Here is a 288,358-nt window from a genome sequence, read left to right as displayed (position 1 = left end):
TAGTCAATCCCCTAAACTAAACCTGCCTCTATGAGAAAATGGATTTTGTCCAATTAAAAATGGCTAGAATATCAAGGAATGAAAGAGAAAACAAAAAAATAGACACTGTATTGTGATCAAAGTTTTGAAACATGAAAGGGAAAGCAACCTTGTTCAATTTGTGGAAGTTCAAGTCTCTGTCTCCAATTTCTTTTTCATTTCTTGTTCCTGTTCCAATGTCCATAAGTTATTATCAGCACAGGCACAGCCAAAACCTCTCAGTCATGGCTGGCTCTTCCTCACTGGCGGTAATAAGACAAACTAAATTCCTTCTTCAGTGATGGTGTCTTGAGGAAAGATCAGCTAATACATTTTGGACAGGAGAATGTACAGTACCTAAAGAGAGCTTGGGGAAAAGAAATTGAGTATTTGGAACTTACTGGGCTATAACTTTGACCTGAAATGTCAATAGCATTTTTTCAAATTACTTCATCATCCCCTGTTCTATTTTCAATTTTCTCCTGTTTAATTATGATTTCCTAAATTCCATTATAATACCTAACCTATATGAAGTATTCATTAAGTATTTTCTACCTAAACTAATTTAGCCTTATTTTTGCCCTTTCCTTAATTATTACATAAGCAATACAAAAAATTCAGATGAAATTAAGCCAAAAGATTTGGGTATGGTTGACAACCCCTAGGGAATTGTTTACTCATGAAGAGAACTTATTGTTCATCTGCTATCTTTAGAGAGCTGGGGACTCAAATCTGGGAGAGAATAAAATGACTAACTATTAAAGGCTCTCTCTTAAAAAGATATTTAATATCATAGCAGTGAAAAGACATGGAAATATTTAGCTATAATCAGCCTGTGCCTGAGAACTATGTAAACTTTAGAAATTTCTAAAGGATGTAGAAAAAAGAAGAAAGAAATCATTATAAGCTAAGGTGACATGAAAAGAATCATTCCTGAGTGACAAAGACTTTAAAACATCTTTATTTGCTGATTTGGATTTCTAAAAGAAGAGATAATAGCTTCACATATTCTTGTGCTTCACATATTCTTTCTTGAATTTAGTTGTATGAATTCTTTTCCAACAACCTTGCTATCATTAAATAATGTAAACAATGTTGTGTGATGGGGGAAAATCTATGTAGTGTGGCAGAAACAGAAATATTAGCAAAAACTGTTCAGGTCTCCCATTATTTCAATCCATCTTCCTTTTCTAATGATAATGAGAATCCATTATTCCCTGAGGTAGAGACAACAGTAATGTTTAACACTCCATTTGCTTTTACTCTTGGACATGCAGGGAGCCTATGCTTGGATAATTCCTGTCATCTATAAGGAACCACATGTTGAGTTCTGGTCAATGGAATGTGCTCAGAAATGATGGAAAGTTCATCCATACCTACCCTTTAAAGTCTTCCTATGGTATGCTTTTTATTTCTATCTCTGTTTGCAAATGGCTGAACTTCTGGAAGAGACCTGGGAAGAGGATGTCATAATGGAAGAATTTCTGAGATGCCTAACAGAACAATTCTGGGTTGGGGTTGCCTAACAGCACAAGTCTTGAAACTGTAAACTAAAAATAAACTTTCATTTTGTAAGCCATCTACATTTTGGATTTGCTGTAGAAACTCATGTCATTTGCCCTACTAAAACTATACATAAGACTGGACTCTGTGTTGCTAGTATGGCAGGCCTTATGTACTCCCATTTCAACTTACTTCTATGACATTGATCTAGCTTATATTCCCCAACATGTCTACCTTCCTACCTCCTGCCTACCTTTCAAGACCCAATCAAATATGACCTTCCCATAGCTTTTTTTTCCTCTTATTTCATGACTTTTTTAGAATCCTTTTTGCACTTATAGCCAAATTTTCTCTCTTGCATGCTTCTTACATACATACTTCACTAGATTATAGATATATTTGAAGATGTACATTCAGTGTTATATTTCCATTCTGTATTTTTGTACTTTTGAAAATAATTCTTTCTAAAGCTTCTCTCATTAACAAAAAGAGTGACATGAGATTAGACCTGAGGGGGGTATTTAAATATAAAAGGAAGGATATGGAAATTGATGGATCATCAAAAGACTGCTACCATAAATTTTACTGGCAAATCTGGAAATAACCACAGAGACACAAAAAATGGCATAGAACTGCATGGTCTGAATGTTTATGTCCTTCCAACACTTATGTTGGGACCCCAAATTGGTGGTATAAGAAGGTGGGTTCTTTGGGAGGTGACTGTGTCATGAAGTTGGAGACTCATAATGTGATTAGTGCTCTTATAAAGGGGACTAAAGGGGCTGGGGATGTGGCTCAAGCGGTAGCGTGCTTGCCTGGCATGTGTGCGGCCTGGGTTTGACCCTCAGCACCACAAACAAAGATGTTGTGTCCGCCGAAAACTAAAAAATAAATATTAAAAAATTCTCTCTCTCTCTCTTTAGCCTTCAGAACTTTGACTCTAGTAGTGAGAAACTGGAATTCTGAAATAACTTTTAAAAGAGAGGAAATATTCTATTTTGGGATTTTAACATTTGTGTGTTTTGTTTTTTGCAAACTCACTTTTTCAGCTAAATCCTAGGTGCTGCCTTTGGATTTCTGCACTTTAGAGCTTTACCTGCCACTCTGGTCTTTCTTGATGGGTAGCAAAGCTTTAACCTAGACCTGTGTACATATCCACACCATACCTCTATAAGCATTTCCTTATTTAGCATCTTTTATTCAATAAATTGTCCTGGTAACTTTATTTTTTTTCTCAAAGTACTTTAGGCTTATGTACATTTTTTGGATACATATGCCTTTCCGCAGCACTAAGTCCTGATGAATCCAAATTTAAAAAGTTTAGAGTAAAAAGCGTTATTTTATCTTTGGGGGATATATACCCCCTTCCAATTCCCTCTTTTTGCTTTAATAAGTACGTTTTAATAGTTTGATGAGCTCTTTCAACTATGCCTTGTCCCTGTGGATTGTATGGGATTCCTGTTATATGAGTAATACCAAATGATGAGCAAAATTGTTTAAAAGAGGTAGAGGTATAGCCAGGACCATTATCGGTTTTTAACTGTTTAGGAACGCCCACAGTGGCAAAATTTTGTAAGCAGTGAGCTATAACATCTTTAGTTTTTTCTCCGGCATGAAGGGAGCCCATCAAAAATCCAGAAGAAGTATCAACTGTAACGTGTAAATATTTTAATTTTCCAAATTCTGGCAAGTGTGTGACATCCGTCTGCCAAATATGGTTAGGTATCAGTCCTCTAGGATTGACTCCAAGATTAACTTGTGGTAAAAATGTCACACAATTTTGACATTGTTTTATTATATGTCTGGCTTGTTCCTTAGTTATTTTAAAACACTTTTGTAAAGTATTATCATTAACATGAAACCTTTTATGAAAATTTGTAGCTTCTTCAAATGTAGAGAAAATATGTATGTCATGTGTAGTTTTATCTGCTAAATCATTGCCTAAACTAAGGGCTCCAGGCAATCCTGTATGTGCCCTAATATGTCCTATAAAGAATGGATCTTTTCTGTCCCAGATTAGACTTTGTATAGTGGAAAACAAAGAGAAAACAGTAGAAGAAGGGGAAATCCTACCAGCATCTTCAAGAGATACTATAGCATTAACTACATACTGACTATCAGAAAATAAATTAAATACAGAATCTTTAAACATCAAAAAAGCTTGTAAAACTGCATTAAGCTCTACCTTTTGAGCTGATTGTTTGGGTACTAAAAATGTAAAAGTTCGATCTGGGGTAACTACTGCTGCTGTACCATTATTTGACCCATTAGTGAATATATTTGGAGCATTCATGATAGGTGTTTTTCTTGTTATTTTAGGAAAAACTACAGGATGCTTAGACCAAAAAGACAACAAAGGATTAGATGGTAAATGATTATCAAATGTAACATTAGATTTACACATGATTATTGCCCAAGTATTTAACTCATTAGCTAACTCATCAATTTGATCCATAGTATATGGAGTAATAATTTTATTGGGAGAAATTCCAAACACTCCCTTTGTTGCTCTTATTCCTTTGAGTATTAATTGTCCTACAGCCTCAGGATACCTAGTAAGAATAGTGTTAGGAGAATAAGATAAATATATCCACAATAATGGACCTTCTTGCCAAAATACTCCTGTAGGAATATTTTTTTGTTGGTAGTACAATAAATAATAAAGGCAAACTTATATCAATTCTATCCAAATGTATATTTTCCATATATGTTTCAATAATTTTTAATGCCTTTCTTGCTTTAGGAGTTAACATACGGGGTGAATTTGGATCTGATGGACCTTTTAGAATATCAAATAAAGGTCCCAACTCTCCTGTTGGTATACCTAGATAAGGCCTTATCCAATTTATGTCTCCCAATAACTTTTGAAAGTCGTTAAGTGATTTGAGTTGATCTACTCGTATTTGAATTTTTGGTGGACAGACCATGGTTGAGGATAATAGAACTCCTAAATAATTAATTGGAAAATTTAATTGTACTTTATCTATGCTATCTCTAGATTATAATTTTTTAATAAGTTTGTAAGTGTGGCATAACATTCCAGCAATATGTTTTTATCTTTATGTGCCAATAATACATCATCCATATAGTGAAATATTTGTAGTTCAGGATTTTGATTTCTAAGTGGCTGGATTGCTTTGTTAACATATATTTGACACATAGTTGGACTGTTAGCCATCCCTTGAGGGAGTACTTTCCATTCATATCTCTGATCAGGACCTTCATGATTTAATGCAGGGATAGTAAATGCAAAACGTGGACTATCTTTGGGATGAATTGGAATTGAAAAAAAAAACAATCTTTTAGCTAAAACATGCCAGGTTTTTGGCAAAGCAGACAATTGAGGAATCCCTGATTGAGCAGGTCCCATAATAACCATCTCATTATTAATGGCTCTTAAATATTGCAATAATCTCCATTTACCAGATTTCTTTTTGATGACAAAAATGGGAGTATTATGGGGAGATATGGAAGGTTGTATATGTCCTTCTGCTAACTGTTGTTTGATCAGATCATGGGCTACTTGTATCTTTTCTTTAGTCAGGGGCCACTGAGGAACCCACACTGGTCTTTCTGATTTCCAAGTAATTTTGATTGTCTCAGTGGCCCTTTCTGAAAATCCAACCATGTCTGTCTGTTCCTTGATCTATTTGTATTGGTGCTGCTATACCTTGCCCTTGTTTTCCTAATCTTTTTTCTTTCCTAAAGCCTTGTCTAGCCCTAGTAGTGGGCACATTAGGATTGATGTTATTTGTTAACGTCAAACCTAATTGATCTAGGACATCTCGTCCCCATAAATTTATAGGAAGATGATCCAATACATATGGCTGTATAGTTCCTTCACATCCTTCAGGATCCTTCCAATCTAATATAGAACTTTTATGGGGATTAGTTGCCACTCCTAGGCCTCGAAGTGTTTGAGTGGCTTGTTGTAATGGCCAATGTTTTGGCCATTCTTGACGAGATATGATGCTAAGGTCAGCACCTGTGTCCAGTAGTCCATTAAACTCATGTCCTTGAATATTTAGTTTTAGCTTGGGGCGAGAATCTAAATTTAAAGACAACATAGCCCAATCTACACCTGTGGAGCCTAATCCCCTGGAACCTCTTTCTACACTACGACTAGGAAATTTATTATGTAGGCTGGGTATTATTAACAACTGTGCTATTCTATCTCCAGGTGAAATTACTGATATACCTCTTGGAGAACTAGCTATAATTTTTATTTCACCTACATAATCGGGATCAATTACCCCAGGACTTATCATAAGTCCTTTTAATGTAGATGAACTACGTCCCAATAATAAGCCTACTGTTCCTTGGGGAAGAGGTCCTTTTACTCCTGTGGGAATGATTTGAACTCCCATCTCTGGAGTTAATACTGCTCTGGCAGAGACGCAGATGTCCAAAGCTGCGCTCCCTCGGGTTTGTCTGATGAGGGATTTAATGGACAATGTGTCCTGGGCACTACCCTGATGGTGTTGCTGGGTTCTTCCACTGCCCCATAGATTTGTGGTTGTGGGCCCCGGAGCATTGGGCCCCCCTGTCCGTTTTTTGGCAATGGAGCCTGATGCCTTTCTCCACGATATCGTGGATAAATACCTGGTCCTTGTCCGTTTTTTGATAAGGGAGTACCCTCTATGGTGGTTTGAGAACGGCATTCATTAGCCCAATGTCTCCCTCTATGGCATCGTGGGCAAATACCTGGTATTCTATTTCTTTGATACCTAGTTTTGTTAAACCCTCCTCCTATGGGGCAACTCCTTTTAAAATGTCCTGTTTGTTCACAATCATAGCATGTTTTTGGCCTGGAATCTAAAGCCTGTTGTACTGCAGCTGCCAAGACTTGCCCTTGTTCATTAATATCTCTACATAATTTAATATAAGTGTTTAAATCTTCATGTCTCCATGGTCTAATAACCTCTCTGCAGCAACGATTTGCTTGGTCATAAGCCAGTTGTTTTATTAATGGCATTGCTTGTTCTGTATCCCCCAAAATTTTGGCAGCCGTTTGAATTAGCCTATCTACAAAGTCAGCGTAAGGTTCATTAGCTCTCTGTATTACCTTAGATAGCTGACCTTGTAAATCTCCATGTCCTTGTAAAGTCTTCCATGCCCTAACTGCGTCTGCAGCAATTTGTGCATATATAGCAGGATCATATTCAATTTGTTGCCGTTGACCCTTATAAGGTCCTTTTCCTAACAACATATCTAGATTTCTTTGAGGGTAACCAGCTGCTGCATTTCGCCTAGCTGTCTCCGCGCAAAATTCCTCATTGGCAACCTTCCATAACAAATATTGTCCTCCATTTAGTACAGATTTACACATGCTAGCCCAATCTGCTGGCGTCATGTCCAAGTTAGTAATGGACTCGACCATGCTTACCTTGAAGGGAGCTTGGGGACCATAGGTTGTTACAGCCTCCTTTAACTGCTTTACTGTTTTAAAATCTAAAGCACGGTGAATTTGCTGCCCTCCTACCTGTTCAAGTACAGGGCATGCTAATCTTTGAGGTCCTGTCTCAGGATCCCATTTATCAACTACGGGGTTTGAGGGCCACTCAGCTGTCTCCATCAGTGGGGCTGTTGGTTGAATTACGCCCTCTTGTGATAAAACGGAGTTAGTAACAGCCTCCTGTTGTGGCCTTTTTCCTAACAACCCCTTTTCCTTTAAATTTTCTTCCTCTGTCTGACTAGCTCGAGAGACCTTCTCTTTTGCTTGATCTAAAATGTCTTTATCCATGGTCTGAACCTCTAACAATTTACTTAACATCTTTTCGGTTTGTTTTTTACTAATTTCTAATCTACTATAAATATAACGCAACCCAATAAGATAACACAAAACAAAACCGAAACTGAATGAAACAAAAACGGAATAAAAAATCATTGTATCAATTTTCTCTTCCTCAAGGCCCCCAAACTTCAAACCTTTAGTCAACCATTTTTTCCAGTTTGCCTGAGAAATTTCTAGGGATAGGCAGCTTGAAACAAAAACAAAATAAATCAAAACAGGAACACATTGTTTTTTGAATTGATCACCCATTCTCTCGCCTTCCCTCAGGGGAGAGCAATTTCACTTACCTCCAAGTTTCAGACGTTCCCCTTACGGACCACCAAATGCCGCAGTCTGGCTGGGCACAAAATCACGAGCCACCACACAGCTTGTAGATTCAAACAGCAACTCTTTATTCCCGAACTCACACCAGCACTCTACAATCACGTTCTGGGGAAATCCACGTTCTCTGCCCAAATCCACCCCCACTGGGCTTCTGTCTCCCAAAAAATACTGTCTGAATCCCGTGAGAACCCAAGGGGAACTCAGGCAGCAGGATACGCCCTATTCCCAGCAGGAATAACCTTAAACCTGGAATGTCCTAAACCGGGAACGCCCTAAACCCAGATTATCCTAAACCGGGAACACCCTAAACCCGGATCCGCCCTGGTCCTTGAGCAAGGTCACCTACATGCAATGTCACTGCAAAATGTCCTATTTCCACGAGTCCTTCCACTAAGCAACATGGGGTATGCTGGCAAGGAAATTGTCATACCTACTTGGCTAATGGCTCCCAGCACTCATTGATTTATTTAATTCTATTTCTCTTCTAAATTCATCTGAAAGAAAACATCACTTCTCAATTCAAAAACAAAACAAAATAAAACAAAACTTAAATGTAGTGTCCTTTTACAACAGGAATTATTTAGTCCCTTATAACTAAAGCAACGGGTTGAGGACACTTCATTCTCCTTTCCTACCCCATAGTCCCAAATGCAGAGGGAAGACAAATGCCTCAGATAAAAAGGCATCAAGGTGCCCAGGCAGGCTCCTGAATATTTGGGATGCTGCCCTGCTTCACTCTTCATGTCAACTATTCATGTGAGACTACAAACACCAGTGGGATGCATTACAAATACATACAGTGGGTGACATGTTCCTTTAAATGTATATTTTTCGTAAGTGGTAATATGGAAGAATTCATGCTTGTCAAAAGAATTTCAAATATCAATAAAGAAAAATGTAAAGTGGGTCAAGAGGAACCCCTCTTGAAATGATTTCCACTAGAAATCGAGATGCTCCCAATTTCTTGGACTATCCATGCATACAGAATCTTGGACAGCATTAAGAGTGAGGCTATGCCTGAGAAATGCTTCTTTAGGTGGTTGCATGGTGCCAACCTCATAGAATACACTTTCACAACTGAAGACAGCTACAGTGTAACCAGGTGATATAATCTGAAGGGACACCCTCATACAAGAGGTCTATGTTAATAGAAAAGTTATATACAACACTTAACTACACTTGTTTCCAAAGCATTATTTTATGTGTTTGTATAGTATAAACAGGAAGGAATATTTCATTTGAATCAAAAAGAGGGCCATATATGTGATCTTTGCAAAGGCTCATCTGTAAAATAGTGCTTACTGGAGGCTGGGGGTGGAGATCAAGCTGAGATGATAAATAAAGGGTATGGATCTAGTAAGAGGGGAGGAATAAGGTTGAATTCTTTTTCTTTTAAGTTTAATTGCACAGCATGGTGAATATAGCTAATAATAGAGTCTGTATATTTCAATATTAAGAGAGCCAAATTCAAATGTTATCATGACAAAAAAAGTATTAAATGTTTGAAGTGGTATTAATTAATGTGATTCAATCATTTCACAGTATATTAAAAATCACATCACTTTGTATCTCAAAAAATACACGAGTAAAATTTGTCAATATGTTATAAAATGATAATATAAAATTTTGAAACAGCATGTTTGCATTGGCTTCGGTATTATGTTTAAACTGTTGACTACAGAAGTCTTTGCTTAGAATACTTAATATATTTTTAATATTTTAATATATCATATTATATGTCCATATCCTTGCATTCACAAAATAACTTCAGCTTGAGAGTATAAGAGATATACAATGCATTTTGTAATATGCTACTTCTGAATATTGGCAATGAAATGTTATTGTCAATGAGAAGTTATATTTTAAAATTATAAAATATAATTTTTTTCATGAAAACAGTGAGAAAAGTCCACGCACAGTGGGGCATGCCTATAATCCCAGCAACTCAGGAGGCTGAGGCAGGAGGATCTAGAGTTCAAAGCCAGCCTCAGCAACGGTGAGGCACTAAGCAACTTGGTGAGAGCCTGTCTTTAAATAGAATACAAAACAGAGCTGAGGATGTGACTCAGTGGTCGAGTGCCCCTGAGTTTAATCCCCAATACCTGCCCTCCCCCCCAAAAATGAGAAAAGACTGCCATGGATAATCAAAGCAATGCTATTTCAAATGCCTCACAACTGCACTAAGTCCTATAGTTCCTCATGTCATAAAGAATGCCAAATATGTTAGATTAAAAACATCATTTTAATTTGGGGTGAGATGAGACTTAGAAAAATCACATTAATCTCTGAAATTTTAGAGAAAATATGGGAATCACCACAAGGTTCTTTCTTCAGCAAAGTTCTCACCATATGTTCTACTTCTTAAGGTCATGACACCAAAACCTCAGTCAAGGACGAATTCCTATTGTATTCATTTTACTGCCTTCTATTTCAAAGTGTTGGACTCTTAAAATCTTGCTTTGGTTATGAAAGAATATGTAGGACTTAAATATAATTGTATATCATGAATAAAATACCAGAAAATGTAGCTTATTGTTAAGGACACAGCTCTGGAGTAGAAAAGGTGTAGATTCAGGTTTGTCCATTTTCTGTGTAACCCCCCTGACCAAGTCACTGTGTGTCTCTTGGTGAGTGATTCCATTTCTCAAGAGCAGTTTTTCAGCCCTAAAGGTGATGAACAATAGTATCATTCTTTCAAATTTATCATCAAAATTAAAACGAGATTACAGAATGTCTACTTCTGGTCAGGATACAGAATTCTGAAGGAGAAGAACAATTGCATTAAAACAACTTGATAAACCAGATAAAATGCAACAATTATCAGTGTAGAGTCATTAGGTAGCTGTGGAAGTAATTAAGGAGAAGAGCTACTGTCTTAATCAGTCTGCTATAAAAAAATTACCATGCACTGGGAGGCTTATAAAAAAACAGAAATGCATTTCTCACATGGTCCAGAGGCTGAAAATCCAAGATGGAGCCAGCTAGTGCCTCGTAACACTGTTTTCTGGCCTGAAGGTAGGACTTTCTACCTGTGTCCTTATATGCTGAAAGCAACAAGGCCGCTCCCTGAGGTCTCTTAAAAGACCCCAGACCCATTCATGAGGGTGCCGCCCCATTGATCCAGTATGTCTAATATCTGATATCCTAATATCATCACACCATGGGTAAAGATTTTAACATATGAATTTGCAGAAGGGGGACATGAACACACAGACCATAGCAGGAAGCAAAGCTATGAGTGGGTAGAACTTCTGAAAGGCAAGCAGAAGGTAGAGAGCTGATTTTCTTCCAAATGCATTTCCTAATTTTTGATGTGTGGTTTCTGAGAATCTAGACTTGATTCAGGAAACAAGGCCATTCGTAAGTTAGAAAAAATCAGTGGAACCCTGAACTGACAGTTGAAGAATTTTACTACATATTTTCTTTTTAAATATATTTTGTGATGTCTGAATTTCTCTTGGTGGGCAATTAGCAGCTGTGGAGGGCTATTCCTTATGAGTAAACTTGTATTAGAGGAAACTGAGTTTTTACCAGTCATGATACAGCTAGTTCTTGACTAAATTAATGTCCTCACCCCTCCACTCAATCTGTTGGTAAGGATGACTCCTTTCTGGTAAAATATAACATAGCAATGAGCTCCTAAATTTATTAATATGCAATGTCAAATATTTATTAACTGAGGAATTTCCAATGTTCAATTATAGGCTGGTGTTTGGCACACCACCCTAGACCTTAGTGGTTTAAATTCATTTTTGAAAAATCATGTATTGTGTCCAGTGAAGTGCAATTTGGGCAGTATATAATAGAAATGGTATATCTCTATTATATAGATGGTATATCTCTATTATATAGAGAAATGGCATATCTCTATATCATATTATATTTATATCTCTATTTATATTGTAGTATATCTCTATACTACACAGTTTCAGCTTGGACAGCCCAACTTGGATGGGAGGATAAACTTCAAAGATGGCTCTCTCAGATGCATAGTAATTAGTGCTAGCTGTGAGCTGGGAGCTCAGAACTAGCAGTTTTCCAGGATCCTTGGTTCTTCTACCCCTCAGCTTCTCCATAGAGTTGCTTGGGATTTCTCATAGAACCTTTGCTAGCTTCCATGTATTAGAAGAGATCTAGGAAGCCAAAATATTCCTTATGTCCAAATCTTGAAAGTCCAGAATTCTACTTTCATATCTTATATTGGTCATAGACTAGTAGAAGAAAAAGTTGGACTTGTTCAAGAGAATTTTAATATATTTTTTTGAAAGTCAAGGGAAATCCTAGAACTTAAAAGTATAATACCAGATTTTTTTTAAGTAATAGATAAATTTAGTAGCATATCATACTTATCAGAACATGAAACTGGTGAGTAATAAATCAGGTATAAAAGATATTCAAACTAAATGCACAGTAACTGAAAAGAATGGAAAGTGACACAAGGTACATTCTAGTAAAACTGATATGAAGCAAGGACCACTATAAAACCTTAAATGTAGCCAAAGGGAGAAACTAAGTCACCTTAAAGTAATAATTCTAGTGGGATGTGGTGGTGTATACCTGTAATCCCCATGATTTGGGAGACTGAGACAGGAGGATTGCAAGTTCAAGGCCAGTCTCAGCAACTTAGCAGGGGCCTAAGCTAGTGAGACCCTGATTCAAAAAAAAAAAAAAGGTAGGGGTTGTGGCTCAGTGCTTAAGCATCCCTGGGTTCAATCCCAAGTGCCAATAAAATAGATAGATAGATAGATAGATAGATAGATAGATAGACCGACCGACCCTGTCTTCTCAAAAGGAATTAAGGGGATTCAGAAGACAATGAACAGACATCTTTTAATCAGTAAAAGAAAATAACTGAAAACATGGATGTTTATACCACAGAAAAATACTCTTCAAAAATGAAAGTAAAATAAAAACATTTTCAGGCAAATAAAAATATAGACTTCATCACCAGAATGCTCAAAGTAGAAAAATTGTTAGCAGTTATTTGGGCTGAAATATAGAAATGAAGAACAAATGGAAGAGTAATCAAAAAGTTGAAAATACAGGCAAATATAAGAGAGTCTTGGCTATGCAAAATGAATGCTGTTACATCATGATATTCAACACTATGAAGAATTTGCAAGACAGCAGCAATACAAGAAATAGGAAAGAGTGAAAGAGGTTATAGTATTCTGTTTCCATCATTATATCATTAATATGAAAATGAAAAATATTCCTTTTTAGAACATAATAGAGCAAGAACACATCATAATCTCTAAATAAGCACTAAGAGAATGACCCCAAGATATATAATAAATTGAGGACAATGGAAGACTTTGAAAGTTTCATTAGCCTGATAAAAGAGATAAAAATAAATATAAAGCTAGTGGGTCAAATTTTTTTAAAAAAATAGTGAGATAAATTTAAACTCAAATATTTCACCGATTACAATAAACTAAAGGGACTAAATACTTCAAAAAAGATCAGCATTTACAGACTATATTGCAAAGCAAAATGAAATTAGATGTTCATAATAAGCCAAATTTACATATAAAATATAGAAATATTGAAAACGAAAGGACAGAAATAGATCTACCCTGCAAAACTAACCAAAACAAAGCTGACATATGCTTATGGTGATAGAAAAAAAAAAAAAAAAAAAAAAAAAAAACAGATGCTCAAGCCAAAAATAAAATACTATATACAAAGAAGGATCTTTTACAATAATAATGAGGTCAACCTATAAGGAATATTCAAAAATTTTCATTCACAAATAATATTGTCTTAAAATATTTTAAGCAAAAGTTTAAAACAATGAAGAAATAGACAAAACAGCCAACTCCCCAAATACTGGAGAATATGCCTTCTTTAAGGGCTAATGGGATACAGAGAGAAAGATCAGAAAGAGAATATAGAAAAAATACAATTCAGGGAGGAAAATTATATGATATTTATGGAACATTGCACCTGATAATTTGACAATTTAATTATTTTTAACATTTATTAAAATGAATGTTATGCCAGGTCATTAAGACAACCTCAGCAGACCCAACTTTCCTATGTACATATGTGAATATACTGCATTGAATCTCACCATTATTTCTTACTAATTAAAAAAAAAAACTGTAAGTAAATAGAAGAATGATCAGTAGAATAAAGGGAACATGGGGAGGGAGGCAATGAAGGTAAGGGGAAGTAATGAGGAAGGAATTAGAACAAATTATATCCCATGCTTTTATAATTATGTAAAAATGAATTATTTTTTTCATATTTGTTTTAATTAGTTGCACATGACAGTACAATGACCTTGACATATCATATATTTGAATCAGATTGGATATAATATCTCATTTTTCTGAGTATATAGGTTGCAGAATCACATTGGTCATGCATTCACATATATACACATAGTAATAATAATGTCTGTTTCATTCTACTATCCTTCCTATCTCCCCAACCTTCCCCTTCCCTCCCATCACTTCTCTCTACCTAATCTAGGGTAACACTATTCTTTTTTTTCTCACATCTTCATACATGTATTTTGTATAACAATGAGGGTCTCCTTCCACCATCCATGAAATTCCCCTTCTCCCTCCAACCCCTCTTCCCTATGTAGAGGTAATCTTCTTCCCATGCTCTTCCTCTCTTCTCCATTTTGAGTCACCCCTCTTATATCAGAGAAGACATTTGGCATTTGTTTTTTTTGGGATTGGCTAACTTCACTTAGCATAATCTGTTCTAATGCCATCCATTTCCCTGCAAATGTCATGATTTTATTATTTTTTAGTGCTGAGTAATAGTATATTGTGTATATATGCCACATTTTTTTTTATCCATTCATCCATTGAAGGGCATCTAGGTTGGCTCCACAGTCTAGCTATTGTGAATTGTGCTGCTGTAAACATTGATGTGGCTGTGTCCCTGTAGTTTACTGTTTTTAGGTCTTTTGGGTATAGTCTGAGAAGAGGAATAGCTGGGTCAAATGGTAGTTCCGTTCCCAGCTTTCCAAGGAATCTCCATACTGCTTTCCAAATTGGCTGCACCAATTTGCAGTCCCACCAGCAATGTATGAGTGTACCTTTTTCCCTACATCCTCACCAGCACTTGTTGTTGTTTGTCTTCATCATGGCTGCCATTCTTACTGGAGTGAGATGGTATCTTAGAATAGTTTTAATTTGCATTTCTCTGGTTGCTAGAGATGACAAGCATTTTGTCAAAATGAATTCTGATGCTATACATAACTAATATGAACCAATAAAAATGAAAAAAAAATTAAAATTAAAAAAAATCCAATGGTAAATTTGTCATAATTAATGAAGCAATATCAATACAAAATTATTAACTGAAGTCTCTACCTTGTTCAGATGTCCTTAATTTTAACATAATGTCCTTTATTCCAAGATCTCACTCAGAATGCCACATTTAAACAAATGTTAAAAGCCACAAAAAATCAAGAATAAATTCTCTAACTATAGTGGAGTTGAATGAGAAACTACTAACAGATGAACAAACGAATGAAAGAAAAAAAAAGAATATTAGATAATTTTCAATCTTTTGGAAATTAACCAATATACTTCTAAATAATTCTCTAGTTAAGGAAGATTACAAGAAAATTTGAGAAGTATTTTATACTAATAATGAAAAATACATTGCTGCTTAGTACGGTATTTATAGTCTATCTTACATATATTAGATTTAATGAAAGTTGAAAATGAAATGAATAACCCCAAAAAAGTAGAAAATTGGAAAACGTTAATAAAATTGAAAACAGATATATAATAGAGAAAAGTAACAAAGCTGAAAGTTTGTCAGGAAATATAAAAAAAAAAAATTAATCATGTTATAGCAACACGGACCAAGGAAGAGGGCAAAGCATGGTTTACTGATGTCAGGGATAAATTTTAGGGCAGATATAATAAAAAATGAAAAAAAAAACAGGTCATCACTTCATAAGACATTAAATCAATAACAAAATATTGTAAACTACTTTTATCAAATTAATTTGAAGTTTTACATAAAATTTGAAAATTTCTCAACAAATAAAACTTACCAGACGTGAAATGAGAAGTTGAAATTCTGAGTACTACAAAACCTATTCAGAGGAATGGAATCTGATATCTGAAACCTTTTCCTTCATGAGAATCTCAAGCCTAGCTGACTTCACTTGTCAAGTATTCCAGACATTTAAAGAAGAAGTAAGCCAAAGTTACTTTATTCTTTCAGAGAAGAGATGTGTCAGTTTGGGTCCCATAGAAAGCAAGATGCTAAGACAGTATTAAATACATAAAATTTTATTTAGAAAATCTCTGTGAATGCTGAAGGGGGAGTGAACAGGGATACTGAGAGAGTAGACAAACTATGATATGGATATTTTTCCTATGGAAAGAAAGGAGGAGGAAAAGAAGATTAGGTAAAAAGAACATTGGGACTGCAGAGAAATTCTGAGAAAATCTTGCCCAAGTAGCTGGGTCTCTTTGAGCAAATTCCTTATTCAGTCACTTGCTGGCAGCAGAGGAGGAATACAATGGCCTTGTCAGAAAGGGACAATGGATATGAACATGTGGAAAACACAGGCTGTTATTCAATTATGGTCTGTACAGGAGGCAAATTCTCTAAAAGGAAAATCCTAGTGACAGTCCTTCAGGGTAGCTTACAGTAGAATTTAAGGGAAATTTTTAAACTCATTTTTCAAAGATAATATAAAATACTTATAGTCAAAATGAGACAAATGCATTATGAAAAAAGAAAATTGCAGACTAACTGCTCATGATAATATTGACCATACATTATGATTATTTGTTTATTTATACTTTTAAAACAATAGTTGGAATTATTTTGGAAAAAAAATCCATCCACTAGTGATTTGTGATCATCTCAACAGATGTAGAAAAAATAATGTGATAATATTCATCATTTATTTACAATAAAGAGTCTTAGTCTAGTAGCAGAAGTTAGTAATGTCCATAAACTCACCAGTCAAGCCCAGAGATAAAGATAGACTTTAGAAAGCTTTATCCCAGCAATCAGAAATGAGACAAAGATTGCTTGCTGTCATGATTTCCTTTCAATATTATATTGGAAGTTTAGCCAGTGAAATAAGGCAGGGAAAAAACAATAGAAGCCATAAAAAGTGGGAAAATAATAAATAGAACTATTTGTTGGAAGTGTAGCTGCTTTAGAAAACACTAAATGACCTAGAGAAAAACCAGTAGAGTTAATAGAACTTAGACTCATCCATTATGAACCAGCTTCTGATACTAGAACATGTTGCTTTGCCAGTTGACTTGATATTAAGCTTTGTCAGTAGAGGACTCTGAATGGATTCTAAGCACCCCTCCCCATTTCTTCCTGGATCTGGTGTGGTTATTTAGCCAGTAGCAATGTTGACCTCTCACCCTACACAACTCTTCCCATCACTAGTTAATGCAGCAACTAAGTGAGCACCCACCTACAGAGGGTATCGTATCATTTATGATAAATGGCTTCATCCAGAATCTCCCCAGGTTGCTTTGCAGTTGGATGGGAGGCCTTGCACCTCCCTGTGTGGGCAGCTTCTCCTGGCACACAGGGAATCCTTTCCAGGTAGCCCCACCACAGTGGCACTGACAAGCACTTCTTACCTTCAACATGGTACCTCCCAGAGGATGGCTTCCCTTGCACTCAGAGAGACACTGCAGTGAGTCCCACCAGAGTGGCACTTCAGTGAACCTCCAAAGTACCATTGAGACACAGACATATGCTCTCAAAGGAGGTCTCCATCTCAGTCAGTTTGTAGAGGTGGCTTTTCCAAATCTGCTTTTTCTTGGGGTGTTCTGCCTCAGTTCTTGGGCTATGGAATTTTCCTCATATCTAATTTTTTCTATATTCTTTAGAATTCTACTTACCCTTTAGTAATCAACTCCCTTCACGTGAAATCTTGCATTATAATGAACAATTATTTATAGTAAACTTTTGCTTTTCAAATTACAGTGTGGTTCTTATCTCATAACTGGATCCTGAGAGGTGCAAAATAATATGTGACCTCATACATACACATATGCACACACACACACACACACATACACACGCACACACACAGAGTGTACATGTCTTGAAAAATTAAATTATGGAAGGAATATACCTTGGATTGGACAAGCACCATTTTATAGATATGAATTTTACTCAAATTTTCTTTGGATTTAATGTACTTGTGATCAATATCACAGCATGGTTATCACGGGATAAAACCTACTGAGCTTAAAGAGTATAAGGAAATGCAAAAAGACCAAGAATAAGTAAAGTAATTTTAAAGACAGCTATTTTTTAGTAAGAATGCTAGCATGACTAAGTATATACTTTGTTCTTCCTAAATCCATTATTTCCTTCTTGAACCCACTAGATTCTAACTGTGTTAACTTGCTAACCTTCCCCTCCACAAAATAACTCTTTGTTAGATCAAATCCATGCCCCAAATAAAAGTCAGATACTTTTCTTCCAAGATCTCAGTCAACCATGAAGCCCTCTATGTCCAGCAGTGTCCTTAAGTTGGACCAATTTGTACCAAAATCCTTCTGATTTCTAGAAAGTACCAAAGGATTACTCCTTCCTTCTGATTATAAGTCAAAACTGTAGGAAAAAAATGTTTCTTATTCCATAGCCCCAGAAAAGTCTCTATCCCTCTTTTTCGCCCTATGCATCTCAGGCAATCTTGCCTGCTCAGTTATTTGTGCTATTAGAGAATATGTCATAGTTCTGTTTGTCATTCTGCATTCATACAGGTACAGATATTTTTGTGTTGTATGGTGACATGAGGGCACCTTTTTACCCGATTCCATTGGCATGCCTCTCATTAAATAAATTAACACCATTGTTTCAACTGACTCATTAGACAAAAATGAAATACAAGGCACCAGTGTACCAGTTGACTCACATAACCCTATTCCCACAACATGGGGAGATATTCAATGCTAATAAGCCTGAAGAAGTAGCAATTGTCTTGTGCCCCAAGTAATTTTCTTAGATATTGTCTCTTTAGTATATTCTCTAACATAAACGTGTCCTAAAAGGGGCAGCAGTAGAAAAAGAGATCTGATATTTAACTGGCCCATGGGATTGCAGGAGAAGCCATATGGAGTCCCATTTCTCTGACCAAGTGAGGTAGTTGAACTTGGGATGTCAATTTCAGCTTATGTATAGGTTTTCGAACATATGTTCAGTTTTCAATTTTTTACAATAAAGATCTGGATATGATGGTAATGGTCACAGATCTATGTTTAACACCTGTGCTTTATTTACTTCAATCTAAAACAAAATCAATTATCATAAATTCCAAAAGAAAACCTTTTTAAAAAAATTTTCTGGGAAAAACTAGATCTATATATTTTTCTCTTATTATCACCTTGATGTTTGTGAATTCAAAATAGAAATAAGGTCAGTTTAAAAAGAATAAAGAGGTAAAGGGATACTTTTTAATTTGTCAGGTTTTGCATAGATTGGGAGATCTTTGAAGACAGAGATTATGTTTAATTCATCTTTGGAACCCCTACTAAGTCCAGCTGGAGCAGATAAAAGGTTGCAGCACATGTTTGTTAACTTAATCACGGCATTTGTACAATTCCTCTGAACTCATTGAGGGCAAACACGATTGCCAATTTATGTTCTTTTTACCCAGAGCTGCTAGATAAATGTCTTACGTAAATTTGAACTCATTATAGTCAGAATTAAACACATCCTCTTCCCTCCATGTCCTTCTCAACATCAGCACTTTCTTCTGCTTCTGAGGTGGGAGGATAGGGTTGGAAGTGTAGGCTCCAGAATCAGACTAGGAGTCAGTCTCAGCTCTGTTATTTACCATCCATGTGACCTTGGGTATATTGCTGACCATTTCTGTTCATTTATTTCCTTATCTGTAAAACTGCAATTATAATGATAGGGTCAACCTTTTGAGGTAGTGGTTAAATAATTTATTTTTTTATATGGAAATCATTTAGCATGTTTCCCGGCACATAAAAATACCCATTAATAATGACCTACTATATATTCCTGTTATGTTAAAATGATCACAAGTGTTTCAACCCAGAAGCAATTTTTAATCCTTCCTTAGCAGTTTGTTAAATAAGTGTTACTTATATACAAGAAATTCTTCTAGACATTAGAGTAAATAAAAAACAATTAAAGAACAAAAGCAGTAAATGACAAGGAATTTTTTGATATGCAAAATAATAGAAAGCTATGAAAACAGAATAGTTACTTAACTTGGCACAAAAGTCAGGGAACTGGGTTCATTGATGATTGTCATCATGAATAAATGCTGAAATTGGTCAAATTACTCTTCTGCATCTATTTACGTGACTGTATTTTTATTATACCTCTGATATAGTGAATCACATTTATTGAATTTTGAGGGTGAGCCATCTTGAATTCCCAGAATAAGCCACACTTGGTTAAAAATGCATTATACTTCATATATGTGGTTCGATTTGTAAAATTTTAAGAAAGTCATGAGGGAAGCTGGTCCATTGTCTTTTCTCAGGTCTTCATAGGATTTGAGCTTTGGAAAGTCTTCTTTCTTCTTCAATTATCTTGAAAAGTTGGTGCAGATTAACTATACTTTTTCCTTTAATAATTGATTGACTTCACTACTAAAGCCATTTGGTCCTAAGTCCTTCTTTGGGAAGGCTTTAAGCCATAAACTCCATTTATTTGTGAGATACATATTTCCTGCTTATTACTCAGTTTTTATATCATTTTTGGTAATTTGAATCTTTAAAAGAATTTGTTTTGTCCAGGTTGTTGAATTCATTGACATAAAGCTATTCATTATATTCCCTTATTAATGTTTGTGGAACAAACAAGGATATATATAACTTCTCATTCCTGGTACTGATAATTTGGGTCATCTTTTTGTTCAGATGAGTCTCCCTAAACATTTATAAATTTTATTCTTCTTTTCAAACCAATAATTTTTGTTTCAATAATATTGACTTTAATAACAATTTTTTATTCATTTATTTTCTTCATTCCTTTTATTCTGTTTATATTGGGTTAAATTTATTCCTTTGTACGGCTTCTTAAAGTGGCAATTTAGGTCATTAGTTTGAGATATTTTTATACTCTGAATACTTAGTCATTTAGGCAGGTTTATCTCTAATTATTGCCTCTGCTTAATTTACAAAATATTTACACAAAATATTTATAGTCCATTTATTTATGTTCAAAACATATTTGACTTACTTTTTTCATTTTTTTCTCTGTAGCCTGTGATATATAATAATATGCTATCTAAATTCCAAATATTTTGGGAGTTTCAAAGTCTTTAATTGGTTTCTAATTTAATTTTGATGTGGTCACAGCACAGCAACATTGTAAAACTGAATTACTTCAAATTTATTGAGACATTCTTTATGGTACAGAGTATATTTGGTTGTATAAAAGTTATGTGTGCCTTTCAAAGAATACATACATGGACTGAGAATATGGTTTAGTGGTAGAGTGCTTGCTTAGTGTGCTTGAGACCCTGAGTTCAATTCCAAAAATTAGGGAAAAAAAAGGTCACCTGTTATTTTGTGGAATGTTCTAAAATTTTTCATTCCATTAACTGATTGATAATGTTATTCAGGTCTTGTATTTGTTTTAATGAAATTTTTAACTTCTTACATTAATTATCAAGAAGGAGGTTTTGTAGTTACTTTTTATAATAATTGACAATGAGTCTATCATGTCAGGTCTATCACTTTTTGTTTCCGTGTTTGAAGCTCTAAGTATACATTTAGCATTATTATGCCTCTTGAAGAATCAATTCCTGTATCATTACCCTGAAATGACCCCCTTTTCCTAGTTATCATATTTTTACTCTGATATCTACTTTTTCTGACATCAATATTGTTATTTCAGCTTTAATTGTTTGTGTTAGCATTGTATGTATTTTTCTGGCCTTTCACTTTTAATTTAATCAAATTTATGTATATTTTAGTGGATCTATTATGAAACACATAATTGGAATTTTGAAAACATCCATTATAATTTGTTTAATCTCATTCCCCAGTAAGGACCCTTTCTCCTCCTTCCTCCCTCATCCTGATTAGCTTGCTGTACTCTACTTACGTTCTTTCTATTATTTTTTTTTAATTTTTTTACTTAGTGTACCAAAAGAGTGTGTACAGAGGGTTCATCATGGTATGTTCATTACATGCGCATAGCATAATTTGTTAGATTTCATTAATCAAATTATGTGCATGTATGAATATGGCATAATAAATCTATTATACCTGGTTATATTGCAACAATAAAAATTAAAAATAAAAAAAATGTTAAAATCCAACATGAGACTCTCTGCTTTCTAATTGGTATATTTTTAGTCATTAGCAAATAATGTTATTTTCAGTGTGGGTTGGTTTAAATCTATAATTTTATCTGCTTGCCATTTCTTCTCATCACATCTTTGAAGCCTTTCTATTTTTTTTGAAGTTAGATTTTATCTCCTTTATTGATTAGCTATATCTATTTGATAATCACTTTAGAGTTATATAGTATGTTTTTAATTTACAGTCTACTTTCAAATGATACCTTTTTAAGTGTGGTACTAGAACTGTAAATAATGTCCATTTCCTATCAACTGATCTTTCTGGCAATTTGGTAACGCCGTTTATTTGCCCTTTATTGGAAACTAAAAAAAAAAAAAATACAAAGAAAAAAACCATTGCTACTACTTTGTAAATCAATTCTTTAAAGCTGATTTTAAGAATAAGAAACTTTCAAAAATCTTAACTGGCATACTTATTATAGCCAGGGTTTTTATTTCATCATAGAAATGGCCATATTTCTATCTGGTTTTATTTTCCTCATGTCTAGTAGGATTTCTTTTTAATTTTTTTTTTGTAGTGAAAATCTGATGACAAAATGTTAGTTCTTCTATATTTGATAAAATCTTTATTTCATATTCATTATTAAAAGATAGTTCCATGCACAGAAAATTGTATGTTGGCAGCTTTTTCTTTCAGTCCTTTAGAGATGCTGTTCTCTAGCTATTCTGAATTGCATTGTTTCATGAAAGAAGTCTACCTTCAAGTCTCCTTTTATTGCTTATTCAAAATGGTCCTTTCTTCCTTGGTTGCTTTCATGATTTTCTTTTTAAAACTTGTTTAAAACAGTTTTATCAACATATACCTTGGCATTATTTTCTTCATATTTCATTGCTTGGAGCTTTTTGAGCATCTGGGACCTGTGCTTGTTAGTTTCATTAAATTTGAAAAGTGTCTGACTATATAGTGAAATATTTTTCTCTTCCTTCTTATTTTTTAGGAGACTAAATTTACATATATTGATCACTTAAAGATGTTCCACAACTAAGAAATATATATCATAAATATATATATATATATATATATATATATATATATATATATATATATATAATATTTTATATAAACATATGTAAAATATATATGTTCTGTTTTCTGTTTTATTGTATGTGGACTTCATGTTTTTAAATTCAATAATATTCTCTTTTCCAGTTTCCAATTTGCTCTTAATCCTATGTACTATAGTTGCTAATCTTTGGCATTGCTTTTTACCTATAGTAGTAATTTTAATTATTTTTTCCAAGGGTGGATATTGAGAATTTAACTCAGAAGAAATTGACCACTAAGCCTCATACCCAGCCCATTTTTACTTTTTATTTTGAGGAAGAGTTTTACCAAGTTGCTTAGGCTGGACTTGAAATTATAATCTTCCTGTCTCACCCTCCTGAGCCACTGGGATAATAGGCATATACCACTATACCCACCCTAATTATTTTAATAAATTCCATATTTCTACTTAACACAGTCTTTCTTCTGTCTTCTTGAACACACAGAATATAATTACAATATCAATTTTAATGTTATTTGCCATTAATTCTATCATCTATACTATTTCTGGGTCAATTAAAAAGTTAATGGCCTTAAAAGATGGAAAGATTTCCCATGTTCTTGGATAGGCAGAATTAATATTGTCAAAATGGCCATACTACCAAAAACACTATACAGATTTAATGAAATTCCTATTAAGTTTCCAGTGACATTCTTCATAGAAATAAAGCAGTCATGAAATTCATTTGGAAAAATAAGAGGCCCAGAATAGCTAAAGCAATCTTCAGCAAGAAAAGTAAAGCAGGACACAGCCCAATAAGGGAACTACAGAGCAATAGTATACTACAGAGTATACTACAAAGCAATATTAACAAAAACAGCATGGTATTTGCACCAAAACAGACATGAATACCAATGGTACAGAATAGAAGACAGAAAAACCCACATAAATGCAGTTATCTCATATTAGATAAAGGCATCATAAACATGCATTGAAGAAAAGGGAGCCTCTTCAATAAATGGTACTTGGAAAACTGAAATCCACATGTATCAAATATAATCGTATAACCCTTATCTCTCACCTTGCAGAAAACTCAACTCAAAGTGGCATTAGATCAGAGACCCTGTACCTACTAGAAGAAAAAGTCAGCCCAAATCTCCATCATGTCAACTTAGGAACCAAATTCCTCAACAGGACTCCTAAAGTGCAAGAAGTAAAATCAAGAATAAATAAATGGATGGATTCAAATAAAAAAGATTTTTCATAGCAAAGGAAATAATCAATGATGTAAACAGAGATCCTGCTAAATGGGAGAAAATCTTTGCCACCTGAACTTCAGACACAGCATTACTCTCCAGGATAGAAAGAACTAAAAAAAAAACACAACAAAAATAACCCAGTCAATAAATGGGCACAGGAATTGAACAAGCACTTCACAGAAGAAGAAATACAAATAATCAACAAATATATGAAAACAGTTCATCATCACTAGCAATTAGAGACAGGCAAATTAAAAGTACACTGAGATTTCATCTCACTCCAGTCAGAATTGTAATTATCAAGAATACAAGTAAAAATAAATGTTGGCCAGGATGAGGAGGGGGGGGGAGGTACACTCATACATTGCTGGAGGGACTGCAAGTTGGAGCAACCATTATGGAAAGAGGTATGGAGATTTCTCAGAAAACTTGGAATGGAACCATTTGACTCAGTTATACCACCCCTCAGCATATACCCAAATGACCTAAAATCATCATACTATAGTGACACAGCCACATCAACATTCATACCAGCTCAATTCATAATAACTAAGCTGTGGAACCAGCCTAAGTGCCCTTCAATAGACTAAGTGCCTACATATACACAATGGAATATTACTCAGACATAAAGGAGAATGAAATTATGGCATTTGCCAGTAAATGGGCAGAACTGAAGAATATCATGATAAGTAAAATAAGCCAATCCTCAAAAACCAAAGGCCAAATGTTCTATCTGATATGAGGATACTGACTCACATTGGGGCAGCGGGTGGAGGGTAGAAGTTCACTGGATTAGATAAGGAGGAATGGGGACAAGGGAGGAGAGATGGGAATAGGAAAGACAGTAGAATGAATCAGACACAACTTTCCTATGTTCGTATATGAATACACAACCAGTGTAACTCTACAACAATACAACCACAAGAATGGGAAGTTATACTCCATGTATGTATAAAATGTCAAAATACATTCTACTGTCATGTATAACTAAAAAGAACAAATAAAAATAGCAGTTAAAAGAATTAATGGATTGTGATTTTCAGTGTATTTTGATTTATAGAAAATTAAGCAAAAACTACAGATAGTTTCTGTGTACTTCATTTCTCCCCTTGAGATTTCCCTATTATTAACATCTTGCAATAATGTGGTACATTTACTGTAGTTGATGAGCAAATATTGATACATTAGTTTACTAAAGTCCATTGTTTGATACTTACTATTTACTGAAGTACATTCTGTGGGCTCTGACAAATGTATTCTCTATTAATGTCATACAAGAATAATTTTACTGCTCCAAAATCCTCATACATGCTCCACATATTGAACTCTCCCTCTCCATAAACTATGATTACCATTGATATTTTTACTCTGTATTTTTTGGCACAATATCATATTGTAGGAATCATACAGCAAGTAGCCTTTTAAGATTGTTTCCCTTAACAATATGCACTAAACTTCATCCATATTTTTTCATAACTTGATAGCTCATTTCCTTTTAACATTGAATAGTATTATATTGCCTGGATATATCACAATTTGTTTATCCACTCATTAACTGAAGCACACATTAGTTCCAGGTTTTGGCAATTATGAATAAAGTTTGCTATTATAAATATAAATACAAATATATATAAATAATATATAATTTGATATTATATATAAAATATATAATATATATTATATATATATAATGTATAACAATAAATATATATAAAATAGTATTAAAAAGATATATGTCTAATAGTGTGCTTTGTTGTGTGTGGATAAAAGTTTTCAGTTCATTGGATAAATACCAAGGAGCATGATATTAGAGTACAGGCAATTATGTTTATTATAAGAATCTTACATTTTCTTCCAAAGTGGCTGAACAATTTTGAATTTATATCAAAAATTAATATGAGTTCCCTTATTCCACATTCTTATTAGTATGTGATATTGTCAGTGTTATACATTTTAGCCTTTCTAATAGATGTGTAGTGGTATTTAATTGTAATTCTAATTGTTTCCCTGATAAAATAGGATATTGAGGGTCTTTTCATATGATTATTTGTATATATTCTTTGGGGTGGTGTCAGTAGATATTTTGCCCATTTTTTCAATGAAATTGCTCTTCTTGTGGAATTCTTTGTGTATTTTGAATATTTGTCCATTAGGACAATATGTGTTTTTCAAAGATTCTCTCCTAGTCTGGATTCTCTCTTCTTTATCTTGATAGTTTTTTCCTATAGGAGAAGGTTTACATTTTAATGAAGTTGAACTTCTCAGTTTTCTCTTTCATGGGTAATGTCTTTGATTTTTTATATAAAGAATCATTGTTGAATCTAAGGTAGCCTAGCTCACCTATGATATCCTCCAGGAATTCTATATTTTTGCATTGCAATTTAGTTCTATGACCTACTTTGACCTATTCTTTCTGAAAGATGTGAGTTCTGTGTCTTACATGTAGTTTTCCAGTTATACCAACATTTGTTGAAAAGACTGCCCTTTCTCCACTAAAGTGCCTTTTCTCTTGTGCAAGATAGCATGCCTATTTTTGTAAATCTGTACTAGCTTCATTAACATTTTTATCTATTGTTTTGTTATGCTATAACTGTTATGACTACTGTATATAGTAATCCTTATAGTTAGATAATGTTGGTTCTCTGACTTGACTCATTATTGGGCTGGTTATTGTAGGACAGTTACTTTTCATAGTTGGGAATGTTGGTACTCCAGCTTTGCTCTTTAGTACTGGACAGGCAATTGTGGACATTTTTTTTTTTTCATTTAAATGTTAGGAAAAAATCTTCAATATTCAGAAAATAAGTTGGTGTTATTTTTATCAGGTTTTCATTGAATCTATAGGAAAGGTTGTGAAGAATTGATCTTAATGCCAAGTATTCTATCCATGAATATAGATCATATGTCTTTATTTAGTTCTTTGGTTTCTTTCATAAGAGTTTTGTAGTTTTCCTTATATAAATTGCATGAATATTCTATTATATTTATATCAAAATATTGCCTTTCAGTGCTGATATAAATAGGGTTATGTTTCTAATTCTAATATCCAATTTTTCTTGCTAACATATAGAAAATCACTTGACTTTTGTATTTTTACCTCTTATTTAAACCTTGTTATAATTGCTTTTTGGTTATAAGATGGAATTTTGGTCATTGTTTTTGTTATATCTGTGTAGGCAGATGTCACCTGTACACTGAGACATTTTTTATTTCTTCCTTCTCAATTTTTGTACCTTTTATGTTCTTTTTACCGTCTTATTGCATCATCTATTACTTCCAATAAGATTTTGAATAATATGGACGAGAAGGGATGTTCCTGTTTATTTTAGGTTTCTGTGTAGGAATTCTTTGTCAAGTTGTAGAAGTTTCTCCCTGTTCCTAATTTTCTGAGAGCTTTCACCATAAATTGATGGTGGACTTTTTCAAATATATCTGTGTCTTTCTATATATATATGATCATATGCTTTGCCTTCCTCAGTCTGTTAATGTGATAGATCATATTAAATAATATTTGAATTTGGACTAGCTTTGCATACCTAAAACAAATTCCAATTGTTCCTTGTGTATAATTCTTTTTAGGATTGTTAAATTTAATTTATTAATATTTTCTTAAGAAATGTTGTAATTATATTCATGGGAGATATTGATCTATAGTTTCCTTTCTTGTAGTATCTTTATCTGGTTTGAATTAGGGTAATTTTCATCTTATACAATGAGTTAGGAAGAATTGCCTCTTATTTTCCAGAATATAGAGTTCAGGAGTTGTAAAATTTCTTCCTTACATGTTTTGTAGAATTTACCAGTAAACTCATCTAGGCCAGGTGCCTAAGTTTTGGAAACTATTAATTATTTATTCATTTTTAAGTCAGTATCTCTTCAGACCATCTATTTCACTGAGTTTTGCAGAACATGTTAATTTATGGCCATATACTTGTGCATAATATTCTTTTATGATTCTTTATATATCAATAGGATCAGTAGTGATATCTACTTTTTTTTCATTTGTGATATATAGTAATTCTATCGTCTTTCCATTTTCTTTAGTTATCCTAACTAGAAATAGTTTTATCAATCTTATTGTTTCTTTTAAAAGAATCAGGTTAGGTTTCATAAAGTTTCTTTAAACTGTTTCTTTTCATTTTATTGGTTTCTCCTCTAATCTTTTATTGTATTTCTTCTGCTTACTTTAGATTAAATTTGTTGTTATTTTTTATAATTTCCTAAGGTGAAAGTTTTTATTATTGATTTGAGATCTTATTTTATAATACAGGCATTCAGTGTACAAATTTGTCTCCAAGTATTGATTTCTATGCATTAAATAAATTTGAGGTTTTATTTTCATTAGTTTGGAAATATTTTAAAATTTCTACTAAGGTTTTGTTTTGTTTTGCTTTTTGGCTCTAGTGCTTCTTGGAATTATGTTATTTAATCTCCAAATATTCCAGAATTTTCCAACTATTTTTCTGTTCTTGATTTTTAACTTAATTCTCTTGTAATTTAAGAAAATATTTTCATGATTTCTATTCTTTTAAACTTGTTCTGGAGTGTTTTATTTCACAGTATGTGGTCTATTTTGGTGAATGTTTCATGAAAGCTTGAGAAGAATGCATATTCTTCTCATGGGTGAAGTGTTCCCTGAATGTCAATTATATTGATTTGATTTATGGTGCTGTTGAGTTCAATGGTATCTTCACTGATTTTCTGTGTGCTGCATTTGTCAAATACTGAAAGTTCTGGAATTCTCCAAATATAAGAGTGGGTTCATTTATGTCTTCTTACAGTTATGTCAGTTTCTGCCTTACATACATTGATACTGCCATCATATGCATACACATTAAAGATGGTTCTGTTTATTGCAGAACTAATCCTTTTTTCATTATGTAATGGCCCTCCTGTCCATACTAATTATGCTAGCTGCCAAGTGGGTTTCTCTGAAGTTAAGATAGCTACTTCATCCTTCCATTATTTGTGTTGATGTGGTGTATCCTTCTCCATTACTTTAAAGTATATTTTTTATAGACAACATAAACTTGAGCATTTCTATCCTTCCTAAAAGTTCCTTTCAAATAGTATATTTAGACAATTTATGTTTAAAGTGATTATCGATATAAATGTACTTACATTTATTTATATTGATATTGATATATTTGGATTTGTATACATTGATTTAAATTAATCTAGTTTATAGAGTTGGATGTATATTTATAATGCTTAATACTATTTTTTCTTTGTTACCCTTATTCTCTGTTCCCACTTTTTGTCTTCTCATTTTCTACCTCTTTCAGGTTTAACTGAATATTTTATATAATTGTATTTTATCTACTTTCATAGCATATCAATTATATTTCCTTTGAAACTTTTTAAAATTTGCAATATACATTTCATGTACCAAACATACATTTCTGTTTAAGTATGTATTTCCAATTTCTCCATCCTGTCTGCTATATCACTATTATTCCTTTTACTAGAGTAATTGAGTATGTTTCTGCCATAACTTTGAACAAATTTTTATCTGTCAGATAAATAAAAATAATAATTCCTTCTCTAATTCTTGTTCATGCAGGTCCACATTATTAACTTATATCATTTTGATCTGAAGAATTTCTTTTAACATTTCCTTTAAAATGGGTCCATTGGTGACAAATTCATCAATTTTTGTTGGTTTAAAACTGTCTTTATCTCTCCCTTAGTTTTGGAAGGACAATTTCACCCAATACAGAATTCTAGGTGATTTATTTTTTTCTTCAAAGCTGAATGTTTTAGTTTGCATAGATTCTGTTTTAGTTTGCATGACTTATGAATAGTTTGCATGACTTTACTGTGCAAAATTTATTATTATTTGTATATAGTCACACTGCTTTCCTCATCTAACTTCTGTCAAAAGTTTTCTCTTTATTTTTCATTTTCTGAAATTTAAAAATAATATGTTAAGGGAAAGATTTTTAAGGCATTTATCCTGGTTGGTTTTCTTTGAACTTTTTTTTAAAATATTTTTTTAGTTGTTGATGGACCTTTTTATTTTATTCATTTTTTTATATGTGGTGTTAAGAATTGAATACAGTGCCTCACATATGCAAGGCAAGCACTCTACCACTGAGCCACAACCCCAACTTCTTGAATCTGCAATTTGATTTGGATCATTCCTTAATATTGGAAAACTCTCAGGCATTATGTCTTCAAGTATTTCTTCCAATATTTTCTTTCTTTTTTTTCCTTGGAATTCACATACAAATCATTGTAAATTGTAATTGTCTCACCGTTATTGAATATTTTGTCAAGTTTACTTATTTATTTTGCTCTTTGCCTTTTAGTTTTAGAAATTTCTATTAAGCTCTCTACAAGCTCACGGATTCTTTCCTGAGCCATTTCCAGTCAATTGATGTGCCCATCAAAGACATTCTTCTTACTGTGGTTTTATTTATATTATTTCCTTTTATTTCTTTATCAGAATTGTCATTTCTGTAATTATATTACCTATATGTTCTTGTGTGTTGTCTATTTTCCATTATATGTCTTAACACAATAATTGTACTTACCTTAAAACTTAGTCTGATATTTCCAAGTATTTTCCATATCCGAGTCTGGTGCTGATGTGTGCTCTGTCTCTTTAAACATTGTTTATGTCATTAGTATTCCATGTAATATTTTTATGGAATGCTAGACATCATGTCCTGGGTAAAAAGAATCCAGTCTTGGCCCTAGTGGTGGTATCTGTTCTTAAATTTCTGCTTCAGCAAGCTGTACTTCTCTGTATTATCCTGTCTCTGCAGTTTTGGGGCCACAGTTTCCAGGTTGACCTCAGTTTTATAATGAATCTGAATTGTTAACTTATTTTTTTTTCTTTTTTGTGAGCATTGTAGTGACATTCAGTCTCATTTCATTACAGGTTGGACCAGTAAAATTCTGGGCCAGTTTCAATTGATTGATTTTTATTTTTATTATGTGTTTTTATATATATATATATATATATATATATATATATATATATATATATATATATATATATATATCTTTGAATGCTTTTCTAATTTTTGAATATATGATAGACATTATGAAGTTTTCATTATTGGGTGTTATATATTGGGTCCTGGATAATTTTATATTTTAAAACATATTCTTGAAAGTCTGGAGGATAACACAGTCAGTGTTAGAGCTCTTGCCTTTCATGTGTGAGGCCTTGGGTTCTCCCATTATTGGTATAAAAAAACTTGACTTTTATCCTGTATCACTGGTAAGTTATTTACTTGGAAGCAACTTGAACCTTTTGATATTTGCTTTTCAGCTTTGTCAGATGAACTAGAGAGCCAATTTTAATCTAGGGCTGATGTTTTACCCCACTACTAAGTTGCTGCCTTACTCTACCTAATGTCCTGGGTGTTATCACTTTTTAGCTCTCTATTATGGTCCATTGTAAACTCTTTGGTGAAAGCCTATCATTTTTATGTGGTCTGTATTTCATCCTAGGATAGTTTCCTTGTACATTGCTACTTCTGCAATTCCATGCTGCTCCTTCTGCAGATCTCTCAAATCTGTGATATGCCTTCTTTATGCAATGTCTACATGTCGTGGTTTACTGAACTCCAGATTTTAAATTTTCAACATTGGTTTTGCAGGCATCCTTGTCTTAACCAGTTTTTTTAAAAAATGGTTTTAATACTTCAGTCTTAAATGTTTGTCATGTATTTTGGGTACCGGTCACTACCAATTCAAGCAATTAATTTCTATTCTGACTTTGCTAAGAAAAATAATACCTATGAGTTGAGTCATATCTATTTCTACAATCTTATTATATAGTTCTACTCCTCAAGTTTCTTAACTTTAAACCCTTACAGTAGTCCTCTGAATAACTCTACCTAGATATGATGGATGGCTACTATTACTTGTACATTGTTGGTTGTAGGCAAAGATTTCATCCTTATCTCTGCATACCCCATTGTATCTAGAATACCTTGCAAAAAATCTCTACCAAAATAATTTATTTAATTAAATCCATTTGAGTTTAAATTATCTGAAATATCTGAATAACATTAATTTCAAAACTAATTTCTAAGTTATTTTAGTTTATATATTCTTTCTTACCTAATTATAGTGTAGAATATATACTATAAGTCAGATAGGAAAAAGGAACATTTTGAATACATGAAGTGAAAGGTGGTAGATTTTTTTTTTTTTGTAGAGTCACTGAAGCATATACAAAATGGTATTTTAGATGCGAAGTTTTTTTTTCCACAAATGTCATTTTAATGGGTCAGAGGTGGGACCAAAGTATAAACTACAGCAACTATGGAGCATTGCATCAAGTTTTAAGCACTTTATTTTCATATGACAGCATTGTAGTTTTCACACGGGTTCACACACACACACACACACACAACACACAGGTTTTCAAGAAGTAATTTCATGTGCCATAACATCTGTTACATAGATCTTTATTGTTGAAAATTTCCTGGCTGATCTCTTTCTGCTTTATTTCAATTAATTGACTTTGTATCCTAGATGAATTTTTTTTTTTATTCTTTAATAGTAACATCTTTTTGAGTCCTTGACTAATGAGTAGAAATGTTGGAGTGGTGTGGAGGTTATATTGGAGGGCCAGAGAGGAAAGATTTGCATGAAATGAAATAGATTGATAAAGAAACTAGGAAGCTAGGCTTTAAATTTTTTATGAAGGCTAATCTCTGAGCTTGAGCTGAGCTCAAGAAGTCATGGAGAAAATCAATTGGACTGACGCATATTTAATGAATTAACACATTTTTAAATATTCAATGAAAACTCTCTTAACAAAGCATGAGTTTAGAAGCTGTAATTACAATGCCCTTAACATATACTAGAACTTCTTAAAGGCTTTCTGCTTGATTGAATCTGTGCTCCCTGCTGCCTGATTCACCACACTGGTCCTCCAAGTACCTTCCTGCTTCCAGGTAGGTAGTTCGACCTATTTTCTAGCAACAAAGAAATGGAAAATGGGTAAGTTGAAGTATTTGCCCACAATCACAAAGACAGATGGGGTGAGCTCTGTTGAAACAAAGATCAGTATGATTTTGATGCATCCTGTAAACAGAAAATTGCTAAAGTAAATTCTTAAATATATTTTTAGCAATACAAAAACATTTAAGAAATATATTTGATACATGTATTCCCCTGAAACTTTGAAGAACTTTCACAAAGGAAATGCATAGAATTTTAGCTATTTCAAAAAAATCAGTCCCAAGATTTTGTTTTCCTAGTGCTATGGTTCTTGTTATTTTAAAGCTCTTTGCACAACGGTATCTTAAATCTGTGGCTCTTACAATAACTTTGCCTCCCTTTGTGCTGATTTTGGATGCTCTGTTGGCATTCCTATTTGTTCTTCAATCTACAAAGGTCAACATACTGAGATGACTCTTAGAGATCCGAAGCTCACTCTTCATTCTACAATGAATCATTTTCCGTCTGTGATTGTTCACATTTTTATTAAAGAAACTTTTTTTTAGCTGCATACAATTTTTCTCCTTTTATTCCTTTGTATTTAAAATGCTTTACTATAAAAACACATTTCTCCCACTCAGTTCATATAATTTTTCTCTTTGAATCATTCCACTTGAACCGTTTGCCTTCTACATAAAATTCAAGCTTCCTAAGCTTATCCTTGGTAGTTAACTTCACTCATTAATTTGTCTCTATGAACTCTATTTTTATTTTTTACTGTAGTCTATTACTTCAGATCTTTCATATATTTTTTCCTGAATTTTCTTTTATGTCTCTTTCTTCATGTCCTTTGTTCATTCATGCAATATCTTCCAAATTCCACCCTCAAAAACATAAGCAAATCCTAATTAGTTTCAAACCTAAAAAAGGGATCATTTTTCCCCCTGTTTTCCTGATTACCATCAGACATTTAAAAAGTAATAATAGTTATCCCAAAACATATGTTCTCTTTTTAAATAGATTCAATTTAATATGTGTATGTATGTGTGTGCATGCACCTAGTAAAGACTTCTCTCATTTCTCTTTAATTGTTAATCATGTTTCTTTAAAAATCTACGGTTAAACTCACCCACCCCTATGAAGAGCATCTAGACCTCAGAGGATCCAGCTAGAAGCACACATCTCTGTGTGGCCTGGTTAACAAGAGCATCTCTCAACTCCTTTTGGGAAATGGAAAGGCTGGGTTGGTTAAGTATATGGGAGGCTTTTGAATCTAAATTCCAGCCATGTCATTTTATAACATTAGGCAAATTATTTAACCTCTCTGTGCCTCAGTTTCATCATCTGTAGAATGAGGTTATTACTGCTCGAAGTTGTTGACAATTTAAAATACATAATTACATGTTGCACTGAAAGAATCTCATGGTTATAACCTAAGACAACTCAAAAGCTAAGTCATATTGTATACACTGAGCTCCACAGTTTCTTATTTGAGAAACAGGAAGAAGCCAGATATTCTGAGTTTCACTGGAATAGAGAAAACAGAGTCGCTAAGATTATTAATCTTGCCCATGAGGTAACAAAGTTTTGGTTTAAAAGAAAGTAAAACTATAAAAATAAATACAATACTGGTCAGGAAATAAAGTCCCTAAAGAAAGAAAGAAATACATATAAGCATTAGATAGGGAATAATCCCAAATGGCAGCTTGTATTTTATGCAGTGGTAATATTTGGGTTGCACTAATGCATTCATAATGACTGCAAGTTTCTACACTAAAGGAAAACACAGAGTATGCAGGCATAATAGAGGTTGTCTGAGAGACATGGAGAGTGTGTCAAGAGCCCAGCGATGGAGCTTGCACATATAATGCAGGGAGGAATGTAAGTTTGAAAAGGTAAGAGAAAACCATAGTTGGAAGAGCCTTACATGGGAAAATAAATGTCTTCTTTTAACTGGCAAATAATAGCTGTAGAGTTTTAAATTATTTGCAAATCTGAAAGAATACTTTTGCTTTGCCTTTTCTCCTCCTGGCATTTAAAGAAAGGAAGGACCATTTCAACAAGAACCAAGAAAGTGAGCATTAGTGCTTTTTAATGAGAGAGGAAATGGAGGCCAACACATTCTATACATTCAGGTTTCTCTGAGAGTTGAGCAGTCAGAGATATTGGCAGATATATAAATGGTATATCTTAAGGCAGCCCTGAGTCAGAGAAAAAGATCTTGTACAGATATGAAATTCTAGGGATGAAACCTGAGTTTTAGCTCTCTTGAGTACTTTCCAAATTAAGAACGGAAAGTATGTTCTTCGCACATTTTTCTTAATGATCAACAGGAATTCTTTGTATATCACCAAATGATTAACAGGAAATCTTTATATATTAATGACAATACAATATCTATTAGATTTATTACTAACTTTTTTTGTTCTTTGTACTTAAAACTTTTTTTTTAATTTTTGAAAACTACCATAGAAATGACTAATAAACATGCAAAATGATGTTTATTCTTATTAGTAATCAAAGATGTGAATTAAAAAGAGGTAATTTCACCTATCAAATTGGCAACAGATTTTTAAATGAATGCTGGTAAGAATGAATAAACAAAACTCTAACTTGCCTCAAGAATGCAAGCTGGAATATTTTAAAATGACAAAACATTGGAAACAATCAAAAGGACCAAGAAGACAGAAGTGTTTAAATATAGTATGTTAGATTCTTGCCTTGGAATATTACATAGACATTCATAATGATTTTGGAATACATTGGTTTACAATGTTCATCATGTAATAAATAGCAACATGTAAAACTGAATATATAAAAATACAGCAATTAAAGTTGTAGAGTTTTCTAGCTTTGGAAAAAAAAAGAATGGAAAGTAGCTAGAAAAGAATCTGAAACTGCATGTGTATTTATTTGTGTAATATTATGCTTTCAAGTGAGATTTACCATTTGGTATTGTTGAAACTGTGTACCATTATGACTTTGTCACCACTTGGTGACAGATTATTAAAATAATAGATTCACTCATTAACCCTTTATTTATGAGATTATTAAAAAAATATCTTGGCATTATGTGACAAAGTAATCTGAACACCAGAGGAACCTGGAAGGAAATGAAACATGATTTTACCTAACATCCTTTCTGCACCCTGGGGTTCTACTTTCTGTTGCTAGATCCCTTTCTAGTACAGGTTCAGTAGCCTAATCTACACATTTGAATTCCAAGCCACCCCCAAATTGGAAACTTTTTGGTTGTCATGTCAGTGCTTAAAAGTTTCAGATTTTGAGCGGCTTGGGAAGCTGAGGCAGGAGGTTCTCAAGTTCAAAGCCAGCTTCAGCAGAAGCAAGGCACTAAGCAACTCAATGAGACTCTCTCTCTAAATTAAATACAAAATAGGGCTGGGATATGGCTCAGTGGTCTAGTGCCCCTGAGTTCAATCCCTGGCACCAGAAAAAGAAGTTTCAGATTTCAGATTAGAGATGCTCAACTGGTAAAATCTAAGCAAATATTTCAAAAGCCGAAAAACCTGAAATGCTCCTGGTCCTAAGCATTTAGGAAAAGGGGCACGTAACCTATTTTACAAATTTGCAAGATGAAAGTTGGGGTTGCAGAGAAGCAGAAGAGATTATTTTTTTCCCAGAAAATATTAATAATTTGGCAAAAAACAGTGTCTACACATAAAAGATGAATAATGAACAGAGTCCTGTCAAAACAATTAATTTTTTAAAAAGTATTTATTTTTTAGTTTTTAGGTAGATGCAACATGTTTATTTTATTTTTTATGTGGTGCTGAGGATCACACCCAGTGCCTCACACGTGCTGGCAAGCACTCTATCACTGAGTTACAACCTCAGCCCCAACAATTAAGTTTTGTTGAAGAGGAGGAGATCATTACTGTTGAGGTTGGAAAGTCAAATTTTGCACAGAGAGTGACATTTAAGCTCGCACTTGGAGGAACAGGACAAGTCTGGGCCATTCGAAGGGAGCCTAAATGATAGATGACTGGATGTAGAGTTGGGCATTTGTAAGAGCACAAATGTGAGATACAGATCAAGTTGGTTAAGCAAGGGTGTTTTCATCATGGAGAGAAGAGCGCACACACATTGTGTTTCAATGGATGCCTACTTGATTAAATCTTATTTAATTATACTCTATGTCTGCCATCTCTCTGCTACAAGTAAATATGTTTTTTCTTCATTATGAGAATATAAATTATTATAGATAAAATGTGAGATTTTATGTTTCCTTTAATGCTAAATACAATGTTTTATATTCATTAGCTATGTGACAATATTTTCTGAGTATAAGAAGGAAGGTAGCAAGGGAGAGAGGAAAGAAAAGTAAATGATATAGGTCACAAAGAGTATTAAATAGTAAAGTGAAAACTATTGACTCCTATGTGGATTCCTTCTCAAAGATGAAAATTTCAGATTTGGAGACAGAAGTGGTGAATAGGCCTCTATTCAAAATTTTAACAGCTACTAATTATCAGTAATTAAATAATACTATTGTGATAGCTGCAAAGTCACTTGAAATTTCCCATTATTTATATGTCCATTAATATATGTGAGTGTGCCAATCATTGCATGCAGAAACACCCTACACATTTCCCACACATTGTTCCAAGCCCACCAGAAGGAAGTTGTCCATACAGAGGAATAAGTTCATGAAGTACAGTGGTTTGGCATGAGTACTTTAGGACCAAGGGTGAATGAAACTAAGCTTCCATTCAAACATCCTGCAAGTCAAAGCAAAATAAGTTCTTCCCTTCTGTTCTTCTTAGAGTTTTATGTGGTCATAAGATTATGTTGGGTAAGACTGGCAATAGCAAATAGAGAGTTCACAGGCATTATTTGCAAGAACACCCAAAGGCCTAGATATTCATTCTAATGTTATAAGAGGTTAAGTAATACATTAGTCGTTTCAATTTTATTGAAGAGCACATGCAAGCATAATTGCTTTGCAAGAATATTTAATTTCTTTTGGTGAAAAGTGAAGGGTTACTACCACCTTTAAGAGCAAGCGACTCTGACAATCAGCCTCTAACTTAGGAGGATTCTACCAGATCTTCTAACCTGAGCTTTCTAGGAAGATCCAATCACACTCAACTCTCCTCTTTTCTTCCTTTTCAGGGGTGGGAGGATGAAGAAGAACAGTTAACTCATGCATTTTTTATACAGATGTGTGTCTGTTGTTCAGTCCCTAAGCTTGTAGAATGCTAGCTTTCCAAGATAAAACAGTTGAATTTTTTTTTTCTGGCATTCTAGTAGAAAAATAATTCACACTACAAATGGAAGAAAATCTATGGTTTCACAGCTAGAGTTTTCCTCTATCAGAATGTTCTGGGATACAGGTTACTTGTACACTGAGGATGTCTCAGCCTTATTTAGTTTAATTAACTGTGCCTCAAACCATTCATTGGAAGCAAAGTAGTTTATAATAAAATTCAAAAAAATTCAGTCCTTATGTTTTTAGAATTATTCTTTCAAAGTGATATGCAAGAGAAACAACCTTATAAAGTTGGGTTCTTAAAGTTATTTTGAGAATTAGACAAAATTGGGAAAAATTATCTTATAAAAACAAGAAGACAAATATAAACCATGTTTTGAACTGTGAATAGGTTCTTGGATTGGCTCTATTTAGCAGAATTTCTAGACAACAGGTTAAAAAGGACATGGGACAAAAATAGGAACCCATTTCAAATTTTGCAAAATTTCTATGAAAATTTCTATGAAACATGTCTTAATATTCATTCAGCCTTATTAACCCTGATTCAGCCTTAGCACCCTCCAAATGACCTGAAAACCTACCTTTATGTGGGGTGGGTAGGATAGTCCAGTCTATCATCCTGCTATGCATTTCCATTTTACACTTGAAGGCAGACTAAATGACTCATCAGTATCAAGGCAGGACTGACAACTGGTCACACTTGGGGGAATGAGGCATGGTTTCATTTTTTCCAGTTGTAATCAGCCAGGCAGAGCAAATTACAGAGCCACACTTGATGTCAATGAGACTGGAAGGTAGACCCTGGCATGGAGGCACTACGAGTTCCATGGTATGTGCAATATTGCTACTATGAAAATTAATTAGGGAAACAATCTAATCATTGACTATTTTTCTCTTTTGATGGTAAAATTAACAAATAATAGACTCTCAAACTAAATAGAAATACCACGTGGGATATTTACTTTGGCATTTGCCACACAGATACTGTATCTCTACCAAATGTGTGAAATCATTAAAATATGTTAACAGACATTGGATGTGTGGCATTAAAAGTCACATAACTTAAGGCTATCATTTTGGGGTATAAGCATTCTTAACATGATTCACAGAGTTTTTGCCAAGACGGAACAGTAAAACCTTTGAAGGGACAGAAAAAAAGCTGAAAGTAGCTGAGAACTTAGCAGACAGCGTTTTTTTGACTTTCATATGTACAGACCATGTCAGAAAAGAATTCAAGAGATTTCCATTCTCAAGTTTTGACTACAGATCTGCCTTTCCCAGCAAGAAAAATTTTAAATAAAAAATGAGCCTTTGATGGTTGATATAAATGGCAATATCCTTCGATATTATTAATAATAGAATTCACATGCTAATTTCAGCTCACATTTAATGGAAAAGAGGAACAACAGTTCATGCAGATAAGATTTCTGTTTCCTGTTGAGAATGACACATTATGTATACAGCACAGAACCCTGCTATCCAAAGGAACGTGGAAGAGAACCCTTGATTTGTTTTAAAATTTGACTATTAATTATTTACTTACATCTGGGTGATGGAAGTCTTTTTAGAGAGCTTTAGGTATAAGTTTTTAAATGGTTATTCCATTATAAAACTTTAGTTTCATATATTAATTTAAAATAATTATAAGAAGCAAAGATAATTGTGGTAGAATCTTGAAAAGCATAAATTGTACAATGTATCAGAAAGAAAATGGACTTTTTATAATGTTAATTTATGAAACATAAAGCCAGCCTCCATAAATAGGTACTAATTAAAACTTGAGGCATTGTTAATGAAAATACACTCCATTTATTAAGACTCTATTTTAATCTAATATATCTTAACTATATTTTTATTTAGCATATAAGAATTAGCTATAGCCATTATGAAAAACATATTTTACTCTACAAATGAATTCATCTACAGTGTCTGCTTTGTTGCAATTATCATGAAAATGGATTAATAAAAATTTCTTCTTCTAAAAGTAAGTGAATGGAACCTGAATGAGCTGGCTTAGCATTAAAGCCACACATATTGAAATGTTTGCTATGGTTGTGGATAAATTCAAGAATACTACTTCCCTGAGTCTTTTCAAGACATTCATCTGTGTCTATCCAATCCTGCCTTTTGTCCCTTCATCTCTCTTGTCTACCTATACACCTATATATACCTATATACCTAAAGATTCAGATTTTTTTAAATTTTGTAATCAATTTGGCTCTTGACAAAGGGAACAAAGATTCTAACCTTAAGATAGAAATTTTCCATTAAACTTTTCAACTGGGTTCTTGCCAAACTGACTCTAAGCTCAAGTTCCTAGGACCATTACCTAAACCTTTATCAAATATTTATTTGATTCCTTTTTAAATAATGATCATGACTGAGGAGTAATATCATTGTTGCCTGCCTATTTCCCCAGTCTTTTCAGAATTTAAATTTTGATCTGGATCTCTACTACATGAGGTTGACTTTCTGATTGGCCTTGACTATGCAATGCAAGGACAGTAATTATTCCTGATGTGCTTAAACTTTGACACAGATATGCCCACTGAGCCTTTACTAGTTATCTTTCACTCTGACTCCTCTCACACCAAATGCTTAACTACCGATACTATTTTTCTATCATTTCATGTCCTGTGAGTCTCAGTGAGCCCTTCTTGTCCATGAAACTGAATCATCATTAATATGGCACATCTAACTCTGATCAACAGATATGGAAATAGCCAATGCAACCATGAAACATGGCAAGAAATGTAAAATACCATTACAACAGGGTCTGAATAAATTTTCTGACCAATTTGGTTTCAATAGCAATTATAAAGCTTATGTCATGTTATTTCAAACATCAGGATCTTAATACTCTATACATATGTTTAGCTTTTCTGTCTGCAATAATACACTTAACATTAATAATTTGGGTGGCATTTCTAAAAAATGTCAAGAGACATATTGAATCATTATACAGAAGTTATGTTACAAGTGTACTTTGTAAAATTTTAGATGCAGAAAGCAAAAGGTTTTAAATCAGAGAACATTAAAATTTCAATCATTCTCAGTGATTTGCTAATGAATAAGCTCAGTCTTCAATATATGGCTATGAAAATCACACTCCTTTTCTTTTGTCTATGGATTCAACCATGGTATCCATGGATGCCACATTTTGAATGAACCAGAAATTAGCAAGGATAACATAATATTTACTACTATAGAATGAGGGGATATACATTAGTTGGGGTCAGAAAGATGTTTTAGGAGATAAGATGAGGAGGAGAATATCAGGTTATGAGGAGCTCAATGTAAAAGAATGACATCAAGAACTTTCTTAATAAAGAATATGTATTTGTTTATGACAGTGTAATATACTAGGTGACTTGATAAAACTTTAGTACCCAGCCAGGAGAGAGTCTAAATAAATTATAATAAGCCTTCATTAACATGCATATGTTTTCTTCATTGAAATTAATTGGAATATTCTGGGGTGAGAAAGATCAAAGCAGGGTAGCAAAATGAGTTGAAAAAGAGGGTTTTGTGGGATTATTCCAGGTGTTATCATGGGGAAAGGGAGAGGAGTAATTGCTCTTAGGAGACAAAGTTGATGTGAGGACTTCCCACAAAAGCTGGGATTTTGATGGCTACATCTTCAATGAATGGATATACTAGAAAAACTGTCTACCAGTAGTGTACAGAAAGACAAGGAAAATTGTCTCTTAGCATTCTCTTTGGGAAGCAATTTTATATTTCATTCTGAGAATTTGTAATCTTAAAAAGGTGTTTAAAAGTTTAGGGTTTCCTTATGTATCACCTGCATCTTATAGGATATCTTTGGCTGAAATTAACAGTAAAAAGTGTTCCCCATCTAATACTACCTCTAAATAAACTGGTAGAAGCAAATGCACATATTTCATAAGGGAGAAACATTCAACACTCAAATGTTTTAAATCACATTTTAAAAAAACATGATTATAACCTCCAAAACTCAAATAATATATCACTAGATAAATATTATAAATAAAGAAGCTAAAGAACATGGACATAAAATATTCAAATATGAGGAAAAACAATCCACTTGTCAAAAAAGAACAGAACTTAGAAAAGTAAAAAATTTAGTCAAAAAATTAAAATCTGAATGGATACTCAATATGACATGTTTAAAATTCTGAAAAATGTTATGAACATCAGATGAAATGATTCTGAATACATTTCATAACAAATTCTACTATAGAGTGGAACAAATGTAGAATCTATCAAGGAACAGGAAATCCTGTATTTATCAAAACTTCTTTCCATTGACAACATAGTACACATCTATGCAACCAAATGGCCTCACTCTAGAATAAATTTTTCAACATAAGGTGCTGAGACACTGATAGTATTATATCAAATACCTCCGAATAGTGCCATTATTTCTTGAAGTGATCTTTAACCTGGGGAGATAGATACTTAAGGAAATTATCAATTATCACTCTAATGGTATTAGCCTAGATTCTAGATGGAGACCAGAGATGAAGAAAGATAATGTATAAGAACGGAAAGATCATTTTGTGGGTCCTGATATCATTATTCAACAAAGAAGGTGACTTGCATAGCCTCTTCCTTGACATCATAAGAGTATTTGTTTATGTGTGCTACAAGTTAGCAAATGGTCATATTAGTCTATCTTAGTATAATGCCTCTTAATTTTTTTTTCACCAATAAGTAGAGCAAATATGTGTGTCACTATTTGTCAAAATGGCAGTAATGCTGAAGTAGCAAATCCCACGCTAGTAGTATACATTCTTTATTTTAAAGGAAGCAAATGAACCCATGAAAACAAAAGCATTATTCTTTATCTCACAGGCATAAATTACAAATTTCCCAGAGGTAAGTCCTCATAGCCTTATGGGATAAAAAAGGATATAAGTCATTTGTTATAAATCTGTGGTCTGTTCTCCTTTGCAGTTATTCATTGAGATACACTGGTGTATATTCCTCTGATTTGATCTATTTATTTATTTTTAAAATGTTTTTTGTAGTTGTATATGAACAGCGTGCCTTTATTTTATTTGTTATTTTATGCAGTGTTAAGGAAGGAACCCAGTGCCTCACATGTGCTAGGCAAGTGCTCTGTCACTGAGCTACAGCCTCAGCCCCTGATTTGATTTACTTCATTGGAATTGAATAGGCATTTCCCCCAAAATACTGACCAAAAGGTCATCCTTTTTCTTAGGACACTCATGACTTTCATGATAAAACGTACTGAATCCCTTTTCTAGAGACAATTCTTGTGTAAAGGTGATACCTACCATCTCACTTCCCACAACCTATGGCCTATTCAGTGCATTACCATGTTCCTCAGTGTTGAGCACAAGCAAATAACTTATTTATTTATTATTTTTAAGGAGATGTGATGTGGTCTTACTATGTTGCTCAGGCTGTTGCAGACATCTTGGGATCAAAGGATTCTTTTTGCTTCAGCGTCCTATGTAGCTGGGACTACAGGGTGCATGCCGCTAGGTAAACCGTTCATTTGTATATTGTGTTCCTTTCACGATGAGATCACTTGGCAAATGGACCATATGGGAATTATTGTCATTTTTCACACCCTATAACCCTGGGAAATTCATTCTCCTTAGAAGATGGAAAACTGTTGGGAGAGTGACAAGAGAAAAAGCAAAGAACTCTCAATATGAATTCTTACAAAAAAACCCCACAAAGATAGTCATGTCCGTGTTATTCTACTATCTTTCCTATTCCCATCAACCCACTTCCCTTCATTCCCTTTTATTTAATCCAAGTACATCTATTCTTCCCTACCCTGCCCAATTTATTGTGAACTAGCATCAGCATATCAGAGAAAACATTCAGCCTTTGTGTTTTGGGGATTAGCTTATTTCATTTAGCAGGATATTTTCCAGCTCTATCCATTTATCTGCAAATGGGCATTGCTATCTGATGTGTATATATGATTACACGACCAATGTGATTCTATATCATGTACAACCAGAAGAATGAGAAGTTATACTCCATATATGCATAATATGGCAAATCATTCTATTATCATGTTTAACTAATAAGAACGAATAAAAAATAAATTAAAAAATGGAAATACGTTCTCAAATTGACATTAACTTCAGTTACTAGGTGAGTTAATTCTGCTTTTAAAATATCCCTTATGTTAGCACCTGGACCACAAAGCACTATTTTAATTGAAGAATTAACTAATAATGTCTGATTATATCTTAGGACTATTCTTACATAAAACTCATGATACTGTGATATAATAAAAAATACTGTACATAAAAAAAGAAGGAAAACAAAGATGGAAAGAATCTTCCTCAGCAGGTACAGTCAGGATTCCAGAAAAGGATGATGGGAAGAGAATGTTGTGTGTAGGACACAGTGCAACATGGCAGAACTGACTGGGAGGTTTACTTGGAGTATTGGTGAGTTAGTGTCCACGGGGTATGGGCAGAAGATAGGACAGGAGAAGCATCGTTAATGGTTACAACGTGCAACCCTGTAAAATCACTGAAGGAGAAGGAATTAATTGAGAATTTCCTTTAATATATATTTTATCTGTGTATTGGCCTATGCTTCTAAAAGTGAGATCTGACTGAATTCCCATTTTGAGATAAGTATGCACCCACAAAGTAAATCACTGTTTTCACCTAAATGTAAATAGATAGTCACCAAAGTCTATGAAGTCAGAGAAAAAAAGAAAAATCTGAAAAAAAGAATTTTATACTAATGTGAATTGTTCAGTTATATTTTTTAAAATAACAAACTTCACAGCAACACTTTTTAATTAATTTCTATCTCACCAGTTTTCCTTCTGTATTGCAGCAGTTTTGAAAAATGGCCATGTTTGTAACACAATCCTGTTGGTTTCAGATTCAACCATGCTGTGACATCTTGGAATAAAAATACTGCTGAAGAGTATAAAGCAGAAAGTGGCAATGAGACGTGACACACGGGTCATGACTGTATAATACTGAGTCAGTATTTCCACAAAATGAGAAGGGAAATGTTAGAGAATATATTTCATTGGAGCAATGAGATGTCTCTATGCTCCATGACAAAACTGGTTGTACTAAAAAATAATACTAAATTAAAATATAATAGGAAAGGATTTCATTAGTTTTGGGAAACTTGTTTTTTTACTTAAAATGATTTTATGAGTTATTAATGGTGATAATACTAATAGTCATGGCATATTTAGGCTAAGAGAAATGTTTTAAAAGAGAAAGAATTATGTTTAATTGATGCTAATACACAACAGCAAAGGTAAAATAATTCACATTTCCCTCTGTTTACCTCTATTATTGAATAAGAGATAAAACAAAGAACTACCAGTATGAATTTTTAGAAAAAAACACAAAGATAGTAATGTCCAAGTTATTCTACTATCTTTCCTATTCCCATCCCCTATACACATATGCTTCATATTCCATACATATATGCTTCTCAGGGTGGTATGAGCCACAATTTTTAATTTTCAATAGCAATTATTCCCAACTACCTTATATGTACCACAATACATGCTATTAGCTATTAGCATATATTGTGGTACAAATAAGGTGAAAGGTTTTGTAACCCATTGGGGTCTGAATCATGGAAGAAAATTCCACTTGCATACAATGAAACTTCATTGAATAGCCACAAAATACACACTTGATTCTGGCCAGTTACTTTGCAAATGTGCAAAGACTGTTTCAGCTAAACTAGTGAACCCACAACAAGCCCTATATTAATTAGTGTCAAAGTCAGTTCGATAGGTCACAGTTAAAATTTTAAAAATATATTTAAAAGTAAACTTGGGAGAGGGTTCAAGAGCACAGGAAGAAAAAAGAAAATGAGCTAAGAAATATATATAGATTGCCAGAGTTCCTTCAGCCCTGGTCAAACACAGAATCAAAAGGTGAATAAACACTTAGATTCATGGGCTCAATCATCAGAAATACAAAATGATAGTAGAGAAAAATAATGTTCGCAGATTTCAAATATCTTACAGTGATATATAGTAAAACAAAGCAAATAAATTACCATCAACAAAAGACATGAAATTTGAGATGGATTTTGGATGGATACAAGTTCAAATTCAGGCTCTAGCACTTAGCTATGTGACATTGGACAAGTTGTGAAAATATTTGAACCTCAATGCCTATCTCTGGTATTAGGGTAATTCTGGCCTCATAGATTGAATTAAAGAATATACTCTCTGCTTCTGTATTCTGGAAGAAATTGTAGAGAACTGGTATAAATTCATAAATGGTTAGCACAATTTTTCAGTGAATCCATGCGAAAGACTGTGCTTTCTCTTTTTAGAAGGTTAATAATTACTGATTTAATTTTTTCAATAGATATTTATCTACCCAGATTCTACTGCTTCTTGGGTGAATTTTGGCAGATTCTTTCAAGGAATTGTTTGATTTCATATAGGTTATCAAATTTGTGGGCATAGCATTGTTCATAATATTTCTTTATTATCCTTTTAATTGAAGTGCATTTCTGATATTAGTGATTCTGTCTTCTTTATTCTTAGTCAGCCTGAAGTCTTATTGATTTTACCACTCCTTTCAAAGAACAAGCTGTTGGTCTTATTGATTTTTCTCTACTGATTTCTTCCCTAAATTTTATTTATTTTTTCTTCTGCCAACTTTCAATTCAATTTGTCTTCTTTTTCTAGTGTTCTAAGGTTGGAATCTTGGGGTCTTGATTACATATCTTTTTTATTTAGTAATATGTGCATCCAATGCTAAAATTTTTCCTCTAATCATGGCTTTTGCTGCATCCCACAGATTTGAATACAGGTTTTACTTTATTTAGCTCTAATTTTTTTCTAATTTCTCCCGACTCATTTTTCTAGATTCTAATTTCTCCTTTGATGCAGATATGATTGCAAAATGTGTTACTTAATTACAAATTATTTTAGGATTTTCCAGCTATTTTACTCTTATTGAATGCTAGTTTGATTTCATTTTCTCTTTTTCTTACCATGTCAGTTATACTTCCTTTTTAATTTTTTTCACAGTTGCCTTAGAATTTGAAATATTCATTTACAACTTATCTAAATCCATTTTCAAATAACACTATACCACTACACAGGTATAGTCATAGTACTTCATGATAACACAAGCTAATTCCTCCCTATATGTTATTAACCATTTATTTCATTTACACATGCGTGTGTATGTATGTGTATGTGTTTGTGTGTGTGTGTGTGTGTGTGTGTGTGTATACATATGTACAATAGTTTTCCTTGACTCTGGTTTTACTTTCCATGGTTTTATTCTACCAGGGTCACTGATCACAGTCCCAACTCTTTTTTTTTTTTATTGGTTGCTCAAAACATTACAATGATCTTGACATATCATATATCATACATTTGATTCAAATGGGGTATGAATTCTTATTTTTCTAAATTCATATGAAGAAATCCTAAACCCCATCGTGAATGTTAAAAAGAGATGGGACCAATGTGATCCTGCAATCAGTCCCATCTCTTTTTAACAATCACAATGGGGTTTAGTACTTCTTCATATGAATTTTGAAGAAACACACGTACTCAGTCCATTGCAGATAATATTGTCCTGAGAGTTTCACATTGTATGTCTATTTTGTTTTAAATTTCTCTTCATGCTGTAAAGATCACAAAAGTCCATGGTATGTTCTTAGAGTAACTCCCTTGATCACAATGCAATTTCTCTTTATTCCTAATAATGGACTTTGACTTAAATTCTATATCTCTGATATTAATATTTTCCTTGGTGTAATTGGTTTTTATTTTTGGCCTCTATTTAAATATTTGAATTTGATTTTGTGTTATGCAAATATTAAAATATTTATATTTTTGCAGCTCATGATTTATCTAGATTCATCTCTAATTTCTTGTTTTATTTTCTTCTTACTACTTTTTACTTTGCTTCTTTATCTTTTTCTTCTCTTATATTCTTTTGAATTAACCTTGATTTTTTTTTATACTCCAAACATTTGTCTCCACTTAGGTTCTTTGATAGTTCTCCATTAATCTTAAAATACACAAATATGTGATTTCTAGATAAATTTAAGACTTAGTTTGTGTTTCTGTTTTCTTCCAAACATTACAAGGAATTTAACTAGATCAATTATCAGTTAAAAACTTTCTGGCCAGCATCAATATTATTATTTAAAGTTTTGTTTTCAATAGTTTAAAAGTAGCTATAAAATTTTTAATCCTTAATTGTTAAAATTGTTGTACCTAAAATTTAACTTATACTATATTTAATCTACCTCTACTTTCTAACTGAATTTTTTGTTTTGTTTTCTTTTGTGCCAGGGATTGAACCTGGGGCACTGAATTATTGAGCCACATTTCCCAACTCTTTCTATTTTTAAATTTTTTATTGGTTGTTCAAAACATTACATAACTCATGACATATCATCTTTCATACATTTGATTCAAGTGGGTTATGAACTCCCATTTTTACCCCAAATACAAGTTGCAGAATCACATCGGTTACACATCCACATTTTTCCATAATGCCATATTAGTGACTGTTGTATTCTGCTACCTTTCCTATCCCCTACTATTCCCCCTCCCCTTCCCTCCCCTCTTCCCTCTCTACCCCATCAGCTGTTGTTCAATTCTCTCCCTTGTTTTTTTCCCCCTTTCCCCTCACCATCTCTTATATGTAATTATGTGTAACAATGAGGGTCTCCTTCCATTTCCATACAGTTTCCCTTCTCTCTCCCTTTCTCTCCCACCACTCGTCTCTGTTTAATGTTAGTCTTTTCCTCATGCTCTTCCTCCCTGCTCTGTTCTTAGTTGTTGCTCTCCTTATATCAAAGAAGACATTTGACATTTGTTTTTTAAGGATTGGCTAGCTTCACTTAGCATAATCTGCTCTAATGCCATCCATTTCCCTGCAAATTCCATGATTTTGTCATTTTTTAGTGCTGCATAATACTCCATTGTGTATAAATGCCACATTTTTTTTTATCCATTCATCTATTGAAGGGCATCTAGGTTGATTCCAGAGTCTAGCTATTGTGAATTGTGCTGCTATGATCATTGATGTGGCAGTATCCCTATAATGTGCTCTTTTAAGGTCCTCAGGGAATAGTCCGAGAAGGGCGATAGCTGGGTCAAATGGTGGTTCCATTCCCAGCTTTCCCATGAATCTCCATACTGCTTTCCATATTGGCCGCACAAATTTGCAGTCCCACCAGCAATATGCAAGTGTACCCTTTTCCCCACATCCTCGCCAGCACTTATTGTTGTTTGACTTCATAATGGCTGCCAATCTTACTGGAGTGAGATGGTATCTTAGGGTGGTTTTGATTTGCATTTCTCTGACTGCTAGAGATGGTGAGCATTTTTTCATGTACTTATTGATTGATTGTATGTCCTCCTCTGAGAAGTGTCTGTTCAGGTCTTTGGCCCATTTGTTGATTGGGTTATTTGTTATCTTATTGTTTAAATTTTTGAGTTCTTTGTATATTCTGGATATTGGGGCTCTATCTGAAGTGTGAGGAGTAAAAATTTGTTCCCAGGATGTAGGTTCCCTATTTACCTCTCTTATTGTTTCTCTTGCTGAAAAACTTTTTAGTTTAAGTAAGTCCCATTTGTTTATTCTTGTGCAAAAAAATGAAGCTGAACCCCTTTCTCTCGCCATGCACAAAAGTTAACTCAAAATGGATCAAAGAGCTTGATATCAAATCAGAGACTCTGCGCCTGATAGAAGAAAAAGTTGGCTCCCATCTACATATTGTGGGGTCGGGCTCCAAATTCCTTAATAGGACGCCCATAGCCCAAGAGTTAAATCTATTTTTAAATTTTGAGACAGGGTCTCACTAAGTTGCTTAGGGCCTCCCTAATTTGCTGATGCTGGCTTTGAATCTGCAATCCTCCTGCCTCAGCCTCCTGAGCTGCTGGGATTTCAGGCAGGCACTGTGCCCAGATTCTTCTCATTGATTTTTAAGCCAAATGCTTTAAAACTTATTAATGTTGCCCCCCACCACGAGGAAACTCCATAATAATTTTTGTATTAACGGGAAAATGGGTGGCATACTTTCTTATGAAGTTTTAAAAGTAGCATTAGTCAATGGATGAATGGATAAAGAAAATGTGGTTTATATACACAATGGAGTTTTATCAGCCATAAAGAAAAATGGATAGAACTTAACACCATTATGGTAAGCAAAATAAGCCAAACTCAGAATAGCAAGAGCCCTGTATCTTCTCTCACATATGGAAGATAGAGAGAAAAATGGAGAAAAAAGGTGTGTAGTGGTGGGTGTCTCAGGAAAATCAAAGGGAGACCAGTGGAGTGGAGAAAAGGGAGTAGGGGAAGGGAAAGGGGAAATACTAGGGAGCCACATGGTACAAATTATATTTATATATCATGTATTCTTTTCTGGGAAACCTCTGTTTTTGCTTTTAAAGATCTTTTACTGACAGGATGAGACCCACCCATGTTTAGAAGGATAATCTGTTTTATTTAGGATAAATGAGATGGTAAATATTGATGACATGTGCAAAACACCTTCCAGGCAACATTTAAATTAGTGTTTGACCAAGAAACGGAACTTTATAGCTTCGCCAAGATGACACATGAAATTAACTATCACCCTCTTTTTCTGCCAATCCAATTAAAAAATCCTGGAACATCTCAATCTATTCTCCATAGAAACTGATTACTCTTTCATGTTTCTAATCTCATTTTATTTCTGCTGGGTTGTAGGTGAATCTTTCAATTTATTAATCCTCTCTTTGGCAGATATTTTTAAACTACCTAATATTTTTCAAGTTTCAAATACGATACTTTCCATTTTTAACATGTGAAATAGGTTTTTAAAATATTTTCCTATTCTTGTATCATTTATGTTTTCTCCATCATCTTAACAATTTTCTAATTTCTTTTAAGAATTTGCTTATAACTTTGAGAACTAAAAATCCTATTGAAAAGTTTTTTTTCAAATCCTGTAAATAAAATATTATATTTGAAAATTAAAGCAATACCTATGATAAAACCTGTAGTGTTCATAGTACTATTTTCATATATTTGAAATTTTGGTTTGAAGACTTACTTTACATATAAAGAAATTTGCCTTTTGAATTTTGTTTTATTTTTATCATTATCCCCCTTTTTTCAAAAATCTAAAACTGAGGATATTTACTGCACCTGTTCACTGGCAGACCATAGTCAGAAAGTAGAATTTGGAATCCTGTTGTAAAATGACACTGGGATATTCACATGTCTATATATGGAATAGATGCTAGTTTGTCCTACTTTCTTGTAATGAGAATTTGTCTTTATCTTCTGTCTTACTCTTGCCCAGAATGCCACATAAAGGCATGGGAAAGTTGTTCCAGCTTTTCTTGTGTACTAAGGACCACCCACCCCCTGGCTCTTAGGATGGGCCTACACTAGGCTATTTTATATGAAACACTTTTAGACTGTCCCTGGCAGGAGCCACATTCTTAGCTGCCACTGCCTGCTTTATTTTTTTATTTTTTATTTTCTTTATCTTTCTGCTTTCTTATATCTTTGCATTTACAGAAACGTTGGTTTGTTTTATAAGATTAGACATACCCTACTTACTATCTCATTTCAATTGCATCTGTTATTGTTCCATGCTTACACACATGGACAAAAAGAAAGGACAGGTAAAGCATAAAATGTATAGTTCCATATTTATAAGAAACATTTCTTGATGACTCACTAATTGCATAAGATTCTCAGCCTCTAAACATTTTATAATCTGATAAACTGATCAATATAATCTCCCTGTCACAAATTCACTGATATTCTTCTATATAGCCACCTCATTAAGATCTATATGTCTTTCAGGGGGAAAAAAATCTATTATCAAATGAACTGTCACACTACTTGGCGACATCCCCCTGATTTCTTCAGGAAATTCCTTTTAGAAAAGAAAAACACACAAGCAGAGGGAAGGAGGGGCAGGAAGTGGGGAGAGAGAGGAAAAAAAAAAAGTAAAAAAGCTCAAATTCCCAAATGCTGCAATTTTGAAGAACCATCCGGCTTGTTAAAATGGGATCATAGCATTGCTCTTCATTTTCCAGACTTGTAACTTTTATTGTCATCACCCTCATTAAATAGCATATAATTGACTGTTCCTTTGGTATTTGGTACTGTTCTAGGTGTTTTAGTATTTAGCTAAGGAATTAATGAACAGTGGATGCAAATCAGTACATGAGGCTTTTATCTCTCTAAGAAATAGCCAAAATACACCCATGGCAGCTTTTTGGAATTTAGATAGCCCAATACAATATAAAATATTGTTAGTCCCCTCACCTCTGTGGTAGTTATTGTAGTACTGAAACAGAGCATTCTGCAAGGTTGGATTGAGCATTTATTGAATAATTAATTCAACAAATGCTTAGTGAGCACCTACTTTGGGACAAACTACCAGATGGAGAGACAAATGGTTCTGCATCCATATCTCCAGTATGGGTTTCTTTGTAATCACTCCTAACATTATGTATGCCTTGCCTATGTTACGTGCTGAGGGGATGCCTATTGATATTACTAAGTGTGTGAATCAATAAATTAATAAAGTTAAATGCATTTAAAGGAGAAAGATAATAGAATTATTATTTGTTGTTTTATTCTTTTAATTTATTATGTTAACCTCTGATGTTTTTAGCACAAAGTCATCATTCCGGGGGTGGAAATGCTATTGATTACCCTGTGGGGTCCAGTGAGATTAATGATCACCAAACTCGCTGTTTTTCTAGGACTTACAACTCAACCATATTTCCAAACCTCTCTTACACTAGGAAATTCTAACTAAAGCCATGTGAACAGAAATGACATAGGATACAGAAGTGATCACCTGTAGAAGACTCAGTGTGTGCTTTGTTATCCAGTCAGCAAGAAGATGAACCATAAAGTGAACCTGGAACCCACGTATTGAGGGAGATGAAAGCGAGATCTCCAAGCACTGCTGTAAGGAAATCATTCTGGGAGGAAAACTTGCCCTGTCCTAAGCATGCAGAAACAGACTCTAATTGTCCTAAGTGACGTCTTCAATTCCAGTGATGCCTTGGTGGTCATTTCTCAAGAGCTATTTCACATGACTGTAAAAATTAAGCAACATGATCCTTCATTATAATTTAAATATTACATCATTGTCCAGCTTAGTAAATCCGAGTTCATATTTTGAATCTAATTTTTTTTTAAATTTTCTTGTAACAAATATCTACCAGGGGTTGAATTCCATCAAGAATTATTCAGAGGAAGATGAGAAAATGGAGAAACTGACAATTTCTTTGAGTAACACATACTAGTCATTTTATATTTGAATATTCTTAAAAATGAAAGAAAGCATTACTAAGAGGCCTTATCATAAGGAAGATTATGGGATTATAAAAATGTTTTGACACCAGTTTTTCTACCCAAATAAATTTGAGGACATTTTAGTTCACTGAATTGCCATTCATCTCCATGAAGTTTGGTCTTTGACAGAAATGAAACTGAAGAGATAGTATGTTGCTCATAGTTCATTAAACTTAGCGTATTTCTTTTCTCTTGGCTTTTACTCATCTGTTCTGCATGGAATGATTTTTTTTCTGCTTCTTGACCTGGCAACTCACTCTTCATTTTGCTTCAAGCATCATCTTCTCAAAGGTTGACCCTACAAGACTGAGTTAAGTGATTTCTATATATTGCAGCTATTTCTTCCTTCCTCGTCCACACAGCTATTAATGGCAAAACTGTGTATCATTCATCTTTCATTTCCTAAAACCTAGCCAAGTATGTATTCCGTATACCATGGTCTTAATAAAACGTGGGCATAACCAAAAGAGCTGAACAATGGGGGAGATTTGCTTTTGATTGGGGAAGGATTTGTGATGACGAAAGCACAGTAGTCCTTCTATATGGATTGCGAGGGTCTGTCTCAGTCCCCACTCCCAGTGGATGCCTAAAGGTGCAGATGGAACTAAATACTATATAAACAATTGTTTCTTATTAATGAATATCTATGATAAAGCTTAACTTATAAATTAGGCACACAGCATCTACCATATTGAGTATTATAAATAAATAGACTTGAATTTGAGATGGGTAATTTCAACCACAGTTTCTAAGAGAATTCTGCAGACACAGAGTAGTGAGAAAAGCTTGCAGAATATGTAGGTATGTACTAAAAGTATTTTTCTATAAATAATCATAGATGTCCCAATCAGCTATGTGAATAAAGAGATAATTAATAATTCAGATCATTATTAAAAAACCTGCATTTTCTGGCTCAAAAGCATTGCTGTCCAAAATAAATATAATGTTCATTCCATAGTTAATTTTACATTTCCAAGTAGCTGTGTTCAAAAAAGTAAAAAGCAGTAGAAAAATAATTTTAATATTACATTATATCAATATATACCAAATGTAGTCATTTCAACATGTACTCAATATAAGAGCAATAAAACATTTTTTCATTTGTTTTTGTCTTAAGTCTTCAGCATTCTGTGTGTATTTCACACTTAGCAGCATATCTTAATTTGGACCATCTGCATCCCAAGGGTTTATTAGTTATATGTAGTGGTTACTGTATCAGACAGCATGACTTTAAATTCTTATTATTTTCTTTAAATTACAAGAAGTGGATAAAATAAAGAAAAAATTGTCTTTGTTGAACCATTTCCATGCCCTCCCAAGGGAATTGGGAAACAGACTGAATTATTTTTTTTTTAAAGAAATCCAATCTTAGCCTTTCTTGAATTTTGCTCTCTCTCCAAAAAAGAGGGTGAGGAGGGTAACAATTTTCATGATGCTTTAAAAGTCTTTCCAGAATGGTCATACTCTATTTGCTTGAAGGAAAAGAAGAATTTACAAAGCTCTGGAGTCTGTGATGATCAGGATGCTTCCAATGAAAGTACTTTTGCTTAACAGGCAATAGTTGACATCAAATAGTGTCCTCTGGGATTATGAGGCAAAAGTAAACATCCTGATGAAAATGGATGCACAAGGAGCCTTGTTGAAACTGGGAAGGACATACTGGCATTCCTAAAAAAGGCATGCGTGGCAGACCTCGAAGTCTTTGTACTGTTGAGTTTGCTATGGCAAGTGTGACATCTTGTGTCACATAGGATCACCTTCCTTCCTATCCCTGGGGGAGGTTGAAGTAGGGATATTTTTTCTTTGCAGGATAAAAAGTGGCTGCATTTTGCAGCAATGTGACTCCACCTGAACCCACAACCCCTGTGATTTCACAAAGCCCCCAGAATGCCTCCGTGCCCACTGACTTGGGTCTAAAGAGAGGTGGCCTTGGGGGTACGTTTAACTGGCCTAGAGCTCAGCGTTAACAGAGATGACAGACATTGTGAGTTTTAGCTGCTGAAGATGGACTTGTCATCTGAGGAAATCTAACTAGACGTCACCAAACATGTGCTTCCTCAATGCCATTTCTACTTTCTTCCTGAGATAAGACATTTCTTTCAAAGGTTGGCCAATATTATCACATTATCTATGAAGCCCTCATTAATTTTCCTAGACGAAAAAGAATTTTAATTTCTCTGTTCTCTTTACTATACTACTATGGCTATAATAAGCATATTGTATTCCATGGGTTTTAACAAAAATTACACATAAAATTCCTAATATAAACTTCAGAAATAGTCTCTTCAAGTATTTTATTTGGCTTGGTAACTAGCCTTACCAATTTTAGGCTCTTAATATCTCCTGAATATTGATATAATTTTATTTCATAGCTTACAATTAGGTCTATTCAAATTTTCACCAATAAAATGGGGCAGAACCATTTTTTCTACTAATCGGAAAGAACTGCAGTACAAATGGAGTGAAATGTCTTCTAGTGATACACATTGTACACAATATTTATTTAAAAGTTGCTTCTGCCCCTAAAAATTATGCATCTCGGTACCATGTCACCATATCAACTATAAATACTGGCCAACCTGTATTTAGTACTTACCATATGCCAAAACACCATTCTAAGCATTTTGTTTTTAACCTAATTAATCGTCACCACATGTTGAGACAGTTTACATTGCTATCATCTCCATTTTTATGACAAAAGGATAACACAAAGAGCTCAAGTCACCTTTCAAAGCTAATGAGCAGTATTGGGCCAGGCACCCAGTATTGGACATTAAGCACTCATCTACCACAATAAACCATACTTCCTTTTGTTTAGTGGGATGGAAGGCAGGTGGTCCTGCTTCCCAGCAACCAATAAAAGAGTGTCTCAAAAATGAGAAAGAACACAAGACTCAGATGTTTCCAGGTTGGGTCTGGCTGTGTCAGTCACTGAGTGAAAACTAGCTGAGGGAAACCCCTATCTCCTTGAAGAATGAACTGTAAGACCACAGGTGACACCAAAAAGCCAGAATGTTGTTTGTGTTCTTGCGACAAGTTAAACAGTTTTCTAAATTGCTATTTGTTTGGGAGAAAAGATGAATAAACAGAGAATACTAATGCTGCAAGTGACCTTCCTCTCCTGCTAGACAGCTCCATTGCAAAACATCCATGCCTGGAGGGATGATGTATCTTTTCATGTCCATTTATGTTTTTATTTTTATAATAACAGTGTGTGGTAGAAATTTACTGCACCTCTAGCCTTCGCCATTTTGAAAATCTTGCAGCCTGCAAATTAACTGCAATAATACTTTTCTTTTGGCCTTAGACCAAATAGCCATTCAATACATGTTTAGTGAATTTGACAATTTTCATTAAGTAATGATAAATATTGGGAGCAGTCATAGGGGGCGCACAGCTCTTGCTTCTTATTGGAATGAATGGGGGGATGGAGTTGGGAGAAATACAAGGGAGATTTGGCCTCAGCGTACCTGATTCTCCTATGCCAGAAAAATTGCTATGGTTTTATCTTTATAATTTCCATCCTAAGATAATATGAATTTGGGGATAAAAATATGCTATGCCATATGTGAGAGACATGTTGTCTTTTAGAAATCTCAAGTGATAGAGGTTTGCCTGTCAAACGAATGATATGAGGACATCTAATTGGCCCAAGGAAAAAAAAAATCTTAAATTTCCTCTTCTGGCTTGAGCACATATTCTCGGAACCCAGCCACATGTGTCTTATGCCTTTCTCTGCCTTACCCTTTTTTTGAGACTGAGTTTTCTGCTTGGATGGTGCACAGTTCTCGGTTCCTTATCAACTTGGCAGCTGAGCCTCAGCTGCCTTCCCTTAAAGCAAAGCCAAAGCTGTTTGCACTGCCCTCATCCCTCTTCTCATGGAAGCCAATCAGCCAAAGCTGATCAGGAGTTTCTTACAGTGACATCAGGGGCTTACGTTGCAATCACTGATAAAGCAAAGCAATAAGAATGGAGATGATTTTCTGCAGAGCTAACAAGAAGAGAAGGAATTTATAAAGTTAATGGAAAGTTCCCCCTGTGCCAAATTAAATAAGGCAGTGACCTGAATGGGATTGTGAAAGTCACTGCCTGCATCTGCAAAACTGGCCACCCTGAACTGGTAAGTCTACAATATTTGCCTGGTATTGAACATTTATTGAATAGACTATTATTCCCTGAGAAGGGTAAATATCAAAATTAAACTTTATCTACAAGTTATGTAGTGGTTACCACCAGCATCGCCATCTGCCCAACAAGGATGTTATTTCTTATACCTTAAAAGGTAGGAATATTATAGTGAGGATCTGAGAGCTGATTTTATGCAATATTCTTTAGCTAGTAATGGCAAAGTGACTTGCTGAGAGCCATAGATTAAGGTAATGGGAGAAATGACAGTGTTCCATGCTTCCTGACTTCAGTCCTGGGTGTTTGAACAATATACTTCTACATTTTAGTTAAATTGACCATCCAAAGCCAGAATATCTATTTACATAAACTCCATTTGATGCCATTTTAGATGGAGAACATGAGAATTCTCTTCTCTAGATACCCCTCTGAACTTTTCCCAGAATCCATGGGATTTAGGATATTTTCATGATGCCTAATCCTTTCATAGACACCAGGAAATGTCTTAAATTCTCTAAGGTTGAATGATAAAACCCCAGTGCCCAGTGCGTGTCAAGTGTACATGCCATAGAGGCATGTGGAGTTCATCATTTCAACAAAAAAATTGCCGCAAATCAGTCTATGGTGCATTAGTGATTTACTCAGTAGGACCTCTATGTCACATAAAAGGTGCAGTCTGATTGGCCAGAAAGTGGTGCCTACAGAACAATCCTCATATGCTGAGAATAAGACTTAAAATTGATGCGGTCTTCTATATTTTCAAAGTCTCTCACAATCATGTATTATTTAGATTCCGGTTGAACTCAGGAGCTGATATTCCATGCTGAACACTCAGTTGGGAAGAATGTGAGCCAATAATAACACATCCCAGAGTTATGGGAGGTCCTGCAACCCAGCTCCATCCAGGTCTCTGATTCTGCCCAGTTCTCTGCCCGCTCCAAACCTGGACCTTCATTAGTTTATTTACTCCACAAATATCAATTGAACTTAGGTACCTGTTACTATTCTTGATACTAGGAATTCAGTGCTACAAAGAAAACAAATCAGAGGTAAGGTCTTTGATCTCATGACATATATGCTAGATGAGAAGAGCAGGTGATAAGCAGCTGAACACCTAAATGAGACAATTTTCTTGAACATAAAAATGCTAAGTGAAGCAAATAAATAAATATTGAGTGATAAAATTAAGTGTGATTAATAGAGATGAGCAAAGGCAGAAACATTCTTTTCGATACCATAGGTGAGGAAGGCCACTTAAAAGTGATGATATTTTAAATGGGACATGTGCAATGAGGAGAAGCCAGCCATATAAAGATCATGGAAAGAGAATTCCCAAATAGGGATCTAAAGAAGAGAAGCTTGGGATGTCCCAGGGAAAGAAAGGGTGGCCAGCATGCCTGATGCAGAGAATGAGGGTATGGTAAACAGTGGTCAGTTTTGGAAACTCTCTTGTTAATGTTCAGAGTGACTCTGATAGAAAGCATATTTTGCTTCTTACTATAGAAATTAATGCCTCAAATTTCTTACTTTTTCATCTTTTCTATGTCAACACCAAATATGCTAATGGACAGAGAAGGTCATGAACATACATTCTGGGCCACACCAATTGGACATAATTTGAACCTGGAGCTAGAAATCTAAAGCAAGACGATATAGTCATGATAGGCATGCCATTCCATGAAAATGTTAGGGCACTAACTACAAAATTGTATGACCCTGAAAATTGGAATGGCATCCCAAGGAGCTTTACCTGAGCTGAGGTCACTGAGGTGTAAGCAAGGGACATCCACAGAGCAAGGTTGTTTTTTTTTTTGTTTTTTTTTTGTGTGTGTGCTTGAGGGTGGCAGCAGATGTGCCCCCAGATGTATGATTTGCATATTGTTTTACTCAGGAGTCATTCTTTTTGCCCAGTTTTCTCCACCTGTTTCTTCACAATTCCCAGTAAGTCTATGAATACCTTAATAGCCATGCTGCTCAAATAACCCATAGCTAGTTTGCTTGCTAGCAACTAAAACATTCCTTAGATTGACATAGAAATTGGTTCCAGAAGGGTGGCACACAACAGAATCATCATGAATTTGGATTTCAGGCTTGGATAGAGCTGAAGGCAAGAGAAATCAAATAGGCTCAGAGAATGCAAACTTCAGACCTTATGCAATGGTGAAGAACCAGATTGAAGAAAACAAACCATCTGTGTTCACCTGAAATGGAGGTCTCATTAGAGGCGAAGTATTGGAGAACTGAGTGGGCTTGGCCATGGACAGATGGCTGAGTTTGAGATCGTGGATATGGGACATATTTCCTAAAAGTAGGAAAATTAAAGGAAAAGGATGGCCAAATCAATGTTCCTAAATTCTCCAAAGAAGTTAAGGAATGGTTTTCTGTTACTGTGCAAAAAGGATTTTTTTTATGACTGTGTTAAAAATATCTCATTTCTTGCAACACAGAGGCTAAGACATCATACTTCTAGCTTTATCAAAAAGGCTGCCCCATGATTAAAAGCTCACTTAAATTTATAAGCTAATAAGGTTTTCCATGAGAATGTTAGGGCACTAACTACAAAAGTGTATGACCCTGAAAATTGGAATGGCATCTCAAGGAGCATTCCTTGAACTTTTCCTGTGCCTACAGCTTCATATCATCCAAATACTTATTAGTTTTATTTGTCAAAAGACACAAAATTATTTCTCTTTCCGAGGAGCTTGGAATGGCCATACCTATAATGACCTGTGGTGAATTGGGAAGCCAGTGCTCCCCAGGTCCTACCATCATTCCTTGTTTCAAGACTTTTGGTCAGAATCAGATCCAGGCTCATGCCACAGAAGTCAGAGCAAGTGTGATTCTCACCCTGAGAGGAAAAAGCTGACAGAGCTTTCCAAAAACTGTATTTATTTTGTTTCCACAGAATATATGTGTAAATAAACAGAAACAAAGGTTATTTTGTGGCAGGCTAAAAACTATCTAACACCTGAAAAAATGACTATTATATATTTTTAAAAGGGACAAAAGATAACAAGATCGGGTGAGGATGTGGAAGAAAATGAATCCTGGCACATGGTTGATGGAAATGTGAATTAGAACAACTGTCATAGAGAATTGTGTGGAGGTTCTTCAAAAAGCATAAAATATAACTACTATATTATCCAGGAATTCCATTTCAAGGTATTTAATCCAAATAAATTGTGATTGACCTGTGGGAGAGATATCTGTCATCTCAAGTTCACAGCAGTGTTATTCACAATAGTGAAGCTACAGAAGCAACTTAAGTGCCTGCCAATTGATCAATGGATAAAACACATATATTACATATACACAGTGGAATTCTGTCTAGCCTTAAAAAGAAGAAATCCTGACATTTGTAACAACATGGATGAATCTGGAGCACACTCTGCAAAGTGAAATAAGCCATGCACAGAAAGGCAAATACTGCATGATCTCACTTATATGTGGAAATTAAAAATAATTGAACTTGTAGAAATTGAGAGTAGACTGGTGGTTACCAAGGACCAACAATGAGAGAGATGAGAGAAGTTCATCAAAGGGTACAAAATTTGTTTAGATTGGAGGAATAAGCATTAGGGATCTAGTGCAGAGCAAAACTATAGTTAATATTAATGTATTGTATAATCAACAATTGCCAAAAGAGTAGATTTTAAATGTTTTCACTATAAAAAAAAATGACAAGAAGGTATTATGATGCACGTTGTCTTGATGTAATTATTCTAATACATACTTATGTCTATATATACATATATAGAAATATACCTGTATACATATATATCTATCACCTTGCACCCCATAAATGTATATACATTTATTACTTGCCAATTAAAATATTGTTAAAAAGCAAATTCATAAATGTTTGAAATTGTTCTTATTTCAGGTGCCATTTATATCCCCAGCTGCTGTGGTAGTAACATATTCCTGCACTAAAAGGTAGATTTAGATAAACAACAAAGATGCTGTGATTATAAATACAAAGAAACTAACTTCAGTTTCTTCAATTCTGTCTATGCAAGTACTATTGTTTTCATTTGTGTTAGACATTTGCAGGAATAAAACAGTCATACTCTCTTTTTTTTTTTTGGTAAGGTTAATTCACATATGAAATAACTTACTGAATTTAAATATCTTTAAATTAAAAATGCATTTTTTCTTGGGATTCATGAAATGCTTTACAATTAGAAAAGAAGCAATTATGATTACTGATTATTACATAGTTATTTCTAAAACTGATTTTTGTCATGCAAAATCGGTATTAATGAAGGTTCCATTCCATTTGTTGAATACACCTGGCTTTATGCATGTATCTTTAGAGAAAATGAAATTGGTGAGCTGAGGCCACTTTCAATACCAGGTGCTGACCCTATAAATAGGGTCATAACCTTGTGGCCATCCTTTGTTTTCAGTGTTAAATCTTCTGGAAATAGCCTGCAAGGCCCTCAATTCCCTTCTTGATAGACCATCCACCTTCCGGTTTTCAGTGGTGGCCTATTCTAACTGCCTTTGCCTAAATATTTTCTTATATCAACAGGCACTCACTTTTGGAGTGCAGATTACTATACCCCTTGACATCAAGTTGCCTCTAGCTCATTTGGAGCCTCTTACCCACATAGTGGCAGCTGCACAACAATAAGGAGCTACCGGGCTTAAGGTGAGTCCATTCATACCCTGATCAAAATGTCCTACCTACTCTCAAACCACAAGTGCTAACCCCTCTAAATCTGGCTCTACCAACACTGTATTTCATCTCTATTTTGGGGACACCAATTCCATTATTTTTTAAGAAAATTCCAATAAAGGCCTTGTGGTCTAAGTCTTTTGGAATAGGGTAGAAGAAATAATCCTGAAACCCCCAGAGAAAGGCCTGCTAAAGTGCAACCATCATTTCATAACCCCTCTCAGACCTGAAACCAATCTATGTTCCCTCAGGGAAGTTGAATGAAGGAGCTATTCCAAAGTCTTGAGAAATATTCAGGGGAGGTAAGAGTAGCAAGCTAGTTCTTTAGAGAGAACTTCATGACTGTATTTGGTAGCTCAGAGCTGCTGTTGAGTGGAAGACATTGCTGGTAAAATGGGTTCCATGATTTTTTTTTGGAGATAACAGAAGGATCCTGGGCTGGTGGAGACCAAAATTTGGCACTTCACTAGCAGAGTCAGGGTGTATGAGGTGATATTGACAGGGCACAGTCCAATACTTCCCCACTTGTGACTATATACTTGTAGATCTTTAGGGCCAAGTAGAAGTATAGTTGCTTTCCCCTTCTACACTATTGTATAATGAGAAAATTCCAGTTTGGCCCAAAAGCAACATGATTGAAGAGATCTTATTGAAGACAAAAGTCATCAATTAATTCTGACCAGAGTCAGTTTATAAACCCAGAATAAAAGAGAACCATAGTGTTTAAATATTAGTGAGAACTCTGTAAAACCTGTGACCAACACCCTAACTATACTGTGATGAGGGAAAGATCTCACATTTGGGAGATTACTGATGTTGGCTTTTCCCCATCATTTGACCAAAGAATTCTGACAGGAAGAAATTGGTAAATACTGAACAACACCTGTTGCTGAGGAAGGGAACTATCCTCTCTGGTTTTGATAGAGATGGATATGGTTAATACAATCACAACCCCAAATGATCCCAGTTTGGTTGATTACAGATGATGAAGAGGTTTGGAAGGACACAGAATTGTAGTTCACTGAATCTAATTGTAATTCCAATCTGAGCTGTTTTTGCAGATACATCCTTTTTCTCTGAAATTCAATATTGAATCTCTCATGTCAGTTCTGGTCAGGTTTTGCTGCCAAATGAGTTACTGAAACTTAATGTTGAGAGATTTTTTTTAAAAAAAATAAGATTACAGATAACAACTTTTCCAATTTATGCAATTATCTGATTATTTCTTTTCATCCTTATTCAAAGATACTATTTCTTCCTTATAGCTTAAGTGCCATCATTTTCTAGGAATGAATTGTAAAAATGTTTCTCTTCTAACTCAATGCATTATTCTTTGTTATTTTGTTTATTCTTTTTTTTCCACTTTTTTCTTTTTTGTTATACATGACAAGAGTCAATGGTATATATCTTAATCTAATTAGGATCCTACTCTTGTGGATGTACCTGATGTATATTCACTGTGGCATATTCATATTTGTACATAGTAAAGTTATGTCAGATCCATTCCACTGTCTTTCCTATTCTTCTGGATTAAATTTCTATCTGATGCTCATGAATTCCAAATCTCCCCACCAGGTATCTCCAATGAGCACAAGATCCCTATGCCCAACAGAATTCCATTTAGCTCTGTTACAGAAAGTTCAACTTCAGTATATTCAAAATTACTCCAAACCTACCTTATCTGAGTAAATAAATGTTCACAGAGAAATGATTCCTTTGGTCAGAATATGGGGCTGCATCACTGCCTGTTCAAACTCAGGAAGCACAGGATTCTGGTGCCCGCTTTGCTTCTAAATTTGGAAGTGAAATCTTTTGCAGGTCACTTACCATTTGGGGGCCTACTTTATAACATTTATAAAATGGGATATTTTCTAAATAAAAGGCTATGTTTAAGACCTGGTTCTACCACTTACAATCTATGTGACATTGATCATTTTTTTCATACATAAAACAATGGATCAAAACCAAAGGAGTAAAAGATTGTAAATACATTTGGTAAAATGTAAGCCCTTATACAAATGCTTGCCCAGTGTTATGATAGGTAAATCTCAAAGTGTTTTTTTTTTAAGTATTTCATTATTTTTTATTTTTATTGATATTATTTTTAGATATTTTTAAGACAGAAAGTGATGTTTTGACTCATGTACACTTGGGGTAGTGATCAACTCAGGGTAATAAGCTTATCCATCACCTTAAACTTTTATCATTTCTTTACAGTAATTTTTTTAAAGCACTGATACCCTGTTTCTATGGGGATAGAGAACAGTGACTTCAGTATCAATCATGAGTGGAACATCCTTTCTGGATATAAGTGATGACTGACCATATTATAAAAATCAGGAAGTGGGGTGGCTTCTGTTCTCAATTAAAAAAAAAACTGTATGGAGAGGTCACAAATCTTGATTTCTGACTGACAGGGCAAAGTTGAGGTTAGAGGGAGAGAATTCTTGGGTCTCAACTTTTTCCAGCTCAAGCAAGTGAAGCTTTGTTAGGATCCGGTATAATTCAGCACCAGCTCCCTGGAAAAATGATCAGAGACATTTTTGAAAGTCAAATGTGCATGAAGAGAGCTTCCTGAGTAGGATGACACCCTTTATCTGCCCTCCTTCCTCCTCCTTAAGGCTTTCAAATAGTGCGGCAATTCCTTTTTTTATTTCCTTAAAGTCTTTCTTTTCATCTCCAACACGTCTAACTCTTGTCTCATTATAATTTCACTTATTTCTATAAAAGAAACTTGACAGCTACAGAACATGTGAGGGAAGAGTGGAAGGAGGGTGGCATGTGGGGGAGTGCAGAAGCAGGCAGAGAAAGGAAAAAAAGAGATCTGCACATGGCTGGGAGTCCTCAGAGAACCCCTTTGGGTGACACTTTCAGGAAGGCCCATGTCTTGGCCATATGGCAGCACAGTCCCTTGGTGCTATTTTCAGAAGGCACCTACAGCATTGATAGAGAATGGGATGAAATCTCTGCAGCTCACATAGCAGAGGTAGCCTCATTTCCTGCTCCATCAACTGGATACACAGCAAGGATGCCAGCACCCATATCTGCATCTATGATCACTGCAACTTATGATTTATGTTCTTGTTAGAGGCAGCAACTTCTTATGAATTAATTAGTAATTAGGTAAACCTTAGGAATTATTTAGCTAAATTCAAAACAGTGAAATAAACTGTGTTTTGGACTGCAGCTAATTCATATCTTGAACTCCTGTTTTGGGGGGTACCAGGGATTGAACTCTGGGGCACTTGACCACTGAGCCACATCCCCAGCCCTATTTTGTATTTTACTTTGAGAGAGGGTCTCATTAAGTTGCAGAGGCTGGCCTTGAACTTGTAATCCTCCTGCCTCAGTCTCGCAAGCCCCTGGGATTATAAGTGTGCACCAGTGTGCCCAGCTCATATTTTGAACTTCTAACTCCCAATGTGACAGTATTTGAAGATAAGACTGCCTTGGGAGGCAATTAGGTCATGAAGCTAGACTCCTCTAGAAAGGAATTAGTGCCCAAATAAGAGACCAGAGAGCTTCTCTGTTACTGGCCATGTGAGGATCCAATGAGAAGTCAGCATTCTGCAACCTAGAAGAAGTCTGTGTCAGAATCCACCCATGCTGGCACCCTGATAGCAGACATGCAAACCCCAGAACTGTAAATACATTTCTTTTGTTTATAAGTCACTCATTCTATAGTACTTTGTTACTGCAGCCTAAAGAAGACAAAATGACACAAATTTCTATTGCTTTTATATAACCCATTCTTCTCAAATGAAGAATTTCTAGAATAGCAGCTTCCTGGAGCCACCTGAGAAAATTAAGTCTCTTCCTATGGAAATAAGAACAAAGGATAAGAGAAAGACTTTCAATTTCAATAATATATTCTATGGTTTCAACAAGTTCATAGTCTTCATAATCTTTGTGATCCTACTTATCATTTAGATTCTAGTAAAATACTGATTGTATAGGAATCTTTTAGCAGGTTATAAATTAAATACAATCCTTCTTTAATCATTATGACTGACATGATCCAAAATATGAGATGTAATTTTAAGGTAAAAAACTGTCTTTTACTGATTTATCAAATATTTGAGGTGTGAATTGATAGTATAATCTAGATGATTTTACTTGAATTACTATTAAATATTGTTGCATAATACAAGCATTCCTCTGTTTAGAAGTAAAATAGAAAGAAATTCATACATGTGTAGATAATGGCATTTGCCTAGAACTCATGATTTCCCTATAACTTTTACTAGCTTTCATTAAGTTACCTAAAGACAAACTCTCTTGATTGAATATTTCCTTTCATAAACTTTCATGCCCTTAAAGTTGTCGCTAATCTTTTTCTTAGATAAATTTTAAAGTGGGAAAAAAGATGAGGTTTTGACAACTATGAACAAAAGATGGCAGAGGTCTGGAGGGTGGGAGTATGTGTAATGGTAAAATGAAGTTCACCTACTTCCTATAGATTTCATAGGGATACCGTAACCCTTTCATACATTTTTAATTGTTATTCTTTCTGAAAGGAGAAGACAATGCTGATTCAGATTTATAACATTTGAAATTATTTCTTTTTATTTTTCCGTTCACTTGTCCTTGTGAGTCTTATCTGTACTTTTGTCTTCTCAGTTCTTTTAAGAATCATAATTGGTGTGATTATCATTGCTTCGAGAATAATTAGCCATAGCTTTTTGACACTCTAAATTGGGAATACAGAATTGAAACAGGTGGGACTGAATAGCTAAACCACTGCACTTTAAAACTGAAAAGCAATCTGAGGATTGGATTCAGGTGCAGCAATCCTGAGTCCTTTCCAGTCTTCACTTAATATGGTAGAGGGAAAGAATAAGGCAATACTCGTTTTCACATGAGAAACTAAAGGGAAATCTCCTTAATAGGTTAATTGTCTGTTATGACCAATAAATAAAAAGAAGTGAGAGATCAGTATATTAAGAACAAGATTTTTCTTCATTGACTTATAACATTTCCTTGGGAAATGACTGCATCATTCTAAAAATTCAGACAGAAAAGTCATAACCATGAGAGCTGCCTTAACATTTGCATTATACATCCTCCGTTTTTCTGCCATTAGTATGTTTTAATATTTGAATGAAATGGAGTTTTTGTTCTGAGAAGAGATAAATGGAGGAAGCTCTTAAATCCCCAGAGAAATAGCATATTCATTTACATAATCAGAGGATTATATTTTTTATTTATTTTGATAATCTACTACAGTCAATTTTATTTTTCTGACATTTATTCAGCCCTTCTATTTGAGTTCAAAGACTCTCTAGGAACACTACAAAGATAAGCAATGAAGAGAATATTACGAGGAAAATAGAGTTTATCTGAAATTATTCTTCCCAGAGATTACTGAAATCTGTGCTGATTAATGTCCTTTCATAAACATACAGTGCAATATAAATGAGGTCATGTTATATATGATTTATACAGTTTTGCATTCAATAATGAATGACAGTTAATATATAGTGACAGACTAACAGTCACTAAATAAAACATCCATGATATTCTATCATAATAATACATTATAATTTAACCAGTCCTCTACTGATCCTATAAATGGTCTGTGAGAGAATATATTTGGAGTATAGGGGAATTTTCTGATGACAGAATTAAGTTTGACCATAGACATTTGAGACTGGATGGGAACTTAGAGAAAATCTATTCCAAAAGGGTATACAAGTTAAAAATATTTCCTTAAGGTTCAAACTTGGCTGGGCACAATGGCACATGGCTGTAACCCAGCAGCTCAGATTGAGAGTTCAAAGCCAGCCTCAGCAAAAGTGAGGCACTAAGCAACTCAGTGAGACCCTGTCTCTTCAAAATAGGGCTGGGGATGTGGCTCAGTGGTGGAGTGCCTCTGAGTTCAATCCCCAGTAATCAAGGGAAAAAAAAAAAAAAAGCTTGCAAACTAACGAGCGATAGAGACAAAAGTTTGATGTGTCTCCTGAATGCATAGGGTGAGTACTGTGGTAAATAAAAATGTAAATTTCAGTGCAAGGTCTTCAAGCTCACCTGTTGGAAACTATTAAAGCCGTAGCAAGTAAACTGTGAGCTATATAAAAGGCATTTAATGATTATGTGGTTATTAAATTGGAAAATCTCACTTTGTACCAGAGATTTTACAAGAGTATCAGAACTGCCCTTTTGCTCAGTCTCTCTCACTGGCTCTAACATGCATCCTGCAATGAATTATCAACCTAAGAATCAAAGCTCTTCATGTTGTGCTTCTGTTTAAAACCCTACTCTTGTAACTACTCCTGAATGTGGAACAATGCCAGAAAAAAAATTAGGACACCTTTCCAATGGAGTAATGGGCAAACAAAGAGCTTAGACACAACTCAATAGAAAATAGAAGCTGTTATTTTGGCTGAATAGGTTATTAATGAATTTGAACTAGTTTGTTTTTTGAGTCATAAATATGATGGTTTATAAGGTAAAAATGGAAGTAGTCTTTGATTTGGCTAAATAAAAATTGAGCCAGCTCACAGGGTGAGGGAAGACCAGCTCCAAGAGACAGGGCGAGGAATGACTGGACAAGTCAAGGCACTGGGTGCACTGGAACTTAGAGAATAAAAAATAAAGTTTTAAACAAAACTCTGGTGAGTATCCCAAACACCTGACAACGGAGGGGCTTTTTTATATAAATTATAAAAACTAAAGGGGAAAGTAATTAAAACAGAGCATTTCATTTTAGATTGAATGGAATGTGTTTTCATCCTTTCTTAGTAAATTGAATCCAACTTTTTTTTTGAGTAAAGGAGGCCCTGACTTTTTGGGCTGAGTAAGGTGAGACGACCAGAGAGTCTTTAGCCAATCATAATTGGCTAAAATCATGGTTTCTTCTGCAATTCCAAGATTTAATCATTAGTGATCACCAAAAATAGCAAGAAATATTTGGCATTCATGTAAGTAAATACATCTTTAAACTATTGGCTATTTCATAAATATTCACAATCAATTCATTCAAAAATTTAATCTTAACATTTTACTGTTGCTTGCCAATCCATAGTTGATAGTAGAGAAGACATATCTAATTAGGTACAACATGCTGCCAAATACAATTTGTTTAGAAGGGTATCCAGCATATAGTAAGTACTCAGTGAAGTGTAGTGTTTATAAATTCATTCAACAAATAGTGATCAACTATCCTGGATCAAATGAGCACATGTAGTGAATGCTCAGTATGTTTTAGAAATTAGGCATTTTATAAATTAAATATTTTCCTTTATGAACAAAATTCCTCTATGTTCTCTGCTCCTTCCATCCTCCTTCTTATCTTATATATGACTTACACTTCACTTCCAAGCCTCAGGGCACTGCAGTTTTCTCTCTGCCTGAGCTCATCCTCCTGAGGTATCTACAGAATTCCTTTCTTATCATGCAGGCTTTTGCTTACATGTCACGGTCATGGAGGGGACACATCGTTCCTACCCTCACCCAGTATTCACAGTATCCTGATTCCTCCATATTGTCCTGTTTTTGAGGTCAAAACAGTTTCATTACCTGCTGTAGTGTGTGTGTGTGTGTGTGTGTGTGTGTGTGTGTTTTCCATGTAATTTATTTTACTTATTTATTTTGTTTATGCCTCCTGGCCTTTCCTCATCTATAGAATGGACTCGGTCTTTTGTAGACAATGTTGCTTGCCCAGCACTCAATACCTCACGGTTAAGTAGACACTCAGCAATTATCTATTGAATGAATGAATAAAAAGAATGAAAAAGAATGGCAACCAGCCCTTTACTGTTGGGCTGTGTTAGGAATTATGCGGAGCACTTTGTAAACTTGTTTCATAAATACTAAGAATTACCCTACAGTCTTCAGAATTTAAAGAAATTAATGTTCTCTCTCTCTCTCTCTCTCTCTCTCTCTCTCTCTCTCTCTCTCTCTCACACACACACACACACACACACACACACACACACGGGAGAGTACCCCTTCCCTTGTCAGGAGGTAGGAGTGAATTCCCACAGCCAGTGAGTTCTTAGTAAAATCCAAACACTAGGAACTCTGAATCATTTGTGTAGGTTTGATTTTGATGCCAAAAGATCCATGCCACCATCCCCTGGGAAGCTTTTGTACTGGAGTCTACACAGACTCCCCTAAAGTGATTTGGCTTAAATCATGCACTTGTTCGTCAATTGGACTTTTACATTACATCTGGTGCTTTTCTATATAAATAACCCTGTCTTTACAGCTGGCACTCTTCCATATAAATAACCTTGTCTTAACACAAGATTATGTAATTGTCCTTTTGAATTAAACATTACAAAATCAATGAGGTATCATTAAGGGTACACTGCCTGAATGGAAAAAAAAAATTTTTTTTTCCTAAGCAAAACTGTTTTGTGGTTCTTTTGGGTGGGGTCTAGCAGTTTCAATTCTCTGTTTGCATAGGCTGTGTTTTTTCTTTCTTTCTTTTTTAAATTTTTTTAATTCTGATTTGTTACATATGACAGCAGAATACATTATAATTCATATTACACATATATAGCACCATTTTTCATATCTCTGGTTGTATACAAAGTAGAGTCATGCCATTCGTGTCTTTATACAGGTACTTAGGGTAATGATGTCCATCTCATTCTACCAATTTTATACCCCCCATATCTGTGCCCTTCCCCTCCAACCCTTTGCCCTACCTAGAGTTCATCTATTCCTCCCATGCTCTCCCTCCCAATCCCACTATGAATCAGCCTCCTTATATCAGAGAAAACATTCTGCATTTGGTTTTTTGGGATTGGCTAACTTCACTTAGCATTATGTTCTTCAATTCCATCCATTTTACCTGCAAATGTCATAATTTTATTCTTTTGTTGCTGAGTAGTATTCCATTGTGTATATATACCACATTTTCTTTATCCATTCATCTACTGAAGGACATCTAGTTCGGTTCCAGCAATTGTGAATTGTGCTGCAATAAACATTGATGTGGCTGTGTCCTTGTAGTATGTAGTATGTAGAAATGCAAATCAAAACTACTGTAAGATTTCAGCTCACTCCAGTCAGAATGGCAGCTATTAAGAATACCAACAACAATAAATGTTAGCGAGGATGTGAGGAAAAAGGCACACTCATACATTGCTGGTAGGACTGCAAAATGGTGCAGCCAATATGGAAAGCAGTATGGAGATTCTTTGGAAAACTGGGAATGGAACCACCTTGTGACCCAGTTATCCCACTCCTCGGTCTATACCCAAAGGATTTAAAAACAGCATACTAGGCTGTGTTTTTCTTTCTTCCTACACAATTTTGACACATTAATACATCACCAGAATGGCAAGTAGTGGGTCTGACATGAACATTTCAGTTTCTTCTTTTGCTGCAAAGCATCCATTAACATAACTCAAAAGTAACCAAAGATAAGGAAGGTTAAGTAAAGGTACGAGGAGGAGGAGAGAGAAAAATGGAAAACCCCAAATCTGCTTTATAGCTGAAATCAAGAGAGAGTACAGACATACTCTTCTCTTTCTATATGTGAGCAACCTAAACTGGACTCTTCTTGTCTCTGGAGTATTTTCTTCTCTACTGTAGACGTGAAAGGGAACAGCTCCTCTTCCTCAAAGTTTGGATATTTCACTTTATATAGATCTTAAAAGGCAGTTTTCTGGTTAAAAAGGGTCTCTATCAATATCCATGCTAGTGAAAATTCCTCCTAGTGTGTACTGTGACAGCCACCACATCTGGCAAGGAAGCCCCTTGGCCATGTTGGTACATTTCAAGAAGGCCTGGATCAGTGACTGGTGGCAGGATGGAGACAATGATCTAATTTCTTCACTACAAGTCCTTGCTCATCAGTGTACCTTTATCCCAAATTCACGTACTTGACATTAGATGCTTTAAAAACAGAACATCAACATAACCTCCCTTCCTATTCTACCCATAGTCATATATATATATATATATATATATATATATATATATATATATATACCTATTTGCACACATACACAAGGGAGGTATGCACACATGTTTCTGTGTACCTGCATGCATACAGACATGGACACATAAACCTATGTATACATGTTTCTATTTCTGACTGTAAGATACCATTATCCACTAAAATCCACAGTCTCTCTTCTAATTCTGAGGCTGTTTATACTTTATATAATAATCCCGAAGAATTTTAGTCCAGTTGAGGAAGGAAAACAAGAGAACATAATGTAAAAGAAGAAAATGAGGAAAAAAGTCAAAAGAGTTGTTTGTAGTAATAAAGTATTGCAAATTGCCAGGGAGCAAATAAATTTGATTTTGTTTTGATATAATTTATAATTATTTTCTGACACCAACAAAGTCTCTAATTGATCAAGACCAAAATGTGCAACAAGTGAGGGTTACAAATGTACAGGCATGCTGGGCATGGTGATGTACACCTATAATCCCAGCAACTGGGAGACTGAGGCAAGAGGATTTCAAGTTCAAGCCAGCCTCAGGAAAAGTGAGTCACTAAGCAACTCAGTGAGACTCCATCTCTAAATGAAATATGAAATAGTGCTGAGAATGTGGCTCAGTGGTCTAGTGTCCCTGAGTTTAATCCCTGGTACCCCCAAAAGACAAAAACTAGGAATGCATGTGAACAGTCTTGCCCCACACCAGCTGGTTGGGATTCCAACACTGAAGGATCAGAATTACTAGGATTTTAGTCAAGCACTAGAAAGTTGTTTTCTGTAATTATTAAAAATCCATGATTCCTTTCACTGTTGCATAAAGAAGTAAAATTGTATGTATTTTGTACATGTAGCTAAAAATATCATGAATCTGATAGCTAAACATTTGAATTTTTCCCCTGATCATTGTGCCAATAACTATGTCAAACCATACAATTTCTTAATTAACTTTTTTCAACTCTAAAATAAAAGCAATCATTAGAGATCCTTCCAGCTTTAGCATTCATTGATCTAATGATTCTATTTCTACCTACTTAATCTAGATAAGAGGGAAACACTGAGGAATATTTTGTGGGAGAGAAAAAAAAAACAATGATGTGAATTAAGGAATCTATGGTGGAAACAAAATACAAATGTCGTGGAGAGAATAATTTGGAGATGGGAGTTGAAATACCAATAATCATATTCAATATATCCTGGATTCAATTATTCTATATCCATCTCTGTCCCATTGTCACTCTGACCTTAAAATAGTCATCAGTAGCAGAGGTGGTGTTGCTCACCAGAACTTTGGGAATTTATAGAATTATTTTAAGTATCCCAATGTCCATGGTGGAGCCTATTTACACTGAATAGGCAAAGACCAGCAAAGTTAGATGTTCTAAAATACACAGCTTCCAACATCTCACAAACATCTCCGAGCTACTTATGGAGATGAAAATCCCATCTAGAATGCACACCCCAACTCCACTTTGCAAGTAAGCATGTATTATTATATATTTTTGTAGGCCTTTGTATTCAGTAAGTTTTACAAGAAGGAAACTGATCCATAAGTTGAGAAGGAAAGACTGGTTTTTCCATTGAAACTTGATCAAGACTTCTGCTTCATTTCTAGGAAATTTCAGTGGCTTTGGTAATTACACTCTGAACTTTGCTTAAATGAGCAATAATATGTACCTATATCTATGTTCATTTAAGGCTGACATTTTTCTGGTTATTCTGCATGAAGATGCAGGTACTGGAATACTGCACAATCTCCTCTACAGCAATCTACCTAAGCATGTACAAGTATAAAACCTATTTGGCATAACTTGTTTTCCATTTCATTGCTATTTCATATGGTATTAATTTTAAAGCATGGGTGTAGATAGATTAGTCAAAGAATTTTGTTTGGGCATGGTAATGAGGCTCTATAAAGCAATTGTTATAAAAATGAGAGCACTGGGCAAGGGAGGATTGAGAATCACCATTGTAGAATGTCCTCTATCAGCTTATCACATTATCTTTCTTCCACATTCTTATCTCTTCCAACTTCTAGAACAAAGGTACGTGATTCCACAAAGAAATCCTGCCATCAATTACAATCTTTACCTCAACACATGTGAAACTAAACACAGGACTTTGTCCTTCAATCAACTGTAGCTCCAACTTGTCTATTTCTGTCATTCTTATCTAGGCTCAGAACTTGTGCTGTGTCTTTGCTATCCTTTACCCTTTTGTTTCCATCTGAGTCCTAACAGGGATTGCAGCTCAAGCCCTCTGTTCCATGCTGGTAGACATGGTGCTGACAAGGGTGGGTTGCAGAGAGAGTGGTTGAGAACCTTTAAAGACAGGAAGAATGGAGAAAGTAGAGTTGCTTGTGTTAAAAGGACTCTGTAGAAACAAATGATACTTTAGTCCTCACTGTGGCAAACAAGAACAAAACTCATAATAATAATCTCAGATTTTGGTCCCTGATATCCTATAGACTCTAGATATAAAGACACTTATCAGGGGTCCAGTTTTCATCTTACCTGCTGTCCCCAGTTTCCCCATTATCATTGGACACTCATTTTAAGACAAATATATCTGTTTTTGGTCTACTTCTTGTCCCACTTCCTATTGCACACTTTATTCTATGTAATAGCATCCCTGGACTCCTGGATGTCTGACTCAACCTGGCTAACAATGCCATACCCTTGACCTCACACCTTAGTCCCTTTTTAAATAAAACTGGAAATGTATCAACTTAACTCAAAGGCTGACCTGGGTTTCTCAAAATATACTATTATCATGTCACCTACTCTGATTAGTCTCAACTTCCATTTCTTATCAAAATAATTTTGGCCTGGTTTCTGAGGCCATGAGTAATCTCATGCTCATAGAGCTGCTAAATCATCTTTACTTCTTATTTCTTCTCAGGCTTACCACTTGTAATTCACTACAATTATTTCTAGCTCTAAGGTTTTGAGTGGTTTTTTTTTTTTTTTCTGTCTGCCTTTCCTGATGGTCCTTCTCCCCACCTTCCCCAAAGACACTTACCAGGGGTCCAATTTTCATCTTACCTGCTGTCCCCAGTTTCTTCTTATTGCTGTACTGAGTAAACTGATCTCCCTAGTTTTTATAAGTTCCATTAGTATTTATTGAAATTATCACTTTGACTTCTGCTTTAACTATTTCAAGATGAGGGCTTTATCAATATGGTAAGTTCTTGAAAAGTTTATTCCTTTTTTCAGGCTGAGTTGGTATTCAGTTAGCCCTTGAATAAGTCATTGATAAAATAAATAACTTTTAAGTATGTGAGAACCCCCAAAATAAAATTAACTCTATGATAAAATTAGGAATATTTTTTAAAGAGGGAAGCAATGATATATGAAATGAAAAGGGATTGACATGCGGAGAATTTACCTATCACAGGAGGGATATTTTATTTTTGAAGTGGGGAGGTATTTAACAGAGATAATTAGGAGTTACAGAATGTTAGAAGGTCAGGAAAATCCATTACTATCTTTAAGGACATTGGAAAATTGCAGCAATGAGAGAAAAATGGAAATCAACTACCTTTAGCACCAAAGTGGATAATGGTAATTGAATTCTAGGAAACTATCAGCTGAACTTCTTGCCTGTCATGTACAAAACCCTTATGCCTGCAAAGATGACTCTTGCTTTTCTTCCACTTCCAAAGCTTGTAAAGGATTCTGGAACGTTTAGCTCTCAGTCATCTTCTAGTCCTTGGTGGCAGAGAAGAGGAGAAACAATAAGGAGAAAGTAGAGACAAATGTGGGTTCTGTGCGTGCGTGCGTGCGTGCGTGCGGGGGGGGGGAGGGGAGGAAGCAGTCAAATCTAAATATTGGAGGCTATGAAATTCTAAAGAAAGGGCTGGGGATGTGGCTCAAGCGCTAGGGTGCTCGCCTGTCATGCGTGCGGCCCGGGTTGGATCCTCAGCACCACATACAAACAAAGATGTTGTGTCTGCCGAAGACTAAAAAATAAATATTAAAAAATTCTCTCTCTCTCTCTCTTAAAAAAAAAAAAGAAATTCTAAAGAAGGTAAAACAGACCTATTTGTCCTACAATCTGCCAGAATATTCAAGCAACTGAAAAACTAAAATGTAATGAAATAATTTGAAGGGGTGGGAAAAGAAGAAAAATGAATGTGTGCTTGAGTAGCAATATGTACCAGAGTTTCTACTTACAACCCAAACAAAATATTATTGCTGTATTACTGCTGGAAATAGGAACCTTTTAGTAATTCAGTCTTAAATATTAAAGGCAGTAAAGGATCATCAGACATTTTTGCAGAATGCCTCAAATTCCAGTACTTGAAAAGAAAAACTTCAGAATGAAGAAGAAATTCCATAAGCAGAGGAGAACTTAAAGGAACAATGCTAAATTGGAAGACAAAGAAACTCGTCCTCTGGAATGCCCTCCCCTCAAAAAAAAAAAAAGAAAGAAAGAAAAGAAAAAAATGAAGAGCAATAGAAAAAGTAGAGGCTCAGTATAGGAGTCTGAATATCAACTTAATAGAAAGTTTAAAAACTCCACAGAAAATAGAACAAATTATTTAAAAAAATTAACACAAAGTATGCATTCTAAGATTTAAAATCATGATAGACCAAGAGACACAATTACATTTCTTATTTAGAAATAAGAAAATTAACATTGTAAGAAGCAATGAAGAATTGAAAATGTTTGCCTATGAAAAATGAGAAGAGAAGTAATATTATAATCCTTTAATGCTATTTGACTTGAAAGTATTAGTTTGTAATGCTTTGATAAGAAAAAATTGAAAAATAATACTTCCAAGACTATGATATAAATAGAAACCTATAAGAGAAAATCTCAAAGTCATCTAGAAAGTGAAAAAAAAGACTTTATGAATAGAATTAGTGATAGAATGTCCTCAAGCTTTCTAACATCAGATGGTAGAAAATTATCAACAATGCTCTAACTCATGGTACTAGTACAATTCTATTTTTTTTACTGAAATAATTTTAAACCTAGACTTCTATACCCAGCAAAACTATCAGTCAGCTGATGATAGACAAAAATAATTTCTTTTTTTAAGAAGCTCATGTCTCACATGTGTTCTTTGCCAGAAAGTCAATTGATAAGAAATAAGAGAGTTAAAGAAAAATAAGAGATTTGAAAATCAGCAAACCAATACATATGCTAGCAAAAGTGGATTTCTGTATGACTGTGAAGGAATTTTCTAGAAATAAATCTCTGCTGTATAATCATAGAGCAGCTATCTTAAAAGGATCAGGATATTGTAATGGCTCTCTGTAGGAATACTCCAGAAAACAACAACAACAACAAAATAAAAATCAAAGTTTATATTTGATATTTTATATTGTGAAAAGATTTATTGAAAGGTATGTTATAAAAACCATTGCAATATATGACACGGTTTAGTACTATATAAAAAGACTAAGCAAATGCAAAAATGAAATTATTTACTGTAATAAAAATTATTTAAGTAGCATAATACAATAAGAAATCAGGATATGCTATTTAAAATAATATGTAAAATGAGGGAGCTGATGATTACTAAATATTGATTGTGACAAATCAATATATCCATTACTTAAAAATTGGGCATTTTTAAAAGAAAATACATAAAGAATCAAAAATGCTTAAAAAGTTAGGATATTTGGAGAATGGAAGGATGGCATGGTAGGGAGAAAAAAAAGAGGTTTTTTAACTATAACATTTTAATGTTAAATGACATTCTAACATTTATTTCATACTTCATTTGCATGTATCACTTTAGGAAAAGTAACTTTAAGTTTATAGAATAAATGAGATTAAAAATCAAAATATAGGTAAAAGTAATCAGAGGACATATCATTTAAGAGAAAAAAAATATTATTTTCGAAGGATGTATTAAATAAATGGAAGATAAGTTGGTAGGAAAGGGAAAGGAAGAGTCTAAATATGTACTTAGTCTTTTAGAATCTACTCAACCCCTCTTAGTCCCACTGATAGATTTATTAAGATAAAGGAAGGTAGAATCAATTAATGTGTAGAGTTTTATATATAATATTATGTTCAACAGATATAATGGAAAATTTTTATGGTATGATTAACCAAGCAAATCCTGAGTATTTTGCTGGTTCTTTTTTTGTGTCCTAAATCTTTATTTACTCATAGAAAAATAGCACTGTACTCTAGGATGGGGTGATAGTCTATATGTTTAACTCTTTAAAGTTCAAACCCAAAGTGAACATTTCTACTTGCAGCCTGTGGGAAGCTTCACCTCTCCAGGAAAGAAATATCTAACTCTGCATTCAATGTCAGTTACATATATCCTTTGATGGTTTCCAATGCTCCTGGTAGAGACTGTACAACACAAAGGTCTCAGGACCTCATGTAATCCAACCTCTTGCTACCTTTCCATTTGCCTCACTATTGTTTCTTTTCTTTAAAAAAAAAAATTAGCATTAATTTCTGAGAAAACTTCCTAAGCCAACTTCTCCTATCCTGCCACCTAACTCACATTCAAATGTAGAATAGCCTATTGTTTTCTTCAAAGCACTTGAGGTAATTTATCATGCATTTCTGTGATTCTCTGGTTAATACTGTCCAGACCAATACACTACAACATGCTGCCAAGACTGTAATTTTTTTCCCACCACTGTATTCTTAGAATCTAGCACCACAAGGGGCATCTGGTATCTTTTCAATAGTACTTGATGAATGAAGGAAAACCTAGTCATACAGTTGGATGTTGTAAAATAAGATAGGCCTAAGAACATTTATTTCATAATGTGAAAAATTCTTATCCCTCAGATACGTATTTAATTCAAAAAAAGAGAAAAGGATCATAGAGTTATATGTTTCAAAATAATAAAGGAAATCACTCATTTTTCTCTTTTCTTATAAGGGATAATATCTAATATTCCATATTCAACCCACAAAATAAGCATTTGAATACATTTGCATTTTTGAAATAGAAAAAGTACTTCTTATTAATGCAGTTAGCTGGCTTTATGGTCTAGCTTGGACCAAAATTCAAGGGGAAGGTAATAATGGAATTCCAATTAAGGAATTCTAAAGAATATAATAGAAAGTAAAAGCAAATTATCTTACTAAAAATCTCAGTGCAGTGTTATAATTGATGGGGGAACATTTAAATGGCATTTTCCCCATTAAAAAAAAAAGAAGAAAACAAAAGCCTGTAAGCAAAGTCTCTTAACTGTTGATTTCGAAAATACACAGCAATTTATCAAATATAGTGGTTTGGAAATTACTCTGAAATAAATTGGGTTTATGACTTTTGCTACATAGGGTGCTGCAAGTACATTATTATGAACTTTTACATCAGTTTTATTTTCCCAGAATGATACAGTGTTCAACACTACAGAGAAAGAAAGTGAAGAGCAGAAAGAAAGGATTGACAAGGAAATGTTTTAATTCAGTTCATTTTTTTTTTTTTTAACAATTTACCAAATTACAGTCCTCATTGATCTGACCACATGGTACTACTTAACTGAGAGAATATTGTGTAATTAAAAAGCAGCAAGAACTTTATTAGCAGAAAGATCCTAGTTCAAATGTCAACTACATATATTTGGTCAATATACTCTATTAACCTAAGCTATAGTATTCTCATTGATAAAATAATGATACATTACCTACTTTATGGATGTTTTGTATGTGAAGATTAAATTTTGCATTAAATCACTGAACACACAGTGAAAGAAAATATTGGAGCAAACTTTGAAATTATAGATGTGTTTCATATGTGAAGACTAGGAATAAGAGTTCCTTAACCTCTTTAATTCCCCAGAGAGGTATAATTTCATGACATGTTTTCTCAGTGCTTAAAGATATCTTCAGAGGGTCAGATTAAAAAATATGGCATTTCCTAATTAGCTGCAATTTAAATTCAATAATAAAGCTGAGATCACATGCATTATTGTTCTATAAATAGTTCCTTATTTTATGAAAGATGTACGTTGTACCCCTTTTCTGGTGTTCTGGAATGCTGTTTCGAAAGCTGCTTTAAAGCTGTGGTCAATAACAGAAGAAATGGTTTGTCGCCAGCTGTGTTCAATAGCTACAGGCCATTAAAAGTCTCCTGATAAAATTCTCCTTTGGTGTATAAGGTAATGCATTTGTCAGATTGATGGATATAGATATAATTTATAGATTTCTAAGGAAGCAAACAAGGAACATGCAAAAATATAGATCTCAACAGAAAGATGCCTTTACAAGATCCAATAAGCAGATACATTTCCAATAGACTCCTGTAATATTCTGATGTCTCCTTTGCCACATTACATTTGACAAAGGATTTGAGCTCTTAGAGTTAATGTTTCTCATTGACTTCTAAAATTAACGTCAGCTTGGAAAAGGAAAGACATGATAAATAGCATCTGTTTCACAAAGCTGCTTGGTGGATGAAAACTTGAAAAAGTAAGAGACTGGAGACTCTCTAAATAGATATATTAACACACACACACACACACACACAATTAAACACTCACACACTCATACCAGTTTTAAGGCTGATGAATCCATAAGTTTGTTTCAGCTCAGTTACTAATTAAGAGAGAAAAGTTTTCTTATTTGTCATTTGTCAGAGTTCATTTCATCATCTGATAACTGACTGGATGTCAATGTGAGATCATGGGTCAAGGCAATGAGAAGACTTCAACCCGACTTGGGTGAAAGTGAAGTTGGGGAACAATCAAGATATTTTAGCCTGCAAATGCTAAGTGAGAAAAACAGGCATATGTGAGAAAAAACAATTTTTGAATCTCTCCTTTTTATATGTGGAAACTGTCAGATGAAAGTGGACATTTTAGGTCTTCAGTTATCTAAATAACTGCTTTATTTTTTTTCCATTGTGCATGTGCTTGTGAGACATACCTGCAGAAATGTGAAACGGTTTCTTGCACTAGTAATTGAAACAAAGGGGAGCAAGCATACACAGTGAATCTCTTTGACTATTTCACACCACTGATACTTGTGTTAATCTGCAAATCACTAGTTACCCCTTTATCATTATTGCTCAGCATTGTGACTTAGCACCATTACCCCAATGCTTCCCAAATAATAAGTGATTTTTGTTGGAAATGGAGCAGTTTTGCAACCAACATACTCTTAAAAGTTGATTTTCATTCTCTATTAATCTAGTATCAACTAAATGGAAAGAATATTTTGGCTCACTTTTTACTATTATTGGGAGATATCTCTAGGCATTGGCTTTCTGATTACTGTACTCTATAAGTTACACAATAATGTGAATAGTAGTAAAGAAGGTCAATAATTTAGGAGAGTAAAATTTTTAAACTGTTTCAAGTAGGCCTAGGAGGGGAAAACTTTAAATATATATTAAGTTTTTTTTATAGCAAGTAAAAATGATATGTAATATGGAATGATAAAAAAAATAGCAATGGAGGCAAGTTTCAGTGTTACATCCTGAAAGGGCCTCAAAAGTTATTACCTTGTCTTATAACAAATTTCATCAAAATTGTCTCATCAAAGAAAGGGTAACCAATACATCCTTCAGTAAAATCTAACATACTTTACTACTGTAGTGGGAAGATTTTTTTTCCCCCAAAATATTATATCTACAAAGAGAAAAACAGAAAGAACTTGACATTTCCTTAACATTTTCTTGTTATGTGCATGTATAAGTGTTTATTTTAAAAAGGAGTAGATGAATGGATTGTGGCTATTACAATCTGAAAATAAAGCAAGTTCAGATTTCATATTTTTAGAATTTTAATATTTTTGTCTATATTGTTATTTGATTTCAGTAATCTCCTCAACAAAACAATTACCATGGAGAGTCAGAATCAACTATCTTTAAAACTAAAAGCTTTCTACTCAGATGAAGCCACAGGCCAGTATCTAACTTCCCACTAGAGACCACTGAAAAGCAAACAGATAAAGATATAACAAAAAAAGATTTTTTTTTAATTTGGATGTCAGGTAATAAAGAATAATGACTCAAAAGAACTAGAAACAGGGTAATCCCTCAGTTTCTTCAGTATTGCCAAGTGAGAATTTTCTGATGATGTCAAAGCCCAGAGGTCTCTGAGATAAGATAAAGCAGGAATTCTGGTCATGAAAGATGTCTGAAATTCATAGGACAGAAAGAGATAGCTACATCCAGAGAGATCTCTGAGGCTGGGCAGATGGTCCACCTCAAGTCTTCTGCTGAATACTGATCACTGTTGTATGCAGAAACATGAACTGAGGCTGGGAAATGCAGTATATTAGGAGGATAAGAAAGACCAATCCCTGAGGCTCAGGCATGTTGGGAAGAATAATTCTACTCAGCCAGAGTGGGACATCTCATAATCCATATGGCATAATGTAATGTACTTGGAAAAGATTGGTGTCAGAAGTAGAGCATTACCCTTAAACACTCCTTTTAGGTCCCATCCACAAATTTGAAAAAGCAAAACCTAGAAAGATCACTTTCCCAGTAACTTAACAGAATCACCATAAAAATGCTTAGATATGCTTAAAGGAATGCAAAAATGAGCACATAATGAGTGAAATCCAATAATAAATTACTAGACATAAAGGAAGAAAGTACTCATAGTTGACAGAAATGTAATCTATCAAAACTAATTCAGAAATGGTAGAGGTGAAAAAATACATACAGATACTATTTTAGTTATTTTAATTACATTTAATATGTTAAAAAAACAGGAAAATGAGTATGTTAAATATAGGCACAAGATATGAGGGAATACTTTATTTCCAAAAGAAGAAAACTACATCTGATACTTTAAAAAATATAGAGAAAAGATTAATAATATATTATAAATGGTAGCAGATAAGATTACCAAACCTGAATATATAGCAAAAAAAAAAAACTATACAAAATGAAATATGTAGAGGAAATAGACTACTTAAATAAAATATCATGAAATGTGAGACAGCTTCAAGAGGCATATGAAATCTATGAAGATAAGGGGTCGCAGAAGTGATGACTAAGGTTTAGTAATAATCTTACAGTTTGAAGATATTAATTAATGAAATCATATGATATAACAATAAGATGATAATAAGAATGATAGACTTCTCAACAGAAGCAATGCATGCCAGAAAGTGTAGCTATGCAAAATACTGAAATGACTCAAGCTTAAAAAGCCGTTAGATTAGATTTCGATAACACTTGAAAATTTTTTTTTTCAGAAATAAAGGCAAAGAGTCTTTTAGACACAAACATACTGAAATAATTCAACATGAACAATGCTACATTTCATGAAAATTCCATGACATAAAATTATAGATCTATATAAAGAATGAAGAGCACTGGAATCGGTCATTGGTAAAAAATAAATGATCACAGTTATGTTTATTTATTTGTGTTTAAAAGTTATGGACCATAAAAATGAAAAGAAAATCCAAAGACTCAAAGAAAATATTTGGGTACAAGAACTGATTAGAAGATCAACAAAGAAGATAATCAGATAGCAAATAGGCATATGAAGAGATGCTCAATACCATGTATCATTAGGGAAGTGAATATTAAAACACCAATGTCATACCACACTACACCATCTAGAGTGAGAAAAATCTTAAACACTGACAACAACAATTACTGCTAAGAAGGTAGAACAACAGGAACTCTTAACTATTCCTGAGAGAACAGAATGACAGAATGGTATGTCCACTCTGGAATAAAGTTTAACAGTCTCTCACAAAACTAAACATACTCCTGGAATTTACCCAAATGAATTAAAATCTTATCTGCAAAATCCTGCACACAGATATTTATAGCAGCTGTATTTATAACTGCCAAAACTTGGAAACAACTAAGATATCTTTCAGGTAAATGGATAAACAGACTGTCCTACATTAAGAAAAAGTAATATCCAGTGTCAAGAAGAAAGAAATTACCAAGCCATGAAAAGACATGGAAGTGCCTTAAAATGCATATTATTAATTTAAAAGGATGTACATTAAATGATTCTAACTATATTATATTCTGGAAAAGTTATAACTATGGACAGAGTAAAATGATCAGTAGTTGCCAAGGTGGAAAGGGGAGGGAAAGATAAATAGCACTTGCCTAGCACATTCGAGGTCCTGGTACCATCCCTAGCAGCACAAAAACTAGCAGTAAAATAATCAAGAGTATGAAAAAAGCCTACAGAATGGGAGCTCTTTGCCACTGGTCCTTCTAAATGGGGATTAATATCAAGAATATAGAAAGAACTCAAAAAATTTAAACACCCCCCCCAAAAAAATGAAAACCAAAAAAAAAAAAAAAAAAAACAATAACTGGGCAAAAGAACTAAACAGACATTTCTCAAAAGAAAAAATACAAATGGACAACAAATACATGAAAAAAAAAATGTTTACCATCCCTAGCAATCAGGGAAATGCAAATCAAAAATACACGGAGATTTTATCTCTCTCCAGTTAGAATGGCAATCATCAAGAATACAAATAATAATAAATCCTGGCAGGAAAGTGGGGAAAAAGTTAAACATTGTTGCTAGAATTGCAAATTTGTACTACCACAGTGGAAAGCAGTATGGAGATTCCTGAAAAGACCCCCATATTTGAACCCCCACATTACCTAGCTATCTCACCTCTTGGCATTTATCCCAAAGAACTAAAATTGCCATACTACAGTGATACAGGTATATTAATACAGGCATATTAAGCATAATTCATAATAACCAAGTTATGGATCTAGTCCACATGAAATTAAAAGATGAATGGGTAAAGAAAATATGAGATATATATGTATATATATATGTGTGTGTGTGTATATGTATATATATGTGTGTGTATACATATATATATATATATATATGTGATATATATATATGTGTGTGTGTGTGTGTGTGTGTGTATACACACACACACACACACACACACACACACACAATGGAGTTTTATTGAGTAAGAAAGAATGAAATTATGGCATTGGCCAATCAATGGATGGAACTAAAAAATGTCATGCTAAGTGAAATAAGTCAGTCTCAGAAAGTCAAGGTTTGACTATTTTCTCTAAGTTGAGGAAGGTAGAGCAAAATAAGAACAACAACAACAACAAAAATAGAAGGGAGATCAATGGTACAGACAAAAGGGATTGATGGGGGAGGAGATGGGAAAAGAGAAGAACTGCTGAATGAAATTGACCAAATTATGTTATGTACATATATGAATATACCACAGTGAATTCCACCTTTATGTATATCTATCAAACACCAATTACCAAAAAACAATCAATAATCAGAAGGAAGACCAGTAGGATAGAGGAAGGGAAGAGGGCAAAGGAGAAATGAAAGGAAAATGGAATTATGGGGTTGAAATGGAGCAAATTGTTTGATGCTTATATAATTATGTCAAAATGAATCCCACTGTTATTTACATCTGTAATGCACTAAGAAAAGCATTAAAAATAGGCAGAGCACATTATTTTTTAGGGAAGTAGGACTATTCTGCCTGATACTACTATGGTAGATACATGCCATCACACATTTGTGAAAACCCATAGAGTGTACCACATCAAGAGTGAACCAGATTTAAAACAATGAATATTGGGTGATTGTGATGTACCAATATAGGTTCATCAATTGTAACTAACATACCACTGTGGTGGAGGGGAAATCATGGACCAAAAACAGTACTGAGTTATAATGATGAATGGCGAAACTATGCTACATGTACTCAGTGAGAGATTTCTAAATAATAAGGGATAAATTACTGATAACTGGAGCACCATGGATGACCCTTAAGAGAATTATTCTACATTGTTATTCCATTTGTGAGGAAATCTAGAAAAAGGAATGTTAATTGATAGTCATAGAAGAACAGTAGTTGATTACAGAATGGAGGTATTGATTTAAAAAAGTGCATAAGTATATTTTTTTAATGTCATGGAAATAATTTATTTCTTGATTGAGTGTGGGTATGTACTTTTAACAGAACTCATGAAACAGACCATGCAAAATGGATGCAACTTAAAATATATAATTATGTCTATATAAGTATATCTATAAATATATCTATATAGATATCTATTTATATCTATCTAAATCTATATCTCTCTATATATATGCTTTTGGTACTGGGGATTGATCCCAGGGGTACTTTACCACTGAGCTATATTCCCAGATATATATATTTTATTTTGAAATAAGTACTCCCTATGTTGCTTAGGATCTCACTAAGTTACTGAGTCTTGGCTTGAACTTTCCATCCTTCTGCTGGAGCCTCCTGAGTCACTGGGATTATAGGTATGTGCCTACACCCAGCAAATGTATGCACCTTATGTAAATTATCTAAATAAAGTTGATTTTTAAATAAAAAATTCTTGTGACTCCTGATGTCTTGTGAACTCAAGAATATGTGGAAATGTAAATAGTTTTTGTTTTCAACCAAAAAATATCTGCTCTTTAATCAAAGTTTATTGCTGACTGCTAAACTAGAAACCACCACTTGGTGAGATCTTTGTGGCAAAGAGAAGGGAGAGAGGAGGCAGGGCTTTCATGGGATTTTCTTGGGGAAGGTCTGGTAAAGTTGGTTTGTAATTGGTTGGGGGAGTGGAAAGAACTGGAGTAAAGATAATGACAGTGCTTTGGAACTGATAAAAAGAACAGGTAGGGATTTAAAGCAGTTTTGAAAAGACTCTGACGAACTCAGTTGAGAAAACTATTGCATGATTAAATGGATTTGGGGAACAATTAATTTATTCTCAACTTCACTTATCTGAGTGAAAGTTTCCTGAAATAAAAAAGACACATTGATAGATGCAGTTGGATATTATACTGTGTTAAGTTACCTTTATAGTGGTAGGTGGCTTTGGCTCTCAGTGATAATAAAGGTTAAGTAAAAGGAAGGAATGCCTAAGACACGTTAGGAATTGGCAGGCAACTATATATAGGTAAAATGAAAAGGTGAGGATGATATGAGGGTTGATGTTTTGAAATCACCCAGTGAATTTGGATGCTGGAATCATAATTTGAAGCTAAGAGTTCACAGTAAGCACTGAGGACAAATGTTGTTGAGTGTCTTAAACCAAATCAAAGGAGGCTATGGTTTTGGACAGAGCTCCTGCCCCAGGGCCCACTGGACCAGAAGACAACAAATTAGCCACACCTGATAAATGCCATACAATTAAACTGAAACCTTAAGAAATAGATCCTAAAACAGACTAGTATTTTTATTTTTGTATATTTCCTGAAAACAGGAGATTCTACTGTACCTAAGTCCACAAAACAAGGAAGTTCTCTCTGCTTTTATCATGACAAATAAAAAAATAGTAACTTGGAAAAACTTGATGTTAACCATTTTTTTCTCCTGTCGTTCTGTTTACTTATTCTAACTTTGCAAAAACCACTATTCTGCTATAGCCCAGTGGGAATTGAGACCAAATTAGACTAGTAGATTCACCACTGAGACCAAATAATTTCATTTAGGATGGTAACAGAGAGTGATATCAATGCCCAAAGTTTTGGTCTCAAGTTGTGAGGCTGACCAAAAGGGAAAATTAAATAAAACTAAATTTGGCCTGAGCCCTCCCAAGGAATCTTAATGTAATAAACTGCAACCTAACTTAATACTTGGACAAACTAAAAACCTAACCTGGAAATATGCCTTTGTAGCAAATAGGTGAATTTCAGCCAGTCACAGAAACCAACCTTCTGTCAATCATAGGCAACCACTTCTTCACCTATAACCAACCCAATTGACTTCATACTTCATTTTTATTTTTTATATTTGGCTTTTTTTTTCTTTTAGCTAGGACTACAACATACTCATGTGGTAAGGCAAAGCATTCTGAACCAGTTTTGGTTCAGATTGCTGTGTGATTCTATAATCATAAATAAAAAGCAACTAAGATCTGCAAAATGGGAGTTGTCATACTGTTGTCTCTTAACAAACTCAAATGTAATTGTTTAATCAACTCATGTAATTATACACACATGAAAGTCATCCCAAATCATTTTGGAAACAAAGATATATATTATGAAATAAAAGTAATTGGGACACATTTAATAGAAGTAAAAAATATATTTATATATATGAACATTTATATTATATTATATTTAATTCAAGTTTTATATATATATAAAACTTGAATACACACACACATATAAAAATATATATATATATTTATTTGTTTGGATGTGAGATGTGCCCCCAAAACTCATGTGTAAAACAATGCAAGAAGGCTGAGAGGAGAAATGATTGGGTTATAAGAGCTTTAACCCAATCAGTGAATTAGTCCCCTGATGAGATTAACTGAGTGATAACTGAAGGTGGGTAGGGGCTAGGGTGTGGCTGGAGGAGGTGGGTCATTGGGGGCATGCCTTTGGGGCATATATTTTGTACCTGGTGAGTTGAATCTCAATCTCTGTCTCTCATCCCCACCCCTTTCACTCCACCATGATGTTCAGCCTCAGCTGGAGCACAGAGGAATGGAGCCAGACATGTATAGATTGAGACCTCTAAAACCAGGAGTCCCCAATTAAACTTTCCTCCTATAATTGTTCTTGTCAGGTCTTTTGGTCACAGTAACAAAAAAAAATCACATAGTGAAATCTCTTTTTTGTATGCCTGGGGTACTTTACCTGTGTTAAAACATTCAACATTATGTCATATTAAAAGAACTATGCACATGACTTTTCCCCCTCTAGATTTTTTGAGGCTATGGAAGAAAGATTGCACCAGATTATCTTAAATAAGCAAGGGAGACTTTATTGAAAACTATTTCAGTAGGAGACAGGACTGAACTCAACTTTGAGGAGCAGTCCTGGAATGAGCAGTTAGGAAAACATGAGAAGATGTCAGCAGTGAGGTCATCAAATATAGCTAGGCCATCTACTTATTGCCACTCATCAAAAGTAGGCCCAGGCCCTCCCACAAAAGCAAAAATTAGAGGCAATACTTTGTTGAATGATCACTTTTCAAAGGGATGGTTCCCAGATCATTGAGAAACATGTTGTAAAACTGAAAGAGGCTGGGAGAAAACTGACATCCAGAGAAAGAATTTACAATTATTAGTTTTTCAAAATAAATGCTCCAAGAAAAGGGAGTTCAGGAAAGTATAGCCATGAAAATACCTGTCTCATGTTTAGTCAGTCTGAAGGAAATGTTGATCAAGGCCTGAGAGAGCTATATCTAACATTCACTTACTCCCCTTCGCAAAGACCAATGTTTTGTGCCTACCCTGTGCTCACTAAATATACAGATATATACATATACTACAAAATAACTACAGGTATACTATAAAAGCTAACTATGACGATTTCTAAGCAATGTCTTTGTGCTAACAAAGATTCATTTTAGAAATTTAAAGGTATTTTTTTAAAAATCAGAGCATAGTCTTTGATCTTACTGGCTCTTTCTTAGATCTTCAAAGACTCAGTAGTTGCTAAAAGTTTAAATCAGCTTGAAAGATTAAGCATTTTCAAAGGTCTGCATCATTCTGTTACTACCTACCCCCAAGTCCAATGCACCACTTCATAACACAAAAGTTCTTTTCTTCTTCCTCAAACCAGACATGATATTTTCAGTTGATTACATCTAAGACAAGTTAATCTTTCCCTTTGCAGGTTGAGGGCATTCCAGCAAATTCTTGAAGGAAAAAAAAAGAAAGAAAGAATATATAATTTTCCTGGTTCCTGTTCCCAAGTGGCATCACTTCCCCTAGTCTGAATTCCAACCATTAAAAAGTCTTGCTGTATGAACCTAACAATCTTACATTAAAAATGGTTCCCAAATCTATACAATCCTCCCTATCTATTCTGCTCCTCAAATATCTGTGTATGAGAAAGATAATACTAATTGGAAGACCAAATTTATTAAATCCTTGAAGAAAAACCCCACCCTTAAGATTTACATAAAAAATGAATCATGCAAACTAACTCAAGTTTGCAATATTTGTAACACAAAGATTTCTGTCAAAAAAAAAAAAAAAACAGTTGGAAATAACATGCTGTTTGCAATGTAATTGTTACTATTCACTAAAGCAGAAAAGGCAAATGCAGAGAACTTAAAGGCTGACAGCCTAGTCATTTAAAACTACAGGTTGTCTGAGGAATGACAATGGTTTTGAAATTCAGCTCAACCCATGCTGAGAAGTTGCAAGCTCTAGATATTGGAGAATATTTAACACTTTCATTGAATAAGTTATTTTCTTTCTTTCTTTTTCCACAGAACATTTCAAGTAGCCAAGGAAACCTCAGTCACTTTTTTATAAAATCTATGAAATATTCAAATGGGCTCTGGTCTTCTTTGCAGAGAGCTTTTGGAATCTGAATTTTTAATGAGGACATTTGTTTAAATGTGTATAATCAACAGAGCTTTAAAGCCCACAATGTGGTGTTCATGCTAGGGGGAAAAAAAAAAAGTAACTAAAATACAGAGCAATGCATTTGCTTTGTGTAATTGTTAATAGACCCACATATTTGCTTAAGGTTTTCCTTTTTCATTCTTAAAATGACTTCAGTATCTATTCTGAAGTTGGATTGGTCTTCACTGGGGTGGCTGACCCAAGTGATAACTTGTGTTTTCTGTGTGTCCCTTTCTGACAAAGACTGTCTGACTTCCAAGCTCTTTTCTTGACTAGGCTTGACTTTGGCTCCATCCTTTCTGGGTCTGCCTAGCCTCCATATGCAAGGATCTTGCTTAGTTTACAGAGAATCCTTTCAACCTTGACATTGGATCACCTTTAATATCTGATCATTCCTTATCAACCAAGCATCCCTCAGGCCTGCCTTCAGCAAGAATCCCATCAGGTCAATTTGACAAGGATCTTCCTACACCCCATGTCCCTTCTTAGCAAATATCCTGGTCCCAACCAACCCAACCTGCTCCTTGACTGTAAATCCCCACTCATTCTTGTACATGGATTTGAGCCCAGTTCTAAACTGAGGTCTCTCTTTTCCTATTACTGTAGTTACTCAGCAAAATTTGTCTTTTAACACCTTAAGGGCATCTCCTTCACATCCACACTGGTAGCATGACCTTGAGTGAATGTGGCTTCTCTGGTGCCCTTACTTGTGTTCTACCTACCACAGGGCTCTTCACAAAGAAGGTCTGAGTGACTGGTCAGGCTTTAGCTCTTCTCTTTTTTGACTCTGTTCAAGATCAAGGTACAACTGTCTTCTCTTTACTTAACCTCTGCTTATATGTCTTCTTTTTTTGGCTAACATTCAAGCTACTGTTTCTCAAAGACAGAGAAAGCTGACTGATTACCACCCCCACTCTGAATTCAGATTAGCCTGAATCTAAAGTTAATTACAAAATCACCTAATCTGTCATCATTTTATAAATGAGGTAACCGGGGCTAAAGACTTGTTGTTTTTTTCTTATTGGCAGATTTAAAATTAGAAACCAATTTTTAAATTTTGATTCACAGTTCTTTCTGCTAGTGCATATTATAAGTTTATATATTTTTTTAAGGACCTGTACTTTTCTGCTTTGTTGATTTTGTATACACTGCCATTGTACTAAACTGACTTCAAAAAAACATGACCTTTATCACACTGGCTGTCCTTGGGGAGATGCTCACATGGGGCCTGTGGTCTCTACACATGAGACTTCAAGACCTCCTCTCTCACTTCTGTGAGACCTCGTCCCTTCAGTGTTAAAAGGGACGAGGTCTCACGGACCTCTTTTACCTTTTTTCCAGGTAAAAGAGAAAAGTGGGTGATTAGTAGGATCATATTTAATTATCATTGCCAGTTATGAGCGTGACATTTTGATGTTCCTGCCTGAATCTTTATAGAAATCTTTGAATTAACTGCCTTATGTTTTAAACTTTAGACCTCATCAAAATACTTACAAAACAAAATTAAAATGAAAATCATTAATACACACTGTGGAGATGAAAGAGACTCTGAATAACAGTGCATGCTAGCTGATTGCTTCTAGGAAAATCCTCCTCAAGTGTGATTGGATTTGCAAATGTCAGAGTTTAGAGGTAAGGAAGTCCAGGGCCAATGCTCTGTAGCACACACTCAGAAGCTCAGGATTCTGCTATTGCATCAAAGATGATGCAAGGGAAATTTCACCAGTGTTTTTCTATGCATTCAATGATTTTATAGACAACTGATTTTGGTCCCCTTCCACAGTAGGATATTTTTACATGTGCACTGAGAAAATGTTATATAATAGAATTCTTCTTATTAATCTTTTCTTTTCCCCCATGAAAAAGAAATCATTAAATAATGTGAAAAATAACTGGCATTTTACAGATTATAAACAACTGCTAACTATGAAACTTCTTTAAAAAGTTAAGTTTCTCTTACTGCAAATGCTACTAGTTATTGCTATTATTTATTCCTTTTTTTTGTTTTGTTTTTTCTATATACATCTTCCAGCCTTTACCTGGTAATCCTCCTTTGAAATACCATGGAAACAAGCAAATGTGCCTCATTAAAATTTCCTACAGGAAAAAAAAAATGAAAGAAATTTTAAATTGTAGAGTAGATAAAAATAAAACACATTTTCCTCCAGGGGTGATTAGATTGTCCTTTTAAATTCTTTAAGGAAAGGTACCACAGTTAGCAAAAGAAAAATAAAGGAACTATGTGTTTCATATTTGTGAAACTTGTGAATTTTTTTTCAAAACTGATAGTTCACTATGTTTTTTGAATAAACATTCAAAATAAACATTCTGAGTTGTATTTCATACTTAGTCCTAAATGATATTTCAGATGTGATAGTGAAATGACTATTTGATAATGCAAAACATTTAATTGAGAGTGGTACTCGAGAATTTCTCTATTGACAAGGTGATTTTTACAAGGCCTTTTGCTCAAGAGAAGTACCTCATGGGGGAAAAGCAAGCCCAGTTTGATTTTTGGTTTAAGTTAGGCCAAGGGGCATGGTTCTTTGACAAATGAGAACAGAACCAGGCAGGATGATAAGTTGTTTCATAATGTGATCCTCATTCCTAAGTGAGGCAAGGCCTATTGAAATCTCTGGTTGCTTAATGGCCAAATAAGAAAGAACACTCTTTCATTTATGGACATTTTAGTTTCTCCTCCATAAAAATTGAAGTTCAAATTGACAAATTCATGTCTTATTAAGATTTGACACTTTTACATACATAGCCTGGCACTTGGAACGGAGAGGAAACTTTAGCTTTCAGTGGTCTTCCTGTATTCCCCCACTGTCAGGCTAAGCTTAATGAATGGATCTCAGAAGGCGCAAACGTTACAGTGAGAGAATCTCCCCACTGGATTCTGCCAACTTGTATTGTGTACATTTAACTAAGGCGGGAGCTGTTAGGAACCTGTCCAGAATTAAATGGCTGATCTTTGAAAAATTGAATGATGTTTTTAAAGGCACACTATGAAATGAAAGAAGGTATTGATTTTGTTGTTAGTATTTTGTACATTGAAATCCACTTTAACAACAGAAATCAATATGTAACTCTTTTGAATCACTGTTTTGGAATCATTGGGCTAGCATTCTCTCTCTCTCTCTCTCTCTCTCTCTCTCTCTCCCCCCCCCCCCATAGATGCAATCCATTTAGTAACATGTTAATTTCCTATCTGTCTGGATGGAAAGGTGTCTTTGCTGGTGATATATTAACTGATGCACCTAAAGGGGAATCTGAAACCTTCTATACATTGAGCCAATACAAGTATTTTGAGGTATTACACGTCAGCTCTAAAACATGACTTCCATGTACCAATTAAACATTCGAATCTAGACAATGTAGTTATGCTTCAGCAATTGGTGGCTATTTTGTTAGAGTTGGAAACCTGAGTTATATTCTACTCCTTGTAAAAAAGGCATAAGGGAATAGAGAATTATTACATTTTTCAGAGTTTGGTATCAGATCCTTCCAAACCTTTGAAACACAGCTGTGGTCCCACTTCACAAACTGCATCTGTCTGTCCATCACCTAAATCTCAACTTGGACTAAGTAAAATAGATCACTGAAAGTAACTGACAATGCATGGAATAAATAAACCATTCATATTCATCCACGTTATTTTTTTTCTTTCTTATATAGTTTTTCTTTGCCTTGTCAGCTCATAGTCCATATTCACTTGAGCTCTGAAACCTTCCTTACAATAAATAATGCTTGCTATAATAACTGTATAAGATATATCACATTTGTTATTAATATGATGAACATTTCTTAACTGATATTCAGTTATATTGTGTTTTTTTATTTTTTAAAAAATCAGCAGTAGATTTCTTTTCAAGTCTTAATAAAAAAGGGAAAAAATGTGCCAACTGTGCATGTCATTTATTTTAAACTTGGAGAACATTTTCATCCTCAGTCTTGTAGTCTAACACCTAAGGGGGACAGCAGCATGCTTCAACTTATTGTGCTTGACATTGCAAATGTCTAAATTTTTACATTATATATTTACTTACTTCTTCCTTTTTTAAAAAAAATCATTTGTAAATGTAACAGATGAAGACAAATTAACAGTCTCTCAGGATTTCCAGAAGAGGAAAAAAAATAAGCTTCACACCTATGTGTGTACATCAAGGATATGTGCCATTATGTAGTCACTTCACCTACAAGTGGGAAGTCAGGTGGTAAATAATGTTCTTATACCAATTGAGATGACATCATTTGTATAATGAACATGTGTCTTACAGAATTGTTCAGGTTTTCTCTGGATTTTTACTTTCCTTATTCATGCTCTGAAACACATACAAACCTTGTAGTGAGTTTAATTGTTTATGATTAATATTTTCCTGACCTTATAAAAATTAATTTTTCAAATCATTTTGATTCTGAATCTCAAATGGTAGACTAGATTCTATGGGGATAAACCATAAGGAATTAAGAAAGCTCATACACACACAAAAAATGTGTGGGGGGGGTCAGGAAAAGCTTTATCAGAAAGGTGATACTCTAGCTAAGGAAAGAAGAAAGAATTAGGAGGGGCAAATGGGAAGGGAGACCCAGAGGAGAAGGATGGAGAGGAGTTAAGAAGAGAAACTGAGAGGGAAAGCAACATAATTCTTTTCCTTTTTTTTTTTCTTCTTATGTATTTATTTATTCTAATTGGGTATATATAATAGAAGAATGCATTTTGATTCATTGTGCACAACTCAGCACAACTTTTCATTTCTCTGGTTGTACTAGATGTAGTGTTGCACCATATATACCTAGGGTTATAATGTCCATCTCATTCCACCATCTTTCCTGCCCCCATACCCCTCTCCTTCCTTCCTCTCCCTTTGCCCAAAGTTCCTCCATTCTTCCCTTGCCCCCTCCCCATTATGGATCAGCATCCACCTATCAGAGAGCACATTTGGCCTTTGGTTTTTTGGGATTGGCTTACTTTGCTTAGCATGATATTCTCCAACTTCATCCATTTACCTGCAAATGCCATAATTTTATTCTCTTTTAATGGTGAGTAATATTCCATGTGTATATATGCCACAGTTTCTTTATCCATTCATCTACTGAAGGGTTTGGTTCCACAATTTAGCTATTGTGAATTTTGCTGCTATAAACATTGATTATGGCTGTGTCCCTGTAGTATGCTGCTTTTAAGTCCTTTGGGTATAGACCGAGGAGTTCTTTTTTTTTCTTTCTCTCTCTCTTCTCTCTTCTCTTCTCTTCTCTTCTCTTCTCTTCTCTTCTCTTCTCTTCTCTTCTCTCTCTCTCTCTCTCTCTCTCTCTCTCTCTCTCTCTCTCTCTCTCCAACTGAACAATAAATATATGAAAAAAATGTTCAACATTGTTTAGTCATCAGGGAAATATAAATCCAAACTACAGTGAGATTCCATCTCACCCCAGTCAGAACAATTAATATAAAGAACACAATGTTGGGCACGAGGGCACAAGCCTATAATTCCAGTGGCTTGGGAGGCTGAGGTAGGAGAATCATGAGTTCAAAGCCAGCCTCAGAAAAACTAAACACTAAGCAACTCAGTGAGAGCCTGTCTCTAAATACAACACAAAATAGGGCTGGAGCTGTGGCTCAGTGGTTGATTGTCCCTGAGTACAATCCCCAGTGCCATCTCCCATCCCCTTCCCAAAAAAGAAAACAAAAATAACAAATGTTGGTAAGGACAGCACTGCTAGAACAGCCACTATGGAAAATACAGTTGGAGGTTCCTCAAAACACTAAAAGTAGAACTCCACACAATCCAGTGCATTACTCCTAGATATACTTGAAGGAATCAAAGTCAGAATATGATGAAGATGCCTCTATACCCATATTTGCTGTGGCATTGTTCATAATAGTCAAGTTATATAATCAGCCTAGATGCCTGTAATAGTCATCTCTGCATCACTGTGACAAAAATATCCAAGAAGGGCAATTTAGAGGAGGAAACGTTTATTCTGATTCACAGCATCAGAGTTTTAGTTCATGGTTTACTGGAAATGAGGCAGAACATCATGAAGGAAAGGAATAGCAGAGGAAAGCAGTTCAGGGCATGGCAACCAGGAAGCAGAGACAGAGAACTGTGCTCATCAGGGATCAATTGTAAACTCCAAAGACATATTCCCAGTGACCCACCTCCTCCAGCCACACCCTACCTGCCTAGAGTTACCACCCAGTTAATCCCCATTAGTGGATTAAGCAACTGGTTAGGTTAGAGCTCTCATATCTAATCCTTTGACCTCTTAACGTTCTAATGTTGTCTGTCTTAGGAGTTTTTTGGTGACACCACATATTCAAATCATAAAAAATGCCTATCAGTGGATGAATGTTTAGAAAAACTGTGGTATATATACATAATGGAATATTTCTTAGACATAAAGAACAAAATTGTGTCATATGCAGAAAAAAATGGCTGGACCTGAAGATCTGATTAAGCTAAATAAGTCATAGAGACAAGTACTGCATGGTTTTACTCATCTATGAAATCTAAAAAAAAATACAGAAGGGAGACTATTAGGAATAGAAAAGAGAATGGGAGAAGAGGGAAATAAGGAAAGTGGATGTGATTAAAGTGCATTATACACATGTGTAAAATTTTCATGATGGATCTCATTACTTTGTGTGATTAATATGCATTAATAATTTTAATTTAAAAAGAGAGAAACAGATTGGCATAAGGCATTAAAGTGTCTAAGAACATGCCCCACTGACGGAGGTGTTTGAGATTTGGTTTTGAGGAACTGGCAGGGCTGAAAGAGAAAGGTAGAGGAGTGAACCTAAAGAGTCTGACCCGGAGAGTCCCTTCCTGAAAGATGCCACACCCCTTTCCTGTCAAAAACTCACTCATGTTTTAGGAACTGGTTATAGGGTCACATCTGCTCTCCTCTGGGGGTAAAATCTGTCCTCTGAGCTCTCACAAGTTTTTTTTTTAATCCATTCTTCCAGTATAACATGTAATGGGGAAAATAAATTCACCCAGAATATACTGAATCTGACTTGTTAGATATTGAATTATTTGCCCTTGAGATTTTTTCATGTCTGAAGGTACAGAGTTACCTGACTCTTAAAAACTGCTACATGGCATTTCATACATAATGTAGATTTGTTTCCACTAAACTTCATTTATCCTGTTTTTATAAATGTTTATTTATTTGTAAATGTACCCTGTTATTGTTCTTGCATGTCCTTCTAATTAATTTAGTTGCGGATGCTCTTTGATATTTTTATCTCTTTTGCTATTTGCATACACACACACACACACACACATATATTTACCCTATTTTCTATTTTGCCGTTTAATGTGTTTTTTTTTAAATTTACACATCTCATATATAATTAACCAATATACATTCATTAATTTCTGTATGCTCAATATTAATTTTATCTGTTTTACATGTTATATTTCATCCCAGTTTACTCCTTGAATTTTAGTTTTTATGGAATAGTTTGTTACACAGACTTTTATGTTTTGATTCCAGTAAATGTATCAAATTGGATTAGGGATGAACAGAAATGAAGAAAAGTAAAAGCTTTTTTTGTTATAGAACTCATGTTGTGGACACAGTGTTTTCTAATACATCATTTTATTATTTTACTTCTTTTACACTTAATTCTAATTGTAATTTAATTTTACATTTGGGGGGAAAATTAGAAAATTATATTTTTCTCATACCAAATGGTCAGTTGCCCTAATATACTTTATTGAATAGGTCATTCTCCCTTAGTAATTTAAAATATGATTATCACCCTGCTTCAGATTTTCAGAGATGCTGCATCTCTTTAATCTATTTAATCTGTGACATTTTGTCCACTTCTGTAAAAATATTAGAATTCTATTATTATTATTATTATTATTATAGCTTCATGATATATTTTCACACTCAATAGAGCAAGTCCTTCTTTTTCTTTTAAAAAAATGTTTTTTTCCTAGTTTTACACATTTAGTATTCCATGTAAATTTTGAACTTTGTTTTTCAAGTTCATGAAAATAATTAGAATTTTAAAATTAAATTCTCAGTATAATGTGAAAAGATTAACGTCTCTTAAACATGAAGTTTTCCAAACCATGAGCATTCTCTCTTCTACACATTCAGGGATTCTTTTATATCCTCTAGTTTTAACAGGTTTAATGGGTGTTTTTTTAATAGGTTATACATAGTTTGTGACATGATTTTCCTCATGTATTTATAACTCATTTTTAACATAGGTAACTTTTATTTTTAATATTTTGATTGGTGGAATATAGAATGCTATTGGGTATTTTATATTAATCTTGTATCTAGTAACCTCACTCAATCCTCATTGCTAACAGTTTATCCAAAAGTGAATTCTATGTATACAATCATATAAGTCCCAGTTTTATCTCCAAAATTCTATTTCAAATCTCATTTATATGCTCTATGACATTTTGTACAATTATGAGTAGAATATATAGTAATTTGGTGAAAACAGACGCCCTTATCTTGTTCCTGAATTTAATATGAATGTTCTAGTTTCAACATCAAGCATACTTTTTTCACTTGTTTCTGGTAGCTCAATTTTGCTATTGGCTTTTTATTCTTGTGGCCTACTTGAGTAGAAATGTTTATATCCTTTTGTCATTTCTCCTTAAACAAAAGGATCCTTGCAATATGCTAGGATAACAAAGGCCTGCCCCAGAGAATGAGGTTGATCTCTTTCAATACTATTGTAGAAAGTGCAGGATATTCTACAGACATATTAAAAAGGGGAATCTTTTATGACTATTTTCAAACCTGACCTGATACTTCCTATGGATTCCTTATTATAATCTCAAACCCATTTAAGATAGACTGGAGTTAATGTTTTCAAAGATAGTGGACTGCCAGCATATATTTAAAGAAACTATAACATAAACTATGCTTAATGAGCTCTATTATGAAGTAAGAAAAGAAATGGAGAGCCTCTATAATTGAAGGGAGAATTTCTGAAGTATTTTTACTTCCAAATTCAGACTGGATACATATTTATACTGTACTCAGTGTAACATGTCCATAAATTTGAATTTATTTATACTATTTAAGATATCATTTGACTTTTAATTATTTTTCCCACAAACATGTTATCTGATATTCCTGAGCTGTATTAATTTTTGACAAATAAGCAAAATACTTGAAAATTAGTTTACATTCAAGGTTAGAATAAAAGACTGCATTGCAGTGTACTATTCCAGTGCATCTGCACATTAATCTCAGCAAGAACCTCTTTCTGTGGTTCTAAAGTAGGAAGGGAACCATAGAAAGGGCTAATGTCATTACAGTGTCCAAACAGACAATAAATAGCAAAGGGAGGACCTTCGTCAAAAAAAAGGAAAAATTGATTTTCGATATTTCATTTAGTGGCCCAAGTCGCTAAAAATAAAATATTCAGTTTTCTTTTTTTTTTTTTTAACACATACCACATACCACAGTCAAAACTAGGCTCAGGACAACTGGAGCATGTGCTTTAGCCTGTGGACACCAGGAATTTGAGTAGGTGAGCACCTTTGGTTAGTAGAACAGCACTCTGTCACAGGAACAAACCCAGTGTCAAACTGCTTAAGAACATATTTCTCAGAATGAACTGAAGTTAATAATATTTTAACGGGAAATTAACTTTAGAATTCTCCCAGGAAAATGAACTGCTTGACTGGAAATAAAAGATAAGTACCTGGTTCCTTAACTCCAAGGATCTGTGTGAATATTGTCTTCTAGGCCAAGGATAGATCTAACTACTTAGCAAATAATTTGAAAAAAAGTTTTTTTTTTTTTTTTTTTTTTTTTCTCTCCTTGATGCCACAGAAAATAAGTATAGTAACAGGACAAACTACCCTAGTGAAAATGACAGAGAATTTCAATCTCATTTTCATATAAGTTGACATGACAATTTGAATATTTTGTAATTCCCTTTATGTCTGTGTCTCTTAGTTTTCTTAACTATAAAATTAATTGACAAAGGAAAAAAAAAAGAACCGTGTAACGTAAATCTGGCATCAAAAAACTACTTAATGTTTGAAAGCTTGGCTGCTTTAGGGAGAGTCATAAGGAAGGACCTACCTGCAATGCTTCTTGGCCTTTTTCCGACTTTGAGTTATTTCCTAATAAACTATAATTCTTGCATCCTGTGATTTTTTGAGTTTTGTCTTGATAGCTATCCCTTATCTTCACTGATATCTTGATTATGTTGTTTCATAAGAGATAGTTTGTTATCTGACTTTCCCTGATGCCATCCTAGGACTTTGGAACCCTAGTATTATCTTTCCAAAATCTGGAATTCAGTCTGCTTCAATGTTCATGATGCTGGGTATTGGTTGGAAACCCTTCACTTAGGACCCTGAAATCTAGCACACTTTTAAATACCTTAGGAGGGAAAAATCTCCATATAGTACAAGTTCTTATTGGACCAAAAATGATTCAGGGTGTTTCTTACTACTCCTAACCCTCTGGAAGCATCCCTTGTCCCAAAAATAAGCAACAGACAATACATATTTAGATGTAAATCTAGTATCTTCAAGTATCTTCATTATCATTTAATCCCAGTATTTACTATTCAGTTTTTTTTGAAAGACTCACAATCTCAAAGATCAAAAAGTAGTTCACATGTGATTATTATTACCACTAATTGCAGAAAACAATAGCATGTAGTAATATAGATAATGCTGTGTAAGTGAATGAGGATGATACACACCCTCTCCCCCATCTCCAAAATCACTGGCTGGACAAGGAATAGGACATAACTAGCCAGAGGTATCTAATACAGAGCACTCTGGGAAACCTGAAAAGATAAACCATGCTATTCATATTTTCTTCTTCAGGAATAGGAACTCAGAGAGAACACACAAGGACCTCTGGGACACTTGTCCCCACTCAGCCATTGTTGGTATAGTGATGGGATTAGTGATTCAATGCTCTGCCATTGAAGAGAGCATTACAGAGGCCATTGGAAGATAGGCAGTGATAACTTATTTGCATTAGAAAAAACAAACTACAGTTTTGTTTCTGTTTGTTTTTTCTTATGAAGACTTTACGGTATGATGTGGAAGAAAGAAAATAACATAAGAAGGAATGTAAAATTACTCTGCATTATCACAAATGTCAAGATCAAGGGACAGATGGTATGGAAGTCCATACGTGAGATTTCTTAATGAAAAGGGAAGCATGAGCTGGGATTGATCAACAGTCTTAGAGAATCTCAGGGTAAGGAGGTGTCTCATAAATCCCACTCTAGGCTTAGTCTAATTTGCTTTTGTTGTGTTTCTACTAATACTGTATATCAATCATTATTGTAGACAGCAGGAGAACTGTGAGCCAGAAGAGAATATGCTTCTAATTCTTTCATTCAAATTAGCAATGAATACAAGTGCAATAAACAATGAGTTTGCATAACATGTGATCTGCTTCGTGGTCCTAGGTACAGGGGACTCTTTAAGGAGAGAACAGCTAGAAGAAAACAGAAATCACTTATTTTAATTCCCTCTTTCTTCAGAGGAAGGGTTGAATCTGGAAAATTAAGTAGATTAGCAGAGATTACATGAGCTATTTGATAGCTGGATGTGTAAGGCCAATTCTGTAGCCCTAGAAGATGCTTCACGGCAAATATTCTTCACATAGAAGAATAGCAAGTTGTTGCTTTTAGACAGAAGTTATTCTTGCAGATTACATCTAAGCGCAAAGCTTGATGATATGTGTACCTCTGCTATTGGTGTGTCTGATAATTATCCAATTAATGGGTCAGGTCTGACAAAGTAGTGTTGATCTTGATGGGGTAATATTAAATAAAAATAGGACCTAACCTAGCATGGTGAAAAATAAGGGCTCTCTGGATGGTGACTGGGACATCAGTGGAGCACAAGAATTGAGATAACCAATTTCTCTACTCAGTAGGCCATGGGCCGCCGCCTCTTCTATCAGTGAATGATAGGTTCTGCTCTCTGATTTCATCTACTTCTCAAAATGGCACTGATATCAAAGTAAGCCCCTACTATTTTTTAAGGGACCTCCACAGAGACTATTCAGTATTACATACACATAATCAAATGTCCTTCTCTTCTGGAAGAGACAAGTCATTTAAAAATCTTAAATAGATTCTGCCATCGAAGCCAGAATTGCTGCTTCAGGATATATCTGAGTCTCTGATATGATTGCTTATGTAGAGAATGCATTTATTTTCCTAAAATATTGGAGAGTAGAGTGGGTTTTTATTCTGTCCTGATATAACGGAACACACGTTATAGCTGATATAATAATCACACATGTATTTATATGTGAGTGTATTATTGTGCACTATCATAAGCTCAATAAAAATTGTACTACCTATTCCTTGAAAACCTGGTCAAAGAAAATGGGAAATAAGGATAAGACAGAAAAAAAAAATAACTACCACCAGGAAATATCCTCCAAGAACATTATTTCTCAATTTTGTTTCAATTTCATCTTATCCTTACTTCTCCATGTGATCATGTGATCTCTTTATCTTTTTTATCCTGATACTGCTGTACTCATGGACAGAGTGCACTCAAACAATCTAGGACTTCAGATAATTAAAGATACGGGTGGCACAAGAGAAGGTTTACACACCGCATGAATAGAAGGTGCTTGAAGTGGTGGAAAGAATGAGGAGAGTGAAGGGAGGTAGAAAAAAAGAGACAAGGAGAGGTAGAGGAGAGAGAGAGAGAGTGATGTGTGTGTGTGTGTGTGTGTGTGTGTGTGTGTGTAAGAGAAATAGAAAAAAAAACATGCAAATGATAATATTTATTTTCTATCACCAATCCCCTGATGTGAGTTTTAAAAGTGGAGAGAATCTTAATTATCAGAAACTGAGATGTATAGAGAGGGTTGAAAATGTTCTTCTCCAGGGACATTGACATTATTTTAAGTTATTTACTTTGGGAACAGTTTTCATTTAAATAATAACTGATTTATAACTGCAACAAAGATTCCAATTCAAGTGAGGGATACTAATGTATAACAATGAGTTTACAGTCATTTTACACTGAAAAAACAAAAACCAGAAGAACAACATTTATCATTTCTGTGGCTCTAGAAAGAACTACAGTTTGTTTGAAATGCCAAAGAATACTCTCAACCTAGATTTGTGTTTCATGTTTATGTAATACCTTTCAGAGATGTAGTAAAATATTTTGCAATACAAAATCTGATCATTTGAAGTATTGAATATCAATCCAGCTTCTCTATTGAAGCAGAAGTGTACGTTCCAGTCTTGTTGGCTCCCAGTTCATCATTTTTAATAGCCATTAATTCATTTATTCAACAACTATGCACTTACCCAATTTGTCTACTATAGACCACACATTTTTCTATGTATTGTACTGGCACAGAGTTAATTTCAAAGCTGACAATTTCTTTCTTTCTTTCTTTTATTTTTTTAAGTTAGATAGGGCCTCTTTTTATTCCCTTTATTTTTATTTATTTATGTTTATGTGGTGCTGAGGATTGAACCCAGGGCCTCACACATATGAGTACTCTACCACTGAGCTACAACCCCAACCCCTGACAATTTCTTTACTTTCAAATAATTTACAGTGTGGGAAGAAGCAGGTCAGGTAAGTGCCTGTTGTGTATATTCTACACAGAAGGATAAACAAAATGGAATAAAAACTATGGAATAGCGATTCTAAATAGGCATTTCTTTGAACCTCCCACTAGAAAAAAAAATAAATCTTAAATTTTCCTTTGCAAATGTTAAGCATGTTTCCCTAATATTCAGTCTCCTCTGATTTCACAGGAATGAAGGTTTATCTGATACATGGACATATACCTCAAGACTGTATTGCTCTGTCAGCAAGGTATAGTCATGATTAAGTTCTAGGCAGATGGATGGAGAATAAATGATATGTGCCAGGTCCATATCACCCTTAAAACACCTGGTTGTGTGCTGTCTGTACTGGCTTTTCCTGAATGTTGCCTAGAGACTTTCAGGACTGATGGAGCCATTTGACTCTGGAACTGTAGTGATTTATTTAAAACCACAGGGCTAAACCTTCAGTTCTGGGGCCTTTTCTTTGATGGTAGAGAAATAAAACCCTATCTTGTTCCACCCACTGTGTTTTAGGATGTCCTTGTTACAGCAATTTAGTTTGTACCCCAACTAATACCGCAATCACCTTAAAATAACCATAAAGTGATTTGTTTCTTCTCATGGAATAGATAGCCTTTTAAATGTTTTACAATAGCTATAAAACCTCTTAATTTAATGCCTATAGCACACATTTATTGGGTGTCCACTATCTCAGGCTCCATGCTAAGAAGTAAGGGTGCAATGAGGAGAAATTTTATCCTTTCACTGTGAATGTATGAAGTGTAAGGTTTGCCTGGAAGGCTTTGGGTTGGGCCATGTGTTTGGTGAAACATGCACAGTTGTATCAACAAAAAAATTCCCATTCAATCTAATAAGTATAAAGTTAGAGGAATTTGAGAGTGATATAGAGCTTGGATGAAGGACCTTTACTCTAAGCAGTGGAGATAGACAGAAGAATTTTCAAAACAGAAAATTTCTAGATTTGTCTACTGTAGCTCCTATGCAGTTATGTCTGATCTCTCCTTATTCACATCTTCCTTTGGATCCCCAGGATCAGACTTGACCAACAGAGTCAGGAACCCTATTCAGAGCAGGGTTTTTATCCAGTCAGGGTTCCCATGACTATTTGAAGCATTTACATGTTCACAAATCAGCAAATACAGGTAAAATATCTCCCCCTTGACAAATATCTGTTTATTAACCCCTTCTGAATAGGAAATACTCTGAGTAGTTACCTGGAGGGATGATAAGATTTTACTGTGAACCTTGAAGGTCTACAGAGAGTGAGACGTTAGTTTCTATGGTGGAAAAATACATGGGCTTTGTAGTTAGAAAAAAATCAGGTTCAAATCTGGACTACAAACTGACCATGTAAAATCATGTCTTTTAATCTTTAAAAATTCTGGTTTCCTCATTTGAAAAAGAGATTGGGGCAATGTTTGGGTCCTTTGGGAAGATGGAATTTGAAATGAAAGAGCTATTAATATAGAACATCTATTAAAGATAAAGGTCAGCAATAGCAGTAGTCCTTGGGGAAGATCTTCAGACTACGATGCAGATGTGACATGTCTGAGGTAAGGGGAGGAGGAAGAATCAGATAAGGGCCTTAGAATTAAATACAAATCAGAGGCAGTCCCAGCCAGGCCAATGAGAAACCAAAGCAGATATGGCCCATTCCAGGAGTCCCTGTTTGTCAGAAATGGCCAGGTTCTAGGACTCATGACAGTTAATGGCTGGAAGCTGCATGGAGAGCCTGACTTCAGCATAAATAATGGAGGCTGTCATGCAACTAGTTCCTTACAGCAGGTTTTCTCCAGAAAGAAAATCTGAACAATACACTCTCAAGATTCTCCAGGTGAGGTTGAATTAATAATGTATATAAAACTCCAGGATATTTTCTGAAACTTAAGTTTCAAAACCTTTATTTTTAAGAATTTTTATTATGCTCAACTAGAAAATGTTTAATAACTACTGGTTGGAAAAATAGGGGACGGGAAGAGGGGAAGGATGGATTAGGAGGCATGATCTTTGGCCTCAAAAAGCTTATATTTTAGACAATGAAAATTGACATGTACACTTAAATGTGGTAAGATTAGCATTTATTGGCAGAAATATCCTATTCTGGAAATGATGACAAGAGAAACATTTACAACTGATAGGGAGCTAGGAAATAATGGAGGCAGTGAATCCCAGCAGGAAAAATATTTACAAGAAAAGCTGGGGAACAATGAATAGACCAGGACTTCTGGTAACTGTGAAGTAGTTTCTCTTCCATCAAGAACAGAAAGATGATGTTGATACACTAGGATCACAATGACTTCTAAATGTGTAGCCATAAAATTTAAAAAGGCAGGAACAAAAACAAAGAAGGAATCATCTGGAATTAATGCCTGAGTGGTCTGCTCTAGCTGGATTTAGATGCAAGTTGAAGGGCCTGGGGGCTGGATGTTACCACAAATCTTTGAGGTCTTGTGAGCAAGAGAGCTGTTACTAAACACTTCATATAACTTTAAGGATCTGACTTGGCTGTGAAAAGCAAGGTAGGAAATACCTCCCACTGGGCTGGGTGCCTGGCTCTTGCCTGTAATCCCAGGGGCTCAGGCAGCTAAGACAGAAGGATCACGAGTTCTAAGCCAGCCTCAGCAAAAGCAAGGCACTAAGCAACTCAGTGAGACCCTGTCTCTAAATAAAATACAAAAAAGGGCTGTGGATGTGGCTCAGTGGTTAAGTGAGCTTTAGTTCAATCCTCTGTACCAAAAACAAAGAAAAAAAGAAAGCTTCCCCTTAGTCCAAAGAAACACAACAATGCTTGTTTCCTACATTGGGATTTGCACAAAAAATCAAAATGAATAAGTAATTTTACAAATTAGCTTCATGTGAATTGAACCCCCGAGCCTGTGCCACAGTTAGTTATGGAGGGTGCAATGATAATACGTGCATGATACTTACATTGGCGTGGAAATCCCAATTCAAACAATTAACAACCCATCAACTCTGAAAAAATGTCATGTGTAAAAGCCCTTTGGGAACAAAACCAAAACCTTTGGAAGACATATTTATTACCCAGTACGGGTAGAACTCCTAATTAAAATTTAATTCCTATTGAAATAAGTTTATAATAAAATTACAAACCAAATCCAAAAAATATCCACCAGGAGGGAGAATGAATACATGTATTAAGAGAAAGATTTTGAACCCAAAGATATAACAATAATAGGATATCTGAAACAGAATAAAAATTTAGATGTACTAGAGAGCTCAGAGGGTGGTAAGGTATCACCACAGGTGGAAACAAGCAACCAGGGCACCATCCCCTTCAGCAAACCTGTGAAAGTCTACATCATGCCCAAACCTGCACGGCACTGAGTCACAAGCAATCTTCTCAGCAATGGTGGAGAAGGTCCTTCTTATATGTCAGGGAGCTGGAGGGCTACAGAACTCCACCTGGAATTGGCTTGTAGGAATGTGACCCTTACAGACTCCCTTGATATCACGCAGAATAAATTATTATTTTTTCACTAAATAAAGATAGAAACCATAATAAAAGAATGAGAAATAAAATAGCCACAGGAAAACAAATCAAAGAAAGCTTCAAGAAATGAAAAGTAGTTATTGAAGCTTAGAATGTTTGAGAAGATACATTCACTCTTACACATACACAATGCATGCTAAAACCACATGTGGTTCTTTGTGAATATATATATGTAAATATATATGAGTATATTTACATATATATGTATATGAATATATATATGTAACTTTTTTGTGTCAGTTAAAACATCACCTTTAAATTAAAAATAATGAAATGAATGGCTTACTTCAAAATCTGTAACTGAAGAAAAATTAGTGAGGTTGGGGAGAGATCTAAGCAAAACACTGAGAACAAGCATAAAAATATTAATGTTTGGAAATACACAAGCATGTTTTAGGAACCAGCAAGGTAGAAGAAAAGCCTAGGGATTTGTTTACAGAAGAGTTCCAATGGAGAAAACAGAAAGAACCTATTTACTATTCAAAAGGATGAATTTTATTCCAGAACTGAATCTAGCAAAAATATGTTCTTTAATTTAACATGAAAATGTAGACTTGTTTCAGATATTGCATTCAAATATTAGAAAACCACATAATGTAATTCATCACATTAAGAGGTCAAATGGGAAATATTTGATCATGTAAGCAGATGCAGAAAGATCATTTGATAAAATTAATAATCAATTCATGAAAATCAGACTCCTAGGCAATGGAAGCTGGCTTACCCTGATGGATGGCATCTATTAAAATCATCCTTAATTGTGAAACATTAGAAGTCATCAGACCAAATGAATACAGAAATAAGGCAAAGATGGTTCTGATCAGGACATTTTTCCAACATTATGCGGAAAGTCTCAGACAGAACAATTAGAGGGAAAAGAAATGTAACTAAAAGGCTGAAGGATTTTAGAGGAAGAATACAAACTGTTATTCAAGAAGGATTTTCTAGACAGAAAATTCAGAATATATTTAAAATACAGATAATGTAATAAGGGTTTGTTAGGTAAAGATCAGCCTATGCAAATCAACACTGTTCTAATACATCAGCACAACTAATTTAAAAGTGAAAGTTAAGGAATCCCTCTTATAATTTCAACAAAACCCATGAAGCATAAATCTGACTTAAATATTTCAGATCTGTATAAAAAAATCCAAAACACTATATTCAAGTATAAAAAGATTATCAGGAAGTTGATAATTCTCCCAAAATTTATAATATGATGTGATACACATTAATATTAAATAGTTTTACTTTTTTGGAACTTGAAAATCTGATTCTAAAATGTATATGAAAGCTTAATACATCAAAATGTAAGACTATTATGACTTACCAGACATTTGACTTGATGTAAATCTATGGAAATTAAAACAGTTAAATGTTGTGCCAGGATAAATACACTAGGGGAATAGAATAATGAGCTCAGAAACGAATCCAATCATACCAGCTACCTTGACATGCTACACTGGACATCAATCTATTTTGCCTTCTCGGCTTCCCTTGAGATTCCTGTCTATCCTTTCTGTTGTGATTAGTTGCTTCACTCCCTCACTATACAGGCTTTGGACTGGAATAACATGCCCTACCATGGAGCATGGACTGAGGCTTCCTGACCAGTTGCAAAGAGGCTGAAGATGTAAGCCCCATGTTCAGGGAGAATGAGCCCCTTGTGGCATGACCTATGACCTGTGGACCAACAAGAGAAAGGAAGTGAGCAGACAGGTGGACTTGTTCTCCCTCTATGCTACAAATACATTAAGTGACCTATGTTTAGTCCTGACAGAGGAGTCTGCGGTACTCTCAGCATTCATCAGGATACAGCATCAGCCAGAATGACCATGTATTACCACCTTCCTTACCACACTGACATTTTTTCCTTAAACAACCCTGGCTTACAGTTTGCAAATAAAATGGTACACTCTTAATTCTGACTCAGACTGTGCTATCTCAAGAATACAGACAAGAATTTACAGATGGTATCATAATATAACACGTTAGGAAAAAAAAACATGTAATAAACATATGTTTAGAAGAAAAAGTAGATCCTCGATTTCTAATATATATATACATATATATATATATATATATATATATATATATATATGTATATATATATATATATATATATATATGTATGTATATATATATATATATATATATATGTATATATATATATATATATATATATATATATATGTATATATATATTCATTCATATTTGTATTTTTCCTAAATTTTTATAATTATGAAAATCATACAGTCAGGTCCAGAAGAATAAAACGTAGTAAAATCTCTTTTGTTTTATCTGACTAAGGAATATTCTCTAAGCTGCAGAAATCAAAACTCAAATGAAAAGACAGATACTTTTAAATTCATTAAAATTATATAGATAAATAAAGATAGGGGAGAGAGAGATTTTTTGACCAAGAAAATATTAGACAAAATATTATTATTCATTAGTTGGGTTACATAGAGAATTTTTTTAAATGAAACAAAGCATGTAAGGTAGAGTGGTATGTATTAGCAGTGGACATATTAAAAAGAGACCATATTCTGCTTGTGTTCTGAAGGTAGAATCAAGCAAGACTGAATATAGGTGTAAAATCAAGAGAAAAGTCAAAGATGATTGCAATTGTTGACTAGAGTAATTGAAAAGCTCAAGTTCCTATAAAGATTTAGAAGCTTCTCAGTGAAGTAAATGCATAGAAGACCAAGATTATAGGTTTGGCCACATCAGATTATAGATGTCATTAAGCATCTAAGAGGAAGTGTCAAATAGACAATTGGAAATATGAATCTGAACTACAGTGGAGAGGGCTAAGCTTTACCTCTCCATCTGGCAGGTGTTAAAGGATTTGAATTTAAAAACACATTTAGCCAGGTGTGGTGGTGCATACCTTTAACACCTCCAACTCAGGATGCTGAGACTGGAGGATTGTAAGTTCAAGATCAGCTTCAGTTACTTAACAATACTCTCAGCAACTTAGTGAGACCTTGTCTCAAAGTAAAAAATAGAAAGGATTAGGGGTGTGGCTCAATGGGAAAGTGCCTTCAGTTCCATCCCCAGCACCAAAAATCAAGTAAAAATATGCAAATAATAAAAATAAAAGCAAATGCAAATATACAAAGTTTTGAGGGTATACAGAGCAAAGACCAGGACTGAGCACTCTGATAGCCCAACATGAAAAGTAGCACAGAGTGAAGAGAACTGAGAGGAAAGGAAGAAGAGTACAGTACCCAGGAAGCTGGATATGCTCAGAAGTCATGATCATTTATGGCTTAAGAAAAACAAGAGTGAAGAATGACTCCTGAGCTTAGTATGTGGAAATCACTGATGATCTTGAGCAGAACATGTCTGATATAGTGACAGCTGTGAAAAACAGACAAGAAGGGTAACAGAGAATCCAGAAACAGAAACTGGAAACACTTAGAAAAAGACTACTCTTTCAGAAACATTGCTTCAAATGAATAGCAAAAACTGCAGAAGTAGATGGAGGTGAGGAGAGAGCCAAGGAAGATCCCCATTTAATTTTGGTATTTTAATATGAGAAAGCATATGCTTATATATTTAGAGAAATGATCTAGAAGACAGTAGAAAAACTAATGACCTAGGGTTGCATTAGTAAGAGACACAGAAGGGGGAAGGAAGTGACAATGATAAGTTGCCTCACTTGATTATTGAGGAAGGAGAGGAAAATAATTAAAAATAAATAGAAAAGAGAAAAAAGAACAAGAGACATATAACTTTAATATAACATTTTTATGCTAAATTCCTTACACCTTCATTCCCAAGCTAGATATTTCTCCCAGGTCTATCACTACAAAATCTATAAATATTTACTCACATTTGTCAAGTATTAGAAATTCACCCACTTAAAAAAAAATTGCCCTGTGTACTGTTAATTAGCCCACCAGTATTTGTAAACATTGCTCTTCTCTATTTAGGCCTTCAACTGATTTGATGAAGCCTACCTACAATGAGGAAAGAAATTTGTCTATGGATTTAAATGTTAATCTTATCCAAAAGTACCTTCATGGAAACACCCACAATAATGCTTGATTAAATATCTGGGTACTCTGTAGTACAGTCAATTGAATCATGAAATTAACAGTGCAGGTGAAAATTCAGAGACTTGTTGAACTATGTCATTGAGAAAGAAGCTTGGGAGGAAAAGGTTAAAAGGCAGTGGGCAGCTTGTGAGGAAGGACTGGCTGGCAGGGATATATACCTTAGGCAATCTGTAGAATCTCTCTTCTGATGGTACCAATTTTTGCATTGGAATAGGAATCAAGATCATTAGGCAAGCATAAGTACGTGGAAAATATGATGGAAACTGGATAAAAGATGGGAGTTGTTTAGGGGAATAGAAGACTGGACTTATGAGAATGTGGTATAGTCATCAGGTCACATTAACAGCCCATTCAAAATGTGAGGTAATGATTTTAAATGGAAAAGAATAGGCCTGGCTGGAAATTCAAAAGGGAGAAGGTGGAGAGATTGAGTTTGGAGATTGAACAACCCAAAAGACCAGGAAATGTAGGGTCTGCAGATGACAGAGGGAACTAAAAATTTGTTCCTCCATCACTTGAGTGGACCCAGGGGAGATCTCTTGAGATGAGCCTTCCAGCATCTACCAGCATCTGGTGGGGACTGGAGGTGCACTGATTTAATTCCTCAGACCAATTGGCATTTAGCAAAGAACCTGGAGCCTACCTAAGCCTAAACCCAGCCTGGGGAGTTCCACCAATGTGATTGCCTTTCACACTCCAATAACTCCACCCTGAGGGTACAGCAACATCACTCTTCAGAACATTCCACCTAACACTGCTGAGAACGGAAGCTGAGAATATTTTGAACTCCAATGGAAACCATTCTTCAATTTTCCATGAAGATCCCTTTTCTTTTTAATTTTATATATATTTTTTTCTTTTTTAATTTCTCTGTTTAATTGTAACCTAAATGGTTCATGGACACTTATTCATACTTATATTTTTTTTTGTTCTCAGTTTTAGCATTTTTAAGCCATTTTTTCATAGATCAGTATTTTTGAGGAGTAGGATGTTTGATTAGCATATTTTGATTTTGTTTTGTATTCTTTTGTTATTATTTTTATTTTTAAATTTTAAAAAAAATATGTGTGTGTGTGTGTATTTGTGTATATGTATTTCTTCTCTCACTTATCAGTTTGCCTTAATTGTCTCTCTTTTCTTCTGCTAACTGACAATCTCTATTGTCTTCTCTTCCACAATTTCTTTAAATATTTTACTTCTATTTTCTCTCCTCTTCCCTCATAATCACCATATCCTACATCATTTCTGTTCTCTCTCTCTCTGCCATTTGAAATTGTAAAATCTTTTGCAAACTTACTGTCATTGCTCTGGGCAATAACTGATCACATCATTTCTGATTATTGTGACAATTAACATTGTAGATATCATAGCAGGAAATGTTTAGTGAAATGATATAGATTGTTTGAATTGGTTGTTATTATTATTTGTCTGCCTCTAAATGGTGAGGTACAAGAAAGTTTTAGGAACACCATAAGTCCAAATGATACAAACTTTACTGCCTTAAATCCATACTATTAGATGGGTAGACATACAAATACCTAGAAAAAGCAAGGGAAAAATTTCCCCAAATAAATCAAGATACTTTAGTAATAGAATCCACTAACACCACAGTGGAAGAAATGTCAAAAAAGGAGTTTAGAATGTTCATAGTTAAACTGATCTACAAGGTAAAAGATGGCATAAGGAGTAAAATCAAAGAAAATACAGGAAGTGAAAGATCACTTCAATAAATAGATTTTGAACAAAAACAAGCATAGATCCTGAAAATGAAGAAATCAATAATGCAAATTAAAAATTCAATGGTAAGCATCACTAGCAGACTAGACCACTCGAAGACAGTTTCAAGCAATGAAGACAAAATATATAATCTTGGAAAATAAAGTTGAACATTGAGAAAAGATATTAAGAGACCATGAATAGAACTTCCAATAAGTATGGAATAACATGAAAAGACCAAATTTAAGTTTTATCAATAGAGATGAAGGCTTAGCAATACACACCAAAAGCATACACCATCTTTTCAATGAAATAATATCAGATTATTCCCCAAACCTTAAGAATGAAATGGAAAATCAAATACAGGAGGCTTAAAAGACCATGAATATACAAAATCACAACAAACCCACACAAGGCACATTAGTATTAAATTCCTAACATTCAGAATAAGGACAGATTTTTAAAGGCTTCCAGAAAAAAGCCACAGGTTACATTTAGAAAGAAGTCAATCTGGATCTCAGTTGACTTCTGAACCCAGACTCTCAAAGTTAGGAAGTCTTGGAATAATATATGTCAAGCTCTGAAAGAAAATGAATGACATTAAAGAATATTCTACTCAGGAATATTAAACTTCAGAATTGATGATGAAATAAAAACCTTCCATGATAAGCAAAAGTTAAAAAAAATTCACACCTAGAAATCCTACACTATAAAGCATGCTCAGTAAATATTTTGTGAGGAAGAAATTAAAAATAAAAGTGATAATCAGAAAAGGACAGGACTACACTAGAATAATAATCAATCAAAGGAGAAACCAGTTCAAATTAAAAACCTAACATAAATCAAAATGACAGGGATTAAAAACTATTTTTCAATAATAACATTGAATGTAAATGACCTAAACTAATTAATCAAATTATATAGACTGGCAGATTGTATTAAAAAACAAGACTCAACTGTCTCCACGAGAATCACCTTTTAGTCAAGACCATAGACTGAAGGTAAAAGATTGGGAAAACATATATCATTCACTGGAGCTTGTAAACAAGCAGGGGTTTTTTATTCTCATATCACATAAAGTGGACTTCAAGATAAACTTTATCATAAGGGACCAAGAAGGTAATTTCATTCCGCTTAAGGGAATTTTATATCAATGAACATAACAATTGTAAATATTAGGTGCCAAACAATGTACCATCTACATACCTCAAACAAACCCTTCTCAATTTCAAAAATAAAATAGACCACAACACAATAATACTGGGTGATTTTAACATAGCTCTTTCATCATTGGATAGATCCTCCAAATAAACACTAAATAAAGCAGCTATAAGACTAAAAAAATACAATTAATAATTTAGACTTAACAGTCATATGTAAAATTTTTTATTCATCAATGGGTAAATACACTTTTTCTCAGAAGTACATGGATCCTTGTTTAAAACAGACCATATCTTAGACCAAAAAGGAACTCTTAGAAAATACAAGAAACCAGAGATAATATCCTACATTTTATTGGCTCATAATAAAATAAAATTAGAAATCAATGATAAAATAAAAAATAGAAGCTACTCTGACACCTGGAGACTAAATACTATGCTATTGAATGTTCAATGGATAGCAGAAGAAATCAGGGATGAAATTATGGAAATACTTAGAGGTAAATGAGAATAGCTACATGACATACCAAAGCCTCTGGGACACTGTGAAAGCAGTTCTAAGAGGAAAATCCATTGCATTCAGCTCATTCAATAAAAGGATAGAAAGTCAACAAATTAATAACCTAACAATATATCTCAAAGACCTAGAAAAAGAAGAGCATATCAACACCAAAAAACAGTAGAAGAAAAGAAATAATTAAAATCAGAAACAAAATCAATGAAATTGAAACAAGCAAACAAAAAAAATTCAAAAAATTGATGAAACTAAAAGTTGGTTTTTTGAAAACATAAATAAAATTGATAAACTGCTAGTGAAGCTAATGAAGACAAAGATAGAAAATTCAAATTACTAATATTTGTCATGAAAAAGGAAATATCATGGTAGACACTAACAAAATACATATGATAATCAGAAACTATTTTAAAAATTTATGCTCCAATAAAATAGAAAAGCTTGAAGACATTAACAAATTTCAGAGACATATGACCTAGCCAAATTGAATCAGGAGGACATACAAAATTTACATAGATCAATGTCAAACAATGAAATTGAAGACATCATCAAAGACTACCAACAAAGAAAAGCTCAGATCTGGATGGATTATTAGTCAAGTTCTACCAGACTTCAAAGAAGAAATAGCATCAATCTTCCTCAAATTATTCCATGAAATAGAAAAGGAGGAAACCCTTCCAAACTCATTCTATTAAGCTAGTATCACCCTGATACCAAAACCAGACAAGAACATATCAAGGAGAGAAAACTTCAGACCAATATTCCTGATGAACATAGATGTAAGAAGTCTTAATAAAATACTGGTAAATCATACAGAAAATCATATGAAAAAGATAGTGCACCACGATTAAGTCAGGTTCTTCCTAGGGATGGAAGATATATTCAATATATGGAAATCGATGAGCATAATTAATTACATCAACAGGCTTAAAGACAAGAATCACATGACTATTTCAATTGGTGCAGAAAAGGTATTTGACAAAATATAGCATCTATTCATGTTCAAAACAATAGAAAAACTAGGTATAGTAGAAACACCTCAATATTTTTAAACCCATATGTGGTAAATCCAAGGCAAACATCAATCTAAATGGAGAAAAAATGAAAGCATTCCTACCAGGAACTGAAACAGACAGCGATGCCCACTTTCACCACTCCTATACAACATGGTCCTGGAAACTGTAGCCAGAGCAATTAGAATAAAGAAATTAAAGAAATACAAGTAGGAAAAGAAGAACTTTCCCTCTTTGCCAATGATGTGATTCTATGTTTAGAAGACTCAAAAAACTCCATGAGAAAACTTCTATAAATGATAAATGAATTCAGCAAAGTAGTAGTATATAAAATGAACACTCATAAATCAATTGTGTCCCTATACACCAATAATTAGAATTATCCTATTCACAATAGCCTAAAAAAATACTTGAGACTCAATCAAACAAAAGAGGTGAAACACCTCTACAGTGAAAACTACAGAACACTAAAGAAAGAAATTGAAGAAGACCTTAGAAGATGAAAATTGTTCTTGGTTAGGCAGAAATAATATTTCCAAAATGGCCATACTATCAAAAATACTATACAGAATTGATGCAATTCCTATTCAAATTCCAGTGATATTCTTCATGCAACTGTAAAAAGCCATCATAAAATTCATTTGGAAAAATAAGGGCCAGAATAGCCAAAGCAAGTTTTAATAAGAAAACTGAAGCAGGGGGCATCACAATACAAGAACTGTATACTACAGAGCTATAGTAACAAAAGCAGCATAGTATTGACACCAAAACAGACATGAAGACCAATGGAAGAGAATAAAAGTCACAGAGACAAACCCACATAAATACAGTTACCTCATATTAGAAAAAGGTGCCATAAATGTATATTGAAGAAAAGATAGCCTCTTCAACAAATGGTGCTGGGAAAAACTGGAAATCCATATGTAGTGGAATGAATTTGAACCCCTAACTCTCACCCTGCACAAAACTCAACTCAAAGTAGATTAAGGATGTAGGCATTATACCAGTGACCCTGTGCCTGCTAAAAGAAAATGTAGGACCAACTTTCCATCATGTTCAGTTTACAAACAAATTTCCTCAAAGACTTCTGAAGTTCAATTAGTAAAATCAAGAATCAATAATGGGATTATATCAAATTAAAAATAAAGGAAACAATCAAAAACATGAATAGGGAGGCTAAATAATTGGAGAAAATCTTTGCCATCTGCCCCTCAGATAGAACATTAATCTCCAAATATATAAAGAATTTAAAAAACTTAACATCAAAAAATCAAATAACCCAATCCATAAATGGGCTAAGGAACTGAACAGACACTTCACAGAAGAAATACAATCTGTCAACACATATATGAAAAAATGTTCAACATCTCTAGCAATTAGAGCAATGAAAATCAAAAATACACTGAGAATCCATGTCACTCCAGTCAAAATGGCAATTATCAAGAATACAAGTAACAATAAATGTTGGCAAGGATGTGGGGAAAATGGTACACTCAACAATGCTACACATTGTTGCAACCATTCTCAAAAGCAGTGTGGACATTCCTCAGAAAACTTGGAATGGAACCACCATTTGACCTAGTTTCTCACTACTTGGCATTACACAAAGGATTAAAAAATCAGCATACTACACTGATGCAGCCACATCAATACTTATAACAGCTCAATTCACAATAGCTAAGCTATAGAACCAAGCTAGGTGCCCTTCAAAAGATGAATAGATGAAGAAAATGTGGTATATATACACAATGGAATACTACTAAGCCATAAAGAAGAATGAAATTATAGCATTTGCCAGTAAATGGATGGAACTGGAGATTACCATGCTTCCTGAAATAAACCTATCCCTCCAAAACCAAAGGCCAAATGTTCTCTCTGATATGCAGATGCTAACTCACAAGAAAGGAGGGCAAAGAAGAATAGAAATTCATTGGATTAGACAAAATTGACTGAAAGAAAAGGAGGAGAGTAGGAATAGGCAAGACAGTAGAATGAATCTAATATAACTTTGCTATGTTATTATATGAATACATAACTAGTGTAAATTCACATCATGTTCAACTACAAGAATGGGATCCTAATAAGTTATACTCCATGTATGTATAATATATCAAAGGACAATCTTCTATCATGTATGTGTAAAAAGAACAAATAAAGGGCTGGGTTGTGGCTCAGTGGTAGAGCGCTTGCCTAGCACGGGTGGAACCCGGGTTCGATCCTCAGCACCACATAGAAATAAAGGCATTATGTTGTGTCCACCAATACCTAAAAAATAAGTGTTAAAAAATAAAAAAAGAACAAATAAAACATAAAGTGAGAAAACAAATGGATATCTTTTCTATTCCAGTTATAGTTAGATATATGGGAGATATATGATCCTTTGCAATGTAAGTTATACACACCTCCTTTCAAAAAGCCTGCAGTGGCTTTTACCATACTCAGTTCTACTTGTATATTGTATATATACATATATATGTATGTATATATACACACATAAACACTCATATATGCATATATACATATATGATGCACACACAGTATGTGGATGTGATGGGATTTGATATTCTATTTTTTATTTTCAATACTTTTTTGCCTATGAAAATCATACTGTTGTGCTATTTAAGATATCTTTGCCGGAACTCGGCCAACATGGCGGCGGGCGCGGAGAGATCAAGTCTCTGACCTCTTCGGTTGCGCGGGCATAGGGAGTTGTAAACTGTCTAAATGCTGTTTACTCAGGATCACTAGGCAATGCTGAGCTGACATGGATCTGGAGCGAACAGTCTGGGCCCCTCAGAACACACACCGAGCCCGGATCGGCTGCATTCAAGCTCCAGTTCACCTGCTTCTCGTGACTCAGCACTAACGATCCCACTGAAATAACTGGTCGGCCCTTCTGAACTTACAGAGGTAAAAGCCAACAGAGCCTTCATAGGCAGTGGCCACAGGATTGAAACGGGGCTTGGGAGAGACAGTCAGGACCTACCCGTTGCACTGGTCACCCGGCAAAGGGAATGAACAGTCACCATTTGCATGGGATACCACCATGGCAGAGAACTGACGTCACGGGCGGAGGATAACTTCATTGAAACCAGCGCGACAGGTGTGTAATCCCCTAGCCATCTCTTTCCAAACAGCGGGGAAAACTTAAGAGCCCCTCCCAGCTCTCCTGTGAGCATGATAGCCAGACCGAGGGAATCAGGAGTGGCGCGGGACTTGTGGCACGGAACTCCCGGCTACTGCTCCCACCAGTACTGACAACTGAGGTCTCTTGCACCAGCTACCTGGGTCGTGGCTACCGGAGGGCAAGCATATTTGCTGGGGGTTCTCAGCCTCAAGCTCTACAAACTTAGGGTCTGAGGGAGGCAAACAGGGAGAGTGTGCCCAGGCGTTCATGAAAACAGGGCTCCCAGGAGCAGCAGACCTGGCGTGTAGCCAGTATTGTGGTGAGCGTCACAGGTGAGCGGGGCCTGGATTGAGGAAACACAAGAGAAGGCCCTAGGCACTCAGGATTGGAGACTCGCCCAGTCTGGGAGGAAGAGCTGCTGCACAGTGATTGGTTCCCACCTATTCAGAGGAGAAGCTTGGCCCAGTGGGCACAGCTCCACCTACTGGAAGAGAAGTTAATCGAACTCTATGATGCATTTATTATTATTATTATTATTATTATTATTATTATTATTATTATTATTATTATTTTGTTTTTCTTTCATTTTCATTTTTTTTGTTGTTGTTCTTTAACTTTTTAAAATGTTTTTAATATTTTATTTATTTTTTATTATTATCATTATTATTATTATTTTAAATTTTCATTTTTTTTTTTTTATTGGTTGTTCAAAACATTACACAGCTCATGACATATCATCTTCCATACATTTGATTCAAGTGGGTTATGAACTCCCATTTTTTACCCCAAATACAAGTTGCAGAATCACATCGGTTACACATCCACATTTTTACATAATACCATATTAGTGACTGTTGTATTCTGCTACCTTTCCTATCCCCTACTATCCCCCCTCCCCTTCCCTCTCATCTTCCCTCTCTACCCCATCTGCTGTTGTTTAATTCTCACCCTTGTTTTTTTTTTTCCCCCTTTCCCCTCACAAACTCTTATATGTAATTTTGTGTAACAATGAGGGTCTCCTTCCATTTCCATAGTTTCCCTTCTCTCTCCCTTTCTCTCCCCCCACTCGTCTCTGTTTAATGTTAATCTTTTCCTCATGCTCTTCTTCCCTGTTCTGATCTTAGTTGCTCTCTTTATATCAAGGAAGACATTTGGCATTTGTTTTTTAAGGATTGGCTAGCTTCACTTAGCATAATCTGCTCTAATGCCATCCATTTCCCTGCAAAATCCATGATTTTGTCATTTTTTAGTGCTGCGTAATACTCCATTGTGTATAAATGCCACAGTTTTTTAATCCATTCATCTATTGAAGGGCATCTGGGTTGATTCCAAAGTCTAGTTATTGTGAATTGTGCTGCCATGATCATTGATGTGGCAGTATCCCTATAGTATGCTCTTTTAAGGTCCTCAGGGAATAGACCGAGAAGGGCGATAGCTGGGTCAAATGGTGGTTCCATTCCCAGCTTTCCTAGGAATCTCCATACTGCTTTCCATATTGGCCGCACCAGTTTGCAGTTCCACCAGCAATGTACAAGCGTACCCTTTTCCCCACATCCTCGCCAGCACTTATTGTTGCTTGACTTCATAATGGCTGCCAATCTTACTGGAGTGAGATGGTATCTTAGGGTGGTTTTGATTTGCATTTCTCTGACTGCTAGAGATGGTGAGCATTTTTTCATGTACTTATTGATAGATTGTATGTCCTCCTCTGAGAAGTGTCTGTTCAGGTCCTTCGCCCATTTGTTGATAGGGTTGTTTGTTATCTTGTTGTTTAATTTTTTGAGTTCTTTGTATATTCTGGATATTAGGGCTCTATCTGAAGTGTGAGGAGTAAAGATTTGTTCCCAGGATGTAGGTTCCCTATTTACCTCTCTTATTGTTCCTCTTGCTGAGAGAAAACTTTTTAGTTTGAGTAAGTCCCATTTGTTGATTCTAGTTATTAACTTTTGTGCTATGGGCGTCCTATTAAGGAATTTGGAGCCCGACCCCACAATGTGTAGATTGAAGCCAACTTTTTCTTCTATCAGGTGCAGAGTCTCTGATTTGATATCTAGGTCCTTGATCCATTTTGAATTTACTTTTGTGCATGGCGAGAGAAAGGGGTTCAGCTTCATTTTGTTGCATATGGATTTCCAGTTTTCCCAGCACCATTTGTTGAAGATGCTATCCTTTCTCCATTGCATGCTTTTAGCGCCTTTATCAAATATAAGAAAGTTGTAATTTTGTGGATTGGTCTCTGTGTCCTCTATTCTGTACCATTGATCCACCTTCCTGTTTTGGTACCAGTACCATGCTGTTTTTGTTACTATTGCTCTGTAGTACAGTTTGAAATCTGGTATCGCTATACCTCCCGATTCACACTTCCTGCTTAGAATTGCTTTTGCTATTCTGGGTCTTTTGTTTTTCCATATGAATTTCATGATACCTTTATCTATTTCTACCAGAAATGCCGTTGGGATTTTGATTGGCATTGCATTGAACCTGTAGAGAACTTTGGGTAATATCGCCATTTTGATGATGTTGGTTCTGCCTATCCATGAACAGGGTACATTTTTCCATCTTCTAAGATCTTCTTCTATCTCTCTCTTTAGGGTTCTGTAGTTTTCATTGTATAAATCTTTCACCTCTTTTGTTAGGTTGATTCCCAAGTATTTTATTTTTTTTGAGGATATTGTGAATGGGGTGGTTTTCCTCATTTCCATTTCAGAAGTTTTGTTACTGATATACAGGAATGCCTTTGATTTATGCGTGTTGATTTTATATCCTGCCACTTTGCTGAATTCATTTATCAGTTCTAGTAGTTTCTTTGTAGACCCTTTTGGGTCTTCTAAGTATAGGATCATATCGTCCGCAAATAGTGATATTTTAAGTTCTTCTTTTCCTATTTTTATGCCTTTAATTTCTCTTGTCTGTCTAATTGCTCTGGCTAGTATTTCAAGGACTAAATTAAATAGAAGAGGTGAGAGAGGGCATCCCTGTCTTGTTCCAGATTTTAGCGGGAATGCCTTCAGTTTTTCTCCATTTAGAATGATGCTAGCCTGAGGCTTAGCATATATAGCTTTTACAATGTTGAGGTAAGTTCCTGTTATCCCCAGTTTTTCTAGTGTTTTGAACATAAAAGGATGCTGTACTTTGTCGAATGCTTTTTCTGCATCTATCAAGACGATCATATGGTTCTTATCTTTAAGTCTATTGATGTGGTGAATAATATTTATTGATTTCCGTATATTGAACCAACCTTGCATCCCAGGGATGAATCCTACTTGATCATGGTGCACAATTTTTTTGATATGCTTTTGTATTCGATTCGCCAGGATTTTATTGAGAATTTTTGCATCTATGTTCATTAGAGATATTGGTCTATAGTTTTCTTTCTTTGAAGTGTCTTTGTCTGGTTTCGGGATCAGGGTGATGTTGGCCTCATAGAATGAATTTGGAAGAGCTCCTTCTTTTTCTATTTCTTGAAATAGCTTGAAAAGTATTGGTATTAATTCTTCTTTGAAGGTTTTGTAAAACTCCGCTGTATACCCATCTGGTCCAGGGCTTTTTTTGGTTGGTAGTCTTTTGATGGCTTCTTCTATTTCTTCCTTTGTTATTGGTCTGTTTAAATTGTGTGTGTCTTCCTGACTCAATCTGGGCAGCTCATATGACTTAAGAAATTTATCGATGTCTTCACTGTCTTCTATTTTATTAGAATATAGGGTTTCAAAATACTTTCTAATTATCTTCTGTATTTCTGTAGTGTCTGTTGTGATATTGCCTTTTTCATCCCGTATGTTAGTGATTTGAGTTTTCTCTCTTCTTCTCTTCGTTAGCATGGCTAAGGGTCTGTCGATCTTATTTATTTTTTCAAAGAACCAACTTTTAGTTTTATCAATTTTTTCAATGGTTTTTTTTGTTTCAATTTCGTTGATTTCCGCTCTGATTTTAATTATTTCTTGTCTTCTGCTATATTTGCTGTTGTTTTGCTCTTCCTTTTCTAGGGTTTTGAGATGTAGTGTGAGTTCGTTTATTTGTTGGTTTTTTCTTTTTTTGAGGAATGAACTCCAGGAAATGAATTTCCCTCTTAAAACTGCTTTCATTGTGTCCCATAGATTCCGGTATGTTGTGTCTGAATTGTCGTTTATCTCTAAGAATTTTTTGATTTCCTCCTTTATGTCTTCTGTAACCCATTGATCATTCAGTAACATATTGTTTATTTTCCATGTGATGCAGGATTTTTCCTTCCTTCTTTTTTCATTGATTTCCAGTTTCATTCCATTATGATCAGATATGGTGCATGGTATTATCTCCACTCCTTTATATTTACTAAGAGTTGCCCTATGGCATAATATATGATCTATCTTTGAGTACGATCCATGTGCTGCTGAGAAGAACGTGTATCCACTTGATGATGGTTGATATATTCTATATATGTCGGTTAAGTCTAGGTTATTGATTGTGTCATTGAGTTCTATAGTTTCTTTATTCAGCTTTTGTCTGGAGGATCTGTCTAATGGCGAGAGCGGTGTGTTGAAGTCACCCATAATTATTGTGTTGTGGTCAATTTGACTCTTGAACTTGAGGAGAGTTTGTTTTATGAATGTTGCTGCACCATTATTTGGTGCATATAAATTGATAATTGTTATGTCTTGTTGGTGAATAGTTCCTTTTAAGAGGATATAGTGTCCTTCTTTATCCCTTTTGATTAACTTAGGTTTGAAGTTGAGTTTATTCGATATGAGTATGGCCACTCCTGCTTGCTTCCGAGGGCCATGTGAGTGGTATGATTTTTCCCAACCTTTCACCTTCAGCCTGTGTATGTCTTTTCCTATCATATGAGTCTCCTGAAGGCAGCATATTGTTGGATTTGTTTTTTTGATCCAGGTTACCAGCCTGTGTCTCTTGATTGGTGAGTTTAGTCCATTAACATTTAAGGTTACAATTGAAATATGATTTGTACTTCCAGTCATGTTTATTTATTTATTTATTTTAGTTTGGCTAGTTTTTACTTTTTGGTTGTTTTCCTCCGCCTTTACTGAGATACCTCCCGCTGTTGGTTTTGGGCACTGTTTTTCCATTCCTCTTCTTGTAGAATTTTGCCCAAAATGCTTTGCAGTGCTGGTTTTCTGGCTGCGAAATCTTTTAGCTTTTGTTTATCGTGAAAGATTTTAATTTCATTGTCAAATCTGAAGCTTAATTTTGCTGGATACAGTATTCTTGGTTGGAATCCATTATTTTTCAGCCTTTGAAATACATTGTTCCAGGATCTTCTCGCTTTCAAAGTCTGTGATGAAAAATCAGCCGTTAACCTAATTGGTTTACCCCTGAATGTAATCTGCCTCCTTTCCCTCGTAGCTTTTAATATTCTCTCCTTGTTCTGTATGTTGGCTATCTTCATAATTATATGTCTTGGAGTTGGCCTATTACAGTTTTGGATGTTTGGGGTCCTGTAGGCTTCCAGGATTTGGCAATCCATTCCATCTTTCATCTCTGGGAAGTTTTCTAGGATTATTTCATTCAATAGGTTGTCCATTCCTTTGGCTTGAATCTCTGTGCCTTCTTCTATCCCAATGACTCTCAAATTTGGTTTTTTGATGAAATCCCATATCTCTTGGATAGATTGCTCATGAGATTTAAGCATCTTTTCAGTATTGACTATATTCTTTTCAAGTTGATAAACTTTGTCTTCATTATCTGATGTTCTGACTTCTACTTGATCTAGTCTATTTGTAATATTCTCGTTAGCATTTTTAATCTGGTTTATGGTTTCTTGCATTTCTAAAATCACTGTTTGGTTTTTTTTTAAGATCTCTATCTCCTGGTAAAGCTCGTTCTTTGCAGTTTGTATTTGTTTGTTTAGTTGGTTTTCAAAATATACTTTCAATTCTTGGATTTGCTGTCTCATGTCTTCTCTAAAATTCCGTTCCATCTGAGTTAGGTATGCCTTGATTTCTTTCCCTGTCCATGTTTCTGATGCTTCTAGGTCCTCCTGTAGATTTAAGTTGTCCTGCATTATCTGTACTCCTTTTTTCCCTGTTTTTTTCATGTTGTTCACGTTACTTTCCAGCTCTATTTGACTGCTTTGTAACTGCCTTCTCCTATACATTTGTTTTGGCTTTGTTTATATCTGTTGTTTCTCCTTTGTGGTGGGAGATTATGCCTATAGATGTTGGGCTTTATTGTACTTTAGAGCTGATTCATTCAATTTATAAAGGGCTTCCGGATTTTGTATGCATATAGTGATTTGTTTTTTGTTCTTAGGACTTTATGTTGGGTGCTATGAAGGTATACGGGTTAGTATGTCTTGGCTACTTTAGAAGATTGCTCTACTGAAGGGGGATGCTAACCGTCAATTGGATCAGGGTGTTGGTAGTAGCTAGGTATTTAGGAGCACTATAGACGGCCTCGAAACATTCACCTGTTTGCATTTAGACAGTTACACAAAATGGAGGACGTAATGCTTGGGATGAAAGTTGGGGGGAAGGGAAAGGAAGGTGCTCTTGAAAAGTAAGAAGGAGGGGGAGTTAGATAGCATAGAGGAGAATGGAAAGAACAATAAAACTTGGAAGGGGAGAGAAAGAGGGAAAAAGGGAGAGAAAAGATAAAATAAAATAAGAAATAAAATTAGGTCTTAGAGATCCATTTTCTTCTCTTCCCGTAGGCAAAGCTGTGCCCTCCGGGCTGAGATTTGCCCTCAATGTGTCAACAGCAATCCCTGTAAGGCGGCTCCTGGGAGTCTCTCAATCCTGTTGGTCCAGAGCTGTTTCACTTCTACGGCCCCTCCTCCCCTTCCTCCTGCCAGCCAGCCAGGTCCTGTGCACCGGAGGAGGTTCTCCAAGGATTTGGTTACACTTTCAGCACCTCTGGGTGCTCTATTTCCCTAATGACTGAGCACTCTCTCTGTCATTCATCTAAGCCCCAGTGCTGTGGAGCTGTGTTCTGGGAGTCAATAGTTTAATTTTTCCTGACCCCTTTGGTGGGCACACCTTCGGAGTCTGGCGGCTAAGACCATTGGTGTCGCCACTGGTGGTAATGGGAGTTGGGGGTCGAGGATCCCATCTGCTTCCCTCAGCCCCTACAATCACGACCACTCCGCTAGCAGTAGGAGGAGTTGGGGGTCTGGAGTGTCCTCTGTTTCCCTCCGCCCCTACTGTCACGCCCTCTCAGTTGGCGGTTGGGGGAGTTGGGGGTGGGGAGTCTTCTCTGCTTCCCTCCGCCCCTACAGTCACGCCCACGTCACTGGCAGTATTGGGAGTTGGGGGTCGGGAGTCCCTTGGCCCTTACAGTCACGCCCACGGAGAGATTTTGAAGTTTCCCGGTTGTTTGTATCTGATGCGGGTGGGAGTCACACACCTGCCAAAGTAGATTCCGCTGGGAAGGAATCTCTTTGGCCGAACTTTGGTGACTTCCCCTCTCTGCAATGGCGGGCCCCTGCCTCCTTGCTGGAGTGTCCGAAGGGAGGGGTGGAACTGGCTTGTCTCTGGTCTGACCCAATCTCTGGTTTTAGTTCCCAGTTCGCTATTTCATAAAGGCTTGGTTAGATTTCCTTCATGCCGTCTCAGGGGGGGAGCCGTTTGCCGGGTGGGTGGGGCCGTTCGCAGTGGGGGCGGGGCCGTTAGCAGAGCTTGGAGGGCACAGGCCGTCTGCCGGGCAGGGACCCTTCTCGAAGCGCAGGGCCGCTGGGGGCCGACTGCAGAGCCTGGGGTGGTGGCCGCGGGCGGGGTGCCAGCAGAGCCCGGAGGGCGGGGGCCCCGTTTGCCGGGTGGGCGGGGCGTTAGCAGCGCCGGGAGGGCACAGGCCGTTTGCCAGGCCAAGCAGGGATCCTTCTCGCTGCGCGGGCCGCCGGGGCCGCCTGCAGAGCCGAGCCTGCGCTGGCCGGGGGCGGGGCCGCCAACGGAGCCGGGAGGGCGGGTGGGGGGGGGCGTTTGCCGGGTGGGCGGGGCCGTTTGCCCGGCCAGGCGGGGACCCTTCTCGGCGCGCCGGCCGACGGGGGCCGCTTGTAGAACCCGGTAGGCAGTGGCCTCGTGGCTAAGAGCCGGGCGGGCGGGGTGGCCGATCACCGAGCGAGCGGGGCCGCCAGGAGAGCCAGGATGGCGGGAGCCGTCTCCTGGGCCAGGCGTGGACCCTTCTCACTGTCCCGGGCCGCCGGTGGCCGCTTGCAGAGCCGGTTGGGCGGTGGCTGCAGGATTGGACCTCTGCGCCCGCGGCCGGCCAAGATTCACTTGTCTGGGGCCAACTGTCACCTCTAATATAACTTACTACTTCCTGGCAGGTCTCCTTTCAGCGGAATTTTGCTAGAAGTTCCTCAGTAGGTAGAATGTAGCTGTTTTAATGGGTGTTTCTGATCCGGTTAATGTGGAGATACTGAAAGTGCTGCTTCCTTGCCGGCCGCCATGTTGGATCCTTCATTTTTTTATTATCATTATTATTTTGTTTTTAATTTTTTTTTCTTTCTTTCTTTATTTTCTATTTTTTTTTCTTTTGTCTTTTCATTTCTTTTCAATTTTCTTATTCCCCCGGCCTTGAATTCTACCTGCCTACTCTCATTCTCTTTAGTGACTTCTTCCCTTCCCTTCTAATATCTTTCCTCCCAAGCATCAAATAAATTTATAAGAGTAAACAGTAACTCAGCAGTCAAACAGAACAAGAAGTAACATGAGCAGCATAAAAAAGCAAGGAAGAAAAGGAGTACAAACAATGAAGGACAGCCTAAATATTCAGGAGGACCTAGAGTCAGCAGAAAAATGGTCATATAAAGAACCCAAGGAATACCTTAGACAGATGGAATGGAACCTTAAAGAGGATACGAGACAGTAAATCCAAACAGTGAAAGAACACATTGAAAATGAATTACATAAACAGATAAAAGAAGAAGTTAAGCATCTTTATCAGGAGACAGAGATTATAAAAAAAATCAAACAATAATTCTAGAAATGAAGGAAATGATAAACCAAATTAAAAACTCAATTGAGAGTATCACTAACAGAGTGGAGCAAGTAGAAGCCAGAACGTCAGATAATGAAGACAAAATATATCATTTTGAAAAGAATCTAGCCAACTCAGAAAGGCTGGTAAAAAATCATGAGAAAAACATCCAAGAGATATGGGATAACATAAAAAAACAAACTTACGAGTCATCGGGATAGAGGAAGGTACAGAGATTCAAACCAAGGGAATGAGTAACCTGCTGAATGAAATAATTACAGAAAACTTTCCAGAAATAAAAAAGGAAATGGATATACAAATTGTAGATGCATACAGGACACCGAGCACACAAAATCACAGTAGACCAACGCCAAGACACATTGTTATGAAGATATCCAATATACAGAACAAAGAGAAAATATTAAAAGCTACAAGAGAAAGGAGGCAGATTACATTTAGGGGTAAACCAATAAGGTTAACAATGGATTTTTCATCACAGACGCTGAAAGCGAGAAGATCCTGGAACAACGTATTTCAAACACTGAAAGACAATGGATGCCAACCAAGAATTCTGTATCCAGCAAAATTAAGCTTCAGGTATGACAATGAAATAAAAATCTTTCATGATAAACAAAAGCTAAAAGAATTTGCAGCCAGAAAACCAGCATTGCAAAGCATCTTGAGCAAAACACTACACGAGGAAGAAATGAAAAACAATAACCAAAACCATCAGTGGGAAGTGCCTCTGTAAAGACAGAGGGCAGGGGGAAAGCTAATCATGGAGAAACAAACTAAATTTAAAAAAAAGAAGAAGATAAATAATCAAACATGGCTGGAAATACAAACCATATATCAATAGTAACTCTAAACGTTAATGGCTTAAACTCTCCAATAAAGCAACATAGACTGGTAACATGGATTAAAAAAACAAATCCAACAATATGCTGCCTCCAGGAGACACATCTGATTGGAGAAGACATACACAGGCTGAAGGTGAAAGGATGGGAAAAAATATACCACGCACATGGTCCTCGTAAGCAAGCAGGGGTGGCCATCCTCATATCGAATAAAATCAACTTCAAGACTAAGTTAATCAAAAGGGATAAGGAAGGACATTATATACTGTTAAAAGGAACCATTCACCAACAAGATATAACAATTATCAATATTTATGCACCAAATAATGGTGCTGCGACGTTCATAAAACAAATTCTCCTCAAGTTCAAGAATCAAATAGACCACAACACAATAATTATGGGTGACTTCAACACACCTCTCTCACCATTGGACAGATCCTCCAAACAAAAGTTGAATAAAGAAACTACAGAACTCAATATCACAATCAATAACCTAGACTTAACTGACATATATAGAATATATCAACCATCATCAAGTGGATATACTTTTTTCTCAGCAGCACATGGATCCTTCTCAAAAATAGACCATATATTATGCCATAGGGCAACCCTCAGTAAATATAAAGGGGTGGAGATAATACCATGCATTTTATCTGATCATAATGGAATGAAACTGGAAATCAATGATAAAAGAAGGAAGGAAAAATCCTACATCACATGGAAAATGAACAATATGTCACTGAATGATCAATGGGTTACAGAAGACATAAAGGAGGAAATCAAAAAATTCTTAGAGATAAATGAAAATACAGACACAACATATTGGAATCTATGGGACACAATGAAAGCAGTTTTAAGAGGGAAATTCATTGCCTGGAGGTCATTCCTCAAAATAAGGAAAAACCAACAAATAAATGAGCTCACACTTCATCTCAAAGCCCTAGAAAAGGAAGAGCAAAACAACAGCAAATGTAGCAGAAGGCAAGAAATAATTAAAATCAGAGAGGAAATCAACGAAATTGAAACAAAAGAAACTATTGAAAAAATTAACAAAACTAAAAGTTGGTTCTTCGAAAAAATAAATAAGATCGACAGACCCTTAGCCATGCTAACGAAGAGAAGAAGAGAGAGAACTCAAATTACTAACATACGGGATGAAAAGGCAATATCACAACAGATGCTACAGAAATACAGAAGACAATTAGAAATTATTTTGAAAACCTATATTCCAATAAAATAGAAGATAGTGAAGACATTGATAAATTTCTTAAGTCATATGATTTGCCCACACTGAGTCAGGAGGATACTCACAACTTAAACAGACCAATATCAATGGATGAAATAGAAGAAGAAATCAAAAGACTACCAACCAAGAAAAGCCCAGGACCGGGGGTATACAGCGGAGTTTTACAAAACCTTTAAAGAAGAATTAATACCAATATTTTCAAGTTATTTCAGGAAACAGAAAAAGAGGGAGCTCTGCCAAATTCGTTCTATGAGGCCAACATCACCCTGATTCCGAAACCAGACAAAGACACCTCAAAGAAAGAAAACTACAGACCAATATCTCTGATGAACCTAGATGCAAAAATGCTCAATAAAATTCTGGCGAATCGGATACAAAGGCACATCAAAAAAATTGTGCACCATGATCAAGTAGGATTCATCCCTGGGATGCAAGGATGGTTCAATATACCGAAATCAAAAAATGTTATTCACCACATCAATAGACTTAAAGATAAGAACCATATGATCATCTCGATAGACGCAGAGAAAGCATTCGACAAAGTACAGCATCCTTTATGTTCAAAACATTAGAAAAACTAGGGATAACAGGAACTTACCTCGACATTGTAAAAGCTATCTATGCTAAGCCTCAGGCTAGCATCATTCTGAATGGAGAAAAATTGAAGGCATTCCCTCTAAAATCTGGAACAAGACAGGGATGCCCTCTATCACCACTTCTATTCAATATAGTTCTCGAAACACTGGCCAGAGCAATTAGACAGACGAAAGAAATTAAAGACATAAAAATAGGAAAAGAAGAACTTAAATTATCACTATTTGCGGACATGATTCTATACCTAGAAGACCCAAAAAGGTCTACAAAAAAACTACTAGAACTAATAAATGAATTCAGCAAAGTGACAGGATATAAAATCAACACGCATAAATCAAAGGCATTTCTGTATATCAGTGACAAAACTTCTGAAACGGAAATGAGGAAAAACACTCCATTCACAATATCCTCAAAAAAATAAAATACTTGGGAATCAACCTAACAAAAGAGGTGAAAGATTTATACAATGAAAACTACAGAACCCTAAAAAGAGAAGTAGAAGAATATCTTAGAAGATGGAAAAATATACCCTGTTCATGGATAGGCAGAACTAACATCATCAAAATGGTGATATTACCAAAAGTTCTCTATAGGTTTAATGCAATGCCAATCAAAATCCCAACGGCATTTCTTGTAGAAATAGAGAAAGCAATCATGAAATTCATATGGAAAAATAAAAGACCCAGAATAGCAAAAGCAATTCTAAGCAGGAAGTGTGAATCAGACGGTATAGTGATACCAGATTTAAAACTATATTACAGAGCAATAGTAACAAAAACAGCATGGTACTGGTACCAAAACAGGCGGGTGGACCAATGGTACAGAATAGAGGACACAGAGACTAATCCACAAAGCTACAACTATCTTATATTTGATAAAGGAGCTAAAAGCATGCAATGGAGGAAGGATAGCATCTTCAACAAATGGTGTTGGGAAAACTGGAAATCCATATGCAACAAAATGAAACTGAATCCCCTCCTCTCGCCATGCACAAAAGTTAACTCAAAGTGGATCAAGGAGCTAGATATCAAATCAGAGACTCTGCATCTGATAGAAGAAAAAGTTGGCTCCGATCTACATATTGTGGGTTCAGGCTCCAAATTCCTTAATAGGACACCCATAGCACAAGAGTTAATAACAAGAATCAACAAATGGGGCTTACTTAAACTGAAAAGTTTTTTTTCCTCAGCAAGAGAAATAATAAGAGAGGTAAATAGGGAGCCTACATCATGGGAACAAATTTTTACTCCTCACACTTCAGATAGAGCCCTAATATCCAGAGGATACAAAGAACTCAAAAAATTAGACAATAAGATAACAAATAACCCAATCAACAAATGGGCCAAGGACCTGAACAGACACTTCTCAGAGGAGGACATACAATCAATCAACAAGTACATGAAAAAATGCTCACCATCTCTAGCAGTCAGAGAAATGCAAATCAAAACCACCCTAAGATACCATCTCACTCCAGTAAGATCGGCAGCCATTATGAAGTCAAACAACAACAAGTGCTGGCGAGGATGTGGGGAAAAGGGTACTCTTGCACATTGCTGGTGGGACTGCAAACTGGTGCTGCCAATTTGGAAAGCAGTATGGAGAATCCTGGAAAAGCTGGGAATAGAACCACCATTTGACCCAGCTATTGCCCTTCTCGGACTATTCCCTGAAGACCTTAAAAGAGCATACTACAGGGATACTGCCACATCGATGTTCATAGCAGCACAATTCACAATTGCTAGACTATGGAACCAACCCAGATGCCCTTCAATAGATGAATGGATAAAAAAAATGTGGCATTTATACACCATGGAGTATTACGCAGCACTAAAAAATGACAAAATCATGGAATTTGCAGGGAAATGGATGGCACTAGAGCAGATTATGCTTAGTGAAGCTAGCCAATCCCTAAAAAACAAATACCAAATGTCTTCTTTGATATAATGAGAGCAACTAAGAACAGAGCAGGGAGGAAGAGCAGGAAGAAAAGATTAACATTAAACAGAGACATGAGGTGGGAGGGAAAGGGAGAGAAAAGGGAAATTGCATGGTAATGGAGGGAGACCCTCATTGTTATACAAAATTACATATAAGAGGTTGTGAGGGGAATGGGAAAATAAACAAGGAGAGAAATGAATTACAGTAGATGGGGTAGAGAGAGAAGATGGGAGGGAAGGGGAGAGGGGGATAATAGAAGATAGGAAAGGTAGCAGAATACAGCAGTTACTAATAGGGCATTATGTAAAAATGTGGATGTGTAACCGATGTTATTCTGCAATCTGTATTTGGGGTAAAATTGGGAGTTCATAACCAACTTGAATCTAATGTATGAAATATGATATGTCAAGAGCTTTGTAATGTTTTGAACAACCAATTAAAAAAATAGTTAAGCATCCCTAGGTTCAATCCCTAATATTGGACAAAATAAATAAACAATGAAAATAAAAAAGAAATGATGTTTAACCTTCAAAAAAAAAAAAGAAAAGAAATCTTTGCCTATTCCAACATCATAAGGATTTCCTCCTGTGGTTAGTTAGATTTTTATATTTTAAATTTTTTATGTGATCAGTTCATGTTTACTGGTTATTGGGTGATTGGTATAGATGAACAACTTTAAAAAATATGTACATTTATTCCACTTTTATTTATTTGAAGCCTATACTTTCTCCACCTAATTGCTGTATATCTTTGCCCAAAATTTTTTTAAAAATTACACTTAGGTCTATTTCTGGACACATTAATTTTATTTAATTGATCTATTTGTCTATCTTTAGATCAAGAGTGAAAGATAACTCTTGATGTTAGATAGCAGCCTCTTTCATCTAAGTTGTTTGGGCTATTTTAGGTGTTTTTATTTCCATAGGAATGGAAAACTTTGCCCATTTGGATTTTTATTGGGATTACAATGATTTCATAATTTGGTGGGAATTGACATCTTAACTTTACTGAGTTTTAAATCTATGAACATGATATATTTCTCAATTTATATTTTCTTTAATTTTGTTCAGCAACAATGTTCTATCATATACCTTCCTTTCCTTCATCTCTTTTCCCTTCACTCCCTTCCTCCCTTCCTTCTCTTTTTCAGAACTGGGGATAAAACCGAGTGCCTTGTGTATGCCCAAGCACATATTCTACCACAAAGATACACCCATCCCTGAATTTCATTTTCAAAATGAATTAACCCCACATAAAAATAACCCATATTTTTTTTTTCTAGAAAAGAAGCAATTTAAAATAGATTTCAAGTGGTGTGTTGTTCTATTTTATTGTGTCAAGGACATTAATAGAAGAGCTATTCCTATAAGTGACAATATTATTAAAGTCAATTTCTAATTGTTTATTAACTTGCATATAAAACACAATTGGTTGTTGTGTAGCGACATAACTTGGAAACTTTTCTAAACCTACTAATTAGTTCCAGAACTATTTTTCTAGATTACATAGTATATTCTACATATATGTTTATCTATGGAAAAAGACAGATTAGCTTGTTTCTTTGCACTCTGAAGGTCTTTTCTTTCTTTTCATGTTTTTTTGCCTTACTGCTCATGTTAGAAACTTACTACAGTGTTGAGTAGCAGTGGTTAGAATAGACAACTTCCCCTAGTTCCTCATTCTGGAGGAAAGCATTCCATCTTTGGCCACTGGGTGTATTGTTAGCTGTTGGTTTCTCATAGATGTCTTTTATCAGATTAAGGATGATCCCTTCTATTCTGGTATGCCAAGAGGTTTAATTAGGAATTGATGTTGAATTATATCAGATGCTTTTAATGCTCCTTTTGTGGTGATCATATGATTTTTCTTTCTAGGTCTCTCAACATGGTTCACTACATTGATTTTTTAAAATGTTGAAATAACTATATACCTGGGATGATCTGCACTTATTAATATTTTTTAATTTTTTTTATATTGCTGGATTCTATTTGCTAAAAATTGATTAAGGATTTTCTATGACCATGAGGGATATTGGCCAAGAATTCTCTTTTGCTTATAATGTCTTTGTCCTGTTTTGTCTCAAAGTAATACGGACCTCATACAAGGAGTGGGTGTTTCCTTCCCTTCAATTTGCTGGATGATTCTATATAAGATTGGCATTATTGCAGCAGGGCACAGTGGCACACACCTATAATCCCAGTGGCTCAGGAGGTGGAAGCAAGAGGATTGTGAATTCAAAGTTGGCCTCAGCAAAAAGTGAGGCGCTAAGCAACTCAGTGAGACCCTGTCTCTAAATAAAATACAAAATAGGGCTGGGGTGTGGCTTAGTGGTCTAGTGGCCCTGAGTTCAATCCCTGATTAAAAAAAAAAAAAAAAAAAAGATTAGCATTAATTCTTTCCTAAAATTTGTTGGAATTTCACATTAATGCCCTCTGGGCTTGAAGTTTTTGCTGAGAAAGAGTTCAAAAATTTCAATATCTCTTAAATGAAATAGGGTTAGTTAGGTGAGCTCCTTCTTCAGTGAATAATTTACATCTTTAAAAAATGTATTCATCTCACTTGTGAAATTTATTGACAAATTGGTTCATAATGCTCTTTATGATCTTTTTAACATATGTATAAGCTTTCTTCATGTCACCTAATGCTTGAAATCTTAAATATCCTGATCATTTTTTACTTTAATAACCTAATCTATTGTTACTTTTAAAAAAAGACTCAGCTTTTTGTTTTCATTCAGTTTTTCTTAGGTTTTTCTGTTACCCATTTTGTCAATTTTTTCCTCTAATTTTTAAATTTTCCATTTTTCTAAGAACTTATGCCTTCATTTCCTCTTAGTATTTTAGTTTATTAAGTTAGAAACTGAGGTAAGTGATTCGAGAACTTGATTTTTTTTTTTTTCTTAACATGGGCCTATTTCCATCTAATCACTTCTATAGTTCCATCCCACAAATTTTGCTTTTTTTATCATTATGCAGTTCACGATACTTTCTAATTTTCCTTTGAATTTCTTCTTTGATCTACGTGTTACATAGATGTGTGTTATTGTGCTTTTTGGAGGATTTTCTAAATATATTTCTGTAATTTATTCTAAGGCAATTCTAGTGTAGTGCGATCAGCATAATATTTTTTTAGGATTTGGATCCTCTTAAGACGAGATTTATTTTTTGATCCAGAAAATGATTACTTATTACAAAATTTCCCAGTACCCTTGGGGGGTACATGCAGTGTGTGGTTGGTGGGCATCTCCTACTGAAGTCAATTGGATCAGTACATCCTGCAGAGTCACTGGCTTCTTGTTTTACTGAAAGAGGACTACATTTTTATAGACTTCTCTCTGGTTTTATTTTATTTGCTTCATGTGATTTGAGGCTTTATTGTCGAGTTCATGCAAGTTTAGGATTGTTATTTCTTCTTGGTGTATTGACAGTTTTATCATTATCAAATTGTCCTTTTCCTTGGTAACATCTTTTTCTCTGAAATCTATATACTCTGATATTAATATGGCTCTTCCACTCTCTTCTGAGCAGTGTTCGTGTAGTATATCTTTGTATTACACTTTTACTATATCTGGGTTGTTATATGTAAAGTGAAGTTAGTTTTAGGCAGATAGACTTGGAGCTTGTAGTTTTTAAATCTAAATTCTCAATGTGTTTAGATATTCTACTTACATTTAATGGGATATTGATCTAGTTGGGTTAAATTTTCCAACTTGCTCTTTGATTTTGCTTTCTTTTGTATAATTTGATTAGTTTTTAATGATTTCTTTTTATCTTCTTTCTTGTGTTATTAGCTATCACTCTGTTATTTTAGTAGTTGCTTTAGTATACAGAGTATCTTTAACTCACAAAATGTCTACCCACAGTAATATAACTTCATCTATAGTAGGAAAACCCTTTGACAATGCACTTTTATTTTTTCTTTGTGTTTTGGCTATCATTGTCCTAGAATTAATTCATATGCATTTTTTAAGTACCTGTAGTAATTGCCATGGAATTTGTTTAAACAATCGTTTTTCTCTTTAAGAATGTATTTAGTAAGGAAAAAAGTTTTCATATTTACTTTTATAGAAACTCACTTCTGGTTCTTGATATTTTTAATAGAGGAAATATATATATTTTTTCTGGTATAATTTTCCTTATGCCTAAAGGAATTTGTTGATTTTTCTTATGTTTGAGGTCTGCTGGTGATTAATTCTTTTAGCTTTTATTTTTTTCTGTCTGAAAAGTTTATATCCTCATTTATAAAAAAAAAAAATTAAAAACCTCTTTTGCTAGATAAAGAACTCTAGGTTCTTTCTTGTATTAGTTTAAGACTGTTTTCTACTTTTTTCTTATTTTCATTGTTTCCAAGGGGAATCTGCTGTCACTGCTCTCTTTGTTCTTTTAACTGGAATGAGTTTGCTCTCTATTGCTGCTTTTAAAGGTTTCCTTTTGGCCACTGGCTTTTGGCCACCATTTAGTAACTTGATCATGCAAATTCCTTGATGACATTTTCTTCAGGAATTTGGAGTTTGAGTTTTATTTAGATTTTACTTCAGGAAGTTTATATATCTATGTATCCATGTACATATCTATGTCTCTACATGTAAACATACACACAAACATTTTCTGTATACATTGTCATATACACTTTCTGCATCCTTTTCAAATACATTGTCAAAATTATATATAATAAAACTTTTAGTATTTTCTCTCAGTATTAGTCCACTAATTATTTGCTATATGATTGGCATCTTTTACACAAAATGACCACTTGTAATAACAATGAATCCTATTTTGCCATTTTTGTTTCTTCTTATGTCAAAACTTAGAATTCTTTTAAGGGATATTTCACAGGATAGTACAACAGCTAGGTTGTACTGATACCATTTCAGGCAAACTTTTGTTAGCTGAGGATTGTTAACTTTTTTTTTTTTTTTTGCCTTCTAGAAATATTTGGAAATGGGATTGGGACACAATGATTTAACCTAACATGAATAAGATAATCCTAAGAATAGGATTATCAGGCAGAAAGCATAGCAAGTGAGGGATATATCCAGAGGCTCAAACACTTCTATAAAACAAGCAAATTTCCTAATCCTTGTATAAGATTGGCACTGTACAACATTATGGAATTATTTTAAAATGCTCATTTATGACAAATTTCTAAAGACAAGAGCACCCACTGAATACTTAGTTTAAGTCTTTGTTTCCATTTTGGAGTGGACACTGGGCTGGGGCAGATACTAAGATTGCTATAATGGTTTGTGATTGTGGAAAGGGGCTCAATGATCCTTTGTTTACCTAGGGTGAAATTCTCTTAGGAAGCTCAATAATAGTGTTTTCAGGTTCCCAATCCCTTGAAAAAGCGCTCATTTCATTCCCCTGTGTTTGTCTTCACCTTCTATTTTATAACCTCATTAGCAATGAGAGTTAATTGAACCCATCTTCTCTTAAAATAATAAGTACTCCCAAGTCTACTACATTATCTTTTGGATTGATGGACCAAAAGGTGGCAGTGGAATGCACTGTTTTCCAGATGAGCAAAAACTAAGGCTCAGTGATATTTTCTCCTACTAAAAATGAACATGCTATCAGTGCTCACACATATTTTAAAAACACCATCCCAAACTCCCAAATGATAACTCTATGATTTTCCCCCTTGAGCTTGTAATAATGAGTCTATAAAATGTAGGCTCTGGCTCACGTATGTACTTAGGGGCTAAATTATTCCATAATCACACCATAATAAAGCCTTGCAAGCGGCCCTCATGGGAAGTTAGACTGAACTCTTAGGTCAGAAGTCTAAGCTTGCTAAATAATCATCCTGTGTGTTTAGATAGTATAATTAATATTCATGTACCCAAATTCATAGGAAAAGAGGATATTAAGGATGCCTATTTTTTTACACCTTCTTCTCAAGGAATTATTTGGCATGATTCTTTGAACTCAGTTATTTTTCCTTCCAAATGAGCAATGATCTTAATTGTCTGATGATTCCAACTATACTTTGAGGTACCAGAGAGTTTAGATAGGATATATATTTCTACTCAATTAATTTACATTTCGATTGTACACTTTGGCTTCATTTAAGTATACATTTAACAATTTAGACATGTATTCTATGTTTTGGCTACTTGATCCATCTTATAATTGCCTAGTTTAGCCTTCACTTAAACATGTACCTCATCTCAAGGGAGTGATTTCCTCCAGAGTCAGCCAAGTGTACTTACAGTACAGTGTAATATTCTGAACTATCCAAGAATAATACTATTTCTAGTTATTGTTATTACCATTTACTCATTAATGACTAATATGATCCGATGATATGAACTTCATAGTATTACCTCATTTGCTTATCAAAAACTATGAGGTAGGTACTATTATTCTGCACAAATACAATTAAATTAAAATGCCTTCAACTTAAATTTTTTCTTAGACTATTATACTTAAATCCAGTGCTCCTGGGTTACATGTCATATTGCTTCCTAACCCTGTTTCTACAAATCTCTGTTATAATGATTCATAACATCATGAAGAAGAACAAACTTCAGAGTTTGTTTGATAGTTTCTACCAATTTAGGGAGTCAGGCATTCAGACAGATGTGTTGTGTTATAACTGGGATAAGGCTTTAGAAAATTTTCACAGTGAGACTGTGTGAAATTTTTTTCTTTTAAAACTCAGAAGCAAAACATTGGGTCCACATAACTACAAAATTCTAAAAAAAGTGACTCATTATTTAGAGGGGGAAAATCTTTAGAGGACATTCAAATTTTGTAATTGGTTACTATATGATTGAATTTTGAACTAACATAAGTAAACTCATCTGGCAGCCTGCAAAGGGATTTGATATCAAAGGATGCACTAAACAGGCATGGGGGACAGAAATAGAAAAAGGGAATTAATCATAAATGCTAAGTATCAGCTAAAGCACCACACTATGACCAAATTTTTTAAGTGTTGGAAGACAAAGAAAAATATTCTGGGGCAGGCTTTGAAGCAATAACTTTATACAGAGTTCATAATATAGAGTTGTTTTCATTAATATCACTCTTTGCTTGTTTCCTACGATTGATTTCACATGCACACAGGCATACACATACACACTCCCTCCAGGAAAGTAAATCTCAACAGTTACACAAAAAATATATAGGAAATTTATTTGTATTTGTGAGTGTGTGTGTGTGTATGTGTGTATGTATGTATGTGTGTGTGTGATTGGTATTGAAATCTTTTGAGAGAAGTCTAGGAAACAAAACAAAAACAGAACAAAAGAAAGTGTTAGCTGATGGGGAGGAGAATTGCAAAGACATTTAAATTTGCATGTAATGACTGTAAAAAAAAGGCTGTCATCCAATATAGTATGCATAAATCTTCCAAGTTGCAGAGAGTAAAGAGTAGTTGCTTCTGGATCAATGCACAGTCATTTAGTGGGTCTATCAAGCTGACAGTGAGAGTACCACACCTGACACACATGAATGCCCAAGAAGAGTGTCGCTGGATGTCAGCCTGTGTATGTCAATGAAACAAGAGTACAGGGGTATCAAAGCTTGCTCGCAAACCATCAGCCAGCTCGTTACTGCTATAATAACAGAACCAAAGGCTTTCTACCATCTACTCAGTGGAATCTGGACTGTAATCCTAGTGACCCTTAAAGCACTGACTCACACCTATTGGGTGTGAGAGGCAAAATAATCAAGATGAGATACCGAAATGAGCTTGCCTTGCATCAGATAGAAAAGGGGCAGTTGTTTGAGTGGTCACAACTATCTAACTTTTGGCTTCTATTTGTGTACTTATCCTCTACCAGCTCTCATGAATTTGCTATGGTATACATTTAGCACCCTAAATGGCCTAAGCTCTAGAACAGTGTGTGGAGCATTTAATCATTTTCATGAAGAAGTTCTCTATAGGGTCAGTCTGCCAGACTGCTCATGTTTATAGGCATAAATGAATTACACTAGCTTTGTTGATTTACAGACTTTAGAATATTTACTTTATGAAGTCCTTTATTAGCATAAATAATCCTTTTGTGTCCGTATTTATATGCATAGGTGTGTGTGTGTATATATATATGTGTGTGTATGTATATATATATGCATATATTTTATATACACTTAAATTTGAATTTCATATAAATTTTAGATATCCTATAATATTTTTATTTTATGTTTTCTTTTTTTATGTTTTTTTTTAACTTATATGTGATCACAGTGAATCATATTGTACATTAAAAAAAATTACCTGACATCAGTCCATGCTGTTAGTAAAACAGTCTGTATAGTTGTCTTCTGGACCTACAAGTGATTGGTTCCAGGATCATCTCCAGGGACACTTGAGTCCCTTACATAAAATGGTAGAGTATTTTTAAATAACCTATATAGATGTTCCTATGTAGTTTAAATCATCTGGCATGATGTGTATAATACCTAATAAAATATAAATGTTATGTAAATAATACCATATTATTTAGGAAGTAATTACAAGAGAAATATAATCTGTTCATGTTTAATATAGATACAGTAAAAAAATCTCAGTTCACAGTTAGTTGAATCTTCAGATGTGAAACCCAAAGATACGGAGATCCACCATTTTTTATAGTTATGCAGTGAAGGGATTTTCAAATGCATATCCTTCTGAGGTATTCCATAACATATTGTACTTTGAAACACATACCAGACATGGAATTCTTTTATCCTATAGCACTTAAATATGTCTGCTTATTCTGAAGATAAAACCACTTCCTCTGAACCTTGACAGGTGCCCACATAAAGAACCTGCTGGTATGTAGTCCACATGTAAGATGGTAAGCATTCTCTCTTTCCCCTAATATTAACATTTTGATAGGTCAGTTATTCTCTAAAATGGCTTATGATTATCAACACCAAAATTCTATTTATTTATCTGGATTTTTGATCAACAAATATTCAAATATTGGCAATCATGTTGACAGTATCCAGAATATACTGCGAGTGACTAAAAAGTCTCAGATAAACCCTTAGACTATGGAGGATCTGGGAAATTTGTATGGTCCTTCCTATGGGAATGCCATATTTGCTTTTCTAAAGAGGGTGAACTGTCTGAGAATCATCATTGAAATACTGAATTACACCTAGAACATTGAATTACATTCTAGAACTCGTTTTTTATCAGATGGAAGTCTTTGCCTTCTACCTACTACATGAGTGACTAGATCATTCTTTGCCTGCCTCTTGTTGATAAATATTAAGATATGACAGGATCCACAAAGGAGGCTAACTTTCATGCTCAATCATATTTCTGGGAATTCTAAGAAAATAAATCAGCTGGAATAAGTTCTCATTTGTACCAAGAAGCTTAGAAAAATGTATAAATGAAGAACACACACACATGAATATATTCTTATTTTAGGTACCAAAATGTACATACTTACACATATGCACCTAATATCAAATAATAGGGGTGCTCATTTAATCAGTTAAGATATATAAACTAGGTAAATTAATAAACATTAAAATTACTCTTATTATGATTATAGATATTCGAATAATATTTTTGCCACTTTAAATGAAAATAGTATGTTGTGAAATAATCTATATATTACCTATGCAAATAAATGTGTCCTTTTTTAAAAAAAATACTATTGAACTGGAGTAATAGTTCAGTTGTAGAGCACTTGCCCAGCCTTTGTGAGGCCCTGGGTTCCATCCCTGAACCATGAAGGAAAAAACAAAATGAAACAAAACAACTATTATATATGGGATTTGAATTCAGGTGACCTAAATGTGAATCCTAGGTTGAAAATTCACTCTCTGTAAGGTCTTGACAAGTTACTTATCTTTCCTGTGTTCCAGTTTCCTCAACCATAAAAGGTAAGTTAGTACTAATCAGTACAATACATTGTCAGGACAGTTAACTAAGAAGACACCTATGAAGCCTTTGTGGAATAACTGTCCTACAATCAGCAGACAATAAACATTAACTGCCTTCTCAAAAAGGAGGGCATAGAAAGTGAAACACTTGCTCTCCCTTACCTCACTGAAGCACCATGAACCTTAACAAAGAGTGAGTTCCGAATTCTGGATAGAGAAGGTGTCAAATGCATGACTTATCACCAGAGTGAGAATGGAGGCTTTTGCTCAGGAACTTACCCTCATTGGTCTGCATTGCTTGAGGGAAACAGGACTGAACAATTGAAAGACAATAAATCTGAGCATAAGAAATCACTAATTCCTGTCATTAAGACAAAAGTAGGGCCTAGCCCCCACATACTCAGTGTATTTGTCTGAAGCTAGCATCTGACAACAGGATGCAGGTAGCAAGCATTATTAGTCCTTTCTTATATATAAAGCCCTGAGGGTAATAAATGCACTTTTGCCTTCTGTCCACTATGAACACACACAAATGACATCTCTTCCTTTGAGAGAAGCACGTGGTTTTAAAGGTTAGTTAAGCATGACAAAAAGGGAATGTCTTCTTCGTTTGGGAAGCTTCCAAGAGATGCCAATAAATCTCCACATCTGCTCTATTATCTCAATTGCACCAAGAAACATTTTCTCGATTAGTTAATTAACTTTAAGAACAAACCAAATTAGTTTAAAATGCAATTTAAACACAAGCCTATAAATTGTAATTAAAACTACCCGCTGTTGGTATAAATTTTTCAAAATATTTAAGGAGGGTGGATTTCAAAGGACACATTTCATGGGAGGCATAAATACAGGCAAATCTATTCACATGGTGGATTTTTAAAATAATGTTTTAATTAGCCCTTTAGTCACAATGATTTAGAAGTCTAGAAAACAAAATATTCTCCACTCATTGTAGATGATTAATATGAGATTTTCCCATATATTCTCAATGGTAAATCAATGAAGTCTGTTTTATATGATAATAAATGGATGCACTGAGTAGTGAGAAATGTAAACAAAGAGTTTAACACTTTTAAAAAGAGCAAACAGCACTGGTTTACAAACTGTTATGAGGCTACTGATAATGGGTTACTATAACATCATTGTCAATAGCAATATTTAGCATTTGTAGGAAGCACTGGAAATAGTAGTTTCTCTGGTCTTTAACTTATGCATATGTATGAACAGAGGCTTATTGAAATGTATTTGTTAGTTAGTTAAAAATTAAATTAATAACTTTGTCCTTAATAGATATCTATCATTATCAAGCAAACATATCATTTATCAAAATGAAGCTTGGAAAAGTTTTTTTTTTTTAGTCCTTAAAGGAAGAAATACACAAATTGATTAATAAGAGTACAATACTTATAGTTTTAGATAAGGGATGAGCTAAACGGGATAGTTTCAATAATACAATATTCCCCACAGACCAAACTTTTTGACTGATCTCATCATCTTGAGAGATAGGAGGGGCATCTAAGGGGAATCTGATATTTAAAAATAATTTATTTTATCAAGAGGCTCTTCCTTATGTCTTTGCTTAATCCCTTACTTTTGCTTCATAAATCTGTATTTTTTTCTAGCCTTGTCACCAACATCATTAAAGAACAGATGGAGATCAGCACACTCAAGTTAGACTTGAAGGCATTTATTAAGTTATCACTCAGATTTCCTTTCTTCAGATAAAATTTCTCACTTCCAATAGATAAGTGATAGGATTTTTAAGAGACAGAATGTAATCAAATTCTGTTTAAATATCTGAAACTTCTGGTTAATTCTCCTCTTTCAAATTTTGTTGAAATGCTTTGCCATTATAATGAATATGTGTCTCTCAGGGCTGGGGTTGTGGTTCAGTGGTAGAGTGCACACCTAGCATATGCAAGGCCCTGGGTTCGATCCTCAGCACCACATTAAAAATAAATAAATAAAATAAAGGCATCATGTCCATCTACAACTAAAATTACAAAAAGAATATGTGTCTCTTTAATCCAGTAGCTTTTATTTTTAGTATTGATTTTTTCAAAGGTAATTAATATTCAGTTTTATATAAGGCAGAAATTACATGTTCCATTTAAGGACACTGAATAAATAATGGGAGGGGGGTATCTTGAAAGTTAAAAGGAGAGAATACAATGGTAACATTTGGACATGATACAACAAGTTATAAAGGTACAGTCTGCCTTAGAACCTGTAAATTTCTTATTTTTTTCCAGTTTAAAGGTGTTAAATACTCCAGGTTGAATAGACAGGCTCTGGGGAAGGGATAAAATGAAGCGAAGAAAGTAATGATTGCATTAAAGAAAAAAGAATTATAGAAAAGAACTGGGGATTGAGGAGAAAAAATAATTGTAGAAAAGAACTTATTGATTTTAAAAGACAGCCCCCGTTAGGAAAAGAGGACATGGTTAATTTCTCTTCTCCAGAGCTGGAGTATCAATCAGCAAAAAAAGGGACATCTTATTATGTTCTCATCATCTTTTTCTGATTCCTGAGAGACTGAACTGATATTAAAAACACTCTCACATAATTAGGCATATGAACACACAAAAAAGCATTCTTCTCTCACCCCAGGCACTGCTTGCCTGTGAGGAGGACATTGTTGGCCATTATTTTTTGCCCTATACTATGACAAACACCTAGAGTGACTACTGACTGGGCTCAGCTTTATGGGATCCCTCTGTTCTGTTAACAACATAACTGACTATAGTTGACAAGAAGGTCACACTCCCATTGGCTTCTCCTAATCAGTGACTGAGGGAGTGAGGGTCATGGGGGTATTGAGATAGACACTGGATTCCTCTGAGAGCCAACTTTGGCTTGATGACTCCGACTCTTTTCCTCTTTTTTCTTCACCATTCCTGAGACTGCCTGTAGTAGTCTAGCATACTTAGAACCACCTTTTCTCCCCTGCTTCATCAATCAGGGGCAGAATCAGAACTGCATCCTGATCTAATGTGTGCCCCAAGTTTCTTTGGCTCCGTCTTGATGCCCCTTGCTCAGGCATTTTTCTTTCACTAAATATTCACCTGTTGGGGCTGGGGATGTGGCTCATGTGGTAGCGCGCTCGCCTGGCATGCGTGCGGCCCGGGTTCAATCCTCAGCACCACATACAAACAAATATTAAAAAATTCATTCTCTCTCTCTCTCTCTATCAAAAATATTCACCTGTTTAATCTCATCTTAGAATCTGCACTTCAGAGGATCCCAACTAAGTGGTACCAAGAGTGGTCTGAGAAAACAGGAGGTAAGATGTTGGAACTCGCTCCAAGGTATGGTGGGGCATGGAAGTAGGCAGCATAAAATAGTAACTTGATTATGAGAGATTTCACCAGTACTGACCTGGGAAATCATCGTGGTGGAGCACAGAATACTGTGGTGGGCTCAGTGAAGTGACATGTAAAACCTATACAATAAGAAAGCCTAGAAATACAACATAATTGTTGATGACCACCAAGTTATGTTGACCCCCTGCAGAAGGATGGGAGTCTAAGGACTCTGAACAGGCAGCTGTTAATGGCTAAGTGTGACAGCCAGAAAGCCCCAATGTTAGGTAAAAGCCCCTTTCCACCTGGCTTCCACCTTGCTTATCTATCCATGGGTTCAGTAGCAAAATGAACCCAAAGCACCCAGTTGACCAATGCCAGCTTCCAGGAATTGACATCATATTTCTTTTGGAATGTCCTTCTGGTAATCAGGACTTCCATACTGTAGAACCCAAGCTGTGAGAATGAGGGTTTTGACTTGTAGATCATTAGTAATAATTGTGAGAGGAATAATAATTCCACCTGGGAGGGCAGACACAAAGGAACAACACCTAGAAGACTTGATTGTGAGAGCAGAGCTCCAGAGATGTTTGCATTCTCAGTCATGGTAGGGGCTGCCATGAGAAGGTTGAGGCCTAACAGGGAAAACCTGGGATACTGGAAACTTGGAAAAGGCGATCTAGATGAATGTTATATATTATATAATATAAGCTTATATATATAAGCTTATATTATATAATATATATATATATATATATATATATATATATATATATATATATATATATTATATATATATATAAGCTTAGATATATATATAAGCTTAGATGCCATTTTCAGCAGGAGCTAGGGGAGTGTTTCTATAGCTGGATTTTAGCGTGCTTCATCCAATGTCTGGAATTTAAGCCTGGGTAAACAAAAAGTAATTGATTTAGGTGTGCTTTCTCAAGACACATGATTTAACACTCTATGAGGCCACTAGAGGGTGGGACAAATTTGCTGCTTGGGTGGGTCTTAGAAGACTAGGAAAAAGGATGATCAATTCTTAACAAAACGTCTGAAATTGCCTGAATTGTTCTAAAAGATGGTGAAGGAAGGACGTAGGTATCTAAAGGGCATGAATATAATGTCTAATTTTATCTATCAATTTAACTGAGCCATAGGGTGCCCAGATATTTGCTTGAATGTTATTTTGAGTTGTGTCTATGAAGACATTTCTGGGAGAAGTTAACATTTGAAATGGTAGACTATGATTGTCCTCCCAATGGACGTGAACTTCATTCAATCTATTAGAGACTGAGAAAGAATTCTGAGCTGGGACATTCATCTTTTTCTTCCATTGGACTTACACTCAAACTAGAACTCACACCATAAGCTCTCCTGCTTCTCAAACTGAAACCATACCATTGGCAATACTCGGGTTTGGGCTTTGCAGCCTCCATGATTACATGAGGTAATTTCTTATAAACCTTTTTATAAGCATAGTCATCCTATTGGCTTTGTGTCTCTGAAGAATCCCAACTGATCAAGAAGGCATGCTGGAATCCATGTTACTTAAGGCTGGAGGACATAAGGGTACAGACAGGAGTGGCAATTTTATTGTGCCTATTTAATAGACCAGATTGAGCCCTCCAGAAATTGGATAAATCCAGGAGAATGACTCCAACTACCTTAACCTTAATCAAACAGTAGACTTCTTTGCAGCTGCTGTGCCAGATGCAGTATGGTTATCGGAATATATTCATAAGGCCTTGGGAAAATGGTATGTAGTCACTGACTTTATAATAGTATTTTCCCATTCCAATTAGAAAAGAAGATCAAGCATAGTTTTAATTCATAAGGGGCAAATGATATTAATTTACAGTCTTACTTCAGGTTAGGTTAATTTTCCTTCCCTCTGTCATAAAATATTTTTAAGAGACATGGACTTCCATGGAACATCACAATTTTCATTTCTTTTATGAAACCATGCCAGTTGGACAGAAGGAGCAACAAGTGGCAAGGATGTTGGATGAGATCTTCCAGATGCTAATTGGAAACCACTGAAAGAAAGAAAAGTCCTCAGTGGAAATCCAAGGAAGGACTTTAAAACACAGCTGTAAAGACCTTTGCTCAATTTAGTTCCCTGTAACTGAAGCCCACCAGGTTTATTCCCATGCTTGCTACTGTCTTAAGGGATTCTATTGTTCTTAACATATATCCTCTGCTCTCAAGCACTGCAAAAATTCATGGTTCTTTTCTGAGTTAGCCTGGATCTTTATTCCTGAGGGGTCTCTATCAGTATGGATGCTGTTTTAACCTTCCAAAAACAATCATCAGAGGTTATGGAGGTACTAATACAGGTCACATAATTTCCTGGAATCTAGACATATTCCTCTGTGATCCCCTGTGCCTTAGTAGTAAAGAGCCACCAGTCAGTCCCTTACTGAACCCCTATCCATGGGTTCAGTAGCAAAATGAACCCAAAGCACCCAGTTGATCAATGCCAGCTTCCAGGAATTGACATCATGTTTCTTTTGGAATGTCCTTCTGGGAATCAAGACTTCCATATTGCAGAACTCAAGCTGTGAGAATGAGGGTTTTGGTTCGTAGATCATTAGTAATAATTCTGAGAGGAACAAGTCCCATTTGTTCGTCTTAATTCCTTGATCTTTGAATCCTGGCAATAGGAGAAACAATGCCACATCTCTCTGCTTTATCTTCAGAGCCCTACCCTTGTTCCACTCAGTATTCTTACCTTCCACTGACACTTCAAGCACCATTTGATACGCTTAGTCTCATGGCTTACATAACAGGGCAACTTTTGTGCCAGCCCCAAACTATTTCAGAGCTGCCTTTTGCTCTGAGCTCTTCAAAATTTGACAGCCTTATTAAAATCATTCCGTATATATGGATTAAAATAGTACACTCAGAAAAGTTTATAATCCATCCCAAATTGACTAGGTATTGTCTTTCTTTCTTAGTGACTGGATATGCCAGATCCACAAACTTGTCCTTTAATTTAGGACATCTTTCTATTTTATTCATTTTATTTGTGGTGCTGGGGGTCAAACCCAGGGTTCCTGCCTACCAGGGAAGCACTCTCTCACTGCGTTACCTCCCCAGCCCTAGAGAATATATCTTGACAAAGTAAGCAACTGAATTTCTAGAAATGTCACCAAGGGATTCTATCACAATTTTTTGTAGACTCCCTTCTTCCTCTGGAGTGCATGTTTATTATCAATGTGTATTGGATATTTCCCAGGTTTTGACCAATTGTTATAATTATTATGACATCATCAGCATAGTACATCAGACTGATACATCAGACTAATTTATTATGGAATGATGGACTATTAAATTTTTCTGCAGATTAAATTATGGTAGTGTGCTAGAGTATTAGTAAAATGAGATTGTAAAGCCATATTGCTGTCCCTTTCAGGTCAAACCTATATCTGAAATATAGATAAGAGAAAAATTGACAAAGGGATACCTGTATCATACACTTGTGCTGTTTTTCCCCATAAAGAGAGCATATCTACAATGGTAGCTACATCGCTGTTATTCCTCAAAAAATGGAGTTTTGCCTTTGATTTACTGTTTCGATAGAAGCAGTTCTAGATATTTTTACTAAGCCTTTCCCATTATAATAGTCCCCATTACACAGGTGATGGAATGAACATAGTTTTTATCATTTTATCAGTATATCTACTATGATATATTTCAGAAAGGGGTAAATAATTATGGGGTTTGTTAAAGGATCTTCCAGGCCTACCATGAAACAGACCAAAGACAAAACTGCATCAATACATTCCAAAATCTCCCACTCTTACTGATTGCTTAGGACAAACTTCTGGTTCTTAAGAATTTAACATTAATTCATAGTTAGTGTCCAGTAATTCCTCCAAAGACTGCATATATTCCTTTCTCTAATAATTACTTATACAAATAAATAGCTGTAAAATCCTCTGGAGAAAGTCTGGAAGGAAGATTTCCAGCATACATTTTAGGCATTGTTGTAGGGTTGTTATTCAAGGGAACCACATTTTTTATTATGGATTTCTGTCATTCAAGTGATTCTGGGAATGTAAACTAACTTAAATTTGGGAATGAGGGAAAACTCTGTGGGTCTAGTGATGAATCATATCAGATCTCAATTCACTGAACTGAGGAATTTTTGTTTACACATGCTCTGTTCAGACTATTGTTGGAAAAGTATTCTATTGCCAAGGATATCCAAGCATTGCATTATTTTGATAATTCATTCAGTGTTCCTCTTTATTAAAGTAACAATGGCAGTTATGTTGATTAAAACTGCCATTTGGTTTCTGTCCCTCTATAATACTACCTTTAACACTGAATTTAGGAAATTCATTTTGATGGCAACATCTTTTTGTCAAATTTTTAGCCTATGGAGACCAACCATTAGGAAAACTTTCAAGAACCTGAAGCCTCCTCACCAATGTTATGTTTTCAATAGATTGATTCAGGAAGGATCCTGTAGCCTTAACTAGGGTGAATAGTTAAGTGAAGGAAGGAGTTGCTGATGATAAATCTGTCTGCTTGTTCCTTAGTCTCTAGATACTTTTGTCTTTAGTTTACACATGAAGTTCCTTTATTATAGTTTGATTTAATGTGGAACACTCAGGCCTTGAGTTGGGAGTTTCTGAATTCATAGTCTTCTTTCTACAAGTTTTGGAATACATTTAGAATAAACAAAGAATCTTCATGAACTATATAATCTCAATACCCATGATAATATTTTATTGCAGTAGCTACCTGATAATCTAAACCTGTGTATAAAAGCTTCAGTCTTTCAGGTGACCACACTCGAAAACTTGAGTGTCTCAATGCTGATGCCATGGCCACTTGTGTTCAATTTACCTCCAGAAACAGTCATTACCATCTTTGAAGGAAATAAAAAAATCAGGATCATTTCCAAAATGTATCCTTATGATTGTGTTGTCCTGAAAGTACTTCAGTTACCCAGTCTGGATTTGATCAGAACAACAGCTATTCTAAGTATGTTAAAGTTCATTGAGTCACAGTCGGAGAAGGGAGTTCTTATGTAAGTACCTAAGGTTGTTCTTAGGGAAAAAAAAAAAAAAAAAAAACACTAAAAGAGGAAAGTAGAATAGGAACTGGAGGTAGGTGACAGCAAAGATGTTATTTTAGTCAAAGTCTACCTTTGGTCTAATACCATGGAGAATTCTTGACTGTGAATGGGCACCATGGAATTTCCCCACCTTGAGGCAACTCAGCCAGGGTTGAGCTTGTTTTTTTTTTTTTTTTTTAAATTATCTATATCATTCAATGGAAAAAGCCCACTGCAGAAGTTTTTGGGTGAAGTAGCTTATATCTACCGATAATGGCAGTGCTTCAGAGAGAGGAGAGCCACGTACCAACGAGTTACCTGCTCATAGAAGCTGAGGACGACGAGTACATTGACCCATAAGGAAAAACTTGCAAGTTACCAGCAGTATCTACTTGAAAGAGTTAATGGAGATAAAGAAATACACAACGAGAAAGGGTTCACATAACTGTAGGAGGAGCCCAGTGAAGATCTGCAATATAAGAATATAAGAAAAGTAATCATGTCAGTCCAATACTCTGAAGCAGAAAAGAATGCTGCTGACTTGGGAAAACCCGTGGTGAGCTGGGTAGTGAAGTGTGAACCCGTGTTGATGTTTGAAAGCTGCACCTGACTGCCTTGACCTTCTTAAAATTACCTTCTGTCCATTTCTCACATCTAAATGTCCCCAACTTAATCTTTTTGGAAAATGATAATCTAGGAACTTTATGATGGAAAATGAGTTTGTCAGTAATGGGGCCCAGGTGACAGCAACCAATTTACCACATTTCAATTAGGACAAATTTGTTTAATATATTTTCAGATCTTATTTATCATATAAAATCATTCATCCTTTTGCTCTCATTGTAAGAGGTGCTTTACTGTTTTCATTGTTGTGGTATGGAGAGTTTCTATTTTGGGTTACAACAACTTCATTTTATATTGAGACAATGTTATTAGGTACATGTTCAGGATGGTATATGTACTTGATCCAGTTTTGTGATCTCTTTATATTTATTTTTATTTTTATGTTTCCTTTTGTTTTTATTGTTCCTGCTTTAAAATCTATTATGCCTGTTATTATTATTGTGATAGTTATCTCTGGTTAGTGTGTGCTTGGTATATCTTTTTCCAGCCTTTGTTTCAATCTTTCTGTGCCATTATATTTGATATATGTCTTTAAAGAGCAGCCTTAAACACATTCATTCTAGTAATCTTTGAAAAGTGGAAAATTTTCCAAATTACATTTATTACTGATATATTTATAGCTATTGCAACCATTCGTTGGCTTTTTATTTATCTCACTTGTTTCATTTTTCTTCATCCTTTTTCTTTTATTAATTATTTTTATTATTTTTCTCCAATAGTATGTTGATTCTAAGTTATCTGATTTTTTAATGCCATGCCCTAGAATTACAATATGCTTTCTTATTTATCAGAGTCTACTACAAATTGTATTATCATCATTCTGCAGATAATGTGAGATAATTAGAACTATAAACACATTTTCCCTCTCTCATATTTTCTGGTATGTATACATATATTTTTCAATCTCTAAAACTTAAGCAGATTGTACATAACATTCTCATGTAGTTATTGTCTGAAGATTAACTTTTAGTGTATACATATTTAGGTTATAACACATGCACAAATTCGTTAAGCAATACCATTCTCAGGACCTAAAAACATTTTACAGTACAAAAAATCTCCCTCTAGTTACTCCTTTATCACTCCTTCTTCTTAACTCTAAACTCTGGAAGTCAATGATACATTGTCCATCACTAGAATCTTAAAACTCACAAAACCCTGTTGTTACAGCTTACACAGCCAATATTTATTTTTGTTTAGCCCTATGTTCACCATTTTCATTCTGCTTCATTATTATTGTTGCTGTATTTGCATTTTACTTCTTTATTGATTTTATTTTTTTAATACAAAACAGTGAAATGAATTACAATTATTATTACTCATCTAGACCACAAATTCTCATCTTTGTATATAAAGTATGTTCAAGCCAATTTATGTCTTTATACATGTATTTTGGGTTTTTTTGCATTACAATTCTTATTACATATATATACCATAATTTTTCATATCTCTGTTTATATATAAAGTAGGTTGACACCCAATTCTTGTCTTCATACATGTACTTTGGATAATGATGTCCATCACATTCCACTATACTTGCACATTTTCTGTCTAGGAGAATTGTTTCTGCTTAAAGACCACTGCTTTTTGGGCTGGGGATGTGGCTCAAGCGGTAATGTGTTTGCCTGGCATGCGCGGGGCACTGGGTTCGATCCTCAGCACCTCATAAAAATAAAATAAAGATGTTGTGTCCACCGAAAACTGAAAAATAAGTATTAAAAAATTCTCTCTCTCTCTCTCTCTCTCTCTTTCTCTCTCTCTCTCTCTCTCTCTCTCTCTCTCTTTTAAAAATAAAAGATTACTGCTTTTAGTATTTTTCCCCAATATATATAAGTGGCTGTTTTTTTTAATTTTAATTTACCTGGAGATGGCTTTTATTTTCATTGGTCAATTGTGTTTGTTATGTTTTGCCAAGATAGTTAAGGGGAATTTGATCAGGGTATAGTGTTTGAAGATGGCAGTCATTTTCTCTTAGCACTTTAAAGATACTGTTCTATGTCTTTTGGTTTTCATTCATTTGATTGAGTAATCAGATGTCAGTCTACATGTTGTTCCTTCAAAAGTAATTTGGCCTTACCGTTTTTGAGATTTCTTTTAATTTTTGGATTTCAGAAGTTTTACTAAAATGTACATCATTTTATATTTTTCTGTATTTTGTTTTTCGATATCTATGCTTCAGCTTACATACTTTTTATTGATCTATGTTTAGGACACTAGTTCTCTCCTGGTTCTTATGTCCTTAAACAATATATTTAGTTTTTATTTTCACTGTTTCTTTTCTTGTTTGGCTCATCTGTGAATTTGTTTCTGATCTACCTGGTCTTTCTTTGGCTCCATTCCTGGTATGTCAGATAATTTTTGAATGTCTTACAGATAATATGTTTTATAAATTATAGAAAGCCTGGATGTTTTTACTTTCCTCAGAAAAGAGTTTATTTTATATTCTGATAAAATGTGGGTTCAGGATTGATCATCTTAATATCACCAAGGACTAAGCTGACTCAGGACCAGATTGCCACTTTGGAAGGTTCTAGTTCATTCCTACTTTGAGAATATAGCATTCCAGAAGTCCCAAGTGAGAGTGTTATTAGGTCCCTGTCCAGGTCCTGATAGCAGCTTCTGAACTAAATTTTTCATCTTTTTTGTACCATGAAACTAGTAAAGTCTCTGATGTTATTTCTACTCTTTTCCCATTTATCTTCTTAGTCTCTTACCCCGTACATCTGTAGGAAAATGATAAATTTCTTGTGCAGAAAATTACAACATGTACAACCAGCTTCTTTCCACTTTATTTCTCAAAGGGATTTTTCTGCTTCTTGTTCTATCTGCCCTGATAACCAGGAACTCCAAGCCTATCTGCCTGTTCTCCTGAGATGGTCTACAGTACTGCTGGCTCTTATTGTTTCACAACTTTCAAAAAATCTTTAACTTTTGGCCTCTAGACACCTGCATCTTCTCTAAGAAAAAGAAATAGCAGAGACAACATGACTTAGAGAACATAGACTTAAGCTCATCAGTTCTCTTTTCTAAAACCCTGATCAAAATTTATATTTCTGGAACTTGACAAGTCTCACTTGGCTAGATTTTTCATGCCTGGCCAAGAACAGGCAAAGCCCTTGATTCAAAATTTCAAGGAGTGCAGTAGGAACTCTGCTTTTGACTACTATAGCCCATCAAGTGCTGGTGCCTCAGGGGATCTCTATGACATATATGTTCACAATGATTTCCTTTTATATACTGTTTGTTTTTCTCTGTTTAGGTTTTTTCATTTTACATCTTGTGATTTGATGAGTGTGTGATTCTTCCATAACATATTATAATATAGTCAAAAGCTGAATATCTTTCTGCACTACTGTTGGGATTATCAATATGGGGCCCTGAAATTTTGGGCCAATGATCGATGTAGAAAGCAAGTGAGATCCATCAAATCTAATAAATATGAATCTTATCAGGATATTGAAATGTTTACAAAAGATAAATCTCTCAGCTTCTTGAAAATAATAATCAGCTCCTGTTACTCAAAACAGTCAACTTCATTCCTGTGAAGTCAAAGGTCTTGTGATGGTAGTTTACTTCATTAATTGATAATAGAACAGTTGCAAGACTGTTATATGTATTTTCTTATTACCCTAAGTCATCATTTACTATAGACATCCAAGGAATCTAAATAATTCACTCAGACATAAGACATATCACACACACACACACACACACACACACACACCCCTCCAACATTTATTAAGACATTTACCAAATATATCCAAAACTTATTAAACCACAAAGGTCCAAAATATTTCCTATCTGTCCATCTACAAGAAGCTGAAGCTCGAATAGTGTTTTTATTAAGTATATGTTGAATTAAATTAAAGTTTGCATTTTATTTTAAAATAAATTAAAATAACCAGTATTAATAAAATATACCACCAAAAGTAAATCAAACTTGAAATTTAGAAATTCTAACCATATGAACCATAGAAACAAATATTATCAAGTCATTCAAAATAAATCAAGGCTAAAACATAGATAATCTAATAAGGGAAACCATGAAAATAAACGAACAAATCATAGAAACCAATTGAATATAAGTCATTTATGAACGTGATTGTGATTCATTCTAAAATATTGCCTGATTATATAACTCTAGTAGGAAGAGCATACTAAAATGTCAATATGTATTCAAAAGTATATTTTTTATGAGAAAGTATGAATAAAACAGTAAAAACTGAATGACCATTTTTACTTTGAGTATTAGTAACTTGGACTTTAAAAATCATTTCTAATTCTGTGTGTATTTCATGCACACAGAACTAGAATAGACTGCTGAAATAAAAGTAGAGATTTCTATAAACATAATAGGTTGTATTAAGCCAGCTATTATGCTGGATACGATTTCCATTTAATGTCAGAAATTGGCTTTTGAAGATGGCACTCTAAAAAAACTAAGCTTTCAATTTTTGCAGCTTCTAAATTGATTAAAGTAGAAAAAGAAGTAAGTGTTAAAGAAACATTTTGAGAATATAGTCATTCAAATCTCTTATTTTTTGAGGGGTGGGGACAGGTAGTGCTTTGTTTTCATTGCATACGGAAAGGAAAAGAAATGATCGAAATCAGCAATAAAAAGATAACTATGTCAGGGAGGGAGAAGTATTCACATCAGAGCTCTCCAGCCCTCCACTATTAGAATATAAATGCTACATCTTGAAATAAACTAGAAAATGAAGGAATATCTCTTTCTCTTTAAAGTGTCAGATCAGAAGAGGTGAGCTTTTCTCTGAGAATCAGGAGAGCAGCCTTCTAAGGTTTCTGTGATCAAAAATGGGAAAGGCAGTGACGTGGAAAGACTGATATTTGAATCTCACAAAACTGTTTTCAGCACCAGTAGTGTAAATGGAAAGGATATTAGAAGCCTAATCCAGTCACACAATGAATTTGTGCATGGGCAGCTGGGGAAACCTAATTGTAAACTAATACAGGAACATTACTCAACAATATTTCAAGAACATGAATATTCTTTATTCACACACACCAATATTTTTTTATGAAAGGAAGAAAGGAGCATTGTTATTTGGAGCAAATTGGGGGTGGGAAGAAGTAACACATTAGCAATTTGTGCCTTGGGACTGCTCTACCTCATTCCTGGGGAGTTTTCCTCTGCTGATACTGTCATCATTTCCTAAAAAGAACATCTCAGTGGCATGAGCTCTACTTTCTCTGGGCCGTGTCACTGATAAAAAAGGAGAGAGGGGGAAGGAAGGAAAGGGCACACAAATATCCAGGTCTTGGCCAGAAAATCAGCAATGTTTTCCCCTCTAAACTCAGGTCCAGATTTGACACATCACTGTGTCAAATGGTTTTTCACTGGACTATGCCAGCCTCAATTATGTAGGGTATTTTATTAAAATGACTTTAGTTTGTGCATCATACTTTTCACTTTAAAAATGTCCTCAGTGACTAGAGTGCTTATGACAAATTTCATGCTCTATAAATATTTACTAAATTAAGTAACCATTCTAGTCCAAAGCTAGCTAAATACCAATAAACTGGCAGGAATTACAACAAAGTCCACAATTATATAGATACATTAGGAACATCATTTACCAGGTATGTGACTTTTACATTGAGCCATTTAGTTAACTTTTCTCAATTTCAGTTTTATCATCGATAAAATCTAACATGATTTTCTTGCAAATTATAACCTATATAAAAGGTCTTCACAGAGCCTCACACATCATAAATGCTATTGTCATTATTAACATTTGCAAAGAAAAAGTGAGCATTCATGTTTTAGAATTGCAAAACTGCTTTTCTTCTACATGACATATATATAATATATACATATATATACTGGTACCAAGGATTGAACCCAAGAGTGCTTAACCACTAAGCCACATCCCTAGCCCTTTTTATTTTTTATTTTGAGACAGGGTCTTACTTAGTTGCTCAGAGCCTCACTAAGTTTCAAGGCTGGCTTTGAATCTGCAATTCTCCTGCCTCTGCCTCTTACCTTCTGGGGTTATAGGTGTGTGCCAGCAGATTGAGCTGTTTAACTATCATAATAAATTATCATTTATGGGAAACCAAATCATCATGGGTCAGTTATTACTAGCACTTTGTTTCTTTGCTCATTTTCCCACTCCAGAACATACCTACAGCTTTATCACTTTGTTATTCAAGTGCCACAGGGTTTTCCATAACTTCTGTTGGTAGTGTTACTCTTCCTCCTATCTATCCATCTAATAAGGTTCTGAAATTAGGGACTCGAAGTTTGGGCTGTTTTCTTATTGCGTATAGCCTCCATCCATTCCCCTTAAATATGGTTCTCAAGGGTTCAAAAATTGGAACTGGATGGTGACCTTATTGTGGCAGTTTTAAAATTTCCAGGGATTGACAAGACAGTATATTTTCAAGAGGGGCTATTCAATAGCATGTTTATTTTTATTATTTTGCTGTAGAACTAAAAAAAAAAGAAAGAAAGAAAAGAAAAAGAAACCAAAACAAAAACAATTGAGACACATTAAACACTGCTAAAGGGAAGATATTCATTTTTGAAGATGAATATTAGGAAAGGGCTATACTCAGTTTGGATGATAATGTGTTTGGTTCTAATAGAAAATACTAGTGCTGGGGGATGACCGGATTTCTACAAGAAAAGCACGTACACATTCAGCCCCTCAGTAGAACCATGGTCATTTTAATCTATGAGTCAGAATGAATGGATAATTGCTCTCTATCTTTTACAACTGAATTTAAGAGTCTTACTGGCCACAAGGTAAAAGAAAGAAATATGCATGACTAGAAAGAAGTGCAGATGGGATGAAATGATGGTATTGTCTGAAACTGATGGCTGCCACTGGCTTTCCTAAACCTTTGCCATATGATCACTTATCTGAATTGCTATTTATATATAGAAGATTCATGTTAAAGTGGGAATACCATTAAATCTTTCCTCTCCCTCACTTCCTATTTTGAACTACCTGCCATGTCCTATTTTCTCTACCCACTGAAGTTCTCAGACATCGTCCACATGTGCTGTGCATCAAATCTAACCTCCTGTCTGGTCCTTGTTTCTGGTTTTGCTCCATTCCAACTGATCGTTATCACGGAAGTTTTTTTCCAGAACTAAAAATTATTTTCTTTCACCCATAAAGGCTAAAATCCTTTAGCCTTTCTATATTTGTTTTCAGAAAGATTTGTTTCCTTACCATGTCCATTCACAGTTTTCCAGTGTGTCCATATAATAATTGTCTCCTCTTTCAGAGAACAAATGGAAGCAAATGACTGTCATTCTTACTTTGAAGGTAGGATAAGTCAAAGAGTTTGCCTATCTGTACTAAAGAGAAAGAATTCTTGTGATCTGAGAAGTTATTTTATTATTATTATTATCATCATCATTATTATTTTTAGTTATAGATGAACACAATTCCTTTATTTTATTTATTTATTAATTTTTATGTGGTGCTGAGGATCGAACCCAGAATCTCATATCTGCTAGGCAAGTGCTCTACCACTGAGCTAGAACCCCAACCCCTGAGAATTTCTTTGTTAATTTCTCTTTTATCTTGAAAATTATACTTGCTGGATTTTTAAAATATAAGATGTAAACATTGTGTGTGTGTGTGTGTGTGTGTGTGTGCGCATACATGTGCGCAGCTCATTCAGATTTCATACTTGCAGTTAGGGTATGATGTTCTCTTGAACAATCTCACGGAATAGCAACATATGCCAAGGCCACAGTGTGCCCATGATAAAATGATGGAAAACCAAGTCCACCTCCTCCGAAAGTCTAAAATTGGTGCCATGACACTAGATGTCAGTCTCATGACCTCCAGAAAATATTAAACTTCATTACAATCTACTTTTGACACCTTCCAACTGTGTCAGCACAGGATAAACTGAACCACAGAAGGAGCTTAAAGTGGTGGCACCTGAATTCCAAGGAATCTCTGCCCATTCCAGAAGGGACACACACATTCCTTGATTAGAATGTTCCTCCCTTCATTTCCTTTTGCTCTGTGTGTAAGATACCTCCACACCTGGTAAGTTGAGATCTGTGAGCTCCTCTCCCACATCCCTATTCCTTGGCCACTAAATAAAGCCTATGTTGTTGACACTCAGCTGTGATTTTGATATTGGCTTCCTGACATGGAATGGAAAAGGTGTTTGCCTTGAGGTTATCGTCCTCACCAGAAGGACACCAATGTAAGTTTCATATAAAGTAAATGAATTTCATCTTTAGAATTGGGCCCCAGGCCCCAGACACCTCATTACATACATGCAAACATTCCAAAATTTAATTTTAAAAAATCTGATATTTGAAACACTTTGGATCCTAAGCATTTTGGATAGGGATAGTCTACCTGAATTTAGAATTCTTCTGCAAGGTATATTTGACTCTTCTCATTTGTTATTTATTCAATCGTTTATTTATTAGTATGGACTTTAAAAAATTTATATTCTACTTTATGTTATAATCCAGTGCTACCTATTTTGTTGCTCAAATTGTTTCAGGTTTATCCACAGGGGGCTGTTTAAGTTTGTTCCTACATGTTTTTGACCTGTTCCATCAATGTGAGTTTTGTGTATGTGCATGTGTATGTGTGTGAGATATTTTAATGCCTCTTATTTGTGGGGAATTATAAGACACTCCAGGTTTGTTTTATATATTTCTTTTTCTTTCTTTCTTTTTTCTCTTTTTTTTCTGTAACAGTGATGCTTAATCACTGAGCCATATCTCCAACCCTTTTTATTTTTTATTTTGAGACAAGGTCTAGCTAAGTTGCCTAGGGCCTCACTAAATTGCTGAAGCTGACATTGAACTCATGATCTTCCTACCTCAGCCTCCCAAGCTGCTTACAGGCTTAAATATATTTTTAAAAATATATTTGTTTAATATATTTCTTGATCCAAATCTAGAATCAATCATCTTTCCAAGGATCTGGTTCTATTTAAGAATGGTACTTGAAACCAAGATCTAAGAATTAGGTATGCTCATTACTTCTTGGGTATCATTGCTCCCACACACTCTCATGTGATGGAGTATGGAACTATATGGGCATAAACTAAAATCTCTATGTACACATATTTATCAATATTTCTATATGTAATTATCTATATATCAAGGTAAACACGAGTTAATTCTTATGTCTATAATTTATAACCATGAGTCATTTTTCTTATCTACAGATTTCAACAACAGTTGGAAATCTGGTAAAAGTATATGTATTTGAATACTAGTCCTTTTTCAACTGTGTGTTTTGAAAATGTTCTTTACTTTCATTCATTTAATTGCTGTTTTAAAATTTCTTTTTAGAGCAGATGTTTTTAATTGTAACAAACTACATTATTTTTTGTTTCAGGGATCATACTTTTGGTGTTTTACCTAAAAAGACTCTTTGACAACCAAGGATCATCACCTAGATTTTCTCCTGTTTTCTTCTAGAAGTTTTATAGTTTTGTGGTTTACATTTATATCTGCAGTTGAATTTTATTTTATTTTTTTGATGTCGCCTGTTGACAGCTTTTAAGTCTTACCCATTCATCATTTGCCTGGGGAAGTTGATAAGACAGACCAGGGCTACCTATTTTGACACTGGCAAGAAGGTGAAATACACAGGCCCATGTCTGAGTGCAGGAATCGTCCACCAGCACCAGACCCTTCCACTATAAAAACTTCAATCATATCTCTTTCTCTTGCTGCTCAAGCCATTTCAATCCAGCGTGGGTAGCTTGCCATGCTCTGCTATGATCGCCTTCATTATATAAGTAATAAAACTTTTCATATCTTCATGATATGTGTGTGGAGTCATCGATCTTGACATCTAAGTTGAATTTTGGGTGGAGTCCATCCTCTTTTCACAATAATTGGCACTGTGAGTGCAACGTCTGGACGTGACCACTACCCCGGGTGTCCTTCTTCTCCGGCTTTGGCTAGCTAACTAGTTCTGCTGCCTGCTGGCTAGCATGCACTTTGAGCTCCTGCCTGCTTCATTGATCTATGCTTCTGTGTGATGCCTTTTCTGAGTTCTGCCAAGCCTCTGTTGTGGATTTAACTGACAAGTCAGAAGCATGGTTAATTGGCATTTCAGGACAGAAATATGGGGATTAGGGTCCTTCTTAAAGAACTTTAAAATGACCCAGGGTCCTGTTTTTGAGCCCAGACTATTTATGTGTCTTAGACTGAATTCTGTGCCCCAGTCTGATCCCAGCATCAGCTGTGACTGATGCCATACTCAGGCGTATGTCCTCACCTTGTGGCTGGCTATTCGTTGTGTGTCTCTACCAAACAGTGGCCCTTTTTCAACTGAGTTGTCGATGGAATGACACTGTGCATTATATGGGCCCATTGGGTGGTTACTTGTTTGGAAGAGAAGCAGTTACTATTTGAAGACCAGTCATTATTGGAAGACTGCGGTTACTGAGACTCACATTCCGAAAGGCAGATTGCTCACTGGAGCCCTATAAATTAGTTTGCTGCTGCCGCTGTTATCTATGCCTCCGTTGCCACAAAGAACTTTATCCTCAGTTATGAGGAAGAATACACATGGCACCCTTGTGGCACAGCTAAGGGGTTAATTCAAACAGGACTTAAAACCAGGATCCTTAAATCCTATGAAGCAGCTAGTATCAGAGAGGAAAGTCCCTAACCCTGATGATGCTGACTTAAAGCTCTCTGAAGGAGAACATTTATAAATACTGGCAGTGTAGAGTGAACTTTCCCCAAATTATATTCAAAACCCAACATATAAAGAAGGGAGGTATGGGGGATGGGAAAGAAAAAGAAAAGTGGAGAGAAGTGAGAGGGACTGAATAAAAGAAATCCTGAGGGCTGGGATGTATCTCAGTCGGTAGAGTGCCTGCCTCGCATGCACAAGGCCCTGGGTTCAATCTCTAGGACCACAAACAAACAAACAAACAAAACCCATGAGTACCTAGGAAGTAAACAACAACAACCACCAAGTGAAGCAGAGAGGTCCACAATTTGATTGGATTAGTAACCTGGACTTTACTAAAAGAATTGTAGGAGGGCACTGATTAGTTTTTATACCTTTCCATTACAGGTTAAAGTTAACTTCAACTTCTGCTAAAATACATCAATGGTAAGCCTTTGTGGTCCCAATACTGTGGCTCAAATTACTTCAAAATACCTGGGCATTCCACCAAATTTGACACCCTGTATTTACAGAGAAGTTACTAGATGTAAAATAGAATGCAAGGAAGGGTGTCTCATCTTGAGTGTTAAAACTGCCATCTTGTCCAAACTTCCTAGGTCTTGACAACCACGGTCCCCTAAATATCTCATAGTGGGCATGGACACTCTAAGTCAGTGAGTCACATTTTAAAATTAAGTCAATTCTTGGGCATTTACAAACTAACTTGGCAAAATAGGATCCCCTGGACCGTTTCCAGTTAAAACCGTTTCTGGTTTAATGTAAATTAACATGGGGCCTTCAAAGATTGGAGTACATTCTACAAGACCTGTCAGTGAAGGAGTGGTTATTTCCACTGCTTCCCTAGTTAATAGCTTAGTTTTCCAATTCTTAAACTTGAAATGTAGGAATGGTTCCTCACAGTATTACAGGAAGGTCATTGTTGTACTATTGTCCTCTGAGGTTCTGATAGCCAATATTATTGAAATTATTGATTCTACTCAGGCAGCAATTGGTCAATATTTTGCTATTACAGATTTGAATAATATGAACATTCTTCTCAATGCCCATTTCAACAAATTCTCAGCTGCAATCACTTTTACCTCCAAAGAGCCAGGATATACCTTGCCAAGCTACCCATGGGAACTTTAATAGCCTTGCCATCACAAACAAACTTTCCAAGAGAGACTTAACTGTACCTAATTTTGTCTAGCAGCACAGGTCTGATGTTATGTTATGTGGCCTCCTCTGCAGGGATTCATTTGGCACTCCCATTAAGGACATGCAAATACTTGTAAAGGAGCTCATAAAAATGGGACAGGACATTATGCCACACATAGTACAAAACCTGCCTCAGATTCCTGAGAATTGTTTGATAAACCGAGGGCTGACGTATTCTGTCCCTGTGAGATAGTTATTGAACCTATAAGTATCTGCAGTGTTAAAATAAGCACCATCTTTTAGGCCTTTAGGGGATCTGAAGGCAAGATTTATCATTTACAAATTTTACATATATACATTCATGTTGTTATTTGCAAATTGGTCCACTTTGAGCAGCCTTCCACAAAAGGCTTTAGTACCTTTGCAAATTGGAATATAATTGCACCACCAGACATGGCCTCATTATAGAAACATTAGCAACCTCCTTTTATTCTTCTTAAACTGTTGATCATCCATGATATCCATAGGTTGTCCATGGGCTTCTAGTGCAAGAAACTACCTTCACTGACCCTGTGCTATATATATGCCAACAAAGCAGCAATTAACTGGTTGCCTACTGGGCTTTTGGCAAATAGAGCCCCTAACATGGCCTATCTTGTGACCCTCTATACCCTGCTGCTGCCCATTACAACTTGGGTCATGGAAGTTTAACAAGGCTACAGAAGCATAGTTTCTATAAGACTGAGCCATACTGAGTCTCTCTGTCATATTTCTATATGTAGTAGGGGGTGTAATTAAATGCAAGAGTTTGCCTTCACACTAAGGATTGCAGGAGTATTCATCTACATAAGAATTAAGATTACCTTCGTAGAAAATAGACGTGGTTAGCATATATAGCTTTTATAATGCTGAGGTATGTTTCTACTCTCCTTAGTTTTTCTAGTGTTTTGAACATGAAGGTGTACTATATTTTCTCAAATGCTTTTTCTGTATCTATTAAGATGATCATATAATTCTTGTTTTTAAATCTACTAATAGGATAAATTACATTTATTGATTTCCATATTTTGAACCAACCCTGCATACCTAGGATGAACCCCACTTAATCATGGTACACTATCTTTTAAATGTTTTTGTATGCAATTTGCCAGAATTTTATTGAGAATTCTTGCATCTATGTTCATCAGGGATATTGGTCTGAAGTTTTCTTTCCTTGAAGTGTCTTTGTCTGGTTTTGGTATCAGGGTGATATTAGCCTCCTAGAATGAGTTTAGAAAGGTTCCTTCATTTTCAATTTCATGGAATGCTTTGAGGAGTATTGGTGTTAATTCTTTTTAGAAGGTCTTGTAGAACTTGGCTGAGAATCCATCTGGCCCTGGGCTTTTCTTGGTTGGTAGGTTTTCATGGTGTTGATCTGTTTATATCGTCTGTGACCTCCTCATTCAGTTTGGGTAGATCACATGCCTCTAGAAATTTGTCCATATCTTTAATATTTTCTATTTTATTGGAGTATATATTTTCAAAAGAGTTTCTAATTATCTTCTGTATTTCAGACATGTCCATTGTGATATTTTCTTCATGATCTCATATTTTAGTAATTTGAGTTTTCTTTTTCTCTTTATTAGCATGGCTAGGGGTTTATCTATTTTATTAATTTCTTTCAAAGAGCCAACTTTCTGTTTTGTCAATTTTTAAGTGTTTATTTTGTTTTTTGAATTCATTGATTTCAGCTCTGGTTTTAGTTATTTCCTGTCTTCTACTGCTTTTGGTGATGATTTGTTCTTCATTTTCTAGGGCTTTGAGATATCATGTTAGGTCATTTATTTGTTGACTTTTTATTCTTTTAATGAATGTGCTCAATGCAATAAACTTTCCTCTTAGCACTGCCTTAATAGTGACCCAGAGATTTTGATAGGTTGTATCAGTATTCTCATTTACCTCTAAGAATTTCTTATTTCATACTTGATTTCTTCAGTTACCCTTTCAATATTTAGTAGTATATTATTGAAAAAATCAAAATCATTCTTTCTAAAAACTGGAACAAGACAAGTATGTACTCTTTTACCACTTCTATTCAACATCATCTTTGAGACTCTAGCCAGAGCCATTAGACAGAAGAAAGAAATTAAAGGGATACAAATAGGTAAAGAAAAACTCAAATTATCACTATTCGCTGATGACATGATTCTGTATCTAGACGATTTAAAAATTTCCACCAGAAAACTTCTAGAACTAATGAATTAATTCAGCAAAGTAACAGGATATAAAATCAAAACACATAAATCAAATGTGTTCCTATACATCAGTGATGAATTCACTGAAAGAGAAATTAGGAAACCTACCCCATTTACAATAGCCTAAAACAAAACAAAACAAAACAAAAAAACTGGGAATAAATCTAACAAAAGAGGTGAAAAACCTCTTTTAAAAAATATTTATTTATTTATTAGTTGTAGATGGACACAATACCTTTATTTCCTTTATTTATTTTTATGTGGCACTGAGGATTGAACCCAGGACCTCACACGTGCTAAGCGAGCGCTCTACCACTGAGCCACAGCCCCAGCCCCAGAGGTAGAAGACCTCTACAATGAAAACTACCAAACACTAAAGAAATAAATTGAAGAAAACCTCAGAAGATAGAAACATCTCCCATGTTCCTGGATAGGCAGAATTAATATTATCAAAATGTCATACTACCAAAAGCGGTATATGGATTTAATGCAATTCCTATTAAAATCACAATGACATTTTTTATAGAAATAGAAAAAGCAATCATGAAATTCATTTGAAAAAATAAGGGACCCAGAATAGCCAAAGCAATCCTTAGCAAGAAGAGTGAAGCAGGAGGCATCACTATACCAGACCTTAAACTATACTACAGAGCTATAGTAACAAAAACAGAAAGCAAGGTATTGGCACCAAAAGAGACATGTAGACCAATGGCAGAAAATAGAAGACACAGAGACAAACCCACATGAATACAATTATCTCATATTAAACAAAGGTGTCAAAAATTTTCAATGGAGAAAAGGTAGTGTATTCAACAAATTGTGCTAGCAAAACTGGAAATCCATATGTAGCAAAATAAAATTAAACCTTTATCTCTCATTCTGCACAAAAATGAACTCAAAGTAGATCAAAGACTTAGGCATTAGAATAGAGATCCTGCACCTAATAGAAAGTTAGCCCAAATCTTCATCATGTCGGCCTAGGATCTGACTTCCTTAACAAGACCCTGAAAGCAGAAGAAGTAAAATCAAGAATCAATAAATGGGATGAATTCAAATTAAAAATCTTCTTCTCAGCAAAGGAAACAATCAATAATGTGAGGAGAGAGCCTGCAAATTGGGTGAAAATCTTTACCACATGCACCCCAGATAGAGCACTGATCTCTAGGATATATAAAGAATTCAAAAAACTTAACACCAAAAAAAAAAAAAACAAAAACAAATAACAAATAACCCAATCAATAAATGGGGTAAGGACACTTCACAGAAGAAGAAATACAATCAGTCAAAAATTTATGAAAAAGTGTTCAACATCTCTAGCAATTAGAGAAATGCAAATCAAATCTATACTAAGATTTCACTCCAGTCAGAATGGCAATCATCAAGAATACAGGCAATAATAAATGTTGGTGAAAATGTGGGGAAAAAGGTACACTCATTCATTGCTGGTGGGACTGCAAATTAGTACAACCACTATGGAAAGCAGTATGGAGATTACTCAAAATACTTGGAATTGGAACCACCGTTTGACCCAGCTATCCCACTCCTCAGTTTATATCCGAAGGATTTAAAATAAGCATACTACAGGGATATAATCATGTCAATGTCTATAACAGCTCAGTTCACAATAGCTAAACTCTGGAATCAACCTAGGTGTCCTTCAATAGATGAATGGATAAAGAAAATGTGATATATATATATATATATATATATATATATATATATATATATATATATATATATTCTCCCCAATGGAATATTACTCAGCTTTAAAGAAGAATGAAATTATAACATTTTTAGGTAAATGGATGGAGTTGGAGAATACCATGCTAAGTGAATTAAGTCAATCCCCAAAATACAAAGGCATTTACTGCATGATCAATGTGATTCTATAACATGTACACTCAGAAAAATGAAAAATTATATCCCATTTATGTAAGATATGTCAAAGTGCATAAATGCATCCTACTGTCATGTACAACTAATTAAAACAAATTAAAAAATTAAAAAGGAAAATAGACTTGAGGGAAATGCCAGTTTCGTTTTACTGAATGGTGTGATTCTATGAGGATTAATTGCCCAGTTTGTATTGGCTACCATTATTGTTATTAATAGTCTTAACCTGAATTAATTAATGTCCTTTAATTTCTAAATTTCCCAAATTAAGCATTATCTTCTTTCATTATAAGGAAAATATTAATATAAAGTGAATATTTAATAATGTTCCTTTTGTCCAAATTTCTGAATTTCGACTATAAAAAAGAAACAGGTTTGAATTGTTAGTTTCAAAGGCTTGTGGCTACAAATGAAGAGTTATGAACTATATGTATCTCAGATGGAAGACAAATAGCCATAGAGAAAAAAGAAAAGTGATGGTCATTGAGAGGTTTTTTTCATTCCATAATATCTGTCTTATTTAGCATTGTCAGAGAGACTCCTTAGTAGTGAAATAAATCAGTCTTTACTGTAATAAACCCTGGAGCAGGTTTCAGACAGTTACCTTTGTAAGAACTACCTTCATGGTAAAGCTAGACATGTATTATGGCCCCTGCAAATTGGTGCATCTGCTTCTCTGACTTTTGACATGGAATTTTCCTTTGAAATTACTATTTCTATTTCCTGCCCATTGTGTTTTACTGTCTTGGCAATGTGAAGGGCCACTCATTGTACTTCACTTCAGCTGCTCAAGAGGGAACTGCCCATATCTTTGAGATGCTAATGAGAATGCCACAATAAGAATTTTAAGTATTTCATATAGTCTATAATTTTAAGACAGAATATTCCAAACATAACTTCCCAACAGGGTGACAAAATAATCATCATTTTAATCTGATATGGGAACAAACAAATACACAGAAGCCTCTTTTTTTAACTTATGAAAATAGTATTTGTTTGTTGGAAATAAAATGGGACTTTGAATGCTCAGAAAAACTCACTCTAAAGTTCCAAGGATGTGATGAAAGATTTCTTTAACTATCATGATGTAAGAAAATAGATTGCAATTGAAAAATAGCTTTCATCTACTTAGAGCCCTCTGAGACATTCATTATTTGTATTTCTCTTTTGATAATGTGATTAGGAGGTTTGACCTTCCACTTAGAGATGAGAAAATCTAATCATGAGTTCATATTCCTTCATATTTCCACTAGTCCGAGGACTGCCTGAAGAGCGGAACTATGTAAGTGATCTCAAAGTTATGGAATTTGACCTTTTTTATTGCAATTCTTGAACATCAACGCTATGCCTGCCTACTCAAAGTGCTACTTTGAAGACAAATAGACTAGCGTGTTTCATACCCATTGTTATCAGTCAGGATATCAGTATCCTGCCCTAAAAATCTTCCAAAATCTCAGCACTTATGACAGTGGAAGTTAATCACTTATATATGCAAAGTTTGCCATGGGCTGATGCCTCCCACTTAGGCAGTCATCTACATGTGATGGCTGATGGTAACTCCTCATGCTATCATAGGCAGTCACAACAGTGAGGACAAAAGAGCGAGAGAGGGCTGTGTTCCATCAATGAAATGCTTCTGCCCCAAAGTGACACATCATTTCTACTTATATCTTTGAATAGAACAAGTCCCAGAGCCATGACTAATTTCAAGGTCAGAATACAGCAGAACATACAGAAATACATCAGAAAGAAGTAAAGCAGAAGTTCACGGTGTAATATGCCATGTTATGCAATTGGGATTGGCCAAGACTGAGAAGAACTCAACACTAGTAGACAAAAATATGTAGCCTTGAGTTCATGTTTGCATCCCAAGGAGGTGAGGCATCTGGGCTCTGTGATTTCATACACTAACATATCTGAGACAGAGACAAACAATACACAGATTGTATACCTACCTTCCTAATTATAATACCTAAATGTCCCTCTCCCACAAAAACATGTATGTTGGAATTCTCTGACATAGTGAGGTTTCCCTGAAGTTACCTACTTGAGTTTCAATTTTTTAAAAAACTACATGCAATATTAATTCTTACTTTTTAAAAGGAATACTTTTTAAAATTAAAATACTTTTCATATATTGAAACTTCTATACTAAAAAAAAGTCTAAAATTTATTGATGAAGAAAATAAAGCTACAGAAAGGACACAATCCTGTTTGAGAGATGGAATAGAAGCATGAGCGCCTCACAGCCTGACTGTGCCACTTTATCTGAGGCTTCCGTTACTTCTTAAATATTTCAATTCAAATTAAAATCTCATGCAAAACAATATATAAATAAAAGTATACTATAAAACACTGTAAAAGCAGAAAACATGGATAATTCAATTATCATTTTTTCCCCATTTTTTGGTACTAGGGATAAAACCAAGGGCCTCATAGGTGTCTGGCCAAATGCTTTACCACTAAGCTACATCCCCAACCCCAAATCAGCTCTTTTTATTTTTATTTTATTTTATTTAGAAAATAAATTGTTATCTGGAACAAAAGCATGTTTCAAAAATGTACATGAATGCACATAATTCTCAGAAAACAGCAAGTCAATATTATAGACCGGTTATGAGTGGTATCATGGAAGGATTATGGACAGATTTTATCTTAGCATATAAATGACATGCTGAAATTATGAGACACATGAGATGCAATGGAAGAGGAGGTTCCACCATCTAGTGAATCATGAACCTCCACCTTCACCTTATTCACCTATGATTTCGCACAAAACCATTGCCCACTGCCAAAGATGTTTTCTTCCATGAAGTGAGAATACAGGGTCAAAGGCTGACCTCCAACTTAAATAGTCACCAATTAGGGGAAAAAAACTAAATTTCCTTTGTTGATCTTTTCAGTCCTGGGACTCTCTGAGCCTGCTCTGAGCTGTAATAACAAGTTATATGCATTTACCTGTCTTTTTGTTCCCATAATGATGATGAGATTTTTCTATTAATTAAAATTTTAAACTATGGGTTGTGGCTTGCTTTACAGATTCACAGAATCACTCTTCTGTCACATTCCCTGGGACTACAATAATGTTGGTGAGTGAATTACAAACAGGTTTGAAGTTTGGCTCTGTAACATGGTCCATTGGTTTAGAGAATAAAGTCTAAAATGTTCTTCTCATGATAGAGGAAAATTGATCTTAATAATAATAAAAAGTGAGTTTAAAAATTATAGTTTTTAATAAATCTTTTATAAATTCCTTTTTGGACAGAGTCTAAGCTGGCATGAAGAGGGATGAGGAAAAGGAAATCATATTTATTGAACTTTAGGTTTTATTTAGTTTTAGATTATTATTGTTTTTTGGTGTTTTAAAAAAACATTTCTAGACAGTTTTTGCAAATACCCAAACATGTACACAGCTGTATTCATAGGCAGAATTTAAATTCTAAATTGTTTCTTTCCAAAACTCCCATCCTTTACCTTGTACTCAGCAGTGGAAGGGAACAGCATGGAAGGAATCAGTTCATGCCACAGCTGATTCAACCTTGGCACCCAAGATTTCAACTATAGCAACAATGGGAACATCGATGTTAACTCTATGGTGCTCTCACCATGCAATGTTTAACACACTTTATTTCTTTTAATCCTCACACACCTAAAATCTAGGAATAACCACCCATTTTGCCTATTTCCTGAATGAGAAAGTGGTGGTTTAGAGGTTGAGTACCCTGATTTCCACAGCAAGTAACTTAGTAAATGTTTCAGGAATCGAAACCCTATGTCCATTTTTATAATAGAGTTAAAATTCGAAACCACTGCTTTGCCAGTATGGATATTCCTAAGAAAACTTGGAATGGAACTACCATTTGACCCAGTCATCCCACTCATAGGTTTATACCCAGAGGATTTAAAATCAGCATACTTATAGTGACAGTGATGCAACCACAAAAATATTCACAGCAGATCAATTCACAAAGGTAAATTGTGGAACCAACCTAAGTGCCCAAACAAATGGATAAAGAAAATATGGTATATATACACAATAGAATATTTCTCAACCTTAAAGAAGAATGAAATTATGGCATTTCCTGGTAAATGGCTGGGACTGGAGAATATTATGCTGAGTGAAATAAGCCAATCCCAAAGAACCAAAGACGGAATGTTTTCTCTGATATGCAGATGCTGATTCACAATAAGCAGGGTGGGGAGAGATATTTTGGACTAGATAGAGGGGAGTGAAGGGAGGAGGCATGAAGGTAGTAATGATAGAATGAATTTTATATTATTACCCTATGTGCATATATAATTGCATGAGCAGTGTAACTCTACATCATATACATACAACCAGATGAATGAGAAGTCGTACTCCATTTATGTATGATGTGTCAAAATACATTCTCTGTCATGTATAACTAATTAGAACAAGTTAAGATATATTTAAAAAACACTGCTTTGCAAGTCTCAAAATTATAACTGACACACGGATTTCTTTCCCTCATTTTTATAGTCACATGCGACTAAAAAAAAACAAAACAAAACTATTTGTCCAGTTGAGCTGAGTGGCTACTGTGGAGGACTCCCACAGTAGAAGAAAGATGTGACCTTATATTTTAACCATCTGAATGATAAGCAGAAATTCCTGATCATCACAAATGATTATTATTTAAAGGAAAGGGGAACATCAGACTCATTTGCAGGTTATTTCAGGATCTTTTCTGGCTCATTAGCTCTTCTCTTCCCTTTCATTTCAGGTTGACATCTCTGTGAACATTTGTTCACAATTAATCAAGCCATCCTGCGCAAGGTCAGGGAGTGCGCCTGGGTTGACACAAACCCACCAGCACTACTGTTAAAATCAACCCAGTCCTCCTGTCCTGATGACAGGTGGGTTAGGAGAATCTCTTCCATATAAAAAGCACAGCATTTTGCATTTCAGTATTCTGCACAGGGGCTTTCTCTCTGCTGGAGCATGGCACCTCGGCAGAGACACAGAACTTATTACCTGTCCTGGGCCACGGGACAGGTGGCCCAATTCCATCCTCTCAATTCCACAGTCTCTTGCATTTTTCATATCTGGCTGCATCCCAATAACAACCACCACCGATTATTGCCCACTAAAGTCAATGATGCATGTGCCTTACCCAGATCCCTCAGGCCCTTTCTTGCCAGTATACTCTGGCTGATGTTGAATTGCAGTCTCTGCATCTACAGGCCTAAGGAATATTTTCCAGTATCACCGGTCCTTCCATGCACTGTAGGTCAGAGGTGCCCAAGAGCTAACCCTCTTAAGAGCAGCCCTCAGTCAATGCCTGATGGGAATTGCTGCATCAAGTTCCAGTTCACACACCCCCAGGTAGTATAATTCAGAGCAGTGTGTTTTATACTAATTCCTAAATATTCTTTGCAGAATTAATATCGATTGCCACTGCAGTAGCTGGCTTTTATAACATATCTTTCCTTGACTGCCTTTCTGTTTCTGTTTTACTTCTCCACTTCCCTAGGGCTATTCCTCACACCCTTCATAAAAAGTAACTTTTCTTGAGTCTCTGTTTCAGGGTCCACAATTGGGGAATCCCACATTTAAAAAAAAAATGCATGTACAATGTGACAGAATTCTAAGAGGCACAGAGACTTTGAGCATGCAACAATGATTAGACACACTCCCCAACTTAGGCCCAACAGGTTAGGAGAAGAGAGCCAAGTCTAAACACATGGAGGAAGTCACATTGCTGAATAAATGTGTACTTGGTCGAGGAAGGCTTTGCCGGTAGAGGGGACAACAGATCTGTTTCTCAGAGCTTGCAGGGTTCAAAGTCTGTTTCCTTGTCTCTGAGTTCTCAGCCTCAACTCATTCACCACACTGCTGAAGAGCTCCTTGAGGACAGGTCAAAAGAGGAGAGATTGCGACCTAATGAGCTTGGAGGATGACAGTGAAATTTGAAAACATTAAAGAATTTCTTTGACCTTCGTCATCAGAGATTTAACTCAAAATCTTCATTGATATTCAAATTCATACATTCCACTGCAGAATGTACTGTACTCAGCCACTAAATGGAAACTCTAAAGCACATCTTCTAAAGGTGCTATAACAACTAAATGAGAACGTTGAGCTCTGTAGAGATGAAGACACCAGGTGGTTGGTGAGACCTCTTCTCTGGGAGATCCCTTCCTCTACGAAGCCTCTCTGCTTGTGATTGTAATAAATGCCTCATAATGTCACAATTTACTATAGGCCACAGACCTTCGGGTTTCTCCTGGTAATTTTAAACTCAGAATTGTACATCTTCACAATTTAATGTCTTGCTGATATATGGGAGATCTTAGCCATGTTCATTAACCTCTCATTCTCAATTTGTTCAAAGGTGATATTGTAGAATAGCAATCACTGAGGTCTCTGCTGACATGAAAGTTTTTAAAATCTTTGCTAAACTGTGGGAATTTTTCATTGGCCCTTCAGTGCCAAATAAGCTAAGTCCATTGCACGGTGTCTCTGAGCATGCAACAGTGATGGAGACCCGGTTCTCAAGGTAGATACTGTTGTCATTGACTCTAGAGTGGCTATACCTCCTCCCCACCTTGGCCTTCTCAAAGCCTGGCTCCATCATGACTATCTCCATTAACAATTTCTCCAGTTTCTCACATCTAGGTGATTGTTCCCTCCACTCATTTCTCCTATGTCCCTTTTCACTTTTTATTCTGGATATAGATATTTGAGTTCATATTTGGTCTCCCCTACTAGAATGCAAATCCCTGAGCTCAAGTAGTATCTTAAACTTCTCCCTCTTCAGAGCACTGAAGCAGAGCACTACATATACAGTAAGTGCTCTATAAGGACAATGGGAAAAATGCAATGCTGCCTTCTGCTTTCCTGGAATTCTCACCAAATACTGGCAATTAGAGGATCTCTCAGTTCAATCTTCTGGGAGCCTCTCAGAAATTCAATGAAGGCTTCTGAGTCATAAGGTAAGGAAACTAACTATACTTTCCTCATCAGAAATATATCATAGTTCATGGTACAGATAGTGCATATGATTTTTGTTTTATAACCTTAGATGGCACCATCATCTAAGGAACACAGCCCAAATACTGACCCAGGAAAAGTGATCAAGGCGGCACATAGCAGATCTAATTCTCCTTATTTTTTTTTCCAATTTATTATTTAATCATATTTGATGTTAACTTTTAAAAAGCCACCTGTAATTCCTGCATATTAAGCGCATTCTAGCTAAACAAACCCAGAAAGATCAACTCAGATTTATCAGAAAAGTCAGGACAGGGGGTAAATTACTGCTTCGCCTGTCTCCATCAAAGGAACAAACACAAAGATTGAGAGAATCACAACTTACTGTGAGCAATGTCAGGAGCAGAACCGAGCAGAACCTCTGTGGGAACCAGAGCCAGGGCAGGAAAATGAACTGTGATTGACAAATTGCTGGAGGCCCAGCAGAGACAAATGGGAAAGGTAAAAACTCCGGAGGACTCATAAGTCACATAGTCACATTTTTGTGAGCCTTCCCTCTAGGAGCTCCAAAAGTTTCTCCTAGTGAATAACAGAGAAACAACCCCTTGTGACTCTGGCGAGTGATCCACAAGGAGCCATCTTGGAACACCCAGAGCTCTGGGTTCTTCTTAATGAGGTCTGCCCAGGAGGAACTGGTTAACCAGAGCCTGCACAGCTGTAGAAGGTCTACCTGACCTGGGGGAAGGGAAATACCCAACTCCAGGCCACTCTAGCCACCCTCTCCAGCCAAAGGAGAGGACCTACAAGCCACATGTGTTATGCACAGGGTCACCCAAACACTGAGGTCCAGTCAGAGTGCTGGAGAATGGTCCTCCAACACACCTTCCTAAGAGCACATCAGGGGAAGCCTACTCACCAAACTTGCTCCTAAATAGTACATCCTGTTTGGAATTTTTAAATATATCAATAAATTGAGTGTATTTATTGATATATTTCGTCTATGCAACATATTAACATACATATATATCATAATAAGAGGCTAAATTGAGTTAATTAGCACATGTGTTACTTCACAAGCTTATCATTTTCATAGTAAGAACCATTAAAATCTATTCTCAGAATGACTTTTCAGAATATGATACTTCATCATAACTAGGCATATCCTGTTGACAATAGCTCTTAAACTTATCCCTCCTACCTAACTGAAAGTATATGTCCTTTCGTCAAGGTCTGCAGTCCCTCCCCATTCCAGAAGCCCCTTGGAACACCATTCTACTCTGCTTGTATGAGTTATACATTTTTAAATTCCACATGAGTGGCAGTATTCATCTTGTTCTTGGCTTATTTCACTGAACATAATAATGTACTAAAGGTTCATCCACGTTGTTTCAAATGGCATGATTTTATATTTTTTAAGGTTGAATAGTGCTTCATTGTCTGTATATACCACACTCTCTTTATTCATTCTTCTGTTAATGGACACGTAAGTTGATTCCATATCCTGGCTATTGTGAATAATATTGACGGGAACAAGGGAGTATAGATAGCTCTTCCAGATAGATAACAATTCAATATACTATGGAATTATATGTATGGACACACACACACACACACACACACACACACACCCTATAAAAAGTTGATGGATTATATGGTACTTCTATTATTCTATTATTAATTTTTGGGAAGAACCTCCATACTCTCTTCCATAATGGCCACACTAATTCACATTCCCTCCAACAGTTTACAGGTGTTTCCTTTTCTCCATGACTTTGCAAATTCTTCTTTTATCTTTTTTGTAATACCCATTCTAACAGGTATGAAACTCGTTGTAGTTTTATTTTGTATTCCCCTGGTGATTAGTGCTGTTCAGCATTTTTTCATATACCTGTGGCCTATTTATATGTATTCTTTTGATAAATGTTTGCATAGATCCTTTGCCTATTTTTTAATCAAGTCATTTGCTTCCTTACTATTGAGTTATTTCAGTTCTTTATATATTTGGATCTTAAACCCTTTTAAGATAGATAACTTGCCAACATTATCTCCTGAAATAGGTTGTCTCTTGTCCTTATTGATCGTTTCCTTTGGGGTGCAGAAATGCTTTTAGTTTGATGTAATCCCATTTGTCTATTTTTGCTTTGTGTGCCTGTGCTTTTGGAGTCATACATCATTCCTCTGACCAAGGTCATGGAGATTTTCTTATGTAATTGTCTCATAATTTTACAGTCTCAGGTCTTGTGTATAAGTTTAAATCCATTTCTTCAGGGTAGGTTACCAGAGATTTGTTTGAATCATCTTTGTATTGCTGTGGCTAAAAGACCTGACATGAACAGCACAAAGGAGGAAAAGTTTACTTCAGTTCATGGTTTCGGAGATTCAGAGAGTCCCAGGTAGGCTAACTCCACAGCTTTTGGGCCCAAGGTGAGGCTAAACATCATGGCAAAAGGGTATGGCATAGGGAAAGAGCTAAGGACACGTCAACCAGGAAGCAGAGTGAGATTCACTCAGCAGGGTCAAAATATAAACCTCAAAGTCATGCCACCAATGACCCACCACTTTCAGCCATACCCCTCCTGCCCAGTCACCACTGAATTAGTCCATTCAAGTGGATTAATCCATTGATTTTGTTAAGACTCTTACCATTTCATCCCTGAACATTCCTACATTTTATTACACATGAGATTTTGGGGGTACACTTCAACAAGCTTCACTTTATTTTCTTGATATTGAAATGTTTCCCTTGTGGCTGCATAATTGAAGAAGGAAATTAATCCAGGTTTTGTAGACTGGCTAGGGCTAGAAAAGCTCTTTATTAGTTAACCTGTCCAGAGATTCTGGGATGCACTCTGCTATGTTATATAGGTGTACAGGTGGGCTCGCTTTGGGGGGACCTTAAGCCCTCTGGACTGGTATCCTGTTCAGCAGGCAAATGGGCTTGGTGCCCAAGTCTGCAGGTTTGGGGCTGGAGCCTAGATCCTCTGAGGTGGACCAGTTGATTAGATCAATAACAATGGGTCTATAGCCTGCTCCTAAGTGCTCTTGTAGTGGGAGCTGCTCTGGAGTCTGGTTCCACAGGGACTGAACTGGCATTGAGATGGTCCTTGAACTTGAGTCTTCAGGGGCTGGCCAGGCACTATGTAAGTCAGATACTGAATACACTGAGATGGCCTGAAGCCTAAGGTTATGATGGCTGGCCTGGCTCTAGGCTGGTCTGAAGTCTGAATCTATAGGGGTAAACCAAGTCCAGAGACCACAGGGGTGGCCTGGAGTCTGGTCTGCAGAGGTTGTCCTAGGGCTTTGGTCTGTGGTAGCTAGTCTGTCATTGTGTTCTATTAGTGTTCCTGAACGCTGGATCTGCTAGAACAGGCTAGACTCTGGGTCAAATGGTGCCTGGTGCCATAAGAACTGGCATTGAACCAATGGGAAATTTTTTAGAATTAAAAAGTAATGTAGTATCAAGTCATGACAGGATAGAGAAAACATAAATGAATATTACTAAGTGAATTATGATAATTTCAAAAGGCTACTTACTGGGAGATTCAATTGCATGGCATTTTGGTAAAGAAAAAAAAAAGAAGTCTTGCTTCAGACAGTAAAAATGATTAATGGTTGCCAGGGTTTAGAGGTGTGGGAAGGATGAAGATGTAGAACAGTGAGGATTTTTAGGGCAGTGAAATGATTCTACATGTTACTATAATGTCATTTGTCAAAACACACAGAATGCACAAGAGAGATCCCCAAAGTAACCTGTGAACTTGATTTGAAAATGACGAATCAACATAGTTACATTGATTAGAATACATGTTCCCTCCAGTGTGGCATGTCCACACTGAGGGAGATTGTGAAAGTCTGTGGACAAGGGTTATATGAGTACTCTCTCTAATCTATGCTTAATTCTGTTGGAAACTTAAAATTGCTCTAAAGAAACAAAGTGTTTTTTTTTTTTAAATTAAAAAGAAGCCTATTCTAGCATCTAAAATCACTGACACTAGTGGTAGAACTAATTCCTTTGGTTGAAATCTTGGAAAGTTCAAAATCTTTGAAAGTTCAAAATAAATTGTTACTTGTAAGAAAAACCCACTTATAAAAAATCAATCCTCAACATATAAACAGATTGATTTTTATGATGAATACCATATGATTTAATTGTCAGTTGATCCAGAAATGAAGATTTCAAAATAAAAAGTCATGATGAAATGGGCTCCAGGTTTTCCAACTGGCAACAGGAAGAACATTATTTCCATTACTCGACATTTTAAAGATTACTTAGCAAGTGCAAAAAATTCTTCTATATAATTCTATGCATATTTCTCCTATAGAGTAGGTTTCGTCTGATTATATCCTTTTAAGGGATATGCCAGGGTCTTAATGTTATGCTAAATGAGTCTATGTGTGAGTACAGGGATGTGGTTATTTTAGTCAACTTTTTTTGCTGCTGGGACTAAAAGACCTGATCAGAAAAACTGTAGAGGAGGAAAAAGTTTGAGGGCTCATGGTTTCAGAGGTCTTAGTCCACAGAAGCCCGGCTCCTTTCCTTGGGACTCTACGTGAGGCAGATCCTCATGGCAGAAGAGCGGCAGAGGGAAGCAGCTCACATGATGATCAGAAAGCTGAAAGACAGATCTCCACTGCCAGATACAAATATATACCCCAAAGCCACACCCCAATTCCCACCTCCTCCTCCAGCCACACACTACCACTTTAGTTACCACTCAGTTAATCCCTATCAGGGGGTTAACTCACTCGCACAACCCAATCATTTCTCCATGGAACCTTCTTGCATTGTCTCACATGTGAGCTTTTGGGGAACACCTCTCATCCAAACCATGACAGTGGTTTAATGGAGCATGTGCTTACCATGTACCTGGACTCAATCCCCAGCAAGTACCTAGACACACACACACACACACACACACACACACACACACACACACACAGTCATTGAGTACAGGCAAGGAATTCACACATTACAGTCTGCAAATTCTGAATATTACTTACTCTTCTGTTTCTCACAGCAGTTCTATTTAGGTTACTTTTCAATTAAAGGTGAGGAATTAGTTCAAATCATCAGCAAATGATTTTCAAAAACAAGAAGTTCTTTTTTTTAGAGCTTAAAAGGATTGGATAAGGGAGAGCTTCAAAACAAAATTGTAAAACAAATGCTTTTGCCATAAATTTCCCTGTTGGGGTTGACATTAAGGGTGTATTCTGGTGTGTGGTAGATGTGTAAGTTCAAAGTATGTATGGTCAGATGTCACTTCTTACACATTTAATATGCACATCATTTACAATTGTAGGAGCATATAATAAAAAGTGCTTAAAACATGTACAATAAAATAATACAATTTTAAAACCATTCAGTAAAGAGAAGTCTTTCCTGCTTTTACCTAATGTTTGTTTTCTGTATTATTCAAGTACTGTGGAAAATAATTCGTAGTTGCAGAGTTTAAAGATTGAAAAAAAAAAAGACTGAAAATCTTTAAAATAATTTTTAGATTTTAAATGTTATTTAGATTTTAAATATTATTGTTTATAGATAATAATATTTAAAAGGATACCACATAGTGATTGCTTGATATGTACATGGTTTAATACTAAAAATAAATATACCCTTTTATTTCTCATCCAGGCAAAATTTTAGCTATGTTTGTGATCAAAAAGACAGAAGTGTTTCAGGATAACTTCACGAATCAAACTATCTTCTGTACTGATAGCATGCTCATGGCTGAAAAGGTGAAACTGTTTACTTAATTAGTAGGAGAAAGAAGAGTCTTCGATATAAGCCCCAAAGTGTTGAAAGCCTGAGAAAACACATCGTTTTGAGAGATAAATCCAAGTATAAAAAATCTTTGTGTAAAGGAGTTAAAAGAAAGTGGAAAAATACCAGAGCTTGGTAAACATAGGAAAGAAAGTAAAAAATATATTCTAAGATGCTGCAAAGAATCTGACCCCAATTTCCTCTCAAATTATTGAATTGCATCATTTCTGTAGCTCTGGATGACATACTCACTAGAGTGTTAAGGGATTAGCTAATGAAGTTACTGGAACACTGGCAATTATTTTTGAAAAGTCTTCTAGAATTGGAAAGGTGATATGTTGGAAGCCTACACAAAAATGGCAATTTTATTTCTGATATTCAGAAAACACAAGAGCAGTACTCCATGAACTCATTGGCCAGATAGTCCAAGCTTACTCTTTGACAAAAAGAAATAAAGTAAAACTTTCTATCAGCTATATTATTCCATAATTAAAAAGTTTTCTGACAGTCAGCAATTTGGAACAGTAGAGAACTAGAAAATGGGAAATTTATGTTTTCAAATATATAAGTAAGAATTTCACGGTATTGGGCAGGAACATGGGGGTTGACATTGTGGAGACTGTATTTTAGTATTATAACACAAAGATGATCACATTTTTGACATTAGGGAGGTATTTGCAGTTCACTTTTGTTAAGGTGAAAATATTGATTCATGAGTTTAAGCAAATTTTGTTTCAGAATTGGTAAGGCATTTAGGACAAAGAAAAATGGTAAATGGCATGACATCTTTTAAAGTAGGAAAGACAAATCCAGAAAGCCTGCAAAAATTTGTAGTGAGATCTTTTTGAATGGGATATTTTCTCAAAAGATCCAAGAGTAAGTAGAATAAAACTTACAGATGATTTGTGTCTATAGGTGGGGTGGGGTGTAAACACCAGTCAGGACTAAGGCAAAGTAATCATTATTTGAAGGCCCAAAGTGAATTGAAAAATGTGCAAGGCATTACAAATGAGATCCAACTTGGAAAACACCACCCAATGTATCAGGGGAAAAATATTCTGAGGAAGCTAAAGTTGAAGATGTAAGAAGGATTTTTTTTTTTTTTTTGCTAAGGAAAATGTCTTAAAAAAATGGCTTCTAGTTAGAGTAACAGAAAATTCTTTATATACAGCCCAGGCTATTCAAATCCAGAAAGGATTTAAGGGGAAAGCTTATTATTGTAAAATGGAGATAGGAAGCAGAAACAATTTAAAGTGTTGCTTTAGTGTTCAATGCCAGTCTCCACTCTCTGCAAGTTGCCCTGTTATTAAAACCAATAGATAATTAAAGAATGACTGGGGAAATCCATGCAGAGGTGATAAGGCATGGAGATGGGGGAATATTTTAGAGACATTCTCCAGTATATAGTGCACTTTGACAATTAGTGTCTGCCTCTTCGATTTATATGCATGGATATAAAGAATTCCTAGTCTATGGATTCATGAGTGAATTTAGACACTCTTCGATCATGAAATTAACAAAATTTAAAAAGCACAAGAGATGATGGTACTATGCAACAATAAAATAGATTAGGGTAAATATTGCATACTAGTTAATGTTAAAAAACATACTCTATTCTCAACTCCAAAAACCTTTGCTGTTTTTATAAATAGTTTCTAAATATGCTCAAGAGTACCTTGGAACTAATCATGATGTTCAAGTCTCTTAATGCATGATATGTGAACAGGAACAAGATGTGTTGTTTGCTGTAGGAGTCTATATTTGAAGTTTAGATGTCTTCTCTGCACAAAAGTGAAACACTTCTGTTCACATTTTTGGGTGGTCATCATTCTTTCTTGCAAATAAATGTGGCAATTTTCTAGAGAGAAATCACTGTCTCTGTAAATCTGGTGTGATCCAGACTATAGTTGTCAAAAAGGACATCTTCCATTTTGATAGCAAACTTCCCTCTGTCTCAGGTCCCTTGAAATATTCATTGAACTGGTGAATTTCTGCCTTTATTAAATTTACTACTGAGAATTTGAAAGTCAGGGTCAAATGACTCCACAGTGCAATCAAGCATTTCTCTATGTTCAATTGACAACATTCTATTTAGTGTCCCCAATCAAACATGGAATGGATTTTGTACGTGCAAATGTCCCTGTTCCTTGATTTCTGTATTATTGAAGGAAGACTCTTTGGGAAAACAGGGGTGAAGGGAATTAAATCTACGAGATGTGTACAGCCAGTACACTATGTGTGTATGAAGTCAGAATGGTTAAGTGCTGGATTTACACCTTGATACTAGAAATGGTATGTGCATTCCTCCTGGATACTACCATTTGACCATTTTATCATATGTGCCTTTGGGGACCATTTATTTATTGTATGGACATATGTTCGTTGAAAATGTCATTATGAATGTAGCTCTATGTTAGGTACCTAGGGAAGGGAGGGTTAGAAAAATAAACCTGAGATGAATAGAAACAGTCTCTTTCTTAAGGAGCTTAACAAGTAGTGGACAATACAGACAATATAAGTAATAACACTAGTAATAATAATGAAGAATGTTCTCTCTTATGTTACATAATAGATGTAACTAACAGGTACACAGAGGAAACAAATACAATACAATTGTGGAAACTGAAGTGGGAAGATATCAGCTGGGTGATGGGCATCAGCAGGCAGGGTTTAATGATTATTAACAAGACTAATTATTCATCAATAAAAATTTATTATCTTAAATGGAAAATTTTTAATATTAGGGAATACTAACTATAAAGAAATATTATCAGGATACAAAGAAAAATCTAATGAATACAGAAAGAAACAGCAGATACAAGGAATGACCTGTTATCACCAGGGCTTAGGTAGATCACCTAGGGCAGGAAGGGAGAAATCTAAGAATTCTTCACTCATATGCTACTCCTGGGCTAAGATATATAGATTTCCTTCAAGGGAGTAGAGCGGTGTGGCCCAATAGTTGGCAGAGTATTTCCAAGGGGTGCCACGTGAGCACAGATCTTTGCACAGCCACCCTCTGAGTGTCAGGTTGAGCCACACTTGGGGAGTGCATTAGAAGTCACTGCAAAAACACCCAAGGGCTTCTGACAGATCTGAGATGCTGCCATTTCCATTGTATACAATATTATTATAATTTTAAAAGGAGAGAATAAGAAGATTCATGTTCAAATCATTTTTCTGTCTCTTAACAGTTGACAATTATTGTCTTTCTTTAAAACCTGGGTTCCTCCACTCTAAGTCATGCTAGCCCCCCTGCTCTCAACTCGCAGTGCCATTCTAAGGATTCAATGGTGGAACTTCGGCAAGTACCTCTGATAATAATCCCCTTCATGGATGCTAGCAAAAAAACCAGAAAAGAGTAAATCATGAGACTCTACAGATTCTTACCACAGTTCTCACATCTCTTCTTGGCAAATGATGGACATCTTCACAGTCACTCCTGTTTCTGTGGCCTTATATTTATCTAGGGAAGATCTCCCCACTGCCCGCTTCCTGCGTCTCTATCTTTCTGAGCCTCTTTCTCTGCACTATGTGCAGACAGGTATGAAAAGTGAATGGAAGCTTCTCTGACTTCCATGTCCAATATGAGAATAAATTTATGCCCCTCTGCTGAGCCTCTCAAAATAATAACAATAGCTAACACCTGTTCAGTACTTACTCCATTCCATGAACTATTCTCAGCATTTTCTATTTTCTTTAATCATTTAATTATCAAAAGTGTCAAACCCCTGAAAAAAATTATCATCTCCATTTCACATGTAAGAAACTCATTTAGAAATTTTGCATACATTCAAGATTTTATTGCCAATTAATTGCATAACTAGAACCAAACCCATGTTGGGCTTCCAACACTAGAACATTAAGTTGCTTCCAAACCTATCAAATTCTCTTTGAATTTTGCTTATTCTCTATGAGCCTATTTGCTTGTATCCTTGAATCCTGGACACATTTATTCCTTTTTAAAATATATCATCTTAACTGTATATATTTAAGGTCTACAACATGAAGGTTTTCTTCATACACATGGTGAAATGATTACGTCAGCCAGACCAATGAACATATCCAGCCCTAAGTTAAAATCTGATGGTAGTTCACTTCTTCTTCTTTATGATTGGGGACTTGAACTTCTGCAGAGTCCAAGTAAACTTACTTGTACCCTGTAAGGGAAGAATGAAGGGACTCTGGTTTGTGTAAAAGGGAGCAAGGGGAAGGGTTGGGCTGTGGGTATGGGAAGGATGGTAGAATGAGATAGACATTATTACCCTATATACATGTATGGGTGTACTACAGGAGTGACTCTGCACCATGTACAATCAGAGGAATAAGAGGTTGTGCTTCATTTGTGCACGATATGTCCAAATGCATTCTACTGTGAACTAAATAAATGAATAGATAGATAAATAAAGACTTAACGGCTATTCAGAGCCCTGACTCGGTGGGTCTTGGTGTGAACATACCTGTTGGTGCAATCAGGTCCATTGTGCCAGCATCTGTGCTCCTCCAGTGTAGCACCCAGTGACCCAGAGTCACCTGGCCAATCTCAACTTACTGTCCCCACTGAGTCTTGTATGTCTTGCTTCCTAATTCAAACTCCCCTGTTCTATTCCCTTTCCAGAATTTCTCTCCTATTCTGTGGGATTCTCACTAACAGACTCCCTCTGCTCCCTTCTGTCATCATGCCATGTTCCTTTCACCTCCTAATTTTGCCCACTACTTGGCTCACTGTACAGGATATCATTAAGTTTCACTTTGGAGGGTCTGTTTTGAGGACACCTTACCTTTAATCTCCTCTTCTCAACCAATTCTCCTGATCCTATATAAAACCTTCTTCTCCTTTGCAGCACAGACTATCTCCCATTCCTTTTTGGACCCAATTTGAAGAGTTGGTTCAAACAATTGACTAGTTGGTCCCATTATCTCTCACTTGTTAAAAAATGACTTCAGTAAGAGTCTTCTGATTTTCCTTCTGCTCTAAAGTCCGTATTATTCCAACACAGTCCCATATGTAGCCAACACTTAGGTTGTCTCTTACATTTGCTTTTGGCCTCCTTCTGCCATAACCATACCTGAGCTCACCTGAACTCAGTCATTTCTCAGTGGAGCCAAATTTCACAAGACAATTATTATGATTACTGTAACAAAACATCAGGATTGATCTCTCTCTCTCTCTCTCTCTCTCTCTCACACACACACACACACACACACACGGAAGCACGCACACACGCACGCACGCACACACACACACACACAGAGCCTATACCAGCTCTGGCAGAATAGAACAAGAGATATTTTTCTCTTTGGAAAAAAAGAAGGACAATCTAATTGACAAAGAAAAAATTATTAGAATGTGGGGAGACTTACTTTTGACTCACTGGCTTGTTAGGAATAGAATAAAGGAGTAAGTATGCTCCCTATATTATTATTTTTTAAATCAGAGAATTAATAACAATAAAAACAATGTCTTATACTTAGCAGGTATAGTTTGAGAATTTTAGCAACTCTCAAGCCAGAGCTCCAAAAGAAAGGGTGATAAATTAAGATTCAGCGTTTTTGGCTAGTGGACTCAGTGACCATATGGTTTTATTTAATCTAGGACAATCCTGAAATAAGGAGAAGACACTATGAACAATTATGACTGCAGGTATAATCTAGGACTCTTCTGAAAATAAAAATGAAAAACACTTTATAGGTGATTTTATTTTAAGATTATAGTATATATTATGGCTCTGAAGTGTCCAAGTGTATGCCCTGTCCTACTCAGGCATAACATGAGCTGTGAACTTTTACAACTTCATTTTCTCACACTATAGTTCCACCTCAAAAATTCTCACATTATCCTCTTACAATACATCTGATCATGTTGCTGGCTTTGCTCAAAATCATCCAGTTTTCTCATTCCCTGTAGTTGACATGGCTTGTAAAGGTGTCTTCCACCTGCCCTCCTCATGAATTTTCAGTTTTATTATTGCCATCACTACTTATAGCCTAATGTAGTACAATAAAGCTACACTTAACACCTTTATTTCTAAAACCTGTACTCACTCCATTATTTCTTAAGATCTTTTTTTCTTGTATGTGTCATTCAGTCTTCTTGGAACTCTTTCAATTTCATCGTCTTCACCTGGTCATCCATCATCCATCAGATCTCACCTAGAATGTTATCTCTACCAGCAACTCTTTTGATTCCCACTTGAGCTAAGTTAGTTGTCTTGATAATACTCCCTCAGCAATGTATGTCTCCACTCAGCAAATGCTATTAATATTCATTTTAAGGGTTTGCCTTCCTCATTAAAGAGAACATAACATAAGATCAGGAACATTTTTCAACATTGTTTTTTCCAGCATAAGAAGAAATCTTTAGAAAAAAAATGAACCATAGACTTGGCTAAGCACTTGTATCATGTTTACTTCTTCTAACTGAGTCTGTCAAATAGATAGTCTTATCCCAATGTAGAAAAGTGGAAATGAAGGCAAGGTATTTAAAAATCACCCACGTTCACACAAATAGGAAGCAGAACAGCCAAATTCATGTCCTCACAAATTAAAAGCTCCCTATATGAAGGATTCATTACTTTAGTTGTGTTTGGAGGGGTTTAACGAGTTTAACTAAGATAAAAACAGTCCCACAGATGTAGAAACAGCTCAAAAATTCATTAAAACAATCATGTGCCTTACAGATGAGCCTCCCCATTCTTGGAAGAGTTTAAACAATGGGTATTTAGCATTTGGTTAGGGGTATTTAGACAATATTTCAGAATTTGTTCGAAAGAGTGAGTTGACCTGGTGGGATTCTATGTGCCCATGAAGATAATTGTGTGACACTTTAAGGACAGTTGAGTGGCTGCTCAGCTGAGATGCACCAGGTTGAGAGATGACCTGCAAATGTAGCTCTTATCAAAGCAATCTTCCTGCTCTGTAAATCCCACTCCCCGAGCCAGCACTGTGGACCTTCTTTCCACCTCGTTTTGCCGACATCCAAACTTAATTGGACCCTAAATGTTTTCCCTGTAGAGCTCTTATCTCCCAAACCAACTGCTTAATCTATTTTGGCAGATCCGGGATTCATAGCTTTTCAGGGAACTGTAAAATACGTTTTTCAAAAAAAGTCAGTCTCCTCCAGTGGGACAGCCTAGTGACAGCCTTCATTTTCTATTCTGAAAATTTCCTCCTGTGTGGTGATTATATTATTATGCAATACTTTCTAATGTGTCTTAGAGTTTTAATGTCATTTTAGGATGTCTGAACACTGAAGATATTTTTATAGTCATCAAATGAATTCAGTCATAAAGAGGTCATTAATGTATCTCAAAAACTGCAAAACACAATGCAGAACTACAGGAATATGCTTCAAGAGAGATAATATAGGTTGAGATTTCACCCATGTGGACCCATGGTAGAATTCCAGAATGAGGACAAGATTTCCTTTCCATCTTTACTTTTGTCAGAGACCCATTGACTGGACATAAATCCCTGGCAAACCACATACTCTACATTCTCCAGTGCACAGTGGTTTGTTTACTAGAAATGACTTATTGCTAATCTGATAATATTTCTACTTAGACTGATGACCTTTTTTTTTTTTTGCAAAGAATAAAATTTCTTTTTGTTATTCTTTGAGTCATGGCTTGGTTCTGAAACATTTTCAAGCAGCAGGGAGATTGTCATTCAGAGTTGAGTAGATTTCTCTTTCAGAAACCCACAAAAAGGTAACTTATCTGTAGATTACCAGTGGCCTATCTCTCCAGAAAAACAGAGGTAGGTGACAGGCATCTATCAGTTTCTCTTTCAACTAGTGTTATAAAATGTAGATGCTTATTGACTCATGTTGGGATTATAACCTGATAAACCCATATTAAGTTGAAAGTATTAAAAGCCAAAAATGCATTTCAACCTAACCTGCCAAATACCACAGCTAAGCAGCACGATACACTGAGAGCCTGAGTCCATACTGTGGTTCACCACTATGGCCCAGCCTTGTAAGAGGGGGTCACTCTGCACATCACAAGCCCAGGGAAAAGCCAAACTTCAAAATTCAAGTGACACTTTCCACTGAATTCATGTCATTTCACACCATCAAAAAGTAAAAAAATAAAATCACAAGTCAAACCATTGTAGGTATAAACAGCCATATGGAATTAAGGCTAACATGTAATGATTGTATTGTGAGAAAACACATAGAGTAATTGACAAGAAATTGTGTTAATAATATATTGGTGGGTATTAAAAATAAGATATAAAAACCATCTATAATATAATACACATGGGCAAGAATATTACCTATATCAAACATATGAAGCATAAACTAGAAGTATTCTTTTTCTTTTTGCTAGTTTGTACATTTTATTACTCTGACCAAAAAAAAAAAATATGGACTACTTGCACAATTTGTAAAGTAAAAATAAAAACTTGAAAACTAGGGGGAAAAAAAGAAACTCACAAAAAGGAATGAGTAGGGTACATGGAAGAAAATAAATGAATTTAATACAAAGCAAATTAAATGTAATGGATTTTTTAAAAGATTAGAAAGAGTACACATTTTCTTTGCTTTTTTGATAAAAGGACTTCATGATGTGAGTAAATGTTTAGTATGGATAAACAGTATAAAATTTACATGGAACACTAAGCAGAGATGATAAAATTATGGTATCATTTGAATTAGACGATTCTAGTTAATCCTAGGTTGGATCCCACTTCAGTTTGATTTGCTAGTACTTGAGGAATAATTGTTGAGTGAACAAATGAGTGTTTTATCTGTTGAGCATGGATCTCTTCACTTTCATCAGCTTAACAGATTTTGAATAAGGATGGTCATAGCCATACTCAAGCTTAACATAAATGTATCCCATAAAACAAAACATACATATCATTAGTAAGATTGAATGGTCACATAAAGTTTCTGTTTTAATCAACTTTTTCATTGCTGTGACCAAAGGACCTGACAAGACAGTTATAGAGGAGGAAAGGTTTATTTGGGGTTCACCGTTCAGGGGTCTCAGTCCATAGACAGCTGGCTCCATTGCACCAGGCCAAGGTGAGGCAGAACTTTATGGTGTACAAATGTGGTGGAGGAAAAGAGCTGGGGACAGGGTCACCAAGAAGCAGAGAGACTAAGCTCTGCTCATCACAGAAATATACACTCCAAAGGCCTGCCTGAATTCAAGGACCTATCTCCAGCTGCATCCTACCCGCCTGCAGTTACCACCCAGTTAATCCATTCAGGTAGGCTAATGTACTGATTAGGTTATGACTTTCATAACCGGATAATTTCACCTCTAAACTTTCTTGCACTGTCTCACACATGAGATTTTTGGGGACACCTCATATCTAGACCATAGCAGTTTCCAAAATAATTCCTTCGTTCTTCCTTTTAGCCTTGTGCCCAGAAAATATTAAGAAGGTAGTTGAATAATGAAACAGCTAAATATAGGTAAAATAAAAGGTGAATGTTAACCATCTCATTATTTTGTTTTAAAAGAATAAGAGCAAGAATGAATTTGGACTGGAAGAGCTTGCTTGCCTTTCCCTCAGTTGTATTCTTAGGTGTTCATACATTCATCTTCTTAGTCTCCCAGCAGCTTGTATATACTAAAGAATCATTCTGTTGGAGAAAACTATAGATCTGGTATTTTAGGGAAAGGTCCAAGAAGCAGATAAAATGACATTAAAGAGAAAGATATTATTTTCAGAAAGATGAGTGTTGAAAATTTCAGTCAAAATAGAAACTTTCAAAATTGAAAAACCACTGAAAGGTAATAATAAAACAACAACTAGAATTTATAATATTCCATATCTCATATCTACTCCTTTTGTACAGATGTTGGAGACTCTTTTATGGAATTTTATCCAAGCCAAGATAAGACACACAAGCATTAGAGACAATTAATTTATCACAGGGTCATTTTTACCCAATAATAAATTCATTTGTTCAAACCATCAGCTGACATCAGGAAATACTCAAATTCAGTGAGTTTTGAGCATGCAGTTCTTTTCTGGGTCATAAAAATAAAAAATGTATTCTTATAAAACTTAAATGAAATATCTTCTTTAATGAATAAGAAAAAATAAACTAGGCTTTTTGTATATTTAATTTTGGAATTTTTAGAAAGTATTTTTTGAGCACTATATAATGACTGCTTCCATGTTGTGTAAACTTTTCTATGATACAAGAGCAAAGTCACAGATTTTAAAGATATTATAAGAAAAATTTTGATGAGTTGAAAATTCTTGCTTCCAACATTATTTATTACTTCTCTGCATTTGTTGGTCTCCACATGAATGTCTATGATGACAGGAGAAGTACCAACCTCCTTATAGGTACTTTGGGGTGAATTATTACTATTATTTGTAGCTTATAAAATGAATATGCATGATGTTTAAATAAAAACCATGATGATCATAATAAACAGAGCTCTGGTACAAAGTATCTACATCAACACTGTGATATATTTTGACTCAATCCTTTTAAATGGTTGCTCCAAATTATTTATGTATGTGTATATTTACAGGTATGCATACATGAAAAATGCATAGCAAAAGATCCTAAGGGAAATAGAACAGGAGCAAAGGAGAGCTCACATATACATACCTGTCTATTTTAAAATCAATTTATTATAAGATTTTCAAAATGCTTATGAATATAGAACCTTGTCTCCTATGAGGTGGTCCTCAGCTAAGAGGGTTTGAATCCTCCCTGAACTTGTGGAGTAAATTACTGATACTTGATTTGCCCAAGATCCAGGTATATGTCTCAGTTTACTTTCTTTCTATGTCCTCCCTGAAACAGTTCTGAATACACAAAGGACCATACCTTTCCCTGCTGATGGTGGTGTTTGTAAAACACATCAGTCACAGTTCTGCTTTGTACTTTTATGGAATGTCTCTTGTAAGGGCTTAATTTCCTCCTGATTTTTAAAATGCAGCATGCTTGGAGGAATGAGTATGGCAAGAGTGAGGACCTAAGTGTGGCATGTCCCTAGTTTTCTGGAAGAATTCTTAAAGGATCAGGGTTTTTCTTTTCTATTACTTTCAGAGATCAGTGACACCCAGACAGAATTGAACAGCCCCCATTCTGTATTCCATCATAGTTTAATGGCATCTAGAGCTGGTAGTTCCTCTAGATCTCACTCCTGAGGGCCACAGTGAGCTTAGCTGGCTTCTTAGAGGAAACATGCAAGAGTTCCAGGAAATACAACCGTGTGTCTGGCTTGCTTCTCACTGAGTTCAAGGAAACACTGAAGAAGTCTCAAAGGCAGACAGAAGCAGTGGGGATGTGAGGAAGAAAAACACTCTTACCTGGAAAAGCAACTTGGGAGAGGCTGTGGGATATGGGGGATGGATTTCAGGTGAAAAAATAAAATAAGGGCTTTTGTGTATACTTAATTTTGGAACTTAATGTAATTAATACTTCTTGTAAGTACCTCTAATTCTTAAAATAGCTCATTATTAAAAGACTTTTATATAGGTATTTTATATATTGCATGCTTTATTATGTGCATGCAAAATTGCCCAGGTGAGCCCTCAATCTTCTACATATATTATCAATAAATAGCAAAACAGAAACAAACTACTTCACTCACTGCTTCCCATATTGCTCACCTGACCTAAGATCCACTATTGCAGAGTTATCCCCAGGATTTTCAAAAAGATGATTTGATCATTACATAATGCATACAGGAAACGTTACATTTTACCCAGTCAATATATATAATTATTATGTGTCAATCAAAAAAAAAAAGACAGAAGCAGTAATTATAAATAGTAATTGCTTACATTTATACCTGTTTTGTTGAACTTGATTAGTAAGTTATAATTTAATGAGACCAAATGGCAGATTGTCTTCTAATGACCAGGATGACATTTCTAAGGGATAATTGTCAGGAATGGCTACTGAACATGTGGGATGAAAGAGGAGTTGTGGAAGCTGATGCATCATTCCTGGGTTGGACATCTGTGAATGGTGGTTTCATACAGGAAAGTGATACACTAACTTTAAAAATATAGCAAGAGCTTCAGGCCTTCCTGAGGCTAGTCAATTTTCACCTGGATTTCTTGCGACAAAAGTTAGCTACAGTTGAATCATTTTATTACTAACAAGAAACTTTCCAAAATGTTGAAAAGGACTGTTGGAGGGTTCCCATTTCAAGGATTGGAAATCACTTCTTGGAAGTGACCTTTAATCCTATAGTGAATGACATTTCACCTTATGACCAAGCATGGGTCCAAAATGGCAGCCAATCCCATCACCTACTGAGCCACCATGATTGCTTCTCATTGCGCACAAAGTCTACTCAGCAGAAGCTCCATTGGTAACAATAAACCAAACCTCACAACTACCACCATAACCAAGTCCTCAGCTTCTACTAAATCACCAAGGAGGTCTGCTGGTGCCTAAGGCCATGACTATAAGATGCATTACAATAGCTCTTTAGACGGGACTAAAATCTGGTAGGCTTCACCCACATGGATGCATGGATGATGGATGTCACCATATATCCAGCCTTGGCACCCTGTTTGGTGGTGGCTCAGAGCTGTCCAATGTGTTTAGGAATAATATGACCTCCACCCACTGCCTGCCATGCCAAGCATCTATTCCTGCTTCTTTGATTTAGGAATTTAGTCATACATCAATACATCAAAATAAATTAACCCTTTTTTTTTTGGTACTGGGGATTGAATTCAAGGGTATTTGACCATTGAGCCACATCCCAGAGCTATTTTGTATTTTATTTAGTTACTTAGTGCCTCGTAGTTGCGGAAGCTGGCTTTGAACTCATGATCTTCCTGTCTCAGCCTCCCAAGCCACTGGGAGTACAGGCACGGCTGCCCTCATTTATTTTTGATACTAAATTCAGAATTAGACACACACACACACACACACACACACACACACACACATTCACCCAAAGATTTTTTTTTTCATTTTAATTTGAGTCCTCATGTGAAAACTTTACACCCCTATAGCTACCATCCGCTAAAACATGTGGAGACACAAGCTGTATGGGAATCGTGAGGTCAAAAGGCTCCTGACCATTGATGACTTTAAGTGACTTCCTTTCAACAGTGGCATTGTTCTGAGATTTGAGAGTAGAATGTCAGTGCTATACTTTGAATGTCCCAAATTCACATGTTGTAAGCTTGACTCTCAATTCAGCCATGTGGAGAGGTTGGGCTTACTGGGAAGTGGCTTGTCATGGGAAGTGGCCCTTGTGAATGGACTGATGTCACTATTGTGGGAGTAGGTTAGTTACCTCAAATGAGTTATTATGAAATGAGTGTGGCCCTTGTGCATTGTGCCTTTGTCCCATGTTCACTTGTCCTATCACTTGCCACATATTATGAAGTAGCACAAAAGCCCTTGCTAGACAGCACGACCATAACCGTGGACTTCCCTCTCCTCCAGAGCTGTGAGCTAAATAAACTTTCCTTTATAAGTTAATCATTCTGGGGTATTTTGTAAGAGTAACAGAAAACAGACAAGACAATTACTAAAGGGATGTAGAAGGTGTTTTCAGTCAAGATGGGTTGACATGATGATGGTAAAATCTGCTAACATGAGTATTTGTTCATAAAGAATATAACTTAAGGAGAAATTACATCATTATGGGAGGCAGTAATCAAATTTTTTTGCAATAGCATACAAAACATCTGGAAATGTCCTCATGCAGACATTGGTTACTTGTTACCTTTATGAATATTTAGAATACGTAATGGAAACACACACATACATACACATACTGGAATATAACACTGGCCAGACTACCGAGCATAAATTTCCAAAGTTATCTAACATGAAAGATGATATACTTCAGACCAATTGCAAAGGAAATTATTATTTTAGGTGGTTTTTCTAAAACGTCCAAAGAATCTTCCATAAAATTAGTTCATTTAACAGTCACACTTTTGTAGCAGTAATACAGAATGAAATGCCAGTTATTTTATGATAATGAGCTACATTTAATTAAGTTTAAGAATTGTACAAAGAAGCATCTTATCTAAGTGTCTTAAATTTAAATGAAAATATATTGAGAATACCCCTCAGTCATTTCCTTAAGGAAATTGGTCAAAGTTCACCATATATCTTGACACACTTTTTTTTTTTTTTTGCCTGAAGATAGAGTCAGGGCCCTTCCACAAGGCTCCATTTATAAGGCACACAAAGTGATTGGCACTCCCAGAGCAGTTTACAATATACATAACCAAACATGGAAGTTTTGAAAAAAATCCTGCTGCTGAATGAGATCTCAGAACTTCTTAAACATGCTTATTCAGATGTTCCTGAGGAATTCTAAGGCAACCCATGTCATTATAATAAAACTAAAAATAACAAAATTCATTTATTATACAGTCTTGGTCAACTATACTTTAAAAGTCTGGTAAAATCATAAAAATGAGCTATCATGGATTTGGGGGGTCTGGGGATTAGAAAATAAATGGGTCAGTAAGTTATTGTCCAATTGACTAAGGCCCTTACTATTAGCAGAGGGAAATTCCATAAAATGTGAAAACACACCAGCTTCACAGCTATCTAGAATGGCAATACATTTATAAACTAAAGCAAGCAATGATTCTACTATGGCAGTATCAGGGTGCAGTCACCTGATAGAAATATGTAGTGGTTCTCAAACTTTGCATTTCAACCAAATTTCCAGGTACCAGGGGTGGGCCACACCTTGAGCATGATCACACGAGTGTAACATAGAGATTATGTAACCAATGAAAATCCATATCAACTACATTTCCAAAAATACATCATGGCGATGTATATTAAAAATAAAAGCACATAAAAAATAAAAGCACAGAAATCTTATATATGTGATGTTCTAAAACATGTAATAAACTGACTATGGTTGGAAATACAAAGATTGTTTGAAATGCAGACGGTTGTAAACTGTGGTTGTTTTTAGATGTGAGGTTGTGGGAAATCATCTTACATTTCACTCCCCCTCTATTACAGAGCACAAGCCTTTCACAAAACTGAGGCAGTAAGGAGGCCCCCTCTTTACACTGATTCTTGCAATCAGGTCAGAAGACTTCAGACATATTGCTCAGAGTAACAGGCATAGTTTAATAGAATGGTTCGGAAAGGGGAAAGGGGACACTCTCAAGGGAGAGAGGGTATCCCCTCAGAGAGGAGTGGACAGCATGCATTTGTCGTCCTCAAGTTACTGGGGTCCCTGGGAAGCTTCCAGAGAGTCCTGCCCAGGCCCACCTCTTGAATTTGGCTGACAGCAGGATGACATCAGACTTTCAAGTTCCTCATTGTACTTAACAATTTCAGGTCACTTTGGCCCATGCTGACTGGCTATAACTGGAAACTGTGCTCACAGATTCTATGGTTAAGAGAAAATTATCCTTCCCAAAGTTTTGGGTTCTTCTCAGTGTAAGGGTCCCAAAAGTCTCTCTTTTTAGGGTAACTTGGATTCTTGTAGACTATATTTTGGGCCTGCATTTCTACTGCAGATAATAGGTTGTTTGCTGAAGAATCTAATATAATCTGTGGACTTCAGCCAGGCAGGACTGCAGGTAAGTTGCTTTTTAAGAGAGAGCATGTGGGGTTCAGTACAGTGGGTCCCATTTATAGAATTATTTCCTTAACCTCATGTTCCCACCGTCATGTCTGTCTGTTCCCCATCACCTCTTCCACATTTGAAACATACAGGAAAACAAACAACAGCAGCTTCCTTTGCAGAGGTGGGGGGTGCAAGGGAGTAATTCTGCGTTCTGGGGAGGATGTGCAGCATGAGGAAGGCCAGGTTACCTCTGGAAACAGGTATCACTGTACAGCAAAGAGAAATCAGCCAATAGAGAGAAACCCTGATGAAATGTGTTAGCTAAAAGTGGAGGTGAGAGGTTGTGACACTCAGCAACATGTTGCCCTTCACATTCCACAAGTTTTAAACCACATGGTGTTTGAAGGGATCTAACATTCCCAGAAGATGGGAGACACAGCTCTGGCTAACGCACATCCCTACTGAGAGGCCTTCAGCGATTCTTATTGTTCACTGCCCCTTAAAAACAACAACAAAAAAAACCCTAAAATAAATAAATAAATAAATAAACAAGCAAATAAATAAATAGCACCTTGCCAGCCACCTGCAGGCTGATTCTTCTCTACCATTAAGAAATAATTCTACTGATTCTTTCTTTAGTTTTTTCCCATGCATCGGCCAATTTGGTTTCACCCTCATTTCCTAAAGACACTTTGAAGCCTTCTAACTCATTACTTCTGCTATCATTATTTGACCATCATAGAGTCTATGTTCCTCTTACCCAGCTGCAAATATTATTTATCTTCAACTCTTTATAGAAAAAGTCTACATTTGTAACAACTCATCCAGAAGTCATCTCTGCCACAGTATATTATGATCCTAATAGCAATAATTGCACTCTCTATTCTATAACTCTTATAGAAATAGAAAAAGCAATCTTGAAATTCATTTGGAAAAATAAGAGACCCAGAATCGCCAAAGCAATCCTTAGCAAGAAGAATTAAGCAGGAGGCATCACAATACCAGAACTTAAACTATACTACAAAGCTATAGTAACAAAAAACGGCATGGTGTTGGCACCAAAATAGACATGTACGCCAATGGTACAGAATAGAAGACACAGAGGCAAACCCACATAAATATAGTTACCTCATACTAGACAAAGATGCCAAAAACATACATTGGAGAAAAGATAGCCTCTTCAACAAATGGTGCTGGGAAAACTGGAAATCCATATGCAGCAAAATGAAACTAAGCCTCTGTCTCTCACCATGCACAAAACTCAACTCAAAGTAGATCAAGTACCTAGGAATTAGACCAGAGACCCTGTGCCTAATAGAGGAAAAAGTAGGCCCAAATCTTCATCACATGGGATTAGGCCCTAACTTCCTTAACAAGACTCCTAAAGTGCATTGCTTATATTTTAAGTAATTGATTTTGCAGCATTCGGAATCATTTGTCCCTTGGACTCACTTTGATCACAGGGTAATTACTTCAATTTCATATATTTAATTGTTCTATAATATTCCTCCATGAGGTACCCAGGACAGAGGAACTAATATTTCCCTCCACTTTGAGAGACTCTGGGCTGGATGACTTGAGATAGGGGATCCCATTGGTCTTTTTATTATTTTCTAAAATGAAATCTATTCTCCTATTTTTACAGAAGAGTAAACATTATATGTTATGGTTATGTTCGAATAAATTTTTTAAAGTGTATCCATTATCGATCACAGGAATCTGCTAAAACCATAAAACTAATCTATGATGAGTTCTTAAGGTCTGGGGAAAAGAGCACAAACAGAACCATAGGAAATTATCTAAATATCATATTCGTTTCAGAGAAATTGAAATCAACAGGCATGAGAAGGACCTAGTCTATCCATTGGCCTCTTTATGGTCCTTCCCTTCAGTATATAATAATCTCCTGGAGATGTAAGTGCCACCCTTGCTCAAATACCTCCAACTGAGAGAAGTTCAAGATCGGGGGAGAGAAGCCTCTGGGATCAACAGGGGCATTCAAGGAAGAAACTCCCAGTCCTTTACTTGAATGTCCTTCTGGGAGAGGTGGAGTTCCTTCAGCCCCCTTGACGGAAGGCTGAGTTTTCACTTTGCCCATGAGGCCTTCCCATCATGTTAGGGTTCGGAAAGCACATTGTACTCTCCTGCCTGTCGGGCAGCAGTGATCCTGGGTGACAGGGCAGGACCTGCACTGACATTCCTCATTACATAATCAGGGGCTGGGGGAGACCACAGGACCTCATCCTTGCTCTGCCACCTTAGCTGGGTGTCTCCAGAAATCTGTGCCCTGTGTTCCTAAACTTAATGAGTTCCCAAGAGCAGTGGTTTCCACATCTGGCTGAGGAGTAGAGATATTTAAAAAATGTATTGAAAATACAGTTTCCTAGGCTCTATCCCTGGGTATCATTATCCAATAGGTCTGGGAATCTGTGTTAAAAATTTCTCAAGAGGCTTCTGAAAATTAGATTTGAAAACCACACTGATCCATAGAGTTTCTAGAGTCCCTACAGAAAACTAAAAATCTACCTTATTTTTGTTTCTATTCTTCCCTCTCTTGCTAGTTATGAAAAATAGATACAATAGGAATCAATAAATAGTCATTAATTTTTCATAACTTTTAAGGGAAATATAAAATAATACTTATGAAAACTGTTGGTTCGATTTTTCTTTTTTTCTTTTCTTTCTTTGTTTTTTACATCATCAATACCAGTAAGTTCCTTTACTGAAGTTAGAGGTAATAAAAACTGAGTTACGGCAGCTGATCATGTGTGTTCTCTTCAATGTAATGAATTCCTCTCTACAATTTTAAAATGGTCATCATATGCTTTCAAGAAATCTTTCAGTCGCTTGGGTCACATGGGTGTGAGAGGAGGAAGAGAGGCTGTGTTTCTTGGGTCTGCTGTTTGTCACCATAAAATTCAGTTGAAGGATGCTCACTGAGTAGCTCTCAATATAAAGCACACACATTATTCTTACTCAATCTGTAGAGAGAAAACTCATCCTGAAAAAAGGTGATATTTAAATTGTTCTTTTCTTAAAGTGATGCTTTTCCAGTCACCTTGGAAATATGTGCAAATGCAAATCCAAATCCCATATGCAGAAATGATTTGGTTGAAACAAATACTATTCCCTGAAGCTATGTTGGTTTGGGAGGGGGGAAATAACAACGATTCTTCCAATGGGAGGATTGCCATGGTTCTGCTCCTTAGGGGAGAAGAAAAAAGCCATACAGATAAGATGTTCTTATTTATAACATGTAACAAGATATGTTGCTAGACACAAGCATCTTTCTGATGACTTATCCTGCTGATCTGAGTACAAAAGAGCATATTTTCATAATTACAACAGATGGAAAACAATAAAATTATACTTTAGGCTAATGCACTCTCACCCTTATTATCCTTCTTCATTTTTTTTTTTTTTGGTATGTGTGTCTCCCCTGAAGCTATTTTATAACAATATGAAAATTGCAGAAATATGGTACCACAAAAGCCTGACCAGATTTCCTAATTATCTGTCATGACTCAAGAGTGCCAGAAGAAATTAGCTCTCCAGGGAGAGAAAAAAAAATGTGATGGAACTTAAAATAATAGAAAGAGTCTTACCATGTCTCCCCTCAACAAGTTGAGAAAGAAATCTGTTCATTTTTTAGTGGTTTTACCTTAACTAGCTTTCTCTGTTCTCATATATACATATGAGAAAAAAATGTATGTATTCACACACATGCCGACACGCAAGTTAAAGAGACAGATTTTTCTTTTTTTTTAATCTCAGCTACAGAGAGTTGTGTTAATCAGGTTTCTTAATGTATGGCGTGTTGTCTCACAAGGATTCACTCTGCATATATTAACTGTTACTACTTTTTATCCTCAATTCTATTCCATTCCTATCTTCTCACCGTAGGTATTAGTTATTGTATAGAATAGGTAAAATGTATGTGCTTGGTATGCACACATACACATCTATTTTCTTTATCTCCATATTTGTTAGGTGTGAACAGTTTATTCTGACCCATGGAACATGACAGAAGTGATATCTACTTGGTCCAGAATACCTTTACTGTGCTATTTTTCTTTTTTGGACAGTAATGCACAGGGTCGCTGCAAAAGGTACATACCAAAGATACAAAATCTTCAAGGACCTGGGTCCATGAGGATCTATGTAGGTCTGAGAACCCAATCCTCCAACACATAACCAATGACTGTACCCTCACTCAGGAATGAAGACTTAAACTTTATGTGTGTTCCATTTACTTCGCTGCTTATCTCCCTAAAAGAAACAACCCTAGGAGGCTTACATGGTCTTTCTGTTGTCAAATCTGTCAATTGATTTTTATCTTTTGTCATTTAGGGAAATGCCCAGGAAGCCAGTCTACAGCAGAGACAACAGCAAACCAATAGATTTTTTTTTTCTCTTAACCTGGCTTATTATGACAGGATTGGAAGCTGAATGTTTTGAGCCTTTTCAATGTTGCATTTATTGATGAGTCAACCACCAGTTCCACAGTCAGCTTGCTCAGCTTGCTTTAGTCGCCTAAGGTGAACTACCTTAACCAAAATAACTGTGCTAATGTGTTGGTACCTCTCCTGAGTACTTCGACAGTCAGTAGGTGAGAACATTTGACAAGTGTTCACTTCAGCTGATTAAATGACACCTTGTTTGCAACACAACCAAACAAAGACAGACAAAATAGCTCTCTATCAGACTAAATCTCAAAAGTTGCTGCCACAGAATATCTACACTACCTCAAATCTACTTATTATACTCAAGGACCCTCATATATATAGACGATTTGGGAATTCTCAGAAATATTGGACATGAAAATACTAAGCTTCCCCTTGTGCTGGAGATGATAGTGTTTTAATATACTTTAGTTTTTAAAGGAGTTTTGTGTTTATAGAAAACTGGGCATAAAGTACAGAGAGTTTCCATCCGCCCTTTCCTCTATTCCTCCAGGTTTCCCTGTTATTAACTTTAGAAATTAGTGTGGTGCATTTGTTACAACTGTGGAATCAATGTTGATACATTATTATTAACTAAAATCCATAGTCGACATTATTAGAGTTCATTATTAGGGTAGTGCAGTAGCATAGTCCTCTGAGTTTTTTCCAGTGCTTAATCTTACATGTCCACCATCACAGTATCACACACAGGGTTTCATTGCCCTAAAAAGTCTAGTGTTCTATTTATTCATTCCTTCCCTCCATGAGTCCCCTGGCATATACTGAACTTTTTACTTTCTCTGTGTGTTTTAATTTTTTTTTTCCTGGAATGTCACATAGTTGGAAATACAGAGCACATGGCCTTTTCAGATTGGCTTCTTTGACTTAGCAATATGCATTCAAGGTCCCTCTGTATCTTTATGTGGCTAAATGGAACATTTCTTCTTCTCATTGCATAATATTCTATTGTATCAATGTAGCATGGTTTTCCATTTACCTGTCAAAAGACATTCCGATTATGCTTATTTTGGCAACTGTGAATAAAGTTGCTATAAACAATCACGTGCAAGTTTTTCTCTGGACCTGTATTTTCAATTCATTTGTGTAAATGCCTGTAAGCACAATTGCTGGATTCTATAGGAAGACAGTGTTTGGCTTTGTAAGAAACTGCCGGTTAGTGTTCTAAAGTGGAGGCACCACTGGGCTTTCCTACCACCTGTGAATGAGAGTTTCCACAGCTTCACATTTTCACTAGCATTTGGTGATTTGGACATTTGCCTAATAGGTGTATAGTGGTATCTAATTGTCCTTTTATCCTGAAGTCTCTAATGAGCTATGATTTTGACCACAGTTTCATACATTTATTTGACATCCACCTCTCTTCATTAGTGAGTTGTCTATTTGGATCATTTACCCATTTTTAGTTGGATTGCTTTCTTATTGTTCAGTTTTAAGAACTCTTTGTATATTTTAGAAGCAAGTTTTTATACAAGCAGATATGTTATTCAAATGTTTTCTACCAGTGTGTGACTTGCTTTTTATTCTCTCAATGTTGTTTTATTAGAGCAGATGATTCTAATTTTTATGCAGTTCAGCTTCTCATTTTCCTTTTCTTTCATGGTGTGTGCTTTTGGTGTTGGATTTAAAAAGTCATTGCCAGTTGAGGTCACCTTGATTTCCCCTAATTTATGATATTTTTATCCTTTAAAAAGTATAATGTTTATACTATGGGGAAACTAGAGTCTTGAATTCTTGATTTGCAAAAACTGATGTCAGATAATTTTGATTGGCTCGTCACATTTCTGACATACACAGTATTTTCCTGCTCTGAGAAGTAATAATGCGCTTATTGGGGAGGCACGCATGTTGTTCTGATTCTAGACTAAATCTGAAAATGTTTTTCAGGGTCCTTCATGGCACATCTTAGAAGTGGAGCAGTGCATTTTTATTCTTGGGAAGAGAGAGAAGTGTGTCTGCCATGGAGCCATGACATTGGTCATCTTATCGCTACAAGGCTGTGGCCATCATATTGCCTGGTTTATTGAAGGCTTCCCTTTATAAGAGAGGAACACATTCTATATGAATCAGTGATTGACACCTGCAATAAACAAACCCCTAACATCTTCTCAAGGAGTAGCTTAAAGATCACCAGTCAAAGGCAATGATTGGCAGGCCATCCCTCCTCTCCAATGTGCCTCAGAGAGAAAGGAGATTCAGTTAAAGAAAGTAATTTTTTTTTTTTTGTAGTTGCAAAGTGGATCTTTGTAGAGAAAGAAGCAGATACTAGCAATTAGAAAATTTCTATTTCTAGGAAGTTTATATTTCTCTTCGAATTGAGACTAAAGAGGCAGAGTACTAGCTTAGTTTTTCAACATCACATTCTAAAAAGCTACTTACTTATTGCAATGCTGCTGCCATTGCTCAAGACTCTCTGAGACCTGTCACTTGGAGTAATGCTTTTCAAAGTATTTACAAGAGGTACATGAGAAATAATTCAACTTCCTTTTAAATCTTGCCTCAAAATAATGACTATTGGGGAAAAAATTAATAAACCTAGAATTAAAGCCTAAAGTCAATAAGCAATCGACTTTTTTCAGATGGAAAATAGAATAAAAATATAAATACAACTGTATGATGTGATTAAGGATTAGGAAAATGAAGTTGTTGCAAAGATACATATGAAAGTACTATGAATGTCTTCCTTGAAATTTTATTCCCTACTAAATGAAGTGACATATGCCGTTTTCCTTTCTATTCATCATATTTGTATCTTATTCATTTATTTTCTTTGTTTCTGCCAAAAATAATACTCTCCCACCTTCTTGTTTAGGATACAGGTCAAGAACTTTCTCCCTGTCTTAAATATTTGCAAAGACCTCAACATTCTGTAAGTTATTTACTCCTGTTGCAGCATTAAAATATCCTCACAATGAAGCCAGTATTGTTAGAACTCCTTTTCCTGAGATGTAGCTGTCCTTTTACTAGGTGTTCAATGAACATTATTAATTATTATTATTAAAATTCATAATGATGTCAGGCTTGGCCTAATCAATTTTAATTCAGCTTAATCTAGTTCAATTAAGTTTAATTTAGGAGGTGCTGCCCTGATATTTTTCTTTTACCTAGATTTCTAATTTAGTTCTGCAATATGCTTCTCATTTATTTATTTATATTTTGGGGCCTCATAATTTTTTTTTTCTATAGGCCAGATGTTTTCTTTATGCCATTGCCAAGGTGCGTTTTATCTGACAGATGCTTTTTAAAGAAGACTGATTTCCTTGCCTTTTCAGAAGTAGCAATGCACACAGTTTTATATGTTAAAGCTGATTTTTCTCTCAGTGAATTGAAGGAAGCTGACCTAAACAAACTTACCTCTGGGCAGTCCCAGTCGACATTAAGAAATGGGCAGGAGAGGTTCCAATGGGCAGGGTGCCACTAATTGTTTCTATGCTTTTTAGAAAGTGTTCCTCCAGCAGTGTGGAAGAAGGATTGAGTCAAGCAAGACAATAAGATTTGTTTGGAGCACATGGGAATTCTCCACATTGGTGATAACAAGAGATTATACAAAGATTTGACAGTGGATATAGAGGTTTGGGTGGAGATTGAGAAGTTGGAAGAAACAAGCAGTTGTTCATGGCTGAAAGGTGATCTGAAGGTGAGAGAAGGGTCATGCATGACCAAGAGGTGCGCCTCTGTAGCAGGTGATACAGGAGGGGAAACCTGCTTGCTGTAGAGGTGATGGGGTGTGCACTGGGTGTGGTCACTTCACAGACAAAGATTCAGAAGAGTGGAGTCACACTGTTCCTTTGGAAAGAAGGGGGAGCTGCTGGAAGATGAGTGAGCAGAATGCACAGTGAAGAGAACTGAGGGCGGGGCCAGAGAAAAATGCCAATATTTTGGAGACAATTAAAGAAATACAAACAAGTATAAGGAGTACAGTGAACAGAAAAAAATCAGGCAGTGAGGAAAACATCTGGCTATGTCGGCCATCTGTCATGTTAGCATCTGAGGCTCTTGAAAGGGAGATCTGTACACAATTTTAACCCTGCGGGATGTGTTCTCTCTCAAGAGGGAAAATGAATTCAAAAGGCACCGAGAGCAGGGCTGATGCGTGCTGGGGGCTGTATTTAGCAGGTAGGCACTGGTACCCCCTATGGAAGTTTGAGGTTAGTTTCCTTTCTGAGCTATCAGTGTAGGCACTGTTAAATATTTAGAAGAGTAACCCTGATAGTAACTGTAGCCTTCTCTACTCCCTTGCATCTTCCTCGCCCATTTATCTTGTTCTGGAAAGAAGGCAGTTTCTTGCCTTTTGTTCTTAAATAAGACCAGCTCCCTTGGGTCTTGTAAAGGTGGCATGATGCAGCAGAGTGAGGAATCATACACACCTGGTGCCCAGTCCCACCTAGGCCACTTAACAGCACTGTGAACCTGGGCAAGTTACTCAAACTTTCTAAATTTCATTTAAAAAAAAATGACAAAACATGGGGCTGGGGATGTGGCTCAAGCGGTAGTGCGCTCACCTGGCATGCGTGCGGCCCGGGTTCGATCCTCAGCACCACATACAAAGATGTTGTATCCGCCGAAAACTAAAAAATAAATATTAAAAATTCTCTCTCTCTCTCTCTAAAAAAATGACAAAACAAAACAAAAATCTAAAGATAATATAGATAATTAAATGATATGACATATCAATAAGTTATAGATGCACCATAAAGTTCAATTTTCCATTTTCTTTTTCCTGCTAAGTCAGCGTGTGTGCTCTCTCTCTCTCTCTCTCTCTCTCTCTCTCTCTCTCTCTCTCTCTCTCTCTGAAGGAAGTATTTTTATCCTGGTATTTCTGAAATTCTAAAATTCAGGCCCTTTTATTGCTAGTCTCTGATGGGAGACTGAAGATCCATTAAGCCTTGTCTTAAAGAAGTCCTGAAAGAATCCATCTTTAAAGAGGAATACAGAATTATAAAAATTGCACGGCTGATCATTCTTTGACTCATTCTTGCAAACTTTCCTTGCTTATGTTCTCAGAAGCAATGTGGGTGCTGTGTGTCTTGTGTTCTTCAGTCCTTCATCCAATTCAGCTGCTACCCTCTTGCTCTTCAGGCAAATACACAGTGATGGCTCAACTGATCAACTGTTGAAATAAACATCTGCTCACCACATCCTGTTGAAATGCAGACTATAGCCGCAAGTGTTTTTAGCTGACAAGCTCTCTGTACATATGCCACATTTTACACTTAACCAAGAAGAATTCTACGTGCTAAAAGCATGCAGAAACGTGAGCTCTAGCCTCATAATGAATGGAGAATTTCTTTTGGGTTTGTTAACTCCAAGATGGTTATAAAGGCCTTTGTTCTTCTTGCGAGTATTCAACATTAGGGCACTCTGACTTAGTTTGAATCAAACAGATAAGAAAAATCTGTAATTTCAGGCAGTGAGAAATTTCCAGTTGGTGACAAAGTGGATGAGAGAATTCAGAAAGGAAAAATGCTCAAGATAGGAACCACAGGTACGCTTACCATACAACAGAGGAGATGGGAGGCTACACACAGGCTTGGGCACACATGAGGCGGGCCTCTGGGGTCCTGATGATCTACTCATGGCTTAAGTAGTCTGTTTCTGAATTTGACTTCTGTTATGGTTTGGATACAAGGTGTCTCCCAAAAACTCCCTTGTGAGACAATGCAAGAAAGTTCAGAGGAGAAATGATTGGGTTGTAAGAGTCTTAACCCAATCAGTGAATTAATCCCCTGATGGCATTAGCCAAGTGGTAACTGAAGGCAGGTGGGGTGTGGCTTTTGGTATATATTTGTATTTGGCAGGTGGAGATCTGTCTTTCTCTGCTTTCTGATCATCATATGAGTTGCTTCCCTCTGACACAATCTTCTGCCATCATGTTCTTCCCCACCTCAAGCTCTGAGGAATGGAAATAGCCTTCTATGAAGTCCTTTGAAATGATGAGCCTTCAAATAAACTTTTCCTCCTCTACAATTGTTCTGGTCAGATCTTTTAGTCACAGCAGTGAAAAAAACGACTAAAACAACTCCCCTTATCAGTTATATTCAAAATATGAACATTAGACACAAGAACTCTAAAGGAAGCAACCTAGAGGCACTTAGAGTATAAAAGGTGTCCACAAATGTGTTTCCCACCCCCAATTTTTGAACACGCTATAATCGTATACCTGTTATTCACAAATAATTGTCATGTTTTGTAGACCCTTTGGATGCCATTGAATAATAACATCGCAGGAAGTATAACCATTGACTCTTCCATTCTCATCCTTTATTTAATGTCTTTCAGAGTGAACATTTAAATGTAATGTTTCAGCTCATAAAGAAGTAATGACATTACCAAAAGTGGGGCCGTGATAATGGGCAGCTTTTCTTGTTTCCTATAACACTGTCAAAAATAAAATTGCGTATAGTTTTCATGACAATGTGACTGTCAAATTCTTCAGCTCAATTAATTAAATACTTTAAAATATAAATGTGTACAAAAACATGCCCATAGATTCAGGTCATCTTTTTTCATTTTATTTTTATTGGTCCTTTTTAGTTATACATAGCATTAAGATTTGTTTTGACAAAATGATAAAAGCATGTAATATAATTTGTACTAATTCAGTTTACTGTACTTCCTCTTTCTCTCTCTTCCTGTGTCATAGGACATATAAGAGAAGGATTTTTGTGCAAGATGTCACCTGGACACAGCTGGCATAGGGCTTTGTGCATAGTATAAACATGTATTGCATTGAATTGATTGAGGTGAATTGAAATCACAGAACCACGTCTCAGCCCAACAGGCAATAGAAGGGTGAGTTGATTAGCCTATTACACCTTTAAAGTTCAAAGTGTGGGTGACTGAATCAAGGCTGATTGGTGGAGAAACCTTCAAGGTAGTCAATAGAGGATAAAGAAAAAAAGAGAGAAAACAATAACAACTGAAAAGCGAACTCAAAGGTAATGACTTGACCTGAGCTGGGGGATTCAGAAATGATGCTTTTCACTTCATCCCTAACACATGCTGTTCTTCTCCGGTCCCGAAAATAGCATGTGACCTATGAAGTATCCTATTAGCTGTTTTAGGAAAGCACATTTTCTTCTGAAAAAAAAAAATCAGTTTAAGAATCAAGGAAACACACATAAACACAAAGCCAGACACACTGGGGTCTATAGTTGGCACTCATTCAAAATGTCATGTCATTTGAACATGTCTCCCGTTTTTAATGGTGCTTCACTTGGGTCTAATCACATTCAAACCCTGCTGGGTTGCATGCTATTATATGCTTTAAAAATGTATAGCCAAGACACAACGGAAATAAAAAGCTCATACAAGCCAGCGGCTGAAGCACAGAAAGAAGAGGCCTTTGGGATTCTGTTTCGTCTGGTGCAACTGGCTTATAAGGTCATCTATGACTTGTTGCCCACCTGTGTCTGTGTTCCCTCATTGTTAAAATAAGAGTGGTCATTAGAAGTGATTTATGACTTATAGCTGTCACAGTTATTTTCTTTAAATTACATTTAGGAGCCTGTTTTAGGAAACCAGACAAACAGCTCTGATGGACTTCTTTCCTTTCCCATTACAGAATGAAAGACACTGGGAAGACCTTTCCCAATGTCTATTTCTACCAAAATGTGAAGAGTGCTAGTTTTATATTTTCCAGGAATTGCCATTGTTCTGAAAAGTTTCAAATAAAGAGATGATATGAAACTTTCTTCTCCACAGTATTTCAAATGGTGAATTTTCTTGTTCTGATCATTTTAGCTTTGTAGAAGGTTACATTTAAATTGTATGTGCACATCAAACAGTTTTATGTATCTTTAGGCAAGTACATAGGAATAACTAGTCCTTTGATTATTTTTGCCTGAAGTTTGAACATTTGCTCATGAAGTCTTTGCTATGTTTTTATTGTTGACATTCAAATGGAATTGAACCAAGAGCTTTCTGGTCAGAAGAAGAATAAAGATAAAACTGATATAAGCCAAAGAAGCTTGTGATAGTTTCTGACAATTTCTCAATGTGGTTGCTTCCCCATCCAGCTGTCAGAATGATGTAATCAGAAACAAAGTGCATTTTATGATAAATGCCTTGGGGTAAATGTAGCTCACAAAAGATATTACAAGTTTTCTCTTTTGCTTCCTTGAAAAAAAAAATTTTTTTTTGAATTGCTTAGCTGGTTCTCAAAAGAGGAAAGGAAACATATACATATACACATGTGTGCACATCAAGGCTGGTGGATATAGCTAAGAGGTGACCGTATTAACTTTTATTTTTCTAATCCCAGAACAACTAAACATTAACATGTTTTTCCCTGAGTAACCGGATGTGACAGGAAATAGGAAAGAACATATTGTGGGTGCAGAGAGTTCTTCCCAAAGTAAATTAAAATGGCAGAGGTTTAAAAACACTCCTGTAGGAGGCTGTCTTCCATCTGCAGAACTCAATCTGTGCCACTGACAAAATAATCAGACACCAAGAACAGAAGCGTGACCCATTAAGTGAGCTGGCAGTGGGAGTCCAGAGGCGCTGGGCTGAACATGTGGATAGGCTAATGAGACAGGGAGGACCTGTGGGACCCGCCTGGGCACTGCGGGATCCTGGGAGAGCTACTAAAAGACTGCATCAGCTGTCGGGATTTCAGCAGATGAGAGGGCCTCTAAGGCCACAGCAGGACTTGTGGAATTGTGAACATGGTTTGAAATGGCAGTGTTGGGCCACAAACCACATAAGTGAATGTACATTATCCTTGGCCTTGACGGCAAAATGTGAAGCCCACCACGTGTGAACCAAGCCTCCTCAATCACACCAATAAACATTGAGCAATCTCCTTCCATATCACAAGAAGCAAAACTTGAAATTATTGAACAACATGCAGTAGCAGGACCAGCTAGCCATCTTCTCCTAGCCAAGTCCTCCTTTTAACAGGTAATGTCCAGGTTCAGGTGAGAAGCACAGGAGACTGATCTCCCAGAGATAAAACTACATCTAAAACAATATTTAGATATGGACACATTGCAACATGTGCCCGGAGACAAACTAGAAGAATTACTCACATGCACATGGCACTTGGAAAAGATTTGGTACTACTTTCTGAAAAATTAAATCTCAATACCAGGGAACACTCTGAGTCATGAAGCGAGCACAGGCCTGTTGCTAAGTGATCTCCAACCTTTACTCTGCCCAGGTTGCTATATTTTCAGTTGAGATTCTTTCCTGCTCTCATCCATCTGACCTCACGGGTGGCTCCTTTTCATGCTTCCAATGAGATTTATTTCTGCAGGAATAGACTCACTGTATATTGGCTACATAAAACATGATGAGGGGTTCTTGGGAAGGAAAAAAGTGCTCCATGTTCAGCTCCAAGTTAAAGATCGTAATGATCAACTTTAGATGACTTTATAAAGTAAGTTCTTCGTTTTTACATGAATTGCATTATTCTATGTATGTAGTAGAGATTAAAGCATTTGGAGTTTATTTATACAGTCCATTGGAATAAGCTTTGTTTGCCAACCCCTCAATCCCTGGTAATTTATTTGTTCAATTTTGCTTTAAAAGAAAGTGGAAACCTTTCTGAATCAAACTTGGAGGCAACACATTTTTTTCCATGAGTGTTGAATTCCAGATATGTTCTAGAGACATCTCAGTCATTCTGTGTGTGTGTGTGTGTGTTTGCCCATGTTTTGTTGTAAGAGGACCCGAGGGTAAGCAATGCTTTCTCCTGTGTGACTTGATTTTCCTTCAGCATTTGACTCTTCTTGGCAGATACCATTTCAAAATGATTTCAATTCTTGATCTGCACACCGGCTCCACTGGAGAATGGATCACTCTGAGATACAAGGTTGCAGTGTACATTAACAAGTCTCCTGTCCGTGGTTCACCCATAAACTCTTTTGTAGAGATGGACAACTTCCCCCATATCTCATTCTAGACTCCCAAGGAGGATTATCATGTAGCAGTTCTTGGGAAGATTTGAATTCTGAAGGAAAAAAGGTTGATACAAGGAATTTTTTGTTTGGTTTTGTTGTTTTTGTTTTGCTATTTTCTTCATCAAATCTTCTAAATATGGGTAGGTCCCCAGTGTAAAAGACATGGGGTACTGCTGTACAAGTGCTTCAGCCCCTAGGTGAATACAATACAGAGAAGTGAAAACAGGGGTAGCCGATATTCTCCAGAAATGGTTCTTTTCCTGGAACATGGCAGGTGGCTTTTTCTAGTATCTTAAATACTTCCTTAGGAGGTGTCAATTATTTTCAGTCCTTCCAAACTACTGGCAGCTGCAAACAATATTCCTTTGAGGTTATCCAGTCACAGTGATTCAGATACAAATTCCTCTTATAATAAAATTAAAAATAAAAAGTATGAGGACTTCAAATGGTTTTGTTGTTATGGATTTTTAAATTGGGGTTTCTAAGAGAGATACAGGGGCCTGGGAATATATTTCTCATTGAACGTGGGACCTCAGGGACCCTCTGTATGCCACTGAGTGTGAATCACCAAGAACCCAAAGCAGACAATCTGCAGTCAGTCAGATTTCATATCTCTAAAATTGTCTGTGGGAATGCAGCATTGGAATTATGGCAGGAATCTTAAGATACCAAGTGGTTATGGGCACCTTTGCTTATGGAAATAAATATTTAAGCAATCTGGGATGGATGATGCCCATTTTTCTCTTGAAACATCACAAGAACAATTGATTTTTACTTTTTTCTTTTTTAAATAATTAGCTAAATGAATGGATTGGAGGTGCTGCACTCCTGAGCTCCAGTAAGTTTAATAATTTTTAGGAGAAGCAGGAATATCACTATCAATTTAAAGGATGGGTGAGGTTGGATGCGATGGTGCATACCTGGGGTCCTAGCAACTAGGGATTCTGAGGTTAGAGGATCCCTTGAGCCCAGCAGTTCAGAATTAGCCTGGGCAACATAGCGAGAACTCATCTCAAAAATAAATAAATAAACAAATAAAACAAAACATAGCCAATAATTAAATGTTATAATATAGATAGAATGCTGTGAAAGATCAGAAGCAAGAATGATAAAATTTATCCAGGACTGTCGAGGAAAGGCTTAAGATAGAGAACGGCCTTGGAACCTTTGTAGGTAGAAAGTTATGAGAAAGACACCAACTCTTCAGAATCTGCATGGATTTTCCTTGGAAAAATGGTGAACACAGCTGGGGTGAAGAAGTCAAAACTAAATATTACGGGAAGTGTGGTTTGAGCAAGACTTTGAATGTCCAGTTAAAGAGTTTGTAATTAGTTTTCTGTCCAACTTAATCCATTGAAGGTGCTGATCACAGTCAACACTATTGCTTCTGGAGAACTGGGGTGGTGCTAACTACCTCCCTAAACTCAGTGCTACTGCTTGTTCCTTCTTCTTCTAAGCCCAGGGGCTGCCCTGCAGTTTTCTGTCCATATGGAGCCCGTATGGGGCCTTTCAATTGCTGTTCCTCCTTCCTAGAAATCTCTTTTTTTTTCTAGTACTCACATGACTTCCTCCTAACTTCTTCCCTTGCTTCATTTCTTTGTACAATTATCACTTGTCAGTGAAGACTTCCTGGACCCCTCTAAAATTATAACCATGCCCGTCTGAATTCCCATCTTCTTGGCTTCATTTTTCTTACAATCAATGTCACCACCTCATGCTATAGGGTACTGCCTACAATTACTCTCCACAAGAGCAAAAACTGTTGTCCTGTTTAATTCCTGCTTTATTTGTTTATTGCCTTAAACAGGGCCTGTGACCTATTAGAGGGTCAGCAAATAAGTGATTGAAAAATAAAGAAGTGCGTCTCACCTTCTTGGGCTGAGACCAGAACAAAATATCACTAACCAGGGGACTTCAAGGAAATTACTTTCTTCATGGTTTTGGAATCTGTGGCTCCCAGCATGGTTGGGTTCTGGTGAAGGCTCTCTTCCTGATTTACAGATGTCTGCCTTCTTGCTATGATTTCACATGATGGGGGGTGGGGAGGATAGAAACTCCTCAAGTCTCTCTTTATCAAGGCATTCTACCCATCTTGAGAGAATCACCCTAATACCCCCTCTGAAACTAATTATCTTCCAAAGGACCTATCCCCCCAAATCATCACCTTAGGGTTAGGGTTTCAACACATGGATTTGGAGGAGACACAATCATTGAGTCCATAACAGAACAATGGGAGAAGCCAAAAGGGGGGCGAGAAATGGGTTGTTTCTGATTCCAAGGGAGGAGGTATTTTAAGGAAGTGGCCAAGCAACTCTGGTGCAGCCCCCAAACTTCAGGGTAAGTAATGGTCCCAGGGAAAAACTGGAAACTCAGAAGGATCACTACAACCTGTCCAACATTTAAAATGCCTCCTAGATGGAATGAAGATGAGCCTGTGCAAAAGGGGCATGGAGGGTCATCTGGAAATAAGTAGAGGTGACACAGACAAAGTCCCTACCCTGCTCCAACACCACAGGGGGTGGGGGGAGAGGGATGAGGGAAAATGGACTGTAGAGAGGAGAAGAGCTCTGCAGGGCTGCACTGTGGGCGGTCACCAAGCTTCTTACACCCCTCCAGACAAACTCCACATATCCCTTGGGAATGATTTCTGGTGAAGCTGGGAACAATGTGGACATCAGTGGGGACTCCCTGGGGACTTAAAATCCACATACTATAGCAACTCTCAGCAGAAAACTTGGAAATTAGAGTAAGTAGAATGGACCCCTCCCTGTTGCCGGAGTGAACGTACTGAACAGAAAGCTAGTCTAGCTGTGCTTAGCACTCAATGGGAAGACGATCAAAACTATTGGACCTATAAAAAGATAACTAGGTCTAAAATAAGGGTCCACTCCATGTACCAAGACAAAAGTCTCTGAAAGGTACATACAGATGAAACAGGAAATAGATCAATTCTAAGATGCATTCCAAACAAATTAGAGAAAACATAACAATTCATGTCATCTTAAAGAAAATAATTGAGATTTAGAAGAAAAAAAGAACTGTCAAATTAAAAAATTGGTAGGTTTATGGACACAGTCAGTAGACAGATAGCAGAAATGATTATTGAAGTACATGAAGAAGTTTTAAAACTCACCAAAATCTCCAAGGAAAAGGATAAAGAAAAAAATGAGAGAGACATTGGAAAGAAAACAGAGGTCCAATCAAGTATAAAATAATTTCCAGGAGTCAGAAAAAATTTTCTTTTAAAAGAAAAACTGGATTGAGATTTCTTCTCATTCCATTCAGAATGTCATTTATCAAGAATACAAGCAATAATAAATGTCGGTCAGGATGTCGGGGGAAAAAAGTACACTCACACTGCTGGTAGGATGCTAAATTGGTGCAACCACTCTGGAAAGCAGTTATGGAGATTCCTCAGAAAACTTGCAATGGCATCACCATTTGACCCAGCTATTCCACTCTTTAGCATATACCCAAAGGATTCAAAAGCAGCATACTATAGTGACACAGCCACATCAATGTTTATAGCTGCTTAATTCACAATAGCTAACTATGGAACCAACCTAGGTGCCCTTCAACAGATGAATGGATAAAGAAACTGTGGTGTATATACACAATGGAATATTACTCAGCCATAAAGAATGAAATTATGGCATTTTTTTGGTAAATGAAAGGAACTGAAGACCATTATGCTAAGTGAAATAAGCCAATCCCAGAAAACCAAAGGTCAAATACTATCTCTGATATGTTGATGCTGACTCACAGTGGAAGGAGTGGAGGTTCACTGGATTAGATAGGGGGCAGAGTATAGGGAGAAGGGAGGCTGGATGAGAATGGGAAAGACAGTAGAATGAATTAGACATAACCTTTCTATGTTCATATATGATTACATGACCAGTCTAACTCCACATCATGTACAACCACAAGAATGGGAAGTTAGACTCCATGTATATATGATATGTCAAAATATATTCTACTGTCATGTATAACTAGAATGCATTTTTTTTAAAAGTACTATAAAAATTCAGACTCAGAAATTCTTAAAGAAGGAGAGAATTAGATAAAATGAAATGCATGATCTTCAACAGGAGAGACTAATTATATTTGGACCCTGGTAGACTATAACACACCTCCTACCACTCCATGTCCACCCCAGAGACCCCACTACCACCATCTTCCTCTCTGAGCTCCTTTGACTTTCTGAGCTCCCTTGAGACTTTCCCATATCCACTCAGCATAATCCCTGGCTTTCTAACTCTTCTGGAATTGGATTCAATTTCTATGGGATGTTCAAATAAGTATAGCATCACTCATAAAATTAGATAGATGGTATATAAATTTATTATCCTTCATTAACTGCTCCTATATAGGCTAAATGAAGGCATTCTAGATATGTTCACTTAAAAATTACATTTATTTTTTTGACACATGATCTTCACTTAAAATAAAACAAAACTAGAGATGGCTCGTTGTTTAATGACTCTAAGGAAACTCTTTCCTTCAACTTGCAGAACTGCAGGTTGGAAGCCTGACAGCACTTTGTTCAAACTATTCCTGGAGCTGGTTACTCATTTTTATTTTCATCTTTCCTGCATCTCTGTCTTGTTTGGACGGTCAGTCTTAAGCAATTTGTGGAACTGGAAAAATTGCATTGTAGCTTTTAATTAGAAACCACCACAACAACAAGCACAACTGGTCATTCTCAAATTAACAAAGACGATGATATTTTAGGGCCATGGTGGAGTAGGAGCACAGATGTCCACTTGACCTCTCACGGCCAGCGATGGGCCCTTGCCCAGCTCTCTGGGAAGAAGAGCGGCAGAAGCCAGCTGCTGCCCATCCCTATGAAGGATGCCAACATGGTTCTGGGGCAATGGAGTCATCACATCATTTACATTCCTTGTCTCTCAGATGACTTCTACCAAGGACTTGCAGAGAGTTTCTATCTGTGGATAGTGTCACACATGGTACTGATTTTCTGATAAAACAAAACCATTGTGGACAGAGTACAGCCAAATGCCCGCTGGACGTCCATGATGTACGAAACAGAACTCACAGAGCACTCTTTCTGGAAATGCTCAGCTCAGCCCAGCCCAGCCCAGTCCAGCTCAACTGTGCCCAGCACAGCTGTCCTCTGTTTAACTAAAAGACAACATTTTGTTCTACCTTGAGCAGGGGCAATCTTCTGGAACTTCATGGGAATCCAAGGGATTCCCATGAGCGCTCAGTCACATTGTTGTTAAGAGAGGTTCTCACTGAAGTAAAGCAATTTGTTTTAGCTCTACTGTTCAGCTCAACAGATATTCCTGGAATCTCAGTACAATGATCTTTAATATTGTTATTCACATTTTCTCTCTTTCCCTCTCAACTTCAAGAGAGAAGAGGAACAAGACCATACACTTTTCTTAAAACGCTGAAGCTGAATGTTTCAAGCAGAAGCTGAAATGGAAGTCTTCATGCAACATATGGCTAACTTTAAGGGAAAGTTTAGAATGTAATGTCCACATACGGTCATAGAATACAGAAAATGTAAAGGTCAAGAGAAATCTCATTGTTCCGGTTTCTCTGGTAGGTAACTGTGGTTGATGTTTATTTTTGATGTTTATGTTGATGTTTATTTTGTGCTAAGATTTCCTTTTGGCATTTTTGTTTATACTGATAATGCCCCAGGTAACCCCTTCAGGTCTCTGTAATAATTAAGGGTATTGTTTTTAACACTTCTACAATAATACAACCCTATAGTGATTTCTTCTTACATTGATGAAATGTAACTATAAATACCCTTTAGCCAAATAAGATAAAAGTAAGAATCCACCAAAAATTTGAAGACAAAAATTGAGATGAAAAGAAAATAAAAGAATCACAACACAACAAAACAAACTTGTTCCAGCTTTCACCTGAGGTCCTATGTCTTTTGCCTTCTAATTTCTGGAAAATAGAGGTGAAATCAAACAGCAATTGTGAGTGAATCCTTTTTTACATTTTCTAAACTTTGTTCTGTAGAACAAAAATTCACCTTGAAACATTAATCAATGTTTCATACGGAAAAAAAAAAATGTTCCATGGTCCAATCAATTTAGACAGCACTTTATTCTGTATCCTGTCTTGAACAGAGGGTATATAAAAATCTCTAAGAAGTCCTAGACAAATCTGTTTTTATTTGTTTAACCCAGAATTACCTGCTGTTTTTTCCCTAAACCCTCTGATAATGGACGCTTCACTTACATGAATTAAGTGCAGTTCTGATTGAAAGGGATAATAGATTTCTTTAAATGGTTGTTTATTATTTTAATAGTCCTAAAATTGCTACTTGGATAACAATAAAACAACACCACCAGTCCAACTCCCTTGGACTAGGGCACTCCTTATCAGCTTATTTATGTACCATCCTTTGCTAGAGAGACAGTTTCACAACTGTAAACTTTTTCAGGCTTCAGAGCTGACCAAGTTCAGGACAAGCTTTTTTCCTAATAGCATCTCTAGTGGTATTTTTTTATTTTCCCTGTGCTTCCCTGGCTCTCGAATATGACCTTTGTCTATTTCTGTCTTTTGATGATTATGGGTATGAAGAGACTTAGATATGGAGAGAAAAAGATAATTGCCCTGGGCCACAGGAATAAGTAGTGACTGAGTGTGCAGGGAAGATTATACATCTTGAAATCTAGTTTCCCCTGGCACCATCATTATGGCTGCCACTACCACCCCATGAGGTAAGGAAGCTGACTTACATCTGAAACTAGTTAACCACAAAACAAAGCTTGAAGCGGGGAAAATCCTAATCCTTCCACCTTGTTCTATTCCTGGCTAAGATATATTTGGCACTAGCAATCTGCATTCATTATATTTGATTTATATACCTATGCCCCATCATCCAATTGTAGTCTATTTAAAAATTTTGCCGACAGCAAAACAGTTGGAATTCATGCCCATAGCGTAACTATAGCCAGAGGTGACTTGAGTTCTGATAATGTCAACATTCTTGAAATTGCATTGACTGTATTATAGATAAGTCCAAATACCACACAGAGGAGAGACTCGAAGAAAGAAACAACTTGAGAATGGTTGATGTGGTTGATGGTTTGTGCTTATTTCTCCATTCATTTGTGCTTTTTTTTTTTTTTTTTTTTTTGATTCGAGGAGTGTGTTGGTGAAAGAAATCTATGTGTTTCTTTGAAGATCAGCAGTTAAGGAGACCTAATGTTGAGGGATGATTTTTCACTTCCTTGTGCAGGCAAATTGAATATTTCTAATCTCCTTTATTTAATCCGTGTTTGAGGGGGGATTTTTATCTTTGTAGAAGCAAACTGGAAAGCACCCCTATGAAGAGCTGTCCAAGCCAAAGTCAGACACACTTCATTCTAAAACTTCCAGAGGGGAGAGGGGTAGAATCAGGGATAGAATCAGGGAGCCTGGCCTAAATAGATGGGATTTCCTTCATCTCCAAAACAAAGCAGCCTACATTTAATAAAAGGGGCATCTGGTATTGCTTTGCCCCATTGCTTCACAGTCTCTCCTTTTACCTAATCTTCGTTATGTTATTATTCTCAACCTAAGGAAGTGTGTCTTCTCTGGAAACTCAAATGTTCCTGTATACTGCGTTCTTGCTCGGTTCAATACAGGAGCAGCGGTGAATAGGTTTACACATGCTTATTGCTTATAAGGACTCCTGGGACCCAGCCCACACCTCTCAGGCACATTTGCATTTTGTTTTATTATTTTGCTCTTGTGGAGCAGCATCTTCAGGGGTTCTTTCCTGAACCACAAACTGAATGCTTAGATTCAGATCTAGGGACCCTGAAAGACTTTCCAGAGAGGGAAAGAACCACTTCTTTTTAGCCTCAGCAGCAGTAAGTGCGTAAGTCACCTCTGACTTTAAGAGCCTAGACCTGCCTCCAAGTCCATGAACACTGAGATAAAGCGATAAACTCAAGCGCTCCATCTAACAGGCATAGTGTCTGACATTTCAGTCAATAGTTATGAAAGAAAGAGGGGAAAGGCAGACTCACTTTAGAGCAGCTCTGAATCTTTCAGAATCATTTCTTTATGGAACCCTATGTGGCATTCACATAAACATGTGTACACACATTTTCAAATAATTGAGTCAGTTTGATTTTTTAATAAGGCAGTAAAATGCTCTCTAGACTATTTCCAGTAAAGCAACTTTCATTTATTTTGTTGATTTTTTTTATACATCTACTTTCTTAAATAATTTTCAAACTACATTTAGTTAATTAGCTTCCCTTTAGGTAGAAATCTTCCTTGCTTGTGTATAATATCCCAAATAGTGATCCATATCTTAAGTACTTTTCTCTCCATATGAGTTCTAGAATTTCAGGCATGGTCATGCAATTGAATCACATGTATAACATTCTTATATCACTCAAAGAAAAGAGCATGGAAATGCCTACAGAGTGAATTCTAAATCATACAGGTTTTTTTTGTTGTTGTTGCTGTTGTTGTTTTTTTTTTTTTTAGCAAATGTCACACTACTAACCAAAATGATCTCCCTTTCTCAACACTCTTAGTTAATCACAGCTGTGAAGTCTTATTTACCACATAAGGGGGCACGCTCATAGGTGCCAGAGATTAAGACATGACAGCTTTGGGACTATTATAGCTCCTACCACATTGACCACAGAGCATGGTTTTATAACAGAACGATAACAAACACTTGCAAGGAGATTTTTAAGTTAGATGGTGTTTCATTTCTATCTTTAATGCCTATACATTTGGATTAAAAATGGGTTCTTGAAACATGATATGTGATCATATTATGAAATCAAAGCAACAGGAATTAACCCTAAACAGCAATGAGTGTGGTCTATACAGTTTTTTTTTTTTTTAGAGGAGAAAATAGACAAGTAATCCCAAATAAGTGAAATTATAGTGATAATAGGAATGCTTGAATAAAGTCCTGAATTTCTCCTCAAGTCTTTTAGCTGGAATCTTAAAAAGTGGTAAGAGGGAATTGGAAAGCAATTGATTAGAAAGAAGGAACTATATGCTCAGACTCTCACCTGGCTGGATCACTAAGTATGCAGGATTCACAAAACGAAGTAAATTCTCATGACTTTTGTAGATAGTTCATTGTGAAACCCCAATGCCTATTCTTGGAAATGAAGAGGAAAACATACTACATTGTTCACATAACATGCTGTGGCTATCCTTGGAGTTGCCCTGAGTCCTCTTGGACAGTTAAGTTACTCCTTTCAAAAGAGCATTACTATAGAATAGAGTCTATTCAATTCTCCACAGCAGGTTAAAGAACACAATATTAGTGCCATATCATTTTTCTCCATTGTCTATGAAATATTTGAAGTGGAAATGGCTTCTTTCAACACTGAGACCATGTGGGAAATGACCTATGGAGTGGATAAGTTGACAGGCACCGTGGGGAATTTCATTACACCTTAGAATCAGACTGGCACAAATCACTCACTTTGGGATCCCCCTAACCTCTGGCCAGCACTTGGAATTGAATCTGTAAATGTTAATCAATATTTCAGGCCTATTAAATAAAGAAAGGCATTGTAAAAAATCAAAGCACTCATGGCCATTCTGGCTTTATGAAGCTCTATTCAGCTGTCAAAAGCATGATATCTAGCAAGAGAGAATACAGTTTAATAAAATTATCCCAAATTGTTATAAAATACGTCATTGTTCTACCACAGTACATATAGTATCAGTGCCCCAGAATACTCAAATATGTTAAACAAGATGACACTTCTTTCTTTCTGAACACAGTTAGAACTAATGTCCTTTGAACATACTGCAGAAAGGCTGGATTTTCACGTTGAGGTAATCTTTCAATTGTTTAAAATTTTAGCAAAGAAACCACATCATATAACACCTATGCATGTTCCTCAAAGCCACATCAATGAGGTCATCCAGGTATATGTAAGAACCAAATTTAAAATACAAATATGTGGAAGCTTTAAAAGAAAATTTATCTAAAGAGATGGGAATACTTTTGTACATAAAGTACAAAACAAAATTAAATCACAAAGAAAAAAAAAACTCTGAATAAGAAAAGTATTGGAAATTTTTTATGAAGAATAGAACATAGTAAAGTAAAATCATGTATTCTCATGAGATAAAAAAGTTAAAACTGTACATCAAGCAAAATAATTACACCTCAAAAGGTAAATGGTCCTAACAAATTAAAATGGATTGTGCAAAAATTGGGGCTAGAGAATTCTGGGGACATAGGTAGTAATTATAGGTAGTAGCCAGTGGTCTCTCTCATGATGACATTTGAGAGAAACTTTGAGAAGAAGAGGAGAAAGTCCACATAGGTATCTGAGAACTTTAGTGTTCTAAACAAGATCCCAAGATTAAGGATCCTAAGGCAGAAACATGCCTGCCATGTTGGGTGAATGTCAAGATCTCCAATGAAGCTGAGAAAGTAGGTAGGAGATGAAATCTGAGAAATAATGTTAAGCCCATACAAAGCAGCAGCTACTAGTACATGAATTTGATTTTGCTGTGAGTGAAATGGTAAGTCCATGCTCTGACTAGGTTCTTGCAACACTGTTACTCTGTAAGGAAGACCAGCAACTTTTCAACTCTGTCCAAGGAGACCAGCATTTGGGGGACTAAAACCTTTGCATAATTGTGGCAACATTGTGATATGAAAAGAAAAAGCACTGTAAAATTCATCAACATTATTTTAAAGATGTAACTAAATCAAAATACTACAGAATACTGTAGTTGCCATAAACAAGCAGGTTAGACCTATTCTAACTTACAAGACAAGTCCTCAAGACATTGTTGAGTTAAAATGTCTTGTTTATGTAAAAAAAAGTGCAAAAATTACACAAAGGAAATGTTTTACACATTCTAGTAACAAAAAATTTTGCACATGTACAACCCAGAAGGAGGAAGAACCTTCTACATTCCACTCTACACAAATTTGTAATTCTTGAGGAATACACAGTAACCTATTTATCATTACTGTGCAATTTAAAATATTATGCTTTTAAAGAGAGGAATATAGAGAATTCTGAATGCACTATGTCTTTTTAGGTATGACTGTCAAAATTTATTGCTTCAAAAGAGTTAAAATATATTTATTTGTCCCATGATAGAGAAAATTGTCTTTAAAAATTTCTCTTATTAATATTTCATTATCAAAAAATTCTAACAAATAAAATGTAATCTCTAAAAATACTAAGACTCAAAAATATAATGAGTTTTATATACCATGGTAATACATTCTGAATTGCTAATGGATAACTAGAACAGAAAAGAGAATTTAGCGTAGGTCATTTATTAAAACAAATGGGTATCTATAATCCAGGACAATTTCTAGGTGGCTTTATTTAAATGAGGTAATTTTGGTCCTTTGAGATAAGAGAAAGCAATGAGAAGGAACCTGCAGGTTGTGAAATAATGGCCAATTTTTCTTATGTGGGTTTTATGGTTTGGATGTGAGGTGCCCCCCCAAAACTCACATGTGAGACATTGCAAGAGGAGAAATGATTGGGTTATGAGAGTCTTAACCCAATCAGTGAATTAATCCCCTGGTAGGGATTAAATGAGTGGTAACTGAAGTGGTTGGGTATGGCTGGGGGAGGTAGGAATTGGGGCATAGCTTTGAGGTATATATTTGTATCTGGCAAGTGGAGACCTCTCTCTGTTTCCTGATCATCATGTGAGCCACTTCCCTCTGCCACACTTTCTGCCATGATATTCTGCCTTACCTCAAGCCCAGAGGAATGGAGCTGGCCTTCTATGGACAAAGACCTCTGAAACCATGAGCCCTCAAATAAACTTTTCCTCCTCTAAAATTCTACTGTTTGGTTCCTTTCAGTCACAGAGCAAAAAACCTTACTAAAACAGTGGGATTTTTCAAAAGCATAAATACACATGTGCTTGATGGTACATGCCTGTAATCTCAGTGACTTGGAAGGCTGAGGCAGGAGTATCACAGGTTCAAAGCCAGCCTCAGCAACTTAGGGAAGCCCCAAGCAATGTAGTGAGACACTATATCAAGATTAAAAATAAAAAGGGCTGGAGACATAACCCAGTGGTTTAGCACCTCTGAGCTCAATCTCTAGTAAAAGAGAAAAAAAAAATGCAGATGTACATCTACTTGAATGCAGAAAAATCCAAAGTAATAAAGTCAATTCAGGGCTTGATACCACTTTTCAGACATTTCAAACAGAATTTGAAAATACACAATCCTTAAAAATGAGTTAAGAGTTTGGGAGGAAAGTATAAGTAAAATTTCTATCACACATTTTGGAAGAATAAATGCCAGCTGAATTCAAAACTCAAGAGGTACAGGGAAGCATTAAAACTATTAGAATAAGATAAAGGTGAATATATATTTTGGTGTAGGAGACATATTTCTTAGCTTGAGAAGATCAGAAACTAAAAGCTGAAAGTATAGACAGTTCATACTGCAGATCATTTTAGGACTTGTTATACTTCAAAAACAATAAAGGGCAATTAAAAACTTAAACAATAGTAATGTGAATAAATATAAACAAGTGCCTTTAACACATAATGAGTTCTCACAAAACAATAAGAAAAAATTAGTATTCAAGTAGAAAAAATATGCTAATGATATTAGCAGGTAATTCATACATCCAAGTGCAAAGAACTACTTACTAATGGGCAATGAAGATATTTAAAAATTCAGCTTTACTAGTAATGCAATTAAATCTCAAATAACAAAGCAGACTTTTACATTTACAAAATTAATCTGTGGTGTGTGTGTGTGTGGGGGGGGGAATATAAGGGGGTGATAGAGAGCAATACTATGAGATCCATAGCCCTTCACTCTACCCCTGAATAGCATTACATCATCAGTTTTCCAGCTTGTTTCCTTCTTCCATCAAAATAATAAATAAAATATTAAAACTCCACCATAATTCTTCATTCATACTTTCCTCTCTTGCTCGCATCCTATCCTATTTTCTTCATCATTTTATAAACTTCTTAAAAGTCTTCAATTTACTGGACATTTCTCTTTACAGGACACACACAATTGGTTCTTCCCATATACCTGGCAATGTTTCCTTCCTCCTTTTTGAACCCATCACCTTTCCTTGCTATTAAATGTAGAAATCCCTCTAGATTGGGTCCTGAGTTCTCCTCCCTCATTGTGTTTTCTTTCTAGGTCATCTCAGTTTCATGACAACCCATCACAGGTTACTCTTAAATATACATACAGTCTACATCTCCATGCACAGCCCTGGACTTGTAAATCAAAAGTCAATGCTTAATATCTTCACTTGAACATTCCAAAGACATTTCAGTGGTTCTTGATCAAAGGTAATTTAAGTAACCTTTGATTTTTCAATATTATCTATTTGAGTGCAGTACATTTTCAACCATCCAGATAAGAACCAGAAAACTAAAAACTGTCCTTGACCTCTTATTCCTTTACCTTCCATATCTAAACCATCACAAAGTACTGCCCTCAAACTTCTCTGAAATGTACTATCCAATCTTTGTCACATTTACCATGGTCTAGGCTACCATTACCCCTTACCTACATTGCTACAATAACCCACTAACTGGTATAAAATGCTTTCATTTATGCACTGTGCCCCAATCACAGTAATGTTCTCAAACCAGCTTTAAAACACTTGGGTGTGTTTTATTGCATCTAGAGCACATCAATGTTTATAGCAGCACAATTCACAATAGCTAAACTGTGGAGCCAACCTAGATGCCCTTCAGTGGAGAAATGGATTAAAAAACGTGGCATATATACACAATGGAATTTTACTCGGCATTAAAAGAGAATAAAATCATGGCATTTTCAGGTAAATGGATGGCGTTGGAGAAGATAAGTGTAGTTAGCCAAATCCCAAAAAAACAAATGCTGAATGTTTTCTCTGATATAAGGAGGCTGACTCCTAGTGGGGTAGGGAGGGGAACATAGGAGGAAGAGATGAATTCTAGATAGGGCAGAGGGGTGGGAGGGGAAGTGAGGGGGCAGGGGATTAGCAAGGATGGTGGAATGTGATGGACATTATTATCCAAAGTACATGTATGAAGACATGAATTGGGTGTCAACATATTTTATATACAAACAGAGATATGAAAAATTGTGGTATATTTGTGTAATAAGAATTGTAATGCAAAAATAGTACATGTATAAAGATATGAATTGGTGTGAACATAGTTGAAACACAAATATATGAAAAGTTGTGCTCTATATGTGTAATAAGAATTGTAATGCATTCCACTGTTGTGTATTTTAAAAAATAAAATCAATTAAAAAAACCCCGAAATTTCCTATATGTGCAAAGGCTTAAGTGTTTGGACTGCCCTGGAGCCTTCTGCTATACCACACTTCCTCCTTTTTTAAAATTTTAAAATTTATTTATTTACTTATTCTAATTAAGTATAAGTGACAGCAGAATGCATTTTCCTCTTAATCTGTGATTTCCATCTCTAGACCAGACCAGCAGCATCAGTGTTGCCCAAGAACCAGTTAAAAAATGAAAATCTGACACATTCCCCAAAATGTCAATCAGCCTGTAGGTAGTGTGGTTCCCCAGGATGTGCCCTGACCAGTACTCCTGGAAACTCTGACAGCTTTGGCTTTGGATCTCTGTGTTCTGGCACAGTGGCCTTTCTTCGCCTGGATTTGCTCTCTCCTACCTCAAGCCTTGTGGCCATGCTGTCTCCTCTACCTGGCCTTCTTGTTGTGCCCATTGAAACAGTTATCTTCTATTCTTCATTCAAATCAGAGTACACTTGTCTTCCAGTCAATTCTCCCTCTTGTAGTCTGTAGCATTTTTCCTGCTTGTTCATAACACTCATCATGATTTTCATTTTAGGTATTTTGGGGTGATTATGGGATTATTTTCTGCCTCCCCCAATAGAATGTAAGCCAGTGATGGCAGGTATTGCTCATCATTGTACTCAGAGCCATTAATACATGGCTCGGCTTAAAATAAGCCCTCAGTAAATACTTTAAATGAATGAAGACTTGAACATGGAATGGCATGGTGATGGGACTAAATGCTCTTGGTGTTATTCTCCATATGGTTGAATTATTTTCCTCTTCATGGTTTTCTGTACTTAATATTATTTTAATTGAGTATAAATATACTTTATAAAAATATAAATATATTAAGCAGCGAAGAAAGAAAACAATACATTATAACTATATGTGAAATGCTAATAAAACTGGACCCATAATTTATTTCTAGTTCTGAAAAGAATGCCCATTTTTAAAGGAAACTTGACTCACCCCATGTTGTTGTTTTTTATGAAAGGAATATCAACTCCATATTTTTGAGCTGAAGTTACTGCCTTCCCAATGGACATTAAAAGTGAACTGATTCAAGAACAATTTGTATAACATCATTTACATAATTATGTATACATATATAATTAAGAATATATAATTAGGACTCCATATTAATTATTTATGTAGAATTATATATTTATAAATATATAATTAAGAACATAGATTATTATAATGGCACCCAGATAAATTAGCAGATTATTACCAGCACTCCAGCAGACCCCTTCCTGCTACTACTTGCTAGAACCCACTAAGGATAAAATATCATCCTGATTATTAACATATATTGTTTTTCCTATTTTTGTATACTTGACATAGATGAAATTAAATGTTATAAACCCTTTAGTGTAAAGCTTAAACAGTATGTTTGTTAGATTCATTCCATGTTATTGCATGGAGGTTTAGGTTGCTCACTCTCAATGCCTAATAAGATTCCACTGTATGCATAGATGTGGTTTATATTTTCATTCTAACAGTGGGCATTTTGACAGATTCGGGTCAGGACATATCAAAATTAGTGTGTCTGTGGACATTCTGCATTGTTTTGAAGGCCCCTAGAGCTTGTTTCTGTGGTACCTAGAACTTGCACAGTCACAGGATAGCACATGCTTAGATGCAGTAGATACTCTCAAACAGTTTGGCAAAACGATTGTACCAGTTTACATTCTCATCAGGAATTTCAGTCCTGGCTGCTCCACATCTTTGCCAATATTTATATTTCCCAATTTTGTCCACTGTTATGGGGAGTGACAGCCTAGTTTTAATTAGTATTTCTCTGATGAATAACAAAGCCAAATGTTGTTGCAACATTTGGTGGGATTTTAAATACTGAATTCAGCTTTCTGGGACTAATATCACAGTGTAGACAATGAGTTTAACATAAATAATGCTATATCCTTAAATTAATGAAAGAATATCACTACTCTATTAAATGTTTCAATAGAGAAAAATGCATATATAACACAATATATGTCTACTGCCATTGTGAAAATCTTAGTCTATTTTTTTAAACGGAGACCCTTTGAGTTCACCATTTTATTACTTCCAATAGTATGAAGACTGTATAATTATTTCGAACACTGAATCCCTCAACAAACTTGGCAATGACATAATCAGAAAAGACAACATCTATTCATTTTTCAAATTTCCATTGAAAAGGAAAATTCCTGCTGTCTTTTCTCCTGTAAATTTAGGAAGTCTGAGGTAAAGATTCTCTCTCCTTTAGCTCTTATTTAGACACCTTGTGTTTTATGGCCCATAGGCAATCTCTATGATTTCTTTTTCAACAGGCTCCTGAAATTCAATGAATATTGTGGGTTGGAGTCACTTTCAAAATTACAATGGACATTAATTAGCACACCAAGCAATCCCTCATATTAAGAATTATTAGGGCAAAACTATTTATAAATACTTGGAACATCAAATTGGGGCTTAAGTTTCTTCAGACCAGCTTCGTGATTGTCATTAAAATCTGTGCTTGCAGAATTATGATATAAATAATCTATTTTCTAACCATTCTATGAGAAAATCAAAGCTTTTACCACTATACTTGTTAATATCAGAGCCATAAATCTGCCTAGAAAGAATTTTGTCTCCATTACTACCATTCCAATTGAAGCTCTAAGTCTTACTGGGAAAAATCTGCAATAGCTTTCTAATGCATCTTCCCAATTTTAGTCACTCACAAATCACATTCAACCTAACTATCCCCTCCAGATTAATTCTCCAGCTCTGCAACCCCAATTTAACTTCTCCCAGGAACTCACAAAGTAATGCAAAATTAATGTTTCTTCTGTGTCATCTGACTATTCTCTAAATACAGCATAAACCAACTTTTCATTGAACTCTCAATTTTTTCTCTGTTGGAAGATACTCTCAACCCTCTCTCTTGGTCAAGTTGGACTTTTCTTTAAGGCCAATCTCCAATGCCATATTTTCTAATAAACCTTCCTGGATTTTTTCAACTCATTATAATCTCTTACAATTTAAACTTGAATTAAATTAAATTTTATTGTTATATATATATATTTTTTCCACATGAATTTTATTGTATTTTCTTTAGCTTCATAGTTATTTCCTGGATCTTAATGTGGCCTTAAAACTCATACATTTGAAAACTCCTATAAATTGGTTCTATATACTCTATGACTCTATAAAATTCCTATTCTGGTACATTTTAAGTCATAAGCTTTCTATTCATTCTTACTATGAATACTTTAGGTCATATTCTTATTATTTATGAAAATGTTGATAGTAATATAACACCTTGTATATAACAAAAAAATATATGGAGTCATGTTAATATAAATAAGGTAGCACTCATCATCTCACCACACAGCTTAAGAATTGTAATAGTCAGCTTTTCATTACTGTGTCAAAAATACCTGACCAAAATAACTTAGAGGAGGAAAAGTTTATTTTTGGCTCACAATTTCAGAAGTTCAGTCCATGGTCTGCCCACTCCTTCACTCTGTGTCTGAGATGAGGCAAAACCTCATGAAGGAATGATGATGGAAAGGGATGGAAGAGGAAAGCAGCTCAGTTCATGGCAGCTGGGGAGCAGAAAGACAGGAGAGGGGGGGGAGAGAGAGAGAGAGAGAGAGAGAGAGAGAGAGAGAGAGAGAGAGAGAGATGGATGCATGGAGCATGCCAAGGACAAGACATAATCCCAAAGGACAGAACCTTATGACCTACTTCTAGCATCATCCAATCTGCCTATAGTGACCACTCAATAGTCCATTCAAATTATTAATTCACCAAATGGATTAATTCACTGATGAGTTTCGAGCTGTAATCATTGCCAAGAAAGCCCTATCTCTGAGCCTTTCTTCACTGGGGTCCATGCTTTCAAAACATGAGCCTTTCAGGGAACTTTCTAGATATAAACCATGGCAAAAACAAAAATATTGTCAATATCTTGTTTTTTTCTATGTGCTTCTCTTATCTATTTTTCTTCCAGAGGTAATCATCCTGACCTTTGCAAAAATTATTCCTTTGTTCTTATTTTCCATTGATGGACTATGATTATCTCCTTAAAATAACATAACATTTAGTCTTGGAAATTTTTGAGCTTAATGAAAGCAGAATCAAACTTTGCATTATCTTCTGCAATTTCCATCTTATACTCAATTATATGGATTGCATCTGGCTCCAAGTTTCATTATTATACTCTTGTTTGGAGATTGAGGTTATTTCTAGTTTTGGTAAATTATGATCATTTCTAGCATGAGCATTGTTCTGTGTGTCTCCTGATGTGTACACATGAAAGTATCTCTAAGAGAGGTGTGTGTATGTGTGTGTGTGTGTGTGTGTGTGTGCTTATACACACCCATACAGGAGTAGAATTACGAAGTGACATGGTAGTAAGTATTCAAATTTAAATGATAATGTCAAATTGTTTTCATAAGTGGCCATAACAATTTTAAACTTGAGCTGCTATATATATGTTTACTTTGACTCAGTTCTAACATATTGTATTACTCAATTTTGCCTCTTTAGTGGGTATAAAATGGTATTTATCTTTGGTTCATATTCGCTTTTACCAGATTACTTTAAATACTATTGCAATTTTATTCTTTATTTTTCTTTAGGCATATCAATTATATGTTTATTATTGCCCTTGGACCTGGACAAGCAGGATTTATGCTCTAGGTCCTGTACCTCAGGAGGCCCTGAACTTTAAAGTGTCTTCCTTACAATGTTCTCAGTCCTTTTTTCATGCAAACTGAGCCGAGTTCTTGCAGTGGAAACTACATGAGCCTTAGATCTTGTTTTTTTCCTTTAAATTAGCTCTGACCCTTCATACCATGTGTGTTATGAAGAAGCTCCCCCGAGTTACTACAAGACTATTGCTTAAGGGGCTGTTCAGTGTCCCTGTGACTAGTTCCTGGTTCAGGAGAAAGGTCTTGTGAATGCATTTCTTTCGCTGGCAGATATAATATTATTTCAAGGGATCATGCTATATCAGGCTGCCAGAATGGTACTAACATAATCCCAAGTGACTTCCTTTTATTGACATAGTACAAATTAAGTGTTCTGAGCTGTATCTGATACAAAATCTGCATTTGTAGATCTGGTCATCAGCTGTCACTCATTTGTATTCTAATCAAGGTGTTCTCCCTTATTTAAAGCTCCTGAGAGTAGTGAAGGTTAGCAGGAATCCTCTTCTTTGTGTATGCTAAACTATCATATTCATAAAAGTCACCCCTTCTTTCTTGCCAAGGAGTCCTTTAGGATGGTTTTACCTATCTCCTTAAGGGCTTTTAAGACCCTCTTGCCATAGTCCTCTTGCTTGTGATGCTTGTGGTGACATTGTACTTTTCTTGGTGGGTTAAGCCATGCTGGATGAGAGATGGGTATTCCTTTTGTAATGAGGCTATCTGACTGCCTTGCCCATGGGCCCCTTGTCTGTCTTCCTCACTAGGGCAATATGGATAAGGTAAGAGAGATCCCCATGAGAAGAGACCATATTTAAATTTCCTAAGACATAAAGAGTTCAGGGTGGGGGGACATGGTTAGATGTGTTGATCTAAGTTGGCACTACAAAATTCTGTATAGTATACTTAGACAAAATACTGAATGATGAGACAAATCATTGGTAACATTTTATTTTCCTTCATATTCTGGATAAGGCTTGCAATGATTGTTGTCATCAATGAAATTCAGTAACAAATTCTGAGAGTCATAGGAAAAAATTTTCATAGAAGATGCTATTTATGATACAGCATCATAAATTTTGTGGTTTGGATCTTAAATGGGTCCCAAAGGCACACATGTTCAAAACTTGAACACCAGGCTGTACTGCTAATGGTAGGTGGTTGAATCTTAGGAGGTGGGGCCTAGTGGAAGGAAGCGAGGTCACTGGGAGAATGCCTTTGAAGGGGATATTGGAAGTCACCCCTCCCTGCCCTGCTTCACAGCCCACCATGAGGTAAACCATTTCCTCTGCCATGTGCTCTAGCCATGATGTACTGCCTCATCACAGGCTCAAACACAATGAGGCCAAGTGACCATGGGCCGACACCCCTGAAACTGTGAGCCAAGGTAAACCTTTCCTCCTCATAAGCTGATTACGTCAAGTATTTATCACAGTCTCAGAAAGTTGACTAACACAATGAGCAATGATGAAACCAGCACTTTAGTAAATGGAATTAGGGAAATTTAGAGGGAAGAAAGTCTGTGTTGTTTGGACATAAACATTTACTGAAGAGGTAGAAGATGTTGAGCATAACAGTTTTTGTTTTGTTTTGTTTTCATGGTAGGAAATATCAAGATAGCTAGGAATCATACATTTGACAAAAATAAACCAATCAACAAAAAACACAGTAAGGGATGGTTTTCAGACATCACTAGGAAGAGACAGTTTCTGGATGCACAAAGCAGCTTCACGTATCTTGATTGAATGATACACTTGCCCATGAGTGCCTATTCTGTACCCACTATCCTAATATTTATTAGTAATTCACTTTGTCTTTTTTGGGCCATCAATTCTTATTATATATTTAATCAATTTGTTTATATGTACAAGGTCTTTACAAAAATGTTTGCTGGGAGTCCCATATATCAGAGGCACAGCTTTGCTTATATTACATGTATTTGCTATATTTTTGCTGTTTCTTCTGTCTTCTTTTTTTCCCCTCTTTTTTCTCATTTCCTTCACTGTGGTTATTATTTTTTTCTGAGTTGGTTTCCAGGTTGTGAATTCTCTTTCTATGTGCTGAATCTGCTGTCCAAACCTTTATTTTTCCTTTAATGTCCTATGTTTCATTTTAGAGTTCAAGCATATCTATGTTACTTTTAAAAATTTCCTGTGTCCTTTTTTATGCTGAGTTTCTCTGAGATCTTAACTTGCCTTTTCTTTCATCCAGTGTAACAGGCAGATTGTTTTACACATTATTATGTTTGCAATAATGCCAATATCTGGATCAGTTTTTGTTATTTCTAATTCACGGTTCATTTTGCTCACTTTTGCACATGGTTATTGTTCTTATTTCAACAAAACTGGAAACATTCTTCCTAGGTATAATTTGAAGGTAAGATTGTAAGATTTAGGTTTGTTTCTGGCAGATATTTCAGGGCACCAACAATGAGAAATTGCCTTTTCAACTTTTAGGATAGGGCATGCATTCCCTTGCTGGGTCCACCGTGTGACTGGTTTATTCTTTTTTCTATGGTGAAATTTTTAGAGTCCTGACAGAGCACAAGGTGTCTATTAATACCAACACTTGGGACAGTTCTGTACTCAAATTTTTGTCATCCTAACATCTAGCATACGTCAAAACCCCAGATGCCCAGATACTCACTGAATTTTTCAGGTTGGCAAATATCATCAGTCATTTCTCCATGTCTCCCTGGATTCTTCCTACATCTGAGCTTGGAAAATAGTTCCTAGGTTTTCTTGATGAGAGGTTTGGTCCTGATGAACTATTGTAGGAAATGTAAATCCTAAATTTATTTTTGAGAAAAAATCCTGGAAAGTAGGCTTTCTTTTCTCTGTCATAAACAATCAAAAATTGAGATTCAGAACGTTTAAGGTATTTGTGCTAGTAGTTCCTTTAAAAAACAAAATTAACAGGAGACACTAAGCGGGAAGAATTAAAATTTTTAGTTTATGAGCATTTGTCTCTTTTACATAGAGGTGGTGAATTTCTCAATGAAGGAATGTTATATTTTTAGGGAAGTGAGAAAACAAGAACTCATTTGGAAAATGCATGTTGATTTTATACTAAATTGAGGCAAAAATGTGGTTGACCAACCCTGGATGTGTCTGCTTCTGTTTTTAGCTGTATCTTTCACATTCCTTGCAGCAATGATATTCAAATGGGGGTGGTGCATCCTGTGAGGAATGCTAGGTGAGTCATTGGTGCGCAGAAGGCAAACATGAGAATGTCTTTTCATATTTTTATCTTTTATCTCACCCTTTAAATTCCTGTGTTTTCCCTATTTTGAATACCAGAGAGTACTGCATCTTTGTTCAATAGATTAGAAAACCCAAATCTCATGAAAACCATTTCACTTGGGTAACCTTCAGAATGAAAGGGGCACTTGTAGAATATTAATATATTTGGTAAAATTGTTTAAACACTGTAAGAGGTTTTGTGTCTATGTAGGAAGGATTTTTTTTTTTTTTTTTTTGGACTTCAAAAAGCTGTCAGTGGAACTCTGATAATGACACTTACTGTCAAACTTATCATGCCTCAATTATGTTAACACCTTCTTTTGAAGTTTTCTTTTTAACTTGAAAAACACAATTTATTATAAAAGGTCTCCACGTAAGCTGAAAGTACTCAAAGGCCCCCAATAGGATGCTCTTAAGAGAAGTGTAGGCAGGAAAAACTTTATGTTCATACTGTGAGAAACTTAGTTTTCACTTTGTGGTAAGAATAATCATGGAACAAAGTGCAACTTCAAGGATCTGCAGTGACCATGTAAGAATTTTATAGCACCTGAACCAGTCTCCTTCAGGCTCCTGAGAATCCCTACAAGATCTTCAGTCAGAAGATTCTCCCAGTTCCTCAGGCACTATGCTGCCATATTTTCCCAATTCAAATACAGCCAGTTTGCATTTATACATTTTCTTGGCCCTTGTTGTTTAGTTTTCTTTTTTTTATTTTAATTTGTTATATATGACAGCAGAATGCAGTTCAATTCATATTACACATACACAGCACAATTTTTCATATCTCTGGTTGTACACAAAATAGAGTCATGCCATTCATATCTTCATACATGTACTTAGGGTAATGATATCCATCTCATTCCACCATCTTTTCTACCCACATGCCCCCTCCCTTCCCCTACCTCCCCTTTGCCCTATCTAGAATTCATCTAATCTTCCATGCCCCCCACCCCCATCCACATCATGAATCAGTCTCCTTATATCAGAGAAAACATTTGGCATTTGGTTTTTTGGGATTGGTTAACTTCACTTAGCATTACCTGCAAATGCTATGATTTTATTCTCTTTTAAAGTTGAATAATATTCCATTGTGTATATATACCACATTTTCTTTATCCATTCATATACTGAAGGGCATCTAGCTTGGCTCCACAGTTTAGCTATTGTGAATTGTGCTGCAATAAACATTGATGTGGTTGTGTCCCTGTAGTATGCTGCTTTTAAATCCTTTGGGTATAGACTGAGGAGAGGGATAGCTGTGTCAAATGGTGGTTCCAGTCCCAGTTTTCCAAGATTCTCTATACTGCTTTCCATATTGGCTGCACCAATTCTCAATCCCACCAGCAGTGTATGAGTGTGCCTGTTTCTCCACATCCTCTCCAACACATATTGTTGTTTGTATTCTTAATAGCTGCCATTCTGACTGGAGTGAGATGAAATCTTAGAGTGGTTTTGATTTGCATTTCTCTAATTGCTAGAGATGTTGAACATTTTTTCATATTTTTTTATCAATTGTATATCCTGAGAAGTGTCTGTTCAGTTCCTTGGACCAATTATTGATCGAGTTATTTGTTTTTTTGGTGTTAAGATTTTTGAGTTCTTTGTATATCCTAGGGATTAGTGCTATAGCTGCATACCAGGTTTTCTACTTTTATGTTCTAAGACATCTTCCAGATGTTGATGAAATGCAAATGCAAACTGTAAGAGTTCTAGGGATTTTGTTTTTCTTGTTTTATTTTTTTAAGTCTCTCTGAATCTTCATGGTGAAAAGGCAAGACTAATTGGTTATATTTAGATCTGTGTATTTTCTATGATCTAGATCTATGAATTTGCTATCTTTGACATTATATTTTCCAAAAATACATCTTTCTAACATATATATTTACTAAATGTCAGTTTTCTTTGAACTTTACAGGTAATTGTAACTCATATTAAAATATTTACTCATGATATATTTTTCAAAATATATTTTATATTATATGTTGGCAAATAAATATACCCCTCTCTATCTAGTAATACCCACGAGCTATGCTGTGTTCAATCCTTGTTGTCTACCTTGTTTGCTTCAGAGTGAACTCATGTGTGGGCGCACATATGCGTCTTCTTTTCTCTAAGTAGCTGCTTTTCACAGGAAGATTTTATGTATCACCTTCCAGTCCTTTGCCTCCCCTACACCCCCTGATTATACTTACTTCTATTTCCTTATCTTTAGCCCATATTTATCATAACTATTTCTTCTCCTATAAATACCATATTCAATTTCTCAGACAATTTTTTACTCTGCTCTTTGTTATCGGATTTAAGACAAATGTAGATATATTAAATATAAGGGGATAGTCCTTAAGCTATTCTTGTATACTCTGTTTAGACAGCAAATATTGATATAGGGGACTGGGGATGCTGCTCAATGGTTAAGTGCCCCTGAATTAAATCCCTGATACCTGGGACATCTATCATCACATCTATCAGTGTTTGTGATACTGATAATACAAATATATTTTGAGCCTCCTTTTCCAATATGTTTCAAAATTCTAATTTTGAGTTGGACATATGAGAATGTGTGCCACTCTTCATGTTCACCTAAGAAGTATCACACTTCACAATCTCTCCCTTGCCAGATTTTGTGTCACATCTACCATTTAGTAAAAGTAGTTGTGCATTTTTCAAAGGGAGCCAATGTCCTGACACTCCAATAAGCAAGCATTTATAAACCATTTCCCTCATAGAATACCCATTTTTCCTGTTGGTTAGTCCCATTATCTTCCTGCAACTGATTACTTTCTATATGTCTAATTCAGATGTTACTCTGACAGAACAGAAATGGGAAATGCTTAGCACAGTCATCCTTCTTGCATCCATTCTAGATACCATCAATCATGAAAGTCATTCACACTAGCAAAGACAGGCCTACAACATGACCTTGTTGCAGCCACAATCCATTTATCAGAGTGGCATGTAAATTAAAATTTATTTGCCAGCTTTGACACTATATTTTCCAAAAATACATCTTTCTAACATATATGTTTATTAAATGTCAGTTTTCTTTGAACTTTACAAGTAATTGTAACTCAAGACATCTACTCATAATTTTGAAAATATATTTTATATTGTATATTGGCAAATAAATAGAATAGGGAGAAGTATGGCATTGGCTTTCTCTACTTCTCATAAGCTTTCCTATACTTTGTATCATAGAGTAGTCTGGGGGCATATGTGTATTTAATTTTTCAAAAACATTTTCAACGGTAATTAGACCAGGGAATAGGTTACCATACCCTATGTTCATTTAAACCAATAAAAATGCAAACATAAGAGTACACAGAGTATTTGGATCTTTTATCTGAATGATCTCTTTTCCTATTCTCCCTCTTCCTTCTACAATGTATTCATTAAAATTAAACATATAAGCAACTTATCAAAATAATTTGAAAATCAGAAATGAGTTTATGATGATAAATGCAAATACAGAGCTGATTCTTTTCTCTAGAGTAGGTGTATTTGCTTCAGGTTATGCAGCTAAGAAAATTTAAATACAGAATCATCTGATGGAAAAGGGTAACCGCCATGTCATCTCGGACACACTTTTATTTCAGCTTTCAGGATAAATTATAAGTTAAAGGAGACTGGAGAAATCCTTTAACTTCTGGTTTCCCACTTTTAATGAGAGCAATCATGGAGAAAATGATGATTATTATCTGGGACACTTATTTAGATAAGAGGGCAGGCAAAAGCTCCTTGGCAAGTGTTTTGCTTGAAGAAGAAAGATGCAATAGTACCTACTATGTAACACTTTCTTCTCAAAGAAAAACATGGATAATCCAAAAGACTTTCACATAAATTCACCAAAAAAAAAAAAAAAAAAAAGGGTCGGTTTGCCCCAAAGGCCTTGAAAGTGTTTCTGATACTTATAATATGCCTAGAATATTTTTCCCCAGTTCTCCCAAACAGAGAAAGGGGTGAGACTTTGTTATATATAAGTCACTAAGTACAATGTTAATGGGTATGAAAAATCCAAAAGTGTAGTTTGCATCTACCTACCTATCAGGGTTTCTTTTTTACTGTTGTTGTTGTTTATTTTTTATCACATCTATTAATACTTGCTTGAATTTGCAAACTAGAAAGTATGCACACATCCTTCCATCTTTCTTTGAAAGATGAATTTTGGGGCTCAGCATCCTAAAAATATTCCTCTGGTTGGAACTTCTAGTTGGTCTGTATCAGTGATTTGGTGCTACATAACAAATAACCCCTTAATGCTTGAAACAAGTATTTATTTTTCCCTTATGACTCTGGTGATTATTAATTTGAATAGGGCTCTGCTTGGCACTAAAATCTCTAGCTAGTATAAGCCATGATCACTTACCTGGATACATTCAGGTAGAAGCTGGACAGGACTGAAAATTCCCATACACTGATTTGTGCTTTATACATTCTTCTTAGAAACCTCTCTAACTGAATTTGCATGTTCATTAGCTTTTTTTTTTTTTGTATTTTCTATATTCCTTATTACTATAAAGGTATAACCTCTCCCAAGCCCACAAATAGCAATTAGATCCCATTAGATTTCATTATGAGCCAATAGCAATTTTATCACTGCATTTCAAGGCCCCGTTAACAAAACACTTACTTCTCACACTTCCACCCTTTTGCCTATCAGTCATTAGTATGATTTTACAATTTTGTTATGGAAGCAAACTATTTCTTTCAATTATTTAATATTCTTTGAATTATCTGAATCCAGGTGGAAAAGAACTTCTAAATGTTGTGGCTTCATGCAATGCAAAAATGACTTATTATTTCTTAGTAATTCAGGTAGTGCTCAGGTCATCTAAATATTTCCTCAGATTTAGAAATTCTATTTTCTTGTGCAAACCACATGTACACACACACACACACACACACACACCACATATATACAATTCTAAAACTCTTTCAACGACATCTCCTCATTGTCCCTTACCCTCTTGTCCCAGCCCTTAGAAACCATCCTTCTGCTTTCTGTTGCTATGAATTTGATTATTCTAGGTACCTAACATACAACAAGGTATGACTAAGTTAACTCCAGGAATATAAGCTTGATTTAGTATTAGAAAATAAAGTTATACAATTTCATTATCAGATTAGAGGAGAAAAGTTGATCATCTTAATCCATGCAGATACAATTTTGAAAAAAAAATCAAAATCATTTTGATTTAAAACAAAATTCAGAAAACAAAACATTAGAGAACTTTATTTGATTTCTCATAAAGAATTTCTTCCTAGAAATGCACAGAAAGTATCATATTTAATGGTGAATCTCTGAAATCATTCTTTTAAAGAGAGAAACAAGACTGCAGGAGTATCCTCGCTGTCACTGCTATTAGCAATGACATTAGGTCCTCACCAGTGCAATAGGCAAGGGAGACAAAAGGAAAGCATAAAGATTCAAAGGGAAAAAGCAGACTTTTGATTACAGATTGATATATCTGACTCCAAAGTAAACACAGAAAATCTGAATCAAAAGAGTTTAGCAGTTTGGGGATGTCAAATCCAGACAAAAATCTATTATAAAAATGGAAGGAAATCCTGTCTCATAGCACAACATGGGTGAACTTGAGGATCTCATGCTAAGTATCTAATTATACACTCACAGACACAAACATGAGATACTTTCTTTTTCTTCCAGAAGAAATATTAAGCCATAGGTGACTCTTCGTATCCCCTTTTCCCAAGTCCCTCTTCTCAGCGCTCAGCCACTGCTAATCTATTCTCTCTACATTTTTAGACATTAATGAATGGAGTTGAACAACATTCAATCTTTTGTGACCTCTTTCTCTTAGCATGGTATTTCTGAGGTCATCATGGTATTTCAGTGTGTCATCATTGAGTACATCATTCCTTTATTATGAGTAGTATTCCACTATGTATACATGCAGCATTTCTTTCTGTTCATCAGTTGATGGACATTTGGGTTGTTTCTAATTTGGGACTATTATGAATAATGTGCTTCAAATATTCATGTACTTGTATCTGTAGAAGCAAATTGTCTTTTTTCGGGGGGGGGGGTATATATCTACAGTGTAACTGCTGAGTCATACTGTAACTCTACATAGAACTTCATGAATAATTGCTGAATTGTTTTCCAAAGTGGCTGCACCAGCCTACATATTCCCATCAGCAACATATGAGGATCCCAATTTCTCTACATTTCGCCAACACACAGATTGTAATTGCTGTTGTCCATCTTTTTGCTTATATTCATCCTAGTGGGTGTTAGGTGATTCATGTTACATCCAAAATTTTAAAGTGTTGTTTTCTTTCTGTCAAAAAATGAATAGGATGATTACTGGTGTGGATAGATTAACATCGATGATAAATAATTCCCCAAGTAACCGTTGTATAACAGCAACAACAAAAAGTTAACTTCTCCTTAAGAGTAAAATTTGGGGAGAAAGGGGGCAGAGTGGGGAGGAAATGGAGCTGTAGTTACCCAGGAAACCCTTTCCAACTACTGTGCATTCTGGCATCCTTTCTGAAGAGAAGGGCACAGAACTGGAGAGGTGTTTGGGAAGTGTTAGGCAAGTCTGTGGATGACTTTTATGATGTACTCCAATTTCATTTCTTAGAATTCAGTCAATGTCTCACCCCATTATAGAAGCAATTGGAAAATGTAATCTTATCAAGTGCCCCAAAATTAAAGAAAATAAACTTGAAGAATACATTTTATTTTCTCTGCCACCATATGTCATAAATAAATGCTGAACAATTTGACTTAATGTTCTTGAGCTTTGCTTTCTAATGCTTACTTGTAGGAATTTATTCAATGACTAGCTATAAAACATTACTGATGTCAGCCTTATATTTGTTCTTGTTTTTCACATGATATATATTCCTAAAATTTTACTTCCCTTTGGTGTGAAAGAATCATGGCCTCTGGTATTATCAAAGAATCCACTGAACACTTTTTAAAATTATCTTCTATCTACCTACCTACCTACCTATCTTTAAACACACTCCCTAAATCTGATGTTTAACCTAGTATTATAATGGAAAGTAAAATTATATAACCATATCTGAAGTTTATTAGGTTATTTTACACTGAACTGTTGTTGTTTTCAATATAGATTGTAAACTGCTTGCGTCCATAAATATACTTGCCAAATTTTGAAATTCTAGTATTACTGGATTCATAAATACTGAAATGTTCTTGGCATGTAATTTTCTGTGGTGTAAATCTTATTATATGCATATGTATGGTATGTACACACTGATATTACCAAAACCTTAGGCAGTAACTTTTGAACATAAATTTTGTTCTTTATGTAAATATTCATGATTTAATTTTTTTTTAATTTACAAAGCTTTTTATTTGCAGACAGGTAAATGAAACCCTATTTTTATGTTTATATGCCGCACATGATCTTGAAACTAAATTGTTTTTATTGTATAACTTTTTAGTATTAATATGTTTTCTGGGTTGGTCAGCACTTGTCAATCCAACCTTTTGATTAACTTTTGAGGCTTTATTTAAATAGTATATTATTAAATTTTTCTAATTTTCCTTTTTGCCTTGTCTTCTCAATTCCACCCTTTCATGTTAGATTGTAAGCACTCAAGTACTGATCAAGATAGTGAAGTAATGATTCATATAAGTTTTGATCATTATGTTGAAAGTACATTGATATGACTGAGATCAAAGAAGTGAAGATAAATGTTGAATTACTCTATAGACAATTAACTCCTGAATGGTATGTTACTTAGTCTAAAACACATAGAAGATAATACTGAACTGGAAGATGATATGTTTGTGAAGTTCACAAAGTAATGAGCATTATCTTACACAATTTTAAAGATTCTACAATAGATCTCCACATGTAGTGGATGGTAAAGGAAAAGTATATGGAAATTCAGCTGTGACTTAATTTATCATCTATGCCTATTGATAATGTAACATTTTAATTGCTCCAGAGAATCAAGAAAGACAGGATATGATAACTCCAGGCTATTTTAATCTCTAGTTATCTGTCATCAGATAATCTGTTTTATCTTTTTGTAAACAGATGTTCTGATAGTTTTCAATACAGTAATTATGGTTTGATCCTCTACCCCCGCCCCATGCTGACATTTATTAGGTTGAATTCTCAATAGACCTGGAAATCTAGGAGCATTTACTATTAAATTATAGGAATTATTCTGGTGCTGTTCTTCAATTATATATTCCCAAATGTTTTACATGCCGTATAATTCTATGATTCCTATTAAGTGGGGTGGTTATCTTTAAGATTGATTCATAATTGAAAAATTTTTTCTTCTCGTTTTCTACCTTTTTCTTTATTATTTTTCTGGAGTCTTCCTTAATTTTATGTTATAATTCTTAAAAATAAAAGTAGAGTACTCTTTTAATTTTCCCAATAGTTATTTTAAAATATTTGTAAATTCATATAAGTTGCCAAGATGGTACAGTGGGATCTAGTATACCCTTAACTGTTTCACTCAATGGCTACCCTTAACCAAAAAAACACTGTACCAAATCCAGATGATTAGCATCAGTACAATGTATGCATAGGGTTCTATGTGATTTCATTTGTGTGTGTGTGTGTGTGTGTGTGTGTAGATCTGTGTATACGCTGCCATAATCAAGATGTATCATTTTTCCATTTTGGTAATTTCATTTGATTTGAAGTCTTTATTTGGTATCAATAAAGCTACTACTTCTTTTTCTTTTCTTTTTCTTTTTCTAGAGGTTCAAGGCACCTCCCTGGCTCAGTTTTGGTGAGGAGCTCACAGCCAATGGTGGTAGCCACAATAAGGGGCAGTTGTCACATATTGAGCCAGGAGCAGAGAGAGAGAGAGAGAGAGAGAGAGAGACATGGGGGTGGGGGTGGGGGATGGGGAGTGGTATGGGTGGGGCCAGGCTTGCCCTGTTGATAATAACCCTTTCAGGAGAACTACCAAAGAAATACCTCACTGTCCTCAGTGACTAAGAACTTCTAGTAGGACCTTCCAAAAATTTCACTGCTCCCAAATGTGCTATCAGGAGGATCAAGACTTTACCTACAAATGGACCCTTGGTAGTCACAAACCACATTCAGAACATAGCACCCTCGGTAAATTTCAATTAGTTAACTTAGACATAACAGAGATTTAAAAATAGTGCTGAAAAAAATGGTCCTGTTTTGCTTTTATCACATTCTCTCTTGACCACTCTCTTGAATGCTTCCTCATTTCAGTCCTGCAGTGCCCCACAGTGATTAAAATTAAAGGGTCCCTCAGAAAGGGACCTCAGAAAGGACTATAATGACTGACAATTCATGGTGTTTCCCAGGTACACTCATAATCTTTCCCACATCCCTGAAAGGTACCTATTCTTCTTTTCTTTTCTTTTTTAATTAGTTATACATGACAGTAGAATGCATTTTGACACACTGTACACAAATGGAGCACAACTTCTCCTTCTTCTGGCTGTATATGGTGCAAGCACTCCTGGGTCCAATCCCTGGTACTTCTTTCTTTTGATTACTACTTAAATGCTGTATTTTTGCCATCGTTTGGCCTTCAATCTCCCTCTCTCTCCCTCACTCTTCTCCCCCCTCTCTTCTCCCTGCTTCCTCCCTCCCTCACTCCCCACTTCCTCTCTCCCTCTCACCCTTCCTGTTACTTCAGCAGAGAAGAAAGAAGTACCCATACCTCTGCATGGGGAGGAGGTCCAGTCTACTTCGTGTGGTGGCTACTGAAACCATGGGGGTTAGAAGCACACCGTTATACTCTGCAAGGGTGAAAGATTAGGTTCCATTGATCTTTCCAACAGGGATTGTAGTTTTTTGTGATTTTTGTCTGGAGTTGGTAGTTAATGTCCAAAGGTTCTCTCATTTCATAAACTCCCTTTTTCTATCCTTTGGTTGGGAATCATGTTTTGGAGCTTTATATTTTGCTGTGCCTGTTGGATTTTGATAGGCTTCTCCACCATGCAATCTGGGATAGATGAGGCCAATGGAGAACCCAGGAAGTGCACCATTGTGTTGCCCCTTGATTTGCAAAGTCGTGAGGAAGTCTGCCTTCTTGTCCCTGCCTTCCAGAACTGTCTTTCATTTCCTTCATATATAGTGCCCAGGACATTTAGTTGTACTTGGCAGAACAAACAAAGGAAACCACATCTCCTTCATCTTTCCAGACAGAAAACTGAAGCATTCTGTTTATTTACCTAGAGCTCACCCTCATTTCTTTACTCAAAGCATTATGTACTTGTTTTGTATCTTGCCTCTCCATTCACAGTAATTATAGCTGGCTTTTCCCTTAAATCTTCCTCTCTTCATCATCTAGTTTGTTTAGGTCCTTGTCCTCCTTCTTCTATTTTTCTATACTAAGAAATCTGGAATCCTTTTTAAAGAGTAAGATACTAAAAGTCTGATTGGAATTTCTTTGTAAGTGGACAAGGCTTCCTGATTATTGGTTTTAGTGTAATATGAATGTGTGCTAAGCTATCCTCAAAATTTTAAATGGAGTATAAAATATAATTTTTCATATGCAGAAGTCCATTTCCCTGGAGTGGTTTAGTTTCTTTCATACTCAGATGCTCTGTCCTAGTTAAAATGAGCTATAATTCCAAGTACTTCAATTCTAGAAGTGGGTAGAAGAAGCCCAGAGCTCAATTATCTGGTATGTACAATTTCACTTAGTCTTCATTCTCAACATCTATTTGTTCATTTATGTCTCCATGTAAACCCTCTCTGTTATCACAAAAGTCCTAGAGTTGCTTCTGTGAATTCTTTTTTCGCCTCTTTCTGGTAGAAGGAGTCATCATCTTATCTCACCGGTTCCTATCCATGTTTTCAGCCTGTCCCTATGTTTTCAACTTAGTACCTTGACTTACTGCTCCTCAGATAAAGTGAGTCTCTAATTCCTGCACACTAGGGGAGTTCTATAGGAAAACAGACATGACTTTTACAGTACAACTGTCTATAGTCACCCAAGTTATAACTTCTCTAACCAAGCTGGTGATCATTCTTCTGTCTTATCTGTAACTTGCAAATTGTTAAACATCACTTAGACACTCTAATTTCTCCTCTTTTTCCTGCCCTTGTGATTTATATCCTTAATATTATCATATTTTTTTTCACTTTAATGGAATTTAGCAAAGCAGAAGGAAGACTTGCATGGCCACTATATCAACTCACATGGACACCATTTGCTCTACAGAATTGCACTACTTGCTTACCATTCCTACTGGGCAAGTGGATAGTTGATGCTATGAGCCACCTGAGATTGATTAGCTGCAATTTTCTTAGCTAATTTGAACACTTCAGTATATTTTTTAACATTCTATGTTTGAGCCCATTATACTTTAATTATATATTAAGCCATGTATGTCAGGCCTCATGAATAACCTAATCACTGATAAATAATTGCATTTTGCCTTCAAAGGAGCAAATGAACTTCAAACAGACATGGATAGGATAAGGCCATAAGTCCATTTGAGAACAAATTTATTAAGGTGAGAAAAGACATAATGCCGTGACTTACTAATCAACTATGATTTTTCTTTTTTGGTAGGTATAAAGTATAGTGAAGAGTCACTATAAGTTTTATCTAGGACTTTGTTTTATATTAATAGTTCTAACAACTGTGTTCATCTATTTGTCACACATGTGATGCCTAAAAACTCTCATTTTAAAAGACAGTTCATTGATAAGCATCATGTTCATTCTCGCTAGCCTATGGATTCAATGGGACCTATTATAATGTCCATGTCTTGTTCTTTTAGTTTTTCTACTTATCTAAATTCTCCTTAAGGTAACTCCTCACCCCCATTAAATCCTTCTAGGTTAGTTCAGTAGCTGAGTCACCTGTCCTTAGTATCAGTGCAAATTGTTGCTCCTGATCCCTTGTCTCTGTCTCTCCTCTGAACCATCTTAGTTTGGAACCAGAGGTCATTCTAAGATTCCACCGGCTATACTGGTCTCTGTGTGCATTAGACGCATTTCAGGCATCTCCAGTGTCTCTGTCAGTATTTGCTTTGCAGCCCTGACCCACTGCTGATGATTACCATGGCTGTAGCTGGTGACATGGTGAAATAGAAGGTGAAATAGAGAAGGAAATGGATTCCTCCCCTCTGAGATTAGCTCTTCGTGGTTCTGAGGGAAACCTTGCTTTGGGTTCCAAGTTGTCACAGGGTGTAACAAACAGCATTCACACAGAGACTTTCAGCTTATTCCCTTCAGGTAGTAGTGTCAGAGCAGAATCAAGACCTAGAACCATGGTTTTCTTTTGAAGACCTCATTTTCACATGACAGCAGTTCTTAGCAAGAGATAATTTTGCCTCCCTGGGGACATTTGTGAATGTATGCAGACATGAACAGGTGTTACAACGTGGTGATGGTGGGATGTTTCTGGCATCTAGTGGGTAGAGGCCAGAGATCCTGACAAACCTTCTGCAGTGCACAGGACAGCTACTCACCACAGGATTTTTCACCTCGGTCAAAATGTCAGATGTGCCGAAATGGAGAAAGCTTGTCACAGAGGAATGGAATGAGATGGGCAAGCCTACTGCAGTCATGACAAAGAAATCCTACAAATTCCAATCTACCTGTGGCTGATACACATTTTTTTTCTTTCCTGCAGAAAGGAATGCTTTGGAAGTGGTCCAAAATGAACATACTATATACCTAATTCTGCTTTAAGTGCAGGAACATAACCAGTTCACAATGTAATGATTTCACCAGAATTTGTGGAATGACATGAGGGAACACAGTTGTTCAATTTCTAACTTTTCAGTAGGCTTATTTCATGTGAATTTCTGCCATGCTGAAAAACTCTTTCCCTTGACTTTAAAAATAAATTTCAAGAAGGGGAGATAACTGTGGGTTAAGATGATATAATAGTGACTGACATGCCTTATTTTAGCTTTCCATGAAGATGTCAATGTTTCATAAGAATAAAACTATGCAAGGCTAACAAAAGACCTCATGGAAGCATCTGACAGAAATTCTAAGTGAGAGGAATAATGATTGCAAACAACAGAGTTGAGATAGAAGACGCTGGTTGTTGGGGAATGAAGTATGTCTTTGGTTTGCCTTTACTGCCATGGTTTTGGGGTTGCAACAAGTGGAAATCTAAGAATTCCCATGGCACTCCTAACTGATCAGCATGCACTGAGAACTAAACTGTGAAGCAGCCAGAAATTCTTCTGTCTACATTCTCACCTCCACCTACTCCACCCTTTCATTTTCCCTTTCCATTTGCAGCCTTCAGCATGCATTGGGCAGCTAGACTTCAGCAGACTTTAATTCTGCTCTAGAGTGTCACACTCAGTGAGTTGCCACTTGGCAGTACAGATTGCATTTTCCATTGTGAAGGACTCTCGAGGGGTGGCCAGCACCTCACCAGGGAATTCTTGCCTGCTTGGAGGGATAAGCCTCCTAAGAAATTGAAGTCTAGAATAATTAGCTAAGAACAAAAGATAAAGTCAGAAAGATAGTTTCAAAAAATTGGAGCCCCTGATAGATCCAGTCCACATGGAGCTGAACCCCAACAATTAGAAAATGGCTTGCATGGTTTATTTAAGGGGGTACATGAAATGCATAAGGTTACAGGGGTGAAGCCTTGCTTCCTGGTGTTTTGCAGTCAGCAGGTTGATTGGCCTCTTGGCAGGTCACACCCATCTCAGAGGAGCTGTGTGGCTACAGCAGGTCACCCCATCTCTGGTGCTGTGTGGGACCTTTGGCAAAGCTTGAATAGGGCTCACAGTGTGTCTGGGGAGTCAACCAGAGGAACTGTCCACTGGTAGTTCCCATACACCAGATTATCCTATTCACTAGGCTCTGATGAACGTCCACACACAGCCCACGGACAGATCTGAACAAAGGACAATCTTTCCTCTATCTCAGATGTTAGAAGGGGAATCCTGAGGCATCTGGGGAACAGTGAAGAAGGCTTGGGGAGTCATGTCTATTGCCGTGACCTAGGATCCAGGAGATGGCTTATGTTAGCTTCCTGTTGCTACTTATCACAAATTTAGTGGCTTCATGTAACAATCATTTACTATTCTACAATCAGGAGATCAAAAGTTTAGGATGGGCTTCACTTGGCAAAACTCCAGTTTTCACCTTTCAGCTTCTAGAAGCCACCCACCATCCTTGGCTCGCAGCTCCTCCCTCCACCTTCGAAGCCATCTTTCTCACACTACCTCATTTTAGTTCTCTGCTGTTATCTGTATGTCTTTTCCTGCCTTCCTTTTTCTCTTACAAGGAAACGGTAAGCCTCAGGCTTACCTGGAAGTACAGAACAATCTTTCCATCTTCAGGTCCTAAACATAATCACATCTGCAAAGTCCATTTTGCCATGTGAGATTCATAGGTCCTAGGGATTAGAACTGGACTATCTTTTGGGGACAGGGTGTGTCTTTCTGCAGCTACATAGTACTTCACTAAAAAAATTAGTGCATGAACTCAGCAATTTTCTTAGTGCTCATGGTGTTCATTTACAGGATATTTGAGTGCTAGGCCAGGTCATCTGTGGTCACAGAACATTCAGAAATAGTTATGGCTCAGAATATAAATAGAAAGACTAAATAGCTGCACTTTACCTGTTTCCTCACTAAGTTTTCCTTTTATTCTCTTTGACTGTCTATCTGACCAATGCGCTACCTTCTTAGCTTATTGCTTTAGCTCTTCTACCTTGTGCCAATAAGGTGTGTGTGTATGTGTGTGTGCATATATATATATATATATATATATATATATATATATATATATATATAATGTGATTTCAGCTTATCAACAATATTATAAAGTATGTGTATTTATTATACACAAGTAAGGGACATTCACTTGACTTCCTGCTCTGTCACCATTTCTGGTTGGGCCCAGCAGAAACAGTGTTCTGGCCTGTGCCTGAGAGGCAGAGTTACCAGGCAGATTCGCGATGTGTTAAAGAGCTTGAATAAAATGTTAATGCTTTACTTTCTTCTTGATATGATCAAGATGGTGAGGCCAAGTATTTCTATTTCAGTTAAAATTCTTATCAGTCTAAAATCCTATCAGGAGATGTCATTAATCAGAAGTGGAAAGATTGGGACTCCTCTAAGCACCCCTCTGAAGCTTATATCTTTATCTGTCACTTTAATTAGAATTTGTCACTATACACATATACCTGTGAGAGTTTAGAAACCCAAGCAAAGCGTGGGATATAACAGCACAGAAGAATGAAAAAAAAATCATGTTCTAGAGAAAGAAATAATAACACTTGTTCCTATTGCTGTTCTTTTTTTCTATCTTTCATGGACTTCTCTGACTTTGGATTCTGCTTGTCTGTCTATAACTATGGTTTGCATCTGAATAAATGTGAAATAAAATAAATTCTACTTTTGTTTCAGGCAAACATGGCCTTGCCTCTGAGTATATCTGATATTGTGCAAATGCTTTCTCCAGGCGTGTTTTCCCATTTGCAAGAAGAGACTGTCTGTCTTGAGGGGTCAATATTGAGATTTGGCATGTTGCTGATTTGTGGTCAACATATGCCAAATCCTTTTTCTAATGTGATTTTTAATATTGTCATGAAATAATTATATTCAACTCATTGTATTTATGCATTTCATACATAAATATGCAGAAATTTCTTGGTATAATATGTGCCCCTCGAATCATATAAATTCTAGTTATTGAGACTATTGTTTTTGTCTTGATATTTACTTTATTAATATTAGCTTACCTTTGTATCATGTTTTTGCCTGCCTTTCTAAACCAAACTTTTCCCATTTTCTATGCAAGCAAAATACCCGGACTTTGTATTCAATCTCCCTGCTTTGTGATACTTGCTTGCTTCTCCTGATATTATTTAAAACCCTTGACCCTGATGAATTCCATCTAAGCTCATAATATCTAAAAACACCCTTCAACCTGGACAGTTTCCTGGAATTAGCTTGGCCTCTGCTGACTTTCCTTTGTTCCACCATAATGAACACCCCAGTATGGCAATACCCCTAGACCCTATGAATATTATGAAATCATAAAGCCAAGATATTATTTGATAAGTTGTCACTCTGTGAACTAAAATACTTCTGTGCATCCAATTCTCTGTCCTGATGATACAGAACAAGGCAATTTTTTTTTTCTTGTAAGAGGCCAGATAGTAAATTGTTAAGGCTTTGCAGGCCAGACAGTCTCTGTGGCAATCACTCTGCAGATATGACACAGAAACAGCCATAAACAATATGCAAATGAGTGGACAAAGCAATATTAAAATAAATCTATTTGAGAATATAAGTGGCAGGTTGTATTTGCCTCATGGGTCCTATCACCTACCCGTGTCTTACATCATGCATTTTTCGGTAAGTGTAATATCATCCCCAAGAAAGCATAAATTGGATCTTGGAAGGTACGTGTGCAAAAGTCTTAGAATTTTTATATATAAAAGAGTGTGTATGTGTGTGTGTTACAAAAAAAAAACAACATATCATTTTGTGTTCAGTAGTGTCTCTCAAAATTTCATATCCACACAGAATGTTGGAATGCGATGATATTTGGAAATAGGGTCTTAGTAGATATAATTGTTAAGATGAGGTCATGTGGATGAGAGTGGGCCCTAATCCAATGATTGGTGACGTCCCAAGAAAAAAGTGTGGCCCCAGAGACAGTAACAGAGAGAAGACCCTATGATGACCCATTGGAATGATATACTGACAAATCAAAGAATGTGAAAATTCATGGTAATGATTAGGAACTCAGAAGAGGCATAGAAAGACCCTCACCTGTAATCTTCAGAGACAGCAATGGCCCTGCTGGCATCCTGATTTCAGTCTTCTACCCTCCAGAGCTGTTAGAGAATGTTGTGGACCACCCAGTTTCTGGTTATTTGTCATGGCAGCCCTAGGAGATAAGACACAGATATACAGTATATCAGTGGTATTTAAATTATTAGATTATTAGATAATTGGAAGAAAATATTCAGACAGAAACTTGGGCAATGATGGTGGTAATAATAATAATAATAATAATAATAATAATAATAATAATAATAAAAGCTGAGGAATGATGCTCTAGATGCATCATTTTCCTGATCAACTTAATAGGGTTTGGGGCCAGACCCAAAATTATGAAAATATTTTCTGATTTTCTAAACCTGGCCCCTTGTCAACCCTGAAAACACTGTTGACTGGGTTTTACCCTAACTTTCTTCATAGTTGTTCTACTTTTACTTCATCATATGGACTAGACCTTTGCCCTCTTCATCTCTATCTTCATGATAAAGACACACTGCATCCCTAACTGAAGTGCAAGCTCAACATTAGGGGGATTTCCACTGTCTAAGGATGCTTAAGAATGTAGCTGTTAAGGCTCTAACCTCCAATGGTAGATAGAATGAAACAAGAACAGCTATAATTCTGGGATACTGCTGAACTTGTTACATTCATGTGTGGACCAGATTATGAACTAAGTACTGTGAGCTCAATATTCATAAACCTGATTTAAAAAGAATAAAACTGAAGCTTAGAGATGCTAAGAAACTTCCACAAGGTCACATTTGTTGCAGTTGTCAAGTCTGAACTTAATGCAAGTTTTCATACTTTTAATTCTGTTACTTAGTATCTGAGACCCACATGAGGAAAGGATCTAGGGGAGTCTGGAATCCACCAATGCAGAGGCTATGATTCTTTAAATTAGCTGCTCCTGCTAGAATGGAATGATCCTAAAAGACTAGAAACAGAGCTTCCTTACCCAGGAATTCTGTTGTCTGGTCAGCCTGGAAATACTGCAATGGCCTGTCATGGGTACACCAGGGAAACACATGGCTCTTAATATCTCAGGTGAACCTGTTTGTACTTAACTCCTTATAATTCCAATCTATAAAATCAGCCTCCTATGGCCCTAAAGAGGTTGCACAATTTATTTAATAAATGGCAATTAATCTTCAATTTTGGAAGAAGATGGTGGGAAAGTGGGTCAAAAGGGACCAACTTGAAATTATATAGGATGAATAAGTCTGGAGGTCTAATGCTGAACATGAGGATTGTAATTAATAATAGTGCCTTGCATACTGAAAATGTTCTCAAACAGCTTCTAGGTGCTCTTATCTCTCTCACACACAAATAACTACGGTAGTTGATGGATAGGTTAATTTGCTTGTCTATAGTAATCATGTCATTATGTATATGCATATCAGAACATTATTCATGCACTTTAAATACTTAAAATAATTCAAAAAAAAAATCACCGATATGCTAGATATACCTCTCAGCCCTGGAAAAAAACAAAGACTTTTTTTGTTAAAAGATAAAAATTTCTGTTTTCATGGAGCTTCCATTATAGTGGCAGTAGAGAACACAATATATAAAATAAATAATAAAAAATGTCTGCTATGCCAGTGTGATGATACTGGTATAAGTGGCTGAGAGCATTAACGGTGTGACCTTAGCCAACTCACCTTTCTGCATCTGATTTTCTGCATTTGTAAAGTGAGCACAATAACACAGCTTACCACATAGGACTGTCAGAGGAGTGACAGGTGGAAAACACAGCTCTCAGTCTGGTGTGCACACATTCACTCTTATTACAAGGAAAAATAAAGACAGAACTGGAGCTAGGTGTTGTGGGGTGGCAGCAGCAGGGATGATTGAGGAGAAGTTTAGATTTAGAAAATGCTGGTTTTCAATCTTGACCCTGCTACTTGCTTTTTTGTCTTGGAGAAGATAACTGAGCCTCAGTCTTTAGTATTTTGATATTATGCTGTAAAATAGATATAACACTATCAATCTTGTGAGTTGGAGATAGAGTAAGATGGATAGAATTAAACAGCACAGGTGAAGTTCACAGGGGTTCAGAACAAAATAAATATATAGGGTACATGAGTCTGTTTCCTTCATCTCTCTGCCTTGGTTAAGAGGGAAACTTTTCCCAATATCTTGCATAGGGATACTGAACAAGCTTCTGGAATTCCCCTGTGAACATTTCTCTAAAGAAATGTTCAGTGTCATTATAAATGCAGATCTTTTACTTTTGTCATTTACTAGAGCTCTCCTATAAAAAATATGAAATATTAAGAAATATCTCTTTTTGTGAGTAATTGGGACCTTGCAATAACCCATGAACCCTGGCTTCGTATTCACAGGCACACCAACCAAAGCACCTTACGTGAGCTTCGATGCTTATCTGTAGACAGAACTAAACATGAACTCCTGCCATGACCATAGGACTCCAAGTCTGAGATTCCTCTTGGGGAGAGCATCACACATACTTATCTCCCAGGGTAGTGTCTGTGATTTCACTCACTAGAAGATGCTAACATACCACTCTTCTTCTTCTTCTTCTTTTTTTTAAATTAACATCTTTTAAAAGTGCCTATTTACTAACCAGTAATTATACAAATGGAGGTACCATTTGGTATGACTATTTCTTGTTAGCTAAAATCAGAAAAATCATAATCCTTGCTTATATCTAAGTGGCTTGAATATTTATGTATAAATTAATAACACTGGAAAAATTATAAAATTTAAGATTTTCAAAATCAGTTCCGCATGAAAAACAGTTGTTACTTTTCTTTGGTTGTCTCAAAATTCTTTAAAATCTTCTTTAAATTTGCTCTCAAACAAGACTACATGAAGACAAATGGAAAAGAACATTCCAGAAAAAGTATGACTATTTTTAAATTATATAGCACTTAATAAACCTTGAAATGATCCAAACAAATCTTTGAATATTTTCTTAACTTTTTAAAGCAAAACAGTAGAACTTCTCTACTTATCCATACATAAATGAGGAAACATGCTATACTTCTGTTAAAATCAAGTTTACATTCTGAAAAGAAATACACATACACAAGTATCTAAGGTATTGACTGAATGTTTACAGATAGAGTACTAGAAAATCTATTTTAATTGACAGAAACCTGCTTATTAATTTTGTTAAAATTCATAAGCTTATAAAATCTTTGACATTTCTTCCTTTCTTATTGTTTTTTTCTCAAACATTAGCAACCTTTATGACTTTATGTGCCTTTTGTTGTTGTTTGTTAGTTTGGGTTTTCTGTACCAGGGATTGAACCCAGCCCTTTTTATAAAAGCTCATTTAAAAATCTTGATATTTAATGATGGAGAATAATTGAATTTATTTAAGGTATTCCAAAGTCACTAACTTTATTTAGCATAACCAAACATTTCAGTTGTTGAATAAAAAAATAATACTCTCTAGGAACAAAAATGCAGCTGAAGTCTGGGTTTTCTTCTAGATGATCAATTTATTGATTTCTTTATCCAACAAATATTTATTGGATCCTTGTGTGATAGAAAATGTGTCACTTTGCAGGAAGAAAAGTTAAATAATGCAGGGACACTGTTTTTAAGAAGCTAATATTCTTGAACACTCCATGAGGATGGTATGCTGACTTCGTATTCTCAGTGTCTACAACAGTAATCCACAGTCCTATGTACCATTAAAACCAGCTTTAAAGACATAATTTTTATAATTACATATGTTTACAATTATATTTATTTACCATGTATTTCATTAATATATTTTATGTAGAGAATATATGCAAATAAAACTATTTTTAAATTGTATAAAGCTCTTCTATAATCTGGAATATGCTGACTTTTTATTCCTTCAGGTTACATTTGGAATTTTACATTTCTCTTGGGTCTAAGAAATAGTTTTGAACATGGATTTTGAAAGTATATCACACTCAACCACCACTGTGTAGTTCTGTTTTACAAATGTATTTATTCCAGCTTTGTAAAGTTTTGTACAAAGAACTATTTAAGCAACTGAAAATGAAAAAAATATATAGTCTGTAATGTAATTATGTATATTTTTAAAAAGAATTAAAATATAATACTGGCTAAGCTAAGCCCTATCACCAATCATTTAAATGAGGATATGTGGGTTTGGAGCAGGACATTCATTTTTTTTAAAGAAAAAACGTTTCTGCTATGATTTGAGAACCACTGTTATACGGAAAAAGAAAAAAAAAAGAGAGAGAGAGAGACAGAGAAAGAAAGAAAGAAAGAGACAATATAGGACCACTGTTCTAGACGCTGAGAATAAACTTTTACTGGGTGCTTACTACTCTCCCAAACACTGCTTTCAGATTCTCTATACTCTCCCTTACTTATCACGAAGCCCTGTAGCATAGGTACTATTCTTATCTTCACTTCAAAGATGAAAATGCTGAGGCACAAAGTCATTAGGAAGCTAGTACAATGACACCGAGGCAGAATGCTTTGGAGCAAGACAGAGTAGTGCCACCTGGCTATTGCTCAGTATAGAATGCTGCCTAGGCGGGGTCTGGGGCATTGGTCACTGTCATTGTAAGTTGGGTACAAAGGGCTCCATTCATGTGAATTACAAACCTGTCCCTGAAGGTGAAGTAGTCAGAATGCCCTTGTTGCTCCTTTCCTTGATGGTTTGAAATACCAAAACTGTGATAACTAAAGTTTTATAGAGTTCACAGTTTTACATCATGGAAATTCACATTGAAGACCTTATGTTCTAGAGACACTCAGGAGCTTCCTCTACCCACGGTATCCTCAGCATATTTTAATTCAAGACGTACAAAGCTGCAGATATTGTTTCAGGGAGAGAGGTAACGGAGCCATGATGTTTAAAAATTTGATAAAATTAAAGGAAAGGCATTTTGAGCCCTAGCATAAATAGAAGCAAAAATATGTGAACAAGCAATAATTTCAGAAAAATGAAAGAAATTTCCCAATGACTGAAAGATGAATCACTGTTACTCTTCCAGAGTTCAAAGCAATACCTAGGGAGCAGTCTCCTTGGACCGGGTCTCCAGGTGAAGCAGCCTGCCAGCCCTGAAGGTTTCATCTCTGCACTTCTTTCCACAAGGCTAGCTACCAATGAGAAAATTTGTAGCACCGGGCGCTGTATATTTTAGGCAGCACTCAAAGTAAACATTTATACTTGCCAAACAGAGAAACCTGGGACCTAATGTTCATGTCAGAAATGTATTATGCAGTAACAATCAAATCTTGGCTTTCTGTAACACCCTTTGAGCCCATCATCAGTGAATATGGTACAAATTTAAATAGAGATTATGCAAATACCTATAATACAAGGATGCCAACATCAATTCCATGATGTTTCTCAAAGCAAAGTAATACCAGAAAAGACATGGCTTTCAATTTAATTGCATTAAAATTGGCCTCTTTTGGAATATTTTCCTGGGAATAAAAAGGAGATGAAATTATATTTTTCTCATTTTTTGGAAGAATTGCATGTTATCATACAACAATTTACCATTCATAGAGAAGACCCAAACCAATTTAAAAATATTTCATAGGTACTAAGTTTAAGAACTTGAATCTCAGTTGCACTAAATAGTCAATAAAGAGTGTAAAGAAAAACATGCAATTATGGTCTTCATTGGTTAGGAAATGAGTTCTTCTGATAAACTATAACTGTGGCAAAAGATGTGACATCTGTTCATTTAAAAGAATAAAAGGAAACTATTCAACATCCATTTGCACTTTTCATTTTTTAACCATTGGTGATATTTCTCTTTCAGTGTGACTGTCTCTGAAACATGTTTCATGGACACATGGTTTGCATAGTTAACCCTAACCCAGCAGTGCATAGAGACTTGCTGGTATGCATCAAAATAGCATTTCAATTTTAATTTCTTTGGGTTTCTTTTTTGCTATCAAGCATAAGAACATTATTCATCTGCCTTTAGTAAAGCATTCATTTGTACTGGTGCAGGCCCATCAAGGAATTTCAAGATCGAATGATAAGAGTATCAAAAGATAAGAATCTACTTTTTTCCTAATACACTCAAAAAGATTTTCTTCATCTACAAAAGACCATCTCATAAAGAATTCAAGCTCAGTGGCTCAAGCAATAGGTTATATTCTTGTATTGCTCTCAAAATATGAGAGACTAGCAGACAAATGTGGTAACAATAATTCATTTTTGAAACATGGATAATATGATCTTGTTTTTTCTACTCAGACACAAAAATAAGTAAGTTTTCCAGGCATAGAATTGAAAGCATTATTGTCTGTTGGAAATATAAAGAGGGAATTGAGGCAGAGATGTACCATCTAGAACATATCACAACTCTTAGAAAAACAGTTTTCTTCCTCTTACCAAGACAGATGGCAAAATGTGAGCACCTATTTTATACACACACACACACACATACATATATACACACATACATATTTTGTATATATATATATATATATATATATATATATATATATATATATAAACAATTTTGTGACAAACAATTCATATACTATATATATATATATACATACACACAGATATATACATACATTATATATATATACACACACACAAATACATATATATGTGTTTTTCCCCAAAATACTAACAAATATGGCTGTATGTTTTTTCATAAAAGAACCTGACTTATCCTTTTTGTAACAGGTGAGATGTCCACTATGGTTGGATGACTCCAATATGAATTGACTCATTCAGAAGAGTGTTAAATAAAAGGAAGTTTTACTCAGACTGTCTTTGACTTCAAAATCCATTTTCTAACCTTTGAAATTTTAGTGAAAATCAGTCTATTTCTCCTGTTCTCTCAGGGAAACTTGCTGCATTCACATTGCTAACTCTGGAGTAGTTTTTGTGACAGGATTTTGTAGGTGGGACCTTTCTAACTAGACCAGAAGGCATGGCCCCTCAGCCTCCATGATCATTTGCATGGTGACTCCCTCAGTGAAGGTTGGTGAATGGCTTGTCACTTTTCAAGCGTCTCAGAGACAGATTATCATAAACTCTCAGGAGATGGTTTTTAGGTGGAGGTTTAAAAATCACTATGACTGGTGTATGGAAGATGATTGGTACATAATAACATCCCTGGTGGTTCATCCATCCATATTATCTCTCTGATGGGGAAGCTTGTGTTTGTGCACATGGAGTTCATGCATGTACATAAACACATAACTTTCATAATACTCGGCAGTAGTACTTCAAATGAGAACAAAGTAAACCTGGAGATAATTTTGCAACAAATAATTCTTTCTGATTGCTAAAACAGAGAATCCATTTTAAGAGTGGACCATGTCCACTCTATTAGAGATCTCCACTGGAATGAAGGCTCCAAACAAGACTATAACTCACAAGAAACAGGGATTGTTCATTCATTTTCTATCATAACCAACAGAAACAAGAAGAACAATTAGTACATAGTAGGTGAGCAGTAAAAATATGTCAAATGCATACATTACAATTCCTGTAATGGATTAGGAGAACTTCTACTAAATTATTTAGGTTTTGTTTTTTTTTTTTTTTTTTTAGAGAGAGAGAGAGAGAGAGAGAATTTTTTAATATTTATTTTTTTAGTTTTGGGTGGACACAACATCTTTATGTGGTGCTGACGATTGAACCCAGCACCCCGCGCATGCCAGGCGAGCGCGTTACCGCTTGAGTCACATCCCCAGCCGTATTTAGTTATTTTTAAGATAACATGATTTATTTAATTATTCAATTATTCTTTCTATGAATCTACCACCTACAAAGTAAATTTCTTTTGGGTTAATTATGGCCTTGAAAAATATTTCTCTCCATCTTTATTATTATTATTATTACACTTCTTCTTAAAATGTTTGCTAATTTCTAACAACAACAGGAAATTAAAATTAGCAAAGAATAAAATATATCACCTTTCTTTTGGCGTATTCTACTAAACAGTCCTGTTTTTCAATATAGAGCTTTTGTTGATAGTCTGGTTTTAAGATTGATCCTATGCTTAAAACCTATGATCCATATGGAGTTTAGACACAGTAATTTTGTGAACAATACATTTTCATGCACTGATGTATTTGAATAATCATTCATTAACTCCCTAAATGTTTATTGCTTACTGCCTACTAATTCACCAGCATTATTCTAGGAACAAGAAGGGTCTCGCGCATATTAAGCAGGTACTCTACAACTGACCTACATCACTAGCCCCACCCTAGGAAGAAGGAATATGAACCAATGGTAAAACTTGAACAAATTGGTAAAACTACCAATTCACAGGGAACTTTCATTCTGTAGAGGAAGATAGGCAGTCTCAACAAGATTAAAAATTATATCATTCATTAAAAGATTATTGCCCAAAAATAATGCAGGAAAGAGTAGGTGATACAGCATTGCGGAGTCTTGCAACCAGTAGTAAAGCAGCCAACAAAAGTGAGTTTTGAACAGAGACTTGAGAGATTTGCAAAGTAAGTGAGTCATGCATACACATGGAGGGAGAGCATTCCTGGGACAGGAAATGATGAATATGCAAGATTCACTTAAAGAGGAATATGCAAAGGAAGAACAATCCTTTTCTCTATTTATTTCTATTTCTTAATATTTGAATCATTTCATTGCTGGTATATACCATAGTTGATTCAATCATTGCCTCTAATATTTGGCTTGTATAAATAAGGTTGTCTATGTTGTTATGTACCTGTGAAGATGTATTTTCAGGAAATTTCTAGAACTGATTTTTTATGTAAAAAAATATAAAACTCATTTTGCCATAGTTTATCAAATTATTTATATAAACTTTATACCATTTTGTGATACTCCCTTCAGGGAATTATGTTAATTCCTCTATTCGAAGTTGTTCAGGAAACCTGGATAAAATGTGAGATAATTTTAAAGCACCAAAGAGATATAAGGCTTTGAGAATTGGAGGACTCTGATCTTAAAGATAAATGGAGCATAGAAATAAAGTTGGCATTTGGCATGTTTTTCCTCCTGATATTATGGGAAATTTCCTCGAATATTATGGGAAAAAAATAGCTTACTGTGAAGTGAAGATATTTGAAGGAAGAAGCAAATAAAAGTAGCTAGGAAATCATTGAAAAAGAATAAAAATGACATAAAGCACTAGTAAGTATTAAAATATATACATTCTCTATAATTTAAAAGTGTATTTGAAGAGACACAATTCTACACCTAGACAATGACACTTAAAGATGAATATGCAAACATTCCACTTAAGAAAACACTACTCCTTAAAGTGCACCACAGCTAAATTGTTATAGGTGTGTACAAGAAGATATGTATAATACTGTACACAGCAATATTATTTGAAATGGGCCAAATGTAGGAACAACCCATATGGACATTGTAATGAAAATGTATAAAAATGATAGAATGTTATATAGTAGAGAGAATAAATAAGCATATATTTATATATGGAACAATACAGATGAATCTTAGAAGCAACAATTTTGAATAAAAACAGCTAATAAGCACAGAAGACTATAATGTATATCATTTTTAGAAAACTGAAACAGAGCACATCAAGTTTGCTTAAAGTTGGATTCAACTGAAGTTGGACAATGTTTAGTAACCTTACTTTTAAGATTACTAAATACTAAATTATGAGTAAATACTTAATTCTGGACAACGAATACCCTTAGGAGAAGCAAGGAATCAGAAGAAAATACACAAGTAGTTTCATTGGCAAAAATGATGGTTTAGTTCTTAAATTCCACGATGGGTTTATCAGTGAGTTGTACTTTCATGCCACCTAATTTTTACATATATTATGTAATGGACACAGTGCTTTTCCTGGCTCTCTTCAGATCAATTCACTGTTCCTCTCTACTCCTTCTTGGGCTATTGTGTCCTATTGATTATAAAAGCTCTTAACAGTAACTAACTGCCTTTGATGACTGCTATTAGCCTAATAGAATCACTTTAGCTATATGCACAAAAAAGTACCTGAGAGTTCATTTTCCCCTGGGGTGGCTCTTAGCTACTGGAAAAAAAAAAAAATCAGTGAAAAGAGAAACTGGTTCTTCTACTGGACAGTTCCTCTTCTCCTTTGCTAGTTCTCCCTCACATTCCTGACTTCTTGTATCAAAGCATATTGGGGCTCAGTTGTGGATCTTCCCTTTGTCATCTATATTCAGTACTTCACTGAACAAATGGAACTTCATGGCTTTACGACCATGATTCTCACAGTTATACCTTTTGCTTCAAACTCTATACCAACTTCAGATTTGAATTCCTGACTACATGAAGACCATTTTCTCTTGGTTGTTTAATAGACTCTTTAAATTCAACAGATCTCAGAGTGAGGATATAATAATACTCCTCTTAAACCCACTCTTATCCAATGTCTGCCTTTCTATATCTTCTCCCATTCCCTCATACCAAAGCAGCAGAAAACATCAGCATTTCTCTTGGGAAGGAAAATTTTAATTCATTAGATGAAGTTGTTCAATTCCTGCACACTCCAAAGAAATGCTTATCTTTAAGACTTAACCTTGACTGCCCCTTGGCAGATGGGTTTTGAACCCTTGGAATATTCTGCTTGATAATAGTGTTCTTGGACACGTGAGGACTTGGAATGCTGTGCCTGTACTCCTAACAATGGAATGCAAAATGAACACCTATCCTTGCTCTGAGCAGCCAAAGTCAGGCCTGCGGCAGGAAGGGGCTGTCTATATAAGTAAAATTCAGCATAAGCCCTGGCAGCAAGACTCTGTTGAGCTTCCCTGGTCAGCAATACTTCTCACGTGTTGTCACACTTTGTTGCATGAGAATTAAGCAAGTCCCTATGTGACAGGCCTAGAGGCAAAACCTGAGAAGGTAGCTGCTACCTATGCCTTTTCTGTTGCTGGCTTGGACATGAATCCTTTGCTACAATAAACTGTACTCTTGAGTACAACGGATTCTGGGTCCTGTGAATCTTTCTAGTGGACCAGTTAGTCTGAGTGTAGTCTGTCTTGAGGATGCCAAGCCTATTTCCTCTTAATGGTATATCTTAATAGTATATTTAAAAAAAATGAACTGCCTCTCACCAAATACTTTGCTATTCACCAAATACTTGGCTATGAAATGTGCTCCTAGCAACAACATCTCTCACCTGAGGCCTTTGCCATGGCTATTGCCGACTTCAGTCTCAACATAAGTCAGTGTGACTCTTTAAAACACAAACCAGAGGCTTACTCTTTTTAGGTATTGGAGTTAGACTGTATCAAATCAAGCTTCCCACTAACAACATGAAAATCTAGATAAAATATTAGTGAAATAATTTTAAAGCACCAAAGAATAAAAAGGCAGTTAAGAATTGGAGGACTCTGATCTTAAAAGATAAATGAAGCACAGAAATAAAGTTGGCATTTGGCATGTTTTTTCCTCCTGAGGCATTTGCTGATTCAGATGCAGCATAAGAGAGACTGAAAAGTTAAACAGTCAAGCTGAGTTTTGGAGAAGCAGAACAACAGAGAAATAAAGTGAGTTTAATGGAAAACAGGAGCCAAGAAGCTATGAAGCCAAGCCAAATTTTAAGCTAGCTCACGGGTTTAGTGTATTAAAACACACACACACACACACACAGAGGAATTCAGAGCAATATTAAGGATATTGGACAAAGAAAAGGCAGAGAGTAAGATGGTATACTTACACTCAAGTATATTAAACATTACCTTGAATTAATTTAATATACCTTAAATTAAGCATTACCTTAAATGTAGAACTTACCCTAAGATGTGAATTACTGCTAAATTTTGAAATGAACTTTTTTAAATAAACAATTCAAAAGAATAACACTGTTAATTTAGATAAGAAAGAAATTATTAATTGCTTGTAGAGCAATTAATATTATAAATATTTTCATATTTATTCTTTAATTTTTTATAAAGATATAAAAAATTAAAGAATAAATATGAAAGAATAAATATGAAAATACTAATCAAGAAAAGTTGATTATGATCACACTAAGCCAGGCAAAGAAGATATTTACATAAGACAGATAGATAGGTATAGATAAAGGGGGATATTCAATAATGACAAAGAGTTATTCCTGCTAGAATAATATAAAAATTCCAAATCTCTACATATAGCTTCAAAACATATTTCTATGTCTAAACTATAAATACACAAACACTGTTATGGAATGAATTGCTTCCTCCAAAATTTTAATTGAAGCCTTAATTTGGAGACAGAACCTTTAGAGAGGAAATTAGGTAAAATGAAGCCATTAAAGGGGCCCTAACCCAATATGTATAATGTCCTTATGAGAAAAGTAAGAGACATCAGGAAAGAGTAAAAGAGAAACAGAGGAAAGGCCTGGAGGGAAGGGATAAGGAATGCAGTCTAAAAGTCAAGGAGGAAAATTCAGCAGAAACCATACCTGCAGATGGCTTGAATTGTACTTCTAGGTTCCAGAACTATGGTACAATAATACACTTTTATCCTTCAAAACACCAAGGCCATGGGACTTTGACATGGGAGCCCCTAATACACATACACAAATAAACAGTCCTAATACAAATACACACAATAAGAAATTGACAGCACTAAATAAAATAGAGATCATGGGGCTGCCTCCTCCATTCTATTAGACTATAGGTCCCATCAGTTAAATAAAGGCAAAACTAACAAATAAAAGGCATAAATATTTTCTAGGCAAAAGAGAATATTCAAGTGCAAGGTTTCATTGTTTTGCACATTATCTTCTACAAAGAGAAAATTCAAGAAAATTTTTATCAATTAGAATTTTCTACTTTAGCAATTGGAATTTTTATCAATTTAGAATTAACAAATTTAATAATCATGCTAAAAATAAAATATCAGTTTTATTTCTAAACAATAGTGACAAAGAGAAGATAATTTTGTATTGATGTCATTTATAATGACACCCAAGATACCAAATATCTACAGAGAAATATCAGATATCTATAAATACATCTATCCTAAAACTGTATAAAATCTTCATATAATATACTATTAGGAATATTTTTTAAATTTCCAAATAAATTAAAGTCTGTATTGTAAATTGAGCTGCTCAATATTATAAAACCATCTGTTATTCTCAAGTTATCTATATAGTAAGTACAATCCCAATCAAAATGAAAGACTAAGAAAAGTGAGAAAAGTCTTAAAGAAAATACAAAGTGTAAAACAGTTACATTATATAATAGTATAATCACATTTACCATATATAATAAAACTTGCAGTCATATAATAAAACTATGGAATGATAAACACAAGATTGAGAAATAATCCAATAGAGATTCACATGGAGTCACCTGTAGAGAAATGAAGGCCTGTTCAATAAATGTTCATTGGAAAGGAATATGGAAAAATGAATTTCAGCTTATTCCTCATATTATGCATTAAAAAAAACTAATTCTAGGTGGATTGTAATCTAAATGTGGGTGAACAAGGCAAAGGATCTTCTATAAGTTATCTTAGAAGAAATCTTCATGCTCTTAGGATAAGAAACGTTATCTTAAACATGAAGATAATAATTTTACAGAAAATATGTTTATTTATATATTCATACCAGGGACTGAAACCAGAGGCACTTAACCCTTAAGCTACATCCTTAACAGCTCCCCTACCTTTTCTTTTTTTTAATTTTGAGACTGGGTCTTCCTGAGGTGCTTCAGGCCTTGCTAAGTTACTGAGGTTGTGTTTAAACTTGACAATCCTCCTGCCTCAGCTTCTTGAGCTGGGATTATCGGTGTGTGCTACTTTTATTTTATTTTAAAATTCAATTAGAATTGTTCTACCTTGTTAATATTGTTAAATTCTAATCTCATTACATTTTACCGAGAATGTTCACTATATTATTTGCTTTGTTTTGAAATACTGAAGATTTCTGGGCTGTACTTTTATTTTGATATTTACACTTTGGAAGTATTCATAAAATTGAATAAAAAAAATTTAACTTTATTTTCTGACATGATGCTATTTTGTATTAGGTTAAACCCATTTAGGTTGACCCATTAGTTAAAACCATTCAAATTTATTTTACAAAAAGTCAATTATTCTTAATGTATTTTGATGAATTATGTTGTATGAATTTCATTTTATTTTTTTCACATACATTTAAATATTTAAATATATCCTTTACCTTTTGCCTGGTGTGTTATTCGTTTATGCTACTCCAATTAATTAATATGTTCCTTTCATGTTGTTTGTTTTAGTTCTTTGAGTCTGAATTCTTTCACTTAAATGTACTTTCTCTTTTTATTGAAATTATTAGCACATATCAATTTTAGAAAACAGTGTTTTTTTGTGACATTTTCATACTTGCATGTGATGAAACTTGATGATGTGGAGCCTCTCTGTTTTATTCTCGTCACCCTCTTGTGGGTTCCCTTGGTTCCTCACTCTTCCCCCAAATGTTCTCCTTCTCAATTTCCTTTCCTCTTTCCCCTTTCCCCTCCTCTCCTGGCTTCTCCTCCCTTACTTTTCCCTCCCCTCCCCCTTCTTTCACTAGAGGTTGAATCCAGGGGCACTTTAGCACTGAGCTATATTCTCAGTTCTTTTTCACATTTTATTTTTGAGACTCCACAAATGAGAAAAAGGCATGTGACACTTTTGTTTCTGAGTCTGGCTTATTTTTGCTTTTGCTTGATATACTGGTCTTCAGTTCCATCAATTTTTCTGCAGATGACATAATTTGGTTCTACTTTATGGCCGAATGATACTCCACTGTGTATGTATGCCACAATTTTCTGATCAATTCATCTGCTGATCGCAATTCAGGTTGATTCTATAACCTGACTATAGTAAATAGTATCAGAATAAATGTGCGCCTGTAAGTGCAAGCAACAAAACCAAACAAACAAATAAACCAAACCCAACTTACCATATAACTAAGCTAGCAATGGGCACATCTAGAAGAGAACATTCTAGGCAGTGCGAACAGCCAAGAGCCTAGACCTTAACAGGGCTGGCTGAATGGCCCATTCCAGTACCAACAGACACTCCAGGCATTTACTTTCTCTCACTCCTCATTAGGATGTAGGTGATTCACAGATGCACCTGACCTCTCCTGTGCACTGTTATGTTTCCAGTACTCATTTCTGTGCCTGGCAAGTAGACTTTTAATTAGCATGACTCTGGTGTTTTTGGTTGCACAAATTTTATGAGGGACTGAATATTTAAGGGAGGGTAACTTCTGCTTCAGGAACATGAATTTTTAACATGTTTTTGGTGGGTGTATTTGTTTTATAAATGTGTACCATAAACTAAAGAACAAAGCAGTTCCATGATCCTTGTGGAAACTGTTTACCAAGCCTCCCCCGCCCCCTTGGCCTATCCCACTGTGATTCAGCATATTAAAGTAGAAAAGTCACTGGGAAGTTTTATGATTTAGAAATACTCCTTTACAACTTCAAGTATTTCCTAAACGTATTTGAGTCTGAAACCCTTTTCATTTAGAATATTTTAACATTCTGAGAAAGAGAGCCTTCTATCACACAGATATGGGAGATGGGAGCACTAGTGAGCTGGGCTGGCTGACCTGTGTGCTGCTGAGGCCAAAGTCCAAGGAAAGCCAGAGGGTCTGGTAAGAAGGGACATATGATGTGCTCAGGAGTCCACAGGAATCCTCTTGTAAGTCTCCTTTGACAAGATGTTACTTGAGAGCCATGACATAAATAGGAAGAAATGGGTTCTGATGGCACAGAAGGAAAAAAATAAATAAAACAACTATAGTGACAGGATTCCCAAGGAACCAGTGCTAAAAATCCTGTTGTTTTCAGTGACCATAAAAAAGTATAAATCCAAACACCAAATTCCACATTCCATTGAAGCACCCCAAGTCCTCAGCACCATCTCCTACAGTACTTGCCGAACACACGGGGAAGGTAGATTTTTTTTATAGAGCCCATAATGAAACATAAAAGTAAAAGCAGCAAAGCCTGGAAGAATCACTAAATGATTATCCCCCTATCTAGTATTTGTTGTGTGGCCGAAAAAGCATTTGGTGGTCTGATAAATTACTCCTATATTTCCCCTTTTCTCGTAATGTGCCTCTGAAATTGGCCTCACATTTCACAAGTAGTCCCCATATATTTCCAAGCCCAATATTGCCTGACTCCTGTTACACACGGGATCCAGGCCTTCCTGTAAGATTAAGCATTCTTAATAGTGAGCTTCCTTATCAGAAAAAAAAAAAAACTTTTTGGCACGACATTACACAAACAACTTGTATCTAATTCTCTGAAGTGAGAGTGCCATAAAAGATATATACATATACATTCTTCCAGTTAAATTGATGCCATAAAGCTGTATTACAGAGATGAATAATGCTTTTCTGTGGTGATGTTTAGGGCTGTACCAATACAGTTTAGAGACAGTTTTGTTTCCTCTACCTTTGCAGGATGAGACATTAAAATAAATCATTACTATATATTACTGAAGATAAAACTGTTGGGTTATAACATTTTTAATATGGTGAACCTAGGCCAAATATTGAAGCTGGTATTTGTTTTATTGCTTTTGATGTCTCTTGTTTAAAATCTCTCACAAATGAAAAATTCTAATGAAAGCCATACTGAATTTTATTGATATCATCTCTATAAAGTAAAATCTCAATAAAAATTTATGTCACCTTATTTAATGGGAAGACAGGAAATGAAATCACTCTTGGAGACATTTTTAAATGGCCAATCAGATGTAGTTTAACTATTGCCTGGACATTTTTACAATATTGGAGATTGCAGAATGCATGTTTGAGAAGTGTTTCGTTGACACCTCTTATTCTACAGAAGACTTAATGATAGCTACTACAACATGCCATGTACTCTGATAGTACTAAAATAATCCAATAATATAGAGTTAAAATGTTCTCCAAGACCTGTAAAGAATATATGAATTCTTCTTTCATTTCCATTGTTCAAATAATTCCCAAAGATCTCTGTATGTTGGAATATATATGTGAGATGATCATTGACCACATTAAAAGCTAAGTTCATTAACACAAATATTCAACTCTTGTTTTGGATTCCCTTAAAGTTTGTATAATTGTGTGAATTAAGAAACAATCTCTTAGCCGGGCACAATGGCACACTCCTGTAGTCCCAGCAGCTCCAGAGGCTGAGGCAGGAGGATCGAGAATTCAAAGCCAGCCTCAGCAAAAGCAAGGCTCTTAGCAACTCAGTGAGACCCTGTCTCTAAATAAAATACAAAATAAGGCTGGGGATGTGGGTCAGTGGGTCAGTGGTCAAATACTCCTGAGTTCAATCCCTGGTACCAAAAAAAAGAAAGAAAGAAACAATCTTATTTGTAATAAAAGTTATTTATGTTTAAACATAGAATATTATATTAAAATTTTTGCAAATAACTGTGGTAAATATACATAAAAGTCTATATATTAAATATACTAAGAAGTATATGTACATATGTGTATGTATATAATACACCAAATAATCTAAGATGTAAATATATATAGTCTTTATAGTAAGTAGATTCATGTATATCCTGACTTAATATACAGATATGTACATTCTGTGTAATAAGTAGAACATATATGTGTGTATATATATAATGCTCATGAATACCAAAGCCTGTCAACTAAAATATTAGATTTTTTTTTCAATTTACCTCAAGTCAAGCTTATTTTATTTTGTCTATAAAATACATAATACGTTGTTAGCTTATTAGTTCCCACTATTATCTACTAAGGAGAACTTCTCTTATGGATTTGCCTAATAATATTATTGACTTTTAGGGGATTTTGTACTCTTCTTTCTCTTTCTGAACAATTTTACCCACCATTTTTTTTTTTACAAAATTATAAGTACTCCATTTTTTCTATAACCATAGGTTTGTCATGAAATCTAAATACCAGTAGTCTAAATTCACTGGCCAATATCCCTTGGGTGTCCTACCAGCACATCAAATTTAAACTTGTGTAACCAGCAGGCAGTCAGTGTTTAGTTCAGATGTCAGAGGTGATTTCTTTGTCAGACAGTGAATGATCTGGGAGTCATCTCTTTACCTTTTAAAGGGGAGGCAGATCTTTTACGCCCTGAGTACTTCATCATTAAAATGTGCTAATATTACAAGTTTTTGCCCTTAGACTCAGGCAGCCAGATTTAAAGTAAATAAATTTTAAAAACACACAATTTCTTGTTCATTTTGTATAAATATCTATTGGACAAACATATGCTATTTATTTATGTGTTTGTCTACCTCTCTATGATTGCATCTATAAAGTCTATTTTTAATAAGTCTCATGCAATATCTGCAACATTTTAAAAATACTTTTGTTGTATTTTTTTGTAGTACTTTTAGTACTTTGTGTAACTAAATCATCCCTACATTATACTGATTAGTCTTAACATTAATTTGGATGATAGCTATGAAACATTTTATATTTTATTTGATTATCTAGAGAAGAATTTTCTTTCCTTTCCCAAGTATATTTCCATTTCTACTTCATTCAGAAACCTAGAAGTAAAGCATCCCTCACCGGTTTAACAATCAATTTAACTCCATCATGTTGGACACAGTTATTTCATAAATAGGAACCAAAAACAGTTGAAAGAAAAGTCTCAATTCTGGCCCTCCATTAGTGAATCTGCAGTTTTGCTTATTCTAGAATGTCATATAATTTGAATAGAATTGTCTGTACCTTTTGAGATTGAATTACTTTCACTTAACAAGTATACTTAAGATTCTAGTTCATTTCTCTGTTTTTACTGTGGAGATTGTATGAATGTACCACCATTTGTTTACCTGTTCCTGTATTTAGGGATATCTTGGTTAATTTCCAGTTTGATGATCATGAATAAAGCTCTACACACAGTTATGTTCAGATTTCTGCCTGCTAACAGGATTTCAACTTAATTGGGTAAATACCTTGCTACTGCAGTATATGATTAACAAAATAAAAATAGAGACAGTCATCCACAGGGTTTGTACCACTACATATCTCCACAAGCAATAAATGGGAGATTTTTCTTCTCCACATCATTGTCAGCAGATGGTATTGCCACTGTTTTTAGACAATCTAAGAATTATGTAGGAGTACCTCATTATTGTTTTAACTTGCAATTTCCTAAACACAAATGACATTGTGTATCTTCTCATATGGTTGCTTACCATCTGCTTTTCTTCTTTGATGAGGTCTATTCAGTTCTTTTAAAATGAGGCCCAATTTAAAATTTTAAAAAAATTAAATGGATTTTTTGTTAAATTTATAAGTTATTAATCTATATTAGATACAGGTCCTACATCATGTATGTATTTGGAAAATGTTTTCTTTTACTCTGTAACTTGTGTGTTCACTTAAACTAGTGTCTTTTTTTAAGGTTTAATTTTAATAAAGTACAACTTGCCATTTTTTCTTCCATCTGTCTTGATTTGGGTCATGCATCTAAAAACTCATCATCAACCTGTTGTCACCCAGATTTTTAAAAAAGTTGTCCTCTAAGAAATATATTTTTCTGCCTGATGTGGTAGTGCATGTCTGTAATCCACTAATTTGGGATTCTGAGGCAGGAAGGTAGGAAGTTTGAGAACAGCTTCAGCAACTTAGTAAGGTTCTAAGCAACTTAGTGAATCCCTGTTTCAAAAGAAAAAATAAAAAATGCTGGGGAATGTTGCTCAGTAGTTAAGCACACCCTGGGTTAATTGTCCAATCAAGAAGAAGAAGAAGAAGAAATTTATTGTTTTACATTTTATATTAGGGTCTGCATTCCATTTGAGTTACTTTGTGTGTGTGTGTGTGTGTGTGTGTGTGTGAAATGCATAAGTTTTGTGTCTGAATTCATTTTTTTTACATTAAATATCCAATTTTTCCAGCATCATTTTTTGAAATGCTGTTTTTCTCCATTGAATTGCCTTTGTTTCTCTGTCAAATATCAGTTGATTATACTTTTCTGGATTTATTTCTGTACTTTTAATCTGCTCTCTTGATCTATGTATCTATTTCATCATTACCATGCTGTCTTGATTTTCCTGTTTTGATTATGTTAGAAATGGGTAGTGTCAGTCCTCTAACTCTGCTGTTCTTTTTTGTCTTTATTTATAAACTTTAGAATTAGATTGTAAATATCTATGAATTAACCTGTTGAGGTTTTGTTAAGGACTACAATGAATCTAAAGATCAGTCAGGAAGAAATTACATTGTAACAACATTCAGTTTTTCAATCCATGAACACAGGCTACCTCTAGGATTTGTTTATATCTTCTATATGTAAATCCATGATTAGATTTATACTTGAGTAGTGTATAGTATTGATGAAAATAACATTTTGTTTTAAATTTTTTATTCCAAATTATTAATTGCTGATTGTACTGGGAATCCCTAAGTCCACATTCAAGATTAGCTAATTGTTAGAATGACTCACAGAACTCAAAAAAGCTATTATAATCATGGTTATAATTTATTGTAGGAAAAAAAGGTGCAGATAAAAATTAGTGAAAAAAAAATGAACTTGGGGCGTAATCTATGGGAAACCAGGCAGAAGCTTCTCTGTGTGTTCTCCTAGTACAGTTACACAGATGCATTTAATTTTATCAGTAATAATGCATGGTGTGCACTTAGAGCTGCCAGTCAAGGAATGTCTTCTAGACCTTGGTGTCCAGTATTATGTTGGGAATGAGTCATTTACAGATGATATGTCCCTGCATAACAAACTTCAGCTACTGTTTCCAGCACCCTTCAACAACAACAACAACAAAAAGCATGTTCTTGATGAATCATATTTGTTAGCGCAAAATTATCTCATCAATTTTATAATACATGGGCCAAGGCCTCAATCAATCAAAAATAGTTATTCATCATAAAACACAATTTTAGCATAACTATTTCATCAAATAGGTGTGTATGGCCCCAGGGCTCATTTATCAAAAAAAAATACTCTTATCAAATAAAATATTCCAAGAGTTAATTTCCAAGAATACACTCAAATGGTCTTAATGATAGTCCTTTAATTAAAGATCTGAAACTACATGATTTGAAGAAAAATGGCTGATTAGAGGAACTCACCATATTCTAACTACTGAATAAATTAAAACAACATTTCCTGGGTCACATATTGAGGTAGAAAGACCATGGAAGATACTCAAAGAGCTAGCAACCAGTTAAATTCCAAAAATATTGGTTTCAAAAGTAGAAAGATGATTAATAACATGAATAGACCATGGCAACACTGGATATACAGCGACTTGTTGGGGGAGAGGAAGCCCCCCTCCAACAAGTCAAAAGAAATTCTCACTTTGAGTTTAGAAAAAATAGATGTCTCGTGATCTGAGCAGAAAATAAGCTCAGACATGTTAAAGGTATCCAGTGAGAATGTTCTAGCATTTTCCTGTGTAGTTAATGAAAGTGGAGAAGCAATGACAGTTTTAATAGACTCTTAGTTTGGAGTTCTTAAGTGAGAGAATAGAAATCCTTCAGTTTATACTTCTTTTTGATTCTTTGCCATTTTAAATTATTCTTTTACATCTTGCTCTTGATATACATTGTTTTTTTTAAATATCCAAGACCCAACAGCTACTTTGAATTTACTATTCACTTTATCAGTGGGAGCCCAAGCTGTGCATCAGTTTGGTCTTATGAATCAGATTCCAAAACTGATTTAGGGAAAGTTCTGCATGACAATGGGAGTCTTGGGTGCTGTTCTATGAGTCTTTAAAGCACAGAAGAGTTAAGGGCAATTTCATTTGAAATTGGTGGTTTGAACTGTTGGATAAGAAATGTGAAAGGCAGGGGGTAGATTTGAAATGGTATAAGGCAGGTCCAAGATGGCTATAGTCAGTCTCCCTTACCAAGACTCCTGGCCAGATATGCTTTAATATATAGTCAAGATCATGAACACCCTGATTCATCATATGTACTCAAGTCCATAAACATTTGCTTATAAGCATGAGCTCACTTATGTAAACTGTTGGCAATCATCTTTCTTTGTCTGGCCTGCATATAAAAAATTCTACGGGAAGACTCGGGGGTTGGGGAAAGATGGTGCCTCCACATAAAGCTCATCTACTATTCCAACTGCATCTTGCATCTTCTTCCACCTGCCAGGACCTTGACTCTGTTTGCCAGGGCCTAATATCCTGGTGGGACAGATGGATGAGTGTTGAGTGAAAAGTGGTTATCAAGCAACAAGATTCCACTAACAATTTGGGCCACTTTGGATTAGAGCTAAGAACAAAGGAACAGCAGAAAATTTGTGGAAAACAAATATTTTCATAGTGTGAGATTCTAAAATCAGAGCACCAAAAAGAAATATCTCCATTAAAAAACCCCAGCAAAAGTAAAACAGACTCTTTTTATCACTTTCGTTACAATAGTTGTTGAATATAAATTGATTTCTAGTGTTGGCCTACATTTTGGGTTTTTTTCCTGAGCTTTATCTAATTTTATGTATTATGTTGATTCATTGCATGCTTTCTTTTAAAAAAAATTTAGTAGTCTTTGGACATAATACATTTATTTATTTATTTAATGTGGTGCTGAGGATCGAACCCAGTGCCTCACATGTGCGAGGTGAGCACTCTACTGCTGAGCCACAACCCCAGCCCTAATTGAATGCTTTCTTAATAACTATTTCTTCACTCTCAGCTTTGTTCCCTCCCACTCCCCTTCATTTTTTCTCCTTCATTTTATGGCCATCTCCCTGCTTTCAAGCCCTGAAAGAAAATAACAGTCAACAAAGATTGCTATATACAGAATATCCTTCAGAATGGGAGAAGAAACAAAAAAACTTCTAAGATAAGCATTAATTGACAGAATTCATGACCAATCAGCCAACATTGTAGAATATACTTAAATGCTACACACAGAAGAAGATAAAAACAAAAAGTTGAGTTTGGTAAAGGAAAAAATTTATTAAAAGAGTAGTAGATAATTATGATTGTAATGCATTCCACTATTGTCATGTTTGTAAGAAATAAAAAAGAGTAGTTCAGCAAATTAAAAATATAATCAATTTAAACATTAGAAATAAATAAAAATGGCACAATGTAATAAGCATCACTCTATAGTAGCAATGAATATAAATGTTCTCAACTTCGCAATTAAAATATATAGACTAGAATATCAAATTAAGAAATAAGGCCAGGTGCAGTAGTTCATGCCTGTAATCCCAGCAGTTCAGGAGGCTGAGGCAGGATGATTCTGAGTTCAGAGCCAGCATCAGCAAAAGCAAGGTACTAAGCAAGTGAGACTCTGTCTCTAAATAAAATGGCTGGGGATGTGGCTCAGTGTTTGAGTGCTCCTGAGTTAACCCCTGGTACCAAAAGAAAAAAGAAAGAGAGAAATAAGACCCAGCTACATTGCCTACAAGAGAAACACATATCAGGAAAAGACATCCAAAGGCTGAAAGTGAAAACATAGAATATGTTACTTTGTGCAAATGAAGCCCTAATACAAACAGAAGTAGTTATTTTTATATCCAGCAAAGCAGGCTTTAAGTCAAAATTAGTCAGAAGAGACAAAGAAGATCACTTTTTACTGGTAAGGGGAACAATTCAACAAGGTGATATACCCCGAGTAAATTTACTATTCATGCTCTAAACATTGATGTACCTAATTACATAAAACAAACATCACTTGATTTAAAAACTTAGATACACCCCAATATAATAATACTTTGTGATTACAACATACCCCTCTAAGTAAAATGTAGGTCATCCAAACATAAACTCAGACTTAAAAAATATCATAAATCAAATTAACAGATATCTATAGAATACTTCATACAACCATAGCCAAATTCACCTTTCTCTCAGCTGCTCATGGAAACTTCTTCAAAATAGACTACATTTTTGGGCACAAAGATACTCTTATTCTTAGAAAATACAAAAAAATTTGATATAATTCCTTGTATATTATCAGACTATAATTCAATGAAAGTACAACAGCACGAAAAGATACAGAAAATATACACCACATAGAGATTGAACAATATATTTTGAATAATGAATGGTCACATCAGGGGAGAAATTTAAAATTCTTAGTATCAAATTGAGAATAGAGATACAACAAACCAGAATTTCTAGGACACTATAGAGGCAATTCTAATAGGAAAGTTTATACCTACATTCACAAAATCCAAAATTTCTCAAATGAATCACCTAAGAGTGAACTCAAGGTCATAGAAAAGCAAAAACAACCAATTGAAAGAACAGTAGAAGGCAGATAATAATTTAGATTTGTGCCTAAGTGTATCAGTCAGCTTTTTTTTGCCGACTCAAGGATCTGACTAGCACAATTATAGAGGAGGAAGAGTTTATCTGAGGGCTCATGGTTTCAGAGGTCTTAGTCCATAGAAAGCTGGCTCCATTCCTCAGGGCTTGAGGTGAAGCTGAACATCATGGTGGGAGAGTGTTGCGGAGGGAAGCAGCTCAGATCAGGGTGATGAAGAAGCAGACATAAAGAGAGATTCCTCTTTCCATATAAATATATACACCAAAGCCACACCCTAATCCCCACCTACTCCAGCCACACCCCACCACTCAATTAATCCTTATCAGGAGATTAATTCACTGATTGGATTCAGACTATCATCACCCAATCATTTCTCTTCTGAACCTTGAGTAGTCTCACACCTTAGCTTTTGAAAGACACCTCATGTCCAAACCATAATACTAAGTTAATGGAATAGGGAAACAGTGAATTAAAAAACAAATCAAAGGATCAATGAAAGAAAAAGTTTATCATTTTAAAAAATATAGAAAATTGATGAACTTTAGACAAACTGACCACAAAAAGAGGGAGTAGAACCAAATTGATAATATTTAAGAGGAGAAAGTAGCTATCACCACAGACATCACTGAAAACAAGAGGACCATTATAGACTATTTTAATTGCATTCCAATAAATTAGAAAATATAAAAGAAATGCTGAATTTAAAGTACATACAGCCTTCTGAAATTAAACCAAGAATATATAGAAACCCTAAAAAGACCAATTACAAGAAAAATATTGAATTAGTAACAAAAAGATATCTTACAAATAAAAATCTCACAACTAGATGAATTCGCAGCTGAATCCTTTCAGATTTTTAAAAAAGAAATAATATTAATATTTCTCTAATCATGAAATAGAAAGCAGGGGAGGTGGGACATTTTTACATTTATTCTGTGAAACCAGTATAACTCCAATATGAAGGCCAGATAAGGACACATCAAAGAAGAAAAACTACTGCCCAATCACTGATGAACATAGATGCAAAAATCCTTAATAGATTATTAGTAAATTACATGTAGCAGCACATTAAAAAGATTGTACATCATGAAAAATCTTAATTCAGGTATGCAAGGATTGTTCAACTTTATACTAATCAATAAGTATAATTCACCACATAAATAAAATTAAGGATAAAACACATTACCATCATAGCAGATCAGATAAATCCCTTGGCAAAATTCAGCATCAATTTACATGAAAATATTGAACTAGGAATAGAAGGACCTTACCTCTAAACATTATAAAGTCTACATCTGGCAAAACCAAAGCCAACATCACACTAAATGGGGAAAAACAGAAAGCATTTCCTCTCAAATCAGTAATAAGACAATGATGTATACTCTTACCTCTTGTTTTAGTCAGCGTTTTTGCTGGTGTGACCAAAAGACCTGACAAGAACAATTAGAAAAAGTTTATTTTGGGGCTCACAGTTTCAGAGGTTTCAGTTTGCAAATAGCTGACTCCATTCTTTGGGGTCTGAGGTAAGGTAGGACATCATGGCAGAAGATTATGGTTGAGAAAAGTGGCTCAGAACATTATACCAGGAGGGAAGGAGGGAAGGAGGGAGGGATGGAGAGAGAGAGAGAGAGAGAGAGAGAGAGAGAGAGAGAGAGAGAGAGAACGCGCGCATGTACTCTCCAGGGACAAGGTCATGAATTCTATGACCCACCTCCTCCAGTCATACCCTACCTGCTACAGTTATCACCAGTTAATTCCCATCCTAGAATTAATGCAGTAATTAAATTAACACTCTTCACAGCCCAATCTGTTCAGCTCTAAACATTCTTGCATTTTCTCACACATGAGCTTTTGCAGAACACCTAATATCTAAACCATAACTCTACTCCTATTCAATATAACACTTGAAGTTTTATAGAGATTTTAGACAAGAGAAGAATGTAAAAGGGATAAAAATCGGAAAGGAAGAAGTCAAATTATCACTATTTGGAGATAATATGATCCTATATTTAGAATATCCAAAAAGCTCTACCAAAAGTCGTGTACACCTGATAAAGAAATTCAGCAACGAAGCTTGTTACAAAAATCAATAGGCAAAAATCAGTAACTTTTCTTATGCACCAAATCTTTGCCTATATATATATATATATATATATATATATATATATATATATATATATAAAGTCAGGAAAACAATTCACAATAATCTCAAAATAAAATAAAATCCTAAGTACAAATCTTACTGAGGTGAAATATTTGTACGATCCAAATTATAGAACACTGCAGAAAGAAATTGAAGAAGACACTAGAAAATTGATTTCTGATATTCATGGATAGGCAGAATTAATATTGTTAAAATGGCCATATTGCCCAAAGGGATCTACAGATTTAAAGAAATCCCCATCCAAATACCAATAGCAAATTTCACAGAAATAAAAAAAATAGTACTAAAATTCACACAGGAAAATAAAAGAATACTAATAGCTAATATAATTCTGTGAGAAAAGAGCAATTCTGGAGGCTTCACAATACCTTTTTTTTTTTTCAAATTATAGTACAGAGTGGTAGGAAAAAAGAAATTACAATAGCATGATAGTGCTATGAAACAGATGCATAGATCAATGGACTAGAATGGAAGACAAAGAGACAAACCCACATGGGGTCATCTGACCCTTGATAAAAGCACCAAAAATATACACTGGGAAAAAGACAGCCTTTTAATAAATGGTGCTGTGAAAACACAATACACCAGCAAATATATGAAAAAAAAGTGTTCAACATCTCTTTTTAATATTATACTGGAAATTCAATTAAATTAGTACCAGAACAAAGAAGAGGGAACAAAAGTATACAAATTTGAAAGGGATTAATAAAATTATCTTCATTCACAGATATCTATGTAGGAAATCCAAAAGGATCAATAAAAACACTCCTGTACCTAAAAATAAATAAATAAATAAATATAGCCACATGACAGAATAGAGTAAAAACATAATCTAATTGATTTCATATGTACCAATGTGCAGGGCAGAGTTATTAGGCCTAGGTTGCTCAAATTATGTATTCTTTTGTTATTAAACATTTCATTAGTGTACTATAGTTGTACATAATAGTGGGATTTACTGTGATATATTCATATATTCACATAATATGATGTGACCAATTTTATACCCAAGTACTTTTGCTTTTAATCCTTCTTCCCTCTCTTCTATTCCTTTTCTCTACTGTACTGGTCTCCCTTTTAATTTTTATAAAATCCTTGATTGCCTTTTCCTGTTTTTGTTACTGTAACTTTTTATAATAATTCCAGATCATGTGTTGTGATGCCTCTTGCCTAGTGTTTATTACTGAGTATTAGTTTGGCTATTCTTCTAATTAAATTTAAGGGTTTTTTTTTAAAGTTATGTGAAAATGTCATCAGTATTTTGATGGGAATTGCTATATATATATATATATATATATATATATATATATATATATATATATATTGATTTTGGTAATATGGCTACTTTGTTCATATCAATTTGGCCTATCCAAAATATGGTGGGTCTTTTCATCTTCTAAGGTCTTCAGTTTCTATATTCAGTGTTGTGTAATTTTCATTGTATATTTCTTTCATCTTGTTGGTTAGATTAATTCCCAAGGTTTTTTTTTTTTTTTTTTTTTTTTTTTTTTAGGTAATTGTGAATGAGATGGTTTTTCTGATTTCTTCCTTGACTGAATCACTGTTGGAATATAGGAAAACTTAGGATTTATTAGTGTGGATATTGCATTCTGCTACTTTGCATTTATTTACTCAACTTATTTATAAGCTCTACAAGTATTCTGGTGGATTTTTTTTTTTTTTTTTTTTTGCAGGGGGCTCATTCTAGATATAAGATCATGTCATCAGGGAACAGTCATAGTTTGATTTCTTCTTTTCTTATTTGTATCCATTTGATGTTCTTATTTTGCCTGATTGCTCTAGCTAATGTTTTGAGGACTACATTGACTAGGAGTAGTTAGAGTGGATAGTCTTGTCTTGTTCCTCATATTAAAAGATATGCTTTAATTTTCCTATATTCAGTATGATGTTGGCTTTGGGTTTGTCATAAATAGCCTTTATGATGTTTAGGTAAAGTCCTTTCATACCCAGCTTCTCTAGCATTGTCAACATGAATGGGTGAAGAATTTTATCAAAGGCATTGTCTACATCTTTTGAGATAATCAGACTATTCTCTTCACTTCTGTTTAAGTGGTGAATTACATTTATTGATTTGCACACATTGAACAAACCTATATCCCTGTAATGAAACCCACTTGGTCATGGTGTATTATCTTATTGATGTATTTATGAATGTTGTTTGCTAATATTTTATTGAGGACTTTTGCATCCATGTTCATCAGGGATATTGGTCTGCAGTTTTCTTCATTCATCTTTGTCTGGCTTTGGTATCAGAGTTATAGTGGTTTCACAGAATGTATTTGCAAGTGTGGCCCTTTCAATTTTATGGAATAATTTTTAAAAAGCAAGAATCTATCTGGTCCTTGGCTTTCCTTTATTGGGAGATTTTAAAATACTTTTTTAAATTTCATTATGTGATATTAGTCTGTTTTGATTTTCTACATCTATGTGATTCCATTTGGGCAGGTCACATGTCTAAAAATTTGTCACTATCTTTGAAATTTTCCAGTTTATTTGGAGTATATATTTTCAAAATAGTTTCTGATGATCCTCTGGATTTCATAAAGATCTGTGTTATTATCCCCTTTTTCATCTATAATTTATTGATTTGGTTTTTCACTCTATCTTTTGGTTAGTTTGACTAAGGGTTTATCAATTTTATTTATCTTTTTGAAGAATCAACTCTTCATTACATAAATTCTGTGTATTGATTTTTTATTCTCAATTTCATTAATTTTGATTCTAGTGTTAATTATTTCATGTCTTCTGATTTTGGAATCACTTTGTTCTCCTTTTTCTAAAAACTTGAGGTTGAGCATAAACTGATTTATTTGGGATTTTTTTAATGTAGGCAATCAGTGCTATAAATTTTGTTCTTAGAACTGCTTTCATACTGCCCCAGAGATTTTGATGTGTTGCATCTCAGTTCTTGTTTCTAAGAATTTGTTGATTTCTACTCTCATTTCTTCTATGATCCATTGTTTATTTAAAAGAGTATTATTCAATCTCCATGTATTTATGTTTTTCTTATTTTGTTGATATTGATTTTTCATTTTATTTCATTATGTTCTGATGTTATACATGGGACTATATTAATTCATTTGTATGTTCTAAGATTTACTTTGTAACCTAGAATAAGGTCTATTTTGGAAAAAGTTCCATGAGTTGCTAAGAAAAAGTTAAATTCAGTTGTTTGGGGTAACATTTTCTGTAGGTACCTTTTAGGTCCATTCCATTTATACTTTTTTTTTTTAGGTTGGAAATAATATTAATTTTCTGTTTTGATGAACTGTCTACTGGCATCAAGGGTGTGTTAAAATCCTGTAGTTTTGTTGTTGTTGTTGTTTGGATTTATGTGAGATTTAATATTATAATGTTTTTTTTATGTAATTTGGTGCACTAACATTTGGAACTTAAATATTTACTATTATTATATTTTCTTGTTGATTGTTCTTTTTACAATGATGTAGTGGCCATTTCCTCTCTTCTGATCAATTTTTGTTAGAATGTGTTTTGTCATATATGAGGATAACTAATTCTGCTTATTTTAGGAGTCCATTTGAAGGAAATATTTTTTTTTTCATCATTTTTCTTCAACTTATTGGTGTCTTTGCCCAAAACATGAGTCTCTTGTAAAGATCATATAGTTGAAATTGTTTGCCTTTTGGTCTATTATGCTAATATATGTCTTTTAATTGGGAAATTAAGACCATTAGCATTCAGTTGTATGAATATGCATTTATGGTTTCCTGCCACTTTGATTTTTTTACTATATTTAATACTGTCTTTATTCTTATTTAATAGATTACTCTTCTGTTGATATTCCTTTACTTGTGAGCTTTGGGCATTTGTTTATGAGTTTATCTGTGTGAAGTTTATTTTTTAGTATTCTTTGTAGTGCTGATTTGGTGGTAATGAATTCCTTTAGTTTTTTCTTATTTGAAAATTTTTATTTTCCCCTTAAAATTGAATCTGAGCTTTGCTGAGTATAGTAACCCTGGCTGGTGGTTACTATCTATATTGAGGGTCCTGTATATTTCCTGTATGTGAATGTCTATCTCATTTCTGACATGGGAAATTTTCCTGTAACTATCTTGTTGAAAATGTTCTTAACGATTTTAATTTGTATATTAATGTTCTATATTCCAATGATTCTTAGGTTTATTTCTTGAAGTTGTCCCAGAGATCTTGTATATTCTGATCAAGTCTATTTTTCTCTTTATTGCACTCTGTGTACTCAAATTCATATACCCTGACTTCAAGACCTAAAGTTCTGTCTTCAATGATTGATGTTCTATTTTTATACAATCTAATGTCTTAGTGATAATTTTAAATGGATTTTTAATTTGATTTATTGTATCTTTCATTTCTAGGGGTTCTGATTGGTTTCTTCTCAATGTTTATTCTTTATTGAAGCAGACTTTTATATCCTGTATTTGCTCTCTTAATTCATTCTTTAGATCTTCTCTTAGTTCATTGATGTTTTTAATAGTCAGGTTTTTATAATCTTTCTCTAGGATTTCATCCACTTTAATATCCGTGGGATCTTTTATTGTTGGATTGTGGATTTTGTGCAGATATTTGTTTGCCTGTTTTCTCATGTCTTCAAAGATCTTGGACTTGCACATCAATTGAGATGGGTATCCCTTTCCTCTTTGTCATGTGTGTCCTTGTGTGTGCAATTATCTCATTTGTTCTGGACTTCTCCATGTTTTTGATATATGAGGATGTCAAGTAGTGAGACCTAAGGTACCTCTCTGATTATTCTTCCTTGAATCCCAATTGTTGAAGTTTTTAAGGTTTTTATCTCCTCACTACTTTGAGTCAGAGTAATATTAAGGCTCTAGTGGGACTAGATTGTGTGTGAGATAAGATTCACTGTTGCTTCATTGAGATATGAGTATTTCTCAGCAGTAGGATCTCTATGATCTTGAAATGTCCCAGTCTCTTTCCAGCCACTCTTAGAGGTAAGGTGAGCCAAGAATGGTACTAATGTCGGTAATAGGTTCATAGCCTTAAGACAAATGTCTGACATCTACTTTGATACTTACAACAGTAATTGTCACATCTATAGGAATGATTGGGTCAGAATTCAACAACAGAACCGACAGTTAAAAAATGTGAACTAGATCAGGCTTATGTCAGCAGGTGTCTACCATGTTGTTCAATGGATTCATAATCCCAACTTAAATGGGGTAGAAATCACATAATCTATATAATTTCTATTATTTAGTGGGATTACAGTTTCTTAAGAGAAAATAGGGTAGGAAAGCAAGAAAAAGTTTGATGTGTCTGAAAAATATGATCATAGAAGAGGCAGGAGATAGGTAGCAGGTGTGAGCTATAAAGAAGGAGGAATAAGAAGTAACCTGAAAGTAATGAAAAACAGAAAGAGGGGAGGGGGGGAGGACAACAAGAAACTTTTACTGCTGCTGGGGAAAGTTAGTGAAGAAGTAGAGAGAGGAGGGCCCAGAACCTAGGTATGATTGAACCAGCAAATGTAAGATCAATACAACTGGAACCCTAGTATAATTATACCCCACCTAAGTCTAATCTTGGCTAAATAATGAACACATGCAGGATAGAGTTATTAATGTGTAAGTAATGTTATAGGAATACATATATTATTACAGTCACTTATCCATGCAGTGACAGCATACACACGATACATGTACACTCACACACAAAATTGTGCATAATTTTAAAAAGTGAATAATAATACAATAATACTTGAAAAATTAAAGAAAACACTAAAATTTTTAAAAAAGAGTTTAAAAAAATACATGGGAATGTGGACTGGGCTCAGTGGAGCAAGCCTGTAATCCCATTGTCTCTAGAAGCTGAGACAGGAGAATCACAAGTTCAAAGCCAGCCTCAGCAACTTAGTGAAACCCTGTCTCAAAATTTAAAAAAGATACATACAAAGTTCTGGGGGTGTAGTTTAATAGTTAAGTGACTCTGGATTAAATCCTGGGTACCAACAAAACAAAACAAAAAATAAATGGAAATATGAAGAAAAAGAAAATAAAACAAAATCTTAAAGAATGATAAGGAGTTTTCTCAAATGTTGTAATCAAATCTGTGGGCAGGGATAGATTTTCAGGTTTATATTTATTTTTTGGCTCTGTATATTTGGCCATGGTCTTTGTGTTCTGGGTGTGGTAGCTCACGGATTCCAATCTCTCAGTAGTGGGTGGGAGAGACTGAGGAGTGATGATGAATTGTGTAACCCTGTAGGGGAAGTAAAGCCAAGTTCTAGATTAGAATTTCCAGTCATTGGGGTTGGAACTTTGGTGGATTTTGAAACTCTCTTGGTGGGTATTTGACATTTGGTCCACTCCTTCTGTTGGTGTGGAACTTTCTATCTCTGATGGGCTTCTGGATTTCTGGGACTTCAGAAAAAAATCACTTTTAGGGCATAGGCACTAAGGCTTCACAGGTTTCACCTTCATTGCTGTGGATGTAAATGACCAGGTATTCACACTGTCATGCAGGTGCCCTTGTGTGGCTGAAGTGAGAGTCTTCACAATAGTTATTATGGGTGCCAGCTATCATGGGAGTTTTCTTCCTTGGAATCCAGAGGCTGAATGGTCCAGGTAAAATATTCTTGATGCCTGTCTCAGTCTTTCTGGCTTAGGCACCCTCTGGGAATTCTTTTCATTAGCCGCTGGTATCTTCCCTTATTCATCCTAATACCCCATCACAGCCACCATCCTGACCATCACCACAGTTGCACAAGCTTCATGGGGACAGCTTCTAGTGCCTGTGAACATTTTCCCTACCTGCCATCAAGCTCCAAACTTGCAGAGGGATTTCCAGCCTGTGCTCATAGACATCTGCCTTTGTCATCCCCACGGAATCCTTTTACTCCATCAGACAACTCTGGATTTGTTTCCACTGAACTGCTTACCTTTCCAACTCTGTGTCCTTTAAAATCAGCCTTCCTCTCTAAATCACAGGTTTCCTAAAATCAATTTTTCTTTCTTTTAAATTTCTTTATGCACTGGCCATCTGTATGTTGTCTGCGCTCCCTGCTCTGCTCTGGGAGCTGGCACATCTCTAAGGACTTATTTCTTATGCTCAAGTTACAGACTTTGTGTAGCTCTGATTTTTTTTTTTTTTTTAATAGTTTGCTACGATGTTTCAGTGAGGTTTTTTTTTTACTCACCTTACTAAGAAGCCGTCTTTCTGCTTTATAAGGATGGTGCTGAGGAACTGCTGGGCTGGCTTCCTTTCTCTATTCTGCCATCTTGTCTCCCAAGAATCAGTGTTATTTCTTATATAAACGTTTGGAAGAATTCATTAGTGAAATCTGGCCTGGTACATTCTTTTTTGTAAGGTTATTCATTATTGATTTGATTTCCCAATGGATATATTCTTATTCCTATGTTATCTTTTTCTTTGGGGGCTTTACTAGTTTTATTATTTGTGTCTATCCAAGAATTGGTTCATTTTTTTCTATGTTGTTAAATATGTGGGCAACGAGTTGTCCATAAAATTCCTCTACTGTTCATGAATCCATTGTGATGGGCAACCCCTGTTCATTTTCAATGTAAGTAATTAGTGTTTTCTCTCCTCTTAGCTAGCCTGGGTAACACTTTTTTTTATTAGAGCTTTATAATTATACATAGTAGTTGATTGGGTTCATCCTGACAAAAATCATACATGAATGGAATGTGATTTCCATTCGAGATTCTCCACTTTTCCCTCCTCCTTTTCCCTTCTGTCCTCCCTCAGGACCCCCATTCTCCTTCCTCTACTCTACTAGACTTCCTTTCACTCATCTATTTATTCATTCTTTTTACTTAAGCATAAAGGTGAAACTCCCTGTGTTATAACATAATATGACTTTTTAAGGATTGTTTGCATTGCCTCTGCTTTTTCATCCCTCCACCTACCTTTCCATCTCCTTCTTCTACACTAATGATCTTCCCTTTAGGATATCCTTTGCTTCCTTCTTCCTTTTCTTTATTTTACTCTATTTTCCATATATGAGAGAACACATTCAACTTTGCATTTCTGAGTGTGGCTTATTTCACTGAGCATGATGTTCTCCATTTTCATTCATTTACCATTAAATACCATAATTCCAGTCTTCTTTATGGGTTTGTAGAACTCCATTCTATCTAGATAGATAGATAGATAGATAGATAGATAGATAGATATACATATACATACATACCACAATTTCTTAATCCATTCCTATATTGATGGACATCTTGGTTAATTCCATAATTTGGCTATTGTGAATTGTGCTACTAAAACATTGAGGTGGCTGTATCACTATACTATGCTGATTTTTAAAATAAACATTTTACTTTTATTCTATTCTCCATTGATTTCTCATCTCTTCTTTCTTTTAGCTTACATTTAGTATTTATTTTTAATGTATCTCAAAATATTTTATTTCCTGAAGCTTTTTCTTTGATCAATATTTTATTTAGAAGTCTATTTTTAATGTTCAAGTACTTAGAGACCTCCTAGCCACATTTCTGTTATAGATTTATTGTTTAATTCCATTGTGATCTAAAAACATAATTCCTATGATTTCTATTCTTCTGAATTTATGAAGGTGTTGTTCTTTTGTTTGATTTAGTTTATTTTTAATTAACAAATAATCACATATATTTAAGAGATACAATGTGATGTTATGATACATCTATACAAAATGATTAAATTGATCTAATCTACATATCCATCACTACACATACTTGTTATTTATTTGTGGTGAGCTTTCTAGCCCAAAAGGTTATTTATCTTGCTGAAAGTTTTCTGAATCTGAGAAACATTATCAAAATAGGTGAGCCAACATCTGATGGAAATATTTACCAATCAGTAGTAGTACTGTTACTCTGCCTGCTGGGTATAATACTTACTGAAATGGATTGTTAATAGTTCCACCTGAAATTGGGAATTTGTGTATTTCTATTGCAGCTTTGTCATGGTTTGCCTCCCCTTTTATTATGTCTGATTTTTAGGTGCATTTATTCTATAGATTGTCATTCCCTTTTAGTTACTGGAATATTATCACTATGCAATGAGGCTCTTAAACCCTAATAATTTTTATTGTTCTAAAGTCTGCTTTATCCAAAAATAAATATATTTACTCTAGTTGTTTTTTTGGGGGGAGGGATATTGCTGTCATTATGAATTCTATTTCACTCCTTTACTTTCAACGTATCTGGTCCTTTATATTTAAAGGTGATTCCTTGTAGGAAACTGTTTACAGTTGGGTCTTGTTTTTATATTCATTCTGATAGTCTCATTCTTTCAATTAATATATTTAGACCTTTCACATTTATGGTGATTAACTGTATTAATATTTTCCATGTTTCATCATTTTTTATTTTTTATTTTAATTTTATATATGACAACAGAATATATTTTAGTTCATATTACACATATAGAGCACAATTTTCATATCTCTGATTATACACAAAGTAGAGTCACATCCTTTGTGTCTTCATACATGTACTTAGGGTAATTATGACCATTGCATTCCACCATCTTTCCTATACCCTCCCCTTTCCCCTCCCTCCCCTTTTCCCCTTTGCCCTATCAAATGTTCATTTAATACTCTTACCCCCACCCCTACATCATATTATGAATCAGCATTCTTAAATCAGAGAAATCATTCAACATTTGGTTTTGGGGGGATTAGCTAACTTTGCTTAGCATTATATTCTTCAACTCCATCCATTTACCTGCAAATGCTATGATTTTATTCTCTTTTAATGCTGAATAATATTCCATTGTGTGTATTTATATCACATTTTCTTTATCCATTCATATATTGAAGGCATCTAGGTTGGTTCCACAGTTTAGCTATTGTACGGTGTGCTGCTATAAACATTAGTGTGGCTGTGTCCCTATAGTATGCTGTTTGGGTGTAGACTGAGGAGAGGGATAACTGGGACAAATAGTGGTTCCATTCCCAGTTTTCCAAGTATTCTCCATACTGCTTTCCATATTGGATGCACCATGTTTCTTTTTATGATATCTTCATCTTTTAATCTACTTTCCTTGGTTTTGATTGAACATTTTATATAATTCCTTCTTCTAACCTGTCAGAATTTGAATCATATAAATATATATGTATTAATTTTCATTTTATTTATTTATTTTTTGCAGTACTGATGATTGAGCCAAGTGGAAGTCTACCCCTGAGCTATATCTCCAGTCCTTTTCATTTTTTAGATTGAAACAGAGTCTCCTAAATTGTTGTGACTGAACTTGAAATGATAATTCTTCTGCCTTAGACTCCAAAATTGCTGGGATCACAGGTATGGTAAGCACACTTGGCTTCAATTACAATTTTTACTGAGAATAGCTAAACTTGCAGTGTACATTTATAACTAATCTAAAGTCCCCTTTAAACACCACCATAGTGTTTCACAAGGAGGGAAGACGTACTACAACAGGGTATTCCCGATTTCTCCTAAGTATTCCTTCTAACATTATTGCCATCCATTATATTTTACATTCATTTAATCACCAAATACATTCTTCTTATTATTTTAGAGTTACCTACCAGATCAATTAAGATAAGGAAAATAAAGTATTTCATTCCACTGTGATAATTTCTCTATATGAATACACAAATTTCTGATTAATATCATTTCCTTCTTTGTATAAAATACTTTTAACATTTTGTGTGAAAAGCTGTACTATCAATGAATTTTCTTTGGTTTTGACTAGAATGTCCTTAAATTTTTGTCACTTGTGAAGGGTAGTTTCACTATATAGAATTCTAGATTAGTATTTACTTTTTTGTTCAACCCCTTTAAGCATTTTGTCATATATTCCTCTTGTCTATGTAACTTAATGTGAAGTGTGATATAATTCTTATGCTTGTTCATCTACAGGCAAGGTGGTTTTTCTATTATTTTTTCATAGTTTTCTCTTTCTCTTTGATTTTCTGCAGCTTGAAAATGATATGAATAAGTGCAGGTATTTTTCTGTTCATTTTTCTTTTATTAGTTTTCTTAGCTTCCTGGATCTGTGATTTGGTATGTCATGAATTTGGGGAAAGTCTTAGTGAATAAGCCATCAATTATTTCTTCTGACTTTTCTTCTCATGGCAGTCCAATTACCCATATGTATACCTTCTGTAGTTATCCCAGTTATTGGTTATTACATCATTGTTTTCACTTTTTTTTTTTCTCTTTGCTTTTCAGTGTGGGAAATTTCTATTGACACATCTTTGAACTCACTGATTCTACTCTTAGCTGTGTTCATTCAAAGCTGGAATTAGTGGATGAACCCATCAAATACATTCCTCATTTCGAATATGTTTTTCATTTCTAGCACATCTTTTTGTTTCTTAGCATTTCCATATTTTTGCATATGTTACTCATGCATTCTGGTATGTTGCTTCATGTTTTCCACTAGAGCTCCAATATATTCATCACAGTTATTGTAACTTTCCTGTCTAATAGTGCAACAATCTGCATGCATGTCCTAGTCTGGTTCTGTGCATGTTTTTTCTCCTTAGATGCTTTTATTGGTGTTAGCATTCACTGCAATATTTCTGTTGTTAAAAGTCAAACATGATGTATCAATTAATAGAAACAGAAACAGGCATTTAGTGTGAGGTGTTATGTTAATCTGGTAAGGAGCTGAGTTCTTTTAAAATGTTTTCTTCAGCCATAAAAGAAAGAGACCTCAATTTCCTCTAATAAAACTCATTTTCTCTCCTTTGTCTTTGGGTTTTCCTACCAATTCCTTATTAAAAAGAGTTTGTATCCTGTAGCTATTTTAGTTGTAGTTATACAAGTCTATTGATGCAATGGATAGATCTGAAGAAAGATTTGTATTTTATAATTTTTAGTTGTCCTGAGTCCCTGGGCTGTGATCTTTAGACCTGTTTTGTTAGTTTGTTGCATTACCACAAGTGAAATAGAAAGGACACAGCAGTTAGAGTTAACTAAAGGCCATTTCCCCAGGATATAAAATGCTGGTGGAATCATTTCCATTAGATAACAGACCCATGTTTTGCCAGAAACTCTAAGGGTATTTCTGAATTGCTGCTTTTTTCTCCCTCTGCTACAAATATGAGGGATTTTTTTTTTTTTTTAGATCTTCAATGTCAATTTTGAGCAGACACCTATGTGTTTTTGATTTCCTACTTTTAAAAGAAATCACTTATGCCCTAGAGAGTATCTAATTTTGTGGATATTTTCTTTTTAATATTTACAGGTAGGATTTTAATACATTTGGAAATTATGCTTTACACACATTCACATATCATTGAGCTGTTTATTATGTTATCCATCTTATTCTAACTATATAATTACATCAACTTTAACTTATATTAAAATTATATTTTTATTGAGTCAATTTTTGGCATGCCTATTCTTTTCCATCATTTTGTTAGTTACTAGTTGAAGATTATTTTATTTTATTAGACTAGTGATGTTTCTTATATTTGATAAGTTTAGCTTCCCCTAACATATACTGACTGTTGTTCTTTAAATATATTACTTTGCAAAATTTATTTGGATTGGTTGGGCAAGAAAATAAATTTATATATTTAAAAATATGAACTACATTCTGAATTTTAAAAATATGAATTACATTCTGAATTCAAATATGCTACATTTGAAATTAAATATAAGTAATTTTATTAACTTTCTAATGAACCATCTAAAATATGATATCTTCTCATCTATCCAAATATTACTTCATACATTTCATAAAGAAATTTTATGTGATTATTATGCATTCTTCTAAGTGTATTTTTAAACATTGCAGCATCTTTGAAAATTTGTTTTTGTGATTTTTGTATTGATTTTGATGAACATATTCCAAGAAAAGTAAAAGATAATGCCTTCTTATAGTTACCTGTACGATGCCAAGTTAATCAAGCTGTGTCCCCTTTTTCTATATTCTTTCAAGTATTCTATGCATTATGATATATAAAAATGTAATTTAATATGTTTTTTCTAGCA

This window comes from Marmota flaviventris, chromosome 12 (genome assembly GCF_047511675.1).
Source record: "Marmota flaviventris isolate mMarFla1 chromosome 12, mMarFla1.hap1, whole genome shotgun sequence".
NCBI lineage: Eukaryota > Metazoa > Chordata > Mammalia > Rodentia > Sciuridae > Marmota > Marmota flaviventris.
The sequence above is the reverse complement of the archived record's forward strand: the minus strand, read 5'-3'. Positions refer to the sequence as shown.